At 46.6% G+C, this 288,358-nt stretch overlaps 3 protein-coding genes and 1 pseudogene across 4 annotated transcripts; 2 read left to right on the top strand and 2 right to left on the bottom strand.

Moving 5' to 3' along the window:
* Positions 1-57,210: 57,210 nt before the first annotated feature.
* On the top strand, positions 57,211-71,778 carry LPIN3 (lipin 3). The gene is made up of 21 exons (XM_036244691.1): positions 57,211-57,281; positions 60,587-60,737; positions 60,826-61,025; positions 62,404-62,499; positions 63,641-63,900; positions 64,098-64,181; positions 64,702-64,822; positions 64,982-65,255; positions 65,610-65,709; positions 65,827-65,987; positions 66,360-66,453; positions 66,545-66,614; positions 68,093-68,185; positions 68,263-68,306; positions 68,919-69,057; positions 69,963-70,111; positions 70,248-70,334; positions 70,800-70,952; positions 71,091-71,205; positions 71,281-71,384; positions 71,550-71,778. Exons 3-21 carry the CDS (start codon positions 60,834-60,836, stop codon positions 71,692-71,694), a joined length of 2,481 nt encoding a protein of 826 aa, XP_036100584.1. The 5' UTR covers positions 57,211-57,281; positions 60,587-60,737; positions 60,826-60,833; the 3' UTR covers positions 71,695-71,778.
* Positions 71,779-73,049: 1,271 nt separating this feature from the next.
* Positions 73,050-78,484, bottom strand: EMILIN3 (elastin microfibril interfacer 3). Its single transcript, XM_036245212.1, has 4 exons — positions 78,318-78,484; positions 76,882-77,004; positions 75,476-75,699; positions 73,050-75,228 (listed from the first exon to the last, which is right to left on the bottom strand). Exons 1-4 carry the CDS (start codon positions 78,482-78,484, stop codon positions 73,442-73,444), a joined length of 2,301 nt encoding a protein of 766 aa, XP_036101105.1. The 3' UTR covers positions 73,050-73,441.
* Positions 78,485-110,627: 32,143 nt separating this feature from the next.
* CHD6 (chromodomain helicase DNA binding protein 6) lies at positions 110,628-256,835 on the bottom strand. Of its 2 annotated transcripts, XM_036246022.1 has the most exons (37): positions 256,780-256,832; positions 246,568-247,088; positions 228,839-228,986; positions 226,920-227,069; positions 212,043-212,105; positions 210,943-211,001; positions 210,204-210,321; positions 205,395-205,481; positions 205,061-205,195; positions 203,653-203,774; positions 201,693-201,936; positions 200,323-200,499; positions 199,314-199,457; positions 195,223-195,478; positions 194,294-194,504; positions 183,642-183,837; positions 173,697-173,861; positions 171,984-172,163; positions 170,644-170,754; positions 168,825-169,027; positions 167,951-168,150; positions 166,890-167,049; positions 162,210-162,299; positions 160,064-160,167; positions 152,592-152,721; positions 150,892-150,952; positions 137,018-137,078; positions 136,139-136,355; positions 133,025-133,233; positions 130,074-131,642; positions 125,497-125,648; positions 124,913-125,119; positions 123,557-124,009; positions 121,741-121,932; positions 120,713-120,832; positions 112,336-113,259; positions 110,629-111,749 (listed from the first exon to the last, which is right to left on the bottom strand). In XM_036246022.1, the coding sequence occupies exons 1-36, from the start codon at positions 256,810-256,812 to the stop codon at positions 112,366-112,368; spliced, it is 8,142 nt and encodes a 2,713-aa protein (XP_036101915.1). In that variant the 5' UTR covers positions 256,813-256,832; the 3' UTR covers positions 110,629-111,749; positions 112,336-112,365. The 2 variants fall into 2 exon arrangements, with proteins under 2 accessions (XP_036101916.1, XP_036101915.1); XM_036246023.1 differs by having other exon boundaries at positions 110,628-113,259; positions 256,780-256,835.
* LOC118619338 lies at positions 213,536-214,162 on the top strand (annotated as a pseudogene).
* Positions 256,836-288,358: the final 31,523 nt, after the last annotated feature.

Genomic DNA, 288,358 nt, shown 5'->3' with positions numbered 1-288,358 from the left:
GTTAAACATTCTCCATCACCAGAGGTGTGGGCATAGGCTGGGGGTATTTTTGTACTGGAAGAGCGACTATCCTAAATTATCTTTAAAGCTCCTTTGAATTTCGGGACTCTGTAATTTTATTTAACTGTGTATATTCTGCAATTTATTTAGCATTAAGGTGTCAGTGACACAAACATTTGCAAACTTTTAAGACATTAACACACTTCTTAGATATGTTAACTAATAGAACCTAACAAATACTACTGAATACATAAGCATTTTCAATCATCACTAGGCCACTAGTGAATAACAACGTAGTTTCAATTGTGTTGTTCAATGCAACTGTGCTTCCTATTTCAAGTTCATGAATGACTCCAAAGTCATAGTCAAATAAAGAAAGAAAATAAAGGAGATCCTTGTTTTATTCCAAATTTTAATTTAAAGGGCTGATTATGGACTTCCAGTCAAGATGGCGTCCTCCCACAACCACGTCAAAGTTACAACTAAACTACAGAACAACCATCATTCAAAACCACCTGAAATCAAGCTGAATGGAAGTCCTACAACTATGGAATTAAAGCAGCAGCCACATCCAGACTGGTAGGAGGGGCGGAGGGGACAGGCTGGTCCCACACCCACGTGTGGCGGATAAAAATCAGGAGGACACCTCAGCTGGGAAGGTCCTTCTTGAGGACTGAGGGGTCCCCATCCCACATCAGACACCCCACTCAGGGTTCCAGTGCCAGGAAGAGAATCCCCATCACTTCTGGCTGGAAAAACCAGCGGGAACTGAGGCTCAGGGAGGCTGAGGCGGCTGGAGCCCCAGGCAGCTCCTTAAAGGGCCGGCGCACAAACTTATCGGACTCTTTCCCTCTAAGCTTGGAGGGGAGGCAGCTCGAGGGGCACCAGAGACATATAGGGAAGAACTGAGCTGTTTGGCACTGGAGCGAGGGCTGGAGAGGGGCTTTCTCCGGGACAAACGTGCTGTCAGAGGCCTTTGTTCCTTTGGTGAGCCCTTCCCGGGGGCTGCAGACAGCCGCCATATCTGGGCCTCTAGCAACCTGGCTCACACTGGTAGCCCCGCCCTGGTGACTCCCTGAGGCCCCGCCCTGCCCCACCCAACTTTCAGGCCCACCCAAGCTGTTGCCAGTTGCTTAACCATAGGATTGGCCTGTCTTGGATCCTGCTTCAGGTTTTTCCTAAATTCTTTCAAACAAGCAGCATCTGGTCTCAGCTAGCCCCATACCGCTCGTTAAGTAATACACAGAAACAAACACAGGGAGGCAGCCAAAATGAGGAGACAAAGAAACAGGCCCCAAATGAAAGAACATAACAAAACCCCAAGAAAAGAACTAAGCAAAATGGAGATAAGCAACCTAACAGATGCTGAGTTCAAAATCCTGCTTATAAGGATACTCAATGAACTCAGTGAGAACCTCAGTGAACTTAGTGAGGGCCTCAAGAGCATAAAAAAGGACCAGTCAGAATTGAAGGAGGCATTAACTGAAATAAAGAATAATTTACACAGCTTCGATACTAGAGTACGTAAATCCAAGGAGCAAACCATCAATTTGGAATATAAGAAAGCAAAAAACATCCAATCAGAACAGCAAAAAGAAAAAAAGAATCCAAAAAAATGAGGATAGTGTAAGGAGCCTCTGGGACAACTTCAAGCGTGCCAACATTCGCATCTTGGGGGTGCCAGAAGGAGAAGAGCGAGAACAAGAAATCGAAAACCTGTTTGAAACAATAATGGCAGAAAACTTCCCTAACGTGGTGAAGGAAACAGACATACAAGTCCAGGAAACACAGAGGGTCCCAAACAAGATGAACCCCAAGAGGCCCACACCAAGACACATCATCATCAAAATGCAAAAGGTTCAAGACAAAGAGAGAATCTTAAAAGCAGCAAGAGAAAGGCAGCTAGTTACCTACAAGGGAGTTCCCATTAGGCTGTCAGCTGATTTCTCAAAAGAAACTTTGCAGGCCAGAAGGGAGTGGCAAGAAATATTCAGAGTGATGCAAAGCAAGAACCTACAACCAAGATTACTCTATCCCGCAAAGCTGTCATTTAGAATTGATGGCCATATAAAGAGTTTCCCAGACAAGAAAAAGTTAAAGGAGTTCATCACCACCAAACTGTTATTATATGAAATGATGAAGGGTCTTTTTGAAGAAAAAGATAAAATATATGAACAAACAAAATGGCAATGAATACATATCTATCAACAATGGAATCTACAAATAAAATGAACAGGTAGATCAGAAACATTCTCATAGATACAGAGAACATTTTGTTGGTTGCCAGATGGGAGGGGGGTTGGGGGAATGGGTGAAAAAGGTGAAGGGATTAAGAAGTACAAATTCTTTGCTAGACTGACAAACCTCAAAGGGAAAGGGGTTGGGTGGGTGGGAAGAAGTAAACCAAAGAACTTATATGCATAACCAATGGACACAGACAATAGTGTGGGAAAAGGCGGGAGGGGAGCGGGAGTGGGGAGGAGGGGGTCAATGGGGGAAAAATGTGGAACATCTGTAATACATTCTACATTCAACAATAAAGATTTTTTTAAAAAGGGGGGGCTGATTATATCATTGAACTGGACACAAATTGATGTCTCCCTCAGTACATCATATTTTATTCATAAAGAAGGCATCTGTACAAATGCGTTGGGTAACACATCAAGGATGTGATCTCGTACCAGTAAAAGTACTGGATGCATCTACAAAATATTCCAAAATTTACACTTTTCCTTTCAGCAGTTTTAACAATGTTATTTAGTACTGTCACATTTTGACACAATTCAAGGTGCTAATAAAAGCTTTTTGCCCCCTAGATTACAAATGCCACAAAGAAATGACCTTTACTTGTTCATTGCCATATTCCTAGTGCCATATTCCTAGTGCTTAACAGTATGTTTGACAAATAGTAGGTGGTCAATAAAAGTGTGTTGAATAAACAACTAGATTTAATGATGTATGTATTCACCTCTACCCTAGTTGTAATTTGATAAAAAACACACTGGCCAGAGGAGGGGGGAGTTGCGAGCTGGGTGGACCTGGGAAAAATACAGGACATCTGTAATACTGTCAACAATTAAAAAAACAAAAACAAAAAAAAACCCTACAAACTAAAAACTAGTAAAACAAAGTCCAAACACACCTTGAGCAAAGGGAACAATGGAATAAGTAAGGGCATTTCAAGAGGACCAGTTTGAAAGGAGAGCACTCATGTTTGACAAAGTTCTGTTATGGTTGTTAGGCAATCTGCTAAGTCTGTCATCACAACTCTATTAAGCTACTAAAACTCCACAGCCTTCCTTTAAAAAGACCAACTCTAGCCCAGCCGGAGTGGTTCAGCGGATTCAGTGTCATCCCATGGACTGAGAAGTCCAGGTTCAATTCCCAGTAAGGGCACAAGCACGGGTTGCAGGCTCGGTCCCTAGTGAGGAGCATGCAGGAGGCAGCCAATCAAGGTTTCGCTCTCACACGGATGTTTCTATCTCTCCCTCCCTTCCTCTCTCTCTAAAAACTAAATAAAAATATTTAAAAAAAAAAAAAAGAGTAAGTCTAAAAAGAGGCAATGGAGCCCTGGCCAGTTTGGCTCAGCAGTTAGAGCATGCCCACAGACCAGAGACCCGGGTTTGGTTCCTGCTAGGGGCGCATACCTCGGTTGCAGTATGTCCCTGGCCCCGGTTGGGGTTGTATGGGTAGCAACAGTTGGTGTGTCCCTCTCACATCAATGTTTCTCTCTTTTTCTCCCTCCCTATCTCCCTCCCGCTCTGTCTGAAAATAAATGCAAAAATGTCCTCGGGTGAGGATAAAATAAAAAAATTAAAATAAATAAAATATAAATAAAAAGAGGCAATGGATACATTAGTTTGCTTTATTGCATAGTAATTATGTACCAGGTACTGTGTTTGGCACCTGACATTTATTTTAGGTAATCCTCATGAACACACTATGAAGCAAATGCTCGTTTAGCTCCACGTTATACAGAGGCACAGGAACCTGCCTTAGGTCACACATCGGCAAGGCAAGATTTCAACCCAGACTGTTGCTCTTAACCACTTGGTTACACTAGCAGACCAAAAGTTTCTCTGATCATAATATTGTCAGGGCAGCTGTGAGGTCCAAATGAGCATGTGAAAAAGTAGTTACAGATGCTCAGTAAACATTAGTTATTTCCCTTCCTGTATCTCCTCTCCCACTTTCTTCATGTAGGGGCCTCCAGTCCTGGCTCCTTAGGCAATGCTCCCTAAACTGTAATTTGGGAACATAAGCAGTGAGCCAATAATTTGCTTCCTCCCTGCCTACAAGTTTGGGGAGCTGTAGGATATTTTGAACAATTTGTGGTATTGTTTGATGCAGGCCACTGAAAAGCAATTAAACATATTACTCATAATTGGGGAAGTTAAGTATAGTGCCTCAGGTTATGCAGTTAAGTAAGTGGTGGAGCTGAGACCCAAACCCAGGCCCTTCTCCCACATGCAGTGCTACTATCACTGCTGAAATGGGAATCACATAACCTCAAGGTGGGCTACCCACGTGAACAAGGGAAGATCGGAGATAAGAAATCATATAAAACTTTAAGAATATGTAGAAGCAGGTGAGAGACGCTGCCAGAAGAAGGCAAAGCCAGAATAATACAAATGACTTTGCAAAAAGAAGGCTATCATAGCCCTGGCTGGTTTGGTTCAGCGGTTACAGCGTCGGCCCACGGTCCAGAGAGACCTGGGTTCAGTTCCCGCTAAGGGCATGTACCTCGGTTGCAGTTTGTCCCCAGCCCCAGTTGGGGTTGTGCAGGAGGCAGCCACTCGATGTGTCCCTTTCACGTTGATGTTTCTCTCTCTCCTTCTCTGCCTCTCTCTCCCTCCCATTCTATCTGAACAAAAATGGAAAAATGTCCTCAGGTGAGGATTAAAAAAAAAAAAGAAGAAGGCTATCGCAGTCTGTCAGTAGGTTTTGTACTAAACCAAGTTAGTACATGTTTGGAAAGGTTGAGTGGGTCAATTTAAAAAATATTTTCTTGCCCTGGCTGGTTTGGCTCAGCGGTTAGAGCATCGGCCTGCGGTCCGGAGAGACCGGGGTTCAGTTCCCGCTAAGGGCATGTACCTCGGTTGCAGTTTGTCCCCGGCCCTGGTTGGTCGTGCGGGTGGCAGCCACTCGATGTGTCCCTTTCACGTCAATGTTTCTCTCTCTCTCTCTTCCTCTCTCTCCCTCCCACTCTATCTGTGCAAAAAAATAAATAAATAAAAAATATTTTCTTGCCCTGGCCAGTTTGGCTCAGCGGTTGGAGACCAGAGAGTCTCTGGTCGGCCTGCAGACCAGAGAGTCCCAGGTTCGGTTCCTGCTAGGGGCACATACCAAAAAAAAAAAAAAAAAAAGAAAAGAAAAAAAAAATCTTCTCTTCTAACCAAAAATGCAATAATCATGATAGGAATTAATACATTTTCTGTGTTAATAACTTAGCAAGCACCAGCCATAAGTATTACATGAAAGCTTTAGTTAGGTAAAAACAATAAGACATTGGTTAAAAAAAATCTTCTAACTGGCCGATGTGGCTCACTGGTTGAGCAGCAACCCATGCACCAGGAGGTCGCAAAATCTGTTCCCAGTTAGGGCACATGCCCAGGTTGTGGGCCCAGTCCCCAGTGGGGGGCATGCAGGAGGCTGCCGATCTATGTTCTCTCTCATCAATGTTTCTCTCTCTCTCTCCTTCTCACTTCCTCTCTCTCTAAAATCAATAAAGAAAGAATATTTAAAAAGAAATATTCTAAACCTATGATTTCTATAAGGACCATCAATTAAAACGCATGAGTTTTTAAGATATTTTAAGCAATCAGAAAAATGTTAATATATTGAGTATTAGATGATATTTAAAATTTCATTGCTGTTTTTATCCATTTTTTTGTACAGATAGAGTGTAGAGTGGGAGGGAGAGAGAGGAAGGGAGAGAGAGAGAGAAACATCGACATGAAGGGACACATCGAGTGGCTGCCACCCGCACGACCAACCAGGGCCGGGGACAAACTGCAACCGAAGTACGTGCCCTTAGCGGGAACCGAACCCGGGTCTCTCCGGACCGCAGGCCGACGCTCTAACCGCTGAGCCAAACCGGCCAGGGCTCATTGCTGTTTTTAGATATGTTAATGGTACTATAGTTATGGAGTTTAAGTTCTATTATTTAATCATTGTTAACACATCCAAGTCATTCTTTTCAACCTAGATTAAATATGGGCATGATTATTTTTCACTGAAACTGAAACTGCCTAATTATTTTCAATGTCAAGGCTTAATTTTTGCTGCTGTTGTCTTTCTCCTCTGATTGAGATTTCTTAATTTAATGTCTAGTTACAGGATTCAATTTTGTGACATGTTTGGAAGACATGGTCTTTAGTGTTTAGAAGTCAGAATTATCTAAACATATTAATAAACAATGGTGAGCCCTGGCCAGTTTGGCTCAGCGGTTAGAGCGTTGGCCTGCGGTCCAGAGAGACCCGGGTTCGGTTCCCGCTAAGGGCACGTACTTCGGTTGCAGTTTGTCCCCGGCCTTGGTTGGTCGTGCGGGTGGCAGCCACTCGATGTGTCCCTTCACGTCGATGTTTCTCTCTCTCTCTCCCTTCCTCTCTCTCCCTCCCACTCTATCTGTACAAAAAAATGGAAAAAATATCCTCGAGTGAGGATTAAAAAAAAAAATAATAAAATAAAATAAACAATGGTGAAATAATCAACTCATTGAGACTAATAATTTGTTGTTGTTTTTAACACAGAGTCAAATTGTGTTTTATATATTTGGAATGAAAACATACTTACAGTTGCCTAATTGAATTGCAGACATGCCATAAAAACTTCAATCATGTACCAGAATAGGTTCATAATATTTAGCAATAGTTGCAAATTAACAATGAATTCACTGCCCAGCCGGTGTGGCTCAGTGGTTGAGCGGCAATCCATGCACCAAGAGGTCACTAGTTTGATACCTGGTCAGGGCACATGCCCAGGTTATGGGCCTGAACCCCAGTAGGGGGCATGAGGAGGAGGCCAATTGATGTTCTCTCTTATTGATGTTTTTATCTCTCTCTCTCTCTCTCTTTCCCTTTCTCTCTCTAAAATCAATAAAGAAAAAATATTTTTCAAAAACATTGAATTCACCCATAAAAGTCCATTGTTTAGTGCTGGTAATGATCTGGGTGTTGGTTACATAGGTCCATCCAGTTTGTAAAAATTCACCAGTTTCTATACTTATGTTCATTTTTCTTTTCTTTTTCTTTTAATGGAATTTATTGGGGTGGCATTAGTTAAAACTATATAGGTTTCAGGTGTACAATTCTATAATACATCATCTGCATATTATACTATGTGTTCACTACCCCAAGTCAAGTCTTCCATCACCATTTATCCCTCCTGTACCCTTTTCTACCTCCTCCCACCCCACTTTCCCTCTGGTAATCACCATGCTAGTGTCGGTGTCTATGAGTTTTGTTTTGTTAATTTGATTTTGCTTAATCCTTTAACATTTTCATTTTTCTTTATGTATACTATAATTAAATAAAAAATTAAAAATATTTGTTAAGCTACATACTGAAATATTACAGAGGAAATGAAAGGATATGTGGAATTTACTTTAAAAGACCAGAGGATGAGGGATTGGAAGGGGAGATCAGGTGCTCATGACCTCCCCATCCTGTGTTCTACAGAACTATTACAGAAAGGCAGCCAGATGCAAGAGTATCTTTCAGTTTAGGAATGTAATTTCAACAATGCATCCATTTTCTCCAAATTCCAATGGAGTAAAAAAATTGGAACCTCCATAACACTTCTTATAAAAGGATTTTATCAGTAACACTGTACTTTCTAACCAAAGTTTAAAAAACTAAGTGTCACCCTGGCCGGTTTGGCTCAGCAGTTAGAGCGTCGGCCTGCGGCCCAGAAAGACCCGGGTTCGGTTCCCGCTAAGGGCACGTACCTCAGTTGCGGTTTTTCCCTGGCCCTGGTTGGTCGTGCGGGTGGCGGCCACTCGATGTGTCCCTTTCATGTTGATGTTTCTCTCTCTCTCCCCCTCCCACTCTATCTGAACAAAAAATGGGAGAATGTCCTCGGGTGAGGAATAAAAAAAAAAACTAAGTGTCTATTTAATTTCTCTGGATAACTTTCTGGTATACAAAAGTATACCAAATTTATAATTTAAAAAGTGCTCAATATAAATGAGCATTTCATCAAATGCCCGGATAACAAGAAATTTGAAACGACAACAGTGATGCCGTATAACACTTTGTTGGGCTGAAATAAAGGGTTAGTCAGACATGCACAGAGAGGTCCACAACCACTTCAAAGCTGGTGAAACCATACCACTCGTTTTCTCCATTTCCTAGTGAGGTAGGAGAGGAAGATCTGAGTACCTGCATCAGACAGTATTTGCTGAGGGCTCTAATGGGACAGTACAGCTATCGGAACACTGAAGGATATGAAGGATATGCACTCATGAACAACTCTACCCCAAAACCGTGACCTTACCACTCAAAGTGTGGCCTGACAGCCCCCCCAGTGTCAGCATCACTTGGGAACGTATTGGAAAGACAGAATCTCAGGCTGCACCCAGACCTATTAAATCAGAACCTGCATGTTAACCAAATTCCCAGGTAATCACTGTTTGAAAAGCATGGGATTAGGGGATTACTGTCAATTTGGAGGGAGATTTCCACAGGGCTCTTCCAGGGGCCTCCCCTGTTCCTCGTTTTTACTGACGACTTACATGAGGATATTGAAGAGCCCTCATCAAATCCCAAATGACACTAGTCTAGAAGGAAACAATTACACAAGCATCTCCTGGAAGAGATCAGCTTGAAAAGAGATCACGTAAAAAGATATAAGAAACAGGGGATTTGCTAAAGAAAAAAAGTAACGCAGACTTGAACGTATTACTGCAAATCAGATCATTTCTAGAGAGCTGGATGCAAATCTGACCACATATTCTAACAAAATGACTGACAGCAAACTGTGGCCACAGACAGTGGTGAGAAAGTGACTGGGAGGGAAAGGGATATGGAGATTAGATCACGACGAACAGCTAAACTGGAGGCCGTTAAACCTAAAGAAGAGGTAACTAAGTGGGAACACTGTGGTTGTATTCACACATTTGAAGGACTGTCTCAAGACATTTCATCTGCAAATGAGTTTTTGAGCATCTGCTATGTGCCAGGCATTATGCCAAAAGCTAAGGACACAGAGAGTGAAAACCAGAACTGATCTCTGATTTTCTGAAAATTCCTGACTAGTGGAAGAAGCTTGTCTGTTGCTCCAGAAAGCAGAACTATGGCCAATGGAAGGCAAGTGGAAGGGGAAGGGCAGCCTCCAGCTTTGTAAAGGAGTGAAAAGACAGAAGGGGCCAGGGTCCCCAGGGCTGAGCAGAATGGTTTCAGGAGGGGATGACCACCTCCCAGGGAGTAGCCCAGGGGACTACCAGGCCAATGCTAATATTACAGGGTTGCAGGATAATCAGGGCTAATATCATAAATCAAATACAAGATCTGTTCACAATTACACTACATTCAATTTAGCCAAGAACACATTTTTCAAAACTTAATCACAATTTAGGGTTTCAGTAAAATTTTGTGTGTAAATATACCTAATGTCCAATTTCTCTTTTAACAATAACTTTTAAAACTTAGGATTTAAATAAAAAATCAAGATTAACATTTTAACTAATAACTCTGCTTGGTGACTCAATTTTTTTTCTTTTTTGGTATATGCCCTTGCTGGGAACCGAACCCAGGACTCTCTAGTCTGCAGGCCGACGCTCTAACCACTGAGCCAAACCGGCCAGGGCAACTCATTTTAATTATAATCTTGCTTCTCTCAACAATCCCTAAAACTACTATTTTAATGTTCTTTGATATACCTTCCGAGATACTCATCCTATTCCTGAGAAAGTATCCTTAAAAGTAACAAGTCCTTTCCCTTTGCCAGAAAGAACAAAAGGGGAGGGGGGGATACATGAAGATGCAAATGAACAATGTCTATAAAGAAAAATAATAAATAAACCCTTTAAATGTTCAACAAAATCACCAGTCTTTTTCGTGGCATAAAACAGAATAACAATATCCAACAAGTCAGTGAATGTTTAAGGTAAACTGACAAAATATTCTAAATAATTATGAAGGTTTATAGCAACATGGAAAAATACTCATAATGATAAGAATATTAACTTGTACAATTCTAGCCATATAAAGCATGCATACAACAAAACTAGAACAGAGAAATTTTAACATTTATTTTCTAGAGTGTTACAATTCCTCTGTTTTTTCTTATTTAAAATTTCTACTTCACTGTTGATAGTTCAATAAACACTTTTACAATGGATGTATCAAGAACCAAAATAATTTAAACTCATAAGTGTAATAATTTGGACATTAGGAAGAAGTGAAATAAAGAAAACATGTAGTTTGATCTTAATGTTCAATTGGTTCTTTGTCTTTTATGAAGCTATTTAAGTTCATAAACAACCAAAATTAAAAGGTAATGAGATTCATGTTATGAAAAGTGCTTAACATTTGTGGAAAGTAAAAAGGACTTTGTACAGCAACCGCCCATGAACTTTGTAAAAGCAAAACTAAATTTCTGGATTCTATTTTGCTTTTCACCTTATTTGATCTCACTTAACATCATTCATGCCAAGCTGAGTTTTTTTCCTTCTCTTTCCCCATCTCTGCAAGTTCGTAGATGTGAAGAAAAAAAATACACAGCAGCTCTGAACAGTCCTCCCGTTCTCCCACCAGTGCCATGAACTGTGGCTTTCTGGAATGTGCTCCAAAGAGTCAGATGTGAGGGATATCTGGCTATCATCTGTCACCACAAGGATCACCAGGACTGAGCTGACTTAAGGCCAAGAGATCCGGGTTTAAGTTTTCCACATCTATAACATGGAAATACTACTACTTACCCCAAAACATGATTGAGAAAGTTTCTAGGTGATGCTCAAGAAATGTTTATCTCATCCTTTTTTCCTTCTTTCCACCACACACACACACACACAGATTGAGAGAGAGAGAGAGAGAGTGAGTGAGTGAGTGGGTTCTGCCCATTATGAAACTGCAATGGTCTTTATATCTAATATATTCCTACTGTTCCTCCAGATTCACTCTCCATCCTTCTCTACCTTGCTCTCTGCCCCAGCAGGCTGATCTTTATGGATCACATCAACAGGCCCTGTGCCTTTGCCTTCTGAGTTTGTCCAATGCTGAGTCCCAGAAAAAGATTAAAGAAAGCAAAAGAAGTGGGAGGAGGGGCTGAGGTTGAAAATCCATTCCACTTAGGCTGGGTATATCCCTCAACCAAGTCACTGTTCCTCTCAAGGTGGCCTCTTCTCTAAATGACAATCCCTTCTGGTTTCTGATAACCACTTCATCCACTTGTCTCATTGGAGCTAGGAGTGGTATTAGTTCTATTACCATTAAGTGAGTTCCTGCTCTGACCCTCCCTTCCTCCCAGTCTGTTTGAAGATAAATGCAAAAATATCCTCGGGTAAGGATTTAAAAAAAGACTGACTTGTGGGGTCTGGAGTGGCCCTAGCCATCCTGAGACTAAAGAACTCACAAGGGTTTAATATATTTTTACTGGGTCTGGAGACAGGGAATCAAGGACCTCAGTACTGTTAGCACCCACCAAGTGAAGAGTGCTCTTCTAGGTACCATGGTGAGTTGCAAAAATCATCCAATTCTTTTTTAAAATTTACATTTTAATTTAAAATGCCTGATGCCTGGCTGGTGTGGCTCAGTGGCTGAGTGTCGACCCATGCACGAAGAGGTCACCAGTTCAATTCCGGGTCAGGGCACATGCCCAGGTTGTGGGCCCAATCCCCAGTGGGGGGGCATGCAGGAGGCAGCCAGTTGATGTTCTCTCTCATCGATGTTTCTATCTCTCTTGCCCTCTCCATTACTTTCTCTCTAAAATCAATAAAGAAAAAAAATTTGCCCAAGACCTCCCCTGGCTGGTTTGGCTCAGCAGTTAGAGCATCAGCCCACAGACCAAAGGGTCATGGGTTGGATTCCAGTCAAGGGCACATACCTCGGTTGCAGTTTGGTCCCCGGCCCTGGTCAGGGTCATGCAGGAGGCAACCAGTTGATGTGTCCCTCTCACGTCAATGTTTCTCTCTCCCTCCCTTTCTCCCTCCCTCCCTCCCACTCCATCTGAAGATAGAAAGAAAAATATCCTCAGGTGAGGATTAAAAAAAAAGCCTGAGAGCTAAATATGAGGCACAAGAGAAGGGAGTTATACACACAGAGCTTTACCTAGGTCTTAGAGAAGCAGTAGAGTGGTGTATAAAGAGCCCAAGGTCTGGGTCACACTGCCACATGTGAAATATGGGGCGAGTCCCAATCTTCCTAAGCCTCAGTTTCTTCATCATTAAGACAAGGTCAATAACAGTGTCTACTATTAATGATAGTATTATTAACCAGGGCTGTGAGTATTGAACTAAACAGTATCTGTAACAGTCCTTGGCACAGAGCTGGCATGCTGTGAGGGCTCACTCAGTGCTAGCTAGCTCTGAATACCAGACCCAGCTGAAGTTGCTTAAGTCTCCTCTGGCTAGAAATCAAATTGTACAGTCTTACTGGCATTTTACCTGCACCCTGGACTTAAAAGCCTTTGTTTTCTTTTAGAGAGAAGTATATTACAATGTTATCGAATGTAACAAAATGCTTTACTGTTAAGTAAGACCACTGAGATAAAAATATTCCATTAAATAAGACATTTTTGAACCTCCACTCAGAGGTGGGTTCCAAGAGGAAAGATGTCAGCTGAGAGTAAGTTCAACAACAGACTGAGCCACCAAAAAGAGCTAAGAAAACCTTGGGATCATCTATTAGGATCACAAGATATAGAATAAGGAAGGAGGTTACATCTAAATAAACCAGAGATCCAGAGTCTGGAAGAGCTTAGGGGATGAAATGAAAGATGTCAGCTGTCCTCAAGTACTTGAAAGGATGTATATGTTGTATATGATGGGAAAGACTCAGTAAATCCAATGGGTCAAAGGTCACAAGGCACAGATTGCAGCTGCCTGTAAGAAAAAATGTTCTCAGGCTAACAAAGAGGTCCCCCACATGAGAAGAGTTGGCATCACACCAGTGGGCATACTGGAAAACCCTATGTCATTTCCTATCTGACAGTCTGAAATTCTAATGTTTTGACTGAACACCAGAAATAAACGTATGTGGAATCAATAGGGTACGGCTCACGTGTGTACGCATTTTCTCACTCTGATAACAATAAACCCTTGAAAGAGTAATGGGGGTTAAATGTAGTCCCTCACTATTACACATACGTAGGCAGTCTTATTTAATTTGAGAGATGTCTATAGTTAATAAATAACCCTGTAGTGTTTTTTTCTTTAAAAATAATCAGCCCAACATTACGTCAAAAAGGCACAAATACAACAAAACAAATAAAAAAGGCACTAGTACAATCTGGAGCATTTAATTAATGAAGCTAAGAGTCTTGTTTAGTCAAATGCATCTCTGCTTTTCACTCTGCTAGACTCAGAAAACTAAATACTGGGGGAAAAAAAAATCAAGAAAAATTCTAAAAATCAAGCCACCGAGAAGAAAGTGAGTAAACATTTTATTTTCTTTGTTCTACCTGCCAAAAAAGATAAAGTGGGTTTGGAACTGAGAGAAAGACAAAAATAAAGAATTCAAAAAAGTAGAAAAAGACATCTGAAAGAGAAGCATGACAGTTTACTGACATTAACCACCCAGAACCTTACTGAAATTCCAGATGTGTGACTTTTATACCTAAGTGTATGTATACTGCACTGTCTCCATCAATTTCTTCTCTTTCATTCACGCAACGAACTGGTTAGCAGGAGGGAAGATTAGAAAGGCAGAAGCTTGTCTTTCATTCAGCCTATCTGCTACCTTCCACGGCTATCACAATTCAGCCCAGGAGAACATTAGTGCTCATCGCCATGGAAGCAATTATAATGTCAAATCCAGAACTGTGGAATCACAAAACGAGGGCCCTGAGGTAGTATGTTTTGGAAGAGCAAGGGAGTTGAGAACCAAATTACCAGACAATACAGGTCTTTGGAAGCGTTTCTAAAGCAATTAATATTCCTAAATTCTCAGATTTTTTTTTCCTTTCAGAAGATGGAAACAATTACTAATTCTTTTGAGTTAAATTAATTCCTTTGTTCACAGAAGATATTATACCAGAATTCACAGCCCTCAGACTCAACGAGAAATGAATGGTCTACTAAAGGACACAATCAGGTGCAGATACCTTCATTATAAAGTGAGGCTTTCATCTGAACTGGAGAAAGCAATCTTTGTCCTAGATCACTGGGTATTTCGTTGTAATCCTACCCTTCAAGTACCATTAGACCAGAGAGACAAATAAGTAAGCAGGGTGATCATATCCACTTTATGCTCTAGGAGAAATGGAAAAGGGGGAGAAGCGGCGCCTAACCCAGTCTGAGGGGTCAGGGAAAGCTTCCTGGAGGGGGCACCTGAAATGAAGCTGGAAAGGCTGGTGGCATTGGCCTGATGAAGGAGGGGAGGACTCTTTCTATTCAGAGAGGCACAGAGGAAATCCCAGAGGACCAAGGGCAGAAGCCTGGGGGATACTATCATTTCAAGGCTGGCCAAAGCACTTGTGGACCACAAATGGGCCATGGGATGAGGAACAGAGGGCTAAGGAGGAGAGCATTTCAAGGCAGAAACAGCTCACATGACTGGATGCCAGTGAAGCCAGGCGAGGGCCAAAGGCTTGGCTAGCCAAAAAGGGCCTTGAGTGCCCTTTGCCCGAGACATTTCAGAGAAGTGGCAGTGACAGAGGCCAAAGCACAGAGGGTTGGGTTGAGGAGGTGAGGAAGTAGAGACTGTGGATAAGACTACTCACAGGAAGCTTGGCTAAGAAGAGGGAGTGAGCTAACAGGAAATACAGGACCAAATTTTCTTCGCCAACCTAAACCTCTCTGCTCTGAGCTCCAGATTAATTTCTCCTATTTTCCCTTCACCACTGCATTCAATATACAATGTGGCCTTCCCTCCACTACCCATTCTCTGTACAACAGCCAGAGTGGTCTTTTAAAATTGTAAATCAGACCATCTTAGGCCCTACTCAAAATGTACAGTGGTTTCCTGCTGCCCTTAGAAGAGTTAACTCTTTGCCTTGGCCTGTATGTTATTTCGTGATCTGGGCCCTGCATCTTCTCATGCACCTCCCCCTCCTGCTGGTCATGGACCAATCTGGTCTTCTTTCAGCCCAGAAACCCTTTAAGCGTGTTTCTGCCTTAGGATCTTTGCTCAGGCTGCTCCCTCTGCCTGGAATGCTCCTCTCTTGCCCTCCCTCCTCCAACCAAAGCTGCCAAAGGGTGAGTCACTTATAAAGGAACAACTGCCACAGAGTTCCTCCTCCACCCTGTGCTCAGAGGTTCACCTTAAACCAGCTTCAGAGTCCAGGTTTTCAGCTCTCCAGGTGGGATATATCTAGGCTCTCACCACCAAGAGCATTGACAGCAAACGACTCAAGACCTCTGCTGCCTAATAGTTGTATGGCTTTTGTCAAGGGACCACCTCATCAGTTTTCCCATCTTAATAAAGACAAACAGTGTCTGCACCTCACCTCACCCCCTCCCCTCCAGCTGTTAGGAAGCTCATCTCAGAAAGTGTGTAAACACCCCAGTTCTCACCTACCTATCTCCCTGACCCAAGGGCCTCCCTCCCACATTTATAGCACTTGCCTTCACCAGGAACCAGTCCTCGGCCCCTCAAGCCTTTCCAATCTCTGTCCATCGAAGCAAGAGGGGTGGCCTCTCTGTTCTGTCCTAGGGCTGTACAGGTCCTGCCTCAGCTCCCCATCCACCATTCTGTGCCCACTAAAATCCACACACCCCAATGCACCTCCTCTCAACCATCTCTCCTTCGGCCTTACCAGCTCCCATCCTAGGTTTGGTGCACAAAAGCCTCTCAGACAATCCACTCTTTCTCTTCCCCCACTTGCTGGCTGGATATCGACACCCAGGGCAGCCTTGGAAACCATGGTTTGAAGATGGCAAAGCATCCATCAGCTGGACCCCTCCACTCCCACTGCTGACTGAATTTGAAATAAGCATGGAAATGCCTACTGTTTTAAGCCACTGAGATTTCAGCAGGATTTATCTGTCACAGAAGCTAGCATTTCTCTGTGTAATACAGGCTGAATTTAGATCTTTGGAGAAAAGGGAGAGGACTTGAGTGGTAAAGCAGAAAGTTCACACAAAAGCCTGGAGCTAGGATTACTCATGGCCCAATGACACCAGCTCCATTTATATACTACTTATCATCTTCTAAGTACTTTAAAATACATCTCATCTGACACAACCATCACCATCAGTGCTTTCTTCTGTTTTCATAATAATTAACAGTTTACAAATGAAAACACAGACTTTGAGAAGTTGAGGTATGTCCAAAATCCCATAGCTAGTAAATGGAGGAGCCAAGAACAGACCACAGCACTCCTGACTCATGGTCCAATGGCATTTGCGCTACAGCATCCAGCCTCTCAAAGGCACATTCTAGTGCTACAGCAGAGATACTCTTGGCTAAGCACAAGGGTGCCGGAATGAAACAAAAAAGATAGGCAGTCTGGTAGAATTGGTTAAAAGCTGATTGCAGAGGACTTTATAAACATCAGACTGTGGAGTATAACTTACATTCCACAGACAATGGAAACAATAATCAGTCTCTACTTCCAAGCCCCACAGCAGTAATTTTATACCTTCACCTCTGTCTCCAAAGACCTTGCTGCACCATCTCTTCTTGGCTATCAGTTGTTGCCAAAGGTTCAGTTCCCAAAGAAAATAGAAGCTTTTATGAGGGCAAAATTTCCAGCCCCCTACTTTCTATAAACATTGCTGTATTCCCAAATAGCCTTCTTCTTTCTATGCCAAGTGAAGGAGGCATCCCTCCTCTGACAATGCTACTGACCATCCCCTATGCAAGTCCCTCCATCCATGAAGGAGACCTAGATCAACCACTGTCCTTTCTCTCCTTTGAATCTCTGCCTTCTTCCTTTCTTCTAGCTCTGTCTCTTCAGCCTCTGAACATGCTATAGGCCCTTTTATCCTAGTCATCCCTTCCTCAGGAAGCCCACAGTCCCTCTTATGCTACTTCATAACAGATCCTTTAAGAAACTGCAGCAGCAAGCACACATTTCCACTTCCCCATGGATTCTCTATTCCACCCTCTGTAATATACCATGACAATGAAACAGTCACCTCTAACAATACCACCTAGGAGCTTCAGTTCAATGGACAGATACCAACACTTGTCTCAACCTTCTCATGACTGTACTTCCTTCCCACCTTGACTTGTACAACCTACTCTCTCCTGATCTTCCTCATCTTCTCCTTTTTGGTTTCCTATTGGCCTCTCTTCCTCCACCTCTCCTCTAAATGTTGGTGTTTCCTGGGGTTCCACCTTAATACCTCCTCTTACCTTACATATTCTATTCTCTGTTTGAAGTCACCCACAAACATAGTTTCAATTGACAGGTACACACTGGTGACTTGAAAACTTATATATCTGTCCAGACCAGTCATGTGAGCTCTCCACACCCTGGCTACATGTGCCTGCCAGTATCACCATGTGGATTCCACAGGCATCTCAAACTCAGCATGGCCAAAACCACACTAAGCATCTTGCTTACCATATTTGTTCCTCCTCTTTCTGTACTGATAATGAAAATATTTGTTGAGTACTGTATCAGTCTAGGTTCTCCAGAGAAACAGAACCAAAGGAATATATGTGTGTATGTGTATATGTATGTATGCATGTATACATTCAAAGATTAAGAGACTTATTTTAAGAAATTGGCTCACATGACTACAGGGACTGGCAAGTCTGAAATCTACAGCAAAGGCTAGCAGGCTGAAAATTCAGGTGAGAATTAATACTGGAGTCTTGAGCTCATCCCCCACTCAAAAAGGCACTCTGGAGTCAGGGTCTGGCTCTCTCACCTCTGTCTCCCTAGCATCCTACACAATGCCTGACACACAGCAGAAGCTCAAATACTGGCTAATGGCCAACCAGGCAGAGGGTGAAATGCTATTAGATGAGAATGGGACAAAAGGATGTGGAAGGCACTGAATCATGATGAAGAAGAATCGGGAAACTCGAACAAGGCCTGTGCTATAAATGAACACACAGCCCTGCTGTGGCATTCATTTGCCAGAATTACTTGACGACTATAACTGTGACTGACTGAGGACCATCACACAGATAGAAGCACATCCATTCTGATACTCTATTTGAATGTCTCAACTCTGTGAAGCTGGCATGGCAAAGAAAAGGCCACATTTCATGAGCAAATGAAGGTTCAAAAAGACAGTCTTGTCTAGGTTGCTAGAGAAAACATCTACAATGAAAGGTCTTAGTTCCTCAGTGATATGCAGGTAAGAGGGACCATAAAAATAGCAGAAGGTCAGAACCACAAGGTGTGGGAGTGGAAAGGAGGGGGTTAATGGGGAAAAAAGGAAGACATCTGTTATACTTTCAACAACAACAACAACAAAAGAACCACAAGGGAACCATGAAATTCAAAGCTCTTTATGCACCTAAATCTGCAAAAACTAAAGATATTTTCTAATATTTACAAAGGATACTTTTTATTTAAATTATGGTACAGAAAAATTTTTTGTCTTACTGTACTCTAATTCCATGGTATGTATTAGATTATTAGCATTATTATATATCCACTGTTGTAGTAATAAATTTCTGGTTATAAAATAAACATCTAGAAGCACTATTTTCTGAAATAATGCCAACACGTATTAAATCTACAGTTCTTTAGGGAAGACTAAGTAGCCTCTATTAACCGAGGCACCTTAAAATAGCTGGTTTTTGCCCTGGCCGGTTTGGCTCAGCGGTTAGAGCGTCCGCCTGCGGTCCGGAGAGACCCGGGTTCAGTTCCCGCTAAGGGCATGTACCTCGGTTGCAGTTTGTCCCCGGCCCTGGTTGGTCGTGCGGGTGGCAGCCACTCGATGTGTCCCTTTCACATCGATGTTTCCCTCTCTCTCTCTTCCTCTCTCTCCCTCCCACTCTGTCTGTACAAAAAAATAATAATAAAATAAAATAGCTGGTTTTATTTATTAGTAATCATTAGAATTAGTGCAATATTAAAAGATTTACTCCAAGTATTGTATTTGGTGATTCTCTGACGCTACATGGCATTCTCTAAAGCCACGAAGTACTGGAAACTCTCCATTAGCTATTCTAATTAAACAAGGCAGGGCTGATTATCTCCACTTATATTGCACCTACGGTTAACTTGACTTTTTCAAAGCTCTTTCTATGTAGTATCATTTAAGTGTTATAAAACTCTTTAAAACCTATTTAAAAGGTGTTTTAACCCTGGCCAGTTTGCTCAGTGCTTAGAGCGTCGGCCTGCGGACCAGAGAGTCCGGGGTTCAGTTCCCACTAAGGGCATGTACCTCGGTTGCAGTTTGCTCCTGGTCCTGGTTGGGGTTGTGTGGGTGGCAGCCAGTCGATGTGTCTCTCTCATGTCGATGTTTCTCTCTCTCTCTTCCTCCCTCACCTCCTCCCACTCTATTTGAAGATAAACGCAAAAATGCCCTCTGGTGATGATAATGAATGAATGAATGAATGAATAAATAAATAAAATAAAATAAAACAAAATAAAATGTGTTTTATCCCTGGCCAGTTTTGCTCAGCGGTTAGAGCATCAGCCCGCAGACCAGAGAGACTCAGGTTTGGTTTCCACTAAGGGCACGTACCTCAGTTGCAGTTTGTCCCCAGCCCAGGGTTGGGATTGTGTGGATGGCAACCACTCGATGTGTCTCTCTCACATCAATGTTTCTCTCTCTCTTCCCTCCTCTCTCCCTCCAGCTCTGTCTGAAGATAAATGCAAAAATAAATAAATAAACAAATAAAGTCCTTGGGTGAGGATAAACAAATAAAAGGTGTTTTAGTCCAATTGACAGAAAATAGAGGCAAACGCCTAAGGTCATGTAATTGATAAAAGGCAAAAGCACACGCAGCCAGTGTGGCTCAGTGGTTGAGCGTCAACCCATGCACCAAGAGGTTGCCGGTTTGATTCCTGGTCAGGGCACATGCCCAGGTTGTGGGCCAAATTCCCAGTGGGGCACATGCAGGAGGCGGCCAATTGATGTTCTCTCTCATATGTCTTTATCTCTCTCCCTCTCCTTTGCTCTCTCTCTGAAGTCAATAAAGAAAAATTATTTAAAAAATAAATAAATAAAGGAGAGATGATTCATTGAGAGGGCCACACGTTAACAAGATAGAGTCTACTCTGTGGTAGGGAGATATAGCTTTGAGGCAAGAACAAGGCACACAGAGGGTTAGGGTGGGAAGAGAAATTATGGGCACAGCTTCACAGCCTTCCTGTAACCCCTCTTGCTCAACTAGAGTAAGGGGAACAGGAGGAGATGGCCCCCTTCAGTTTATTATGGCCCCAGCCCACAGAAAGGTGCTCGGAAATGAGATGGTGTTGAAGAAGTCTCCTATCCTGGAAGACTATTCCTTTCCTATGTAGGCCTCACCAATATCACTTAGAACTCCATCTTCCCCCAATTCCTAAACCATATATCCAAAAATTACCTTTCATTATCATTCTGATTTTCTATTCACCACCATTTGAGACATTCGCTATGATCCCAAAATTATTGTTATTTTTTTTAAGAATAGTTGATTTTTAGAGAGAGAGGGAGAAGAAACATCAATGTGATCTATCAGCTGCCTCCTGCACCCCCCCCCCTACCAGGGATCCAGTCCACAACCCAGGCATGTGCCCTGACTGGGAATTGAACCAGCAACCTTTCAGTGCATGAGACGAAGCCCAACTAAGCCACACTGGCCAGGGCCCAAAATTATCATGATTATTATTTTTTTTTAAATCCTCACCCAAGGATATTTTTTCCATTTATTTTTAGGCAGAATGGGAAGGGGAAGAGAAACACTGATGTGAGAGAGACACATGGATTGACTGCTCACTGCATGACCCTGACCAGGGCCGGGGATGAACTGTAACCAAAGGTACATGCCCTTGACCGGAATCAAACCTGAGACTCTCTGGTCCACGGGCCGACGCTCTAACCGCTAAACCAAACCAGCCAGGGCCCCCCCCAAATTTTTCTTATTCCTCACCTGAGGATATTTTTCCATTTTTCATCAGGCAGAATGAGAGGGAGGGAGGGAGGGAGAGAGAGAGAAACATGCGATAGAGCCACATTAACTGGTTGTCTCCCAACCTGGGGATGAACCAGGGGACTAACCACGGGCCGACATTCTAACTGCTGAGTCAAACCGGCCAGGGCCCAAAATTATTATTATTACTTTTTTAAAGAACTATCCCGCTTTGTTTTTTGTTTTTTTTTCTTCTCACCCGATGACATTTTTCCATTTTTTGTTCAGATAGAGTGGGAGAGAGAAGGTGGTGGGGGGAGAGAGAGAGAGAGAGAGAGAGAGAGAGAGAGAGAGAAACCATCGACGTGAAAGGGACACATCGAGTGGCTGCCACCTACAGGACCCAACCAGGGCCGGGGACAAACTGTAACCGAGGTACGTGCCCTTAGCGGGAACAGAACCCGGGTCTCTCTGGACCGCAGGGCGACGCTCTAACCGCTGAGCAAAACCGGCCAGGGCGCCAAAATTATTTTTAAGGGCTTCCATAAAAGTCCTTCTCTACCATGCTTTCCTTCATACTTCATATACAAAGTAACTGAGGAATGAGGCATTCTGGATGAGTGAGTTATTAAGCACCAAAACATTTCTGTAATCTTGCTAAAATAAAGGATGCCTTAGTAAACAGAGCATATAAAATACAATCGTTCAAAATTCTACCCAGCCTTCAAGATGCAGTCTGATTAAAACCACTCCGTGAAAACATCCTCTGATTCCCCTCTCACCACTTCTACCTAACACCAGAAATAACCTCTCTTTTGTCTGTGAGCCTATATTTTGATTACACCTTTTTATAGCACACAGAATGGTCTGCTTGAGGTTAGAGATGTAAATGCACCTTGTCTGACTTTCAAAAACTAAGTTCCTTGAGACCAGGGACTTCTTTTTTAACCAAGGGGCCTAGTTCACATCAGGCAGACAAACACTTCACAAATAGAATACTCTAAAGTGACTCAAACATTATAAAGAAAACTGGCATACAGCAAAGCCTTCAAGGGTTCCTGAGCTCTACAGAGCAGTAAAGTGTCATATTAGAGAATATGTTACTACCATTAAAATACTCATTGGCCTCTGGTTCAGTATTTCTCAGTTTTAGAAGAAAATGTTTTTCTAACAGGGAAAATATACTCTGAACTATTTTTTTCTAAAACAGAATTACTTTTTAAAACTCTCAACTTGCAAACTGAAATTTCTGGTTGAGTTGGCACTGCTAAACCTCCATTGCCACATTTTCTAGGTCTCAATACGAGCATTCAAGTGGCTCCCTGCGCTTCATGAGGGAGATGAGACATCAAGTGGAAGGATGTGATAAGTGACAGGAATATAACTGAGATGCTATGTTTGGCACCCCGTCCACCAGTTTGAAAGCCAGACATCTCAGGACCAGCAGCGCTAAAAGGAAATAAGAAATAGAACATGATAGAGCAAATCAAGTTTTAGGCTCAAGGTCCATAGCAACCACTTCTAGCAGGGCTGACAACATTCTTTCCCCAAAGCTTTAGTGTTTGGATATGACACACAGGGTGGTAAGTATAGTTTAAGGATTCTAAACACTGCAACTCAAATTCAAAACCTCCTTACTAGCAACAGGGATTCCTAAGTGTAAGCCAAGAAAGGTTAACTCCCAAGTTCCCTCCCCAGCAGCTATTCTTTTGCAGGGTTCCTCCTTCCTTGCCATGAAAAGGAACAGAATTTTCTTAGCGAAAATAGGGAGAATGAGGTGGTAGGGCCACTGGTATCATGCACAGCCCCTTGGGGATAATAACTGCTCTTGTCTTTGGCTTGTCATTGAGTAAATTAATTTTTTTTAATAAAGAAAATCTTACTGTTTATTTGAAAATCCATAATTATAATGGGACATTTTAACATATTTTCTTAGGAAATAAAAAACAATATTTGTTGGCATACAACAGCTTAGAAATAGTTAATAAAATAATTTTTATGAAACACCTACAGAAGTGTTCATTTGGTCAAAGAAAAACAAACAAAAAAAATAGTTTTTATCACAATCAAACATAACTGAAAACATAGAGGGCTCACATTCAGCTACAAGTAACAGGAAGTGCCACTGGTCAAGGCAGCCACTGTACATGCAGCAGAGAAACAAACTTCCACGTCCTGCTTTTGAAGGCACCATTATAGATGTCATGGTCAGGACAGCATACTCACTAGCACTGTTAATGCATAAGATGTTTCCTATACAAATCAGACCTTACATGGACACAATCTAGAGAAGAGGAGAATAAGTCTGAACTAGTTTCCTGAGGACATGAGAGGGCTTACAGAAAAATCCAAATTCTGATGGCTCTTTGATGTGGATCTTGTGAAGGAACCAGTGGAAAGCTACACCTCTCAGAAAATATCAGATAGTTGGTGGTAGTTTTGAGGACAGTCCTGATTGGAATCCAGATTATGGGTTGAAAGATGGTGTTCCCGTAGCTACTATGTATCTGTCTATCTGTCTAGTGGCTCCAAAATATGATTAACGCCTTCGCCTTCTTCGTTTTTGCCTTCTAATCTCATACAAATGTGGCTATTTATGAATTCTAACATGGAAGCAAAAAGAATGTGCATTTTGGAAAATCAAGTTCCTAACATTACCCATAGGGGAAAATCTCCAGCTCTAGATTTTGTTGCCCCATTACAGATCCCTCGTCTTAAATCAAAATTTATTCACCAAATACCAGTCAGAAGGAAGGACAAAAAGCAAAGGGCCAAATATGAAAATAATAATTTCCATAAAACTACATTCTTTCATAAACTCGCCATACATAAAATTTATTCCAATTACTTAGTATGGGAAACAGAAAAAGATTCCTATTTCCATTACCCCCAAAAAGGAGTTTTCTCAGAGGGAAAGGTAGAGTATATATAATGGACTAGAGATATAAAAGACTGCCACAAGGTCACTAGGAAAACCCACATATCAAACTGTCCTTTTTCACTGGCTCCTTAACACAGAACAAATAAAACATAAATAGATATTTAACCTAACTGCATATAAAAATATACTTCAATTCACCCATAAATCTAACAGGCTTCAAAATGGGGATAAAATATTATTAAATGTTTTAAGGGAAAAGCACTACCTATTAATTTTATGAACTACTGTTGAAAGATAACTCTCAGAATTATCTCACATCAATATTTACTTCTGGCCCTGGCCAGTGGTTAGGGCATCAGCCCAAGCAATGAACAGTCTTGAGTTCAATTCTCGGTCAAAGGCATGTACCTGGGTTGCAGGCTTGATCCCCAACCCCCGTTGGGGCATGTGCAGGAGGCAACCAATTGATGCCTCTCTCTCATTACGATGGATGCTTCTGTCTCTCCATTCCTCCCTCCCACCCACTCTAAAAATCAATGGAAAAATATCCTCAGGTGAGAATTAACCAAAAAAAAAAAAGAATATTTATTTCTGAAATTAAGAGAAATTCACAGTCCAATAATGTACTATAAACAGAGGTTCGATAAATAAACTATATTTACAACATTAATAAGAACTCTTTCATGTTGAAAGTTTTCTGGCACATCATACATGGATTAATTTGTACCAAACTTTCTCCTGTTACTTACATTTCTCTTTCTTTTCCATGGGAGTCTTCACATGTAATGGTGTGGGCCAATTCAAGTCTTTCTCACACTGTTTACATTCATGAGTTTTTAATCCAGTGACTCTTTTCAGTGTTGGAAAGGAACTGGGATGACTGAAGCCCTTCCCAAATTCTGCAATTCTATATGGTTTTTCTCCAGTGGATATTGTCATGTTTTCAAAAATGTGTGTGATAAATGAAGGCTTTTCCACATTCCTTACATTCATAGGGTTTCTCTCCAACATGCATTCTTTCATGTTTGTAAAACCTGGGATGATCTCAGTAGATTTTACCACAATGTTTACATTCAAACAGTTTTTCTCCAGTGAGATTTCTTTCATGATTTTTAAAATCTCTGAGATACCTAAATGCTTCACTACACTTTTTGCAGTGTGAATTCTTTTATGTTTCTTAAGATAACTGAGACAACTAAATGCTTCACTACACTGTTTACATACAAAAGGTCTCTCTCCAGTATGAATTGTTTTGTGTTGAAGGAACTGTAGGTTTCGCCACATTCTTCACATTCAAAGGTTTTCTGTTCATTGGGATTTCTTTCATGTGTTTGAAAACTTTGATAACATCTGAAGGCTTTCCCACATTCCTTATTCATGGGGCTTCTTTCCAGTGAATTTTCTTTCATGTCTTCAAAAATTTTTGACAACATGTGAAGGCTTTTCCACATTCCTTACGTGCATAGGGCTTCTCTCCAGTGTGAGTTCTTTCATGTGTTTGGAAACCTATATAAGAACTGAAAGTCTGACCACACTACTTATATCCGTGGGGTTTCTCACCTGTGTGAGTTCTCTGGCCTGTTTGTAAGCACTCTGATACGTGTAGGCTTCACCACACTGTTGACATTCATAGGGTTTCTCTGCAGTGTGAGTACTTGTATGTATTCGAAGAAAACTGAGACATCTTTACTACATTTTTTTTACTTTTTCTTTTCAGGGTTTCTCTCCTAGGCATGTGTTTGAAAAGTTCAGTATCTACAGACTTTTCCATACTGTTTACTTTGATAGAGTTTCTCTCCAGTGTGAGTTCTTTCATATAATTGAAGTTGAAGATCTTAAGGTTTATCCGTATTTCCCTACCTTTACAAGTTTTCTCTATGTTGTGATTTCTTTCATGTTTTTCAAAACACTGGACATAACGGAAAGCTCTTTCACACACATTACATGGCTTCTCTCCATAATTCTGATACTCATATGGCTTGTGTCCAGTTTGACATCTGAAGTGCATATTATGAGATGAATAATGAATACTTTGCCATGGTTTTACTACAGGAAGAGTGTTCTTGTTCAGAGAGATTGAGAATAAGGCTGATTATTTTCTTCATATTGACTACCCTCTTTTCCACAATACATTCTACCATGTGACTTAATTTCTAGATTTCTTGGGTCTCCCCAAGTCCTTCCTACACAGATCATGAGAGAGAAGCTGTGACACAGTCACCAAGGCCACGAAGGGCGGACAACACATGATTCTTAGCTCAGTTGGAGAGAGAAGGGAGTAAACAGGTTTTCATTCCAGTATCTTCAGAGATAGAATTGTGTCACATTAAGTTAATTTCATGGATAACTGAAGCAATAAAACATGCAAGTTTATGATGGAAAGCTTTCTAAATTGCATTAGTTCCTTCTCAGCCTTTCTGAACTACTAACCAAACCATAATTTGACCTATTCTTGTTAAACAGGATAAAAATTGTAATTATTTACTGTATTCAGAGACCACTGAGGTTAACAAGACTGTTTCCTCTACAATGAATGTTCCCAAACTATTGTACTTCGAATTATTTTGTATAGCATTTCTGCCTCTGTCATCACCAGCTAGCTCTCTTCTTGCTTTTGATAGTGTGTTTGCCTCTATGGGAGGGTCCCTTACTTCTTAGCTTCTGATATCAGGTAGACCTGGAAAGGCAGTCTATTAAGGGTCATAAGCTAAGGCTCATTCTCATGTCTTAAGCTTCAAATCCAGGCAGTCCACTTCCAGACCCCCATGTTCTTATCCGCTACAGCTACACTTCCCAAATGTGCTTAATTATAAAGAGTTACCGGGGGTGTGCGTGGGGTGGTGGTGGGGTGGGGGGAGATACACAATCTCAGTCCCCTCTCCAAGAAATCTGATTCAGTGGGCCTGGAAAGGAGCCCTGGAATCTGTGTTTTAACACACACCCTCAAATGATTTTCATGACCAAGTTTAGTAATACTACACACCATCAGTGCTGTCCACTGGGATCAGGATTCCTTCAGAAGCAAAATGAAGCTGCACCAAAGCCAATTCCTTCTCGAGAGACCTTATCATCAATAATGCTTCTAGGTCACTGCTCCCCAATGTCCTCTGGTGAAACCCCCTGATCTGCTGAGGCTCCTGCCAGCTGCCATCACACTCCTCTTCATTGCTGGCACTTCGTTCACTGAAGACCTAGCACATCTTTCTCCTCTCCACCCCAAATGTCCTGCCATCCTTCTGATGGCTTCTCTGAACACAAGGATGACCCAAACAACTCTCTAGCCTCTCAGTTCTTACCCTCGACTTCGCTCATCTTCACTGAGTTCATTCACTTCAGCCGTTTATGCTAGAGGCAAAACCCAGGAGCCTGTCCTGTCCAGTAATTAACTGCTCCAACTCTGAAATCTTCCACTCACATGTCCCTCCCTAACCACATCCTTCTATTACTCCAGCACTCCAATTCACTCAGTCCTTGACTTCATCAACACCTCTGGTCCTTTTCTCCTTCCCATTCAGTCTAGACACAGTTACCTATCATGTTAACCATTTCCTGGCCAATACTCTCAGTTGCTCAGCTCTATGATCCTTCTGCTGCTCACCCCCTGCAAACCCCAACCCTGGCTCAATCCAACTATATGCCTCTTTGCTCCTAAAATTGGGCAGCTGCATGCTACTGGTGTCCCAATCAATCCATGGTCTCCTACCTCAACAGAGCCCTACATACTGCCTGGAGATCATGGGTGTTGCCCCAAGGTCACTCATCCTCTTCCTGACCTCAGTTGTATGCCAAATCCCTTGTTATCCCTCAGACCTCTTCCCACTTTTAGCAGAAAACCCACCGTTTCACAGAGATGATGGAAGCCACCAGACTGGCACTTGCTTATAAACCCAGAAAATGTAACTGTGCCCAGATATTTCATCATAAGGTCTGCCAAGCCCACCTGTATTAGGTCTACTGCTTGCCTGGGTATTTAAAGTAAGCTCCCTGGTGATAATCATTACTGAAGTAAGTAGTAATGGTGTGAGTACCTTTCTGGTGAAAAGTATCAAAATAGGCAGCCTTTCTAAAGATCTCTGTACCCTGAGAATCTTTGTTAAGATAGGGAGGAGTTTAAAAAGAAAGCTGTGTTAACTACAAGCATTTAACAAGTTTAAATCCAAACATAAGCCCTGGCCAGTTTGGCTCAGCGGTTAGAGCGTCGGCCTGCGGTCCTGAGAGACCCGGGTTCGGTTCCCGCTAAGGGCGCGTACCTCGGTTGCAGTTTATCCCCGGCCCTGGTCGGTTGTGCGGGTGGCAGCCACTCGATGTGTTCCTTTCACATCGATGTTTCTCTCTCTCTCTCTGTTCCTCTCTCTCCCTCCCACTCTACCTGAACAAAAAATGGAAAAATGTCCTCGGGTGAGGATAAAAAAAATAAAATAAAATAAATAAATCCAAACATAAAGTTGTCATACACCAATAGAATAACGATAAATCCCAAGCCAAATAGTTAATTCCCTGAAAAAAAAAAACAAATTTTTTTTAAATCCTCAAACGAGGACATTTTTTCATTCTTTGTTCAGGTAGAGTGGAGAGAGAAAGAGAGAGGAAGAGAGAGAGAAACATCGACACAAAAGGGACACATCGAGTAGCTGCACCCGCACAACCAACCAGGGCCGGGGACAAACTGCAAACGAGGTACGTGCCCTTAGCGGGAACCGAACCCAGGTCTTTCTGGACTGCAGGCTGACGCTCTAACCTCTGAGCCAAACCGGCTAGGGCTAATTCCCTGAAATTTTTATAACTTCCAAACCAGTCAGTGAAACAATACTGTTATGACCTTTTTTTCACTCTTACCCAAACTCTAATTTGTTGATGGGTCTACACAGTATTTTCCTGGGGGTTTTTTCCCCTCCTTATTATAGTAAGAGATAACATTGATTGGTTTTTGTGTATAAGTATGCTCCTCACAATGACTTTGTAAGATAAGAACTATTACTTTTCTCCATTTACAGCTGAAAAAACAGACTTAGACACGTTAAGTAATTTGCCCAAGGGCTTACAGCTGGAAAGTGGCAAAGGTAAAATTAAAACAGAGCCTGAACATAAAGTAATCTATGTGCTTTGGTATAGTGATTATTATCAGAAACTTCCCAGGAAATGCAAAATCCCAACCCAGGCATTCTTTATACTCCAATATATGCTTAGAAACAAAAACATGAAGAGTCATCAAATATTAATATTATTGCATATTTCATATTCATTCATTCCTACATGCTATCAGGAAGTAATGAGTAAGAGGGACATTTCTACAGTCAGATCATGTAGGCTCAAATCTTAGCTCCACCACTTTGTTAGCCGTGTAACTTTAAAAATTACTTAACTTCTCTAAGCTCAATTTTCTCAACTAAAAATAGAAATGATAAAACCATCACCAGCTTAGTTAAGGGTTCTCCCAGATATTTAGAGATATGTATGAACACACTTAGCAATGGACCTGGCACAAAGTAAGTCTCAAAAAAAGTTAGCTGTCATAAAAATATTATTACTCAAAACATATCAAAACCCTGCATCTACTGATTCTTAGCAGAGCACTGGGTGCCAGGACTATACCATCAACAGGACAAGGCTTCCCCTGCCTTCATAGATCTTGTGGTCTATTGGGGGAATAGACAATAAAGAAGAAAACAAACATATAAATGAAATACTTGGAGTTTGGCTAAGCAGGAAATGCACATGTACTGAAAGAGGGGACAGAGGGGAGCTACTGTAGGAGGGGTGATCAGGACAGACCCCTCCAAGGAGGGACACTGTAGCTGAGACTAGATGTTTGAGAAGGTCCTTTCTATGAGAAGAGTGGCGGGCAGGAGGAGGGCGAGGCAGAGGGAAGGGTCTGTACAGAAGAACTTGGCTTGTTTGAGAATTGCGGGTGCTCTAACCTGTCAGAAGCATGGTAAGCCCAGAGCGGAGGTTGGAGATGGGGACAAAGGCTGACACCTCAGAGTAAGAAGTGTGGATGTGGATGTGGGCTAAGTGCAGTGGAAAGCCACTAAGCAGGGGGCTGATGTGATGTGGGGTACATTTTTGGTAGTATCACTCTGGCTATAGTGAAGTGAATGGGTTAGAAGAAAGAGTGGAAGCTAGGAGACCAGATAACCAGTAGGGGCGGTCACCCAGCTGAGAAGATGGTGGGTGGATTAGGAGGGTAGAGGGACTGGAGGATCTGTGGTATTCTGGAAGCTTGGCCAAGAGGCCACACTGATGGATTGAATGTGGGGTGAGGAATCAGAATCAAGATGACTTTCAGGTGTCTGGCTGGAACAATGAGTGAAGAGTAATGACGATGAGAGGGAAGGCTGGAGGAGAGGGGAGGAAGGAGACAGGGAAGGCTGGAGGAATAACTAATTTGGAAGTTTTAGAGGAAGACTGAGAGATCAATTTTCGATACATGTGAACTTGGAGATTACTGGGAGGCAAGCAAGTAGTGGTAACAGGAAGGCGGTAGTTGAAAATGCAAGTCTGGAACCAGAGAAAGGTCCAGGTGGGAGGTGTAACTGGGGGAGTTATCTGCATCCAGAGGGTATTAAAGTCCTGGGAATAGATGGGATCATTTAGGGAGAGAATCTGAGAGAAGGGAGGTAATCAAATGAGAAAAGAGAAGAAATAATAAATGCGGTTGGTAATCTAACACTGAACGTGGTAAGGTAGCCCATACAAAAACACATAGAACTGCCCCAAATATGTTCTCAATAAATGCCTGTAGGAAAACTAAAATAAAATTTAGCACATTCCCTTTAGGCCTTTAAAAGAAGAAAATTTTCACTTAGGATTTTCTCTGCAAGTTCTTGCATATTCGGGGCATAAGAAAAAATTTTTGAAGTTCTCTCTTTGGATTGTATTCAGACAGAGCCTTTTCCTTAAGGGCAAAAGCGAAGATTTTTTTCAAAAACTCACTACTTGAAATTCAAGGCTTTAAAAAGCTTACTCTCACACTATGTCCTCTCTGTAAACATTTTACCTTAAGATACAATTTTTTGCATCCTTATACTGAAAATGCAAATACATGTTTTACTACCAATGTCATTTTATCCTGAAAGATAGAGCTGATCCTTTCAAATAGTTCGAGTCACATGAGAGATATAAAATGCTCAAGAGATCAAGGATTTATTTTTAAACATTAAAAAACAAAAAACTTAAGTATACCTGTTAGGCCATGCAAAAACTGATAAGCAAGGAGCTGAAAAGGATAGAATTGCCAGGAAAAATATGTAAATATAACAGCTACTCCTCAAATGAAAACACAGTAAAGCTGTAACTATATCTCTGGGTATCTGTTGAGCCAAAAAAACTCACTATGCTCTTGAGGCTTATACTATCACTAAGAACTACCAAATTGAAATCAAAGCTATAAACATAACTGGTATACTTTATATGTTTCAAAGATTTCCAATGTGACACAAGGAATGATGTGTAAGAAGGAAAGTCAGTAACATTTGCCAAAAAATGTTCCTTCCCTCAATTGTGAAATTAAATCAAGACTGTAATTCTTTTTACAATCAGACTCACTCGGTAAAATTCTTCTATTCAGATATGTAAAGGAGAGGATTATCCTGACTTCTAAGAGATTGTTATCCCATTTCGTGATATATCTATGTAAAAGCCTAGGAGGCTACCAGGAAGGTCACATGAATAGATGGATAATAAGCATTCATTCATTCATTCATTCATTCAACAATATTGATTAAGCACCCATAAAGTGTCAAGTGCTGTTCTGGGCCCTGAGGTTATGTCAGTTAAAAAGTCTCACATTTAGGGGTTAATGGGGGTGAAAGACAATAAAACAACAAATAAATGAGTACGTATTTGTCTAGTGGTGCAAGTGCTGTGAAGACAAGTAAGGTGGGTAAAGAAGGACTGGGGAATGGAATCTATTTTATACACAATAGTCAAGGAAACACTGATGGTTATATCTGCACAGAGACCTGAGGTCAGAACAGTGATATCCAGGGAACAGACTTCTAGATAGAGGGAACAAGTGCAAAGGCACTGAGGCTAGCATTTTCTTTAAGTTTTTAAGGCATAGCAAAGAGATCCATCCAGTATGGCTGAAAGTGAGGACAGGGAGGTAGCCTAGCAGACAAGAACTTCAGATTTTACTTTAAAATGAGCAGCTACTGGAGTGCTCTAAGCAGAGGTTCTAACTTTTAAAAAAGATCACAAAGGGAACGCAAGTTCTTACTCATAAAAACAAAACAAATAGCTCTCTCTCATAATCTACTTATAAGTTTTAAAAAAAACATACAATAAAACAATCTTATAGTATGGTAGCATTTTTGTAAGAAAAAACATTTACACATGGGAACAAAAAACTAAAAGATAAATACCAAACCGTGATTTTACTATGGTTTGTGGGATTGTGATTTTTTTTCTTAAGCTTGTTTTTCTAGTTTTCTGCCTTAAACATGAATTACTTTTGTAAATTTTAAATGTTTTCTTAAGGAAAAAAAAAACATTCCCACCATGAGATTGCCTTAGTCTGAAGCCTAATTATGAAAAAACAAAAAACAAAAGATGGGAGAAACATTTTCTCCAAAAATTACCCAACTGTCCACGCAATGTTTGCTTATTATGAAGCACTGCACAAATCAAGCTGCTGCTCAATTTATCAAGGTCACGAAACCAACTTGGTTAATATGTTTATCATTACATAGTAGCTCTGTCCTCTAAAGCAACTTTGATTACCATCTTTCCTCGGCAGCAATAGAAGGCCCTCTTGATTAATTTCCAAAGACTCTTTGATACTGTTCTGCTGCTTCTGGATTTTTCCACTGTATGTCTCTTAGAAACAAATTAAGCCAGACTACATTGTTCCAGCTAATGAAGTGCGCTTTTGGTTCTTTCCCTGTGGTTGAGAATTATCCAGCAAAATACCACATTGTTTTAGGACCCATTTTCTCTTAGTTTTGAAATACTGCAATACCAAGTTACTACAAATAAACACCACCAAGAAAACAGTATGCAAGAACGTGTACAGTAATCTTTCTTTAAAGTGAGGATGTGTGGCGGTCTCATGAACAAATTACTGTACGTTCACATAACCCATAAAAACGGAAAGGAGTATGCCCTCCCTCCTCCTCCACCTAACCGCCTTCCCGGCCCCACCAGCCCAGCCTTCACTTAAGTTTCTCCCAGGGCACAAGCCCAGGGCAATCACTGCTCCGAAATGCAAACCACTCAACTCAAAATGACTCAAGCTCTCAAACACTTCGCACCTGAGCGCCACATCCCACCCACTCCTCCACCACTTCCAACCGGCTTCTCAGAATGAAAATCCCAAACCGGGAAGGTTTAACAAGCCCCGAACTCCGCTCACACGCCACTCGCGGCATCCGGGAACCTGGCGCCCGGGTTTTCTGTTTTCGCGTGGCCAAACAAGGGTTCCAGGATTCGGGATCCTACTGTACCCCAATGGGTCGAGTTCGGGCCCGGCTGCCTCCCTGGTGGAGCTGACGCTCTTTGGACCAGAGGCAGGGGCTGGCCCATCCCCGCAGGACAACCGGGCGGGAGTTGGCGCGAGTGGCTCTGGCCTCCCAGCATCTCCGCCTCACGTCGGTCAGGCCGTCCCCCGCGCTCCCCTCCCTGTTCCCGGGCGCACACGCAGTGCCCACCCGGCGCACCCTCGGACACGCACCCTCGCACGGCCAGGCGGGCATCTGCGGACCCCCACTTCCCCTCCACAACCCCCTCGGGCTCCGTTCGCAGTTGTCTGGACGAGAGCTGCGCCGACCCCTAGGAGCGGTGGCACCCCACGCCCCCGGGACGCCCGAGACTTGAGCTGGGGGAGGGGGTGATGACAGATGGGCGGAGGGCGGGGCTTCGGGGGGAAGGGGCGGAGCCTCCCCGCATGGGGGAGCTGGCGGCTGACAGAAAGACCCGGGGCAGCGGGCGGGAGGGGTTGGCGGACACTGCGGGCAGGCCTGGGGGTCAGGCGTGGCGGGAAGGAGCTCGCGCAGGCACAGGGGGCTGACAGGCAGAGACACACACACACACGGGGACTGACAGTGTCGGGGGGCACCCGGGGCCAGCGGGCCGCGGCAAGCGCTCACCTGGCAGCTGCGGCGGCGGCGGCGCCCGCGGCCGGGCCGCTCTCGCCGCGCTCCGGGCCTCCCTCCTGGCGGCCGGCCGGCCAGCCGGCTCAGGCCCCGCTGAGGCGGCGGCGACAGCGGCGGCGACGCCGGGGCCGCGGACTGCTGAGCGGCGGGGACGCAGCTGCACCAACCGACTCCGGGCCGCTCGGCTCGGCCGAGCTCGGAGGCGCTCGGCTTCGCTCGGCCCCGCTCGGCCCCGCTCGGCCCTGCTCAGCTCGGCTTGGGGCGTGGCCCGAGGCTCCCCGCCCTAGTCGCCTCTGGCGCCTGGTGGGCGGGGCTTCCATGCGGGCGCAAGCCCCCTGACGTCGCCGAGAGCGGACCTTGGCCCAGGCGCATGCGCGGGCTTGGGTCTTGCTTTCCCCCGGCGTGGAACCTGAAGGGGGTGGTGAAGGGGGACTGGGGCGGATGCTGCGGCCCCAGAGGTTCCCGGCTTTTGTGCTCCATATCCTGGTCTTTCTGGAGGACCAGCTAAGGAAGGCCACACCAGGCTACTCTCGGAAAAGGATGTGGGCAGAGACCAGAGACCGTTCGCTCCGCGCTACCCCAGTCCAGTGTTTCCCAACATGCGTCCAACTGGGAGCCAGTCTTTCTGTTACCCCACCACAAACACGCCACTGCAGTTTTGAAACTCTTCTGTTTCCTAAAGAGTACAACAACTTCTGATAACTGCTTTCCTAACATGAAATCTTCAGGTACTCGAGAACTTGAAAGCATCAATTAGCCCCCTCGGGTACCATGATGCTGTCCTCTCGTCACAGCTTCTGTTATGTAACCGGTAACGCCCAGGATGGGAGTGGGCCCTTTTCTCAGTTTTTGTCACATGTTCCAGGCACCGTTTTTGTTATGGGGCCAAGTCTACAGCAAATATGCCCAGAAAGTTGTCCCCACCTCAAGAATGTAGTGATTAAGTCCAGCAGGTGTGGCTCAGTGGTGGAGCATGGACCCATGCACCAAGAGGTCGCTAGTTTGATTCCCAGTGTACATGTCCAGGTTGTGGGCCCCATCCCCAGTGGGGGGCATGCAGGAGGCAGCCAATTGATGTTCTCTCACATCAATGTTTCTCTCTCTCTCTCTCCCTCTCCTCCCTCTCTCTTTCTCTCTCAAATCAATAAAGAAAAAGAAGATGAATGTAGTGATTAATAAACAGCAAGAGCTCTTCAGTCTGACGTAAGTGGGTTGGAATCCCAAATCTGCATTTTATTAGCAGATTAATAGTTGGTTGAGTGACTTTAGACATGCTACTCAATCTCTCATCCAAAAAGAGCTGTGAAAATATTAGTAACTAAGCCAATAGGAACAAATGAAAGGATGAAATGAGAGCACACGTGTTGAGGTTTCCTGCACCGTGCTAGTACTGAGTAAATAACTTTAGGTTATTTATAACCTTCAGAGCCTGAAAACCAGTGAACATATATAGGGGTGGGCAAAAGTAGGTTTATAATTGTGAGTATGTGAAACAGTTTCTTTTTTTAAAGACTAGTTTATTGATTTTTAGAGAGAGAGGAAGGGAGGGGGGGAGAGAGAGAGAAACAACAATGTGAGAGCAAAACATGATTAGACTGCTTCCTGCACACCCCCGACTGGGGATCAAACCCACAACCTGGGCACGTGCCCTGACTGGGAATCAAATCAGCAACTTTTTGGTGCACAGTACACAATGCTCAACCAACTGAGCCACACCAGCCAGGGCCAGTTTATTCTTGTATTACATATTTTTCTATATCATTGGTTCTCAACCCTCCTAACGCCATGACCCTTTAATACAGTTCCTCATGTTGTGGTGACCCCCCCAACCATAAAAGTATTTTCGTTGCTACTTCATAACTGTAATTTTGCTACTGTATGTCTTAGGCGACCCCTGTGAAAAGGTCGTTCAACCCCCAAAGGGGGTTGAGAACTGCTGTTCTATACAAACAGCTGTAAACCTACTTTTGCCCACCCCTGTGTATACACACACTCTCACACGTGTTGAGCAATATGTCAAACTTGACATGTACAAAGCCAAAATGAAAATTGCTCCTCAACTTGCTCCTTTCACAGTCTTCCCCATCTCAGTTAATGTCAATTCCATCCTTCTGGTGGCTCAGGACAAACCATTGGAGTCATCCTTGACTCCTCTCTTGGCTCATATCCCACACACAATTTGGCAGCAAAGTCTGTCAGCTCTACCTTTAGAGTACTCTCATTTGAACCCTCATCTTCTCTTTCCAGGAATATTGCAACAACCTGCTACCTGCTGTCCCTGAATTCACTCTGCTCTCATAGAGTTTGTTCTCGAGCAGCTAGAGGGATAATGTTAAAACCTAAGTCAAGCCCGGCCAAGTGTGGCTCAGTGGTTGATCATCAACCCACACACCAAGAGGTAACCGGTTCAATTCCCAGTCAGGGCACATGCACAGGTTGTGGGCCCGATCCCCAGTGAGGGGCACGCAGGAGACAGCGGATCAATGTTCTCTCTCATCGATGTCTCTCTCCCTTGCTCTCTCTCTAAAATCAATTTAAAACACACACACACAACTAAGTCAAGCCCTGGCTGGTTTGGCTCAACAGTTAGAGTGTCGGTCCGCAGACCAAAGAGTAACGGGTTCGATTCTGGTCAAGGGCACATACCTCAGTTTCAGTTCCTCCCTGGCTCTGGTTGGGGTCATGCAGGAGGCAACTAATCGATGTGTCCCTCTCACATCAATGTTTCTCTCTCTCCCCCCGCCCCTACTCTGTCTGAAGATATTTGAAAGAATGTCTTCAGGTGAGGATTAAAAAACAAAACAAAACTAAGTTAATGGCTTCCAACCTCACTCAGAGCAAAAACCAAAGTCATTTTTTCAAGGGCCCTCAAGATTCTATGTGCCTGCACCTTTCTGCTCCCCCACCACTCCACCCCCTCCCCCATTCCAGCCACACTAGCCTCCTTCCTGATCCTGGAACATGCAGGCCACTTTGACCTCAGGGCCTTTGCACTTGCTGTTTCTTTCCAAGATATCAAAAAGGCATGTGTCCTTACTCCAAATGTCCACTCAAAAGTCACTTCCCCAGAAAGACCTCCTCAGACCACTCTACTAAAGTATCAAGTCCCAATTCCCATCACTCTCTCTCCTCTCATCCTGCTTTATTTTTCCTCATAGCTCTTATGACCTGAATATCATCTGTAATGTCCCAAGGGCAGGAACTTGGTGTTCTAGCATCTGAAACATGGCCTGACATGACCTGAATTTCATCTGTAATGTCCCAAGGGCATGAACTTTATATTCTAGCATCTGGAACAGGGCCTGCCATGCTCAGGTACTCAATAAATATTTGTTGAATTAAAGTATATATGGAATGTGTTGTTCCAATGGACTCCATTTACTCAACAAACTTTTCTGAGCATGTATTCTCATTCAATACATCAAGCCCTGTGGGATACAGTGAAAGAAGGCACTCTCCACTCTGGCTGTTTGACTCAGCAGTTAGAGTGTCAGCCTGTGCACCAAAGGGTCTTGGGTTCGATTCCTGGTTAAGGGCACGTACCTGGGTTGTGGGTTTGATCCCTGGCCCTAGTTGGGGTCATGCAAGAGGCAACTAATCGATGTCTCTCTCTCACATTGATGTTTCTCCCCCTCCCCCTCTTTCTCTCTCTCTCTTCCTCCCTCCCTTCCATTCTATAAGTACGTCTGGAAGAAAGTATGTAACACTAGATGGATATGTCAACTGCGTTGGGAAGTAGAGAGGAGGACATAATACTAGATAAGAGAGCGTGGAAAGGCTTCCCAGCAGAGGTGACATTGGGCTGGGTCTAAAGAGATTAGGTGGAGGAGACCCCAGGTGGAGGAAAGAGCATGCACTTAAAACCAGTGTTGGGAGGTATGTCACAAATCTCGTTTACCCAAGGAGATACATTATTTTTCCTTAAAAGTAGTTTAAAAGATTCCAGGTGATCCCTATGTCACCTGCATTCACTCACATTCTGCTGAGCTTTCTCAAGTGGGAAAAGAACTGCCAGAAGTATAGTCGATGCAACAGAGTTACAACCTGAGCTTGGTTTTATCAGAATGAACTCCCCTCGTGATTTTTTATGTCAGGGTCCAGAGGCAAAGAGCATGTATCAGTGAGGAGTTTGCTGGCTGCTAGTTCCATCTACCCATCAGGCCTGTTTAAGGAAAAGTAAAAGAAGAACTTGATGCTTTGGGTGGGGAGAGGGGAGGATTATCAAGGGCCAAGGGCAAGACCCCAGCTGGACTTCTGAATGAACTGGGAGCAGAGCAAGCGTTGCCAGTAGGCCCTCTATCTCTGCAAACTCGTTTTCTCTGCTTCCAGATAATAAAATGGAACATAGGTCTGCCAACCACTCCCAAGTACATGGCAATTCCAACTATCCAGACAGAGACTACAAATCCCTAATCATTCCAATTTCCAAATCCCAGAGAAGAGGATCTCACTGACCAACTTGAACAACCCTCCCCCAGAACAATCATGGCCAGCTTACAGGTGCTGTAGCTCACTAGGGACCACTACGTGGATCAAGACCACAAAAATAGGGAGTTGCTTTGAGTTGAGGAGCTATCTTCATAGATGTCCCTCATAGAAACATTGACTTCACTTAATGGGAAAACATCTAGGAGACATTTGATTGTGACACAGGAGATGATTATTGAATTTCTGATTTCTGCTTCCTACAGAGGCCTATTTTCAGGCAGCAATCAAAACAGGAAGTTCTTTTCCCAACAAAGAGTGAACAAATACTGAGGTGGTTACATTATTAAGCCCTCTGTAGTGGGTATTCCAATGGCCTCTGGTGGTGGTTGACCTTAATGCTGGCCACCAAAGACTTTGGGTTTGCTTCTCAGACGTGTGATACAATTGTATTTCTTTACATCTTGGAGTCAGAAGTGGCCGTGTCACTGCTTTATTTGTGGTCAGTAAAGTATGAGGAAAAGTATGTCACTCCCGGATCCAAATTTTTTTTTTCTTTATCCTCACCTGAGGACATTTTTTGTTCAGATAGAGTGGCAGGGAGAGAGAGGAAGAGAGAGAGAGAAAGAGAAACATCAACGTGAAAGGGACACATCGAGTGGCTGCTACCCACATGACCCAACCAGGGCCAGAGACAAACTGCAACTGAGGTACGTGCCCTTAGCGGGAACCGAACCCGGGTCTCTCTGGACTGCAGGCCAACACTCTAACCGCAGAGCCAAACTGGCCAGGGCCCGGATCCAAATTTTAAGAGCTAGTAGGCTATTTTTTATTTTTTATGTCCCTCAGTAACAGCAACAGACAATGCTTGAGATAGTTATAGCTCCATCAGTTTGGGTCCTGGAGTGAGAAAAATGGACTAATGCCCCTAGACGACCCACGGTAGACATGTAGTACAAGCAAGAAATAAACTTTTGCTGTTATAAAAACAAGATTGGTACTTGTTTGTTACTAAAGCAAAACCCAGCCTATCCTGACAGATGCATCTTCCTAACATCCACTCTATCTCATTCCCCATTTGAGACAATTTGAGTGGGATAGACCCCCATCTCCTACAAGTGGGTGTGAACTCTGACTGTTCTAAGTCAGTTGAAGTAATCCCATGCACTTTATATTGATTGCTTCAGGGATAGCCCTATTACCCTGGCCTACATTTATCAGTACCCAATATTCATCTCTCACCCAATATTTGTCATAATAATTGCATAAAACCCTCACTGTCTTTCTGGATGTCAGTAAGGAACCATTTGCTGCTGGCAGCTATTTTGTGAGCATGAGGAGAGCCAGCCTAAAGATGAAGAAAATTCATGGAATAGGAAAAGGCAGAAAGAACTGAAGAGAAACAGAGCTGGAGTGCTGGTCAAGGCCTACCTAAATCCATCTACCCAATAAAGTTACATAAGTCAATAAAGTCCCTTTATTGTTGATTCTATTTTGACTTGGATTTTCTGTTAAACTTGAAACCAAAAGCATTCCAACTATGACTGCTCCCTGCATAGTTCTGAGTAGTCGCCAGTGCTCTAGACTCACAGGTGGGAAAGAGTCTGAGCTTTGAGTCATTGCAGGAAGAAAAGCTGGAAGTTCCACTTGATTTATATGCCAGTTCCTTTTCAAGAAAAAGTATCACAATGTAGACACAGCACAGAGAAGGATCAGGATGAGGCCTGATGTCAGAGCCTGTCTTATGCCAGCCCTCACAGCTAGGGTTCTACTGCCTCTGTGGACAGCCCAGCCCAGCCCAGGACCTGAGCCAGGCATAAGCAGAAGTCCTGACCTGGCCAGTCTGGCTGAACAGTTAGAGCGTCGGCCTGCGGACCAGGGAGTCCTGGGGTTGATTCCGGCCAAGGGCACATACCTCGGTTGCGGTTCATCCCTGGCTCTGGTTGGGGTCATGCAGATGGCAACCAACTGATGTGTCTCTCTCACATCGATGTTTCTCTCCTACCCCCTACTCTGTCTGAAGATAAATGTAAAAAAAAAGAAGTCCCAGCCTCATCACAGGGTGGGACTGGAGTCACATCTTATTTTCTAAATATGCAGTTTCTGCTGGACCAGAGATGAGTTTGAATGTCATGAACTCTCCAAGCTCAAGGCTTTGTCTGTCCCTACCCAACACCCTCCAATAAACATGTACTATGCACCTACCATGTACCTGGACCTCTGTGAGGTTCTGGATATGCAACAGTAAATAAAACCAGAGACCACCACAGAGCTTATAGTTTAATAAGTAAGGCAGACATTGGTCAAGTAATCAACAACGTAAATCGTACATGAGATCCAGAAATAGGAGACTTTGGCTTGAATATGTTGAGGGAGACAGTGGGCATGAGATCTACAGGGGGAAAATCAGGGCTAAATTGGATGTATTAGTCTACTTGGGCTGCCATAACAAAATACCATAGACCTGGTGGCTTAAACAACACAATGGAAATTCAGTTTCCCATAATTTTTAAGGCTGCATGTCCAAGATCAAGGTTCTAGCCAATTTGGTTTCTGTTGAGGCCACCTTCTTGCTATGTCCTCATATGGCCTTTCCTGGGTGTATGTGGGGGGTTTGGGGGGGAGGAGTGAACTCTCTGGTATCTCTTCTTATAAGGACATTCATCCTACTGGATTAGGTCCCCCTCCTTATCACTTCATTTAACCTTGATTACTTGCTCCAAATACAGCCACACCATAGGTTGGGAGCTTCAATAAATGACTTTTTTGGAGATGCATACATCTAGCCCATAACACTAGGCGGATATGGAAAAGAAGAGTGTTCCCTGTAGAAGGAACAGCACATGCATAGGCCCTGTGGCCTATTCACAGATTTAAGAGGCTCAGCTAATAAATAATACATTGATAAATTCAAAGAAAACCGCATCTTCGATACAACATAATCAAACCACTAAACACCAAAGATTCTTTAAAAAGCAGGCAGAAGAAAAAATATAAGATATTTCAGAGAAACAACAATTACAATAACAGCCTGCCTCCCACGAGAAAGAAGACAGAAGACTTAAATGGTATCTTTAAAGTCTATAGGAAGAAGAAAACTGCCAACTAAGAAATTTTGTACTCAGTGAAAACAGCCTTTAAAAATTGAGGTGAAATAAAGACATTTTCAGGCCAGTGTGGGGGAGGCGGGGGGACAACTTGGAGAATTCAGTGCCAGCAAGCCTGCACTACAAGTTTTTCAAGTAAAAGAAAAATAATTCTCAGCTGGCTGGTGTGGCTTGGTGTTGAGCGTTGACCCATGCATCAAGAGGTTGCTGGTTCGATTCCCTGTCAGGGCACATGCCCAGGTTGTGTGCCCAGTCCCCAGTGGGGGGCATGCAGGAGGCGGTCAGTCGACATTCTCTCTCATCGATGTTTCGTTCTCCCTCTCCCTCTCCATTCCCCTCTCTCTGAAATCAATAAAGAAAAAAATATTTTTAATAAAAGAAAGAAAAACAATTCTAGCCCTGGCCAGTGTGGCTCAGCTGGTTGGAGCACCTTCCCATGCACTGAAAGGTTAAGGGTTTGATTATCGGTCAGGGCACATACTCAGGTTGTGGGTTCCATCCCTGGTTAGGGTGCATAGAGAAGGCAACCAATTGATGTTTCTCTTTCATATCAATGTTTCTTTTTTTTTTCCTTCTCCCTTTCTCTCTCTTTCAAATCAATGAAGGAAGGAAGGAAGGAAGGAAGGAAGGAAGGAAGGAAGGAAGGAAGGAAAGAAAGAAAGAAAGAAAGAAAGAAAGAAAGAAAGAAAGAAAGAAAGAAAGAAAGAAAGAAAGAAAGAGACAATACTAGGTGGAAACACAGAACTATAGGACAAAACGAAGATCACAGGAAAGAGTATATATGTGGGTAAATATAGAAACTACTTTAAATTGAAAATAAATTACTATTTAAAGCAATAACAACAATATATTTTGAGATTTGTAACATGTAAAAGTAAAATATATGACATAAATATAGACAGTAGGAGCAGTAAAGAGAATCACACTATTACATTGTTGGGAAAATTATAAAGTGCTCATTCAAGTTATGCTGCAATAAGTTAAGGATGTATATCATCATCTCTAATGTAAGCACTGAGACTTATTTAAATGGTTTATCTAAAATTCCAATGGAAAAGAAATTGAAGGCAGGGTTTCAAAAAGATATTTATGCACTCATGTTCATATCAGCATTATTCACAATAGCCAAAATGTGGAAGCAGCCCAAATGACCATCAATAGATGAATGGCAAAGCAACACATAACATATTCATACAGTGGAATATTATTCAGCCTTTAAAGGAAGAAAATTCTAACACAGGCTATATCATAGATGAACCTTGAAGACATAATGCTAAGTGAAATAAGCCAGTCACAAAATACAAATACTCTATGGCTCCATGTAGATGAAGTACAAGCTACCTCAGAGATACTATGGGTTCAGTTCCAGACCACCTCAATAAAGTAAATATGGTAATGAATATTTTGGTTTCCCAGTACATGTAAAAGTTATGTTTATGCTACACTGTAGTCTATTAAGTGTACAACAGCTTTATGTCTTTAAAAAATGTATATATCTTAATTAAAAAATACTTTATTGCTGCCTGTCTGGTGTGGCTCAGTAATTGAATATTGACCCATGCACCAAGAGATTGCCAGTTTGATTCCCAGTCAGGGCACATGCCCAGGTTGTGGGCCCGATCCCCAGTAGGGGGCATACCAGAGACAGCAATCAATGTTCTCTCTTGATGTTTCTATCTCTCTCTCCCTCTCCCTTCCTCTGTCTCTAAAAATCAACAAAGAAAAAAAAACACACCTTTATTGCTATAAAATTCTAACCATTATCTGAGACTTCAATGAATTATACTCTTTTTGCTGGTGGAGGGTCTTACCTTTAATTTGAAAAAATGCAGTATCTGCATAGCACAATAAAGCATAGTGAAATAAAGCAAGGTACACCTATATCTAAATTAGTCAAATCCATAGAGACAGAAAGTAAAATGGTGGTTTTCAGGGGTTGGGGGAGAGAGAAATGGGGAGTTTTTGCTTAAAGGAGATAGAGTTTCAGTTTTGCAAGATGAAAGTATTCTGGAGATTGACTGCACTGAAGTGGGAATTACTTAAAGCTAGTGAACTGTACACTTAAAAATGGCTACAATGGTACATTTTTATGTGTATTTTATTTTATTTTTTATATTTTTTCATCTTTTTAAATTTTTTATATGCTTTTATTGATTTAGAGAGAAAGGGAGAGAGAGAGAAACATCCATGAGAGAGAGAAGCATTGATCGGCTTGCCTCCTGCATGCCCCCAACTAGGGATGGAGCCCACAACCCCAGCATGTGCCCTGCCTGGGAACAGAACTGGCAAACTCTCCATGCATGGGACAATGCTCAACCAACCGAGTCACATCAGCCAGGGCTTGTTATGTGTATTTTACAATTATTTTTTTAAAAAAATCAAATGGAAAAGATAAAATTATAAAATATCCAAAAGAAGTGAGAGAAAGAGAAAAAGAGGAACAAAAACCAGATAGGACAAATAGAAGACAAATAAGATTATAGAAGTAAATTATTTGGAACCATACCTGTAATTACATTAAATGTAAGTGGATTAAATATTTTAATAAAAAGAAAAAGTTTGACAGGCTATATTAAACAAACAAAAAGACTCAACTCTACAATGCTTATAAGAGATACAATTTAATTTAAGGACATATAGGTTAAAAAATAAAAGAATGGAAATATAGCTAACATTTAAATAAGAAATAATACCTACCTTATACAAATTCTATAAGAAAAAAGGCAGAACACTTCCCAACTTATTTTATAAGGTCATCATTATCCTACTACCAAAATCTGGCAAGAACATGACAAGAGAAAATATCACAGACCAATATCACTAACTGAAATAAAGAATAATTTACAGGGAATCAATAGTAGAGTAGGTGAAGCCAAGAAGCAAACCATCAATATGGAATATAAGGAAGCAAAAAACACCCAATCAGAACAGCAAAAAGAAAAAAGAATCCCCCCAAAAATAAGGATATTGTAAGGAGCCTCTGGGACAACTTGAAGCATATCAACATTCTTATCGTGGGGGTGCCAGAAGGAGAGCGAGTGAGCAAGAAATTGAAAACCTATTTGAAAAAATAATGACAAAAAACTTCCCTAACTTGGTGAAGGAAACAGACATACAAGTCCAGGATGCACAGAATGTCCCAAACAAGAGGAACCCAAAGAGGCCCACACCAAGACACATCATCATCAAAATGCAAAAGGTTAAAGACAAAGAGAGAATCTTAAAAGCAGCAAGAGAAAAGCAGTTAGTTACCTACAAGGGAGTTCCTATAAGACTGTCAGCTGATTTATCAGAAGAAACTTTGCAGGCCAGAAGGGAGTGGCAAGAAATATTTAAAGTGATGAAAAGAAAGGACCTACAACCAAGACTACCCTACTTTGCAAAGCTATCATTTAGAATCTGTGGACATATAAAGAGTCTCCTAGACAAGAAAAAGCTAAAGGAGTTCATCACCACCAAACCAATATTATATGAAATGTTGAAGGGTCTTCTTGAAGAAAAATATAAAACATATGAACAATAAAATGGCAATAAATACATATCTATCAACAATTGAATCTACAAACCATATGAACAAGCAGAACAGAAACAGACTCATAGATACTTTTTGATAGTTGTCAGATGAGAGGAGTTTGGGGGGATGGGCAAAAAAGGTGAAGGGATTAAGAAGTACAAATTGGTTGTTAGACTGAGGAACCACAAAGAGAAGCGGGCTGGGGAGGATGGGAAGAGATAACCCAAAGAACTTATATACATATATGCATAACCAGTGGACACAGACAATTGTATGAGGAAGGCAGGAAGGGGGCGGGCGGAAGCAGGCAGGGGTCAATAGGCAAAAAAGGGGGGGACATCTATAATACATTCAACAATAAAGATAAGTTTAAAATAAACAAATAAAATCAACCACATTCACAGAATAAGATATAAAAAAAATACTTTGAGCCCGGCCAGTGTAGCTCAGTGGTTGAGTGTCAACCCATGTATCAAGCTTGTTCGATTCCCAGTCAGGACATATGTCCAAGTTGTGGGCCTGATCCCCAGTGGGGAGCATGCAGGAGGCGGCCAATCGTTGTTCTCTCTTATTGATGTTTCTATCTCTCTCTTCCTCTCCCTTCTGTCTCTCTAAAATAAATAAAGATAAATAAAGAAAAAAAAAACTTTGAAAAAAATAATTTCATCATCTAAATAGATGATGCAAAAGCATTTGCTAAAATTCAATACCTATTCACAATAAAAACTCATAGGAACCCAGGAATAGAACTACCTCAATCTGATACAGGGAATTTAGGAAGAAAAAACAAAAACAAAAACAAAAACCTGGAGCTAACATCATCCTTAATGGTAAAATATTGAGCATTTTCTTCCCTAAGGTCAGGGACACAGCAAGGATATCAGCTGTCACCACCTCTAATCAACAACTGACTACATGTCCTAGCCAGGACTGTAAGACAAGGAAAAAAGAGTCGTAAAGATAAGAAAGAAAAAAAAGTAAAACTATCTTTATTCACAGATAACATAATTGTGGAGATAGGAAATTCTACAGAATCTTAAACTTTTAGCACCAATAAACGACTATCTTAGTCTGGCTGCTATTATGTAATACCACCAACTGGGTCTTATCAATGATACAAATGTATTTCTCACAGTTCTGGAGGCTGGAAGTCTGAGATCAGGGTGGCACCATGGTCAGATTTTGATGAAGGCCTTCTTCTGGGTTGCAAAATCAATACTCTACCAAAGTCAACCTTATTTCTATATTCCAGCAAATGTCAGAAAATAGTGTATAAAAAGAATAGTCAAAATAGTTTTGAAATAACAACAACAACAACAAAATACCAAGTACCTATAAGTGAATCTAACAAAAGACATGTAAGATCTCTGTAGAGGAAACCATGAACATTTTATTTTATTATTATTTTTTTAACCATGAACATTTTAATAAGTATCAAAGAATAAATGAATGATGGAGACATCAAGTTAATAGAGATTGAAGACTCAGTACTATAAAGTGAGCATTCTCTCCAATTGGTCTATAGATTAAAAGCAATCCCAACTGACTGTTATATGGAACTTGACAAGACTATTCTGATATAAAATTTATATGAAATACAGAAGGCCAGGAACAGCCAAGGTACTCTTGAAGAAGTACAAAGTGGAAGAATTTACTCTATCAGCTGACAAGACTTAAAATAAAGTTCTAAACATTAAGATAGTGTGGTATTGGTACAAGAGTAGACAAAATCCAACAGGCAGAAAAAAGGGCCCCCAAACAGATTAATGATAAAGAAAGCATGGCAGAACACTGTGAGGAAAAGGGCTTTTGAATAAATGGTGTTGAGTCAATTGACTGTCCCTATGGGGAAAATAACACTGGAACTCTCTCTCTCATCACACTCAAAAGCCAATTTCTGATGGATTGTGAACCCAAATATGAAAAGTAAACAATAAATGTAGGCTGACATACAGAAGATAATAAATATTTCTTGAATGAATGGGTGTGTATATGGGATATGTTGTTCCAATTTAACTTCATTTATTTAACAAACAACAAAACTGATTTCTGTTAGATTATGCACTTAAATATGAAAGGCAAAACAATAAAGTTTTAGGAGATAACATATAATATCTTCATGACCTCAACGTAGAAAAAGTTTTCTTAAACAAGACAGAAAACGCACTAACCACAAAGGAAAGATTGAACTTTTTTTTTTTTACAGTTAAGAACTTTTTTTTCATATATGTTTTTATGGCTTTTTAGAGAGAGGGAAAGGGAGAGGGGAAGAGAGAGAAACATCAACATGACAGAGAAATATTGATTGACCCTGCAACTTGGGCATGTGCCCTGATCGGGAATCAAACCAGCAACCTTTCATGCATGGGACGATGCTCAACTGAGCCACACCAGCCAGTGATAGAGCTAAGAATTTCTGTTCATTAAGAAACTTCATTAACAGAGTGAAGAGACAAGCCACATATGAGAAAGATATGCAATACACATAACTGAGAAAGAGTTATATCTAGAATATACCAAATAAAAAAAAAAAAGGAAAGACAAACTAATAGAAAAATAAGAACAGTCTTTTCACTTCCCACAAAGAAAAATCCAAATGGCCAATAAACATATGAAAGATGCTTAGTCTTATTAGTAATCAAGGAAATGAACCAGAGTGAACAACTACTACAGACCCACTAGATGGCTGAAAATACCGACTCTGACAGTGCCACCTGCTGGTAAGAAATGTTGGTGAATGTACAAGGGAAGCTCTTATACATTGCTGGGGACATAATCATGATTATACTTGTACAATCATTTTGGAAAAGAGTTGGCATTATTTTTTTTCTTTATTCATTTTTAGAGAGAGGAAGGGAGATGGAGAGAGAGATAGAAACATTGATGAGAGAGAACATCAACTGGCCACCGCCTGCATGCCCCCCCCCAAGGGATCGGGCCCAAAACCTGGGCATGTGCCCTGACTGGGAATTGAACTGGCAACCTCTTGGTGCATAGGTCAACGCTCAACCACTGAACCATACCGGGCATGCTATCTGTCCATTTTAATACACATATATATATACTTCACATTTGGGGGGTGATGCATATATTCATTACCTTGATTGTGGTGACGGTTTCATTGGTATCTGCACCAGTCAAAACTTAATTGTGTGCTTTAAACATGTGTGGTTTACTGTAAGTCAGTCATACTTCAATAAAACTGGAAAAGTATTGTGCTTTCCACCTTCTGCTATTTTCTCTACTTTACACTCTAAATTCCATCCAGGCTGCTGTATGTGTGTTTGATCCGTAGCTGCTCACTGTGGAGTAGAAATAAGCGGATAGTTCTCAGTGAAATGAGGTCTGCACAGGGCATACCATTCAGTCATCTCAGCCTTGCCTCCCGTTCATATACACCACAGATTCTGCTGTCATAAATAACCTCCTCCTTGTCATCTTAGGTATCTAAGCAAACTTTCCTCAAAATTTATTTTAAGGTGTGAGGTTGCTGAATGACAGGCCCTGGGCAGAGTTTACTTTACTTTACTTAGAACTGCCTGCTTGTTCTGCAGAAGGGCCGAACAAGTTTCCATGGTGGCCAGCCGGCCACGAGAGTTCCCAGTCTCTTCACTTGAGTTTCTGACCCTTCACCCTGCAACAAGACAGAGGGCAAGGACTTAGGTCCCTGGTGTCCCCCTTCAATCTGGTCTCAACTTCACAGTTGCTGACAAAGAATTCTTCAGGCTGTGGCACAAGGCTGCAGCCATTCTGTAAGTGCCCAACAGATGGACTTTCTCTATTTGTCACTTGTTTTTGAACCCTGTGTTTGGGGACGGGTGCAGGCTGGAGACGGGAGCTCTAGAGCCTGTCTCTCCCGGGCACTCCCTCGCCGCCTTCAAAAGTCCCACGTACATGAGGGAAATGGGCCTTGGTGCTCAGCGGGTGTTTTTCAGCAGCAAGAAAGGCGGGTGAGTCAGCCGGTCACTCAGGAACATCTCGGTGAACAAGGCCACGGGAAGGAAGTCATTTCACAGACAGCTGCACACACCAAACTCCACAAAGCAGTGTGGCTGGGTGTCCCATGACTCAACGGACGCTTCTGCCAGGTGGCACCCAACCCTCTCACCCACTGTTGGCTGCTCCTCTGAGTGGCTTGGAAAGCTGACTGGGTGGAGGCCCTGGGGAACTCCCTGTCTCCTCTCTTTACCCTCTCTGCTCTGCCCATCGCTTCCCTCAGCATCTCCCTGCTTTCTCCTCGCTCCTTCCTCTTTAACCATCTTGCCCTTAAAAAAAAAAAAGAGGCTGGAATTTAGTATTTCACACCTGCTGGGGACTTGGCGGGGACACCATGAGATCAAAGCACTGGCAACCTACTGAATCAGACAGAGACCGACAATAAGGCACATCACCTGGGCAGGCCCGGCACCCTGGAGAGAGTGGCTAGAGGAAGGCAGATGGCAGCAAGGGTTGGAGACGTCCAGGTAGGACACCACCATCGGAGATGCAGGTACTCACTCACTCACCTTGACTGGAGACCTGCTCTGTGCCAGACGCCATTCTAGGGTTAGATCAGTGAAGACAGAGCCAATGTCTTGTCCTCCTGGGAACTACATTCTCACGGGAGAGACCCCCCAAACACCAAATGCCATCAATAAGTAAATTAGATAGCATATGAAAAGGTGACTAGGGCTCTTGGAAGAGATTAGAACAGGGAAGGGTGGTTGGGAGGGGTCAGGGTAGAAAGGTGGCATCTGAGTCATCTGGAGGTGGGTAGGGGAGTGAGCCGTGTAGGTGTGTGGAGAGAGGGCATCTGGCAGCGGAAACCACCAAGGCAGAGGGGGCAGCGGTGCTCGAGGGCAGGCAAGGAGGTGAACATGGCTGCTGCAGTGAGTACAGGGGAGCTGAGGGGGAGGGGAGGGCTGGGAGGAGGGAGATGGGAGACTGGGAGCCGCTGGAGGGTTTTGAGCAGAGACCTAACCGGAACGAACCATGGTTTTAAGAGCATCCTGCTGTCAGATGGCTTTGACCTCTGAGAGAACAACGCAAAAGGAGTACAAAATGAAACTACTGATTGTGGTGACGGTTTCACAGGCATCTACACCTGTCACAGCTCAGATGTGCTTACTGTAAGCGTCATACCTCAATAAAATGAAAAGTATGGTGCTTCAAATCTTTTACTGCTTTTGCCCAGCCGGTGTGGCTCAGTGGACTGAGCATTGTCCCATGGACTGAGAGGTCCCGGTTCGATTCCTGGTCAGGGCACATGCCCAGGTTGTGGACTCGATCTCCAGTAGGGGGCGTGCAGGAGGGAGCCGATCGATGTATCTCTCTCACATTGATGTTTCCATCTCTCTTGCCCTTTCTCTCTCTCTAAAACATCAATTTAAAAAAAGATTGCTTTAAATCTTTTACTGTTTTCTTCACTTGACAGTCTAAATTCCATCTAGGCTGTGTGTGTATGTGTAATGTGTAGTTGCTCACTGCGGTGTAGAAAGAAGTCCTGACAAAGATGTAGAACTTTATGAAGTTGATGAGAGCGATGCTGGGAACAGGTGGAATCGCACAAAGTACTGGCTCAAGAGGGTCTGGCGGCTTTAGAAAAGGCCAGTCACACTCTGGCCGGCTTGGCTCAGCGGTTAGAGCATCAGCCCGCAGACCAGAGAGCCCCGGGTTCAGTTCCCGCTAAGGGCATGTACCTCGGTTGGGGTTTGTCCCCGGCCCTCGTTGGGTCGTGCGGGTGGCAGCCACTTGATGTGTCCCTTTCACATCGATGTTTCTCTCTCTCTTCCTCCCTCTCTCCCTCCTGCTCTATCTGAAGATAAATGCAAAAACGTCCTCAGGTGAGAATAAAAAATTAATTAAAAAAGAAAAAAATCTGCCCTGGCCAGTTTTGCTCAGTGGTTAGAGCATTGGCCTGCGGCTCAGAGAGACCTGGGTTCGGTTCCCACTAAGGGCATGTACCTCGGTTGCGGTTTGTCCCCGGCCCTGGTTGGTCGTGTGGGTGGCAGCCACTCGATGTGTCTCTTTCACATCGATGTTTCTCTCTCTCTTCCTCTCTTTCCCTCCCACTCTATCTGAACAAAAAATGGAAAAATGTCTTCGGGTGTGGATAAAAAATAATAATAATAAAGAAAAATATCTGTCTGTCCCTGAAGGCTTCCCTGAAGAAGGGAGCTGGGATCAAGCACGATGACTAGCAATATTGTGTCACTCTCCGACTCAACAACCACTAACTGTTCCTCAGCGCCCATGGTTTTGTCCCGTGGTCCAGGCCAGACAGACTCTCTTTGCACTCGCCTTTTCTCCAGTAGCCATGCCTGCAGGCCACTTCCGCCCGCTTGGGCTGCCCCTGCCTCTCTTGTATATCCTCCATCTACATATAATTCTAGGTTGAGTATACACCGATCTTCCCTAAACAATATTTCTGAGCATCTGTTTAAGTGAGGAGCTCCATGCTAGCTAGACCCCCCTTGACCTGCAAAGCATGAGACATCGTCCTGAATGCCAGACGCAGGGTGGGGAGCAGAAGCGATACTCAAATAAGAAGAGGAAGACTAGAAGGTTCCTTTGCTGAAAGGTCAAGTTCATGGGGGCAGTTGGTAAGTCCTGCGCGGATTTCAGATGCACAGAAAACCCCAGTTCATACAATGCTTCATGACCTTTCAGCACTCATCCCTACGCTGGAAATCACAAGCGGGTTCCAAAAGGGTTCGGTCAAACTGACGTTTTTCCGGGGAAGGACAGTTGGAGCCTGGAACTGCCCGGCGCAGCCCACACTGCCAGGCAACCGGGCCAGGCTGGCTCAGTCCTTGGCCGGCACCAGAGGCTTCTTTGGAAGGAGTGGGGACAAGCAACAGAAGTCTCCCGCCCTCCAGCTGAGGAGTCCCTGGCCACTCCCAGGGCTCGTCCCTGAAAGTCTGGGAGAAGAGACCCCAGTAGCTGCGCAGCTTTAGCCACATCAGCGGGTAAAAGGACTTGCCAGGGAAAAGCAACCGAGGCCTGTGGTCCTGGGTCTGACTTCTTCTGGCCTGTGGCGGGCGGCGGGGCCAGTAGGGTGGGGCCGGTGGGGCCTGCTTCCTCAGCCCTACCTCTCCCTCCCAGAATATATTATTAGCCTTGGCCTTGTGACTCCCGCTCGGAATCACCCACCTGTCCTCTGCTGCGGTAGCGGGCTGGCTCTCTGCAGAACCTTGGGGGGCAGAAGCAGCCTGGGTCTACGGGTGGGAGAAATCCTGACTCCGGGGGTCTCCCCCAGCCCCACTTCCTTAGTGCTCGCTCCACCCAGAAGCCAGAGGGCTTTTTCTCAATACTCATTAAAGCTTCATTTGCTCTGAGGACCTCGATACAGTCAGATTCCTTCCCCACCCACACTGCCACTCACCTCACCTCCCTTTCCACCCTCAACAGTGCACTACTCTCAGGACCTTGTACAAACTAGTCCCTACACCTGGAATATTGTTCCCACCTGGGCTCCAGGGCGTGGCCCACCTCAGCCCTCACCATCTTACATTATAGCCGCTTGGCTGCCTGTCCGCTCTTGCTGTTCTTTCCCCTCTTCCTCCCCTTGCTCTCCCCCCAAGACTGTGCCGGGGCTGCAGCATCGCGGGTGTTTGGCCCACGCATGGTTTTGGTAAGATCATAAACATCTTGCCTGGTGGTCCTCTATACCTCTGCCCGGATGGGAGACTCCTGCAGTGGCTTCACGTCTGTGACCAGCAGGTCTCAAATTACAGCTTGCGTCAGAATCAGCTGGAGGGGGAACTTTTAAATACAGATGTCTGGGCCGCACCCCCAGAGTTTCTGATTCTGTAGGTCTGGAGCGGAGCCTGAGTTTGTATTTCTATTAAGTCCCCAGGTGCGGTGGCTGCTGCTAGCCCGGGACCAACTTTAAAAATTGCCCTGGCCAGTTTGGCTCAGCGGTTAGAGTGTCGGCCTGCGATCCCAAGAGACCCGGGCTCAGTTCCCGCTAAGGGCATGTACCTCGGTTGCAGTTTGTCCCTGGCCCTGGTTGGGTCATGCAGGTGGCAGCCACTCAATGTGTCCCTTTCACGTCTATGTTTCTCTCTCTCTCTCTCTCTCCCTCCCACTGTATCTGAACAAAAAAATGGAAAAATGTTCTTGAGTGAGGATCAAAACAAAACAAAACAAAACAGAACACTTACAGCGTCCGTTTCTTCATTGCCAAAGCAGGATAACTGCTGTTCCTACCATACTAGGTGTTGTGAGAATCCAGTGAGACAATATAAATGAACTCAGCCTTGTGCCTGCACCCAGTAGGTGCCCAATAAGTGTTTGCAATTGCTAACAGGAGACGGCAGGAGATGTGCCAGGCAGGGAAAACATGAGCAGGAGCAGAGGTGGGACAGGGCCCAAATGAGGCAGCTGAGCTGGCAGAAGCGCCAAGGCCAAGCGCAGCAGCCAGGGAGTCCAAGTTGCACAAGGGAAGCAGCTGGGAGCCACGTAGAGTTCTGGAGCAGGCAGTGACAGGTGGAAGCTGGAGGTGGCAACCCTGGGCAGGAGGCTGTTGCAGGCAGCAGATTCCACATGCTGGGTTCTCCTTGGCTGTTTGGCCAGGCACTGGGTTGCCAGATTTAGTGAACAGAAATAAAGGCTATCTAGTTAAATTTGAATTTCAGATAAACAACAAATAATTTTACTATACTATCCCAAATGCTGCATGGGACATTAACTTTAAAAGCAAAACAAAACAAAACAAAACAAAAAACCCTTTTGTTATTTATCAGAAATTCAAATTTAACTGGGCATCTTTTATTTATTTATTTATTTATTTAGTTAGTTATTTATTTTTTATTTTTTATTTTTATCCTCACCCGAGGACATTTTTCCATTTTTTATTCAGATAGAGCGGGAAGGAGAGAGAGGAAGAGAGAGAGAGAAACATCGATGTGAAAGGGACACATCGAGTGGCTGCCCCCCGCACAACCCAACCAGGGCCGGAGACAAACTGCAGCCAAGGTACATGCCCTTAGCGGGAACCGAACCCGGTTCTCTGTGGACCGCAGGCTGACGCTCTAACCGCTGAGTCAACCCGGCCAGGGCTATTTTTATTTGCTAAATCTGACTATCCTAGCCAGACACCAACTGCCTCGCCCCAACCCCAAGCCTGCATGCTGGAGGGAGAAATTCCCAGGTTCTTCTGCCTCCCTTCCTACCTTCGATGAGGCCATCAGGAGTGGTCAAAGCTGCAGACCCGAGTGAGCGGGTCCTTTCACCTCATGCCAGGTTCACCCAGCAGGAAACTAGTGAGACCCAGTACAGGATCATTGGGTCTGTGACTTAACGAAGTACAGAAGACTATCCAGTCCCATAAAAAAGAAAGTGCCACCTGTACTTAAGGGTTAATCAAGAAACCAACAGTTGTCAGTAGTATAAGCCCATCCGGTGAGTGTGCCCCGGGGAGGAGAAAATAGCTTCTATCCTTAACCCCAGAAAGGGGCAAACACAAACACCCATGCTGCTTGCAAGCTAAAAGGATGCACTGGCCCAGCCAGTGTGGCTCAGTGGATTGAGCATTGTCCCATACATCAAGAGGTTGCTTATTTGATTCTGGTCAGGGCCACATGCCTGGGTTGCAGGCTCGATTCCCAGTGCAGGGCATGAAGGATGTTTCTCTCTCATTGATGTTTCTATCTCTCTCCCCCTTCCTCTGTCTCTAAGGAGTCAATAAAAAAAAATTAACAAAAAAACAAAACAAAAAACAACAACACAAAGATAAATAAATAAGTAAATAAATAAATAAATAAAAGGATGCACTGGGGATGGTGATGTAAACCACAAGCTAGAACAGGGTGGGCCCTATCTCTGTCAGCTCAGTTGGACATTAGGACATTATACTACCAGAGGCTGCTTCTGTCTCCCCCAGCCTCATAATCACCAACTCTCTGAAGATTTCTAGTTCCAGAAATAAGCCTGTCAGAAATGCAATTTCTGCAACAAACTTTATATCAACTCTTCCCCCCTAATAATGAAAACAATGTGCTCCATCTTTTTTTCAAAATGTGCGATAAACATTATTGAATGCTTAGTGTGTGCTCTGTACTGTGTTCAGCATTTTATTTAGCTTAGTAGTTCTCAGCCTTGGACACACATTACAATTACCTGGAGAGGTTTTTTGTTTTGTTTTGTTTTTAATTCCAGTACCCCGGGCACCAGCATTTGCCCTGGACACAGTGGTTCCAATGTGCAGGCACAGTTAAGAACCACTGATTTAGTGCATTCTGTTTAATTCTTTTTTTTTTTTATCCTCACCCGAGGACATTTTTCCATTTTTTGTTCAGGTAGAGTGGGAGGGAGAGAGAGGAACAGAGAGAGAGAGAGAGAGAGAGAAACATCGATGTGAAAAGAACACATCGAGTGGCTGCCACCCTCACAACCAACCAGGGCCGGGGACAAACTGCAACCGAGGTACATGCCCTTAGCGGGAACCGAACCCGGGTCTCTCTGGACCACAGACGGACGCTCTAACCGCTGAGCCAAACCGGCCAGGGCTCATTCTGTTTAATTCTTACAGTACAATCCCGAAAGGGAAGTTTTATCTCCATTGTTCAGATGAGGAAATTGAGGCTCAAAGAGGAGTGACTGTACATCTGTAGCCACAACCTCTGACCTCTCCTTCCTTCCTTCCTTCCTTCCTTCCTTCCTTCCTTCCTTCCTTCCCTCCCTCATTGGAGAAACTGCCAATGTTATATATAATAGTTACACATAATGCTTCCGCAGAAATGTTTGTGGCATGGCACTGCCCTCTGGCCACCTCGAGATAGCTCTCCTTCCAGACACTGCCAGATACCAGCCAGACACTGCCTGGGTTCAGGACTGACACTTAATGACTTTCACTAAAGCAAAGATTACTGAGGTTCCAGCCATGTCCTGTCGTCGTGGGTCACAGAACAATGGCAGCCACCCCTCACTCTCCACTGCCCAGTACTTTCTAAGTCTGGCTCTGACATTGCGCCCCACCCCTCCAGGTCTTTCCGCAGTGCCCGACCTCTTTACAGCAAATTCCCTCACCTCCTGAGCCTTCTCAGCTCATCTTTGGAGGGGCCACATCCTGACAGGCTGTCAGAGAGGTCTTTGATTCAGGACAGGCCGCGAATCACAGATCCAAAAGAAAAAAAAGCGTTCCCTCGCCCGAGCCTCGCCCGTGGCTCGCCGGCCGGCCCACCTTTTCAGACGTGCACGCACCTGGGCTCACCTGTCCCTGTCCCGCGGCGCTCGCGGCCTGGAGGGTGCTCAGCGGGTCGAGAAGGCTGGTCGGCGCCTGCCCTCTGCTGGCCAGTGGCAGTACTGAGTCTGCTGCCGCTCCACCAGGGCGTCGAATTGGTGGAATGAAGGGAAACGGGCTTTATTGAGCTCCTGCTGTATGCCAGGCACTGAACTGGGCGCCGGGGCGTCAGAAGAAACGCGACCTGCTCTCTTGGAGTTAAAATGCAAATGAAGAGGCAGACAGTAATCATACAGTCATTAAACAAATATAAAATTACAACCGTGGGCTATGTGAGCATATGACAGATATGAGGGTCCTGTTCAGTCTGGGGGGGGGGGGTGGTAGAGGGGTCAGGGAAACGCCCCCAGGAGCTGTCGTTTCAACACCAGGTGCCTCCCAAAGTCATTTCATTTGATGTCGAGAGTTCTGCAAGGTGGCTGTCCCCTCGGACAGCAGAAAACGGGCTCCGATTGGGGAGAGCTCATCTGAAGTCTCACAGCGAGCTGGCCGCAAAGCAGCAGGATCTGGGTCCGCGGGATCGAGGGGCCCCTTCCCGCGGCGCTGGCCGCGAGCCCGGCGGCGGGCCCCCCGCACGACGCCTCTGGCCGTTCGGGCGCGCGGCGGGCAGGGGCGGCGCCTGCGTGGGGCTGAGCCCCAGTCTGACCCCGCCCCGACTCCGGAGGCGAAAGGGCGGCCTTGGGCGTGGGGACGGGGCGGGGGTGGGGTCTTTTCGGGGGGCGGACCCGTTCCGGGCTCGTGGAGGGGCGGAGCCGGGCTCTCACCCGGTGCTGGACGAGCCGGAAGTGCCGCGCGCGGCGGCGGGCCGAGGACACTTGCCGGCTGACCCCGAGCTCCCCGGTAGAGGCGGCGGCGGGTCCCGGAGGTCCAGTGGGCAGCGCCAAAGGTAGGGCCCGATCCGGGCCTGCGAAGAGGTACCTCTGTCCCGACCCGCCTTGCCCCGCCCACCCATCCTGCCAGGTCACCCCTTCCTGTTCCCGGGCCAGAGTCCATCGAGCCATCAGGAGGAAACTCTCTCCAGGGTTGAGGAACTTACGTCTTCCTTGTCCCGGGGGGGGGGGGGGGCTCCAGAATGTGGGGTCAGGAGGATAATGAAGTGCCAACACTTTTCAGGGAAGACTGGCCTGGCAGCATCCCAGGCTGTCTGACCTTGGGGAGGACACCCACCCTCTCTGGTACTAAGTACTCTCAGTGGCAAAGCCGGGTCTGACCCTTGCCCTTCCTGCCTGAACCCGGCCACGCGAGACTGGTGAGGCGGGATGGGGCAGCTGCGAAAGCTGATGGGAAGCTGGGGATGGTTCTATAGCTAAAATAGAAATTATTAGCCTCCTACTCCCTCCGTCCTAGGTAGAGAAACTTGCCCCCCCTCTCCCCAAATCTGGGAGCCCAGAAAAGCTGGAAGCACCCACCCAGGGCAGTTTGTCCTGGCTCCCCTGTGGTGGAGCTGAGTGCTGGCTTGGGAGGCCTGCGGATGTTCCCTGAGTGGTCGCTGAGGCTGGGGCCCCCTGTGAGGCCTACCTAGAGCCCACCTGCTCCCCTTGTGTACCCTGGGGCCACCATCATGCAGGGCCTTGTATGCCGAGTTAAGAAGTCTACACTGTCCACTGCGGGTAGGGACAGTGCATTGGAGTCTGACCTGTAGTGTCTGCAGGACCAGCCTGGGTGAAGGGGGCTGTCACAATGCCAAAAAAGATGCTGCAGCTGATAGGTGACATGTCTGGGCACTTTCGTGCGCTAGTGTTTACACGAATTATGTCATTATGCATCCCTTATATCATCCCCTTTTTAGAGGATGAAACTGAGGCTCAGAGAGCTGAAAAGACTTGCCCAAGGTCACCGCTAGTAAGTGTTGGGGAGGAGAATAGAACCCGACACTCTGATGCCTCACCCACGGTTTCCTGTTGCCATCCAGGATCTAGGCATCAGGAAATAAGCCTGGACCTGGGACATATGAGCAGAAAATTGGGGAATAGGGTTGAGAGGGGTGGGGTGGGTACCCATGGGTACTGAGAGAAATTCAGCTGACTGGGGAAGGTGAAGTGTTTGATTTCAGACATGTTAGTTTGGGGTGAAGGTGGCACAGGGGAGCCAAGCAGCAATCCCCATCATCTGGAGAGGACCAAGAAGGCAGAGCTGGGTTGTGGGGAGAGGAGATGCCTTCAGGGGTGGGTGCAGGTAGAGAAGGGCAGCCAGATGGGGGGGGATCTACTTGTGGGTGGGGGAACAGGTTGAAGAGTGGATTCTAGGCTGAGAAGGGTTTGAAAATTTGAGGCTTGTTTCATAGAAGAGGAAACTGAGGCCAGCAAAGTACTTGTCTGAGATCACTCCATGGGTGGATCAACGTAGGACCCAGGGCACCCCTGGGTGACATCTCTGCCCTTCTGCCCTTCTACTTACTACCTCAGTGGCTCTCAGCCAAGGCCGATTTTAACAATGTTTGAAGACAATTTGATTGTCACAACTGGAGGGCAGTTACTATTGGTATCTAGTGGGTAGAGACCAGGGGTGCTGCTGAACATCCTACAATCCCCCCACAACAAAGAATTATCCAGCCCCAAATGTCAGTGATTCCAAAGTTGAGAAACCCTGTATTTGGTCGAGCTCAGCATTTCACACACACACACACCCAAGTTCTTTGGCCCTCGGCAGGGCACATAGCTCAGGCTTGGGCCTCCAGCTGGGCAGACCTTTGCCCCACCCCAGGTCTGCCTCTCCCATGATTGCTCCTTTATTCCTGGAAGCTTCTCGTGTTCTCTCTGCTTTTCCTGGGCACAGTGGTCTAGAGTCCTGCTCTTGTCTGTTTGTCTCCCCACACCTGTATTCACAGAGTTTGGTGTCAGGTAGGAAGAAACCAAAGTAGAGATTTTCACATAGCACAGGTCCCTTGCAGATGAGATATTTATCACATTTGAGTGACATGTTCAGGGTCCAAAGATCATTTTATCTCAGTTTTCACTTTAGCAATTGAAATTGTACCTTGTTTGTGAAGCTCCACACTTCTAACAAGCTCCCAGGTGCCGCTGGTGCTGCTGGGGATGGACCACACTTTGAGTGGCAAGGTACTACAGGGCTGTGCAGAAGGGGGCTATGGGCCGGGCTGTCCTCTCTGCAGACAACTGTGGTGTGGTTTGGGGAACCGTGGAGTGGAAGGAACCATGGTATGGAGTCAGGAAACCAGGATCTGAGTCATCACGTCCTTGCCCCATCTATGGCCCTGTGGAAGTGAATGGCCTGTGTCCTGGCAGCCAGAGGGGCAGCGGGCCACTGGCCTGGCCGGCAGGGAGGGCAAAGCTGAAGCTTGCAGGTGGGCACCATGCCAGCGTGGAGGCGGCTCCTAATGGCTCTGGCTTTTGTTGTGTGTGTGTCTGCCACAGCCTCCTGCTTCTGGCTCACCCAGCTGTGCCTGGTGTGGGAAAGCTGGAGGGACTGGTCTGGCTGGGGGAAGGAGGAGAGCTTTGGGTACCACGGGCCAGCCCAAGGCCTGAATGTGGGGCTGAGGGCTGGGGGTGGGGGTTGAGAACTATGGCCTAGAGACCCTGGGGTCAGCTGTGGGCCATGGATGGGCTTCCCACCCTCCCAAGGAAACTGGAAAGGACTTTGTAGTTTGGAGCCTTAAACTGGGAGCTCCCCCACCCACAGCTATAAGGAGATGCTCTGCCCCAAGCATCTGACCCCAGGAATAGAGCTGGGAAGAGCCTCAGGTCCCTGGGGTGCTCTCACCTTGGTTCCTCACAAATCAGCCACACTGGACCAGGAAGGCCCCTTCCAATTCCTGGGACCAGGAAGCAGCAAGTCAGCTGAACCCATTTTTCAGGTGGAAAAACTGAGACTCCTGTCTTCCCATTTGCTGGGAAGATATCAGGCTTTAGGGCTGTTGCCTGTTACCCAGCAGGGGTCAGGGCCTGATACATCATGAGGCTGCCTCCCCATTGACCCCGGGGAGGGGTGCCTACAGTTTGGCCACCTAGGGTTCTGCGGCCAGGGCTCGAACCTCGGCTCTTCCCCTTCCTAGTTGTGAGATCCCGGGCAAGTCACTCCACCTCTCTGTGCCTCGGCTGGCTTTTCTGTAAACAGGAATAATGACACCTACTCGGCCAACCTCATAGGCTGTTGTGAAGAGGAATGAGCCTGTCACTGAGCACTGTGGTCATTATATTACTCATGGCATTTAGAGGCTTAAAGAACCCAGATCGCCTTGTCCTGTGCCCTCATTTGACAGATGTGGGGATCAGCACCTGGAGAAGAGAGGCAGCTGCCCAGGAGTCTCATGGTTGGTCAGTGGGTGAGCCAGCGCTAGAACCCAGGTCTACAGGCGCAGCTCCCTTCCCGTGACCGCTGCCCATCTTCGAAGGCGCTCCAGGGGCGACCCCGTAAGCCCAGGGCTTGGGGGTCAGGTGCAAAGTCTCCCCGTGGGGGAAGGGAGCCAGGCCTTGGTCCCAGCACTGCCCCCTTTGCCAGCCCCAGCCATGAACTACGTGGGTCAGCTGGCGGGAACCGTGTTTGGGACGGTGAAGGAGCTGTACCAGGGCCTGAACCCGGCCACGCTGAGCGGCTGCATCGACGTGCTGGTGGTGAAGCAGGTGGACGGCTCCTTCCGATGCTCGCCCTTCCACGTGCGTTTCGGCAAGCTGGGTGTCCTGCGATCTCGGGAGAAGGTGGTGAGTGCTGACAGCCGGCCGAGGGGGCCACTGCAGTCCCAGGAGAGAACCCAGGCCTCCCTTGGGGGGGCGGGGTCTGTCTTCCGGACAGGCTTCCTTCCTTTTGTATTTTCTTTGATGGTTTGGGGTTGGTGTGGGGTTTGGGTCCAAGAGGGTTCCTGTTTCCCCCTACAAGCAGTGTAGGGGAACCATGAGACCTGGCTTCAGCCTACTAAGACCTCACCTGTGTGTCCTTGGTGAGTTGCTTCACCTGTGCAAAGGGACAGGCTCTCATCTGCCTGGTGACTAAACGGGAGCTGATACCAGCATCCCCGGGCCAGAGGTGAGCCCCTCTCTCCCCGAGGACGCCTGCGTGGTTGTCACTGGGGCAGATTTCTGTTAGCACAGAGGTCTAGTATGCGAAAGGAGGTGTGGGGGCCCAGACCCCCTGCATGTGGGGGTGACCGTGAACTTTCCAGAATCTAAATAGGACAGTGTACCCTTGTGGGAGACAGTGGAGCTGTTGGTTAAGAGCTTGGGTTGTGGACTCAGACTCCGAGTTCATAGCCTCGTTTGGTTACTTCCTGGGGAATTACTTCACCCCTCTGAGCCTCAGTCTCCTCATCTATAAACTGGGGATAATGATAGGAGCTGCTGCAAGGAGTGGTTGTGAAGACTAAACCACATAGTCCAGATCAAACACTGCACGAGCCGTGGCCGTTTTTCTCAGTGGTTAGAGCATCGGCCGGCGGACTGGAGAATCCTGGGTTCGGTTCCCGCTAAGGGCACATACCTCGGTTGCAGTTTGTCCCTGGCCCCGGATGGGGTCATGGGGGTGGCAACCACTCGATGTGTCTCTCTCACATCAGTGTTTCTCTCTCTCTCTTCCTCTCTCCCTCCTGCTCTATCTGAAGATAAATGCAAAAATGTCCTCGGGTGAGGATAGAAAAAAAGAAAAAACACAGCACGAGGTGCCTAGGAAATGCGATTCTTACCATTGTCGGAGTACCCAACAAAAGTTGGAGCGCTGGCCTGGGGCTGGGGACGCAACAGTGACAAGATGGTTCCTGTCCTTTGTCTTAGGGGCTGTGGGAGAGAGAGAAACAGAGAAACCAAGGCATAAACAAGAATACTGAGACCGTGATACTTGCAACAAAGACTAGAGAATGGGGAAATGTGTTTGGAGGGGGCACAGAGAGCTCGGCCAGGCCTCCGAGAGAGCAGAGATCCTCAGCTTGGGCGCAGCCAGGCCACCAAGGGCTGGGGAACACAGTCCCAGCAAATGCAAGGCTCGGGGGCCGCAGGGAGCCAGTGTCTCCTGGGCAGCTGGGAGGCCAGCGCCCCCGTGGACTGGAGTGTGGGGTGAGGGCCGACGGTGGGGATCATGTGCCCGTTGCAGGTAGACATCGAGGTCAATGGGGAGCCCGTGGACTTGCACATGAAGCTGGGGGACAGCGGGGAGGCCTTCTTCGTCCAGGAGCTGGAGAGTGATGAGGTAAGTACCTCTGTCCTTTTTTTTCCCTTTAATGATTTTTTTGAGAGTGAGAGGGGGAGAGAGAGAAAAATAGATTGAGAGAGAACATCGATTGGCCGCCTCCTGCATGACCCCCACTGGGGATCGGGCCCACAACCTGGGCACGTGCCCTGACCGGAAATTGAACTGGCAACCTCTTGGTGCACGGGTCAGTGCTCAGCCACTGAACCACACCAGCCAGACAGTACCTCTGTCCTTGATAGCACCTGCCCCTGCCCCTTCACTAGTGCCCCCTTGGGTGGGGCCTTGGGGTTTGTCCCTGTCCCCACCCAGGGAGCACCCCTTCATCGAGGGCCTGGTGCAGGGGGATGAGTTAGTGCTGGTGATATGCTATCAGAGCCTGCATAGAGTTTGGGGGAGGGGGACGAGGGCTGACTTACTTCCCAGGGAAAGTTGGGGAAGGCTTCTCAGAAGAGGACCCTTGAGCTGGTCCCCTGAAGGGTGTGAAGGAGGCCTACCTCAGGCAGCCTGGAGAGGAGGGGGTGCTGAGGAGTAGCTGGGGCTGGAGAGCTGGAGATGACGCGTTCTCAGTCTGGGGCCGGCTCAGTGCCGCTGCAGCGTGGAGGTGGGTGGGTGCTGGGGGATGAGGAGAAGGGTGTTTGCAGAAGGGAGGCAGGCCCAGCACAGGCCAGCAGAGGTGTTTAAATCGTCTGAGCCTGACAAACTTAAACTGAGCCCCTGTGCAGACACTATGCTGTGCACTTAGATGACGGGCGACCCCTGCTTTCAGAGAAGGTTCCCAGACAAGCCTAGGAGACAGACACACAAACAACGGGTGATGAAACTCTTCGGTCATTACAGTGAAGGGGGCTGGAACTGAGGCTGAGGATAGTCAGGGCAAACTTCCTGGAGGAGGCGACACCTGGCTATGTCTTAAAAGGGAAGTAGGCGTCTTCTGTGGTAGGTGTGGGCAGAGAAGATGAGAGCTGACGCCCAGGTTTCTGAACAGAAGGTGTGGTTATCTCCAAGGGAGCCCGGAGGCCAGCAACAGTCGCTGCTGCCACCTCTGTCCTGCCTCCACTCCTGTTTTTCCTGGCAGGATGACCAAGAGCAGCCCCCCTAAGCTGCAGCCCCTCAGTCCTGCCCCTGGTCTTCCCTACAGGAACACGTGCCTCCCCGCCTGTGCACATCTCCCATCCCCTGGGGAGGCCTGTCTGGGTTCCCCTCCGACTCCCAGCTGGGTACAGCCAGCGAGTCCGAGCCCGTCCTGGGCGTGTCCACGGGAAGGAAGAAGAAGCTTCGCAGAAGGAAACCGCGGTGGAAGGAGGACATGATGGCAGACGATTCCAGTTCTGAGGAGCAGGAGGCAGGCGCCGAGAGCGAGCTGTCCCTGCTGGAAAAGCCGAGGCTGGAGTCCCCAGGGTGTGTGGGGGCCAGGTGGGGGCCAAGGGTGTGAGGGTGCCAACCGGGGTTCAAGCACTGTTTCTTCTGCTGGTGCTGTGTGACCCTGGGCAAGGGCCTTGACCTCTCTGGGCATTAGTTGCTTCACCTCCCCAAGGCCCTGATGTTCAGGCTCCCGTGTGCTGTCAGTGACCATTTATTTCCCTGTGGCCCGTCAGCAGCATCCAGCTGGAAGGGGAGTCCTCGTCACAGCCCACGGACATCTACCCCTACTCCGACGGCGAGTGGCCCTCCCAGGCCAGGTGAGCGTCCAGGTGGGCTGCAGGCAAGGACTTAAGACCAAGGTCTCAGGGTGGTTTCCATTTACATTTTTCTAGTAAATAGTGACTTAGAACACATTTAATGTGTTTTACCAGCCATTTGTACATCACCTTTGTCAAGTGTTTAAGTCCTTTGCCCATTTACAAAAATTGCAGTAAAATGCACGTAACATAAAATGTACAATTTTATGACAGTAAAGTGCACAATTCAGTGGCATTTCCTAAACTCGCAGTGTTGTGCCACCACCTAGGACAGCCCTGTCTACTTCGAATTTTTTCATCTGTCCAAAAGGAAAACCTTTACCCATTAAGCAGTCACAAACTTGCCCCCCTCCCTTTAGTTTACCAGACTGCCTTCTTATTGTTGATTTGTAGGAGTTCTTTATATATTCTGAATCCAACACAAGCATAAATATGTTCTACAAATACTTTTTCCCCAGCTGGGTGGGTGGCAGGCCGGTGTGGGGCCGCTGAGGGGCTGCTGAGTTCTTGTTTCCTGCAGCCTGTCGTCGGATGGGCTAACATCCCCCAAGAGTGACTCAGAGCTGGAGGTGCGGACCCCCGAGCCCAGCCCCCTGAGAGCGGAGTCCCACATGCAGTGGGCCTGGGGGAGGCTGCCTAAGGTGAGCTTCTCTGTGCCAACCCCTCCATCCCTGCCTCTCAGGGGCCCCATGGCCCCTGCAGATAAGGCCTGGGGCGACAGACTGGGCCACCTCCCCAAGGCCTTGTGGGACACTGTGAGTCGGCCTGGCCCACATCCTTCCCCATTTGTTTGACTGAAGGTGGCCAAAGCTGAGCGGCTCCTGTCCTCCATGGTCCCTGATGGCAGCACCAAGGCAGCCTCACCTCAGGGCGAGCCCAGCACCCCTGCCCTTCAGCCTGACACGGAGGTGCCCGCTCTGGTGGGTCCCCCTCTCCCTGCCCCTCAGAGAGAGAAAACCAAGACTCAGAGGTCCAGGGACGCAGGTCTCTCTCCGGCCTCCAAATCGTGGAGCTGGGCTGCTCTGGAGGGTCCAGCTCCCACCAGGCAGCCAGAGGGGGGCCCCAGGAGGAAAGGTGAGTGGTAGCCGGACAACCCCAGTGCTTCCCTGGCCTCACGTCACCTGGGTGGACTGGGGGACATCGGGCATGTCCTGAGCACCTGTGTGCCAGGCGCTATGTCTGGCCCCAGCCCGCTGGGGCTCACAGTCCAGTGGGGCAGACAGATGACACATGCAAAAGCCAGGAAGAGTGTTACCTGGGTGACAGGGGACAGATCCCTGGGTGGGACGGGGGCCACCGAGATAACGTGGTCAGGGGAGGCCTCTGTGAGCGGGTGATGTCTGAGCTAGGGTGCTCGGAGGCAGGGGAGTCTCACCGTGCACACTGCTGAGCACGTTGGGTCTACAGGTGTCACCGCCTCTCCCCCAGGCTCCACGAAGAGAAGCCAGCACCTGGGCCCCAGTGACATCTACCTGGACGATTTGCCCTCTCTGGACTCTGAGGATGTAGCCCTTTACTTCCCCCAGAGGTGCCTGGGTGTCCTGGGATCGGGCCGTGGAGCCAGAGGTTGGCTACTGGGGGCTGTGAGCGGCGAGGCCCCTCCTCCCAGCTTGTATTCACGTCCCCGTTGCCATTTTTCCCTCAGTGACCGTGGGCTGGGGCCCAGGAGGTGGAGTGAACCCGGTAGCCAGAAGCCACTGGGGGACCCCAACCCCGAACAGGAGCCAGAACCCGCTCCGGACACAGTGGACACGGTAGTGCTGTCCCTCTGTGGTGGACTGGCTGACAGCCGGGACGTTTCCCTGGGTATGTCCGACCCTGAGCCCTTCTAAGGACTGCCACTGCGCCTGGCTGGTGAGCGCAGGGCGGACCGCAGAGGGCGGGCGGCAGGGGGTGAGGCCGAGCCAGGCTCCCCGCGCTCCCTGCCCGTGGAGCCCGCACTCCGCCAGTGCGGGTGGGGCACTCCCAAGGCCCTGTGACAGCCTGGATGCTCCGCTGGGACTTCACCTGTGCAGCCGGGTGGCCGGTGCCTGGGCTGGGAACAGCAGGGGCAAAACCACAGGAAGGGAGGAGCCCCGAGGCCTGAGTGGCCGAGTGCGGAGGGGCCAGGAGGGACCGGGGCAGTGGGTCACGCGGGACGTGTGGGCCTCCCCCCTCACTCTCTGCCTCTGTGCCCAGAGAAGTTCAACAAGCATGTAGTCTCCTACCAGGACCTCGCCCAAAACCCTGGGCTCCTGGACGACCCGAACCTGGTTGTGAGGATCAATGAGAAGTAAGTGCCAGGGCTGGGCTGCTGGCTGCCACAGAGGGTCACCCGCCCCTTCATGGCCCTGCAGCCCCAACACCCCGTGCTGTCCCTCCAGGCATTACAACTGGGCTGTAGCTGCCCCCATGGTCCTCTCTCTGCAAGCCTTCCAGAGGAGCCTGCCCAAGGTAAGGGCTGGAGCACCACGGGGCCTGCTGGGGGAGGGGCCATAGCCTCAGGGGAGGGGCCCTTGGCCAGGAGTGGAGTGTGGGCGGGGAGAGGCCTGGGCTGACTGATTCAAGACCCGCTCTGGGAGGAGACCAAGGTCCCGCAGCCTGCCACGCCGTGTGGACAGAGCCACAGCCTTCCCTGGCTTCCTGGAGTAGCCCAATCCCACTGGACTTGGACTTTCCTTCCGAGGCATGCGGGACACACCAGAGGGGACACACACTTGACAGGGACATGCCTTCAAGAGGAGGTTTCCAGATCTGAGAGATGAGGCTTGGGAGCTGGAGGTCCCACTCCTCCCCTCACCCTGAGAACCCCTCCAGGCTGGGCTGCAGGTGCTTGCTCACTTTATTAGCATACACGTGTGCACCTACTGTGTGCTGGGACAGTGAATCCACAACTCAGCCAGGTGAATGCAGAATTCAGCTGAGTATTGGGGAGGAGAGTTCTGGGTGCTCCAAGAGCCTGCAACAAGGAGGTTTGCTGAGCAAGTGTCCCCTGGGCAGAGATCAGAAGGCTGAGTAAGGTGTAGGCTGATGAGGGGCAGGAACAGCATGTACAGATGCTCAGAGGCGGGAAGGAACCCAGCCTCTCAGTCCCTCCCAGAACCTCTGTCCTGTGCTGACCGGCACCTGCCCCTTTTGCCCTTCTGGAAGTGGTCCAGGGCCCTGCCCTGGCCTGTTGTTCTTCACTTGATTAGCGTTGCCCAAAGAATATCACTAACCAGGTGTAGACAGCTGGTGCCTCCCTGTGGTGATGCTCAGCACCATCCTCTGGCTGGCTCTGGGTCTGAGCCAGGACCACAGCCTGTGAGAAGGAAGAGGGTCACTCTCCTGCTTGGCTGTCCTCGCCTGGACAGACCCACCATGGAGGCCCCTGGGAGACTTCCTCCGCCTGTTCCCAGCTCAAGTGGGCACCCTGGGCGACCCCCCCCAAGCCCATGTCCTGCTGACGTGGGTGCACCATTCTGTGTGTGTAGGAAGCACAGATCTAATCAGTGGTTTTCACGGTCATGTCGCTCCCAGCGGACAGGAAGGTAGCAGGGAGCTAGGTGTTCCTGGCTCCTAGAGGCTGCGGGGAGTCCAGCTGTGGCCAGTGTCCTTCCCGCTGGCACTTGGTGGCATCTCGCAGGGAGTACCAGACCTCGCGAAACCCCCAAAGCGCTGCCCGTAGCTACTCTAGGGAAACTGACCCACAGGATTTGGGGGCCAGGCCGAGGTTGGGCTAGAGGTGGGGGTCAGGGCTCGGACGGACAGGAGTGGTCCCGGGTCTGCTGTGCTTAGTTACATGAATCCAGGGTGGAGGCGGGTGTGACTCCTCAGCCTCCAGAGGTTGGCAGCACCTTGCCTGATGGTCAGTCCCAAATTCCGGACCCCTGGTGGCCCAAGGGCAACGAGGCGATGCAGGAGAAAACGCCATGGCCTTTATCTGCCCGCAGAGCACCGTGGACAAGCTGGAGAAGGAGAAAATGCCCAGGAAGGGTGGGCGGTGGTGGTTTTCCTGGCGACGCAGGGACTTCCCAGCCGAGGAGGTGGGTGGTCACGGTTACAGGGTGGGGTCAGCCCCGGCAGAAGCCCATTGTTCACTAGACGGACGTTCTTCCCATAGCGAAGTGCCCAGAGGGAGAAGACCCCAGCCCGGGAGCCAAGTGGGTGAGCTGATCTCTGGGCTGGGCGCCTGGGGAGGGCAGGGATGGAGCCAGCACCCTGCCCCGCCACGGGTCTTTGTCCCTCCGCACCCACTTCCACACCCTTTCTCTGTCCTGAGAAATAGCGGAGCTGGGACGGGTGCCCAGACTCCTGGCCCAGACAAAGGTTACGGCATTAAGGAGGGCAGGGTGTCCCCTCTCCACCAGGGGCCTTGCTCCCTGAACGGAGTCAGAACACTCGAGGTTGGGGTGGGTGGGGGTGGACTCACCAAGGATGAGTCACCTGAGCCAAAGCAGGTGAGGTTGGGAATAAACCCCGAAACACCTCACTGTAGGTTTTTAGGTAAATATCTCCGCGCAGGCACTGGCATCCTGGCCGCAGGGAGGCCCCAAGGTCTGAGAGCCCGGGCCCTCAGCTGCAGCTCTGCCGTCGCCTTTCTGGGGGTAGACTGCTGGCCACATCCTTGGTCTACCACCCCCAAATGGGTGGCACCTAGAGGGAGGTGTTTCTGATCCCCTGGGTAGTCTTGCAGGGTCAGGGACAGGATCAGGCTCCCTGTGGCCTGGGCCGAGGGGTGTCTACGGGGGAGGAGCCTGAGAGCTGGGCCGCCTGCAGGGAGAAGACGGATGTCCTGAGCAGTGAGGACGACGCCCCAGACAGCCCCGTGATCCTGGAGGCCCCCTCCCTGCCACCCTTGCCTCCAGCCTACACTCCTACCTACAAGAAGTCCCTCCGCCTCTCCTCGGATCAGATCGTGAGTGTGTTCTGCGGGACGGTGGGGTGGTGATAACTGTCCCCGAGCCCCGTAGGGCCCGCTAAGGAACGGCTCCACAGAGCCACACGTCCATCAAAGCCCAGAATCTGTCCCCTGGGCAGCCGAACAGCCTCTGCTGGGGTACCTCCAGGGGCCCGGGACTCACTTTACACGCCAGTCCATTCTCTGTCAAGTGCGCTCGAGCCCTCTCTATGCCGAAAAGCTCGCCCTCTGGCTCGGCTGGCCTGGTCTGCTCTCGGAAGCTACACTGGAGGAATCAGGTGTTCATGACCGCCCTTCACATGGGCCCCGCCATGTCTGAGCTCAGTCCTAGGTGCTCCTGTAGTAGGAACGTTTTCTCCCTGAGGATGACTCCACGTGCAGGGAGGTGCCCAGGGGGCCCGGCTGGTCCGGGACAGAGCAGCTGCCACCCGTGTGGTGCCCTGGGGCCCACACAGCTATGGCTGAGCTGCCCTCATCCTTCTCTGCGGACCAAGGAAAAGGCTTGGGTCTGTCTGGAGGATGTCTGTGGAGGTGCCCTGGCCCACGGGGCCCTCCTGTGCAGTGAGGTGTTCCTCTGCCGAGGGCAGGGCCAGCCTTGGAGCTGACCCGAGGAACTTGAGTGGGAGCCACGGGCCAGCCTTCGTCCTTGAGCTTCATGCCAAAGGAGCACGGAGGGAGGTCAGGGCTGGTGTGCCTGGCACCGCTCGGGTTCCAGCAGCACCCCACTCCCTCCTTGAGGCCACTCTGCCCACGTGCCCGTGTGGCCGTCTGGTGATTCAGGCAGGCTCTCTGCGTCGGGAGGGGGTGGGAGGCCTGGGGGTGGAAGGCCACTGTTTGGCGTGGCAGGGGTGCCAGGGCCTGGCTGTGGCAGGTCACAGCTCCCCGCCTCTGCCCGCCTCCAGCGGCAGCTGAACCTGCAAGAAGGTGCCAACGACGTGGTCTTCAGCGTGACAACCCAGTACCAGGGCACCTGCCGCTGCAGGGCCAACATCTACCTGTGGAAGTGGGACGACAAGGTGGTCATCTCAGACATCGATGGCACCATCACCAAGTGAGGCCTGGGAACTTGCGTCCCCCTGCTGGGGGACGGGGGACAGGGAGGGGGCCCTCCCAGTGCCCCATCCTGGGGCTGGGAACATGAGGGCCACATGAGGCTGCCTTGGCGTGACCCCTCCTCTGGGATCTAGGTCGGACGCGCTGGGCCACATCCTGCCCCAGCTGGGGAAAGACTGGACACACCAGGGCATCACGAGTCTCTACCACAAAATCCACCTGTGAGTGCCCGGGCTGGGCAGGGCCCCGGGAGGGAGGGACAGGACACCTTAGACCACCACGGCCTCGGCCCTGGGAAGCCAGGCTCGGGGCCAGCAGGACCCGTGGGGGAAGACACCAGGCCATGACCCTGGAGTGCTGAGGCCCACACACCAGTCCTCCGCCTGTGGAAGACTCGTCTCCTGTGGTCTGGGATCTGGGTTTAGCTGTTGAACTTCATGCTATAGAGGAAGTCTCTGGACTTGGTCAAACCCTCGTCCGTCTTGGTCCACCTGGGCCTCGGGATTCTGCCCACGCTCCTTCTGAGGCCCCCTCTCGAGCTGCGCCCCGCTGTTCTCCCTAAGTCCCCGCCTCTGGGTTTGGAGGCCAGAGCCCCAGGGTTGGACAGAGCTGGCTGAAGCCGAGAGGGCAGGATGGACCCTGCCCTCTGGACCCTGATGGCTCTGTGCCACCTGTCCCCACCCCAGGAATGGGTACAAGTTCCTGTACTGCTCGGCGCGGGCCATTGGCATGGCTGACCTCACCAAGGGGTACCTGCAGTGGGTGAGCGAGCGGGGCTGTGCCCTCCCCAAGGGCCCCATCCTGCTGTCTCCCAGCAGCCTCTTCTCCGCCCTGCACAGGTAATCCCCCCCCCCCATATGAGCCCACGGCCCGGGGGGAGTGCAGGCCCACTGCCCGCCCAGGCCAGCCCCCAGCCTGTGTCACTGACCCTGCCGCCCTCCTCGGCCGCCTTCCCTGCCCGTGGCCCTGCTCCCCAGGGAGGTGATTGAGAAGAAGCCAGAGGTGTTCAAGATCGCCTGCCTGAGTGACGTCCAGCAGCTGTTCCTGCCCCACGGAAAGCCCTTCTATGCCGCCTTCGGGAACAGGCCCAACGTGAGTGTCTCCTCCCCGAGGGCCGAGGCACCTCGCCCTCCTCCCAGCCCACCAGCCCCTCCTGGTCTCCCACAGGATGTCACTGCCTACCGGCAGGTGGGCCTACCTGAATCCCGAATCTTCACCGTCAACCCCCGGGGAGAGCTCATCCAGGAGCCCATGAAGAACCACAAATCCACGTGAGGCCACGCCCTGCCCCGGGCCCACGCCCCGGGCCCCAGGTCCACCTCCCCGCTGGACTCAGCTCCTTGCCCAGGGCCCCGGGCGGGTGGAGCCGCCGATGTCCCGGGCCGTGGCCCTGTGGCAGCGCAGGCCCTCAGTGCCGCCCTCCGCGCTGCTCGCAGGTACGAGCGGCTCAGCGAGGTGGTGGAGCTCCTCTTCCCGCCCGTGGCGCGCGGCCCCAGCACCGACCTGGCCAACCCTGACTACAGCAGCTTCTGCTACTGGCGGGAGCCACTGGCTGCAGTGGACCTCGACGCCCTGGCCTGAACCTGCCCTGGCTGCCCGCCCCTCCCTGGCCCGGCCCAGGCCGATGGGGAGTCCCAGGGCATGGGGTTGGAAGCTGGGTGGAGGGGGCTGAGGGATGGTTGGCAACCTCTCTCCTCCCTGTCCCGCCTCTTGCCTCTGCTGGTGGAGCTGCAGGGGGCGGGGCAGCTGCTCCAGGCCTCAGCATGGCCCTGGCCTGCAGCAGTTCAGTGATTGTCACCTGGGCCCTTGACATCTCTGTCCCTATCACTGTGGGCTCCGCCTCCGCCCCTGACAGGAGATGGAGGGAGGCCCCACTGTGGCGGCAGAGCCGGGGCACAGGGAAGGCTGGTGGCAGCAGCGGGGTGCAGTGGATTAGCGTCTGGGAAGAACACAGTGCCCCCGCTTCATCCAGACCCTCTGAGGCCAAACCCTGACACAGCACTGCCCCTCCCTCCAGCCTGTCCTCTGAGGATGCGGCCCCAGACCCTGCCAGGGAGGTGGGGGTGGCCTCCCGCCCTCCCCTAGCCTTTGCTGGTCAGCCCGGTGCCCAGCGCTGCCGAGCAAGCTGCTGCCTGGGGACCTGTGGAAAGCAAGGTGACCCCGCTGCAGCCTCCCCTCCCACCGAGTCTGGGGAAGAAAGTACTTTTAGAGGCTAAAAGCTTTAATCCGGCCCGCTCTCCCCCAGTAGCACCACAGGGGCGGGTAGGGTACCAAATGTCGAGAAACCAGAAGGCAGGGCTACGGGACCTGCAGCAGGGGCCCGAGCTGCCATGGGCTGGCGCCTCCGCAGAGATGGGCGTCGGGCCGCTGGTGACTGCGGGCCAGGTGAACGTGCCTTTTCAGACTGATCCTTGGGAGTGTCCTACCTGCATTTCTCAGGACTGCGTGAACGTCCAGGCGGGGCGGGGTTGCAGGGAGGTTGGAACTGGGCCTGGAGCCCTCTCCCTCCAGCCACGGCCCCCGTCTAGGGCCTGGCCTCACCTAGGCCATGACGCACATGGGAGGGCCCTAAAGATACCCCCCTAGATGGAAAGGAGAGGACCACGTGGGGACCTGAGTACCCTGGAAACATCTTTGGGGAAGAGAAGGAAGAGCACCAACTGCCGAGGGTTTCCAAACAGATCCCCTGACCCAATCCTGTTCTCTGGGCATCTCCAGCTGCCTAAGCCCTCACCTTGGGGAGGATCCAAAGGAATAAAGAGAACTCGTGGCTGAGTCTGTGTTTCTGTTCCGTCCTGAAGGACCTGTGGGGTGGTGGAAACCTCTTATCCTGGTTCAGAAATAGCATCTGGGAAGCTGCCAGGTGAGGCCGGTGCCAGTGGGAAGCCCCTTCCTACAGACACCGAGCCCAGACGACTGGGAGAGAAGCTAAGGGACAAAGGGACCAGAAGCCCCCGGGCTGGGGCTGGCTCCCTGGGCAAAGGGAGCTGCGGACAGGCCCCCGTCTGAGAATGGACCTGCAGTCTTTGCACAGGGGCCGACTCGTGTCCACAGAAAAGCAACTGGCAGACTGGATTATGGTCTCTTAGGTCCACCCTGGCCTCCAGGCATGTCGTACTCTCCTTGACCACTCTGAACTGTCCAGCTGGTGTAGCACTGAGCATGGGTGTTGGTGTCTGAGACAGTCTCGTGGAGCTGGGCCAAGACTTCCTTCAGTGCCTGTAAAGTGGCATCTGCACTGGCCTGGGAGGCTGGGGGCATGGTCTGAGCTCTGGGGCGATGTCCCCAGGGTTGGTGGGATCTGGGGGGTGGATCCTGTCCAGCCCACCTAGTTGGCCTGCCCTGGCCGCGCCTGCTCGGCCAGCTGGGCCCGGCAGTCCAGCAGGTCATCCCGGAGGCGGGCAATGTCCTGTGCGTGCTGGGCCAGCGTGCGATTCAGCTGGTCCACGTGGCCCCATAGGCCCTCGCTGGGCCTGAGGGACTCGATGGGCAAGCCGTTCAGGTTTGCCGCCATCAGGCCCAGCTTCCCACACGCTCCCTCCACCTGCGCCACCCTCTGGTCAAAGTGGCCCACTGCGTGCTGGAGTTCCTGGGCTGTGTCCTGGCAGCGGCTCAGCCCGCCGGCCACATGGGCCACACCGGCCTTGAGTTGCTCCAGCTCCCCCCGCAGGCTCAGGACCTGCCTGTGGCCAGCCCGAAGCCGGGAGCCCTGGCTGCTGACCTGCTCCTGGATGGCATGGACCTCAGCCTCCACCTTGCGTTCACGCTCATCCAGGGAGGTGTTGGTGGCCAAGAAGGCATCCGAGTACTGGCTGACGGAGTCGCTGAGGCCTGTGAGTGACTTGCTCACAGAGTTCAGATTGACCTTGAGCAGGGTGATCTCGCCCTGGAGCGAGCTGCCCGTTGCTTCTGCCAGCTGCCCCTGGACCTCGGCCACCGTGCCATTGAGCTGCTGGAGCAAGGTCGCATGGCTGGCTACCTGGCGGAGAAGGGCCTCAAGCTGGCTCTGCCAGGCCTTCACTTCCGCCATGAGGTTGTTCAAGATGGAGGAGGTGGTGCTGGGGGTACAGGAGGTCTCCAGCGAAACGAGCCGTTGTTCCAGCACAGCCAGCTCTGTCTGCACCAGGGGCCGCGCAGACCTGCCCGGTGGGGTGCTCTCACCGCTCAGCTCCCCAGCCAGCGTCCGCAGGCGCTCCTCTAGGCTCCGCACGCGCTCTTCCAGCACGGTCCGGAAACCGCCCGCGCTCCATCCCCCTTCCTTCAGCCCCAGACAGCAGCCCCTCGCTCCACTCTCTGTCCCGTTGAGGGTCTCCAGGCCCTCGAGAAGTCCATCCACAGCCCCGTCCAGCATGGCGGCGGAGAGCCGCGTGAGCTCGTCCGTGGTGGAGGGGCCGTGGCCCCTTTGGGCCTCAGTGACTGCCTGCAGGTTCCTCTCGATGCTGTCCATGCGGGCACTGATCAAGGCCAACTGGCTGCAGCAGCTGGCCCCACCAGCCACACTCAGGCCCTGCAGCCGGGTACCCAGCTGTGAGAGCTCCCGGCGCAGGGCCAGCTCCCGGCCATCCAGGCTCTGGTGCAGCCTCCGGCTGGCCGCCTGACCCTCCTCGCACCGCTGCTGCACCTCCTGCACCCGCAGGTCGCATGCACTCTGGACGCCTTGCAGCTTCTGCTCAAAGCCATCCAGCAGGCTCCCCCAGAGTTGATGCAGCCGTCGGTCCACATATTCGTCTAGCAGGGCCAGGGAGGTAAGCGGAGATGGGGGGGCCTCCCGAAGCCGCTGCAGGTGGGCCTCGTGGCCAAGGGCCAGCCCGTGTACCTCGTCCAGCAGCTGCACCTTGGTCCGTAGCGTGTTGCTTACCTCTGTCACCTTGCTCAAGATCTCGTCCAGGGGAGGTGTGAGCGGCCCTCCAGCTCTGTCTCCGGGGTTCACAAACCCCTCGGGGATGACCCCAAAGCCCACGGGGGTAGCAGGAGCTCTGGGGCCACCATTCATCCTGTTGGGGTCCTCGTGGCTGGCCACCAGGCCGCTGAGGGTACCATAGGCTTGTGCCAGGCGCTGGACATCACCCTCCAGCCGTTCCAGCCGTTCACCAAACAACCCCGGGCCTTTCCTTCCTGGGAAAGAGGAGAGAACCCCAAGGGTGTCACTGGCCTGGCTCTCTCAGCTTGTCCTGTGGCCAAGCCACCTGAGAGTTTCTCTTCTAAGCCAGCCTTGCAGGGGGGCCTGGGGACTCTCACCCTTTTGCCCAGCACGAGATGCACCCTCCCTAACCCTACCTGAGCTCAGCCGGCCGGTCAGTCCGCTTCCCATCTCCCCCAAGAAACCCAACCGCCTTGACAGGGTCTCCGTGGGCAGACTCACCGTAGGGGCTGGGGGCTGCTCTGCTGGAAGGAGGGGGCCTAGGGCCTAGGCCCAGCTGCCCGGAGGGAATCTGGGGCTCAGGGTCTGGCTGGGGTGGTACGGCCCCGTGGTCCGTGAGGTGCTCAGGGCAGCCTTCTCCAGCGAGCCCAGGGCAGCAGCGCCAGGAGAGCTCCGTCACCGTCTTGTAGCCGACCTTGTATTTGGGTCTGAGCACCGTGCGGTACCTGGGCCAGGGATGGAGAGAGGGCAGGGCTCTGTATCCGTGGGCTGAGGCCCTGCCTCCTGCCAGGTGACCTTGCCACCTGGCTGATATTCAGGGCCACCCGCAGGCACTTGGATATGGTCTAGATGTCTTCCTGCCTCCACAACACCCCCAAGGGGTTCCTTTTCTGTGCTTAAGGTGCCAGGGCTGCAGGGTGGAAGCAGGCCTTGCCAAGGCTCAGAGATGGGTTAGAGGAGGGCGCAGGGGAAGCCCCACCTCACCCTGTTCGCGGGGGAGGAAGCAAGCAGGAATTTAGCCCAAGGTTCCCAAGACCACCTGGACTTCCTCGAGCTCATACTGCAATCATAAATGTCACTTCTGACAAAGTGCCAGCTCCTCCCCTGTGGGTGGGTGAGGGCTACTGTCCTGGAGCTGGGACAGGCAGCCCCTCTCACTGCCCGGAGCCACTCCGGGCTCCCCTTAGTCCCCCATCCTTTCCGCTCCTCCTGAGCCTACTCTGGGAACTCAGCTCTGGTCACAGAGACTGGTCACAGGGCACCTTTGGTTCTCAGCACAGAGGTGAAGGGCCCAGGGTGGAAGGCAGAGCAGGGGCCACTCCCTCACCTAGTTAGCAGTGTACCTGGTCACCCACTGCAGGCTCGCCTGGGGCACGTGCCCAGGGATCCGGAGTAAACAGGTTTGTTGTTTTGTTTTCAGACCTGTGTTTGAACCTCTTCAAGTGCAGACCTGTGTATCCCACCTGTGTGCAATACCACATGCCCTCACAGGACCCCATCTGTGCCCCACAGTCTGGCTCCCCTCCCCTCACCCCTGGCCTGCCTTCTCCACAGTCACTACAGCCTCCTTGAGTCTGCCCAGGGTCCCTTTGACATCAACCATTGCCAGTGTGACCCTCTGCTCTCCCCTGTACCCCACCCCCACCTCTTGCCACTGCTTCTTCTTCCTTGCCTGGTGCTGCCTCTCCCCTGGAAACCCTCCCCTGGTCCCCCTGTGGGCTCTGACCCACCGGAGGCTGTCTCTGACTCCTCCCTGGCCCCCTCCATCTGGCTGGTGTGGGGGCTGGGTAGGCTTTCTTAGAATCCAAGGAGTTCCAGCCCTTGTAGAGCTAGTTGCTGTTCCGAGCTTAAGGCAGGCCTGGGTATGTGCCCAGGGATTCGGAGTGGGTGGGATGGGGTGCACTCACGTGACTGTCCCGGGGCACTTGGGCCCCCATGCACACTGCCGGTACTCAGCCTTTACGTAGCTCTCTGCTCCCTCCTGTAGGACACAGGTCACATTCCTGTGCACCACGTAGGCGCAGAGGGCCCTGCAGGGGAGAATGGCATCCTTGGAATATCTGGTGTGGGCCAGGTCCACGGAAGCTCCTACCCCTCCTCCGTCTGTAGGCCTCCGCAGGAGATGTGACCCGATCTTTTCTCTCCTGCTTTTCCTGGTGCCTGGCAGCCAGAACCCTGAGCCTGGAGTCCAGCCCTGCAACTGGTCCCTCTGATCCCAGCCACCCCAGTGGGTTGGTCACGGGCTCAGCTCTGAACCAGGAGCCTGGTGCAGCTGCCCTTCCTCAGTCTGCCCTCTGCCCTCCCTGGCTTCCCCGCCAGGGGCCTTGCCACATTCTCCACCCTTTCCCTGCTCCGTCGCTGGCTCTCAGCGCTTCCTCTCAGCATCTGAGGTTTCTGAGGTCTCAATTTCGTGCCTGAGTGCCTCCGAGACCACACTTCTCTCTTCCCCCACTGGCTGACTCCTGGGGAAATCACCCCACGCTGTAGGTCTCTGGCCCCTGCCTCTGTTCTTGGTTCCTCGTTCTCAGATCACTTCTTCCACCCCTCCTCCAGGAAGCCTGCTCTGATGCGCCCAGGCCCTCGGAAAGACAGCTATTGGTGGGGCTGTTCTCCGACGGCACCTCTCAAATGCAGCCAGCACCCCAGGCAGAGCCCTAATCACCTGATGGAGACCAGTTAGCAAGCCACTGACTGCTAACGACCAGAAGCGGAGGCAGGAGAGGGGCAGCAACCCCACTTAAGAGCACAAGGGCGGGGGTGGGGGCTGCCTGGTACAAACCAGCCGCTCGTGGACTGCTGTTGGGCTCCGGAGCCACGACATAAACCCAGGACCCAGGAGCCCCCTAGCTCTGTGGCCCAGCCACGCTGGGGCTGCCGAGGGGTGGCTGGGGTCAGGCTGATGGAGGGCGCGGGCAGGCCGCTGGGCACTGGGCTCCATCTCCCACCTGGTGGGCAGAGAGAGCTGGGAGGCCCGGGCGCCGTGTGTGGGAGAGCCCCGCGTGCGGACCGCCCTCCCTCCGCTCCCTCCACCTGGTCCGCTGCGTCCGGGTTTGCACACAGCGCAGCTGGAAAATGTTACTTCGCTGGAAAGGTTTCCGCGGGCACTGCCAGGATCCCCGCCGCCGCCGCGCCAGGCCCCCTCGGCTTATTTTCTTTGCCAGTCCCGCAGCCTCCCGAGGCAGGGGATGCCCGCCGGGCAGAAGCCTGGTCCCAGGAGCCGCCCCCTCCGCGCTGGGCCCCGGTGCCCGCGCCCTCCCGCCTCCGAGCGCGGTCCGGGCAGGTGGGAGCGGCGCTGCCAGGCCCGTCCCTCCCGCTTCCCGCCCACCGCGCGGCCCGCGCTTACTTGTGCGGCCCCGGGCGCAGCCGCGGGCGCCATCCCGTCGTGTACAGGCTGTAGCGGGACGCACCAGGCGGCGCGGGCCGCGCGAGGAGCGGGGTGCCCTTGGCCTGCGCCCCCGAGAGCAGCGCCGCAACGGCGCACAGCCAGACCGGCAGGCGACGGCGGCCCATCGCCGCCCCGGGTCCCCACCTGGCCCCACGCGGGGCCCCCCGCCAGTGTCCGCCCGCCGCGCCGCTCGCCGCCTGGGTCCCGCCGCCGCTCGCGGCCCCTGGAGCTCGCTGGCTCCGCCGCCTGGCGCTTCGCAGCGGCTGCGTCCCGCGGAGTGGCCCGCGCAGCTCGCGGCGAGGGCCGCCGAGGGGCGGGGGGAGGCGGGCTCTGCGCGCATTAGCATAAACTCGGGGCTGCGTCGCTCTCCTCTGCCGGCCCCCTCTCTGCCGCCAGCCCCCCGCCCCGGCTCCGAGCTGACGCGCGAGCAGCCACCCGCAAACAAGAGGTTAAGAAGGGAGCAGCGCCGGGGTGGGGGGGCGCAGGCCAGCGTGCCCTGGGAGGTCCCCCAAACACACCCATCCGCGGCCTTGCCCGCGTGCACCGGCGAGAAGCAGAGCCAAACTTCTGGGGCAGCCTGGGCGCGGGCTCTCCCGGAGGTGCCCACCACCCGCACTGGTCTTAAAAGCCACCTGGGGACCAGGGTCCAGGGCTTAAGAGCTGAGATGCCCGTATTCTAAGGCGCACCCGCAGCACCTCCGCAGGCACCTCCTTGGAACAGGCCCCAGACCTCCCATGTTGGCTAGCTCTGCCGCCATGCCCCCGGCATTGTCGGGGGTGCCCAGGGCATCTGATAACTGCTGTCCCCTCCCTGGGCATCTGACTCCTCGCTAAGACTCTGTAACCCAGTATGGTGGCCAGGCTGTTCCTCTGGTTTCCTGGTGGGGTCCCTGTCATCTCTGTCTCCCTTAGGTATGGGCTGCGCTGAGCCCCAAACGCCCATCACCTTGCCAGCCCAGCCAAGGACGCTCTGCTTCTTCTTGTGCAGCTGAAGCTCCGAGCAGCACTGGCTCTTTATTAGCGTCTGGTCAAAGAAAACGTTTAGGTGTTTCGCACAAAGAGCTGCTGTTAAGCCAGGCTTCCTCCATATTTCCCGTGTGAAACTGCCTCTTGGAACCCAAGCGTCGGTGGCCTTTGCAGTCAGCCTCAATCAACATCGTCTTGTTAACATTCTAACGTACAGTACGAAGAACATTCTGAATCCTGATTCTGTCATTTAACAGAGTGGTGCTTCCTCGCGGCTTTGTCTCATCCACACAGGTGACCACAGCCTGTGTCTTTACCCAAGTAGCTGGCAGGTGTGCAGAAGGCAAGGGACTCGGAAGCACACCTGGCCAGACCTCCTCCAACCGGACTGGACATGCAAATCCACACCCTTCGGGTGAAGCGATGATATCAAGAACCAGAATGGGGCAGCTGAAACTCACATCTACCTGCTGCCCTCTCCCAGCCCGTGAGCCCTTCTCCTGGGCTTGGGAATTGGAATCCAGAGGCCGAGGGCACCCAGCTTCAAGGTGAAGACTGTCTTAATTTCCGAGGGCTGCAACAAATCACCACACTCTCTGTGGCTTAAAACAATAGAACTCTATTCTCCCCAAACCTGGGGACTAAAATCTGAAATCAAGGAGTCAGCAGGACCATACTGTCTCCAGAAACTCTAGGAAGGATCCTGACATTCCTCTTCCAGCTCCTGGGGGACCCTGGCGACCCTTGGCAGTCTTTGGCTTGTAGCCCCATCACTCCAGTGTCTGCTCCCACGTGGCCTTCTCCTCGTGTCTCCACATGGCCCTCTTCACATGGCCTTTTCTCTGTGTGTGCCTCTGTGTCCTCTCTTCTCAAAAGGACACCAGTCATTGAAGTTAGGGCCCAGGCTAATCCAGTATGACCTCATCTCTAAAGTAATCACACTGCAAAGATGCTATTTCCACATAAGGTCACGTTGGGGGGGGGGGGCAGACACTATTCAACCCACCACAGGGTCCCTGAGGAGGGACATGCTGTAGCCGTGATGCTGAGGGAGGCAGGGGAGGCTGAGGAAGAGAATTCACCGGGAGAGTGGGGCAGTTGAGGGCCATGGCACTCAGAGAAGCGCAGCGAGTGGCCATCTGGTGACTGTCTTCCCGTCTGCTTCCAATAACCCACTTCACTTGAGCTACATTGGATGGGCTTCTGATCCCAGCAACCAAAGGATGCCCAGCTAAGACAGCCTTTCATCCTCCCCCACAAATCCTCCAAATGTGCTATTTTAATCTCTAGCCTTAACAGAGATGTCATGAGCTATTTTGCTGAGGGCCAGATATACAGGATCCGTAGCATGCTCTTGATCTCGTAACCACTGAGTTTCCGCCTTTTGCAAAGTGAGAGACATCTGAGTGGGAGACAGGGCCTCTCCCGAGGCTGGGTTCTGCCTGCCTGGCAGCGCTCTGCCCAGCCAGCTCTGGAAGAAACCCTCCTCCCCAGCCCAGAAACTGTGATCCTTTTCCAAGGGGTCCCGCCCCTTCCTCTCACTCCTTTCCCCAGCCCAGATGTGGGGCCCACCACTCACAGGGAGGAGGCTAGATCCTGTCTGAATGTGGAAAAGTCCACATAACAAGGGGCTGAAAGGACAGTCGGACCCGCTTCCCCTTTCCCAGGTGGCTGACATCAAACACCATGTTCCCACTTTAATTGGAATAGTCTCAGGAGCCAGCACTGGGGCCCCTCCTGGTGGGGGCGAAGGACATCAGTGGGGGAGATGCTCAGGGTCTTGGCTGCATCCAGCCAGAGGCTGGGGTCTCCCCCGCAGGCAGACGATGAGGCCACTTTGCATGTGCCAGACAGGAAACCGAGGCAGGCCAGAGGCAGGGAGGGAGCAGACTTGTCCTCTCCCCTGACTCAGACCGGAGTTTCCACACCTGAATGCAGGCAACTGAGGGCCACATGCAGGGTCACCCTTTCTGTTCATGGGGACATGCACGGCCATATCCAGACACATTCTGTCCACCCCCACCCCACCCCAGTTCCCTCTCTACACACGCAGAAGCATACTTTCCAACCTCCACTCGCCCCTGGTAACAGGTGTGCCACCTCTGTCTTCAGGAAGAAGAGGATGCCATCAGGATGACAAGATAACCCTGGGCAGGGAGCATCAGTCTTGCATTTAGGGTCCATCAGTAAGTGGCACAGTGAGGAGCATGAGTAGGAACTTCTGCCAGACCCTGGAGCATCCTTCCTCCATGGGCTCCTGGGACAAAAGGCAAGAGCTGGCCTGGGGGCAGAGGCAGGCTGCTTGGTGGCGACCCACTCACCTGGAATAGCCCTTCCAGGCCTCCATGGACTTCCCAGGATGCCAGGTTCCTCTGCCCTCTCCAGGCTCCTTCCAACCCACAGGCTGTTCTCTGCTTTGGACGGAGGCTCCCCACCTAAGATCACTGAGGGCCTCACAGAGTTCTGTGGAATGCAGTCCCCCAAAAGACAGAAGAGAAGGTGCTGACCCTGCTAGCTTTCGGGCACAAGCCTTTCCCACCGCGGATGAGCCCCCTGCCACTGGGAGACACTCACCCACCCTGGAGCCAACTGGTGGTGGCACCCGCCTTGGATACAGGCTCCTGGCTCCACCAGCCCTTTGTCCCTGCCCACCACCACCACCCTGTCTCCTTTCTTCTGAGCCTGCGCAGCCCACCCCCCTGCACACGGGCCACTCTGGGAAGTTTTGTGCAACGAGGCTCTTTGCCCAGCGCACTCTCTCCTCAACATAAACATCAGCACGCTCAGAGCCGGTCGGCATTTTGATTCCGCCCCCACCGCTTCAAAGAATGTTACTGTCAAACCCACATGCATTTCTGGGGCAGGGGTTTGGAGTGCCCCCTTCCAGCTGGGCAGAAGCCTGGCTCCCCAGGACCCTGAGGCGTGTAGAGGTGCAGCCCCACTTTGCAAAGCCGGGATGGACTGCCATTGAGTGAGAGCTGCTTAGAAGGAACTTACAAATCCTGCAGCGCTGATGGGCCCTCAATGTGGACACATGCAAACCAGATGCCTTCATTATGCAAATGACATGCAAAGTATATGCATAGGCCTCCCAACTTTTGCAAATGCCAGATGTGGCCCTTGGGGACTCTGAGTTTAGCTAAGCCCTATTGTGGGGCACGGCGAAGACCTTAGACTTGCCGGCCTCTTATGGCGGGCAGACAGGGCTTAGCTCTGAGGCACTTCACACACGGAAAGTGGGGGGAAGGAACCAGACACGGAGCCAATTGGACCTGGGTTTGAATCCCAGTTCCTCCACTCGCAAGCTGCACGAGCTTTATGGAGTCATGAAACAGCTCTGAGACTCTGTCTTCCCATCTGTAAAATGGTTACTATGAGGACCTAAATGAGAACATTGGCTTACGCTCCCATCCGCACAATCGGGCACATGAGAGACACTCAGGGAGGAGGCAGGCTCAGAGCGCTTCTCTGAGAGGTGCACGTCTGGGCTTCTTTCCACTCACTGACGCGGAGACTGCTTGGGGCAGGACCTTCTCCGGGGGCAGCCGCACAGCTGTGGGCTCGGGGAAGGTCAGTGCCGATGGACCACATGCTCCTCATTCATTCAGATGTTTGCCAAGGTCCCGCGCGACAGAGGTGTGGTGGATGCGGTTGATGCCCTGCCAGACCCCGTTTTACCCGCAGTGCACCCGCCACCCCCACTGCGGGAATGATGATGGCCGAGGCTCACGCTGCCCTTCCTGTGAACTGTCCTCAGTGATGAGAGCCACCTCCCCTGGGAAGCTGCAAGCCCTCCCACCCACAGCCAATGATTGGCTGATACAAGCGACAACAGGCTGGCCCCTCACTGCCGGGGTTTATGCTCCAGGCCCCTCTGGATCGGGCCACCTGAACCCACTTGACCTGTGAGCAGAGATGGACAATGCATGTGACACTCAGCATGGCTGCGACCTAGGGAGCTGTGGGGTCGCAGAGAAGCAGTGCCTGGCTTGGGTCGGGATGTCTCTGGAGCTCACCGGGGAGACAGCATCCCAGGCGGTGGGCACAGCGTGTGCAGGGCCGTGTGCTCGGGGAAACCCTGCAGCGCTCTGGGGACCAGGCCCAGGAGAGGCCGCCAGGGGCCGGCCGGACGACAGGGGCCTTGGACACCCCAGCGAGGAGCCTGACTGTAGGCAGGGGGATGGCGCGCACAGAACCGTCTTGACAAATGTCCCCTGGCTGCCACTGCACAGAGCCGGCGCTGGGGGAGCTGCCAGGGAGGCAGTGGCTGCTGACAGGGACGGGGGTGTGGTTAGATCCCTGGGGCTTTTAGGACAGAGAGCTGACAGGCCTCAGGGGCGGATTTGGGGGCTAGGAGGGTGGGAAGGATTCTGGAAGATGCCAGGCGGAGGGGAGACAAAACATCAAGACAGGGGCGACCACGTGTGGGCAAGTGTGGGGAGCGAGGAGGCTTTGATGAGCTGTGCCGGGCAGGGGCGGCACTCCGTGCCAGCCGCAGAGCGCCGCAGCCAGCTGAGGAGCTGAGCCTTGACGGGGCCCATGAAGGCGGGTGCTGACATGAGTGGGCAGCACCGCTGGCCCGCCTCCAGGGGGACCGGGAGCTGCTCCCGCGGGAGGGGCGGGGGATAAGGCCCTGGGAAGGGCTCCCGCCTGCTTTCCTCTAACTTCTATTCATGGGCAGCGGAGTAAAAACCACACAGGATTACCACCAGTGACGGAGGCAGGCGTGCAGTGGGTGGGGGCAGAGAGGCCAAGCCCGGGGAGGGGGCTACCCTGCACCCGGCGGAGTGGCGGGGAGGTCATTGCCATGGAAACTCATGCTTGGATAGGCAGGGCCTGACCTCCACCCAGATACTGCCCTGATCTCAGACCTGCTCGGCCTTAATTCCTTAATTCTCCAAGACATTTGCTGGGCTCCGCTCGGTGCTGGAAGCACAGACTAGGGGCAGGCAGAGGTGGCTGAGGGTTGGGAGGAACCCCAGGAGGCTCCCTGGGAGGGGCACACTCCCGGGAGAGTGGAGTGGCTGAGGAGGGGGCAGCTGGACCGGGAGGGAGTGTGCAGACACACCTGGGCTCTGCCCCTGTGAGTCCCCTCCCCCGCCGCTTCCTGCAGGCCAATGTCCTGTCTCTGCGTGGAGCTCCCTCTGACGCACAGTCCTGCTTGATGCGGGCCACCTCCTGCTCGTGTGTCCTGAGCGGAAGAACTGTGGGGTTTAGACTGGCCACTCTAGTCATGAGGATGAGCACCGGGGAGCCTGGTACCAGGATCTAGGCAAGAGGTGCTAGAAATGAAACAGGGCAGGCATTGGGAGGGCGGCTTCCATGAGAGACAGTCAGGGCCACGGTCAGAGTCACGGGTCCACGCCCAGCAGGGTCCCAGGCCTCTGTCTCCCCGCCCATCCATCTCACGCTTAGGGCTCGATGATATATTTGGCATCTACTCCAAGAGCTCCCTGCCAGGGCCAAACCTCTCTGACCCCCAGAGCAGCCCACCCACCATGTGATCAGTGGGGCCTTCCCCAGGTTGAGGCTCTGCAGCCAGTGACTCCCACATTCCTGGCCTTGGCCGGCAGCCCCAGCTCCTTTGGGAAAGGGCAGGCAGGAGGCTCCCACGGTGGGACTAGATCCCTCCCTCCTCTGTCCTCCCCTGCCCCGGGGCTGTGCAGAAATTAGGGCATCCTCCCCCCACCCAGTCTTCTCATCCCTGCCCCACCCCTGACTGCATCTGTAATCTCAGCTCCTCCTTCCCTCACACCTCCTCCTCCGGTGTGTGGAAGGGCCCCACTGTCCCCTCAGCCACCACGGTGGAGTGCCGGGGTGCGCGATGGGAGGGGACAAGGAACCGGCAGTGGAGCGGGTTAGGAGGCTGTGCTGGTGCCCGAGGGTGCAGCCAGCCTACTGCCACGCAAGGTGGTAGGTGCTGATGGAAGGGCGCAGAAAGCCTGCAGAAAGATTAGGAGACCTGGTAAGCCTTGGTGACTCTTAAGGGGCTCCAGGAGGACCCCACGTTTCTATCTGGGGGAGTCCTTTTTGCTGTGACAAGGAAAGAGGGCAGGCGCATGTGGAGGGGAAAACAGGTGGGTGCCCGCGGATGCCCTGGAGGACATGGATGGCCAGGATACGAAGGCAGCGGAGGTGTCCTGTGGGTCCACTGCCCCTTCTCAGCCTGGGGGGCTGCCGTGTGCTCGGCGTGGCCCTCTAGTGTGAGGTCAGTAGGCCCGCCCCACACTCACCACCCCACTGTGTCCAGAGTTCTGTCGGAGCCACAGGGAAGTGGCCAACTTGGGGTCCTGGCAACCGCACTCCTCTGAGATGGCTGGTAGAGGCACCTGTTCAGAGGGCATGAGGGGTCCATCTGGGCAGCTGGGTGAGGTGCCAGGACCCCTGCTGCCCCTAAGATGGTCCTTCCCTGTTCTACTGGCCAAGCAACTGCTCCACCACCATCCACCTTTCAGCTTTGAGTCCCTGGTGGGTCCCCATCCCTTCCTGTATCTCCCCAGCCTCTCCAAGCTTCCTGCCCAGGCACCCTCCTCTCTCTCCCCCCAAACCTCATTCTTCTCCTTTTCACATATAATCAGGAAGAACCTTGATTGCCCATTGTATCCGGAGCCCAAACCGTCAGCAACGGGAGAAGTGATTTCCCCACGAGGGCTCTGAGATTAGGCATCCAAGGGCTGGTCATTGCCAGGACGGGAAGGGAGAGGCCTACGTTCGCCCTGGAGAGGATCACCCTCCCCAGCTGATGACTCCTAATGCAGGGAGAAATAAAGGCAAACAAACAAATAAAAAAGTCGGCATAACAAAAATAAGTTGAAGGTTTAAAACCTGCTCCACCTGGTTGAGAGAAGTTACCTCACTGGCAAAAGTTAAGACCGTGGCAATGAAGAGATCTCCAAAGAGGCCTGGGTGGTGCGAAAGGAGACCTGGGGATGGTCAAGGTGCAACCATGGAAGTAGAGTCAGTCAGAGGAGCAGAGAAGACCAGTGCGGGGGGGGGGGGGGGACACTCAGAGAAGCTGTAGGACTTGGATTTCCCAACCAGAGAGAAGGTGGTGGCACCCTTTGCCTGAGCCGAGCTGGGCTCGAAAGGGTGAAGGATGGAAAAGGGGTGAGGAGTGGTGACGGCGACTGGGGCAGAGAGGCGTGGGGGGATGGCAAGGGCAGATGAACGGATGAGGTCCCGGGAAGGCTGAGGTTCTGAGAGGGAGGAGTTGAACATGTTTCCAAGCAGAGGGGAGGGTGCAGAGAGGGAGAGGTGGGAGACTAGAGATGGAAAAGGACCCCCACAAAAGGAATGGACCAAGGCCCATGGCAGGAGGAAGGGGGAGGGGACAGCCAGGGAGGCCCTGGGAAGCAGAGTTCCTATAGGTGTCATGGAGGGTGGAGGAGGTGGTTGGAAGCAGAAGAGACGACTGACTAAGGACGGGGCTTCTTGTGCTGAATGGCAGTGGGGGAGATTTCTCCAGAGACTTGGGACCAGGTACAGGTCTGAGGAAAGGCTGTAGGGAAGGGGCCTCAGAGAGGCAGGATCACAGGGTATGGGGCATTCCAAGGCCCTGTGTCTTCCCCTTGACCACAGCCCCCTGCAGCCTGAGGGTGGAGATGAAACTTGCCCTGTAGGGCTTTTCCAGGCTGTAGGGGAGCTGCAGAGGGTGGGAGCACCTGGTGTAGTAAGGAAAGGGGGTGCCCACCCAGGTTCCTGCAGGGAAACATTTAGGACCCACAGAACATGACAGCGCCTTCAAGACCTACCGGACACCAGGTATCTGAGCGACTAAACGCCACGCAGCTGTTTGTTTTCCGGCAATAAGACGAATCACACATTCCCAATGAGAAAGGGAAGGAAACACGGAGGAAGATATGACTGCTCGGGAACAGCTCGACGAAGGCTGGCAATTCCTCGTGCCGTTTCTAGCTGGCCGGTGTCACCAGCCTGCCCACCTGCCTGGCTCGGTTATCCCTCTGCTTGCAAACACGTCCTGCGAGAGTTTTCCATGTCTTGGCCAAAGTGGGCTGTGCTGTCTTAGTCATTGTGATTATTTAAGCATATTCTATTGCCACTTTCCACCAAGAATCTAGAAGCTTCCCAGGGGATTCGGTGATGGTACCGCTCTCCAGAATCATTAACATCTGACACCAAAATGGAGTCACGGGTACCATCCAAGTCGGCTGTCACAGCGTGAAGGTGGGCGGGTCCACGTAGCCCATCAAGAAACCCAGTTCTGCCCTGGCCGGTTTGGCTCAGCGGTTGGAGCGTCGGCCTGCGGTCCTGAGAGACCCGGGTTCGGTTCCTGCTAAGGAACGTACCTCGGTTGCAGTTTGTCCCCGGCCCTGGTCGGTTGTGCGGGTGGCAGCCACTCGATGTGTCCCTTTCACATCGATGTTTCTCTCTCTCTCTCTGTTCCTCTCTCTCCCTCCCACTCTACCTGAACAAAAAATGGAAAAGTGTCCTCGGGTGAGGATAAAAAAAAAAAAAAAGAAACCCAGTTCTGCCCTGGCAGGTTTTCTCAGTGGTTAGAGCGTCAGCCCTCGGGCCAAAGAGTTGAGGGTTCGATTCCGGTCAAGGGCACATATCTGGGGTCGTGTGTGTGTGTGTGTGTGTGTGGGGGGGGGGTGACGTCTTCCTCTCTCTCTCCCTCCCTCCCAGTCTATCTGAAAATCAATGGAAAAGTGTCCTCGGGTGAGGATTACAAAAAGAAACCGAGTCCTGTGCCAAATGCAGGGTTTTAAAGGGCCTTGGTAATCAGAAAGAGAGAATTTTGTGACTTTTTCCGGTTGTCTGCCATAAAAAAGTAGACCGCGGAGTTCAAGTGCTCACCAGGCAGCAGGCGTGCCTCGCAAGTCGCTTCATGGAGGCATCGTTTTGGAGTCGCCGAGACAGGAGCAGGACCTGAAGGAGCAAGCCCTTGTGATCCACGAAGAGAGAGCTGATCTCCACCGAAGTGGGCACGTTCGAAACGCGTGCTTGGGCCAATAAAAGCTGCGCTGTCGCAGCGTTTTGCGACAATAAATGTTTCCAGTTTAAAAAAGAAAAATGAGTAATGAACCCTGGCCTTGGTTCCACGGAGATTCCTTGCGCTGGTCCCTCTCTGCTGGTGTGTATTTAGAAGTTTCCATAATAAAAGATTTTTTAAATTAGAAAAAGAGAGGGAAGAGGATGGAACAATTGACAAGAGCTAGCCGGCATCCCCCTTCTCCCGCCTCATTCTGGAAGCTCTGCCCTGTGCCTTCCCCCAGTGTTGACGGCCCCTTTCTGGTTTTCATAATGAAACATCTTTCTTTGACTTGTCAACAAGGTATCCATCAATCCCTCCCACCGAGGGGCTCCCTCCCCTCCTCCTTCTCCCCCACCCCAGAGAGGTCTTTAAAAATGCTCTTGCTGGCTTCTGCCGGGATCATTTAGCACTTTTATTTCTTTATCATATATTTATTTATTTTAAAGTATGGGAGAGGTAAATTTAAAAAAAAAATTTTTTTTCTTTATTGATTTTAGAGAGAGAGGAAGAAAGAGGGAGAGAGAGAGAAACATCGATGAGAGAGAACATCGGTTGGCTGCCTCCTGCACGCCCCCCCACTGGGGATCAGACTCACAACCTGGGCATGTGCCCTGACCGGGAATCGAACCGGCGACCTCTTGGTGCACGGGTCAATGCTCAACCACTGAACCACACGGGCCGGGCTCATTTAGCACTTTTAGTTGTAGGCTAGCAATAGGTCTGATTGCATATCCTCTGTTCGGAAAAAAAAAAGAAAGACTTATTTAGTGCTTACAGTACAAATTCCACCTACGCCATCATGATTCATTGGGAGTTAACTACACATGAATAGGTTGGTTCTGGGCTCACCAGGGATGGCTTCCTCTTTTCTTCATCTCCCTTGTCTCCAGTCTGAGCCACTTCTTGCCCGATTGGATTCCTTTCCTGGGGAGACTCACTGGCCCCCTGGCATTGTTTTCTATCCTGGGTGAGTGAATAGCACCTTGGCTGGCACGGGGCACTTAGTTCTTTTCTCGCAAATGAGATGTGCGGTTCTCGTCTGATTCTCTTTACTTTCCGTGTAACGTGTTCATTTGGGAAGCTTGTAAGACTTTTCCCTTTAATCATGGAATTCAGGAGTCTTCCCAAGCAATGCCTGTATGGCTGCTGTTTTTCCATCCTTCCTGCCTGGAATTCAATGAACCCTTTCAAACCCAAGTCTTTCTTCAAACCATGGAAATTTTTCTTTCCCGTTTTCAAGTTATTGCCTCGCCTCCATTTGTTGCTTTTTTCCTTCTGGGTTTATTATTCACACGTGACGGCTCCTGGGTCTCTCTCTCTCCTTCTAGACGCTGCCTTTTCTCTGTGCGATTTCTGTCTTCTATTTTTGCTTTGGGGTTTGGATGATCTCTTCCCCTTGGTTTCCCAGTTCTCCATCCTCGCCTCCAATTTATTTTAAATTTAAAATCCATTTCCTAGTTCAGGAGCGTATTTTCTTTTGCATCTGATTTTTGTGTAAGAAGCGTGCTTTCTTATTGTTCTGTTTTCTTTTTCCTGTGGTTACACAGGTCGCGGTTTGTCTCCTCCTGCAGTTCTGGGTGACTTTCAGCCTCTCTCTCCTGACTGCTGGGTTCCCTCAGTCGCCTGTTGTTTTTTTAGTCTTTTTTTTTTTTCTTTTCCCAGAACTTCAATATAAATTTTATTAAGTTCCAATTTTTTTCCCAGCTTTACTGAGGTAGAATGGACAGATAAAAATTACATCTGCCCTGGCCAGTTTGGCTCAGCGGTTAGAGCGCTGGCCTGTGGTCCGGAGAGACCCGGGTTTGGTTCCCGCTAAGGGCAGGTACCTCAGTTGTAGTTTGTCCCCGGCCCTGGTTGGTCGTGAGGGTGGCAGCCACTCGATGTGTCCCTTCACGTCGATGTTTCTCTCTCTCTCTCTCCCTTCTTCTCTCTCTCTATCCTGTACAAAAAATGGAAAAATATTCTCGAGTGAGGATAAAAAAAAAAAAAATTACATCTATTTAAGTTGTACAACATGATGTTTTGATATAAGTATATACTGATACACTGTGAAATGATGACCAAAATCAAGTTAATTAACACATCTACCACCTCACAGTTACCTTTATTTTTATTTTCTGACAACTCGAAACACTCTCTTAACAAATTTCAAGTATAGAACACAGTATTATGAGCTGTAGTCACATTGTTGTACATGAGACCTCCAGGACTTTTTTGTCTTGTGCTACAGAAACTCTGAGCTCTCACACCAACATCCCCCCGCACCCCCGCTCCCCTCTCTGCTCCCCCAGCTCTGGGCCATCTTCTCTCTTCTATCAATCGATTATTTCAGATTCCACATACACGTGAGATCATGCAGTATTTGTCTTTGTTTGGCTTATTCCACTTAGCATAACGTCCTCTGGGTCCATCCACGTTGTTGCACATGGCAGGATTTCCTTATTTTTAAAGGCTGAATAATATTCCGTCATATGTACAGGAGTGGGCAAAAGTAGGCTTACCGTTGTGAGTGTGCGAAACAGAATCTATTCTTGTGTGATCATTTGTTAATGATTGTATTATTTTCCATATAGACAACTGTAAACCTAACTTTGCCCACCCCCGCATATACCACATTTTCTTTAATCATTCATCTGAAATCATCCCAAGTATTTTTTCCGACCACAACGGAATGACACTGGAAATCAATAACAGGAAGGAAACTCACAAATATGTGGAACGTAAACAGCATACTCTTGAACCACTATTGGGTCAAATAGGAGGAAGTCAAAAGGAAATTGAAAAAACATCTTGAGACAGACAAAAATGAAAACACAACATACCAGAACTTATGGGATGCAGCGAAAGCAGTTGCTAACAGAGTTTATCCTTTTGCCTTCTTGTGGCTCTAATCACCCCCAAGGGTCAGATCCAGCTGACAGGCTGCCTGGTGCCTTGCAGTGCTCTAGGAGGGAGCACCCTGGGCCCCCCTCTCCCAGGGACACGCATGGGTTCTGAGACTCCTCCCAGCAGCACCCAAGACTGCTGGCCCAGCTCTCTGATGGACCCCTGAACCAAGCTCTCTCCTAAAACTGAGCAGATCCGACTGTCACCCAAGGCTGTCTCTGCAGCCGGCCCCGACCGCCTGGCCGAGAGGGAGCCAGCCCTCAGTGCAGGGCCCTGCCCAGGCCGAGCCTGGAGCTCTCCGCACTAGCAGGCTTGGAGCTGGGAGCAGGGCAGCCCTCATCCAGGGGGTTTCACTAAACAGAGATTCTCAGCTCTCATGGATGTTGAAGAGCTGACTGGGATCAATCATCTTAGGTTCTGCCACAACACGGTGTACCTACTTGAGAGCTTTCCCAGCCTCTGGCAGTGGGGTGCAGGCGACGGTGCAGGAGGTAAGGTGACTTCTGAAAACACCTGCAGCTGTGAGGAAGTGCTTGGACCGAGCCATCAGACCACGGGGAATCGCTGGAAAGGGTTCTTCTCATCCTGCAGGCGATTGGTGGTCCACTTGATAGCCCTGTTTCCAAATTTTAATTTATCTTTTGTTTTAAATTTCTTTACCACATGGTAAGTGTCATGGGAGTTTTTCCTAAAGAGCTTCAAAGGGAAACTATAGACATTTTCTTTGTCTTTAAAAGCCAACAAGGATCGTCATCTGAGAGAAATTATGAACATTGCAAAGCCACTTGGGACAGAGTGGATAAATTATGCCAAAAAACAATTCCTAAGGACTTCAAAGTAGAAAACTATTTCTTTCCAAAGAAAAGAACTTCTGAAATAAAGTAAATGATGGCAATTCGGATTAGGCATTTCTTCTGCTTTGTTAGATGAAAAGTACTAAATGAATAACTGTTCTACAGGATGGGTTCCTAGGCTATCCGATTTAAATGTACACTTTCCTAGGAAAAAATCATGATAAAGTGAAACAAATTTTTGAACTGCCCCATTCAGATGGAATGGCTAAACATGCACAACTTTTTTTTAAATCCTCACCCCAGGATATGTATTTACTGATCTTAGAGGGGAAAGGAGAGGGAGAGAGGGAGAGAGAAACATTGATGTGAGAGAGAAACATCAATCAGTTGCCTCCTGCATGGGCCCTGACCAGGGATCCAACCCACAACCTGGGCATGTGCCCTTACTGGGAATCAAACCTTCAATCTTTTGGTGTACAGGAGAATGTTCTAACCAGCTGAGCCACCTGGCCAGGGCAAACACATGCAACTTTACTTAAAATTTAAATTTAAATGTTTGCTAATCCTCACCCAAGGATATTTTTTTCCATTGATTTTTATTTTTTGAGAGAGAAGATCAATCGGCTGCCTCCCGCGCACCCCCTACCGGGGATCAAGCCAGCAACCCTCACATGTGTCCTGACTGGGAATCGAACCAGTGACCTCTTGGTGCATGGGTCAACGCTCAACCACTGAGCCATACCTACTGGGAAAACATGTGCAACTATATTTTATGTTATTCTTTATTGGTTTTAGATAGAGGAAGGGAGAGGGAGGGAGAGAGATAGAAACATCAATGAGAAAGAACATCGATTGGCCGCCTCCTGCATGCCCCCCACTGGGGATCGGGCCCACAACCTGGGCATGTGCCCTGACTGGGAATCGAACTGGTAACCTCTTGGTGCATGGGTCGACACTCAACCACTGAGCCACACCGGCTGGGCAAGCACATGCAACTTTGGATCCCACAATTCATAGCGTGTTTTATGAGACTCCGAGATCACCACTTCTGCTGTGACTGGGCCCAGAGGATCTTGGCGGCGTGTTGACTTGACACGGTCTTACCACCCAGCTCCTTCCCCTCCACTATTGAAGATGGCAGTGCAGAGGGCTCAGCTTCTGCTCTGCGTGGTCTAGAAGTCCACTTCTGCTGCCCCATCGTGAGGGAGGTGCTGAATCTCATGGCTGCCAAGTAGGACAAATTTGCAGCGGTGAACACTTCCTGAGTCCGTCCTTCTTCCAGCCACAGGGAACACCCTGAACTCATTCGTTTATTCAGTCTTCACATACCCCTAGGGAAGGAATTATTGCCTCATTTCTCAGGTGAGGAAAATGAGGCTCAGAAAGGTTAAGGGACTTGCCCAAGGTCACACAGCAAGTATGCCCCAAAGCCAGAGCCACGGACACCAAAGCCAGCATCATCACTATGTTATTTGTAAGCACACAGATGATGAGCTGGGGCCCTGTGACATCATGGACTCTTCTGCATTAGCTGAGATAAAAACCTGCTACCACTTTAATCTCATCTCTCAGAACCTCCCGTTTCAGGAGGCGCTGTGTGTGTGACATACATTTCTGAAGGATTAGACACTCGTGGAGCGGTGCTGGCACAGCATGTCCTCACTGTGGCTGGGATGACACAGAGGTCATACATTAGAGTGAAATGTTATGAAACAACCCCTCTTCCATTACGAAATAAATTGCCCTGGCTAAACAAACAGTGGGGTATTTGTATCATGGAATAGTAGTCAGCAGTGAAAAGGGGCATGTAGCCACATAGATGAATCCCAACAGCCTTGTGCTGGGTAAAGTAAACCAGACACACAAATAGATGGTATATGGCTTTATCTATATAGAGTTAAAAGAATTTCCCCCCTTTATTGATTTTAGAGAGAGAGGAAATGAGAGAGATAACACCATCGATGAGAGAGAGCATCGATTGGCTGCCTCCTGCATGCCCCTCACTGGGAATTGGGCCCACAATCTGAGCATGTGCCCTGACCGGGAATCGAACTGGCGACCACTTGGTGCATGGGTCAATGCTCAACCACTGAGCCACACCGCCCGGACTCTACATAGATTTAGAAGAGGAAAACCTAGTGTATTAGTTTGCTAGCACCAACTGCTACAAACTGGGAGGCTTAAACAACAGAAATTAATTTTTTCCCAGCTCTAGAGACTAGAAGTTGGAGACAAGCTGTGGGCAGGGTTGGTTTCTCCCGAGGCCTCGCTCCTTGGCTGGTAGATGACCGTCTGCTCCCTGTGTTTTCACATGGTCTGTCCTCTGTGCGTCCACATGTCTGTGTCCTACGGTTACACTAGATTAGGGCCCACCCACATGGCCTCATTTTACCTTAAGCACCTCTTTAAAAGTCCTATCTCAAAATACAGTCACATTCTGAGGACCTGGGGTTAGGACTTCAACATGGGAATTTGGGAAGAATACAGCCCGTAACAACTAGTCTGTGGTGAACGTAACCAGAATAGTGGTTGCCTCTGGGAGAGTGGGGAGCAGAGACTGATGGGAAGGACCATGGTGAACTTCCTGGGGCTGATGGTCAATTTTATCTGGCGATAGGCGTTTGGGTTACACAGGTATCTGTGTTTGTTAGACTTATTAGAACAGTACTCGTAAGACTTGTGCATCTAATTGGAGGTCAATTTCACCTCCAAGAAAACCAGAAACAAATATTGAACCCTAGCTAATGATATGCATGCAGAGTGTTTAGGAATGAAGTGCAGTGATGTCTGAAAATTGCTTTCCAATTGATTGATGCGTGATGAGATGGACAGATACAGCAGCATGTTAACAACTGCAGAATCTAGGAGGTTTTTAAAAATACATATATATATAATATATGTATATATTTAATCCTCACCCGAGGATATTTTTCTGTTTATCATCAGATAGAGTGGGAGAGAAGAAGGAAGGGAGGGAGTGGGGAAGAGAGAGAAAAACATCAATGTGAGAGAGACACATCAACTGGTTGCCTCCTGCACAACCTGACCAGGGCTGGGGACAAACTGCAACTGAGGCACATGCTCTCGACTGGTTGAGTGGAACTGAACCTGCGACTCTTTGGTCCGTGGGCCAATATGCTGACCACTGAGCAAAACTGGCTGGGGCTTTAATATTTTTTTAATTGATTGTTTAGAGAGAGATAAAAACATTGATGTGAGAGAGAAACATTGATCGGCTCCCTTTTGCACGCCCCCTACTGGGGATCAAGCCTGCAACCTGGACATGTGCTCTGACTGGGAATCAAACCAGGACCTCTCAGTCCATGGGACAACCCTCAATCCACTGAGCCACACCGGCCGGGCCAGGAGGTGGGTTTATGTGGGTGGGTATTCATTGTACAACTCTTTCAACATTTTTGTATGTTTGAAATTTTTCAGCATACAATGTTGGGGGGAAAAGGTTTAAAAATATAAAATTTCCACCTAACAAATGTTAGCCAGACATTTCTCATAAAGCGTCTTCATTGCGAGATCAAGGCCCGCTCACGGAGGGAATGACCACGACTCACGCAGAGTCAGCGGAGGGTCAGCGCCCCACAGTGCTTAGCCCAGGACACCTGTGTCCAGGGAGGAAGCACAGGACTGGATTCCGGGCGAGGCCTGAGGGTTGGGGAGTTCCAGGGACTGGCTGAGGGGTGCAGGCTCAGTGTCAGGGGAGGCTGAGGTGCGGAGTTGTTTAGGCTTTGCGGTTTAGAATCCAGGGCAGTCCACGATCTGTTTCCTTAAGCCGTGATGACTCCACTTAGTCTCGGTGGGGTGTTGGGGGGACATGTGGGTGATACGGGGTAGGCAGCGCACAGTAGGCACACACGTGCTGAGTTCAATGAGGCTGGAAGGGCATCTTCCCAGGACGCAGGCGTCAGGAGACCGGGAAGCTGCCTGTCTGGTGGAGCAGCGGAGCCTGTCTGAGCCTCTGCCCGGGCCCAGCTCTGGCTGGAGACACCCTGAGAATCGGGCCCGGGAGGCGGGCTGGTCCCTGGGTTCCTGGACAGCCAGCCTGAGGGCACCTTGCCACATTTGTAGGAGAGAGCACATCCAAAACAATTTCTTTTTCTAAAAACTCGGCGCTAACGGGTTCCAGATGGCCGTTTGTTATATAATGGGGTTTGTTTTAATAGCGTCAACTTCCAGATGTGCAGCCTGGAATCAAGAAGCCCATTGGCCCCCTGGGGACACCGTGAGCCAAGCCGAGAGCTGCCCGGGGGAGAGAGCCGCCGTACGTGCAGGACCAGGCATGGAGAGGAGCTGGTGGTGCCTTCCTGCTGCCCACTGGGCCACTCACCTGCCCAGCAGCTGTCCTCCGACTGGGGGTGGGAAGGGTGCCCCAGCCTCGCGTCGCTCGGTCCTGGCTCTGAGCGGGGGTCCCCAGTGGGCAGGCACAGAAAGACAGCCTGAGGGGCGTGTGCTTGGGAATCCGGGTTGCGCCGGTGCTGCTGGGTGACCTTGGTCAGGTCGCTCGGCCTCGCTGATCCTCACTGTCCTCGGAGGTAGAGTGGGTTGAAGGCATGGGACCTCTGAGGGTCCCTGTGAAGAGTGAAGCGAGGGGAGGGGCGCAGAGGAGGTCATTGGAAGTCTTAGGCCTTCCCCCAGTGGGAGGACTAGCCCCTGTAACCAATCACACCCTACTGCCCCACCCGGCTGGGAGCCCACAGACAGGCGACAGTCTCCCTGGAACACTGGAAGGGCGCCGGCGGGGGACCTCCCCCAGCACTCGGTCCGCTGCCCTTCAGTCCGAGCCAAAGGGCTGCCGCCCCGCTGGCTGGAGTCCTGCTCTCTGCACCCTCGCTGACCGCGTCCACTCCCTCTCCTACCTGCCGGCCCTCAGGTGCGGGGGGCAGTGACCAAGTCTCCTGACCCTCTGGCTGCAGCTGTAGCATCCAATGGGTTACGATGACGGTGCCCTGAGGAGGGATGTCAAAGAGCACAGAACCTAAATGTGATCACAGGAGACACACACGCCCTTACCCACAACAGGAACACTCACTGTGGAAAGGGAGACAGCCATCCCCCAGTGAATGCAAGAAAACAACCAGGTCCAACAAACTGCCAATCAAACTGGGGGGGTGGGGGGCTACAGTATCAAGGTGACATGCAAAATAAGTGTAGACTAGTCAATCATTGTAAGGGACTGAATGTTTGTCCCCCTCTCCCCCCACTCAAATTCCCATGTTAAAATTCTAACCCCTGAGGTGACGGTTAGGAGGTGGGGACTTCAGGAAGTGATTAGAACAGAGGGCAGAGCCCTCATGAAGGGGGTCAGTGCCCTCATGGCAGACCCCAGAGATCTCTCTCGTCCTTTTTCTGTCACATGAAGACACAGGCAATCTGACACCTGGAAGAGAGCCCTCGCCAGAGCCCGACCATGCTACCGCCCTGATCTCAGACTTCCAGCCTCCAGAGCTGTGAGAGATTCATCTCTCCTGTCAGCCACCCAGTCTGCGGTGCTTTGTGATGGCGACCCAAAGGGACGAAGACAGTCGTGATATCTCTGTGAATGAAGAGCAGTCGGGGAGGACCTGCCCTCCTAGCTGTTAAAATATATGGTAAAACTCTAATAATTTAAACAGTGTGGCACTAGCATCAGAATAGCAGAGAAATAAATGGCACCTGAAACTGAAGATCCAGAAATAGACCCACTGCAGATGAGAAGGCAGAACGAGGTAAAGAAAGTCATTTCACACTAAAGCAAATAGCAACGCCAGCCGGTTACCTTTGGGGTGAGGGACTTGGTGTGGGAGGGAGAGAGGTGGTTTATTTTTCTTTTTATATCTTTTGGAATGTTTGACTTTTCCCACCTCATATATGTAACACTCTATTTTTTTTTTATGTCAACATTAAAAAAAAAATCCTCACCTGAGGATATTTTTCCATGTATTTTCAGACAGAGAGGGAGGGAGGGAGGAAGAGAGAGAGACACACATCGACTGGCTACCTCCTGCACAACCCCGACCAGGGCTGGGGACTGAACTGCAAACGAGGTACGTGCCCTTGACTGGAATCGAACACACCACCCTTTTGGTCCTTGGGCCGACACTCTAAGCGCTGAGCCAAACCAGCCAGGGCTTTGTCAACATATTTTTATCTCAATATGTTGCCAGAGATTCCTTTTGGGTTTTCTCCTTCGTACATCTTTGTATTGAAGAGAAACATAATAGGTGCTGTAACATTCCCAGTAAGAGGCCGTGTAACACACTGTCGACGGTCACTATCTCAGGGAGGTGGGCTCAGGGGAGGGTTTCACCTTCTGTGCTGTAAACTTCCATGACGTTCGGACCACTTCTCTTCCTCTCGCTCTCTCTCTTACTTTGTTAAAAACATATTTATTATGTTTAAAATATGTTTTTATTGGTTTATTGATTTTTTAGAGGGAGAGAGGAAGGAAGAGAGAGAGACATCTATATGAGAAACATCTACTGGCCGCCTCCTGCATGCCCCCCACTGGGGCTCGAGGCTGCAACCTGGGCATGTGCCCTGACCGGGAATTAAACCGGGACCTCTCAGTCCATGGGACCAGGCTCAATCACTGAGCCACACCTGCTGGGTTCTCTCTCTGTTTCCAAGTATGACTTCAAAAATGAAAAAGAGGAGAGCCCAGCTGGTGTGGCTCAGCGGTTGAGTGTAAACCCATGCACCAAGAGGTCACCGGTTCGATTCCCAGTCAGGGCACGTGCCCGGGGTTGTGGGCCTGATCCCCAGTGGGGGCATGCAGGAGGCGGCCAGTCGATGTTCTCTCTCATCGATGTTTCTCTCTCTCTCCTTCCCTCTCGCTTCCTCTCTCTCTAAAATCAGTAAAGAAAAAAAAGAGGAGGAATGAATTTTGAACAAAATAAACAAATAAGTACAGAAATGATGGATTACCTACCAAATGGGACTGGACAACCAGCTAAGAATTTGGAAAAAATAAAGTCAGATTCCTTATCCCATAATAACCTCAGATGACATAAAGATTTCAACGAAAGAATCCTGAAACGTGCCCTGGCTGGATGGCTTCAGTTGTTGGAGCATTCTCCCGTAAGCCAAAAAGGTTGTGGGTTCGATTCCCAGTCAGGGCACATACCTCGGTAGTGGGTTTGACCCCTGGATGGAGCATATACAGGAGGCAGCCGATCAATGTTTCTCTCTCACACTGATGTTTCTCTCTCTCTCCACTCCTCTCTAAAATCAATAAATGTGTCCTCGAGTGAGGATAAAAAAAAAAGAATCCTGAAATGTATACAATTTTAGGACAGGCAACAATTCTCTCAGAAGCCCTCAAATGAACAGACTGATAGTTTTGATAACAATAATACACAAGGCTCCTTCTTATCATCAAAACAAAATAAAATAAAGGTCAAACAGAAAAAAAAAAAAAGACAGATAAGAGACCTATCTAACCAAGAATCAAGAATTTCAAAATATAAAGAGCTTTCACAAAAGTTCCTGCCCCTAATTTCTTTTCTAAGCCAAGAATGGAGGGAATTGGACCACAGTGAGCCCTGAGTTTCCTAGCCAGGCTGAGGCTGGGGGAGGGGCCTTCCAGAGGGTTCAGAATGGGAGCCGAGAGCCCAAGAGCTCAGTGGGGCAGCTCCAGGGCCAGGGCTGGGTGCCCTCCATGTGGCAGGGGTTCCCCAGTCTCCTTGGCATCCACAACCTCCTCTGGTGCCAGCGTCTCCAGCCCAGCCTGACGCACGCCCCTCCAGGCACATCTAACATTTTCCCATTCCTTCACACACACCAGTCATTTCCCATTTCCGTGACTTTTGCAAACGCTGGTCTCTCTGTCTGGCTCACTCTCTCTTCTCTTTACCAGAAAAAGATCCAACTGCTCCCTCAAGGCTCAGCTCCTATGTCCCTGTTCTGCCAAACCATCTTTGATGCACTGAGCCCACCAAGGACTCCCCCTCAGGCTGTCGCGGTGCCTGTCCATCATTCCACCACCCAACTGCTTTCTTGGTGCCCCTGCCAATAGGAACCTCTCTAGGCAGGGGCCTCTGTGGGCTCCCCTCCCCCACTCCAGGCCTGGCCCGGGCAGGAGTTCAACCAATTCTGCATGGACAAATGAATCGTGCCGTGGTTGACAGAGCAGGGCACTTAAAATGACACCCCCGCCCCACAACACGCTTGGCTGGCTGAGTTTCAGGGTCAATCAAGTTATTTCTTAGAACCATACAATTTCATTAACTATTGGACACAGGTTACTTGACTAGTGGGTAGTTTTGAGAAATACACTAAAAGAGGTGCTCAGCCTGGCTGGTGTGGCTCAGTGGTTGAGTGTCGACCCGTGCACCAAGAGGTCACCAGTTCAATTCCTGGTCAGGGCACATGCCCAGGTTGTGGGCCCAATACCCAGTGGGGGGCATGCAGGAGGCAACCAATCGATGTTCTTTCTCATCAATGTTTCTATCTTTCTCTCCTTCTCCCTAGAAATCAGTAGAGGAAAAAACAATTTAAAAGAGAGGTGCTCAGTCACAGTCACACTGAGGGGCAGTGGGTGGCAGTGCAGTTGGACTAGGAGAGCGTGGGTGAGCATGATCATCGTGGCCCACACCGGGCTCTGTGCCAACACAGCCCTGCCTCAGTCACCACCCTCTCCAGGGCCTCGACAGTGACATTCCGGGTTTTGTGGTGACACGAAGAAGGAAGTGATGTGCCTGTAGAATGACTGGAGCTCTTGGGGCAGATGAGGGGGAATGTGCAACCCCCCCAACTGCAATCAGGACGTGAGCCCACAGGGCAGGGGTTTTGTCTCTGTTTGTCCTTGAATGTCCAGTGTCTGGTGCACAGTAGGCCTTCAGGGCATGTTTGTCCACTGAATGACGGGACTGAGTCTGGGCACAGCGTCTGGAGAAGGGGCTCCCCGGGTGGAACAGTCCTGAGTTAGAGAACGGGGTGTTCTCACTGGACAGTCGGCCTGCGGAGGACCCAGCTGGAGGGAGCAGAGGCCTTGGGGGAGGGGGGAGGCACAGGTGCCTCCAGAATGTGAGGCGGCGGCTCAGAGGGCACCTGTGGGGCTCAGGCAGGGCCCACAGGTGCAGGAAGAGGGAAAAGGAAGGAGGGAGCCACGGAGCAGCAGCGGACAGCCTGGGTTGTGCCCCGCCCCGGACAGCGGGCTGCTCCAGCGGCGGCCCAGAGGGATGCGCACACGGAAGGCCGCCGTGGGCTCAGTGAGGAGGGTGTGCCTCCCGGCGCTGGGCGCCGTGTAACAGGTCGGATTTAAGGCTCAAGTAGGTCAAGTCTGTCCTCAGCCGCCCAGCTCTGAGGACAGAGCCGGGACTCAGTCTCACATCTGTCCAGTTCCAGAGCCAGGCCTTCTTTCACTCTGCTGACAAGAGGGGGGTCACGGGCACGGGACGGGCGCGGTGCTGGGGCCAGGGCCGGCTCAGTCTGGGTCAGTGCAGCACCAGGGCTGGGGGTCAGTCTGGGGACCAGCCCAGGGCCAGGGATCAGAGTGGCCGGGGCTGGAAAACACTGGCCTTCTGGGCTCCGTGTAGCCAGCCAGGAGACACTGTCCCGGGAGCCCTCACTCCCTCGCCCCTAGCTCTGGCCTCGCCTGACCCTCCTCCCTGGGGTGAGGAACTGGCCTGGCCTTGTCCTGGAGGAGGCTGCAGCTGCTCCCCAGCCCTGGTCCCAGCAGACAAAGGCGCTTTCTTTCCCAGCACAAGGTCTCGATTGCATGTTTCCCTGGATCCAAAAACTCCTATGAAGGAAGTGGTTACCCTCCCAGGGCGTGTGTGCATGTGTGTGTGCACGTGTGTGTGCATGTGCACACGCACTCGCAGGCAGCTGGGTCGGCAGGGCAGTCAAGTCCTCTCCCTGCCTTCTGGGTCTGGCCCTGCATTCCTCAGTCTGCATCCTTTGTATGTCTTTGGGTGTGTGTGCATGTGTCTCAGTGGGCCTGTATGTGTGAGCATGTCTGCAGCTGCATGTGTGACTGCATAGGTATATGCATGTACCTGTGCCTATCTCTGTGTACACCAGCACACGCCTGCACCTTTGCACACCTATGTATCTGTGTAACTACCTCTGTTCCCAGGTGCTCTACGGTGTGTATGTTTCGTGTGTGTGTCTACACGAGACACCGGGTACAGGCCCCACCTCTGCTGTCTCTGGCCCTGCCTCCCCACCCTCCCCACCCCTGGCTGCGGCTCTGCAGTGTGCGAGGCCTCCTACAGTGTCCCTTTCTTCTCGCGCTCCACCCCCGCCTCTGCATTTGTCTGGGAACAACCTGGCCCCTTCAGCTCTGGGAGGAAGACAGGTTTGTACAGCTTGGCTTGGCCCATATACTTTCCAAAAGTTCCCTGGCTCCCGGCCGAACTCTTTGCGAAAAGGCTCGTGGGGAACAGTCTAACAGGAAGGTGGGGACCCTGTCGAGGGGGCTCAGGACCCCCGTTCCAAGCCCCAAGATGAAATGGGGGCCTCAGTCGGTGAAGCCTCATCAGGGAGGGGCTGTGTCCCGAGGCTGAGCTCAGCCTGAGGGCCCTCCATCCCGAGGAGGGGACACAGCATCTCAGGGCGTCGTGCCCCCGGGGCGGAGCTGGGAGCACTGAGCACCAAGGTGAGGCCCAGAGAGGTGCCTCAGGCCATTCAGGGAGCGGAGCCTCTTCGGGGCACCCTGCGGCCCTTGGCCCTGGTGGCCCGCCCGCCTGTGGATGGCTCTGGGGCTGCCGGGCCAGGGGCTACCACCAGTGTCACAGCCTCACAGGGCTCCGAGGCCTGGCCGCGCCGGCTCTGGGCCTGCACGGAGCCCGAAGCCTCCAGACTCCAAGCCAGGAAGTCAGTGTTTGGGCCGCGCCGATGTCACGGGCCGGGTTCGTCCAGCACCTACCTGGCTTGGGCTGTGGGGCCCTCCAGCTGGTTTCTCCCAGCTCCCCAGACCAAAAGCTCAGGGGTGCGGGCTTTCCACACTGCTCTCCCCCCACTGATATCTGGGGCTCCACTCCTGATAGCGCGGGGGTCTTGCAGGTGTCCTGGGTGTAGGAAGGAGGGACATGCGATGGGGTAAGATCTGACCCCAAGTGAAGCTCCGGGCACAGGTGGCAGCCACTCGCGCTGGCCTGTCCACAGGACCTGGGAGCTGCTGCGGACGCAGGAGCCACGGCCACGTGGGAGGGCAGGCCCGTGGGCACAGTGGGTGCTGGCGTGGAACAGCACGTGCCCAGGAGGCGGCTCCTTCCAACCCCTCCTGGCCTCCTCCAATGGCCCCTCTCCTCTTCCCTCCAGACTCCTTTTCCAGCCGGGGAGGGACGGTACCGGGAAGCTTTGCTCTTACCTGTCGCGCGTGTCCAGGCCCGGGGCTACCTTTGAAGCTCAAAAGCCAGGCAGAAAATCTTGCTTTTCCTTTTTCAGTGCCTGCTGTCCGAGAGAAACGAGCCTGGACCGGCTGACGGCCGCACACAGGGCAGCGTGGAACCGCAGGTACCAGAACCAACCGAACCCCGACCCGCCAGGCCAGGCTCTCGGCACACCGCACCCCCACAGTGACTCGCAAGGGGTGCCACCCGGATGTCTGTTCAATCTCTGACCGCCTGCACCTTACAGAGGCTGGTGGCTGGGCTGGCCGTGGACTGTGGCCCCTGCCCCGTAGGCCTGCTGGGGTGCTGGGTGCTATCGGAAGGGACTCCCAACCCTTGCGCCCCACCCACCCCAGTCCAGGGGATGCTATGATCTCTAGGTGATCAGTAGAGGAAGTGGCTGCAGGGGCTGAGCCAGCAGTAGCACACCCGCACCAGGAGCACCTGCACTGGGCTCTGTCCCTTACACACACCTGATCCTGATGGGGAGTCAACAAGGGGCTTGCGTGACAACAGGAGGGTCTTCCCACTGTGGGCTCCAGGGGCTGGGGCTGGGGTTCTCCTCGGGCCCCTATAATCCACCTGACAGGTCTGCATGCCCCCCCCCCCCGAAGGCATTCACCCCAGGCTTGGCAGCCCCTCCGGCTGGCCTGGAAAGTTTGGGATCTGTGAATGGAAAAGCCTGGGTCAGAGCTGGAGTGGGGATGGGGATGGAAGGGGTGTGGGTGGGAGCGGAGTCTTGAGTTTTCCTGGCCTGAGCCAGGAAGAAGGGCTGAATACCTCGGCAGTCCCGAGTCACTGCCCGCCCTGCTCAGCCGGACCTGCTCAGCCGGGCCGGACCGGACCGGACCGGACCGTCAGATCCTGCTCGCCTCGCCCCATTCACACCTGCGGAGGGGAGGGGCCGCAGGTGTGATCCTTCACACTTTGGAAGTCCCCAAGGATTCTCAGGGAGCCCAAATGTGCTGGGGACAGAGGAGAGCGAGGCCCAAGCGTCATCCTGAGGGGGTGGCACAACAGATTAGACTAAGGTTGTTGGCAAGTGCCCAGCTTTGCCCCATGTGGGACTGCAACACATTTCGGGGTACCCTCTCCTGGGGTGCAGTGCTCGCCCTTCTGGGGGCCGCCAGCGGCCAGCACTGCACTGACCTGAACTCCAGAGTCTCCTCGTGCTCTGCTGAACATCCCGGTGGGGGACGGGACAGTCCGCACCCCAGGATGCATCGGGATTCTGTAGTCCCGTGTCACCTGCCGACGGTACCAGGAGCCCGCCGTGGCCCAGGCTCTCCAATTACTCAAGTAGCAAATGTGCGCTCTGTGCACCAGCTCCAACCTGCAGACAGATCTCTGCCGGCTCGGAGGAGTTTTTGAGAATTTGAATTTATTGCATACATTTAAAAATCGGGGGATTTTACATAAATATCTGACTTTCCACCCTCTGTTGGGAAAAAAACCAGGGAGTCAGGCAATACAGGGCCCACATGTGGCATCAGTTGGCTGTAGCTGGTCACAGCTGTCCCTTTTAGTCAGGGCAAGAGGTTTCCGGTTCCCAAAGTGCCACCACTCCTTTGTGCCTTAAATCTGGCCCACGCCCTCAGGCATGCCGCCTGCCTCACCTGGCAGGTGTGTGAGTTAACAAACACTGCTACATATTGAGAAAAGGGCCCCTGAGCCACGGAGGTGTGCCCCATTTCTTAGTTCCCTGTGGGCACAGCCATTCAGGCAGGGACAAAGGCCCACAGCTCTCCACTTTGCCCGTCGCCATAAAAAACACCCAGGGCTGTTCTCTTCACCCAATAGTCGTTGCGAAAGGGGACGGAGGGAAGTCTGGCTTGACTTGTCCTTGGTAAACCCTTGGCACAGTCCTTTAAAAACCATTCCTGCTGCCCTGGCCAGTTTGGCTCAGCCGTCAGAACGTCAGCCTGTGGACTGAAGGGTCGTGGGTTCGCTTCCCGGTCAAGGGCATGTACCTTGGTTGCAGGTTCCCAGCCCCGGTCGGGGTTGTGCGGGAGGCAGCCAATTGATGTGTCCCTCTCACATGGATGTTTCTCTCTCTCTCTCTCCGTCCCTCCCTCCCACTCTATCTAAAAAATTAATGGAAAGTATCCTCAGGTGAGGATTAGCCAAAAAGATAGAAACAAATCATTCCCACACTTTCACCCACAAATTTACTCAGTGTAGTTAGGTGGATGGCCCATCTTCCCTCCTCGAAAACGGCTCTTCCTCCGCCACTGCTCGGAGACGTGGGACGTTCTCCTGCGCCGTCACCGCTCCCCTGGCCCGTGCGGAGCCCACCGGACCTCTTCGCTGCCCCTGCAGCTCCAAGCCTGCCCACTGCTCCCCTCCCTCACCCTGAACCGGATGTGGTGTGAGCAGGGCAGGGCAGAGTAGCTCCACTTTCCCTCCAAAGTGAAAGGATGCCTTGGGGTGTGGGGGGCACGCCCCAAGTCCAGGGCTCCTTTCAAGTCTGTCTTACCCTAAAAGCAGATGTCACTCTTATATACTAGTGTACGATTCTTATGTCTACAAAACCATGTTTGAGTTAATATAAAAGTGTTTCAGCCCGGCTGGTGTGGCTCAGTGGTTGAGTTCGACACACGCACCAAGAGGTCACGGTTCGATTCCTGGTCAGGGCACATGCCCAGGTTGTGGGCCCGATCGCCAGTGGGGGGCATGCAGGAGGCGGCCAATCCATGTTCTCTGTCATCGATGTTTTTTTTTTCTCTCTCTCCCTCTCTCTTCTTCATTCTACCAAATCAATAAAGTAAAAAAAAAAAAAAAATGTTTTGGCCCGGCTGGTGTGACTCAGTGTGCACCGAGAGGTCACCAGTTCGATTCCTGGTCAGGGCACGTGCCCGGGTTGCAGGCTTGATCCCCAGTAGGGGGTGTGCAGGAGGCGGCCCATCGATATTTCTCTCTCTCCCTCTCCCTTCCTCTCTAAAAAAATGTTTTAAATAACTTGTTTTTGCACTGACTCTGTGACTGACATCGATGCTGTAAGACAGGGGTTGGCTAACTTCCTGTGAACACAGACAGTGAACACTCGGCCTTGCAGGCCACGCGGCTCTGGGGACGCGCCGACCTGCTGGGGAGTGGAAGCAGCCACGCCGCACACAGCAACACGCGTGGCTGTGCTCTGGCGCAGCTCTGCTCACGGCCTCGGACATTCGAATCTGGCACGACATTCACGTGTCGTGAAATCTTTTGATTTTTCCATTCTTTAAAAACGTGAAGGCCATCCTTGGCTTGCGGGCCGCCCTGGGATGGGCAGCGGGCGTGCTTTGCCCACGCCACCCTAGGAGGATAGCGCCGGGCCTGAGCTTTGAGGATCAGACCCACCTCGGAATTTTTGTTCTAACTGTGCCACTGAAGTCAGGTGACAACCGACCTGAGCCTCATCCTCACCTGGAGAACGTGCTCTGGGATAAGCTCAAGCCTGCAAGGGCCTGGCAGTGCGCGGCAGAGGCCACCAGGAGGCAGTGCTGGGTCCCCGTTAGAGCCACGCTGGGTGGGGCCGGTCTCGGCCAGGGCCTGGTGCTGCCTCCTCCCCAGCAGCTCCCGCAGCACCCAGTACAGTAGGAGGGCAACCCACGAACACCCTAGGGCCGGAGGTGAGCCATCTCCACGCCAGAAGGCTTGATCGAAGCTCTCCCAGTTGGGATTCTGGCCCCGTTTCTGGGTCACGACTCGAACCTTCTGGTGGAAATTCGGCTCTGGCCTCTGGAGGTGACCCAGTCAGGGAGGCTCGTTCACATCTCTGCAATTTGCTTCTCTTTTCAGCCCCCGAGGCTTTCTCCCCGTCCCCTAAACCTCTGTCCACCTTCTGAGACTGGATGCTGCTTCTCTTGGACGGGGCTGGCGAGTCCGGACACCGGAACATCCCTAGGCTCACTCCGCGGGATGGCACCTTCTCCCCGGGCCGCAGGGCCGGAAGGGCCCCTCTCCCCTGGCTCATCAGCCCATGGCTGCTCTTTGATGAAGGTGCACCTTAGCGGGGCAGCTGGCCCCAGGCCTCAGACTGGATGCCTGTCCCGACTCCTCTATTGGTCAGTTTATGCCTCCGAAATCGGTCTCCCTAGGTACCCAAGTCCCAGCTCCACCACTTACAGCTGGGTGCCTGGGAAAGTGATTTAGCCTCTTTGGGCCTCAGTTCTCTCATCTGTAAAATGGGAATAACCTCACTGAGTAATTGTGGGGACTAGGAGCATGGCCGTAGCGACTCGGGACAAGCCCCACGCGAAGAGTTGCCTAGCAAATGTCATCACATTATAAAGGTTACCAGAGAAAACGTCCGAATGTATAAATTTAAATTCCAGAGACAAAGTTTTTTGTTTGTTTGTTTGAGTAAAATTATGTACCAAATATTGCAGTTTTACTTATACCAAGAAAATTCATTTATGTAAAATTCAAGTTTAACGAGGTGTCTGTCTGCCCCAAACCTGGCAACTGCACACATCCGGGGCCCCCCTGCTCCACCAGCCCCCGCGTCCTGTCGGTCCGGCCAACGGGCTGGTGTGGAAGGCCCTCTGCTGTGTGCAGGGCTGTGGGTCAGAATCAGGCCGGAAGGCGTGTTCCCGTGTCCGGGCCTGGGCTGGGGCTGGGGGCGAGATCTTGCTCACCCTTCACTCTCTTACTAGAACACTGGTTTGATGACCTCATCTTTTCAGGGTTCTACTCAAAAGGAGTCAAGATACACAAATCAAATATATCAAACACAATTTTAAGCACCTGACAGTGATCATTTCAACCAACCCCACAACAACCCTATGGGTCCCGGTAATGATTACCCCGTCCTAGAGAGGGGGAAGCGGAGGCCCGCGGACGGTGGGGATGGTGCCCCACCGGCCCTTCCCTCCTGCCCGCTCCCTTCCTCCGGTGGCCCAGGCCTGGGCTGGGGCTCAGCCGGCGTTCAGGGGACACGGCCGGCTTCCGGCACCGCCATCAGGCCTTCGTTTCGAAACTGATCTGATGAGCACCCTCTTCGTAGGAGCCGAACCTCATGGACCCATCCTGTCTTCCCCCACAGACACTGCCAAGTTCGGGAAACGGGCCCGTCCAAGGACCTGCCCTGGTGCTCCGCCACCTCAGCGCCGGCCTCGAGAGCCGAGGGGCCAGTCACCGGGCTGGGCGGAGCCCTCCACCGCTGACCTGAGTCCTGTGACGTGCAGACCAAACGAACAGCAGTTCTTGCAAGAAACCTCTTTAAGAAATTTGGTGTAAATGAATCAGGCATCAGGTTTTCCAGAGGGTGTGACCCAACTGCTCCGTTTTTCCCAGTGCCAATTTTTTTTTCGTGTAATTTGGTCGGATTTGGCTTGAGATCGAGGGGTCCCAGGCTGCTATCACAAAGGCTAAAGTGTCCCAACCTTGGGCCAGTGGACAGTGGGGTCCAGCCCAGCTCTGCAGCCTTCTGTTGGCTCTCATTAGGCAGAGCGGACGCCAGCGTCCCTCTACCCAGCAACCGAGAAGCCGCGAGGACAAGTGAGGTCGCTATGGCTCACACACACACAAACCACTAAACCGCTGGCCCCACGGGCTGGGTGCCCTGTGCCTCTGCCCTTGGCCAAGGAGGGAGCTACTAGGCAAGCCCTGAGGTCACAAAAGAAAACAAGACTCTGTCCTACTTATTCTGCGTAAATTATTCCTCACCCTGCTGGTGTGGCTGTGGGTTGAGCACCATCCTGTACACCGAAAGGTTTTGGGTTTGATCCCTGGTTGGGGTACGTGTGTGTGGGGGGCAACTGAAATGTTTCTCTCACATCAACGCTTCTCTCTCTCAATTTAACAAACATATCCTTGGGCGAGGATTAAAAGTGATTCCTCTACCCAGGAGAGCTCTCCTCGACTCATGATCTACAAAGCCTACAATACATCCTTACTTTAAAAATGGTAGCAGGGTCCTGACGGGTGTGTCTCAGTGGTTGGAGTGTCAGCCTGTGCACTGAAGGGTTGTGGGTTCAATTTGTGGCCCCAGCTGGGATGTGTACAGGAGGCAACTGATCCATGTGTCTCACATTGATGTTTTTTTTCCTCTCTCTTCCCCTTCCTCCTTTCCACTTTCTAAAAAAAAAAAATCAATGGAAAAAAATATCCTCAGGTGAGGATTAACAAAAAAAGTAAAATAATTAAATAAAAAATGGCAGCAGGACCGTAAGGCCTTACAAAACGATGCCCTCCTGTCTTCCGGGCTATTCACCCACCACTGGGGCTCAGGAGGCCAGCAAGGGGGCGGGGCCGTCTCCTGCCTCGTGGGGCTTCGGCACTCCCCACTGCCTCGTGGACGACCTCCGACCCGGCCTTTCCGGGGCCTGAGAAGCGATGCGCCCCCAAACTAAGGACTGTCAAGTCCCAAACAAGCCTTAGCAACTTCGGCTCCCGAGGCATCCCCGTCGGCTGGACCTGCTCCAGCCCACGGGGCTGCTCCCTGAAGCGGCGTCGCCCACTCAGGCCCGAGCCGCGGAGCTGCGCTGCCCCTTCCCCGGCGTGTTCTAACCAGGTGCTCTGGTGCGTCCAGACAGGTGGCGCAGCCCTCGGGAGGACGGTCACGGGCCCCCAGCAGGGGCACTGAGGAGAGCAGGGACGTGTTAAGTGCCCTCCAGCGAGACACCCAGTGCCGCTGAAGTCCTCACGTACACATTTGACTTTTCAACTTTTTTTTTTTAAATCCAGGATCAAGACCACAGACAATTTATTATGTAAGACACGGGGTGCGGAACGATCCAGGGGACTTATGGCTGTGGGCGACATGGAATTTGATGGAGAGGCTCAAGTTGGCTGAAGAAAGTTTAAATTTGGCTTTTGCTCTTGATAACGTCAAAATAATCATAAGAAGCGCTTATGCCTTACAGAGAAAAGAATCCACAAAGTGTCATTTTCATTTTGCAAACAGGGACAGAACAGCAGTCAAATATAAGCCTGAACACCCAGAGTTAACATACAGGTTCGATAAGCTGTAACAAGGGATCGAGCATGCTGGTGGGTTTAAATCAAATCCACAGTGAACCCTGTGACCTCCTGGAGGTTCTGCGTGGAACCTGGAGAAAGCAGCTTTTCCATACAAAACGACGATGACGACAAAGAAATCCAGGCTCTGCTGGAGTCTATAATACTCATTTGCAGTAAGGCTTTCAAGATACATGAATTTTTATAGCATTTGTATTTTAAGGATTTAGGGCAAATACATTTTTTTTTTCTACTTGATAAAAAGAAAATTAGTACTTAAAAGGTTCAAAAATATATTGATTGAGTGATTTTTTTTTTTTTTACATAAATAAATTATATTGATTTTCAGGATTTAACAGCTGAAAAAACCCTTTCTGCTTCCACTGGAGGCAAAACTGAACGAAATGTTAGTTAAATAGAGAGAGCAGCATTTCTAAGAAATCTGTTGTCAGCATCATAGACCATCTATGCTACAAAGATGTCATTAAATAGGATCTGTTCAATTACTGGATTCTTTCTTCTAATGGGACCAGTTATAGATTTTCTGACTCATAGCTCTGATTCACAAAACTGGGACTCCACTTTTTGAAAATACATATGATTGATTCTTTTTCGGTCGAGATTTAACAGACTTCTTTGAGATGCTCATTTTAACATTTACATAATTTATAATCCCAAATGTATAAAAGACAATGACAAAAGCATCATAAATAAATAATGCAAACTGAAATAGTTATGTCAAACTTTTGGACCTTGTGATAAATTATCAAAACGGTAACAGAAAAAGTAAAAAATACAGTAAATTGTGACAACAAAAAAGTGGAACTGGTACTAGTAACACTTCCAAGATTTCCACCGGTCCTGCGCCGCCCTGTGGCCCGGGACTGAACCGCGAACGCATTTCCAGTCTGGGTGTGGACCGCCCGTCGAGAGCAAGGTCGTGGGGGAGGGACGCGCGTGGGAAGGCCAAAGGAAGGGGCTCAGGTGCTGCTCGGGCAGGAGGAAGGAAAAACCGTGTTAATCTGCAAGTCTTGACTAACTTGATTTGGAATCTGGATCCCACTGTAAAATATGAAACCGAATAGAGAAAAAAATGGAGCAAAATAAAACGTTTCACAGTCGTATTACAAAAGGTGGTACACACACGTTTTGACAACCTCAAATAACTGACACAAGGACCTAGGCGAGTGTAAAGTGTTGAGTGACTCTTTCCTCGCAGGCTCCAGAGAGAGCCTGCTGCGCGGGGAGCGAAAGCACACAGGCCCCCGCCGGCGGCGGAGCTGCTCGGGCGGGGGCGGGTGCCAGCCATGTGCTTGTGAGCAGCGTGCACTCCACACGGGCGTCCCTCGCCCACCTGTCGCCAGCAACAGCTGAAGGTGTGTGAGGCGTCCTCGTACTGAGAATCATCCTGTAACCTGGGAGAGAGCATACGTATATAAAATAATGCCTAGTCAGTCCTTCTTCTTACTGCAGGCATCTGAAAAACCATAAAGGGGAAAGTTAATTTACTACCAGTAAGGTTTTTGTTTTACAAAGAAATGAATATATGCATTTTCGATCATTAGTTATATACGTCTGTCTATACTACTCGCTTAGTAATCATGATAAAATAGGGACGTATTTTTAACTAAAACATGTGCACCAGCACTCCCTGCTCCTGTGCTTTTGGTTCCCCATTACACTCCTCCCATTCCACGCAGCTCCCGGGAAAGAGCTGCTCCGTCTGTTCTCCGGCCCTTCATTGGTAAATCCCTAGACAGTTTTCTGATGCCGTTTTTCCTCCTCAAATAAGCGGGAAACTTGGAAGAGAAGGGGCAGGACGTGTCACCAAGGACTGCATTAACCACGACTGCTGGAATGACGACTGGGCAGGAGCGAGAATCTGTGCCTCCTAGACTAGGTCGACAACACGTATCTAACGAAGTGGCAAACCCTGCGACTACGAACGCCTGTCACCAGTCCTCAGACAGGAAATCAGGTGGGCAAATATTACTATGGAAACACAGGTTCTTATGAAGGTGAAGGGAGGGAAGTAACAAACCTTAATGGGATAAGAAACTTACAAGTCACATAATTTCTCAAATGAAAAAGTTCTAATTGGTGTCACTGTTGGAGTCTTTGAGGCCCCCGCCCCCGGCCTGTGCCGCGTGTTCTCTATCTGAGGGTACAGGTGCCCTGGATTCGGGGCAGTTCTGATGGTCGCCCGGCTCCCTGTCCAACCCGGGAGCAGGCTCGGGGGTGGGGTTCGGGGTGTCCCCTTTCGTTTTCTTCTTCTTCCTCTTCTGGCTCTCCAGCCCCACGTCCGCGTGTCGGGCCGGGTGCATGGCTGGCAGAGCCATGCCCATGCCGGGGGAGAGGAACATGGACGGGTAAATGAGTCCGGGAGACACCCCTGGGATGAGAAACGGGTTAAAAGCCACAGGACTACTTGTAGTTATTGCAGGTTCGGACTGATCGGAATATGGACTCGGACCAGGCTTGTCTTCAGCCAAAGTGTCCGTTGTCACATCATGGCGGCCCGGCTTGTCTTCGGCAGTCTGTTCGGTCACGGATGTGCCGCTTTTCGTTGTGCTTGACAGAGGCGCCGGAGCAGTCGAAGTGCAGGTAGTTGCCATGGGGGCATTGAGGAGCCCCCCAACCCCAAACATCTGGGGCACGGCGGCCATTCCCGGCAGCATCATGGGCAGCATGCTCAGGGTGCTTTTGACCTCTTCGCCTGTGGGCATTGTGGCGAAGCCGGCCGGGAATCCCACCAGCCCCGTGAGGGGGATGCCCGGCATGTTTCTCATGTTCTGAAGTCCCACCAGGTCCATCCCAGCAATCAGTCCGTTCATGAACAGCGGCCCCATTCCGGAGGGAGAGTCCGCCGCGAGGGTGGGAGCTTTCAGCAGCTCGCTCCGGGGTCGCCGCCCCCTCCTGCGGGGGCCTGCATCTCGAAGCACAGGCTCAGTCAGGGTGTGACTGAACTTGTTTTCTGGGATAAGCCCCTAAAACAGGACAGAGAAACACAAGATGCTGAAGGCTGCTGGGTGCACGGGCCATCCTGCCGCCGCCCGGAGTCGGCCAGCTGCCCCGAAGGTGCTCTCCCGAGGCCAAGCACCTGTCTCCGCCAAGCAGCGCCTGCGGCAGGCCCCGTGCAGAAGCTGCCCGAGTGCAGGGAGCTGGCGAACCATATAAAGACGCCCAGGTTTCAGTCAAGACTCTTAAAAACATTTTACTGAGGTATAACTGACATAATATTATATTAGTTTTGGTTGTACAACATAAAAACCATATGGAATGTTTCAGGAATTTACGTGTCATTCTTTTTGGTTTTTTAAAAATTTTAAATATGTTTTTATTGGTTCCAAAGAGAGGAAGGGAGAGGGAGAGAGAGAGATACACCAGTGCAAGAGAGAAACACTGATTGGCTGCCTCCTACATGCCCCCTACTGGGGATCGAGTCTGCAACCCGGACACTGCCCCTCACCCTGCTCCCTGCCCCTAACTGGGAATCAAACTGGTGACATTTTGGTGCGTGGGACACTCAACCGAGCCACACCATCCAGGGCTGAGCCTCCTTCTTGCACAGGGGCCATGCTAATCTCCTCGGAAGTGTTCCGCTTTTAGTATATGTGCTGCCAAAGTGAGCAGTTGAGATTCTTGTGGCTGCGATTCCTTGACCAGCTGCCAACATTCACCTTCCTCGTGACACAGGAAGGTTTTCAGCCACAAAGCAGAGCAGGTAAGATTTTGGAGCAACAGACCTGACTTGCCACCTGACTCGGGCCAAGTCAGTTTAGTTAAGGTCAGAATTCTGGCAATGACACCTATCTTGCAGGGTTACTGAAAGTGAAGTGCTTAATGCATTACCTGACCCAAAGGAAGAAGTCTTGCTAAGGGGACACTATTAGTTGTGTGTGCCCCCCTCCCCTCTGGGTCAAGAGCTCCTGGAAGGCACTGGCTCCAACATGCCCACCTATTTGCTGAGCAAATGAAAACATTAAGCATTGCTGGGGAAATGCATCGAAACAGTGACGTTCTGGTTTCCCTTCAGGGTGACAATCTCCTTTCCTCTGTTCAGAGGTTTATTATCTAGTTTTCTTACTGAGTGGAGAGCACCAGAATTAAGCACCTCTGTTCCACGTGAACTGTGACTGTGCCTGGGACTTACAGCTATGCCTGCACACAAGTCACCTGGCACCACACATCTGGATGACTTAGCTACAGAGTCACAGAGAATCTACTGCCCTAATGTATCAGGGAGCGACAGCAGACGGGCAGAAAGCGCCTGCCTGGGAGTGGGCTTGCTGTAGCAGGAACCTGCTCGAGAACCTGCTCTCCCAGCTCACAGTCGGTGTGCAGAGAGAATTAAACCAACCACTGGCCATTACAATGTAACCAACTCTGAATGTGTTTCACAAATGGCCAGAATAATCCCCTTAGGAAGGGAGAAACGTCTTCCCTACAGAAAGGGAGGCATCTTTCAGGACTCAGGTGTGAACACCTGCAGGCCTGTGGGTGATGCCTACGCACGCCTCACTGCCGTCCTTACGTTCACCAAGGCGATGCATGTCCACGGCACTGACGGCCAATCACACGTCTGTTGTGAAGCAGTCAGTCTCCTTTGTTTAGAGGAGCATAAAGGGACAGCCCTTCCCCTGTGTCCCTGCGGAGTCAGAGACCCTTGCTGAGCTGCACTGACGAGAAGCAGCTCCAACTGCCCCGGGTCTCCTCCTTGGGGCTCCTGTCACAAAGCTGGTGTTCTTTTACAACCTTCTCTTCGGTCACAGCAGCGGTGAGGCTAAAAAATGTTCAGAGTGGCCTCGAGGGATCTGTGACCTGGATGTGCCCTGGAGACACAGGTCACAGTTAGGGCTGGAGTGGGGACAAAGCACAGGTGCGAGAGGCCCCTGCCCAGGGCAGGACGTGGGAGGGCTCAACAGCGAGGCTTCTCGGCTTGGCCTCGGGACGCCGAAGGAGCCATGCTCCTCTGCTGCCTCTCCAGCTTCCTCTGCCTCCCCTTCCCGAGAGCCCACAGCCTCCTCATAGCTGAGGCTCAGAGGCGGGGACCCCGCTGCACTCCTCAGTGGAGCACACTCAGCGCAAGAAAGGAGACACAGGTCTCACCCAGAGACACCAGGTGGACCAGAAGAAAAACGTTTTGCTAGGGCCAGGAGTCTAAGGGAGTGCGGGGAGAGAAGTCAGAGCAGCTAAGGACACTGAAGGGCTGAGACAGGCTACCAGGCCTGAGAGCAGTTAAGAAATCTCTTTACAACCTTCCCAAGGCACCTACTTTGAACTTTAACCTGGTCGCTCTGAATTCCCATCTGGTTCATTGCCATTCTTCTTCCTTAACTGTTAAGTCAAACCCTTAGAAAACCCAACAGATGGTTGCTTAAGGGGCCGACGCACAGACAGGGTGAGTCAGCTCCACTGCTGCAGGTTCTCAGCGAGCTGTGTATGGCAGCGGAGATGCAAGGGACATGGCTGTCGGGGTGCTCGTGCGGGGCGCGGGAAGGGGCGGAGCAGCAGGAGCGCTGGCAGGACATCAGCCAGGCTGTATGCCCGGGCCCCGTGCACTGCCGCCATCCATCCCCGCCCCCAGGAGGCAGGCTGTATGTCCGGGCCCCGTGCACTGCCGCCATCCATCGCCGCCCCCAGGAGCCTGCTCTATGCCCGGGCCCCGTGCACTGCCGCCATCCATCCCCGCCCCCAGGAGCCAGCTCTATGCCCGGGCCCCGTGCACTGCCGCCATCCATCGCCGCCCCCAGGAGCCTGCTCTATGCCCGGGCCCCATGCACTGCCGCCATCCATCCCCGCCCCCAGGAGCCAGCTCTATGCCCGGGTCCGTGCACTGCCGCCATCCATCCCCGCCCCCAGGAGCCTGCTCTATGCCCGGCCCCGTGCACTGCCGCCATCCATCCCCGCCCCCAGGAGCCAGGCTGTATGCCCGGGCCCCGTGCACTGCCGCCATCCATCCCCGCCCCCAGGAGCCAGCTCTATGCCGAGGCCCCGTGCACTGCCGCCATCCATCCCCGCCCCCAGGAGCCTGCTCTATGCCGAGGCCCCGTGCACTGCCGCCATCCATCACCGCCCCCAGGAGCCAGCTCTATGCCGAGGCCCCGTGCACTGCCGCCATCCATCCCCGCCCCCAGGAGCCAGCTCTATGCCGAGGCCCCGTGCACTGCCGCCATCCATCCCCGCCCCCAGGAGCCTGCTCTATGCCCGGCCCCGTGCACTGCCGCCATCCATCCCCGCCCCCAGGAGCCTGCTCTATGCCGAGGCCCCGTGCACTGCCGCCATCCATCCCCGCCCCCAGGAGCCAGCTCTATGCCCGGGCCCCAGCACTGCCGCCATCCATCCCCGCCCCCAGGAGCCTGCTCTATGCCCGGCCCCGTGCACTGCCGCCATCCATCCCCGCCCCCAGGAGCCTGCTCTATGCCCGGCCCCGTGCACTGCCGCCATCCATCCCCGCCCCCAGGAGCCTGCTCTATGCCCGGCCCCGTGCACTGCCGCCATCCATCCCCGCCCCCAGGAGCCAGCTCTATGCCCGGCCCCGTGCACTGCCGCCATCCATCCCCGCCCCCAGGAGCCAGCTCTATGCCCGGCCCCGTGCACTGCCGCCATCCATCGCCGCCCCCAGGAGCCAGCTCTATGCCCGGCCCCGTGCACTGCCGCCATCCATCCCCGCCCCCAGGAGCCTGCTCTATGCCCGGCCCCGTGCACTGCCGCCATCCATCCCCGCCCCCAGGAGCCTGCTCTATGCCGAGGCCCCGTGCACTGCCGCCATCCATCCCCGCCCCCAGGAGCCTGCTCTATGCCCGGGCCCCAGCACTGCCGCCATCCATCCCCGCCCCTAGGAGCCTGTGCTGCTGTCTCGGCCACTTCTCAGGGCGCTTCAGACTCAGACACGTGAAAGATGTGCAGCTGTTTCCAAGTCTCCCCAATAATGACAGTTTTGAAGTTCCACATCTGTTTCCCAAAGAATATTAAAGAAAAACCAGGTCATAAGCCGTGGACAAAAAACATCACGATGTGTAACTTTGCTCTCGAAAGTCTTGGTCTAGAATAGCAGGACAGGAGAGACCCCGACACTGCATGGTTAGTCCCCCTTCCCACTTAGACTGGGGGCCACTGGTCAGCCCCATGGCCCTGGGCCACACCACACCCATCCCTCGTCCCCGCTCATGACCAGACCAGAGCTTTGCACAGCTGCGGGGTCCTGAGCTTGCTGGGGAACTGTCCACTCTGGTTCTGGGGATGACTGATCAGGGAATAATTCCTGCCTGGCTCCTATTTCTCAACAGAGGTAGCAGACTTGACGGAATAGGGACAGGCTACAAGTGTAATTTCTTACCAGTCTACACTGAGCCCATTACGAAAAACTGCCTCATGTGGACTACACCACAGTCTCAGGCCCCTGCTCGGCACACCTCAGCCCATGGCCTGGCTGGGTAATCACAGCTCGACCACAACAAGACTTTCCCAAGCCCTCCTTCCCTGCAGCCCACCCATAGCAAGAGTCAGGCAAAGGTGCAGGCGTGTCGCTTTCCCTTACACCCACAAATGCTCCCTCATAACCCTCCCCATAACTCTCTGGTGGGATGTCTTTCTGTGGGGAAGAAAGCAAACCCAGAGCTTGATGAATAACGCCTCCATTGCATTTTCAAATAAACCAGACGTTCTTTGACATACTTGCTTTTGAGCTCAGCAGGGCACTCGGGACGGGTCGCTGCACTTAAGGCAGCTTGCACCCTGCGGGAACTGTGCCTCTCTGCCCTGCCCAGAGTCCTCGTCCCACTGCTCGGGCATCAGGATGCCAAAGCGTCCCTTCCCTGCCCTTGCTACGAACTGCTGATGCCGAGAGCAGGCCGGGCCCTTTCAGAACGAGGACTGTGCCAAGCAGGCACAGCTGGCCAGCTTCTCCCTCCAGACGGGGGAGCAGCAGCAGAAGGCCCCAGGCGCGACCAGAACAGGCTTCACCTACAGCAAAGCAAGAGGCGTGCTGGCAGAGGAAGTCGGCTCTCACCACTTCCTGTGGGAGGGAGTCACTCCAGCCACCCAGCTGCTGCCCACCCTCGGCAGATGCCCCTCCCAGCAGCTCTGCGACCACACACAGCGGCCAAGTTGGGCTTTGGCAGCGCTCCCTCCTGGTAATTACACCCCGGGAGCAAAACTCCTTCCTCTTGCAGGGAGCCTGGGGAGCGGGCAGGGAGAGCGAGGAAAAGGACCGCGTGGAGCGCAGTGGAGGCAAGGTCACCTCTGCAGACATTACGGGGGCCTCCGACCCAGAAGAACGACCTTCTTCACTGGTGCCTGGTAGCCTGCAGACACCAACTAAGACTTAACTCCTGCGTAGGGGGAAGGTGGTAACCCAAACTTCCCTGTTTCCTGACTTTAAAAATCCTACAAACAAAACAAAATAAAACAAAACAAAAACTAGCTCTAAAAGACATTTTTGGGACAACTGAAAAAATGTGGATACGGACTAGATGTTAATATTCACACGTGCGATAATGGGAACAGGCACATAGGAAAACGTTCTAAGGAGGTACATGCGGAAGTATTTAGGGGTGACGCGTCATGTCAAACGGCTCAGCAAGAAACAAATAGAAAAACTGTACACACGTGTGTACAATGTGAAACCGATGCAGCCCACACATATAAGCTACATGAAGCGTGTAGGTGTGCACACATGCACTGACGGCGTGACCACGTGCACGGGCCTGGTGTGTGATGCTGAGTCTGGCACCCGCCGAGCCACAGCACAGAGCAGCAGGCTAAAGGCAGGGAGAGGGCCCTTGTGAACTGAGCCTGTTTCTAGAAGGGGCAGGGTCTCCCTGGGAGACAGCGAGTGCAGCGTACCCACGGGCTGCTGTCGCAGGAGGAGCCGTGGGAGACACGGTGCTACGGCTGAGAATCGGGCCCTGCTAGAGCCCGGCACGTGTCGCTGTCCGGCTGACCGGCTCTGTCCTGGGGAAGGCTGCAGCCCCAGGACCAGGTGGGCCGTGCTTCCTGCTCTTGCCTCACTGCAGGGAAAGGGCCCCGAGGCAGGGACTGTGTTCACTTAACAAAGGGAAAGTGCGTCTCTGGTAAGAGGCTGACTTGCAAGAACAGCTCAGAAATGGGTCTTCTGGCGAGGGGTCAGTGCCCGCACAGAGCTATGAACACTGATTTCCAGAGAACACGCGGGAAATTGTTAGACATGTAGAGAGACATGGGAGGGCCAAGGAGGAAACCACATGGTTCTTCTGACAAGTCTCTAAACCAAGAGCTCCGAGCTCCGACAAAGCGAGAACTGGAGAGAGAATGTGGAAGGGCAGCAGGAGAGACAGACGGGATGAGAACTGAAGTGGAATCAGCTTGCACAGCACACGCTGCTCTAAGACCAGGGGTGGGAAGAACCTTCTCGGAGGAGAGAGCAGGAGAGTTGGGAAAAGGGCTGCTTTTCCAGTGACAAACTTTCTAAGAAGAGCCGGAGGGACGGGCCAGGCCTCCCTCCCAGAGCGCCGCGGCTGCAGATGAGTGAGAGCAGCTATGCTTGTGGAGCCGCTGGAAAGAGGAGGAATCATCCAGGTGACAAGTCCGTAACAAGCTCCTTGAGAACATTAAGCAACAACTTCTTTCTGCACAAGGAGGAAATGACTAGGGTGGGTGGTCTTCTGGAGCTAAGGAAAAGAAATCACATCCAAGCAATCACTAGGAAGGGAATCTGGACCCCAGAAAAGCCACCGCCAGCAGAGCACGGAGGGGAGGCAGGGGAAGGCCTGCGAGCTTAGGGGACTCCTCGGAAGAGCAGCTCCCCACAAAGATCTTCAGAAGCTCCGCACTTGGGCAGAATAATGCATTTTTAGGAGGTTAAAAACACATCTATGAATAATTTTCCTAAGCTGAATGCATTTGCAGGTTGAAATGATATTGCCGCCCTCTAGAGGTTATGAAACTTCTATTCCAAATTTGTACTCATCTGTAATCTATAATTAACTCATATTTGTTATACTAGAAGTATTCTGCAGATGCCTTTGAAGTCTCTCCCCGGCTCATGACTCTATAATAGGAAAAGGGCCATGCGCGGAGTCAGCTGTTTCTCATTGCCAGTGAGGAGGACTAGGAGGAAATATCTTAAATGGTAGCCAGAAAAGCTTAGATTAAAAAATAAAAATTTCCAATAATGCAGTTTGTTAAACATTTGAAACGAGACTGCTGATGAGTTACGGTACCTCTTCCCTGAATTCTACAAACGGGGGAAAATATCAAGCTTTGGCAATGGTTTAAGTACAAAAGTAAACCAAAAGTTTTGTAGGTAAAGGGTGAAGACAAATGACCGCAGCACCACTGTCACTACCCACAAACTTCCCGTGTGGCCCTTGTCCTCGGGGAGACCCACTTTCCCGAGGAGCTTTCCCTCCAAGTCTGCAAGGCTGGGCTCCACAGGGGCCAGAGAGGCCTCTTCCTTACCCTCAGTCCTGGCTCCTTGGGGCCAGCAGGAACCCTTTCTTCCCCACTCAGAGAGCTGACACCGAATTTTCCAGGTTCCTTACAGCGTGGCCTCCTCTGCTTTGGTTTGTCTGAAAAACTCTAGGAGACAAATGGAAACCAACCTTGTAAAACATTCTGTCCCAGATTCTGATGAGGGTGGTGCATGTCAAGGGCTGTTCTGTTTTCTCATCGTGGCTCTCTGCAAAGGACGCAGCCAGCCATGCTGAAGGTCAGCCCTGGCCCTCACCAGGCTCCCTCCCTTCTTGTAGCAGCAGCAAGCTGGAAAAAAGGCCGAGGGGCCTCCCAGCCCCCAGACTGGACCCCTGGGCTGTCGACAGTTTCCCAGGGCACTGCTTAATCCCAAGCCCTCTGCTCAGCATCACTTTCTCAGGTCCTCTCCACTGCTCCCTACCCAGCAGGCTCTGTCTGTCCTTGGGGGAGGGTGGGGGTGCATCTGTGAATGCATCCTCTTCCTTTTCTTGTGAGCTCTCTCCCTCCGTTATTAGCTACATGAACCCACAACACAGATGGGGGGGGGGGGGGTGAGCAAATAATGAAATAAAAACCAAGAGAAGACATCTGTGTTCAGGAGCCCTCTCCTATAGAGTTCTCATCTGCAGGACTTAGGGCAAGGGCAGTAAGAGGATTTGAGAAAAAGTTCCAAAGCAGTAAGTACATAACTAAGAACAGACACACCTCTCGCAAAGTGACAACGCGGTCACTTGAAAGGACTACACAGGGACATTCTCATGAAGTAGCCGTGTTTATGTGGCCTAAAGACTCTTGTGAGCTAATGACACTGTATGGTAATTCCAGGGAGGAAGGGGCCTATTTCTTGGCACAGTAACTGACATGGGGTTATATAATTTTTTTCTTGACTTTAAAATGATGTTCTCAGTTGACAGAAATTTCTCCCAAACCTCCTGGTCTCTCAGCATGCTCCGTATCAGCACGGCACCAAGTCAGCAGGAAGGAAACCGCAATCTCAGGCAGTGCCAACAACTTACTGCTCCGAAGGCAGGAACGTCTAAGGAGTAGTCAGCCTGCTGCCTCAGCCAGTCAAGCAGACTCTTGCTGGGAACGGCCTTCTCGGCCTGGCTGCCGGCTGCTGGGGCTGGCTCAGGGGCCGCAGGGGCAGGCCCTGGCCCCTCAGGGTGTGAGGTGCTCAGGGAGGCCTGCCCTGGGTCTTCATGGACTTCCTGGACAAAGGGGAAAAAAGTATGTGCAGTTATCACGGCAGAATGAAAACCAGTTTCTAAAAGGAAAACATGTAAGGTGTTCTTTGACTGTTTCCACCTATTTCCACCGGAAGATTACTCTGCTGATGCCCACGTAAGAACCCTCCACCGCCACTGACCCACACAGAGCTCTTGTACGTGTGAGGTGTCCCTCCACCTGAACACGCCTCTCCCTGTCTGGTCTACTTGGTGAACTTTAACTCCATCCATCTGTTCAGTGTAGTGTGACTCCCTTAGTCACTGTCACCAGCAGTCTCAGGCAACACTGGCCACCCCACGTCCGGTCCCCACAGCACTCCTTACATGTAACAGAAAACACCTCAGTTTGCAATTTGCTTACCTATTTCTCTGTCTATTGTCCCAATGCCTGTCTTATTCATCTCTGTATTCCCAATGCCTATACTCGAGTCGGCTAATAAAGTACAATGTCAATGCTAAATAAATGTTTGCTTAATAAATTTAAAAAATACTCTGAGGTCAAGAGAAAATTCTCAGTCATTCCATTGGAATTTTACCATCGTTACAGAGCAACCGTGGCTTTACACCTCTCAAAAATGAGACAACCGTCTTAAAGCCTGAAGGATGAGCAGGTAAAGAACCTACCACTTCAGCTCCCCAAGTTATAAAGAGGAGACACATCCCAAACAATACCTCTTAGTGACTAAGCTCTCGAGCTCTAGAGAACAAAGTCCGTGGTTTGGTTCCCTGCTCTGCCACTTACTAGCTGGATAACCTTAGGCAAATCATCTCATGCTTGTAAGGCTCACTTTTCTCAACTATAAAATGTGAACAACAATAACAATACCTCACAGGGTTGTTGTGAGGATCACGTAGGACAGCCATGTAAAAGCCTGAACACAGTGCCTGGCACATAATAAACAGCCAACAAATACTGGTTATTATCATTTCCTTTAAAGTAAGAAAACATGAAATGTGATCCTTGTTTGGAGCTTGAAAATTGATAAATGGGAAGAGGCAAAGTAGAAAGAGAAGTCAGTGGTCTCTGACACAGTAAAGGAAGTCTGAGGAGATCTCCTGGCTGCTGAACCTTTCCTGTGGCTTACAGTGATCCCGAGTTCCCCGCATCTCAGTGTGACCTCGACGGCTGCGCACAGCGACCCACCGCGGCGGCGCTGCGGGGTGGAGCGAGGTGGCATTCCCTGTGTTGCCAGTAAGTCGAGGAGTAGAGCCAGGACCACGCTGCTGGAAGCCCTGACTCCTGACCCTTCCCCAACCCCAGCTCCTGGGAAGCCCGCTGGCCTGGAGCCACCTGCCGGACTCGGCCCTGCCCTCTTGCTTTGCTCATCTGATCGCCAGTGGCTCTTCTGAAACACTGGAGGTTTGATCTGGGCTGTTTCTGTGTGAAACGGCAAGACCTCCTGCCTCAGTTGTCCAGGCTGCTGGCAGAGTAAGGACCCGAATGGATTAACACCTATGACCAAGGGCACCTTGCAATGCGGACATAATGAGAGTCAGCAGGACAGACGGGGAAGAGCCACACACCTACACTCTTGTCTGAGGGAGCGGGGCTTTCTGCTCACTGTAGAAAGGCCAATGTTTTTACTGAGCGGCCTCGTGTACCCACCAGGATTCCTGCCTGAAGTGTCTGCTCCTTCAAAAAGATGAGGTCCATCCCTCCTTCAGCATGTTTCCGTCTCCCCCTCCGCCTCCTCGTGGCAGCGTCATCTCTTCTGAGGCTTCCATTGACGATCTGCCCAGTCACCGGGTGGATCAGGCCAGCTTGCAGAATCCCAGACAAATCCATGCCTAGGGCTCCTTGAAGCGAACTGATGGCCCCCATCTTAGGGGTGCTGGCACTCACTGGGAAAGGGGATGTGGCTCCTGGGGACCCCTCAGATGTGCAGGAGAGGTCGATTGCTGACTCCCCATGCCAGCCATTGAGGACGATGGGGGGGTGCCCATGGGCGGCCGAGAACTGTTCCAGGCTCCGAGCCTTTGCATCTCTCTCCACCTCAAACTCATAGGGACGCCGGTGCTTTTGTTCATCCTTTGTGAATATCGGGGCCAAGAAGCTGTCCTGTGAACACACACATGAGGCTGAATGCCTGCTGGCTCTCCAGGCCTGATTCCTTGGGCCTAGTATGATTTCTAATCACTGTCTCAGAAGTTATTCTAACTCAAGCCTTCTCCAACTTCAGTGCCAAATCACCTGGACAGCTTGTTAAAATGCAGATTCTGCTTGAGTGGGCCTAGGAGCCTGCATTTCTAGCCCTCCAGGTGCTGCTAAAGCTGCTAGCCCGTGAACTACACTCGGAGCTGCGAGCTCACAGTTCAGGAGTCTCAGCTTCAGTGCACATCAGGATCAACTGGGGAGTTAGCAAAATGCCAGCCCAGCCCACACCTGCACCATTAAACCAGAGCAGCAGCTCCTCAAGGCCCCGTGGATCGCCTGAGTGAGGCCAGCGTGCTCATTAGCGTACCTCTAATTAATCTTGACCTCTAAGTTTAAGGGTACAGAGCTCAAATAAAACTCATTCCTGCTTTGATTTCCCTAATTTCTATCAGCTGCCACCATCCACTCAGTCCTCCAAGTGTTGAACACACGAATCCACTCCTGCTTCCCTTTCCTGACACGCCTGCCAATTTCCTCACCTTTCCTCGTACCCACGCCGTCACTAACCTCGTCTAGAAACTCACCTCTTCCTCAGATCCCCAGTGGCCCCGCTTCCGAGCACTGCTTCCTGACCGCCTCTCCCCGCACCTGCTGCCTCCCAGCTGAGCTGCGGAACCTGCTCTCATCAGCCCCCTGCTCAGCCCACAGCTCCTCGCGGCCGCCAGGACAGCATCCAGGCTCCTTATTAACACTTACGGCCGTACCAAAAACCCATCCAGTCAACAAGCACGTGTCCAGCGAGTGACTCGGCCGAGAACTGCAGTGTCCCCACTCTGTTCCATGGCAGCACCGCTGTCGCGGCCTCACCTTCTGGATCTGGGCCACCAGGGCCGCGCCGCTGCTGAAGCTGTGCTCCGGCGCTTCTGGCTCCGCCAGGCTGCCCCGAGGGCCGGCGCTGCTGGCCAGCACCGGGGTGGGCAGCGCGCCCGAGGGCTCACACTGCTGGCTGGAGGGCCACTTCCCGTTCAACACCACGTGGCAGATGTTATCCAGGCGGTTGATTATCACTCGATCCTGTAAAAAGCAATAAAGACTCACTCTCTGAGGAATAAGGACCAAATTACCCAAATTTCCAAGTCCCTCGAGACCAAGTTTTCTAACCACGAAGAGCTGATTAGAAAGGAGTGCTCACTTTATAGCACTTGAAATAAGGTTTAGTCTGGACAATACAAATCAAAGGCACAGTGCTGTGAGCAGGAAGACAATCTGACATCCGCCTCGCGGTCTCATCAGTCAAGCGCATCTACCTGCAACGTTCAGACGTCACAATACTAACACCTTTGAGAGACTAAACATTTCTCTGAATCTGATACTCAGAAATACTCTGAAAGGTAAAAATAAAGGCTTTAAAGCTGGAAACTCTGGGGAAGTGAAAGGGGGCGCCGGGAGACCTTTGGCCACTCGGAGAAGGAGTAGAGGGCTTTCTCCTGCAGCAGCTGGGCGATGGTGGGGGCCCGAGCTTCCTGCAGCTCGTCCCCGATGTCCCCTGTGATGCCTGACGCTGAGCTCTTGCTCTCTTCTTCCGAGTATTTCCCTGGATAATCTGGGAAGAAAGGTTAAAACATTAATTAGATACTTAGGAGATAGGGGTGATCTGAGAGATCAGGACATCTAATTTTTATTTTAATTAGGCCATTCTGTGCTACTTTATTTTAATTGAGTATTAATTACCATGCCTTCTATCTCCAGAAGGACCGCATTGGCTCAGCCATAAAGGTAGACACTGCTCTAGGGCTGCCCATACAAGCCGTCTCATATGGGTTTGCATCTGCACCCCAACGGAACAAGGAAATAAAAGAGAAAGAATGTTTTTCTGTGTATCCAAGAGTGAAAGCAGACGAACGACCAGAGGCGTTTACGTTTGGGACAGTGGATGAAGGAAATCAAACGTTACGACACGTGGGTGCGTTCGAGGGACGGTCTGTGACATTCGGCACAGTGAGAGGCTGACATCAGTGAAAAGAAGGAAAAGTCATGAAACGTACAACAAAGGTAGAACAGACATGAATCATGTAAAAAATGACGCGAAGAAACCTAGAACATTTGACTTATTTCCCTGATACAAAGAAATGGAAAAGCAACTCCTGCTTTCAAGCTTCAGTGGGTCTTCAAAGATCCACTTCCCAGGAAGGCCAGGGGAACAGAGAAAAGCAAAACGCCCAGGCAGGAAGAGTTGTGAACCTCTGCTCTTGTGAAACGGCAGGAGTGTCTACCTCTGATAGGTACAGATTTAGTTTTGTTTTGTTTTTTAAAAATCATTTTTCAATTATAGTTTACATTCAATATTATTTTGTATTGGTAGGTGTGCAGCACAATGGTTAGACCATCACATACTTTACAAAGTGGTCCCCCAATATTTCGAGTGCTTACACCTGACACCATACAGATCTCACTTTTGATCATACAAGTCTCTTGGGGCCCTGCAGAGACCCCTTACCATGCGCAGGGCCTGGCCAGGCCAGGGGACTCAAGGATACACAAGAGAGATGTAGCCCTGCCCTGCAAGGATCTTACAATTTCATGGGGGAAAGAAAGGAAAACACAAATGCAATAATAAAGGAATACCTAGTTATGAACTGGGTGAGTGCCAGAAAGGGGAGGAAACGGGCACCATTCTGGTGGCGGGCAGGCTGGCAGAGAGCCTCCCCAAGGAGAGAACACCCAGGAGGGGTCACGGGGAAGGGCATTCTGGACAGCACCCAGGAGGGTCACGGGGAAGGGCATTCTGGACAGCACCCAGGAGGGTCACGGGGAAGGGCATTCTGGACAGCACCCAGGAGGGTCACGGGGAAGGGCATCTGGACAGCACCCAGGAGGTCACGGGGAAGGGCATTTGGACAGCACCCAGGAGGGTCACGGGAAGGGCATTCTGGACAGCACCCAGGAGGGTCACGGGGAAGGGCATTCTGGACAGCACCCAGGAGGGTCACGGGGAAGGGCATTCTGGACAGCACCCAGGAGGGTCACGGGGAAGGGATTCTGGACAGCACCCGGAGGGTCACGGGGAAGGGCATTCTGGACAGCACCCAGGAGGGGTCACGGGGAAGGCATTCTGGACAGCACCCAGGGAGGGTCACGGGGAAGGCATCTGGACAGCACCCCGGGGGTCACGGGGAAGGGCATTCTGGACAGCACCCAGGAGGGTCACGGGGAAGGGCATTCTGGACAGCACCCAGGAGGGTCACGGGGAAGGGCATTCTGGACAGCACCCAGGAGGGGTCACGGGGAAGGGCATTCTGGACAGCACCCAGGAGGGTCACGGGGAAGGGCATTCTGGACAGCACCCAGGAGGGTCACGGGGAAGGGCATTCTGGACAGCACCCAGGAGGGTCACGGGGAAGGGCATTCCTGGACAGCACCCAGGAGGGTCACGGGGAAGGGCATTCTGGACAGCACCCAGGAGGGTCACGGGGAAGGGCATTCTGGACAGCACCCAGGAGGGTCACGGGGAAGGGCATTCTGGACAGCACCCAGGAGGGTCACGGGGAAGGGCATTCTGGACAGCACCCAGGAGGGTCACGGGGAAGGGCATTCTGGACAGCACCCAGGAGGGTCACGGGGAAGGGCATTCTGGACAGCACCCAGGAGGGGTCACGGGGAAGGGCATTCTGGACAGCACCCAGGAGGGGTCACGGGGAAGGGCATTCTGGACAGCACCCAGGAGGGGTCACGGGGAAGGGCATTCTGGACAGCACCCAGGAGGGTCACGGGGAAGGGCATTCTGGACAGCACCCAGGAGGGTCACGGGGAAGGGCATTCTGGACAGCCGAGGAACTGACACTCGGGAAGGGTGCAAAGGCGAGGCTGGGGGGCAGAACCCTCTAGATCATGCTGAGTCCGGTAGGCCATAAAAGAAACTGCGACTTTTATTCTAGATCCTACGGGGAGCAATACTGAAAGGTTTTAAGCAGAGGAGATGGATTTAAGTTTTCAGAGAAAGGAAAATGATGTGTGAAAGAAAGCCCTGAAAAGGAGCCAGGAGGTCTGGGGTTGGTCCGTGCCAAGGGCTGCTCTCAGCTGCAGCCCTGCAGTCTCAGGACAGGGCTGCCCCGGCCCACCTACTCCACACTGCCCGTGTCTGCAGGGCCCCTTCGGAGGGCTGCAGAAGCACTTTTTACTTTATTTTTATCCGCGCCCGAGGACATTTTTGCATTTCTCTTCAGATAGAGCAGGAGAGAGAGGAGGAGAAAGAGAGAGAGAGAGTCATCGATGTGAGAGAGACACATCGAGTGGCTGCCACCCACACGACCCCAACTGGGGCCGGGGACAAACTGCAACCGAGGTATGTGCACTTAGTGGGAACCGAACCCGGGTCTCCCTGGACCGCAGGCCGACGCTCTAACCGCTGAGCCAAACTGGCCAGGGCTACAGAAGCTCTTTGAAAAGTACTGGTGCAAAGGACTCCCACCCATGAATGTGTGCCAGCTCACCAAAGCTTATCAAGTTCACTGCCACCTTCTACCTCACCTTAGCGAGGCTGACATGCCACCCAGGACCCCCGGGCGCGGCAGTGCTCCTCTGAACACACCCTTCCATACCCTGTACTTGTTTGACGGTAGGAGTTTCTAAGCACTGATTAGTTGGTGATTTTCTCCACTCCAGGGTTCAAAGAGCACAGCGGGTTTTATTTATTTATTTATTTTTAATAAGTTTTAATTGATTTTTTAGAGGAAGGGAGAGAGAGACAGGAACACTGATGTGAGACAGATACATCAATCGGCTGCCTCCTGCATGCCCCCTACTGGGGATTGAGCCTGAAACCCGGGCATGTGCCTTGACCAGGAATTGCACAAACTGAGACCTCTCAGTCCATGGGGTAATGCTCCATCCACTGAGCCACACCGGCTGGATCATGGTGGGTTTTATGATTCAACACGGCAGCCATCCTTGGTGGCCTGGGGTGAGGATGGGCAGGGTCACAGACGGGCTTCTCCTGTCCTTATCTCAGCTGGTGTGACAACTTTAACTCGGGTTCTGAAGGCTTCCCAAGACAACCACTCATCACAGTGACTAAAATCAAAGGCTGGGAAATCACTGTATTTACATTCCTGCAAGGCATATAAAAATCTCAGGGCATCTAGATTTTTTTTATTTTTTAAATCCTCACCTGAGGATATTTTTCTATTTGTCTTCAGATAGAGTGGGAGGGAGAGAGAGGAAGAAAGAGAGAAACATCCACGTGAGAGGGACACATTGACTGGTTACCTCCTGCAGTACCTCGACCGGGGCCAGGGACGAACCGCAACTAAGGTACGTGCCCTTGACCGGAATTGAACCCACAACTCATTGGTCAGGGGGCTGACGCTCTAACCATTGAGCAATACTGGCCAGAGCTAGGTTTTTAACATTTTAAAATTCCTTCTAACTTTAACCTTCACCTAAGATTCCCGTATTTAAAAAGATCAAATCTACTTGTATTTTTGTTGAGTTCCTTATAATTTTATTTTAATTTCTGTTGAGTTACTAAAAAAACTCTCAACCAAACGCACCAACATTAAGTCACAGGGTTTGACAATGACATGAATAAATGGTGCTATCCATCTTCACCTTAACAAAATCTGTTTGTATTTTTGTGGCGTGCCTGGAAACTTACAGGTTCCTGAGGTGCCCTGGCCGTGCTGCTCTACTCGTGGCTGGAGGTGCCTTGTCTGGTGGAACAGCAACCCCTTCCCCTCCATGCTGCCGCCTCTACCCGCCACCGGATAAGAAGCTCGCCGCCCCTGCCTCAGTCACACGGCTGATGAGCAGAGGTGCCCTGACCGCCGCCGACCCTCCTCACTTTCTGGATGCCCGGTTAAGCCACTACCGCATTTTCAGACCAAGGCGGGGACCTTTGGTTTTAAACACATGGTGAGTATTGGCGGAGCCGCTTCAGAAGCGGTCCAACGTTAGCATTGCCCCTCACGCCCCATCCCTACCGCGTAAGAACTGGCTCATCGGAAAGACCACGAGGTCCCACATACTGCACCTTGACCGTGGCCGCTCCCGTCTCTGTCGTAATCGTCTTTACTCTCGAAGTCCACGTCTTCGGATCTGAGCTCACCCCCTTCCGCAGGGTAGGGAGGGAAGCCTTTCTTCCCCCCCGCACTTTCTTTCCAGGGCTCTTTCGGAAGGTCGTGCTTCGCCTGGAACAGCGGCGGCGGGGCAGCAGCGCGCTCCCCCTCCACCACCAGGTGGTTAGCTTTGCTCCTGTACCGGTCGGAGTTATGAGCCGCGGGCTTCTCCACTTCGAAGTCGTCCTTCTCGAGGCCGTGCGCCCACCTGTCCAGGTGCTGGCAGTGGCACTGACAGGCCGCCTGAGGAAAAGGCCCCTGCAGCCTGGCACCCGGGCTGCCGGCCTCCAGGCTGCCTTTCCTGGCTTCCTCTGCACGGAGACCTCGGCTCTCTTCCCCCGGCACAGGAGCGGCGGGCTCGGTCGGAGGCAGAACCTCTGGCCTTCCCCTCATGCCTGCTGCCATGTCCAAGTTCTCCTCCTCGTTTTCCTCCTCTTCCTCTTCCTCATCACTGTGGTTCTGATTCAAAATCAAATTACTTTCTAAACTTTTGTTTTCTAGTAAATCGATTAACTGCTGCTCTGATGACAGGTTTCTTTTGGGGTCACAGACACTTAGATTACACATATCGACAAACCCACTTTCGTTTCCTTGATCTAAGGAAGGGGAAGCCAGCGGCCGGGGGGCTTCGGGTCTCTGCCCTCCCTGGTTGCAGCAGAGGTCCTGGTCTCCTGCAAGAGACATCAACAAGTGTTTCCCATTCTTAAGGTTCATTTGAGCGACTCCTGCTTCCAAACTATCCATGAGAGAGGGGCCCACAGCGACTTCCGCCTCGTGGCCACCAGGCGGGCAGGTGGCAGCTGCACTGGCTGAGATGGCCACGGCGTCTGTTCTGGACTCTGCCTCGGTACCTGGGCTCTCCGGAAGAGGGCGTGGCTCTCGGCCGAGCACCTTCTTACCGTACATCATGCTCTCCAAGGCCTCGGGCAGCAGGCTCTCCTCGTGGGTGATGGAAATGACATCCTGAACTTTAGAAATAAAGTTTTCACATGTCATGTCAGATAAGCTGCCCCCTGGTGGACCAAGATGATCATCTCTACCTTCTATTTTCCCCAGACTCTCAGGTTCCGTGTCAAGGGACTCTGAAGTCCTGCTCATTTGTGTGTAGGTAAGAGATTCATAGAGTTTGGAGTTGGTCTGGTAAAGGCAACAGAGACTTTCTGGAGCTTGGGTGTCAGGTCTTTTATGCTGGGCGTAGTTTCTGTAGGCGTCCAGGAAGGACAGCTGGGGGTCGGTCATGATGTAGCAGTCAGTGCGGTTCAGCCCGTGCTTGGCGGTGCCGATGAGCAGGTCCCGATCGTGCTTCCCACACTCCCACCACACTGGGAGGTAGAGGCTGGGCCTGCACAGCTGGAGGCGCTCGTGCAGCTGAGGACACGTGAGCACCTGCTCGCGGACCTTCCGTAACAGTTCAATTCGGTACAGAGTTCTTGCGGCCCGTTCCTCAGTGATGGGTTCAACATAGATGGTGGGATCTGGGGGACCTGGAATGGTAAACAAAGAGCCCATCACTTTAGGTAGACCTGGGATACCTGCTGCCCACCTGATTCTTACAGTTCAACTCCCCAGTTCCTTAGCACGGCCGTCTCAGGTGTGTGTGCCCCTGCCAACATGAGAAGCTAAAAGAGCATGGAGGGTTTTCATGAAACAAGGACAGATCCAGCAGGTCAAAGAGCACAGACATGTTAGTTCTGGAAGCAAGGTTAGTTCCCCTGCAGTGAGCGTGTGCTACGTGACCCTCTGCACTGGCACTTTACACATGTACTTCTCCCAGAAATGCGAGGATATGCCCACATCATCCTGTTTTAAAAGATAAGGAAATATGCTCAGATAAGCTAACCTGCTCCAGATGAAAGAACCAGATCTCAAATCAGGTCTTGTTGGAGGAACTCCAAGGTCCAGCTCTTCCCAATCTACCCAGCTCCCTGGCTTGAGTGGAAACACACCAGCCATGCCACATGGGCAGGTGCTGGGCTGTCTGCACCTGCCGCCGACAGCACAGACCTGAGCAGACTTAGTGCACGGGTTAGTTCTCCTAAAACACAGGCACGGCCCAGAGCAAGTTCATCTACAAGTACAAAAGCACAGACCCGAGCTGGGCAGACTTAGTGCACAGGTTAGTTCTCCTAAACACAGGCATGGCCCAGAGCAAGTTCATCTACAAGTACGAGGCTGAGGGGTCTCTGAGGAAGCGGCTGCGAGTGACCCCAAGCAGGGAGAAACTCCTCGGAAGTGGTCTCTATCAGATCAGGGAAGTCTGAGGACAGCCACTCCCTTTCTCTAGATACAAGTGGACACATGAGGACATAAAGATTTAATCTAAGAAAGGTGCAAGGTTCACAGGATAAATCTCTACGAGACTTAAAAAACTAAAACTATACTTTGGAAAAGGTGATTAACAGTAGTCTCAATATTTCTGTGAGGTTTTTTGTTGTTGTTGTTAATCCTCACCCAAGGATGTTTTTCCATTGATTTTTAGATAGAGTGGAAGAGAGGGAGGGAGGGAGACAGAAATATCGATGTGAGAGAGACACATCCATTGGTTAACTCGTGATCCTGACCAAGGCCAGGGATCGAACCTGCAACCCAGGTACGTGCCCTTGACTGGGAATCCAACCCACGACCCTTTGGTCCACGGGCTGAAGCTGTAACCACTGAGCCAAACCGGCCAGGGCTTCTGTGAGAGATGATATTTTATGAGGGTGGACCCAATTGGGAGTTCATACATTTGCGGAAAACCCACGTGTCTTTGCCTGAACTCTTCAGGTAGACTCCATGTCTGTAATTGCACCTAACATACTCTGAACCTGAAAACAAGCATGTTGTTTCCGGGTCTCCTCTGGGATAGCATGACAGAGCTTCTCACCGCCATCCTTCCACGCGGGCAGGCGACAGACGTGCCGGCACATGGCCACGAAGCTGTAGAAGTAGTGCTCCAGGCTCTCGTCCGACTTCTTGTCCAGACGAGAGATGATGCGGAACTGCGTCCAGTCGAAGGCTTTCTTTTCTTGATCGTAAACAACACCAAAGGAAGACACTGTTCTGTAGAAGTCTGCTTGTTCCCTCCTTGTCCACCTGAGATGTAATCAGAAAGGGTGGGTTATTTCTCCTTCTTTTATAAAACCAACAATTATCTTACTAAACACCTACTAGGAGACTATAAAGTCAAGAAAGCAGGTAGGGCTGGGGTGTCTACTGTTATTGCTTGTTTTTATTTACATTAAATTGGGCCGACAGGCCCATAAACAAGAGTCCATCACCAGACGAGCACCCCCACCCTCCTCTCTCCTGGTACTCACCTCTCAATGTCTAAACCCCGAATGTCTGTTTGTGATCACTTGCCTCATCAACTTGAGAAACTACCCAGTTAAGTTCCTCCTGGGAGAAAGATTTTCATAATACTGTGTATGCTTACACATTTTGCCTTACTTTTTGGCCCTGAATGAGATCCTAGAGTCACAGAATCCTGGAGGGACCTCCCAGACCATTAAATCCGCCTCCTCCACTTGACAGATGAGGAAACTGGTCCAGAGAAGGGAAGCAGCTCCCGCAGCCACACACCTCCCTGGACCCCCTATCGTACATCAGCTTTCTTCCTGGTTATGCAGGCAGGTTGCCTGTATCAATTCTTTTCTCTAGAACACAAAGGCTCTTCAGCCTTTATGGCCTATAGGATTAGGATAACGACTTCGGGAGTTGAAAGATTATGCTCCACCATAGCTTTTGAGGGGCTTTGGGCCCCGTACTCTTCACCCCAGGAGAGAAGTAAGGAGCGCAGAAGGGTGTCAGAGGAAGCGTGAGATGCAGGGGAGGAGGGGGGTCTGGCTCTTCTCTTGGGAGCTGTGAAAGATAGAAGAAATATTTCCCCTGAATTACCAAATTTCATAAAGCCAGGAGTGCAAAGTAACCGAATGTGGTGTGTGGTGGTGTTTTAATTCCCTGGATGTTGTTACATCAGAGGGATGGAGAGAGGTAAAGACTGAAGAACTGCAGCTTCACCCTTTTCCTGTGGCACCCTCCTGCCTGTGCTGGCCCTCCGGCCTGTGCTGGCCCTCCTGCCTGTGCTGGCCCTCCTGGCCTGTGCTGGCCCTCCTGGGCTGTGCTGGCCCTCCGGCCTGTGCTGGCCCTCCTGGGCTGTGCTGGCCCTCTGCTGGCCCTCCTGCCTGTGCTGGCCCTCCTGGGCTGTGCTGGCCCTCTGCTGGCCCTCCTGCCTGTGCTGGCCCTCCTGGGCTGTGCCGGCCCTCCGGCCTGTGCTGGCCCTCCTGGGCTGTGCTGGCCCTCTGCTGGCCCTCCTGCCTGTGCTGGCCCTCCTGGCCTGTGCTGGCCCTCCTGGGCTGTGCTGGCCCTCTGCTGGCCCTCCTGCCTGTGCTGGCCCTCCGGCCTGTGCTGGCCCTCCTGGCCTGTGCTGGCCCTCCTGGGCTGTGCTGGCCCTCTGCTGGCCCTCCTGCCTGTGCTGGCCCTCCTGGGCTGTGCTGGCCCTCTGCTGGCCCTCCTGCCTGTGCTGGCCCTCCGGCCTGTGCTGGCCCTCCTGCCTGTGTTGGCCCTCCTGGCCTGTGCTGGCCCTCCTGGGCTGTGCTGGCCCTCTGCTGGCCCTCCTGCCTGTGCTGGCCCTCCGGCCTGTGCTGGCCCTCCTGCCTGTGCTGGCCCTCCTGGCCTGTGCTGGCCCTCCTGGGCTGTGCTGGCCCTCTGCTGGCCCTCTTGCCTGTGCTGGCCCTCCTGGGCTGTGCCGGCCCTTCTGCCTGTGCTGGCCCTCCTGGGCTGTGCTGGCCCTCCTGGGCTGTGCTGGCCCTCCTGCCTGTGCTGGCCCTCCTGGGCTGTGCCGGCCCTCCGGCCTGTGCCGGCCCTCCTGGCCTGTGCCGGCCCTCCTGGCCTGTGCTGGCCCTCCTGCCTGTGCTGGCCCTCCTGGGCTGTGCTGGCCCTCCTGGGCTGTGCCGGCCCTCCGGCCTGTGCTGGCCCTCCTGGGCTGTGCTGGCCCTCTGCTGGCCCTCCTGCCTGTGCTGGCCCTCCTGGGCTGTGCCGGCCCTCCGGCCTGTGCTGGCCCTCCTGGGCTGTGCTGGCCCTCTGCTGGCCCTCCTGCCTGTGCTGGCCCTCCTGGGCTGTGCTGGCCCTCTGCTGGCCCTCCTGGGCTGTGCCGGCCCTCCGGCCTGTGCTGGCCCTCCTGGGCTGTGCTGGCCCTCTGCTGGCCCTCCTGCCTGTGCTGGCCCTCCTGGGCTGTGCCGGCCCTCCGGCCTGTGCCGGCCCTCCGGCCTGTGCTGGCCCTCCGGCCTGTGCTGGCCCTCTCTAGGTTAACTCTCAGACAGGTAAGCAGCTCCTGGCAATTAGTATTCTCCTTCTGGGCTGGCTCTTTTTTTTAATCCTCATATGAGGACGTTTATTGATTTTTTTTTGAGAGAGAAAGGGAAGGGGGAGTGTGAGGGAGAGAGAGAGAAACATGAATGTGAGAGAGAAACACCAACTGGTGGTTTCCTGTGCATGCCACAACCAGGGATTGAACTCGCAACCTAGGTATGTGCGCTGACCGGAAATCAAACCCACAACCTTTCATTGTATAGGACGACGCTCCAACCGAGCCACACCAGCCAGGGCTAGGCTGGCATTTTTTGGTATTTATTGTTCTCAAAGGCTTGACAAAGACTGGTAGCTATAAGACAGCTTCAATGCACACTATTCACTTTGCCAATAAAGAACATGTCCAATATATGCCTTTTGTCAGCTTATCCAGCATGGTGTTTTTACGTCCCATCTCCAGAGACTGGAGTCCCACTTGGGAAAGAGGGCCAAGATGGAGAATAATGGTCTTGGAGTTGCGGACAGAGGTGCCTGGATCTCACCAGACTCCCCAGTCAGCGAACAGGGGCCCCTGGAGGCTGGACCAGTGAACCCTGAGACCCCGGGCCTCAGAGGGAACGCACAGCTTGCAGCACTTCCATTTCCGTCGCCCAGCGGCAGCTCAGCACCCCCTCCCAGCCACTGGGCTCACCTCTTTTGGACATCCTTGTTGATGAGGTCCATCTCGGAGGTTCTCCTGAACATCTCTTCCTGGACCCAATATCCTTGGTTAGCTGGTCCCAGGATTTCAGGCCGGCAGAGTTCCTTGCGGTTGCAGCGCTGGTAAATAGTGACCAGCCGTCGGAGCCGAGCTGTGAGCGCAGATGAAACTGGCCAGGGTGATTTGTCTGGGTCGGAGCCATCCTGGGCTTCAAACATCAGTGAGGACATTAGTATTGACAAACAGAACCCAAACAGAGCTGACTCAAAAGCTCAGTCAGCTCCGGAGCTGGGCACAGCTGGCAGGGCTGAGACTTTGCTTCAGAAGCAGCGTGGCTGTGGCTGGCTGCTCTCTCTCGGATACAAATGGGCCTGTCTGGGGGCAGAACTGATTCAAGGACCCTCCTCTAAGCCCGGAACAAGCAGACCTTCTGTGGCCTCTCCACAGAGAACCAAGGGCTTTGGTGTAGCTGGGTTTTTCAATTGCCAAAGACTATTGAGTGTGAATTCAGAAAAACAAAGCAAAACAACCCAAACCGAACTAAACCCCCCTAACTTTCCTCTACCAAAACCTTAAAAGAAAAACAAACAAATAAAACAAAATCAAGGAAACTACAATTCCTTTGTTTCTCAGACGCCACCCTGACTTGCGACAACATCAGGGATTCACTTGCAAGTTTAATCCAGGTGGGGGAACCCTGCCAGACCACGCTGCAGCTCCGTGCGCGCCTCCAGGCAGGGGTGATGACGGTCAACTTACTTGGCTTTTTACAAGAGCCTCCTTAAAACACAGCATTTTGATTACATATGAACTACACAGCTATGAACTGGGACCTTACTTTTCTTTGCCTTCAGAAGGTCACAGTCTCACCTGCCCGGCTGTCATCCTTCTTTTCGCCAAAAATGCCATCCCCTCCATCGCTGGAACTCTCCTAGGGACAAACGAAGTCATCAACACAACTGCAACGTGGAAGAAAGCACCCTGGGCAGCCTTTATCCAGAAGGAACACACACACACACACACACACGCGCGCGCGCGAGCTCTCCTGCCCACAAACATCTCAAAGGCCAAATGATCCCTGAGAAATAAAGTTCACTTCTGCAGTTTTAAAAGAGCCAGAAAGCAGTTGATTTAAAAATAAGCATGCCCTGCCCCCGCACTGTGAAATAACCCCGTCTGTAGAGAATTACCGTTTAGGGAAAGATGGAGTTGAATGCTCTCCCTGGCAACTGCATTTTACAAGCACTGCTTCAGCTGTGAATTTAAATATTTGCTTTACCATCTTCACTCGCAATTTAATAGTCATTTCACAAAGGCCGTGCCTGCGTTTCCGTGATGGGAGAGCATCATGCTCATGCTCATTAGAGCCGGCTTACTTCACAGCAACAGACGCTATTTCCCTGAAACACGGCCGCTCCAGGCATGAGACCTGATGTGTAAATTCCCGGGAATTTAAAATTAAAATCACACTCTGAGGTTCCAAATGAATCTGGAGTAATGTCACAGGCATAAAGTTTCTCCAAGTGGGAGCATTCTTCAAACTGGCTCTGATGCATTCCTTCATGAACCCCTTCTTGGTCCCAGGAATGGAACTTTAAAAGCTCCTATAGCCTTGGCCACTTTGGCTCGGAGGTTAGAGCGTTGGTCTGCAGACCAAAGACTTGCGGGTTCGATTCCGGTCAAGGGCACGTACCTTAGTTGCAGTTTGGTCCTGGCCCTGGTTGGGGTCGTGCAGGAGGCAACCACTCGATGTGTCCCTCTCATACCAACGTTTCTCTTTCTCTCTCCCTCCCTCCCACTCTATCTGAAGATAAATGGAAAAATACCCTTGGTTAGGATTTAAAAAAAAAAGAAAAGCTCCTTATATATAAGGTGTGTGGAGTTCGGGAAGAAAGAGTGCTCTTTTTCCACTGGACTTCATTTTTAACATGAAAACGTGGTTTTTTGTTTTTTTTTTTTGACTAGCATCTTTTGACCCAAATGATGGGAGAGAATAACCCCAGAGCGAAACTCTGGCCATGTCAGAGCACAGGCTGGGCGGGAAGAAGGACCAGCAAGCTGTTTTGTGTGGCCCTCAAGGTAGAAATGGGTTTTACATTTTTAAAGGGAAGGAAGAAGAAAAAGAAGGGAAAAGGGAGAGGGAGAGGGAGAAGATCCGTGACAGACTGTAGGTGGTCCCCAGGCCTAAGATATTATTCTCTGGTCCTTTGCAGAAAAGGTCTGCTGTCTCTTGGACTAGCACACAGGAGACCAGTAACCCAGGTACAGTGGCAACGGAGAGACACCTACAACAGGCAACAGTCAAATTCAAACCACTCTTGCCCTGGCCTGTGCGGCTCAGTTGGTTGGAGCGTTGTCCCGTACACTAGAAAGTGGTGAGTTTGATCCCTGTTGGGGCATGTACAGGAGGCAATTGATTGATGTTTCTCTCTCTCTTCCTTTTCCTCCCTCCCTCCCTCTGAGATCAATTAAAAAAAAAATCAGCCTAGCCAGCCAGTGTTGGCTCAGTAGTTGAGCCATCGACCCATGCACCAAGAGGTCACTGGTTCGATTCCTGGTCAGGGCACATGCCCAGGTTGTGGGCCCCATCCCCAGTGAGGGGCATGTGGGAGGTGGCCAATCGATGTTCTCTCTCATCGCTGTTTCTCTCTCTCTCCCTCTCCCTCTCCCTTCCTGTCTCTCTACAATCAATGAAGAAAAAAAATCAAACCACTCCCTCGAGCCCCTCATAACATGGAAGGACTGAGAGAAAGCTGAACGGCACAGAGGAGCAGGGGTGCATCTGTGGGTGCGTGTCCTTCTTGCCAGAGTAGTGAAGAGGGCTCACGTTACTGGGAACTGTGTTACTTAAGCACCGTGCAAAATCCTCTAGGTGACATTTCATTTAGTTCTCAGAACTGCCTCACGAGGGAGAAACTACTACCCACATTTTACAGAAAACAAGCCAGACAAAGGTTCTGTAACTTGCCCAAGGTAACAGGGCTGTAAGTGGCAGAACTGGGTTTCAGACACAGTCGGCTGATGAGGGCCCACTTTCAACCTCTAGATACGAAAAAAGAGCAACGAGAGTCCGGCTGAGTTCTGTTGTGGAGAGTGGAACATACTGAGGTTCGGAAAACAGGAGTTTAACTTCTTCCTTGGCCCAAACTGTTTCCTGCCATCTAAGTCACTGAAGAGTGGAAACGTCAGCTGACCCACTGCACCGTTTTGAAGTAGCACTTACATCTGCCACCTCATCCCCTCCCACTGTTTAGGTAGCTAAAAAATGGGCAAAAAATAACCAACTCTGCCTTATATCCTTTCCTGCCATGGAGAACATTTTCCAGTATCCTTAGTATCCACGGAGATCCTCTGAACGCTGAAATTTGTAATTACAGACAGTTTCAGGCCGACAAATGTCCTACGGCCTATAAAATGTGGGGGTCAGGCGCCGGAGCTACAGTGCTCCTTATTGAGACACATAGGAGCCTGCTGCGGCAGCACCGCACCCCAAACCCCCGGGGTGCCTTCCAGCTTGGTGGAAGGCAGACACACACGACATCTGGGTTTCCCTTCCAGTCCACCTAGTAGTTTCTGTTGGTGCGAGGCAGTGAACATCCACTGACTCCTTCCCTCTCGGAGGGCCTTCCCTCTCCGGAAATGACAGGATGGAGAAAGACGTCACAACCTCAGCTAACAACCAGCTAACAGGAGCGTGTGGTGTGCGCAGCAGTGACAGGCGGGGGTTGCAGAAGCGCACCAGGAGCCCAGGGCTGTGGTGTGTAGTTTAACACCTGGTAGCCCAAGTTCTTCCTATGTGAGGCATCATGACAGAAACAGCCAAGCTCGAAGAGGTATAAATCACTCATTTCAGAGTGAAGGGTTCCAGAGAGTGCTGACAACAAGGACATCAAAACAGAGGAACTAGCCCCAGCTGGTCTGCCTCAGTGATTGAGGTGTCGGTCCTTGGACTGCAGGGTTGTGGGTTTGATTCCCGGCCCTGGGAGGCAGATAATTGATGTTTCTCTCTCACATCGATGTGTCTCTCCCTCCCTTCCACCCTCTCCAAAAATCAATGGAAAAATATACTCAGATAAGGATCAACAAACAAACAAACAAAGGAACCTGACTCTCACAAGCAGTGTCTCATCTCGGGCACGCGTGTGTTTGGAGCCCGACAGTCCACTGCTCTCTGGCCTTGGGCAAGATGCTCCATCTCAAGCTCAGTTCTCCATTTGTAAAATGGAAAGAATATGCTTTATAGGGTGACTGTGGGCCACCAATGGGTCAATTATGTAAAGTATTTCATATGCTGGTACAAAGCAAATGTCCAACAAATGGTACCTGGGAAAGAGAAAATACTAATGAGCAGTCCCAACTGCTAGGTAATTACTTAGTATTTCTATCTTTCAACTAAAATGTGTACTCCAAGGAATCCTTCCCAGCATAATAAACAGCAACAAAGTTCTAACGAAACCCAGGTAAGTAGGTTGCCACATGCTGTATATTACGCGTACTTTTTATTTCTGTGCGGACAAGGATTTCAGACAAGAGGAAACCGAGGAGTGGGGAGGTTGACAATCTGGTCCAGTGTTACACAGAGTTTTTAAGCGGTGAATGGAATTCAAAGCCTGAAGTCTGACTCCAGAGGTGAGCTCTAACCACTGAGGCGGCCTCTGGTGGGCACTAAGAGTAACTTCTCCATGGGGGCGTGGGGCTCTGTCCTCCTCTGAAAATAAGGTCTAGTCTCCCTCGCTTGTGGCTGCTCCTCAGGCCTGGCTGCCTCCGGGTGGTCTGGGTGGAGGCAGAGGTAGTGGCAGCGGCAGCAGAGACCCCGGGGGCCTGCAGACCCAGAATTCCCTCTACGCTTATGAGAGCCCACAGCCCACACACGGTTACGAGCGCCCTTCTCACAGGCAGCAAACAAGTGTCTCCTGAGTGCCAGGGGCTGTGCTGGGTTGCGGGGTACGGCGGGGGCCCTTCTAGAGCCCACGGTCTGACGGTTATGAACACACATAAATGCTGGCCACGCATCGTGGTAAGTGCTCCTCTACACAGAGGGAAAACAAGGAGCCACCCACTCTGCCAGGTCCCAATTGGGTGGGGAAGCCACCGAAGAGATGACTTCGAGCTTCATGCTGAAGGGCTCAGGAGCTCGCAGGAGAAGAGAAGAGCTCTCTGTGCAGGGGCGACGGGAGGGACAAAGGTGGAGTGAAAAAGATCCTGGGTTTTCATTTGCAGGAAAACCAAGCACCCTCCAACTCTTGTACTAACTTCATGCGGAAAGTAAATACAGCAAATGTCAATAACATAAAATGGAAAGATCATGCAATTCAGAGAAAGATGTGACCATGGGAGACACTGCTCTTGTGTCTTTTAGCTAGTATGTTTATTTATTTTTATTTTTTTGTAGCTGATGGATGATTTGAACTTCCTCTTTTCTTTTTCACTTTTTTTTACCCTCTCTCGAGGACATTTTTCCATTTTTTTGTTCGGATAGAGTGGGAGGGAGAGAGAGAAAGAGAGAGAGAGAGAAACATCGATGTGAAAGGGACACATCGAGTGGTTGCTACCCGCACGACCAACCAGGGCCGGGGACAAACTGCAACCGAGGTACATGCCCTTAGCGGGAACCGAACCCGGGTCTCTCTGGACCGCAGGCCAAGGCTCTAATCGCTAAGCCAAACCGGCCAGGGCTGAACTTCCTCTTTTCTAGAATGGAGATAAGAATAATGCCCAACTGACGGGAAATGCGCTTTGTCAGCTTGGAAGTACTCTACATTCCAATATCACTGTGTGAGTTCAGAGAACCCTCAAACTCTTAACTCGTAAGAAAAGGGTGATTTTTCAGTTCCTAACTGAATTTTTCCTACAGCGGGGTCAGACACTTCAGGCATCACTCTCCTGTAAGATCCCCCAGCTCGCTGTGGACAGGACCCCACCCCCGGCACACGGCCTGGTTTCAGAGGCAGCGCGAGCAGGGACTAGGCACTCAGTGACGACGCCTGCGTGAGAGCGGTGCCCCTGCCGCCTCCCATCACACACCAGGTTCGGTAGAAAGCGCTCGTTTATCATTCCGGGCTCCAGGCCTTTCCAAACACAACCAGACTTTTAGACTAACTGCTTTAGAAGGTCTCTGTAGGTTCATGGATGCTCGCTGCTTCTGAAATCTGTCCACCAAAGTTCCTCTGGTGTTAAAACAGAGAGAGGCTGGGGAAAGGGAGTAGACTAGATCATCTCAAATGTCCCTTCTAACTTAACATTCTAGGAGTCTCTGCCTGCCGGGATTTAAGAGGACACCTTCTCGCAGTGTGCTCTGGAAGGCACCCGAGTAGTGAGGGGTCTGGAGACGATGTGATATGAAGAAAGGCAGAGGAATTAGGGCTACTTCACCTGCAGAGATTTAAAGAGATTAAGGTTGCTAGCTGAACTCAAGAATGTAAAATCCTATTGGAGAGGAAAGAAGAGTTTTGTTCTTTGCAGCACCAAGAAAACCAGACACAATCTACGGAACCAACTGGGAGCCAGATAGCCGAGTGAGTATAAGGAAGAATCACCCAAACTAAAATGGCTTCCCTGGAAGGCAGCACATTCCTCCTCTTTTCCCAGGGACCCACGGAAATACCTGAACCTACCTGGAGTGATCCCGATAGCAAAGATGCAGAGAACACTCAGGGACCACGCAGACGGGTGTTAGGGCTCCCAGTCTATTAACTGTTACCCTTTCCGTTTAATTCAGAGGAATTACTCCAGTCGGGAGGCTCTGGGCTTCTTCAACCCTGCTTGCGGACCTGCCTGCGGACAGAGCTGGAAGGCGGAAATGCCCAACCAGCACTGTCAGCGCAGGAGGCGTGGGGGCGGGGTGGGGGTGGGCAGCAGATGCTTCAGATGTTGCTGTTCTTCTACAGTGGTTACTTGAGCACACGGACCAGGAGTCAAGCTTCATCTGTTATAGAATCTGTCCACCTCAAAATCTGGGGGAAGCCACTCTCCATTCCATCTGCTTTTGATTATGTTGAATTTATAACCCAGGTTTTAGGGGTTTGAAGAGCAAAATAAATAATACAGGCATTAATTTTATAAATGAATCAAAATGTCATTCCAGAGGCATTTTGCCTTACAAGAAAACTTAAGTTATTTGTTCAGCTCTGCTACAACCCCTTCAGTGCCCAGAGCTCTCCAAGGTCACAGATGGACAGGTTAAACAGCTAAACTTCATGGTGAACAGCTCTCAGCAGGCCTGGCCTGCAGGTGGGCAGGTGGCTGCCTTGTCATAGAGCCGCTGCTGGGAGGAAGGCCCATGTATGTGCAACTGAAATACTACTGTCTACTTTCTTGGTTAAGAAACGAATGCTTGACTGGAAAAGAGAATACCAGAACACCGGGAACATCTAGCTGAACTCGAACACCGAGCAGCTGGAGAAGTTGGCAGCATTCTCCTGGGCCTAAATCTGCTCAGCTCTCAAAAAGGGCATTGACATCTGAGTGTTTATGTCACACAGCTGAGGTGAGTATTGAATGAAACAAATGGAAAAAGTGCTTTGGAAACAGTAAAGTTCCATATAAGAATAAAACATTACTTTCATTTCTTTGGTACTTGAGTTGTTTTCTAAGAAAAATACACCCTAAATTCCAGACAAAAGAAGTAACAGAATAAGCTATGGACCAAAATGGCAGAATTTGGAATTTTAATGGCCAAGACCAGAACCCCATTTCCTTCAGGTCCAGGGTCTACAGCTTCATGCTGATTTGCTTCAATCCAAGACACTGGGGGAGATATGGAAACACAGCTTTGAAAAATAATTATTTCCTACTTTGGGAAAAGTGATGTCATTATTACTATTACAGGAATCAGAGCTGATGGAAGCCAAAGTAAATATCACACATTCTCCAAACTAGAACCAAGAGAAAAGAATTGATAACTTTTAGGTGGTGACCAGGAGAAGAGGAGAGATTATTTTGGCAATGGAGTAAGTAGGGGACAATGCTACAGTAACCTCTGGGATCCAGAACCCATGAAATTCTTACAGATTCATTAGCTCCACTTCTCAAAGCCAGAGAAAATATAGTAAATGGTGCTTGAGTCCTGGGGTAAGATTTCGTCCTCTTATACAAAGTCTCAGAAACTCTTTTGTAAAATGCAGTGCAGACTTATGCCTCTGGGAAGGTGTACATTTCTTCATTCCTTACTCTAAGTAGAACTAAAACACTTGGACATTATACATAAAACAAATGTAAGAAAACTTATGTGAAGAGAAGAAGAAAGACCATCTAAGGACCATGGGACCTAAGGAATGACATAGTGGTGAGTTCTCTGGGTTTTCTTTATTGCTCTATATAGCTTAGATTTGGAGGTAAAGAAGCTGGCTATCTGGAAACGGCAAATGGTGCAGACAAAAAAAAAAAAAAAAAAAGAAGCCTGCTCTAGCAAAGGATCAGGGAAAGGGCAGGTCAGAAATACACAAAATGTTATGGCAAGACCCACTATATTCCAGTCCAATGACAAACGGAAAACAGTGGCTCAGGACACCCATACCAGCAAAGGCTGAGTGGGAATCCAGACTTCCACCTTTGCCAAGCGGTAACAGGGCACCCCTTCCCCTGCTGGGATGGTGTCAGAAAGCCATAGGGAGTGGGACTTTCATCCTTGATAGTAATGAGGTACCACCCCCACTCATGGTGCTAGCAAAGACCACGCAGAGAGCTGGACTTCCATTCCTGCCCTATTGTAATGAGAAACAACCCCCTGGGTCTCACTTGGGGCTGACTGGGAACATGAACTTTTCTACTCCCACCTGGTAGTAACAAGGTGGTGTAGTCCCTGGTCACTGTTCCCCTGCAAGAGAGGTGTCAGAGGCAGTCAGCTAAAACAGAAGTTTTAAATAAGATCCTGAGTCTCACAATAAAATAACCAAAATGTCCAGGTTTCTCTCAAAAATCACTTAGCATACCAAGAACCAGGAAGATCTCAAATTGAATCAAAAAAGATAACTAATAGATGTTAATACTGAAACAACAGAGATCTTATAATTATCTGACATAAGAATTTAAAGCAGTCATCAATGAGTAATTCTGAACACACGTACCACAAATGAAAAAACACAGTCCCAGCAAACAAACAAAATCCAAAGAACCAAAGGGAAATTTTAGATATGAAAAATATAATGACCAAAAAAACAAAAACAAAAAACCCTCAATGGACAAGCTCAACAGCAAAATGGAGAAAGAGAAAAGAATCAGTCAATGAGAAGACAAAAATTAGAAAGTATTCAATGTGAATAACAGATAGAAGTAGACTAAAAAAAAAAATTAAACAGAGCCTCAGGGACCCATGGGACAAGAGATCTAACATTCATATCATCAGAGATCTGGAAGGGAAGAAAATGGCTTGAAGAAATAATGGCTTAAAACTTCCCAAATTTGGTAAAAGACATAAATCTATAGATTCAAGAAGCTAAGGAAACCCAAATAAGATGAACTCAAAGAAATCCACACAAAAAACATCATAGTTAAACTTCTTGAAAACTAAAGACCAAAAAATCTTGAAAGTAGCAAGAGAGAAAAGAAACCTTACCTATAGGGAGAAAAACATGAATGACAGCAGATTGCTCATCACAAACCATGGAAGCCAGAAGGAAGTGGCACAACATTTTTCAAGAGCTGAAAAGAAAGAACTGTCAACTTAGAATCCTATATCCAGTAAAAATATCCTTCAGGAATGAAGGGAATATTAAGACATTCTCAGATGAAGAAAAACCAAGAGAACTGTCACCAGCAGACATACCCTCTAAGAGCGGCTAAAGAAATTTCTCTAAATAGAACAACTGAAACACCAGGAAGAAGAACATACTAAACAAACATATAGATAAATACAGTAGCCTTTCCTTCTCCTCTTGAATTTTCTAAATCATATTTGACAGTTGTAGTCAAAATTATAACATTGTTTGATATGGTTCTAAATGTATGCAGAAGAAATATTTAACACAGTTATATTATAAATTGGGAAGGGTAAAAGGAAAAACCAGAAGTAAGGTTCCACACTTCATCTGAACTGGTAAAATGATACCAGTGGGCTGTGATATATTATGTATATATAATAAAATACCAAGAATAACCACTAAAAAGCTACAAAAATATAGATAAATAATCATAAAGAGTATTTAAGTAATACAGAGGGAGGCAGGAAAAAGAAAACAGAGTCAAAAAGCAGAGAAAACAATACAATGTCAGACTTCAGCCTTTAGGTATCAATAACTACACTGATTGTAAATGGCCTAATATACCAAGTAGAAGACAGAGATTGGGCAGAATGCATTAAAAAATATGACCTAACTATATGCTGTCTGTAGGAAACTCACTTTAAATATAATGATAAAGGCAGGTTAAAAGTAAAAGGATAGGAAAAGATATACAAATACTAACCAAAGGAAACCAGGAGTAGCTATAATAATATCTCAGATAAAGTATACTTCAGAACAAAGAAAACTCAGAGACAGAGAGGGATGTTATATAATGACAGCAGTCAATTCACCAAGAGGACATAATCCTAAATGTGTATATATACCAAACAACAGAGCTGCAAAATATATGAAGCAAGAACTGAGAGGAGAAAAAGACAAGTCCATAATTATAGTTTGAGACTTCAATATTCTGCTCTCAGAAACTGATGAAACAACTAGACAGAAAACCAGCAAGGATATGGAAGAATTCAACAACAGTACCAACCATAAGAATCAAAATGCAATTTATGCAACACTGCACCTAACAACATCATGATACACATTTTTAAAATGCCCATGGAACACATACTGAGATAGACCATATCTTAGGCCATAAGACAAATCTTAACAAATTTAAGACAAATGAAATAAAACAGAGCATGCTCTCTGAACACAATGGAATCCAACTAGAATTCAAACCCAGAAAAATAATGAGTAAGTCTCTACTGGAAACTAAATAATACATGTCTAATAACCCACGGTTCAAAAAGGAAATCTCGTGAGAAATTTTTCAAAGTACATTAAACTGAATGAAAATGAAAATACAGCATAGTATAATTTGTGGGATGCAACTAAAGCAATGCTGAGAGGGAAATTTATAGCACTGAATGCATACACTAAACAAGCGGGAAAGTTTCAAATAAATAATCTAAGTGCTCACTCCAAAAATCTATAAAAAGAAGAGAAAAATAAATTCAAAGGAGCAGAAATCAGTGACATTAAAAACAGAAAAATTAATGCAACAAAGAGCCAAATCTTTAAAAAAATAAAGCAGGCAAATCTCTAGCAAGATGAATAAGGGGAAAAAGAAATAAGACATAAATTATCAACATCAGGAATGAAATAGGAAATTTCACTACAAATTCTACAGATATCAAAAGGATAATAAGAGAATATTATGAACTACTCAACACACATACATTTGATAACTCAGATGAAACAGATCAATTTCTTGAAAAACACAAAGTACCACAACATAGCCATTATAAAATAGACAACTGGATTTGTAATTTAAAAACTCCCCAGAAAGGGCTCTCCAGGTCCAGATGTTCTCACTGAAGAATCCTACTAAACATTTAAAGAATACCAATTTTAGACAATATCTATCAGAAAATAAGAGGGAAGGGAATTTCCAATTCATTTTATGAGGCTAATATTACCCCCATGCCAAAACTAGACAAAGACAGTACCAAAAGACAACCACAGACCAATATCCCTCATGAACAGAGATATAAAAATCCTTAAAGAAATATTAGCAAACAGAATTCAACAATAAAAACCATCCACCATGCCCAGCTGGTGTACTTCAGTTGAGCATTGACCCATGCACCAAGAGGTGGCTGGTTCGATTCCTGGTTAAGGCCCAGTGGGGGAAGGGGTGAGCATGCAGGAGGCAGCCAATTGATGTTCTCTCTCATCAATGTCTCTTATCTCTTCCCCTCTCCCTTTCTTTCTCTAAAATCAATAAAGAAAAATTATTACTTCTTTAAAAATATATCTTTTTTTTAATTGATTTTTTAGAGAGACAGGAAAAGAGAGGGAGAGAGAGAGATAGAAACATCAATGAGAGAGAACACTGACTGGCTACCTTCTGCATGCCCCTTACTGGGGATCGGGCCCACAACCTGGGCTTGTGCCCTGACTGGGAATCAAACTGGCAACCTCTTGGTGCATGGGTCAATGCTCAACTACTGAGCCACATTGGCCGGGCAAGAAAAATTATTTTTAAAAAATTCATTCACCATGACCAACTGAAGTCTTTTATATCTCAGTTTATTCAGGGATGTAAGGCTGGTTCAATATTTGAAAATCAATCAAAGTAATCTATAATATTAATAGGCTAAATAAAAAAATCACATGACCATATTACTTGGTACAAAAAAGTATTTGACAAAATTTAATATCCATTCATGATAAAAATTCTCAGAAAACTAGGAATACAAGAAAATAGCCTTATCTTCAATTAAGAACATCTACAAAAAAACTAGAACTAACATTATACTTTTTTTTTTTTAATCCTCACCTGAGGACATTTTTCCATTTTTTGTTCTGATAGAGCGGGAGGGAGAGAGAGGAACAGAGAGAGAGAGAGAAACATCGATGTGAAAGGAACACATTGAGTGGCTGCCACCCGCACAACCGACCAGGGCCGGGGACAAACTGCAACCGAGGTACGCGCCCTTAGCGGGAACCGAACCCGGGTCTCTCAGGACCGCAGGCTGACGCTCTAACCGCTGAGCCAAACCGGCCAGGGCGACATTATACTTAATGATGAAAAACTGAATGCCTTCCTCCTAATATCAGGAACGGCAAGATGTTTGCTCTCATCCCTCTTATTCAAAACAATGTTGTAAATTTCAGACAGTGCAATAAAGCAAAAAAAAAAAAAAAGAAAAGAAAAGAAATACATGGTGTGTAGATCAGAAAGGAAAATGCATAACTACCCCAATTTGTAGATGACGTGTTTGTTGACGTAGACAATTTCAAGAAACCGACAAAAACCTCCTAGAACTAACTCATACAAATGGAAAGATAAACAGTAAGCCTCAATACAGTAAAAAAAAAAATCAATATAGGAAAGGTGTAAATTCTCCTCAAAGTTACGCAATTTCTTTCAAAATCCCAGCAAGAATTTTTGTAAATATAGATAAGATTATTCTAAAACTTATATGAAAAGGCTAAGGAACAAGAAAAACAGTAATCAATATATATGGCTATTGACGGAGAAATATAGATCAATGGAACAGAACAGAGAACCCAGAAACAAATCCACACAAATATGCTCAAACAATTTTTTGACAAAGGTGCAAATGCAATTTGATTGAAGGAAGATAGCTTTTTAAAACTAATGGTTCCAGAGCAATTGGATGTCAACAGGAAAAGAAAATCAACCTCAATCTAGTTCTTTCTTTTTATATGAAAATTAACTTAAAATGGATCATAGACTTAAATGTAAAACTAAAGAACTTTAAGGAAAAAATAGAAGAAAATTGTTAGGATCTACATCTAGGCAGAGTTCTTAGATTTGACACCAAAAACATGATCCATAAAAGAAAAGTAAGTTGGACTTTATCAAAATCAAAACCTTTCTCTGTGAAAGACAAGGTAAGTAGGATAAAAAGACAAAGTACCAGGTGGGAGAAAATATTTGCACACCATGTATTTGACAAAAGACTAGTATCTGAAATATATGAAGAACTCTTAAATATAAACAGTAAAACAAAGAAACAATCAATGCAATTAGAAAATGGGCAAAGGACAAGAAATATTTTACTGAAGAAGTAAACATATAGTAGTTGAGCATAAAAAATATGTTAAACATCATTTGCCATTTGGGAAATGCAAATGAAACCACGAGATATCACCACACACCTAACAGAATGCCTCAATTAAAAAAGAGTGACAATATAAACGCTAGTGAGGATGAGGCCACATCGCTGGTGGGAATGTAAAATGGTACAGCCACTCTGGAAAACAGTTTGGTAGTTTCTTAAAAAAACACAAAAACTAAACATGTAACTACCATATTACCCAACCATTACACTCCAGGACATTTGTCCCAGAGAAATGGAAATGTATGTTCACATAAATGTTTACAGAGGTATTGGTAATAGCCTAAAACTAGAAACCACCAATGTCCGCCAATGGATGAATGGTGAAACAAACTGTGGTATGTCAATACCATGGAATACTACTCAGTAAATAAAAGGAAATGAATTATTGTTACAGACAACACTATAAGGAGAATTATGCTTAGCCAATTCCCAAAGGTTATACTTTGTATGACTCCATTTATAACATTCTTAAAATTACAAAATTACAGAAATGGAGAATAGGTGAGTGGTTGCCAGGGATTAAAAAGGAGGTGAAGGCAGTAAGCAAATGGATGGAAGTGGCCATAAAAGGGCAACATGATGGATCCTTGTGGTCAAGGAAATGTCAAGACTCTATCATTGTCTTCGTGATACTGTACTATAGTTTTGCAAGGTGTTCCCAGTTGGGGAAATGGACTTGAAAGGTTCAAGGGATCACTCTGTATTGTACCTTACCATCACACCTAAAATCTACAGTTGTCTCAAAATCAAATTTCATTAGAATGAAAGTACAATGTACTCTGCATATATTGACAATTTGGTAACAGAATGTTGGAGAAACGGCAACACAACTACAGCAATGCAATCCAGTTCCCCCAAACCGGTGCTAAAACAGGGGTTTCTCTTTCCACACACAGATCACGGGATTACCAACACAGCACACCTAGCTCACCATTTGTTTCTGGAGGCCATCTAATTTTTCTTCAGTGGTGTCTTCTTTATCCGTGTTGCCTCTAAAAAAAAGTAAAAAAAAGGCATCACACACCACCTAGGAGCTACTTGGCAACCAGGATGCTTGTAAGAAAGACCTCTAAATCACAGAGCAAAGGGAATATTAGTAGATCCCTTTCCCACAGGTCTCAAAATCTTGGTCTTTCCAACATCAGAACTTCTATGGGCAAGAACCTCCCCTCAACTGAGACTTCAGCATCTACTCAGTCAAGTCGAGAGGCCAACTATTGAACAACGACTCTGTCATAAAAAGGTAATTACTGCCAAGGGTTATCCGGATAAGTGACTTCGATGAAAGAAGACTCTAGAGATCGAAGGCTGTGCAAACCACAGTTCTGGCGTGCACCCCCAGATGGTAGGAGGGACCTTCACGCAGAATTGCTTACTCTTGGTGCACCCCAAGATCACAGAAGGAGGACCCTTCATGTAGCAGTCACTTCCTCAAAGGGACCGCTGCCAAAACATCCAGAAAAGAACACTTTGCTCTCTGTACCATCAATCACTTGCCTCTAGGTTAGCTGACTAATGTCTTCTTGCCTGTGAGCTTAACTACAGCTGATGTCTATCTGTTTTTCATGACTCCTTGTAAAACTGCCTTTGAAGTATTCCTGTCTCCAACACTCTTATCTTTGCTGCTCAGATCCAGAAGGCAGGAGAACCTCCTACCTTCACTGCTTAAGCACAGAAAGAACAGTCAGCCCATACAAAAAAAATAAACTTTATGCCACATTCAGGTAACTCACTCAGGCAATGTTCTCCCTGACCCAGTGAATCTAACAATAGCCACACTGGCCACCTGGGCCTTTATTAACACCTCTCTGACTGCATCTATTATCTGCCCAGAGGAAACATCTCTGGGTAGAGAATGTATGGTAGCTAAAGTGCTAATCAGGGGTTAGAACAGATGGAAAATGCATTTCACTTTTCTCAGCCTTAGCAGATGGTGAAGGGCTCCTGGCAATGCCACACCCTCACGTCTAGGCCTGGCCACAGCCCCAGGCAGTGAAAAGCCGTACCTGCCACTGGAGCAGATGATCAGGTCAAAAGCTTAGCAGACACAAGTAAGAGATACATGTTATGCTTTCTAAATACATACACATGTATCCTGGAGAACCAGTTTTGGGCTGTTTATTTAGCTTCCCTGTGAATTTACACATTTGGAGGTTAGGCCAGTAGTAAACGGAATTCCGCCCAGAGGGATACTTCCATATTTTCTGCACAGTCCGGGGATAACTGCCAGGGCTGTCAAGCAGTGCTCCTGAGTCCACCGAGTCACGGACCACGCAATCCGTGAACAATGCTGGAATGCCTCTCCTTAGCTTTCTGCCTGGTATGAGGTCTGACTTCTTCCTTGAGAATCCTCTGACCAAGTAATAGATGAGGACAGTGAGCAGCTTGGGGGACCCACAAAGGACAGGAACTAGAACTTGGTTCAAAGTGCTTAGAAGTCAAAGAAAAGGCCTGGGGTGTAACAGGATGCAACAAAAGCAGCCATTCGGGAAGGCCGTTCCAGCAGGGCAAGGTTTAAGGGAGACACCTGACTGTGAGGAAGAGGCCATGAGTGTGCTAGACACACGTGGAAGGGGCCATGGATGCGTGGCATGATGTTAGTTACATAAGTCGGCTTACGCAGCTTCTCACCTTTCAGGGATGTCTGAGGTCCCATCGGTGACACCCTGTTCTGCAGAAAGGGACTTCTCATCTGGCATCCCCACTTTCTCCAGGAAGCAAAGTGCTGGGTCTGCTCGCATGGCATTGTATCGCTCATACCCTGATCAAGAGTAATGAGAAATGTCAGAGGTCATGTCAGATCAGAACTCACAAATCTGCCGTGGGCCCAAAAGAGTCATTCTGTTTCCTTTATTAAGTAAAAACAAAACCAAAATACTTTATTAACTGTATCCTTCAAGATTTCCTATCAGGGAAGATCCTTGAGCTAAAGTAGACACCTCTGAGTAGAGTTCGACAAAAATGAAAAGCTCCTATTAATCTTATGTGTCCGAAACACAAGCAGACACAATTCTCACTTGCTTACTTCTTTTAGACAAAAAAGGAAATCAGGCCAAGTCGGTTGTACAATTTCTTCCCCTTACCCAACTCTGGACACCTTGTTACTTCCTGCACGGGTCTTATTTTCTTTTTCTTTTTTTTTTTTTTTATCCTCACCCGAGGACATTTTTCCATTTTTTGTTCAGGTAGAGTGGGAGGGAGAGAGAGGAACAGACACAGAGAGAGAAACATCGAAGTGAAAGGAACACACCGAGTGGCTGCCACCCGCACGACCTACCAGGGCCAGGGACAAACTGCAACCGAGGTACGTGCCCTTAGCGGGAACCGAACCCGGGTCTCTCAGGACCGCAGGCTGACGCTCTAACCGCTGAGCCAAACCGGCCAGGGCGGGCCTTATTTTCTTAAAGTCCAATTTTATCCCGTGTTAAAACGGGAAGCTGAACATAGTGATGGATGCAAAAGATGAAATATAAAGAGGACTGGCCAGGGCTTTGGAATTACTCCTCATCTCCAAAGTCAAAAATAGATGGAACATTTTTGACTCAGAAGAGACCTCAAAAGGGAGACAAAACAATGAGAAAATGTCACGCTGACTTTGATAAAGCTCACGCATGAGAATCTGTTATTATTTACCGAGTCTGATGTGATCTTATAACGAGACAGGATTTGGTCACGTACAAGATCCAACTCTCCCCCTGGACAGTTTGACTCAGCAGTTAGAGCATCAGTCCACAGACCAGACTCATGGGTTCGATTCTGGCCAGGGGCACGTACCTCGATTGCAGTTCAACTCCGGCCCTGGCCGGGGTTGTGTGGGAGGCGACCGATTGATGTCTCTCTCTCTCTCCCACTCTATCTGAAGATAAGTGAAAAAATATCCTTGGGTGAGGATTAAAAAGAAAAAAAGATCCAAATCTCTATCAAACTAGCCTGGGTGGAACTCCTTCATGATCATCAAAACCCTGTCATGCTGCTCCTAGCAAAGTCAACGTCTAGCTCAGCAGTGTGCACAGAGACCCCATCATAGGCGATGAGGATGCCGTATCTAAACGAGAACCAGCGTGGGTGTGAAAGCAGACTCGATTCGACTTCGGTGGCTGTGTCACTCCTGTGCTGGGCTCTGTTCCACCTCTGCTCATGGAGCTCTGTCCTTCACCCTGCAGGTGGCCCCTGGTACTTTTCCTCTGAGGAGTCAGGGTATTCGTCTCACTTAATCCAAGAGACTCTCCCATCTCAATGAGACATGTGGCAGGAGAGACTGGGGTGCCTTATGTTCTTCTTTAGCCCTTCATTCCTTAGGGTGATTATCTGATTAAGTCTCTCTTCCGAGACTGTGGACTCCCAAGAGAAGAGCCTGTTTGGACTTATCATCATGTATTCAGTACCTGCCACAGGTCTGACAAACACACCTGACGACGACTAGATAAGCCTGTGCTGCCCAGGTTCTTTCAATAATCACTGTAGAACCATTTTCACCCTGTCCCCGTGTTCTATCTCAGCTCGCATCAAAACTGAGATGTCCTCAATGCTCCTGCTGTCTCGAGGAGATTCCCGCCAGTCTCCACCTGCTCCTCCCCATGAAAGGAGGGGGCTTCACCTGAGATGAGCTGGTGGGAGCTTCCTCCACTGACCCTCCACTAGTGAGGGGGGTGCAGTGTCCACAAAGGGCTTGCCTGCATGCAGTGTGCTGGGCAGGGCACGAGGCAGGCCAGGCCCCGCAGGTGCCTGCCGCCTGGGTGCACTCCCACTCTGCAGTTTCTCTTATCATGTGTGGGTGTGGACAGAGTCCACGGTTCTATTTCTCAGTCTGCTATGGAGCTGGGGGCAAGGGTGACTGGTTCACGATCCTTAGAAAACCCCGACTGTCCTGGAGAGCAGGAGCTGGAACAGCAACGCAGGAGGTAGCGACAGCGCGGGCCTTGGGGGGCTGCAGGCTAAGAAAGCGCCCCTCTCAGAATATGAACAGAAATACTAAACTCTGTGTCTTGATGGGAATTTCATAAATCCAGGCTGCCCCAGAGGGGTGGGGGTTACTTAACATAACTGAGAGCTGTCAAGAGGATCGTTCAGAAGAGGTTTGCGGCAGGGTCGTCCTCCCTGCAGGCCACCAAAACTTCAGCTGATTTTCCGCGGGTGTCGCGTGGAGAGGGAACCATGGCTACATTCTTCTGATCTGAGCACAGGGGGCACTAGTGGACCCATGAAACCTCAGACAAGAACAGCTGTGTGTTCACAGACACCGTTCAGCACTAGAGCGCATGCTTATGCTCCAAGGCATGGAGATGGAGGGCTTCCTCCTGCAAGGTGAGCGGATAGGCTGGCTTCCTGAGAATGTCACATTTGCACCAGCTGCTGGGCAACTGGGAGTTTGACTGTCACTTGGTAACACACGGTGTGGAGTTGGTCACACTGTGGCGAGGGCTAAGCTCCACAGGGGTGCTGAAGTGCTTTACCCAGATGAGGACAGGTCTGAACCTAGATCATGGCATGTCCAGTGGGAAACAGCCAGCCTCTGGAAAACTCCAAGGAGATTGGGCCCATGAAATCAACCACCAGCATCCATCCAATACAGTCCGGGCTGATTCAATGTCACCATCCAACTACATGAGTCTGCTCCTACCCAAGAGTGGGCTAGCATGCATGCGCAGCTCAGGACCAGTCCCCGAGCACTGGGGTTCCCGCCTACAGGGCGTCTGCTACACTGATCATACACCACAATGGGCGGTGCGCACAGCACCGTCCCGGCATCTGCCCTCAGCCCTGACTTTGAATACTGAGGTCACCTCGACCAGCGGTATGGGAGTCTGCACAGAATGGGTGATATATCACCTTAAGGTCTCACAGCTGTGCTTAGAAAACACTAGGAATTAACTTATTCCCCACCCCCCCACTGCTTCATACCGCAGAAGAGTTTTAGATTTGGAAGTGACCTTAGACATCATCTAGTTGACCCTTCCTCATTTTTGATATAAGACTAAGAGTTCAACTCAGCAGTAGAGATTACTCTCACTACCCAACACCCTATAGGGGGTATGAAACTAGTAGGCATGGTGCCAATACTCACTGCCGTTCCTGGAGAGAAAGGGACTTGGGCCTCCAGAGCCCTGGCCTCTGGTAGGCATTCTGAAGCGACACTGTAAGCCACGTCCTCCCTGCCGAACTACCCCCATCGTCACTGTGCAATGACCCTTTTCACCCTAAATTATGCTTTTCTCCTTAAAGGCGTTTTGCATGATAGTGACTTTGCCACAGCAGGGTTTTGTTTGGTTGTCAGTATTTGCCTGGACAGCTGGTTTCACCGCTTTGTTGTCACCCTCCTATCTCAGCCACGTCCTCTCTTCCACGTCTCACTGCTGTGTCTCAGGAGCCTGCTCTTCCAGCTCTGCCTCCCTGGCAGTCAGAGGGCCTTTCCCTGCCCTCCTTTCCTGGAGGGGCTTGCTTCCTGGCTCTGTGGGTATTAAACACCCAGACCCTCTGGTCTGCTGCCCTATGGGCTTTCAGCTCCGGCTTTAAGTGACCTCTTCATTTGGGGATCTCCTCTGTTCGTTTCAGGTGCAGCTAGGTGGTGTAACACTGTCCTAATTCACCTAAGCTTGCTGTGCGTCTGTGGTGAGTGTTGGGCTGGGGAGGGAGAAATGTGTCGATTCTGTCTGCCACACTGCTGGGACCGCAGACTGGGTCCTCCTTGACACCACACTGACGCCATCAGGGACTTGGCAATGTGCCACCACTGAAATGAGGCACAGGGTCAACTTTCCTGCTCACACCAAGCTCATGTGCTCTGGAGTGTGGCTGCCTCCAGCAGCCTACTTCTGGGTTCTTTCCAAAATTAGATCAAACCAAGTTTCAGTTACACTGTGACCCCTTGTGCTCAACAGGGAGGTCCCATGCTTCTCCTTTCCACTCCAGAGCTGAATTTTAGCCCTGTGCTGTCCAACAGAGGGGCTACACGCGGCTATTTTAACCACAACCACATGAGATTAAAAAGACAGCTGCTCAGTTGCATTAGTCACATTTCCAGTGCCCGCAGCCCCAGGGGGCTCCCCCACAGCAGACTTCCAATGCGGAGGACACTGCCATGCGCAGGTGGTCCTGGGGCAGCATGGTCCCAGCCACACGAGGGGTTTGACAAAGCTCGCAGCAGCACTGGACCTCCTGAAGACTGCACTTATAACACCAGAATCCAGGTTTTGAGGGGACTCCTCATTAAAGTATGCATAGCACTGGCTGATTTGGACCAGTGGTTAGAGCCTTAGCCCTCACACCCGAAAGGTCGCAGGTTTGATTCCCGGTCAAGGGCATGTACCTAGGTTGATCCCTGGCCCTGGTAGGGGTCATGCAGGAGGCAACCAATTGATATGTCTCTCTTATATCCATCTTTCTCCCCACCCCCCACTCCCTTCTAATCTATCTGAAAATCAATGAAAAAATATCCTCAGATGAGGATTAAAAAAAAAAGTATGCAGTCACCCCTCAGTATCCAGGGAAAACTGGGTTCTAGGCCGACCCTGAGAACACCAAATCCAGATGCTCCGGTCCCTTCCATAAGAAGCACAGAAAACCTGTATTTGCATAAGGAAACAGCGGGTGTGCCTACACAACACTTCATTCCCCTGTTCAGGGCAGTGCTTGGCACATGGCAGATTCAAAGTTTTACCTTTTGGAACTTTCTGGGACTTTTTTTTTTAAATCTGCGTTTGGTTGAATCCATGAACATGAAACCCACAGATACGGAAGAAATGCAACTGGCTAGCCTTAAGTGTTGACGAATTCTACTCAAAGGGTACGTGTTAGAAAGTCCCCTTCCCAAAGGCAGAGTGAAAGCGACAGCGGAGCAGCGCCAAGCACCAATTATGTCCCGAGCGCCATGCGGGGCAGTCTACCTCTGCTGTCCCATTCACGCTCAGACAACCCTCCAGGCCGGTGGTTTCGACGGTGCTCCCGGAGTACGTGAGGGGTTAGGTCAGGGATGCTTATGACGTGCCCAAGGTCAGACACTGGTATGTGGCAGAGATGGCAGCAAAAGCCAGGTCTAATTAACACTTCCCACTTTAAACTCTGTGCTCCAGCCCAGCAGGTGTGGCTCAGTGGTTGAGCGACGACCCGTGCACCAAGAGATCACCGGTTCGATTCCTGGTCAGGGCGCATGCCCAGGTTGTGGGCCAGATCCCCAGCGGGGGGCATGAGGGAGGCGGCCAATCCATGTTCTCTCTCATTGACATTTCTATCTCTCTCTCCCTCTGTCTTCCTCTCTCTCTAAAATCAATAAAGAAAAAAAATTTTTAATTAAAAATAAAAAAATAAACCCTGCGCTTCAGTTTAAAAGTTCAGTCAACCCACCCAGCAGGGAAGATGTGTATCAGGCACATCACAGTGACTGTCACCCGGCACTTCCATCATTCTTTTTGTTGTTAATCCTCACTCGAGGATATTTTTCCATTGATTTTCAGCGAGAGTGAAAGGGAAGGAGGGAGAGGGGGAGGAGGAGAGAAGGAGGGAGAGAGAGAAAGAATACTGACTTGAGAGAGAGAGACATTGATTGGTTGCCTCCTGTACAACCCCAACCAGGGCCAGAGATTGAACTTGGAACCCCAGTACATGCCTTTGACAGGAATCGAACCTGCAACCCTTTTGCCCATGGGCCAACGCTCTAACCGCTGAGCCAAACTGGCCAGGAATCATCACCTATTTTTTTAAAAAATATGTTTTTATTGCCCTGGCCAGTTTGGCTCAGCAGTTGAAGCATTGGCCTGCGGACCAGAGAGTCCCGGGTTCGGTTCCTGCTAGGGGCACATACCAAAAAAAAAACCAAAAAACAAAAAATATGTTTTTCTTGATTTTTTTAGAGAGCGAGGAAGGGAGAGAAATAGAAACATCGATGTGAGAAACATCTATCGGCTGCCTCCTGCACGCCCCCTACTGGGGATCGAGCCCACAACCCGGGCACGTGCCCTGACCAGGAATTGATCTGGGACCTCTCAGTCCATGGGACGATGCTCAATCCACTGAGCCACACCGGTCAGGCTCGTCATTCATTTTAACTATTGGTTGAACACAAGGGTGGGTGCTCAGAACAGTGCCAGAAGTGAAGGCAGGGGCACTTATTTAAGTTTCAAAGCTACTCAAAAACTCTCAGTCCCCTTTAGTCTCCTCTTATCACCTTAAAAAAAAGGGCCCAGCCAGTGAGGCTCAGTAGTTGAGCGTCCACCCATGCACCAAGAGGTTGCTGGTTCGATTCCAGTCGGGGCACATGCCCAGGTTGTGGGCCCGATCCCCAGTGGGGGCATGCAGGAGGCAGCCAATTGATGTTCTCTCTCATCGATGTTTCTCTCTCCCTTTCCCTTCCTCTCTCTCTGAAATTAGGAAAAAAACAAAAAAAACGATGCCCATGCCATCTTCTATTCTATTTCTATTTTTATTTCGGATAGAGCAGAAGAGAGGGAGGGAGGGAGTCAGGGAGAAAGAGAGAGAGAGAGAGAGAGAGAGAGAGAGAGAGAGAGAGAGAGAAACATCGATGTAAGAGAGACACATCGACTGGTTGTCACCCACACAACCCCAACTGGGGCAGGGGACAAACCGCAACTGAGGTACGTGCCCTTATTGGGAATCGAACCCGGGTCTCTCTGGTCCGCAGGCCAATGCTCTAACCGCTGAGCCAAACTGGCCAGGGCCCATCTTCTATTCTAAAATTTTTATATCCAATACAGCAAACCAGAAATATACAGGTTATTTGGAATGACATTAGAATTCTGTATTCATATGACACGTTCAAACCTTCACATTTTCCTCATTTATTCCTTCACTCAAGAAACATGAGGGGCCTACCATGTGCCCGGCACTGGGCCAGACGCTGGGGTAATCGGAGTGAACGAGCATGAGGCAGCCCCAGGCCTGAGTGTGCACACAGGCTAGTGGGAGGAAGATACAGGTCTTTATGGCCGCAGTCACCCTCCAAGCTCCTCACTGACACCACATTCACCGCAGTTCCGTGACTCCCACCTTCCTCTGGCTGAAATTCTAAGAGGGCAGAGGTGAGGCTCTACTTTCATGCACCAGGACTGTGGAGTTTCCAGGAAAAGGGAAACCTTCATTGAAATACACACCATGTTTGAACACGCCAATCAGAAGGGACTTATCGGCCTCAGCATCCCACCAGTCCACGGGGATCTCGACGTAGTCGATGTCAGGCAGAAGCACTTCCAGCTCCCTGTGGAAGGAAGGGGGTAGACTCAGAGCTCCTTCAACACAGACGGAAAACCACACCAGGGCTCCTGGCCGAACCCTGGCATTAAGCTGCACGCCTAGCTGCATGCTTAGATGTGAAGTAACGAGGATGTTGGAGGATGTGGGCCCAGGTTTCTTAACCAGGGCTTCCTGTCAGGCTCACCTAGTGAGATATCGCTGCCATGTATCTGACTTGCAGCCTCCACCTTGGACCGCCTGTCCCACCTCTTGGAGGACCTGCCAGTCGGTCAGGGTGGGCCCTGGGACCTACAAGCCCAAGGCGGCTCCACTGTGCATCTTCAGTTGGGAGCCGCAGCAAAACCCATCTATGTATCATTCATCTGAAGGCAGAATACCCCTTGAATGGGTGAGTTATACACGATCAGATGCTGAGAAGATGAGTGTCCATATCATCTGAGCGCAACATGTAGGGGTGTGAAGAGAGCCCTGTAGAGGACAGAGGCCACAACAGGTGGCACTTCCTAGCAGTGGTCTGCTAACAGTCTGTAGGATCAAAAGTGACCACAAATTATACTGCTTCTGGCCAAAGCGATGACAATAACTTGCCCTAAGGAGCAGGCATGAGGGGATTAGCAGGCCTGTGCCTTCAGCCCCTCTCTGAGTTTCTGTCTGTTCTGAGAGTTCACATGGGCCCTCAGCTCACTGTCTTCATTGGTCTGAGCAAGGGCGAGAACCTCTACCTGCAGGGCTCCTCTCTCCCCTTCCCAGGTCCTGGGATGGTTCCTCTGCAGCACCTGAAGTTTCTTCTTCCATCAGGCTGGTCTTACTGCCCTTCGCCAGGCCCAGCCCCCTGTGGGATGGCGTCCCCTGGCCCACCTCCCCAGGAAGCCCTCCTGAAGTGGCTCCACTGCAGGGCACTGCTCTGCCTGCACGCTGCCAGGGGCCGAATGACTTCTGGGACACTTTCATGTATTCCTTACGGCAGTTTCTCTGCAATAAGACATTAAACCTGCAGGGACCAGGGACAGCCAGGACTGAGGAAAGCAGAGGAAAGGAGGGAAGAGTGTGAGCAGGGGACTCATGCTCCCCATGTTCTACGTAGCTTCCATCTATCTTCATGTAGCCACACGTCGAAGAAAGCATGTGATGGGGATGAGTAAGTTCAGACAGATTATTTGTGGCAGATAACACCAAATACAAATGATCGGGTTAAATTCTGCTCAATTTATGTGACTCACAAAGTGAACCTTTTGACCAAAACACTCAACTTCCCTATCCCTCCTAAAAATGACTACAGGAACTGCAGAAAGCATATCAAGTAACACAGCCACTGTGATGACTGCTCTGGATTACAAACCGCCGTGAACAGGGCTGTCCATGTCCTCTTTCTCTTTCTGCAGTGCTCCTGCGACTACTAAAGCCATTAGCACTGCCCAATGGAAAGAAAGAAAAAGAGGAAACCATGGCCCCAGGCCGTCTCAAAGCAAAGTTCCAATACCAACACCTCTGGTGTCCCTTGGGAATGACAGGCATTGCACAGGGCTGGAGCCAACAGTACATGTGGGGCAGGTGAAGGAGACTGCCTGGCGATCCCAACTATAGAATGACAGCTTCATCCCGTGGGAGCTTGGCAGTCTTATTCCCCAAACCTTGGGAGGTTCCCGCAGAACCGAGGTGCAAGAAATCAAACAGGTCAGACGGGTGAGAGGACCACTCCAAAGCAGAAGAGTATGAAGGCCACGAATGGGGTCCAAGTAAAACTTCTAGTGTGCACCCATCGGCTCGAGCGTCATCGAAGCAATGAACACTCATTCTACAATGATTAGTTAAGGTAGAAAAATGACTGTTGGGACAAAAAACTAACTTCAAATCTCACCAAAAGCTGGGTCTCTAAGAAAGTGTTCTCTCCTTGAACTGTCCTTACCCCACCTGCCTGCTCTCCCGTCTCGGTAACTAGGGTGGGGTGGGCACACGGGCCTCTGGGGCACAGGCGCGCTGGCCCCTTTCCAGGAACGGCACTTCATGACAACTCTCTACCACAGAGCTAGAGTTGACTCGTTTTACCTGGCGGGAGTTCCTTCAAATGCTTTATCAGCTGCTTCTCCCAGTATCTCCGCTTTCAGGTAGTAGAGCATCCGGACTCGCAGCAGTACCCTACGAAAGTGAACACACCGACGCCAACACGTCAGAACCCAGCGCTGCCTGTGAATGCCGCCCCCACATCACCAGTGATGTGAAGTGACACGAGAAAGCGCTGCAAAAACCAACCACCAGGTACCAATGGCAGACGTCACCGCGATTCTCCCCATTCGACGCAGGAAGACGTATCTCATCAGTCATGTGTTAAGCTATGCGTGAGCCATGTGGGCGGGGGCAGCAGAAACAGCATCCCCCCTGGTCCTGAGCGTTCTCCCCCCTTCTCCAAGGCCGCAGCGCTCCCTTCGGCACCAAGAGGCTGGTACCCGCCTCCAGCTCACTGAACAGTGAGTCCGCGAACGCGGCCCTCACACAGCTCCGCTCGCACAGTCAGGCGGACATCCGGGTCCTCTCCTGGGCAGCGCTGTCTCCGCTCCTGAGAGCACAGGGTGACACGGGCCAAGGGAGGGAAAGGCTCCCCGAAGCAAACCCGGGTGAAAGTCCAGGGCAGGCACAGAGAAGCCGACCAGGTTCTAGGAGACGCTTCCTAGTCACGACTAAGCTGCAAGGAGGTTTAGAAGGTACCTGCGACTTGCTCAATACCAGTCAAGAGTACAGGTTAGCGATTAAAAATAAAAGCCCATTTACATATCCCGACACGGGGACTGATCTCTAGATAAGTGGTTCAAAATTAGAAAAAGAAAAAGAAGACAGCATGAACAGTAGGTAAGGTGTGCATGATGTTGGGGAAGATAAAAGGAGGCTGCAATTCACCTCTAAGCCATGTGCAGAGTGTCTCTGTCCAGAAGAATCAGGTTAACAGTGGCTGCCTTTGGAAAGGGAAATAGGAGATCTGGAGGTCAGAGGAAACCTTACTTTTGAAAAAAATTATTTATCGCATATGTATTAACTACTCAAAATATGTTAATACTGGGTTGAAGCCTCTAAGAAAAGCATAATTTCTTGGATGCAGGTGCAGAGTGTCAGCGTGGGCTCAAGTTGTAGGCTGGCAACATACCAAGTGTGAACTTCTAGGTCGGAAAGAACCCTTGCTTTTCTGGTGCACCATTCCTTACCTCAGCTGTCCATCAACTCAAATAATTCTGAGGTTGTTTTTTTTTTTTTGTTTTGTTTTTAAATAAAGCTCAGAGAGTAAGAACTCTAAGAATTTACAGCCACTGCTGATCCCTCCACCTGGCTGGCAGCAGCTGATGGCCTCCTTGGCAGGAACCAGAACGAGGGAGTCTTAGGTACAGGATTCCTGCCTGCTAAGATCGAGCTCAGGAAGAGCAAGGCTTTCCTGAAGACGTAGATACAGAGAACTGTTTCTGTTTCTCCAAAGAGAAGCCAAGGTGTTAACTGGCAGTATCTGCAGCACAAGAGAAGACAACTGAAAGCCAACAATATTTATTTCTTCTCCACGGGAGAAGCAGATCAATTCAGTGGACAGATGGACACTCGCCTTAGAAAGCCACCCCTCCCAGAGTGAGAAGATAATCCTAGTTGGCATCTGAACTCAAAGGGAAGGAGAGCCGGAGGAGGTTTGTAACACCCTTACAAAGCTCATTAATATTTAAGTGGCAGCATTACCTTTTCTTTCATCTCTCTCTTTTTAAAAAATTTTTATTTATTGATTTGAGAGACAGAAAGAGGGAGAAAGAGGGAGAAAGGATGGAAGGGGGGAGAGAGAGAGAAGGAGAGAGTTGTTGTTCTACTTATACTTAATTATGCATTCATTGGTTGATTCTTGTATGTGCCCTGACCAGGGACTGAACTCACAACCTTGGCATATCAGGACAATGCTCTAAGCCAAATGAACTACCCAGCCAGGGCCACATCCCTTTCTCCCTCTTTCTTTCCTTCCTTTTAAAAACAACAACACATTTTGTTGATATGAAATTACTTCCCAGAAATGCACCTTGCATAAGCTGCAAGCTTGATGGGATTTTGACAAAGTGAACATACATGTGCGTGTAGTACCCAGATCAGGAAGCAGAACATTTCCCCAACAGGCCCCCTGGTATCCCCTTTTCAGTCACCACCCCCACCTCGAACCAGTAATCACTGTACTGACTACTTATAGCTTAGATCTAAAGCAACTGCCTTTTAACTTTTTTAAGTTCTTTAGATGACAATTTCATGCCCCTAATTACTATACCACTAATAACAAACAACTCTTTGAGTACTTACTATGTGCCAGCGTGTATTAGCTCACTTAATCCTGATAATGATGTTAGAGGTAGGAATTGTTATTAATCTCATTTCCTAGGTGCAGAAAAGGCACACAGAGGTTAAAGAATTCCCCTGCTGATCAGCCATGGAGCCAGGATTTAAATCCAGGCAGTCCTGACCCCAGAACCTGTCTTAACCTTTACTGATATTGGAGTGGAGGTAAATTTGCTAATTAAGAGAGCCCATATTCTAGAGCTCATGGTGCTGCTATGCTGAAGAAATTCTGCCTGTTTTCCACTGCATCAGAGGACAGATTCGGGACCCGAGACCAAAAGGTGGGAGTTTCAAGGAAATGGATTTTAGATTTAATATGCAGAAGGGCAATTAATTAGAGTCCTCTGGTAATTAAATGAGCCTTGCTGAGAAAGGCAAATTCCCATCAGTCAGAAGGCTCAGCAGAGGCTGGAAGACGCCCTGTCAGGATGCTGACGAGGAAACTCCCACACCAAGTCCAAGTCTTTGGGTCTTGCTCAGCCAGAACTAAAGAGAACAGTGATCTCCACTGGATTCAAAATAATAAACAACAGTCAGCATCTTCACACTCGGACTGAGGGAAGTGCTTCACTGCATGAGTCTCCGATCTCCAGGGTCAGGCATGCACTCAGGAGAGGTCTTGGGGTGGTGATTAGAAACGGTAAGGAATCCCTCAAGTCTAAGTTGGTTCTGGCCACCATCTGTGATTATCTGCAGGTGTAGCGGGAAGGTCCATGTCACCCTCTCCAGCTCAGCCTGTTTTCAGCACTCCAGACCCATATCTGTAGCTGTGGATGGAACAGCCAGAAGCTGCTGCTGTAACTTAACAAGTCAAAACAAGTCCTTCAGTTTGCTCTTCATCTTTCAGTGACCCAGTGATCCCACTTCTAGGAATATACCCTAAGAAGCCTGAAACAACAATCAGAAAGAATATGTGTACCTCCATGTTCATAGCAGCATTATTTATAATAGCTAAGATCGGGACACAGCCCAAATGTTCATCATTAGATGAATGGATAAAAAAGCAGTGGTACATATACACAATGGAGTACTATGCAGCTGTAAGAAAGAAAGATCTCTTATCCTTTGAGACAACATGGAGAGACCTGGAGAGTATTATCCTAAGCGAAACAAGCCAAGCAGAGAGAGACAAATACCACACATGATCTCACTTATTTGTGGAATATAATGAACATAACAGTCTGAGGAATAGGGTAGAAGCAGAAGTAGAGTACAGACTGACAATCCCCAGAAGAGGGGGTGGTGGGGGAAGGGAAGAGATAAACCACAGAACTTATATGCATGTACGCATAACCAATGGACATGGACAACAAAGCCAGGGACGGGGTGGGGGGGCAGGGAGGAGGGTGTCAATGGGGTAAAAAAGGAGACACATCTGTAATAAAATAAATATATAAAGCTGAAAAAAAAAAAATAAATCTGAGACTGACATCTACTGTCCCCAAAGAGCTTGTACTTTTGGATATAGTAGTTTTTATTACAGTATTGGGCATGAAACCTATCCTCAAATATTTGGAAGATGAGGGAAAGGACTAGACTTCATCTGTTAAAGAAAAGAAACACCAACCCAACAAATACTACAGAACCTAATGAGGTTGATGTTGCAGGGAGGAAGGAAAAATCTAGTAAAACCTCTTAATTCATAAGGTACTAAACCCTTTACAATCAGAAGCCTTCTCACTGCCTACCAGGAATGCCAGGGATACCATGCTTGCATGACCTAGGAAGCTGGATCAGACGGTTTCCAAGAGTCCTTTGAATTCGAATAGACACACTGTACAGTGATGGAAATTTCCATGTGCAACCTGTCACTGTTTTAGTGGCTGAGTGCCTTAACTCCTCGAAACGAATCCTCACAAGAACAGTTTCTTTTTCCTCTGTCCTTCCCTACCCCGCCCCAGCTGTCAGCCTAGGGATATAAGAATACTATCTCAAATGCATGTCTACTAGATACCTGGAGGCCATGAATGGCAACAGCGTCTTAGAAGAGGAAGCAACTTGGCATGGGGGTGCTGAGAGTAGTGGCTACTGAGGCCAGTCTTCTGCTCGTGCTAATGGGACCTCAGGGGCAGGCGGGGGCAAAGGAAAAGGAGAACGGTGAAATCACCAGTGTCCTACAGATTTTGAGTTAGGTAAAACAACAACAAAAAACTCTCAGGGGTACAAACTGCACTGGTAGAGAGGTTTGGTTCTAGGGGAGAAGAGATGTTGTTAAAGGGATGAGAGAGGTTTTAAAGCTAGTGACTCAGACCCAGCTTAGATCCCATATCCTGCTTTTCCGACCTTGCATGGCAGTACAGGAACATCACACGCTCCTGCGGGGGCCCCAGGGACCTGGACAGAGTGGAGCTGCCAGCGGGGGATGGGGAGGGGCACACTCACTTGTTGCAGTGTTGTTTGAGGTGTTTCTTGTAGCCATCATCATGCAAGACCACCTCGGGGTTGCAGGTGGCCAGCCAGTCTGCATTCTTTAACTCTGGGAGCAGCAGCTGGTTCTTCGTCTTCTTCCCCTTCCTCCCTCTCGGGACTGGAGCAGACAACCCTGGAACAGAAAGGCCGGTGGATGGGATAAGCAGCTTAAACATGGGAGTTAGAGCAGAGCTGGGCTGGGCTTGCAAAGCAGTTGTCAGGCTGTGCATGGTGGCCCTGGACAACAGATCCCACTACTCAGTCTACCAAATAGTGGCTGACGGTGGTGAAAACAGGTGCCTGGTCCCCAACTCAGTAAACTCTAAGACCATTCAGTTGGACAGTTAAGAATTTTTTTTTTCCTTTATTGATTTTTAGAGAGAGAGGAAGTGAGAGGGAGAGAGAGAAAGAAACATCGATGAGAGAGAACATTGATTGGCCGCCTCCTGCATGCCCCTCACTGGGGATCAGGTCCACAACCTGGGCATGTGTCCTGACTGGGAATCAAACTGGCAACCTCTTGGTGCATGGGACAACGCTCAACCAGTGAGCCGCACCAGCCGAACAGGCAGTAAAGAATTTACCAAGCACCCAGTGAGGATCAAGAAAGGTGAATCATAACCTGCACCTTTTGGGAACTTACAACCTAGCCAGGGAAAAGGAACAATCGATCTGAAACCTGGAGCTGAGCTATGGCCAAGCACAGTGATACAGCACTATGAAATGCAAAAGACAAACCACGAAGCACATGGTGTGAGCCCCCGGCTCAGAAGAGGAACCCCTGTGATGCTCAAGTTAGTGGGCAGGGCTGGCACATGGGAAACTTTAAGAGGGCCCAACAGTACTTGAACAAACCATCAGAGTAGCACTGGATGACTCTGAGGGAGAACGGAAAGAATCGACATCCTTTCACACAGGTAACATTCTGAAACATATCTCAGAAAGATAAGTACCTCAAAGCACAGCAACATGGACCAACCAAGGAGGAGAAATGGAAATGCAGGAGAGTTCATGCATCTCAGGCCACCTCTCACCTGAGTGGTTCTGGAGGGTCTGTGCCTGCCCATCTTTGGTAGGTGTGATCAGTTCCCAAATGAAACTCTTGATCTTCTCGTCCCCCTTGTAGTGCTTGACACAGTACACCAGCAGGGCACGGCAAATCATCTCCATGTCCTTTTCATTCAGATGCCACTTGAATCGCCCATGAGTCAGGATGTCCTTCCACCGGCCCCAGCTGAGAGCAGAAATACAGAAGGGTGTTGGAGGGAGCAAGGGCCATGCATGTCCTCAATACTGCAGGACAAACAGGAGCCAAGAGAGCTTCTCACCCTCTGTTAGGTTTATTAATTGCCCTGAGGGCTTTGTCCTGGAAGGCCTTGGAGGAATGCATGCTGTAGCATACCAAATGTCATTAAGGTGACCTGGGCACTGGACAGTGAGAGCTTTATGGTCACTGGATTATTAAAAAGAGAGAGAAACATATTTGGAGCAGGAAATAAAACTTTGGAATCAAAACAGAGTCCAGCTGCAGTATTCAAAAGCAACGGTGAACTCCCAGAAGCGCAACCTTCGACTTCCACCACAGCCAGAGCCCTGCACGAATCATGCCGTACGGTAACATCTGTTGCACTGACTCCTTATACATCCTTCAGGGGGACAAAGCAGGAAATCAGTACCAGGCAGCAAATTAGTAGCAGAGATTTGCTGTGACAAGCAAATGAGAAAATCATGGCACGTCTACAATACGCAGCAGAGCGTAAGATGGGGTGGGGGTGGGGCATGGGCAGAAAGCACAGTTCTCTTGCTCTAACAGAGCCTCCATCAGCCCGTCACTCCAGAGGTGATCGGAGAGGCACACTGGACAAATCTCAGGGACCGAAACCAACCAACAGGCAAAGCAATACCCACCCAAAGATGAGCAGATTCTTCTCTACCCGGAAGCATTCGGCTCGGAGGTAGCGCCTGGTTTTGTCGTTGAGGCGCCTGGACCTCGTGGGCCTTTCATCAGAGTCACTGTCCAACTCTGAAAACTCCATGAGCTCATCTTCCTCAAAGGAGTTGTAGTGTTTGGTCTGCTTTCTCACTCGAGGCCGGTCGATCACTAAGCTTTCCTAGAAACAGAGGGACCACTGGGGAGAAAGCCCTGCTTCTCTCTCCCCACCGCAATGCACCAGCACATCCTGCTGACACTCCCCAGCACACCTGCTGTGTCCACCCCGGCAGAGGGGATTCTCCGGGACTTGCTGGGGCTGACGTGCTCCCCAGCCCCCAGCGCAGTCGCCACCATCTGCCGTCTCTGCAGTCACTCTAATGGGTACGGGCAGGCAAGGCCCCCAGTGCCCAGAATGGCAGTCTGCTCTGCCAGGAAAGACTGGCGCGGTGCGCCCCCCGCTGTTCTGCGCAGCACGCAGAGGCAGTCTGCGCTCTGGAGACAGCTCGCGCTGCAGAATTCCATCTGCTCAGCAACTTTCTGGGATAAACACATACTCCTGCTGTTCCATTTCTGCCTTCCACTGGCACTCAATACTAACCTTTGTCTCTCACTGAAAACATAATTCCTGGCTCAGGAACCTCACCCACTCTGGTGGCTGCGCTGCCCACAACCATCGCCTGTTCTCTAGTCTCCATCATTGCACACTTCTCACTCCGACCCGTAACCTCTTCCCAAAGCTAGGCTGAGCTCCTGAATGCTCCTCTGTGTAGCCCACAGACAACTCTAGCGTTGTCCCTGCTTCAATCACCTTAATTCCCACCTTGGAATACTCCTACTACTTCTTACTGTCTACAGGGTGAGACCCTTTTCTTCCCCTTTTGCCAACTGTCCTGCACACAGAGTAGCTTCGTGACTGTGACACAGGTTACTAAAAGACTGGCATCTTCCAATTTGCAGAAAGAGGTTGAAATAAGCGACCTCTGGTGATCCTACAGAAGAAGAGTTGGGCCTGGGTGGTGGCTACTGAACCAGCTAGATGTCAGCAGAATGGTCTCCAGGGTTTGTGGTCCAAGAGTTCAATACTCCCCCGAGAAGACAGGCACACAGTGGTGTATGCCCATACCGAAGCGAGGCGATAGACTCCGAGACGGAAGGAGGGGAGACCAACACTTAGGGGTGCCTCACAATGGGCGGGGCAGTTATGGTCACGAATGTGACCCCCACCTCTGCCAAGTGCGCCTCACCACCTCCTTTCTCACTTGTTTCATGAGGTCAAGTGCTTTGCCCAAAGGCACACATCCAGTCAGGGGCAGAGCCAGTATTCAAATTCTGCTTTTATTCCAAGACCATTCTCTCTCTTACATATAGAAATAGACGATTCAAGATACTGAAAGAAAGGAAGTGAAGGCGACAAGCTTTTCCGTACCATGCTTCCCCCCTTCCCAGTATTCATGTTTCGTTCACAGGAACAAAACAGAGACAACGTAGTCACGTGCCAAGGGGGGGATGTTAGCTTGGATCAGAGGGCTAACCTTGACCTGTTTGGCCAGCTCCAGTTCTAAGCCTGTGTCTGATTTCCCAGGTGCCCAGTATGTCCCATTAGGTCATTTAAAATCCTAACAGCTAACATTTATGAAGCTCTGCCAATGTGCTAGGCATGTTTTAAGTGCATGACATCTAGCATCTCATTTAAGAATTAAGGCTCAAGAGTAAATAATGACGTGTGGTGTGGGAATTTATGGTCCTATAAAACAGTGAAATGTTCAATGAAATAAAATATTCTTAATGCTGTACCTTTTCATTCTTCGCTTCAGTGTCCAGTTCAGCTATTTTAGCCCATTTCTGCCAAAAGTTTGGGTCATCTAAGGAAATGTCTGTCCTGTTTCCGGAAGCTACAAAGCTGGCCTGTGAAGACAACAGAAGTCAGTAAGCTGTGCTTGAACAGCACAAACTAATAGAACACCCATGTTCTTTCAAATGCACCAGAACAGAGCCTTTCAAACAGAGCCTCCAAAAATGAATGTGAAAAATCTCAAAGCTATTCTTTTTTAAAAAAAGACTGGGTGAGGAAATTTCAACCTACAGGATCATTTTTTAGAACATAAACTTGGAAGCAGGAAGACAAGTCCTGAAAGACAATGGCAATGTGTTACTTGACATGTAGTTCCCTGTGAAAAAATTAATTCTTAAAACTTCCCTAGATAAAATTTTTCTTTCGGTTCCAGTTACCACAAGTCTGCTACAGAAAAGGCACTGGGGTGGGCAGTGTGGGGTGGAGAGAGGTAAGTGACGGCTATAAAGCACAAAATGTCCTATTGAGAATGTCCCGCGCAGGTTACCACACAGGATATTTAATCAGACAGGTCCCGAGGCTCACGAAGCCCGTGGTCAGGGAAACCCGAAAGTGATCGGATAGGTGGTCTGATTAGCTGGATTCTAAATCCAGTGACCTACTGTCCAGCCGGTGTGGCTCAGTGGTTGAGCATCGACCCATGCACCAAGAGGTCACTGGTTCAATTCCTGGTCAGGGCACATATCCAGGTTGTAGGCCCAATCCCCAGTGGGGGGCATGCAGGAGGTGGCCAATCAATGTTCTCTCTCATCAATGTTTCTCTTTCTCTTTCTAAAATCAATAAAGGAAAAAAAAATCTATTAATCAAAAAATAATAAATCCAATGACCTGCAGAGCCTAGGAAAGAGGCACCTACACTAGAAGCTGGGATTCTTGAGTAAAATCTCTTTTCTCATGAAACAAACAAAACACTTGCTTGAGTTCGAGGGCTGGGAGTTGACTATGATCAAGGAGTGCTCTGCAAGGGACTCAAGGTGACCACTCAAGGGCTGCAGAGCTGTCCTTGTGAATAAAGACCACTACCAACTGCGGACTAAGGTGTCTGTCCTGCCTTTTGAAGACCCGCTCCCGGAGCTTAGGAGTGGCGTTCTCTTTCTGTAGCTTCTCATTACTGACACATCCTCTAAGAACCTGCTCCTTCGGAGTGTCACAGGATAAATGTGTGGCCAGACAATCTCAAAGGTACATTCAGAGAACCAGAAGCCAGGCTAACAAGGGTCAAAGCATGAACAACTTTTTTCTTGTTCCCCCCAATATGGACTCTGGACAGAAGGTCCTATACCTTGGCGAAAGTGGACCCCTTCCCTTCAGACTGGATGGTGATGGTGTGGGTTCTCCTCTGCAGAATCTGGTCTATGTCTTCTTCACAGAACTTGGAGCCTTCGTCTTCCTCATCCATTAAGGCTCCATAAGCACCTTTCCGGAGCAAGTCCTCTACCTCCACTTTTGAAAGCTGCTGTACCTGGACAGGTCACCAAAGGCTACTCACAAAGTAGAAAATGCATAGGAGAAAAACAGCCTCAAACCTGGCCATTGTGACTCAGTACACAGTTCCTCCACTAACTGCACAACGTCAGAGGAATAAAGACAAGGACAACAAGCGTTAGAAAATGAAAATCCAGATAAAGAAACTCAAGAGAACTATGGGGAGGGCAGGCAGACAGTCATAGGGGACTCTGGAATAAAACCCAGCACATGACCCAGTGGCCCTAACATTCTTCGAGACTTCGGTTATAATCAAATGTCATAGCCATTAAAACTATGCACCACCGAAGAGAACATATTCGATGTTTATTTTCTATTTTACTTTGAGTCTGTATCTTTAAACACCTCCAAATGTACCAATGGAGCTCAGGAATAACAATTTCTTTATTATTAAATAAATACATTAGTATTGGAAATGATGTCATTTCTTAACTAAAGAAAGGATCCTGTGCCAAGTGTGATCTTCTCAATTGCTTGCTGAAAACAGGAAATGGGAGTTCAAAACACCCCCTCCTGGTTCTAATTAAGAATCTGGTTCTCTTTATATCACTCACAGAGGGAATTCCATGACTCGCAGCACTGGTAACTTGAAGTATTATACTTAGCAACACATGCATAGCTAAGAGGATACAGAACATCTGGACTAAAGACAACTCACTTAGAAGGTTTAATTCCCAACCTTTGATGCCCTGAGCCCAGAGATTAAGGAGATACTGTGCTTTGTTTGCCTATAATTTAATACAATTTAAGAACCTTAGCTGCAATTTTTATCCCTCCTAGAAGGGGAACATATTTTATTAGCAGTCATATTTTAAGATGCTGATCTATTCATTCATTTATTCACTATCAAACACCGAACATCTTTAATACGCCAAGGGCTGTCAGGGGCCTTGGGGGATCCAGATAAAATAGGTTCCATTGCATCCTCGGGGAGCTCAAGGTCTGGAACATGAGATAAAGCGTGGTCACAGAGATCATTTAGAGTTGAGAGTGCTGAGATCTAACAGGCATGTGTGAAAACTCTGCTCACCGAATGTTACTGCACGGTGGGCCATCCGACCACACAATCTTTCCTTTACCCATCTATCCATCTATCCAATGCAGAGACCTGACCCTGAACTACCCTCCAGGGTAGGGAATTAACCGACAAAGTTGTGCGGCCTGACTCAGGTTAGTGAAAGGCAATCTTAGAACAGCTGTAAGGCCCGGCCAGTGTGGCTCAATGGACTGAGTGTTGCCCCATGGACCGAGAGGTCCTGGTTCGATTCCTGGTCAGGGCACACGCCCAGGTTTGGGGCTTAATCCCCAATGAGGGGCAGGCAGGAGGCAGTTGATCAATGTTTCTCTCTCACATCAATGTTTCTACCACTCTGTCCCTTCCTCTCTAAAAAAATAAATAAAAATGTATTAAAAAAACAAAACACAAAACAGCCGTAGGAAGGAAAAATCCAGACCGGCTCCAGCTGTGTGACCAATGCTCAAGGCTCCGGAGCGGGGATGGCATACTCACTCCATTGGTGCTGCCCTTTCGGTTGATGTCCTGAAGAACAGCCTTGTCCAGACCCAGCTTGAGGCTGGCCTTGTCAAACATCTCTCGCTCGTAGGAGTTCCGAGTAATGAGGCGATACACCTTCACGGCTTTACTCTGGCCTATCCGGTGACATCGGGCCTGAGCCTGGGAAGGAAGGAGGGTCATACACATCACATCACCAGACAGAATGGCAGAGGCCCAAGAAATAAGAAAATGCTTAGGTTCTATGTGGGGTGAGTGGTCAGGTCTCACAGTTACGAGTCATGGGACTGACTTAAGAACAGAATTCACCCAAAGTCAGCTACCTTTTCAAGGACACGTATTTCGTCACTGCTATTTATCGAGTGACTGCTGTGTGCCAGGTAACGTGGCGAGAAGAGCGTGGCTGACCCCCTCCCCAGGCACGGGGCCCTGCGCTTTGGGGACACCTCAGAGCTGGCAGCACCACTTCCATTTTACTACAAAAAATGTCTCACGCAGACAAAAGTAGAGAAAAGTATAATGACCTCGTATGGCCAATTCTGTTTCATCTCTATCATCCCTCTACCTTCCCAGATTATTAGGAAGCAAAATCCTAGGCACCATATTGTTTCCCCCTTACACATTTCAACATGTATTTCTAAAGACGAGGACCCTTGCAAAACATTACCACTCCACACTTCAAAAGTAGCAGTCACTGCTCCGACTCCCCTGCTTGTCCCACATATACTTGTTACAGCTCCCTTGTTTGGATCAGGATCCAAATAAAGATCATACATTGTAATTGGCTGATATGTCTCAAGTTTCTTTTATTATTATTATTATTTTTAATTTTTTTTGGTATGTGACCCTAGCGGGAACCGAACCTGAGACTCTCTGGTCCGCAGGCCGATGCTCCAACTGCTGAGCCAAACCGGCCAGGGCTCAAGTCTCTTTTAATCTACAGCTAACCCCTGCCTTTCATCTCTTTTTTCAAATCCATTAATTTTTTTTGAGGAGACCAGGTAACTGTCTTATAGTTTAAGACAGTCTACATTTTGCCATCTCTGTTCTGGCTGTGTCACGAAGTTCCTTGTGGCTCCTCTAAACTGGAAGTTAAATCTTGAGACTTAATCAGGCTAGGATTTCATTTTTGGCAAGTGTATTTCATAGGTAGTGTTGAATTTCCATCAAGAGGCACATGATGTCTGGTTGTCTTTATTTTGAATTGATGACCACTGCTTAGATTACTTCATTAGGGGCTACAATTCCTCTCACCACATTTTTGGTTACCCTGATATATAGTTCATATACAAGAGCCAAGCTAAATGTTTAATTCTTTCTCTATTTAATCAGTTTCCAAAATAACATCCTCCAAAAGTGACCGAGGAAGATGTTTCTTATTGCTTTTTTAAAGAACACAATGAAGTTGCATTTAAATATATGTGCTATGTTTTATTGCACTGCTGTTATTACTTCTACTGCTGTTCAAAAATGGCCTGTTGAGAACCTCTTCAAGTTGGCTCCTGGCTTCTTTTGACATGATCCAGTCAAACATGGAAAGGAGGAAGACTAGAATAAACTCTGGTGTTAGAATGGATCTGGAGGTAACAGGATGAGCATGAGCTCTGAGAATGTGTGTATACATACGCATGTACAGATAAAGACATAAGTAAGTCTGTGTTTCTCTTTGCATGTTAGATCAAAGACAAATATTCTCTGATAGCTCCCTTGCTTTTTGGTATGACAACATAGTTCATGCTCCTATTATATATTTCCTGCCCAGAACTGGATTCAGTCTTTTTTTTTTTTTTTTAATGGAGTCCTAGTTTCTTCTACTGGGAAATAGTTAGAGACAACAGTCTAGATGCTCTAGAGCTGCTCACTGCTACTAGGTTGCTCATTGTTTCTAGGCCTATTCAGTGGGCAAAAATAGAAGTGTGTGTGTACAGTATATACAGCTACTGCACATATAAGACAAAATACATCATGAGATCATACCAATATTTTCAACTCATTAACCATGTATCTATCTCTCTTTTTAACCATGTTTAAAAGCTTAGTTCTCAACCACAACAATATCATCACTCATTTGGTTTATCCCACAATATATGTAACAGTCTCAGAAAAACAGTACCATTATTATAATCTCCCAAAACATAATTACCGAAAACCATGTAAGATTTTTGTTTCCCCTCACTTAAGGTTATAGCACACAAAGTATGCACAAATTAGAGTGTTTTAAATACACTGTTGCAGGTAGGTTCTTTTTCACAGTGCTTGGGTTAACAATTCTGAAACTACTTTTTGTGTAATCTAGAACTGATTAGTACATATACTGAGAATTGAAAAAGGAAGTTATAAATATGGAAAGAAGAAAAACTATAATGACTGTAGTGTTAGAATGGATTTGGAAGTATCAGTATTAATTCATGGTTAAGTGTGCACATGTGTGTATACAAACATACATATATACATAGAAATAGACATGGATATATGTGTGCATTCATATGTAAGTTTATGTATACATGTGTCCATATACACATACAGGTATGAAGGCATGTTGTGTATATATGTATATTGTTATTCTGTGTGTGTATGTAGTCTATCTATGTTCACCGAAAGGGTCTAGACTCTAGAGGCAATAGCATTCCAATGGCAAAGAATACATCTGACTCTCAGATCTTGGTTTCCAAATACCATTGTCCATAGGACAGAACAAAGGCGGGTTAGAGAAATGGTTAATTTCGGGGCTGGGGCAGACAAAATGTAAGATGAGCCTGAAATATATTACTGTGTCAGAATGCAAGGAAGTGCTCAAAGAATGATGGAGACACATCAAAATAACACTTGAAACTTGAGGAGGCTGCCACTGGGTAAATCTAGGACTATTTGAACATCAAAAGAAATAAAGATAGCAATGAAATATAACCCACTGAATAAAAAAGAACCCATGAGTATATCCTGACATAAATAAATGGGAGGAAAGGGAAAATGCCTTTTTATAGAATGTAACCATGAGCATGCAGGGTGACAGAAAATCGCTATGTAACTACCACAGTGATGAATGATTCAGGCAACAATAATCAATGGAAACTAAAACCAATGGGTGAAACTTTGATGAGGAGCAGGATATTCACATAGTCTCAAACGATTTCTCCAAAATTGCTTATAAATTTCAAAGGGAAAAATAGCAACTTATAGTGGAGAAGTCTGGCAGACACCACTTAACTAAGAGACTCAAGTCTGTATGTATTATCAGATAAACAGATATCATGTTCCTCTTGTGATATACTGACAAGGACATAACCTCAGTGGTATTACTAAACCTGAATCCAATCCTGAGGAGACACAGAACACAAACTAGGGGGCAGTCTATAAAACAACTGGACTGGACTCTTTAAAAACATCAAGGTCGTAAAAGGAAAGCAAAATCAAGGAACTGACCCACATTAAAGGAGACTGAAGAGAGATGAGAACTTTATGTAACAGGTGATCCTAGACAGGATCTCAGGGGAAATAATAGCTATAAAGAGTGTTAAGAGAAATGATAAAAATTTGAATATGGACTATGAACTGGAGACAGTATTCTCCTTTCCGGATTCTGAGAATTGAATTGTGTTCAGGGGTGGAGAATGTCCAGCCCGTGGGCCACATAAGGCCCGTGAAATCAGTACCAGCTCACATCACACGCCTCACCAAATTAGTCTGACCAAACATGGCAGGCTAATTTTTAAGTTGATAATTTTATATGGCCCACGAATGACGTTATTAATACCCAAATGGCCCTCGGCAGAAAAAAGGTTCCCCACTCCTGAAAGAGAATGTCCTGGCTCTTACAAAATACACACTAAAGTACGTAGGGGGCAACTTACTCTCAAATGGTTCAGACAAAAAATGGTGTATGTATGTGTGCATAAGCAAGCATGTGTGTGTCTGTGTATGCACTCAGAGAGAGAGAGGGTTAAAAACAGCAAAAATAAGAAAATCGATGGGGCAAAATGTAAACAGTTGGTGAATCTGGATAAAGGATATGCATACAGGAGTTGCAAAGTGAAATTATATCAAAATGACAATTCAAAAAATATTAAATACAGACATTTGAAATAATTTATCTCTTGGGATTATGCTGTTTACTTGATATACAGCCAGAGTCAACTGTTTCATTTTGCTTCAGAGTTTTAGGAATTGATTGCTCCCTACATGAACTTAGTCACAGTGAAGGGGTGGGAATGAACAAAAGCAGACCCAGTAATTTTGGAAAATGGTATTCTGATTTTTACTCTAAGACTAATGACCAGAAAAACCCACTACAGTCCAACATTATAGGCTGGTAAATTTACTTTTCACAGAACATGGGTTAACGATTCTGAAACTAGTATACTTATGTGTATACTAAGATTGAACAAATGAGTAAATATGCTTTGTTATGATGAGATCCAGGCTTCTCAGTGCCAGGGAAGGAGTTACAAATAAGGAAGAGGGGAAGGCTAGAAAGAATTTTGTGGAGTTGGACTGGAATCAGAAATCTCACTATGGAAGGACAGAAACGGAATAAATAGGGATGTGTGAAATGAGCATTTGTGTTATATACATACACATCCTTCCTAGCTCTGTCTGTTCAGAGCCTAGAAGCAATACTACTCCAGAAGCAGTGGGCATACCTCGTACCAAATCTTAGTTTCTAAATGACACTCTCAATAAAAGGAACCAGGGATCCTTGGAGAAATGGTCAATCCCATGGCTATGGCAGAAGAAAGGGGACATGAACCTGAACATCTTGTGGTGCTAGAAGGTAAGAAAGTGCTCAGAAACCAACGGCAGCCTGTCACACAACACAGGAGCCAACTTGAAGGACCTCCAAATCTAAACAAAGTAAATAATGAGAAGAATAAATTATAACCCATAAAATAAATATCCTTGAGTCCATACTGATGTAATTCAATAAAGAAATGGTGGGCAAAGTTCAACTGTTCTTTATAGTAGAATTCCAATGAATAAATGTAGAAGGAGTGACTAAAACACAAAATTACCATGAGCCACAATAATCGAAGGCAAGAACCACTGATGGATGCTAAAATTAATAAGCAAACTGTGACGAGAAACAGGTTATTTAGAGTCCCAAAATATCTCCTCCCATGATATAAATTTTAAAGATAAAACTAGTTACTTTATAGTGGAGAAACCTGGTAGATCCCACTCAACCAAGTAATCAAGGTTAATATCACAACTAATAAGTACTGACATCATGTGCCCCCTGATATGACACACAGAAAAGGTCATAATAACATCACTTCCATGATGTTCTTGCCCAAAATGCATAACTTCAAAATCTGATCAGAAGAAAACATCAAGCAAACACAAATTGAGCCATTCTACAAAATAGGCAGTCGGTACCCTTCAAAAGTGTCCAAGGACATGAAAAACAGGGAAAGACAGAAGCTGTTACCGATCAGAACAGGCTACGAAGTCATGGCTTCTAAAGGAAATGTGAGATCCTCGACTGAATCCTGGGCCAGAAAAAGAATATTTTTAGGAAACTGAAGAAATATGAAGAAGGTCTATAGATATTGTATCAATGATAATTTCATGATTTCAATAATCATATTATAGTTATATAAAATATTAATTTAAGGGAAGCTGGGTGAAGGATCTTAGAACTCTGTACTTTGCAACATTTTTAAAGTTTAAAATAATTTCAGAATTAAAAGCTTTTAAAAATTAATTTTTTTTTATAATGCTATGAAATACTTAGGATGGTTCCAAAGTAAAAAATGCAAAAAGGCCTATGTGGGAAAACTAGCTTCTCTCTCTGTCACTTCCATCCTGTTCCCTCACTCCCCCTACAGGTAACCATTTAAAAATAAAGTTCCATTTGTTTTATCCTTTCTTGAGGCAAGGGGAGGAAAAGACAGCTTTTTTTTAGGTAAGTATCAGCATACTATGGATAGTTTTCCCACCTTATTTTTTTTTCACCAAACACTACAGTCTGGAGTCCGCAGAAATATTCTTCATTCTTTTATATTATTTAGTGGATCAGTATTCTATTACTGGACAGCTAAGTTTTTGGCTTTTGGCTATTACAATTAGTTGCCACACCTTCTTTCAGTATCTTTAGTGGTAGTAAATCTTTAGCATCAGGGGAAGACTGATGGATAACTCTGATAAGTAAAGGAAGGGATCAAAGGTAAGTAATACGATTTATCGAATCTATAAAAGCAGCAACAATTTGTGCCATAGTACTGACACTGATTTTCTTTTTCTGGTCCATCTAGAGTTGAGAGAAAATTACAAGAGGAAGTTTAAGAGATGTTCTAAGCAAAGGTCTAGTAAGAGGAGCCCGCAGACACTGCTAATTACCTCTCTGTTATCCACATTCCCTGCCTTCCTCACTACTGGGGCCCTGGTTTACAAAGGGCAGCAACGTGCTCAACTGAAACCACTTCCAGCCTCCTGGGGATGGCGAAGTAACACAGTTCTGGAGAGTGAGATGTAGCAGAAGTCTCCTGGGGATAGCTGGGAAGGTTCTGCTCCCCTGAAAAAAGCACCACACCTTCCTGCCTGAGACACGAAGCATCACCTGGGAACTAAAAGGATGTAAACCACATTCACTGAGGATGGTGGAGCAGAAAGACAGAAGGAACCTGGGGCTCTGACGACTATGAAGCTACCTCACTTGTCCTGACTACATATCTCTGGACTTCTTGTTAACTGGGAAAAGCAAACCTCTGTTTGGGGGCCACGTCACAAGCAGCTAAATGATACCAGGAGATAAACATTCGCTGTGCCAAGATGACTCACCTGAAAGCTAACAGGATGACTCCTGTCACATTTAAGAGACTTGTTATTTTACAGTCAAATTTCAGTTAATCAGATATTCCTAATTTTCCTACTCAAGACTCACATACAAAAAATTGTGGTAGAGAGAGAAAATTTCAGAACTAGGGCAGCAACGAGATGAAGTCCAAATAAGATCCATCGGCAAAGGTGTATTTACAGAACCCTGACACAGAGGCAAGCGGGGGCCGCAGTGCCACCCCCGCACAGGGAAAATCACAGAGCTCTGCTGCGCTCCTGCGTGATTTGCAGGCCCATAGTTTGTCCTTCAGTTCTGAATGCATTTGAGGTGAACAAAGGCCTATGAAAAAAAGTAGTGATGTTCATACCCCACTGACTGCAATGGGAAGAAAGGGGAGGTGGCTTAGTTGCCCAAACAGTGAGAGTTTTTAAATTGATTCAGGCCTTTAATTTACTATTGTCCAGAACTTAGCAAAACCTTACACCATGTCTTCACAATCATGTGAAAATAAAATAGCGGGTACATAGAACCAAGCATAATGTTAATTCCTCTCTTGACTCTTATATTACTTTACCAAATCACTAGCTCTATTACATTTAAAAAGTACATTTTCTTTAATACTTTAAAGTACTATGTGTTCCCTGATTAAAAATCTGCATAATCAGAGAGGTTAAAAAAATTGCTTCAGTGCCACCAGAACTCAACCACATTTAGCATGCTGGTATAATGCCCCGGTCCAGTTTCTAGCAGAAGTGTTTTATTTCGAGCCCAGCAATTTTACAGCTCTCCTGCCAATCTAAAAAGTCTGCCTCCGCAGGTCACCTACTCATGCAGAAGAGGAATCGGCTCTCTGCACTGGGAAGCAGCCCTCCCTTTTGCAGACCTGTGTTTGGAATCTGAAATTTATACCTCCAGATTTATTCCTTGGGGAAAGGTATCATCCCCTCTTAAAATGTAAATGTCTTTGGGAAACAGGACAGATATGTGTCCACTGAAATAGAATCACTATTTCTACTCTGTGATTCAGTTTGGCGATTCAAACCAGTCCCGAGCACCTCTGCTTCCCCAGGGCCTAGCCTGCTGTCTAGGGCTCAATAAACATGTCAATAAGTCAGTTAAGTGCTGGCTGAGAACAGGAAGGAGAGAGCAGTTGACAGCCTGGGAAATGGAAAAGGATGCTTCTGGGCAGCAGAACAAAAGAGCAGGGAGTGAACAGAAAGGACCTGAGAAGAGAGGCAGGAGGGTCCTCAAAAGCAGCGGACTCGCTTTATTCGGGACTGGGCGGCACCTGCGTCAGGGCTGCCCCTATGCTCACTCCCACCCTACGTAGTTACTCTTTTTACTCCCTCTCTCTGGAACAGTCTTCCTTCTGACCTTATAATTTAAGATCCTTCCCCATCATTTAGTTCTCTGTTCAGATGTCATCTTCTTAAAGAAGTCTTTCTGAGACCATTCTCTAAACCAGGGCACCCAAGCCCCATCATTCTTATCCCCTTATCCTGTGTTATGTCTTTGTACTAAGCATTGCTATCTGTAACGCCTACATTTTTTCCTTGTTTACCGAACACAGTGACACACAATTTGTTTACCAATGACTCCCCCCACCCGAGTGTTAGTCAATTGTCATCAATTTAATAATGTAAAGTACTGGTTTTTCAACTAGTAGACTGCTTTCTTCAAATAAAATGTTATCTGAAAGCTCGTTAAATGAACAGGACAAAGCAGAATGACTCTGTGTGAAGTGGTGGCCAGGGAAGAAGCCACAACACGCACCAGCGTGGCTCCCTCTCCTGGCCTCCCTTCCCCCGTGGTGTCCCCTAGGGTACTCTTCAGTTCTGTGGAGCAGCCTCCAAAACGCTTTTATCAATCACTGTCCTGAAACAGGTTGTGAGGCACCTGCTACTCCCCAACCCTACACTCACCCTCCAAGTACCAGCCAATATCCCGAGATATACTTAGGATAAAGTTCACCGTTAATAATAATGGATGCAAAACTATATTCTAAATGATCTTTCTGCCAAGTTATAATCTAGTCACTGTTTTTACTTTCAAATAGGGTTGATGAAGAACTCTAAACCAGAAGTGTTAGCTCTGCCATTTTCTTGTTTGTTATGCTTGCTTTCTAAACACATTAACTTCAATCTTCGCGATGATCTTTTAAAGCCATCATTATTTAATTTGGTTAAAACTATAAAATATAACCTCAAACCCATTTCAAAGGGCATATATAAACTCCACATTAAATGTAGAGCGAATGAACTAGTGGGGATGCCTCTGTCACCCTGCCACACCATGAACCTTCCCTAACTGTATGAGACACATGGCCATCTAACAAGCGAAGTGAAAATGCTAGAATCGAGAACTAGTCAAGCTTAATAACTTTTTTCTTTTATTGATTTTAGAGAGACGGGAAGTGAAAGGGAGAGAGAGATAGAAACATCAAAGAGAGAGAACATCGACTGGCCGCCTCCTGCATGCCCCCCACTGGGGATCGGGCTCACAACCTGGGCATGTGCCCTGACCAGGAATCGAACCGGCGACCTCTTGGGGCATGAGTCGACACTCAACCGCTGAGTCACACCGGCTGGACTTAATAACTTTCTTTATGTCTGATGATAATAATAATAAGTAAGTAGTTTTATTCTATATTTGGAGGCTACTACTGTGAAACACCATTTGATTTAAAGTAAAGAGCCCTGGTTAGTTTGGCTCAACGGTTAGAGCATCAGCCTGCAGACCAAAGAGTCTCGGGTTCGATTCCAGTCAAGGGCATGTACCTCGGTTGCGTTTCAGTCCCTGGCCAGGTCGTGCGGGAGGCAACCAATTGATGTCTCTCTGTCACATCAATGTTCTCTCTCTCTCTCTCTCTCTCTCTCTCTCTCTCTCTCCCTCCTCCCCTCCCTCCCACTCTGCCTGAAAATAAATGGAAAATTATCCTCAAGTGAGGATTTAAAAAAAAAAGTAAAGGAAAGAACAATTCTGACTAGTGGGAAGGGTCAACATTCACTGTTCATTGGCTGCCCCCGACCGAGGCCCTACGCCTGCCGTCTGGCTGACACCACAGTGAGGAGCATGGCAGACTCCATACAGCCAGCCACGCCAGAACCTGCCACGATGCTCTTGGATTCGGGGTGGCTAAGGCAAACAGCAATCATCCTAATGGTTACCTGCAAGTCATTTTGTGGGTTCCAGTCTGAATCAAATATGATGCAGGTATCAGCAGCTGTGAGATTGATCCCCAGGCCTCCCGCTCGGGTGCACAGAAGAAAGACAAAGCGGTCTGAGTCTGGCTTACAGAACCGGTCGATGGCTGCCTGGCGCAGGTTTCCCCGTACTCGCCCATCAATGCGCTCATAGGTGTATCTGAGGGGACCCAAACGAACGAAAGCCCAGGTGTTAATCATGACTTCAATGGAGAACAGCAAACAACACAGGAAGCTGTTGACCGATGGCCTTAAATCCCTCGCTTCTAAATTTGGATCAAATGTCGACAGTCTAGAAGGAATCCCCACCCTCTACATAATGCAGCAGGGCAGACCTAAAGCTGCATTTCAAAATGCCCCCCTCCCCCAAACAAACAAAAACCAAACCAAAACAAAAAACCAGTCATAAACTAAGGAGGACTAGGAGAATTGTAAACATAAAAAATATCAATTCCCACTGCCCAAGCAACTTACTCTCAAGTTTTTTCCCGGTTTTTACTTGCACCGAATGTAAGCATAAGACCAGGAAAAACAAATGAAAGCCTCGGCCATCTGCTCTCGGCCGTGCTCATGACAAGGAACAGAGTCCGAATCAGTCTCGCTGCTCCCTGGTGAGCTGAGAACGAGAAGAAGGCTGGACTGACAGGCAGCCTGTGTGTCTGGGCCGGTCACTTCCAGCCTAACAGTTCCTCAGAACTCTGGAGGTGCACAGCAAAACCTCCAAGTTTATAGCTGAAACTTAGGTCTTCGGGGTATATTGCCACCAAGTGCGGATAAATCACAGAAAATGTTTTGTGCTGTGTTGGGGGTGGGGGAACTAAGGACTTTTTAAAGCAAAATAAAGTGTGGAAGTAAAGCTGAATATCCTTAAGAAGGCATATACCTGTGTGGAAAGTTAAAAAATAAAGGCGGAAAGCATGGTGGAGGACAGGGGAAAGGAAACACGGAATGATCTGCTAGGGGATCATATACTGTCTGTCTATCCAATTAGAAAACACAGAAGGTACCTTTAGGATGAAGATCACGTAATTGACAGAGCATTAAAACATTGTAGCAACCTTGACAGCTGCTGAGAGTCTTACTCTTTTCTTATTTACCCCGACAACACATGAACTCACAAGGGGATGTTACCTGGGTCCAATCTGACCTCCAAGCAAGAACTGGTTGGCCAAGTGGGAGCAACAGAACCTCGTGAGAAAAGGATGGAGTCATCCCAGACCAAGAGCATAAATCCTGATGAAACTCTCATCAGTACCCCAGAACTGGGGAAATCTGGTCTCTAAAAAGTCAGATAAATAACTGGCAAAAGAATAAGGACAGACAGTCTAGGGGTAGATGATTCTAGAAAACTAAATTTGGCAACATAATCCTGACTGCCTTGAGGAAAAGGAAAACCCACGGAAAGGAACCACCCACGGAAGTAACATGTAAAGAAGCCAGAACGACTCAGACGCAGGGACATGTAACACAGTAAAGAACCAAGTCCGAAAGTATGTCTTCCTTTTACAAAGCCACGGTGCATTCATACCTGGAACTACAGGTGCTGATTAGTCCTTTCTTCTTCTTTTTAAATGTAAAAAATTTAAGAATAATATATGAAACTACAGTAGCAAATAAAATGAGTGGTGATGACAGGTGTGTCATAAAGGCAGACTAAGAAGGTCTTGTGTCGTAAGATAAAAGCTAAGGGTCATATTCTGAATTCTACAGAACTACGAAGCAATTAGCTATAATTATCTTTATTATTAATAACTACCACAGCAACAACATCAGCAGACACTGAAGTGTCAAGCTCTGTGCCAGGCAGTGGGATGCGTACTTTATGTGCATCATCACATTTAACTCTCAAAATAACCCTATGAGGTAGTTTTACTACTATTGTCCATTTCACATTTGAGGAAACTTCAAAAACAGTAACAACTACCAAAAACCCAGACAAGCAAAATAACTTGCTCAGTCACCTAGCTGGTAAGTGAGCTGAACTCAGATCCATTTGACTCAAAGTCCATCCCCTTAACCAGTTTGCTGTGTGGCCTTCAGATCGTACCCTACATCTCAATGCAGCAGGACAGAAAAATTGCCCTCAGAACTTAAAAAGAAAGGTAAATGAGAGACACCAGTACACTTAGGAAATGTGTAGCTCTGGTGGAATACGAAAGAAGCAGCTATAGGCATCAAAATGATTTTGACGAATCAGTGCACCGAGGATCTGGTCTGGGTGTGTTCTCACAGCAGTGTGTCCATGTATGTGACGCGGGGGAAGAAGCACAGGATTTGCAGTCAGGAGACAGGGCTGATAGAGTGAAACAATAGCAGTTACCGCCCCCACCATCACACACGCCCACGATCGACACGACACGGAGGACTTGGTGTTCTCCGACAGGACGCCCGCAGCCATCAGAGGACAGAGATGCCTGTGGATCTGAGTGAGGCAGGGAATTAGCATAGCCTTGGGAGGAGAATTCAATGAATAGTGATGATATAGCTCGGCCATCACCCAGGGAAAATTTTTCCATAAAATTAAATAGTGCTCTGCCAGCTATAACATAATGGTTTTAGAAATTGTGTAGGATGATCGGAACATTAATTCTCATTTCCATCACTTGCTCAGTTTTGAGGGAGTGCTCTCGAAGAACACAAAACTAAAATAAAAATCCAAATATTAGAGTTCTTTTCAACTGTTCCTCATCCCCCTCAATGTTTGAGCCAGATCCTTTGGCTATGCCCTCGCCCAGGATGAGAGTATGGCATGAAATTAAATGGGAACAAAACCAAATAGGCAGCTGGAGAGGCAACAAGGCTAAGAACAAAGAAAATCTTAAGGGCCAGTAAGTCTGAATGAGAAATTAGACATCCAAAAATCTCCCACACCAAACATCAGTGCAGCCATCAACCCTCTGCATCAGCTTGCATTTTGAACAAAATCCCTAGGAGCTGATGTGGTTCATCAAACTGTACTTGTGAGTCACTGTCAACTATCAACGAGAAGCAGGTGGCACTCTGGGAAACCTCTGTGTGCTTTGTTTGGGGGGGGGGGAGGTGGAGTGACACATTCTGGCACAACAGAACATGTTCTCACAAGGCCTAAAGGAAAATGAACGACTTTCTTGTCTCCCAGCAACAACCAGCTGAAAAACATAAAGAGTGAAAAAAACTGCCCATTCACAATAGCTGTAAACATATAAAATACTTAAGATTAAACTCAGTAAGAAATATGAAGGACTTGGCAATATGATACTAGGGGTCATGTCGGTTTGTTCACCATCTCTCTAACACCTACAGAGGCTCTAGCACAAGGTAGGCATTTTATTAAGATTTACTGAATTGACAGTGTACATAAAAGACCTATATAAGTGTAGTGAATATCATGTTCTTCAATTATGTGAAGATGCCAATCCTACACTAGTAAATGTGTAAAAGCCAATCAAAACCCCAACAAATGATTATATGTATATATCAATACAGATGTGTAAATGTGTGGATACACATACACACAATGTTTTTATAGTGAGAAACTATTTTTATAGTGAGGGAATGATTAAATCAGATGCCCATTATATACCATTTATGAAAATTACAGAAAGATCAAAGACTGAAATGTAAAAAAACCCAAAGAAATCCAGTTAAAGATTATGAATCAGCATGCACATTTTATTCTTTTATTTTCCCAAAGTTCTAGTAAAATGACAGTAAAAGGATTTTTTAAAATGCATAATACACTCCCCAAATAAACCTGCAAACAGGAGAAGTTATAACAAAATTCTATGAGATGGAAAGTCAGCCAAATGGTATTTAATTTAAAGAAAGCAGAATCCCAGGTGAGAAATAACCTAATTCAATACTGCAGAATACCCAAGTGGATCAAGCATTGGTGGCACCAAGTACCCTGAAAATGGAGATGCAAAGAGTCTAAAAACCAGGGGAACTGGTTGAGTATCAGTCTACAGATCACCCATCCCAGCAATGAGAGGGTAAAGTAGAAGACCTACACCCTTCTCTGCCCTAGGGGGTACCAATCACAATTAATGACAGAAGTACTAGACTGAAAAAAGGGAAAAGAGACAGATATTGAGACCTCCTTACCTCTCTCCACCCTGCTTCCTCACAACCAGCTCCAGGTATAATCAAGTTCCCATCCTTCAGGCTGGAGACAGAAAGGAAACACCCCAAAATACTGACACACTGGAGGTTCTCCAGTGAAATGGTCCATCTAGACGGTAGTGTTTACGTATGGAGGGTGGAGCCAGAGCCAGCAAGTCTAGTTCCCATACCCAGAGCTCCCAATCAGCTTGACAGTGCCCACCACCTGATGGCTAAGACCAGCCGGAGGAAAACCTCTGATCTGAAACACAGAGGCTCTGCTTCTGGTGCGAAGGGCCAGGTCCTGACATACCAACCCTCAGCACATAACAACCACAAAGTCAGACAAAACACAGAATAAAACAAATCAACAGAAAAATTTCTCTGAGGGCCCTGGAGTTACAGGAAGCAGGCAGATTTTGGACAGCAACAGAAACTTGTGGTTCTGATCAGAGGAGAAGCCACAGTTATGGCGGCAGAGGGGCAGGACAGCTACAAATCTGATAAAAAGCTGCAGGTTTTCTAACCAGAAATGCAAGGGGAAGGGGTCTAGGGCAACCAGGACTGCCAGAGGGTGAGAAGAAATCTCCAGAAAGCAAAAAGAGGGTGTACCCTAAACTCTGGCTATAAACCCCACCTAAGTCTCTGGATGACGCTGCTTCACCCATGCTTGGAACAGAGTGAGAGTATTCTGAGCTGGGACCGGAGCTGCTACCAGAGACTCGGACAGAATTCACATTTCGAGTCACACATCATACAATGCCTTCAAATAAAAACCATTAACATCTTGATAGCAATGTAACAGAATCCTGAATCCCCACAGCAAAATATTCACAATGTCCATGGAAAAACCCCAGATTATGTAAGAAACAGGAAACATGTGATGCATTCTCAAGGGAAAAACCAATCAACAGATGTTAAATTCAAAAAGTTATAATTATCAGACAAAAATTTCAATACAGCTATTATAATTATGCTCAATATTAAGTGAAGGAATGTATGCAATAAATGAAAAAGATAGGAAATCACAGCAGAGAAACATAAACTAAGAAACAAATGAAAATCTTAGGGAAAAAAATATTACCTGTATAATAAAGAGAGCACTGGATAAGTTTAATAAACATGAAGGAAATAACAGAGAAAAGCGTCAGAGAACCTGAAGATGGATCAATCAAAACAAGAGCAAGAAAAAGGACTGAAAGCAAAAAAAGAAGACAGAACTAAGGACCTGTGGGACAATAACAAAAGGTCAAACATACAGGGAATCAGACTCTTACAAAGAAATGAGAGGCTAGAGCAAAAGGAAGAAAGAAATAGAAGAAATAGTGAACCAAATCCTTCCAGATTTGATGATATACATTTACACATTCAAGCAGTTCAGTGAACTCTGCACAAGATGAATGCCACCCATCAAACCGCTAAGAATCAAAAATCAAATGAAAATCTTGCTAGTCAGACTAAAACAACACATTACATACAAGGGAACAGCAACTTAAATGACTGCAGAACTTATGGGAAACCATGGGGACCAGCCCTGGCTGGTGGCTCAGTCAGCTGAGTGTCATCCCATATACCAAGAGGTCATAGGTTTGATTCCTGGTCAGGGCATATACCTTAGGTTAAGGGTTCAACTGGGGTGTGTTCGAGAGACAACCAATCGATGTTTCTCTCTCACATTGATATTTCTCTCTCTCCCTCTCTCTATAAAATCAATAAATGTAACCTCAGGTATTAGAAAGGGGGGGGGGGAGACCGACCGACCATGGGGGCCAGAACACAGTGGAATAACACGGGACGGGACGGGACGGGACGGGAAGGGAAGGGAAGGGAAGGGAAGGGAAGGGAAGGGAAGGGAAGGGAAGGGAAGGGCCAACACAGAATTCTAATATAAAAGGCAAGATATAAACAAAAAAAGGAAAATTTGACTTGGAGAAAACTGCAGGAAGAAAAAAAAAACAAATCTATTTTGATTAATTTCAGAAAGACAAAAGACACTGCACCTGTGAAATAACCAGTTGAATGCTATATATAAAAACTGAAAATTTAGTTCTAGAAAATTAAAAATATAATTATATAAAGAAAACTTAGGATTAAACTTGGAAGCGAGAGTTAAGGAATTCAATTAGAAGACAGAGCAAAATATAATGAGATGGGGAGTAAAGAGTAAATCAGGTGATCCATCTAGAAGGTCTGACATCTAAATAACAGAAGTTCCACAGCCCTGGCCAGTTTGGCTCAGCGGTTAGAGCGTCGGCCTGCGGTCCGGAGAGACCTGGGTTCAGTTCCCGCTAAGGGCACGTACTTCGGTTGCAGTTTGTCCCCGGCCCTGGTTGGTCATGCGGGTGGCAGCCACTCGATGTGTCCCTTCACATAGATGTTTCTCTCTCTCTCTCCCTTCCTCTCCCTCCCTCCCACTCTATCTGTACAAAAAATGGAAAAATATCCTCGGGTGAGGATAAAAAAAAAAAGAAGTTCCACAGAAACAAAACAAAACAAAAAGAAACAGTGAAAGATAAAATTCAAGAAAATTCCCCAGAGCTGAAGAATTTAGATTTCAGATAAGGAAAAACTACTTAGCATCCAACTCAATGCATCCCATACAAAAAAACAGAGCATGTAATACTTCACAGCACTGGGACAAAGAGGACAAATCAAAGTTTCTAAACAAAAAAAATCATATACACAGACTGTGACTGGGAATCAGAAGGGCTTTGAACTTCTAAACAGCAACCCCAGAAGCTAGAAGACAATGAACTAACCTTTTAAAATTCTGTGGGAAAATGATTTCTAATGTAGAATCTCAAGCCCAGTCAACTATTACTAAGAACGAGTAGACTACAAACATTTCAAAGTCTCAATATTCACTTACATTCACCTTTCACAGAAGTTCCCAGAGAGGCACATGGGATCCACCAAAAAGGAGATTTGATTCAAGTGGGAAGGAAAGAAGCTTGTCAGTGTGATGAAGGAAGGGAGCTCACAGTGACAATGGACTAGGCGGGAAGAGCAACTGGACAGAGGAGCACGTCAGAAGGCCCCAGGGGAGACGGCTCGGAGAAGATGAGGCTGCTTGTGCTCGAGCGCAACAAGGAGATTTAGACAACCAGGGCAAACTTTGGATCGGAATTACAGTAACTAAAGAAAGAAACAAGGAATTGTATAAAAAGCTCATTTTTAGCTTCAGGGAAAATAAAAATTGTGCAATAAAGAAGTGACAGGATAGTACATGACTAAGTTCTAATTCAGCATTTACGTAAGTCCTAATAAACAGTGACCATTAGTCTAATCCGAAGTATCACACGGCACATTGGTAAGATGGGAGGCCAGGAAGTTGCACATGTGGTGTTTACGAGGGGCAGTGAAAGAAATAGACTCATCTTCCACAGTGAGAACAGATAACGCCTAAAACTGGAAAAATAATAATAATAACTTATAACAACTAACATTTTTAAGATATAGCTATAAATACCAATGGAAATAGCATAAGTAATTAAAGTAATTGTTTCCAGGGGTAGGAAAACGTGGGAGCCAGGGGTGAGTAAATTAGGAAATGCAATTTTTCATGAGTCTAATAGAAAAATTTGGCTCTTTTAGGTTATATGCATGCCTAACTTTAATGAAAATAAAAACCGAATTAAAAAGAGAAAAGTAATGATGATATTAAGCCCAGAAGAACTCTGTTAGATGCTATCAGGTTGAAGAAACCATAAAAGAAAATACTTCAGACTATTTATACAACTTCATGGTTAACCGATGAGTGAAGCCTTTTCAAGCATATTAATTTAAGCATTTAAATTTATTTAAAGCTGTTATAAGATCAAGAGAGTTGACTATTATAAAATTTAAAACTTCTAAAAATAAAATAAACATATAAAACCCATATCCATAAGCAAAACGTCAAAAACAATACTGAGAAAGTATATATACCATATTCTTAAGTAAACAAACAATTCTTATAAACAAAAGCAACAGAAAACAGAGTAAGAACATAAATAAACAATTCATAAAATAGAAATATAAACAGATAATATATATGAATAATATTCTCTCATTAATTATCAGTAATGCAAACTAGGGACCATAATTTAAATATATTTCTACAGGCGCTTTGAAAATATGTACCAAATGCTTGCTTTAAAAAATGTACCTCAGAATTTATCCTAAGGAAATACCTGGAAACATTCACAATGAATGTAAAGGGATATTCAGAGTTCCTTAAATACGGAAAAATTGGAAACAACCTACAGGACAGAATATCATACAGATCACCAAAACTGTGTGGTAGGAAGATAACTAAAGAAAAAACTTCATAATATAGTAACTAAAAATGTGAGTTACAAAGTAGAATGTAGAACCCAGCCAGTATGGCTCAGTGGTTGAGCATCCACCCATGCACCAAGAGGTCACTGGTTCGATTCCCAGTCAGGGTACATGCCCAGGTTGTGGGCCAAATCCCCAGTAGGGGGCATGCAGGAGGCAGCTAATTGATGTTCTCTCTCATCGATGTTTCTCTCTCTCTCTCTCCCTTCCTCTCTAAAAAAATTAATGAAGAAAAAAAAATTTGCCCTGGCCAGTTTGGCTCAGCGGTTAGAGCCTCGGGTTTGGTTACTGCTAAGGGCATGTAACTTGGTTGCAGTTTGTCCCTGACCCTGGTTGGTCGTGCGGGTGGCAGCCACTCGATGTGTCCCTTTCACGTCGATGTTTCTCTCTCTCTCTCTCTCTCTCTCTCTCTCCCTCTCCCACCTACTCTATCTGAACAAAAAATGGAAAAATGTCCTCGAGTGAGGATAAAAAAAAAAAAGAAGAAAAGTAGAATGTAGAATATTTAAACAAATAAACATCAAAACTAAGTATGTATATGCACAAAGAAAAAAAGATTAAGAAGATAAACACCCAAGTCTGAATGGAGACTTTGGGCAGGTGGTGGTATTATATGTGCCCACATTTTCAAAAGAAAGTAAAATACTTAAGTAATATGAAAATAAAATAAACAATAAATGATAAATAAAAATAGCATAAAGGGAGCAAAATAAAGACACTTTCTTAGCAAAAGTGTGTTAATTATACTATTACTCATTTTGGGGGGTTCTTAAAAAAAAACTTGTAGCCCAGGCCAGTTTGCTCAGTGGTTAGAGAGTCAGCCCTAACCACAGGACCAATGAGTTGCGGGTTCAATTCCAGGGAAGGGCAAGTACCTCGGTTGCAGCTCATCCCCGGCCCTGGTCGGGTCGTGTGGGAGGCAACCAGTCAATGTGGCTCTATCACATCGAAGTTTCTCTCTGTCTCCCCCACCCCACACTCTATCTAATGATAAATAGAAAAATATCCTCGGTGAGGAATAAAAAAATTTTAAAAACCCTGCAAACTAGGAATTGTTTTGTATATATTTTGAAGAGTAAGGTACCATATTTATGAGAAGCAAGTGTTTTGGCAATGGGTTTCTCATCTAAGAGAAATTATAAAATATGAAACTACTTTACTAGTTTTGATTTATTCATTACATCTTCCCTAAAGGGAAAAAAAATAATATAAGTCTTAAGAATTCTTTACCTAAAAAACCTAAGGCTCAGAGAAATTCTTTTACTGTCTAATCCAATTTCAAGGAATTATTTATGTAACAGTAAATGTCAGCATATCCCCTAGCTAAATTTGTCATTTAATACTCTTTCCAGATATTACATGTTATAAGAGCAAACAGAATCTTCAAGGACAAGAATATTTAAGACAACTGAGATTTGCTATGATCTTATTTTAAGAAAAAACAAAAATTTCCTTTAAACTTAACAATGCCTAACTAATAGTTTCTGTGATCTTGAAGAGTCTTTTAGCGTTAAGAGTTTTTAAAAACCCATTTGTCATGTTTAGATCACTGATGTATCCCAACGGCTGGAAAAAAAGGTACAATGCATAACGTAACAAATGCAGTACTCACACAGAATGCAAATAACACCACAGACTTTTCACCTTCATAAGTAATGGACTTAGGTTCAAGAAATCATAGGAGCATGAACAAGAAAATAAATTGGGATGCCACAGCTAGTGTATCTATCATAAGACCTTACAGGGTTTGCTGGAAAAGGACATAAATTATCCCCAAATTACTTTCCTGTGAGTTCTCAGATCATGCTCTTTTGGTAACCTGACACAGTAATGCTTTCCAGGATGTATTTTTTCTCATCATTATTAAGCAAAACAAAAAAAGTAAATGCATTATTTTCTTAACCTTCACTAAAGTGCTGTTTGAATTGTTTCTTCCAACGAAGGAGAATACAAACAAACATGTTTATATTTGCATTTTTAAGCAAAGCAAGGGCTCTACATTATATTATGGGCTACGAAATTCACTCTAGATTTAAACTTGAGTATACTTGGTCAAAGATTCACTAAAATTTGAAGTTAAATCTTATAAGAGTTTCCTTTCTCCTTTTTTGAATGCTTTGTTGTTGTAAAAGCACAAGTTTTGAAAGAATCAGCTTTTGAAAGGTATCAGGAAAAGCGCCCGCAGCCTGAGACAAAAGCTTTGACATAAGTCTCACCTTCTCTGGATGAGATAATCTTCCAGGATATCGAGACAGCGCACCATCTGGGAGAAGATGAGTACTTTGTGGCCGCCTGCAATCAGCTTAGGGAGCAGTTTGTCAATCAGCACCAGCTTCCCTGCCGCCTGAATCATGGCCTGCAGCTGAAAGTCAGGGGCATCAGAGCTGTGGGTTTTCCGGAAATCTTCCAGAATTTTCTCCTCTGCCCCTGAAAAAAGATGGCACAAAACTACTGCTTGAACAACTACAAGGGTAAAAGCTGCTCTCTGCGTTACAGATCCCAAGGGAAATAAAGTGAGCCCCTCAGTCCCAGCCAGTCCAGTGAGGCCGCCCTGCTCTGTGCCCGCAGCAGAGGCTTCTGCGGTGGCAGCAGGTACAGGAATTCAGGTGCTTTGCTCTCCGGAAGTCTCATAGGCAAGACAGGACTTGAGATACCAAGCTGACTTATGCAGGTCAAGGAACCTTCAAAGAAAGTTGACCAAAAAACCCCATATTTTTTAAGGTCACAAAACTTAGCTATAAGCAAATCCAAGCCACATATGGATTTGAAATTTTATCAAAAAGCTTTACTGTTAAAAAAAAATGGTTCCAACATGTTCTCTTATTAGTACAGGCAACTGTTCATTTATCTACAGAGTTTTAACCTCACTGCATCATAACCATTTACTCAATGGAGTAACACATGCCCTTGTTTCAACGTGGAAAATGTAGACTAAACCTAAAGTAGGTAACGGACAGCAGACAGGTTCAAAACGTGGCTCTGTGCACCCACTAGTTAGACTGCTTAGGTAGATCCACCAACCCCTTTGAACCTCAGTTTAGTACTCTGTAAAAAGGTGAGAATACACCATCCTAGCATCTAACGGAATTCAACACCTAAGGCTGCTGGTTATCATTAGCCTGTGGCGGAGGCTTCCCCCACTCACCGTTGATTAGGTAGGGATGGTTGCAGCACTTTCTCAGCTCCATCATGGTGTTGATGAGATTGGGCATGTTGTGCTGATTTGCCCCCTTGGTCAGGAAGGAAAAGTTCTTCTCTAGGATGGCACGGTAGTACTTTTTCTGGATATTGGTCAGCTCTACTTCAATGATTGTCTCTTGTTTGGGAGCGAGGTTCTTTTCCACATCATCTTTCAGCCGTCGAAGCATCATCGGTTTTAGGATAGACTGCAGTTTCTTCACCTGTCCAGGTAAATCCTGATTTAATAATTACTGGGGGTATGCCAACCTTCACTACAATCTCTTGAGCACAGTACTGTGGAAGTAGACTAAATGAAAGATCATGACTGATCCCTGAACATGAGGCTGAAAGAAACAAAGGGGTCTAGTTTTCATTCACTAGTATTTACTATGTGGTACCCTTTCAAGATGTAAAGAGGGTAGGAAAGAGTACCTAATTCTCTAGCACGGAGGAAAACTTCTCTTCCTCTAAGATGCACATGTGTGCAACAATGAACTGAGGAATACTTACACTGTACTAAGAGGTACAAGTGACACATAAAAGGAAGTCTTAGCTGCTGCAAGAACAAAGTAAGTAGAGGCAAACTTGGAGGGATGAAATGGATTAAGATGGTCAAAAGTACAAACTTCCAGTTACAAAATAAATGAATCCTGAGAATGTACAGTATGGTGACCACAGTTAATAATACTGTATTGCATATTTGAAAGCTGCTGAGACTAGATCTTAAATGGTCTCATCACTAGGAAAAGTATTTTTCACTATGTGCGGTGATGGTTGTTAACTGACTTATTGTGGTGATCATTTCTTTTTGTTGTTGTTCATCCTCACCTGAGGATATTTTTCCATTGATTTTTTTTAGATAGAGTGGAAGGGAGGAAGAGAGAAAGAAATATCGATGTGAGAGATACACATCAATTGGTTGCCTCCTGCACAACCCTGACCAGGCTGGGGATCGGACCTACAACCCGGGTAGGTGCCCTTGACCTGGAATTGAACCCACGACACTTTGGTCTGAGGCTCTAACTGCTGAGCCAAACTGGCCAGAGCCATTCTTAATTTATACATACATACATTGAATCATGATGATACACATCTGAAATTAGTATGTCAAGTCAGTCTCAAGTAAAAAAATGTAGAGGCGCCCTGGCTGGTTTGGCTCAGCGGTTAGAGCATCGGCCTGTGGTCCAGAGAGACACGGGTTCGGTTTCCGCTAAGGGCACGTACCTCGGTCGTGGTTTGTCCCCGGCCCTGGTTGGTCATGTGGGTGGCAGCCACTTGATGTGTCCCTTTCATGTCGATGTTTCTCTCTCTCTCTCTCCCCCCCAACTCTATCTGAATAAAAAATGGAAAAATGTCCTCGGGTGAGGATAAAAAAAAATGTAGAGGCAATCTGGAAGCAGAGTCTTTATACATCTTGTAAACAGCAGCAGCAAACGTGTCTGAGGGCAGCAGTGCACAGAAAGCTAGTGCTGTGAGGTGACAGCTACCATTCCCCCTGCAGGCTGTCCCGTCGGAGCGTGAGCCCGACAGTCTTCCCTGTTCTGACAGCCCAGGCCTGGACGGCACATCTCCACTCGCCTGGCCGCACTGGCCAGGAGACTGCTCCCTCTCCCAAGAAGGCAACAGACAGAGAAGGGATTAAAGTCAGGGCACCTGAGTTAACTCTGAGCTAAAACATGATTCCAATAAGAGTAATCTTGGTGGAAAAATAAAATAAGGGAAAATGGAAATGCAAAAGATCAAGTCTGAAGACATAAGGGCTGTACAAAAGTTTCTAAAAGGGGTAGATTCTGCATGAGTAAGTTGAGCGCCGTGCCAACGCTTCCTCGAGAAAGAGAGGATTTAGAAGAGTTACTTAGTGGAACAGGTCTTACACAAGGGTGAAATGCTTCACTTTGGAAGCAGATGCTTTCTAGAACTTATACTTACTGTGATTTAAAATACAGACATTTGATGTCCCTTTTTTGTTTTTCTCCTAACTAACCCCAATCTTAAATCTAACCCATTTATGAGACTTTCATTTTACCTACCATAGTACTTAGGAATCTGATCCGCCAAATGGATAAGAAATTACTACATAAGAACTCAGAGAGAAAAGACACAGCTAGGTAATCGTTAAGGACAGGCACAAGTGCCAATCTACCACATGCTGGGTTCAGCTTCTGCCCCTCACTTGATCCGTACCTTAAATCATTTAGAGGAGACTAGGTGACTGTGCTGGTCAATACAACAAACACAACTCTGGAGAAGATATGGGCCTTTCCCCAAAGAGAAAAAATGCATACCACAAAAGAAGTGGTAAGGGACAACAGGATGCATTTCTAATGGTCCCAAAATGGAGAGGGCTGGAGCTGACTTTTGAAGATCATCAGATACTGCACATGTACAGAAGTGGAATTCAGTTTGATTATTCATTGCTCTCAAAGTCTGACTTGCCACAGATGTAGAAACAAACAGACTGAATCACGGCGTGTACCCTTGACATCTGTTAGTGAAATTCCCTAGCTTTCTCAGTCCCCAAAGTCTCTGCCCCAACCCACTCTCACACCATCACTAGATTCATTTAGCAGAACTAATGCTGTCACTCCTGCAGTCAAAGGCTTGCATTGCTTCTCTAATACCCACCGAATTCTTCAACCTGTCTTTCCAGATCTTCCCACGTTAGAACCCTAAACCCCTCTGCCCTCATACTCCATACTCATCCATCCTGTTTCCAGCTCACTCAGATGATTCCCTACTCCTAAATTCCACCAAGTAAAAAATGAATTCCCACTTTTCTCCTATGTAGTCACCACATCTTCTCTCCACCTACTGAAAAGTCACGTACTCTTCCAAGTCCACTTTCAAACTGTAATCTCTCCATGAAGTCTTTCCTGATTCCTGAACAGATGTGACCTTCTCTCCTATAAAGTCCCCGATTCTATTATCTGTCCCTCTTGTGGCATTTAAACTTGTCTGGCTTATTTCTATAATTTCTAGTAGAGATTTCTACCCCAGTAGACAGCTATTTATTAATGCCAGTTGTTCTGAATCAGCTTTGAGTCCAATAAGCCAGACTCAGGACTAGATCTTTGAAAACGGAGGAAATGTAGTTGGTATGGACAAAGCTGGACTTAGCAACTACTCTAGTATGTGATTTTCTTCTTGAGTGTTTTGTTGTACTAAAAAAATAAGGCTGGGAATATGTTGCAGATTGTGTAGGGGGAAGGAGGAAGGAAGAAGGAAGAGGGAAGCAGAAGAAAGCACCGTGATCCTGAAACCAGAGCTATGAGCAAAATCACTGAACTGACAGGTGGAATCAGTGAAGGCTAGAGGCCTGGTATGCTAACATAAGATATTTTAGATGCTGATTCGTTTATTCTTTGAAGTGATAAGAACTGCTAAGAGCCCTGGCCGGTTTGGCTCGGCGTTACGAGTGTTGGCCTGCGGACCAGAGATGCCCAGGTTCGGTTTTCGCTGGGGGCATGTACCTCGGATGCAGTTTGTCCCCGGCCCTGGTTGGGGTCATGTGGGTGGCAACCACTCGATGTGTCTCTCTCGCATTGATGTTTCTCTCACTCTCTTCCTCCTTCTCTCCCTCCCACTCTATATCTCAAGATAAAATGCAAAAAATGTCCTTGGGTGAGGATAAAAAAACCAAAAAACTGCTAATAAGCAGCTTACCCGCCTCAACATAAAAAAAAAAATACAGCCCTGGCCGGTTTGGCTCAGCGGTTGGAGCGTCGGCCTGCGGTACAGAGAGACCCGGGTTCGGTTCCGCTAAGGGCATGTACCTCGGTTGCAGTTTGTCCCCGGCCCTAGTTGGTCGTGTGGGTGGCAGCCACTCGATGTGTCCCTTCACATCGATGTTTCTCTCTCTCTCTCTCTTCCTCTCTCTCCCTCCCGCTTTATCTGAACAAAAAATGGAAAAAATGTCCTCGGGTGAGGATAAAAAAAAATACATTAAATAAAGGATGTCAGAACCTGTTAACTCCTGTCCCCACAGTGGCTTCTTCTTCCCTTGATGGTGAAGGTAATCATCACATGGCCCGCTGAGTCCTTCAGGCCCCGATTTACCTGTTCCTCTGTTTTCAGATCTCCGAACTCCTCCAAGAAAGCAGTCTCCGAAGGAAATTGTGATGGCTCCAGAAAATTGAGCAAACTGAAGAGCTCCTCCACAGAGTTCTGCAAGGGCGTCCCAGTGAGCAGCACTTTGTGTTCCTGCACAAGTGAATACTACATGGTGAACAGTGTCTGAGCTCCCCGAACAATATGCTTTGGCGGGGAAATGAAGCCAGGGCACTCATTCTTTGCTCAATTTGGGGTAATTCTATTTTGCTTTAATGAAAAGATAGGGTGCCAACATTTCATAGGAGTATAGTCAATACACAGATCAACTTTCCTTTCATATTACTAATTCCAGCAGCATTTTCATGTTAATTAAAGCAACCAATCATCCAATCAATCAATATTACTGAGTGCCTTCCCACCACATACTGGGCACTGTGCCAAGACAATAATGTTTTTTGTTTTTGTTTTTTGATATTTTGTTCAGATAGAGTGGGAGAGAGAGAGAGAAAAACATCGACGTGAAAGGGACACATCGAGTGGTTGCCACCCTCACGACCCAACCAGGGCGGGCCGGGGACAAACTGCAACCGAGGTACGTGCCCTTAGTGGGAACCAAACCCGGGTCTCTCTGGACCACAGGCCGATGCTCTAACCACTGAGCCAAACCGGCCAGGGCAAGACAATAATGTTAAAAAGCCATCATCTTTGATATCGGATCATTCAGGGACCCAGAAACAAACCAGAACACCTTACATTTCCAGGTCACAATATTCATGGGATTTAAGACTCCCTTGGGTCCCTTGGGGGAATCAATCTGTGGCAAAGGTCAAACTGTTAACCTAGTTTGTAACTAAAAAATATTTGATTCCTACACTATCATAGCTATAAAGGGCAAAAAGAAAATCTAGAGTAACAGACTATGCACAAGTAAGCTACATGCAGAATGGCTAAAGAATGCTTCCTCCATAGTGAAGAGAAGCCGCCTGTATTTATGTAAAGAGCTTGCAACTCTCACCAGGGCCATGAGCTTTAAACCCTCCAGAAGTTTGCAGTTCCTATTCTTCAACCTGTGGGCTTCATCGATGATCACACAGCTCCAGTGAATCTTCTTCAGCTCTGGACAGTCTGCCAGGATCATCTCAAATGTTGTGATGACAACATGGAACTTGAAGACTCCTGAAAGGGGGTTTCCCTGAGGATGATACAACAGCAGGCAAAGCTTTATGCCATGGCTACAGAATTCAGCTAATGGGCTAGACTAGAGGACACAGCATAAAAAATGCCAGGACCTGGGTTAGAAGCCAATAAGCATTGCTCTTCCTCATTTGAGGAGAGAAATAATAATGAACCAGCTAGTTAGACAAGGGACAGACCTCATTACATGGATGACACAGAAGTGAGAGAGCATGTGCCGTCACAAAGGCGGGACAGATGAGCAGTACAGAAGGCACAGCAAGGAAGCCTTTTATTTATTAATTGCCAGGATAAGGAAAGCAGATGGGTGTTGATTCACACCTTCCCAGTTCCGAGCCTGCCTAAACCATGCATAGCTTGAAATCCCAGAAAAACTTTCTTTGCTACTTTTCCAATACAATTAATTTCAACTTGTAACAAGTCCTAGCACAGATTCAAAGTAAAGATCTTGATTCCCCTGGGCCGAGAGCTAGCAGGCAGGCACACCTCTGTCGGAGTGCTGCTGCCATCACAGTTAAAGACCAGAGCCGCATCACGTTAGAGCACACCGTAAATTTCTTCCAGGTGTCTCCTGCTGTCTATGAAGCTCCTGGCAGGTTTTCCTCTGATTAGATTAATGTAATTTTTACCTTAATCAATCATAAAATCCAGTGCCCGGGACAAGAATACAAGCATACTCGGCAAATTGCTTAAACTTAACAAAATCTTAAAAAAAAAAAAAAAAAAAAAAAATCGACTGGGCTTTTAATGATTTGAATCCTGTTTTCTCTTTATCCTTCCCTGTCGGATCTACAACCCCCTCGCCAAACTCCCTGGCTAGGAACACATTCTCTATACATTAAGTCTTATGCTCACTTTCTTCACTGAGCACATGACACTTCAGATAAAACTTTTGCATGTAAAAGTAACTTCATAAGCCAACTAAGAACCCAAGCTTTCAGAGCCCTAAAAAGAGGCTCTGGTATTGTCTCAGACAGTGGAAAGCATGCTCTATAATCCTGTGTTTTATCATAAATTAAACTATCAGGGAGGAGCAAGAAGTTAGCCTCAAAAAACATGTCTGAGTCTACAAAGTCAGCCAACAGCGACCCCAGGTGCAAGGAAGGCACTGCCGCTCCAGAAGACAGGCAACGGGAATGTTCTCTACCATGACATCAGGTGTCACCGGGCTGCGGGCTGCGTACGGCTCACCTGTGCATCTCTGTACACCATCTCATACTGCTGGATCATCTGCCGGCTGATCTGGCTGCCGTGGTACACAATGGCATTCATCTCCGTCCACGTCCGGAACTCCCGCTCCCAGTTCGTGATGGTGGACAGAGGGGCGATGATGAGGAAAGGGCCATGGACGCCCCTCAGGAATATTTCTGAGAGGAATGTGATGGACTGGATGGTCTTCCCTAGGCCCATCTCATCAGCCAAAATACAGTTTTTTCTGCAGAGAATAAGAAATACAGGTAATTCATCATCAATGTAGGAAAGAAGTTCAGGTTGGTTATAACTAAAAAGATACTTCAGCCCTGGCCAGTTTGGCTCACCAGTTGTTAGAACGTCAGCCCATGGACCAATGAGTTGCAGGTTCCATTCTGGTCAAGGGCCCGTATCTCAGATGCAGTTTGTCACTGGCCCTGGTTGGGTCGTGCAGGATGTGTGAGAAACACTTGATGTGGTGTTCCTCACTCTCTCTCTCTCTCCCCCCCCACCCCCCTCCCTCCCTCCCACTCTGTCTGACGATAAACAGAAAAATATCCTTGGGTGAGGAATATAAATAAACAAATACATACACACATACATACAAGGTACTTCAGAAGCATTCCTTGACCTGTAAGGTCATCATCAGTGAAGGCCTTATTGGCATTTTCCAGAGATGCAACTGAGGCAAGTATTAACTATTATTAGTCATACACTGTCTACTTCCAAAATGGAATTATTGCAACTTGGAAGAAAATACATGAAATGGATCACTTAAATATAAACTAAAAATACTGCCCTGGTCGGTTTGGCTCAGCGTTAGAGCGTCAGCCTACGATCCAGAGAGACCTGGGTTCGGTTCCCGCTAAGGGCACGTACCTCAGTTGCAGTTTGTCCCTGGCCCCAGTTGGGGTCGTGTGGGTGGCAACCAGTCGATGTCTCTTTCTCTTTCTCTCTCTCTCTCTCCCTTCCACTCTATCTGAAGATAAATGCAAAAATGTCCTCGGGTGAGGATAAAAAAATAAAAAAATAAAAATACCAAAAATTAAAAAAATAATGGAGAACAAATATATGCCTCAAATTGAAGCCAGTTTCTGTACCTAACAAACTTCATGGAAGCCAACACAAAAAAGTTACATGATTCTCATTGTCTATCACTTGTGTTATCAAAGGACAAACTTAATCCACATAATAAATTCCTAATCAGAATAAAAATGGTGCAGGGTCACAGACTGCACAGAGCCATGACACTTGAGCAGGTATGGCCCCCATCCGGTCTCACCCGTCACTGTACAGGTGGCAACCTCAGACCTGAAGGCCACGTTCCAAGCTGTGCTGTGAATAATGGCAGAGACTATGCCAGAGCACACCTCTCCAGAGTCCTCTCTTGGTGTGTTTTCCATTACAACATGCTGTCTTTAAAATCAATACCAGGGGACATTCTAGAATGTTAAAGAAAATCTCAACCCATCTTTCTCAAATTTCATCTGCCTCATCAAATTCTGATAGAAACTAAAGCATAAAGAGTCCAAATTGAGTGTTACAGTACACGTCCTGAACATCTGAGACTCACAAACAAGAAAGGGATTTGGGGCTAGAGTCCAGATCTAGTCCCCTTTAAAGCCAATTTTTGCCAAAGACTTAGAGACAGAAAACACATTTAAGGGATCTTCTGAGCACAACATAGGTACAGTCTAACCTTTTGGCTAAAACGGCAAAGAAAAGAGAGTACAGAGTGATGTGTGAAGACCATTCCTTTCGGTTGGAGTATACCTGACATCATAATAAAGCCCTGGTATGATGGATGCGCAAAGCCTGCCAGCCTAAATGATGGCTGCGTGGCACTCCCTCGGCCTCTGCTGCTGCTGGTCTCAGTGGGCAGAGGCAGCACTCCACCTCCAGGTTCAACCATGTGGCAACAAAGTCATCCGTGAAGACAGGAAGAGCGCTGGATCCTCACCTGTTATACCAGTTAAATAGAAGCCAGTTCATTCCCTCCAGCTGGTACTCCCGGAGCTGGTTATTGTTCTTATACTCGCGAGACTTCTCGAGTTTCTGCCAGGATTCCGAAGCAGGTCGCTCCTAGTGGGGAAAAGCAGAAAGCACAACACATAGAGAATAATGTTTTAGAAGCATAACATGAACAGGGAGATGGACTAATAATGGGGAAGGTGGTGCATCAAAACACTACCCTACAGCTGGTTTCAAACTGCAGTGACTATTTTCTGACTAATGTGCAGGCCCTACATTTTCTAGGTTTCATTGGATTAAACTAAGAATACTTCTCTAATATCTGCAAGTAATTAATTAAGAAGAGAAAATGACCCACCTAAAATCTTATAAGTGTTACATTGTTTTACTTAGATTCTTAGATCCCACTTACATTTTGTTTTTTTAATTCCTCACCTGAGGATACTTTTCTATTTATCATTAGATAGAATGGAAGGGAGGGAGAGAGAGACAGAGACAAACATCAGTGTGATAGAGCCACATCGACTGGTTGCCTCCCCATGACCTGACCAGGGCCGGGGATGAACCGCAACCAAGGTACGTGCCCTTGACCAGAATGGAACCTGAGACTCATTGGTCTGCAGTCCGACGTTCTAACCACTGAGCAAAACTGGCCAGGGTACTCCCTTCCATTTACATTTCAATTTCCCTGCAAGCCAACATTAGTCAGGTTTTCTGGTTTCTATAGACAGAATTTCTTTTTTTTTTTTTTTATCCTCACCTAAGGACAATTTTCTTTGCATTTATCTTCAGATAGAGCAGGGAGAGAGGGGGTAAGAGAGAGAAATATCGATGTGAGAGGGACACATCGAATGGTCGCCACCCACACGACCCGGGGACAAACTACAACTGAGGTACATGCCCCTAGCAGGAACCAAACCCGGGACTCTCTGGTCGCAGGCTGATGCTCTAACTGCTCAGCCAAACCATCCAGGGATAGACAGAATTTCTTTTAATTTCTTTGTGCCTGTGGTACCAGCTCAGGAACATATAGTGGGTCAAATATTTTGATTAGTTTCTAGAGTCAGGATATCAGGCAAAAAGCCTTTATAGTAAAAATTGCAAAGTCTTTAAAATTCAGTGGTTCTCCACCTTCCTGATGCTGCAATCCTTTAATACAGTTCCTCATGTTGTGGTGACCCTCAACCATAAAATTATTTCCGTTGCTATTTCATAACTGTAATATTGATTGTGTTATGTCTTAGGCGACCCCCGTGACAGGGTTGTTCAACTCCCCAAGGGGTCGCGACCCACAGGTTGAGAATCGCTGCCTTAAATTCTCCATAAACACAACAGCAGTCGTATGACTTTATCTTTCCATGTGAAACACCGAATGCTACATGTAACTGATAGATTACCATATGCTTAATTTCAGGGAGAACTTGAAGAGACTCGAATTCTTTAACTTTAGCAGGATCCACGTCTTCCTCCAGCTCCCACGTGCTCTCTTCGTAAGGCAGTGAGCACCACTTCACCAGGTAATGGGTCACTTCCTGGTGGGACAGGAGAGGAACTTACGTTCTGTCTACTGGCTTAAAGGAGCCGATCATACTCTGGCCGACCCATGGAAACCCACCCTACAATACCACACATGAATGCCATTAAAACAAAGACCACATGTTAACAAAACAAGCAAAATATGAGGTAAGAAAAGAAAACACTTTAGGAGAGTCAACGTAGTGAAACACGCACCTCTCCCGTTTCTGCATCCTTGGTGTGGGCCACTTCCAAGATGCGGTCAACTTCTACATAGTCGGGGTTGAACAGGTCTTCATCAGGCTAATGCAAACAGGGGAGAGGAGGTTAAAAGTGTCCCCCTACTCTGGGCCCTATCAGGAAACACGTGAGAATAAAATCACCCCACAGGCCCTCTTCACCATCCCTAAATCCTGCTCTCCATGACTAAATTGAAAGAAATCAATCACGCCTCACGGGCTGTACTATGGCCTGGGGAAGACTTCCCTGCTGGTCACCGCAGTACTGTGTAAAATTCAGCACAAAGAGGACACCCTTTTATTACCACTCCCTGTTCCAAAGATCACCCTTGGAAACTCACAATTTTGGTTTCTTTTTCTTCTTAATTCCAACAACAGTAATAGCTAACACTGGAAGGAGGCATGAGGGGAGCTTCTGGGGTAGAGATATGTTCTATTTCCTGATCTAGGTGGTGGTTACACAGGTGTTTATTTTGTAAAAATTCACTGATCTGTACCCTTAGGATCTGTTTATCTTTATGTACATTATGCTTCAAAAAAAAAAGGATACTTACAAAACAATAAACAGCACTTAGAAATATTTAATGTGTATCTAGAGTTATGCTAAATGCTTTCACTTAAGTCTCAAAACTACTTTATGGAGTAGGTGCTATAATTACTTTCCAGATGAGAAAACGGACTCAGAAAGGTTAAGTAACAGGACCAAGGGACACAGAGCCGTGCGAACTGGAATGTTTACCCAGGTCTTTCTTACCCAGAAGCCCTCCTGGACTGCCGGAATGTTCTTATTGCCCCTCAAGCCGAAAAGCACGTTTCGCACTACCTAGTTTCATCTTCTAATCAACGCTGGAATACTTTTTATAGCATTCCTGGCAAACCCACCCTCAGACTCAGTCCCATGTTCAGGAATATACTGCACTCTGAGACCCCACCCACTGCCAAGACAGTTTTACCTCTGTCTGCTCAGCAGCAGCAGCAGCAGCAGCATGATCTTTATCGTTATTACTATTAAATTACAGCCTAGTTTCCAACCTGTAACTGTGGCTCACTGGTGTGAAGTGCTTCCTCTACAGCAGCGGTGACCAGGTTGACTCTACCTCTGTGTTGGCTCTTCAACCACCCGCTCCCTTATCTGGGTTAAATAACCCCAGGTGTCCAACTGTCCCTTCAGGTGCTTTCATGTTTCCAGACCCCTTAACGATGCAGAGCTAACACTTGTGGAAGAGTGACTGTGGGTCAGGGATGGTGCTAAGCACTTCTATAAACACGGTGTCACTTAATCCTCCCAGGGATTCTGTGAGGTTGATAATATGAGGAATTCTAGTTTAACACAGATGAGGCTACTGAGTCTAAAGGAGGTTATGCAAGTGGCCCAAGGCTGTCTGTGTTGTGGGGTGGGGGGTGGTGGTCGGGGAATAGTTTGGCTCCAGAGCCCAGGCTCCCAGCACTTGCTCTCAATCACTCAGGGGTGCCTGGATCCCTTTACCACCATCACAGTCCTTCTGCAGCTGCCCTCAGGTTTTGCAGAGCCCATCACTAAATGCTGTGCACAAAAATAAACATTACACTTAGGAATGAAAACAGCAAGGCGCTGCAGGACTGTTCTATTGGTGCAGGGTAGGACTAATGTTACTTTTTAAGCAGCCACACCCTCCTCTTGGCTCACAGCACACACTAGTAATTAAACTGGCAACATCTTTTATCCCCGGAACTACTATCATGTCATTTTCCCCCTTCAAGTTGTAAAGATCTTTAAATACAAATGTATCACATTACACTTTACTTCCATTAAATTTCATTCATCCTGGCCTGTCCAGGTAAACCTGAACTTTGATTTTGTCCTTTATTCTCCCAGCGCTGGGTCTGGTTTTCAGAAAGAATTAGGGTTTCAGTTCGAAGGCCTCCACCCCTATGGAGAATGGGAACTCAGTCTCCCAAGCCTTCACGAGGCTACCCTCTGCCCTGGCTACCTCCTGAAGCCTCTGGAAAGAACAGATCTGGAGATGTGCTATTCAAAACTACGTTATTATTTATTTTATAAGAATATAATTTATCCAAGTTATTAATAAAAATGTTAAATAGGTCAACACCAAGGACAGTGTTACAGGAACTGCTCCCCACAATTACACCTTCATTTCATGACATCCTCCAACTTTCTCAAAATCCTGTCCTGTCCACAAGAGTATGTATGAATTGCTGTTAAAGGTATTTCTGTAAATCCTAACACAGTTTCCTCTCTCTGTTCCCGACCAAGGAAAACTCACTTGAGAATAAATCAGAAAATAGACACATGGGGCGTTGTAGGCTATATTAAATGGCTTGGACTTTATTAAAGAAAATGGGAAATGCTGAGGTTCTGGAGCAGGGTAATGAACAACGTAGGTTAAATCCTCACTTTCCTGGGAACAGCCAAATAATTACTCCGCACTGACCCTGTGCCTAATACCAGGGATAGAAAAATGAGGAAGGCCCTGGCCAGTTTGGCTCAGCGGTTAGAGTGTCGGCCTGTGGTCCAGAGAGACCCGGGTTCGGTTCCCGCTAAGGGCACGTATTTCGGTTGCAGTTTGTCCCCGGCCCTGGTTGGTTGTGCGGGTGGCAGCCACTCAGTGTGTCCCTTCACGTCGATGTTTCTCTCTCTCTCTCCCTTCCTCTCTCTCCCTCCCACTCTATCTGTACAAAAAAAAAAAAAAAAAGAAAAATGAGGAAGGCACAGACATGTTGTAAACAAGTTACTACACTGCAAATACTTGCTGTATTTGGGGGGGGGGTTGCAAGAATGGAGGGAGAGTATCCAATGGGGCTTCAAGATGGTGTTCTAATTCTAGTCGTCACCTTCCTTTTCCCAATTTTCTATCAGAGGAACCATGCCATGAAAGACAGTCTGCACAGGCATTAGAACAATTATGGGGAGGGCTAGGCCAATGTTAAGGCTAAAGAGGAAGAACCCCACATTGGGACAAGAAGAATGCTTACTGACATTATCCTAAAATAATTTTTTATAACCTCAGAAAAAGGAGTCCAACATGAATAATGAATTGGTACATGCATTAAGTTACTATAATTTGATAGCATCTGAGTGAGCACTTAAGGTCCAGTACTTATGACTACATTTTCAGAATAATTTTTATTGCTTCTCTTCTTCAAAAGTAAACTAAATAAAATTGAAAAATTATATGTTAATAAGAAAATAAAAATTACCACAACCCCAACAACCAAAGAAGAGAGTTTCTATGTCATTAACAATTGTTCTCCAATATCATTTTTACTAGCTGCACAGTATTCCAATCTGTGCATGTATCATAATTTAACAAGTATTGATTATCTAACACTTTTTCAATTTTTCACCAATATAAAACAACTATTTATCATTGCTAAATCTTTACACAAAGATGTAATATTTTCCCTAAAATAAAGGACAGAAGTAGAATTGCTGGGACAGAGGACATGTACGTTTTGAGACATTTGATGTCTACTGTCTATTGCTCTTCTGACAGGTCATACGACATAATGCTCCTACCCAGTGATGTATGAGTATCTCTTCCCTATACCTCAGCAGCAATGGATAACACTTAACTTTAAAACCTTTAAATACTTGATAAGGAAAAACTAGAAAATTCTTATTTTAATTTATATTTCTTGAACTATTAGTGAAATTGTCTACATTTTTATATAATTAATTTATCCATTTTTTCTATCTGTGGTTATACACACACACACACACACACACACACACACACACATCCCCCTCCCCTCCAAATCTTCCTCTGCATGTATCCTTTTTTAAAAAAAAAATTTTTTTTTTTATTGATTTGAGAGAGAGAGAAAGTGCGAGGGAGAGGGAGAGAGAAACAGTGAGAGAGAACATCGACTGGCCGCCTTCTGCATGCCCCCCACTGGGGATGTGGCCCACAACCCGGGATGTGCCCTGACCAGAAATCAAACCAGCGATTTCTTGGTGCTTATGTCGACATTCAACCACTGAGCCACACTGGCTGGACTATATTTTCTTAATTATAAGAGCATTTCTTATTCAACTATTGGTCATTTGCGTATGTGTGTGTATAATGTGTGTGTATATATAAAAATATAAATAGGAAGGTTCTCACACTAGATAAAAATGTATACCATGTATGTATGTATATGTGCATGTATATCGTTAGAAAATATGTATATATATATATATAATGCATACACATATTTTCTAATTATTGTGTATGTATGTATGTGTATATGTACAAAATCAGGAAATATATATATATACATATACATACACACACATACAATTTAAGCTTTGTTTATGGTATTTTCTCATGTCTAGATACTGTAGATTTGTTTAAAATCCAAATCCACCAATCCTTCCTCTTACTATAGGCACCATACATAGAAATTCCCAAGTTTATATAAATTTATTCATTTTTTAACATTTTGGCTTTGTTTTTATTTTTTACATTCAAACTTTGGGTCTTTTGGAATTGTTTTGGGGGTGGGGGTGGGAGATGAAAGGACTGTGTGCACACTCCTCTTGTCCTACCTGTTTCCCAGTATTCTGACCAAGAAGCGTGCTCTTATGGACTGTCCGTTTGTAAGATTTGCTCTTCATACCCTGGTGGGTAATTTGTTTTCTTTGGCTAAAATCTGGACTTGTTTTGCTATAAATCAGTGCACACTTAGCAATTTGACTTGAGCAACAAATCTGCACAGAACTTCAATGTAAAGAAACTTACACCCAGTATTTGATTCTACAAGAAAAAGCATTGGTCAAATTAGTTAGTAAAGACTGCTTCACCTCAGTAAAAATGTGCTTCATCTGGGCTTGTTTATTCCTAAATCGCTTGATCTTCTGTGCGATGCGAGGATCCTTTTCAAGCTCTTCCATCGTGGCCCATTTACAGTGTAAGTAGGAACTATCCAAAGACATAAATTGAGACAAGCATGTAACTAGCAAGTTACTAAGCTTTAAAGTGTTTCAATAAACAGGGTAACCATCTAACACAGAATCAACAGCAGTGGTTTGTTGTGAAACTGCTAGAGATTGGCCTAGAAGGGCTTTGCCCTTAAGGGCAAAAACAGAAGAAACAATGCAGCAGTTCTGAGCAACGGCTTCTACAGAAACTGGCTCAGAGCAGAGGGAGGGTAGATGCAGGCAGGCTATCATTACTGGGCTGCAGCAGAGAAATAAAAAATGCAAGGGGGGTGGAGTACAGGCTATCAGCACAGTGGTCCTCCACCCTGGGTGCAAATGAAAATCACACAGTTTTAAAAAACACACCAATTCTTGGGACCTACTCCCAGGGTCTGAGTCAACAGGTCTTGAGTAGAGCAAGGGCTTCGGCAATTTTAAAACACTTGATATGATTCTACGTGCAGCCAAAGCTGAGCACTACCACCTAAGGTGAACTTAAGACAACTAACTGTGGGTCATGCCTTAGGGGCCATTCTTGGAAAATACAGAAGATGATGTGACAGGGAAAGAAAGTTTTATTCATATAAAACTCAAAAACAAATAACATATTAAACAGACATACAAGTTTCTATACTTAACGTAGAAGAGCTCCAAGTCAAATGGGGGTTCTCCCGGGTGAACCTGTAACCAAGAGCAAGCAGTCGATCAGCCCAGACCCCTCTGCAGATCACCTTTACATGCCAAAAGAAAATACGTAAATCGACACCCCTGCCTGGTTTTAGTACAGACTTCTTGAGGATATTTTTGTTTTTCCAGGTCTTTTTCTGATAGCCCTTTGAGTAGGTTTATCAAGGCTGAGACACAGCCACTCTAAGGTAAAAAAAGAAAAAATGATCTTCTGGTGGGACAGCCCCAGCAGGAGCAGAGCCTGGTGCAGAAGAAGGGGCATGTGTTATCTCTGGAGCCCCCAGGACCGTCACTCCAAACACCAGTGGTGTTCACTCGCAAAGTAAGGAATGTTACTTTCATAAACATTTGAGGTGTTTATGCTCTCACTGGCACCAAAACTCTTTTGCTCAGAGACTTTCTCTAGAGGATCCCTTCAACGGCCCTGGGACACCTAAAGAAAAAATCCCCTGGTGTCTTCACTAGGGCTCTTTACCATCTCTTCTTCTTGGTCCTCTGATGACTTTCAATAGGCTACAGAAACTAAGGGATAAAGATCTTTTGCTAGGCCCTGGCCAGTTTTGCTCAGCGGTTAGAGCATCCGCCTGCAGACTAAAGAGTCCCGGATTCGATTCTGGCCAAGGGCACGTACCTCAGTTGCGGTTCGTCCCTGTCCCTGGTTGGGGTCGTGTGAGTGGCAGCCAATCGATGTGTCTCTTTCACATCAATGTTTCTCTCTCTCTCTTCCCCTTCCACTTTGTCTAAAGATAAATGTAAAAATATCCTTGGGTAAGGATTAAATAAAAAAAAAAAAGATCTTTTGCTAAGGATCACAATGGAGAAAAAATACATTTGGGGCATTGTCAAATATTTAAAATTTTTATGTCCTAAAATCTTCCATAGGGGTAAAAGTAAGTGTTGATTAGCCAGACAATGTTCATGCTTAGCTCACTCTCTAGCCAGAAATGACCATTCCAGGTTCTCTAGGCCAGTGTCTCTTCACAGAGGTTAGAATCTGTGCTAGTGATATAAAAGCCAAGAACATCAGTCACCGACCTCCTGGACAGTCTTAGATGCCAGGATCTTCTCAATGATGTTGGCGTCATCTTCTGGAGGTTCCTGGAGATGGGGGTTAAAAGAAAGAGAATCACTGGCACCACAGAATGCACAAAATCATTCTGTTAAGAAATACTACAACAGGTGCTACTGCATCCAAAGTTCACCTTTGAATCCCGAGGCCTCCCTCCTCTCAGACCAGAGTGAACAGAAGACAGAAAGCCTTCTAACCTCTGGGCACAACCCCATTACCTGCCACCGCAAACACACACACACTGAGAAGTTATTCTGCTTTTCAGACTCTTAATTTCGCATCTGCCTTTAGCATCACTAAAACTGGTCGGAGGACTTCCCTCCTCTGCCAAAACTGCCTCCATATGCCTTTCAGAAAGTTGTAACATTAAAAGAGTGAGGGCTTTAGAATCAGAAGGTCCCAATTCTACTACCTACCAGCTATTGACTTTGGGCAAGTCAATTAATACCTTATGGTTTCCAAATCTATTAATATAGGAGCTAAAAATGCCTCTCACTGGGGCACTGGGAGGATAAAATGGCACTTGAAAACATTTCTGAAGAGTAAGCACTATGAAATAGAAGGTGTAACTACTCCCTCCTAAATTGTACCATCTTTCCCATCTGTGCCTGGAAATGGCGGTTTCACCAATCATCCTTTGACTACAAATCCCAACCGAAACAAATGAATTCCTTCCTTTCCTACCCAAGCTACACATCAACATTTCTAGGCTCCTAATCTCCATGAAATCTCTTACTACAGAGTATGTGAGTTTTAAAAATGACAAACTTAAAAACAGGATGCAGTGAGTCAGAACAATTGCATTTAACATTCTTTCCAGGACTTAAGTAATTTTATTATTTTTTTTATCCTCACCCGAGGACATTTTTCCATTTCTTGTTCAGATAGAGTGGGAGGGGGAGAGAGAGAGAGAGAAATATTGATGTGAAAGGAACACATCGAGTGGCTGCCACCCGCATGACCAACCAGGGCCAGGGACAAACTGCAACCGAGGTACGTGCCCTTAGCAGAAACCGAACCCGGGTCTCTCTGAACCGCAGGCCGACGCTCTAACCGCTAAGCCAAACTGGCCAGGGCTACTTAAGTAATTTTATTTCAGTGGTTTCCTATGCACTATATGACTGTTCCAGATCTAGTATTTATCATAATTTGAGACTCAGAACTGTGTATAAAAAGAATGCTCATCACAAAACCCTAGCTCTCAAAATAATTATTTGGGTGCCTGACCAGGTCTTCCCAAAAGGATGGTTTATTCTGCACATCGCTGTTTTCAGTCTACTCTTTGTAGGGCTCAAGTGTCACAAAGGAATACCACTACAAAAAACTTACATTTTCTCGGACCTTAAATCAAGCTTTTTCCAGAAAATTGTTTAAAAAAAGAAGAAGAAGAAGAAGAAGTGAGTGGCGGGGCTGGCTGAGGATAATTGTGCTGAGAAGCTCTCTGCAGAGCGACCTGAAGATGAATACCAGAGGACCTGGATCTCAGCTAAAGGACAGCATTCCAGATGCTGAGCTATCCGCAAGTGGACCTTTTGAAAATCATGATCTTCTTCGAAAAGGTTTTTCTTTTGTGAAAAATGAACTATTGCCCAGTCACCCTACTGAATTATTAGCTCAACCAAGATAAAATGAATTTGCTCCACTAAAATTGCAAATGGAATTCAAGGCAGTGCAACAGGTTTAGCGTCTTCCATTTCTTCCAAGCTCTAACCTTTCACTGGATATTTTGAGGGGTAGTGATGAGACTTGGATTTGAAGATATTCTTTTTTTTAAATTTTTTTATCCTCACCCAAGGACACCTTTCCTTTTTTTGTTCAGATAGAGTGGGAGGGAGAGAGAGAGAGAAACATTGACGTGAAAGGGACACATCGAGTGGTTGCCACCCGCACGACCCAACCAGGGCCGGGGACAAACTGCAACTGAGGTATGTGCCCTTAGCGGGAACTGAACCCGGGTCTCTCTGGACCGCAGGCCGACGCTCTAACCGCTTAGCCAAACCAGCCAGGGCAGATTTGAAGATATTCTTAATGACCCACCACAAAGTGGCCACATTTGATTGTGGAACATAAACTTGGTTTACTGTAATGCAGTGTGCTGATCACAGAAATGGAGGAGCGACATCTTGTTTATAGTTATCTTTTTACTATCATTTTATGTTTACAACATTAAAAGTACTGACACATGCGCATTGTTGCCTAAATATTATCTATCATCATTTGAAATTATTTGGGTCTTTGGTTATGACGATGTGACAACTGAAAGTGCTAGAGATGATTTTAAAAGTCCTGGTTTATATTAAAACAATAGCCTTTTATGTCTTTAAAAAAATTGTTGCTAATGAATACTGTAAAACTGAAAACAGGTTCCAGTTCAACCCATTTTCTAGGTATTCCATAAACTGAAGTTTGAATAACCATCATCAGTATTTGACTGTAGTCTTCACTGTAGTCTTTCAGAGTAAACATGTGTAATTGAGTTCAGTGGTAACACTTCAGATTAAGCACAAAATCAGATATTTATATTTACCTTGTTTCAATATAGTTCATTAGTACTTATAAGAATACTGTCTGCTTTATGGAAGCTACTTTAGAATTATAGCTATTATTTGATTCTTTCAGGTTGAAAAGTGTAAGTTCATTGGTTATGATTTCAGTCTTGCTTTTAAAGTGAGAAATTAAAGCAACCAGCAGGTGTCAGTTAAAGTACACTGCGTAGATTTATATGTCACAAGATGCTTCAATTAAAAACAGATTAGAACATTCATGTATACACACATACTATGTTACCACGAACAAGTTACATTAAAATTTATTTAAAAATAAATCTTCACTACGGTGAAAAAAAAAAAAGAGGGCAGATGGTAGAAAAAAAGTATGGAAATCAGCAGGCGTTGACAGATGCTCCCAAAGGTTACAAATATTTATTACGGTCCCCTAGACACATGGCATTGTTCTAGGTGCCATGCGGAAGTTAGTCCAAAATGACAAGTCTTTTCCCATAGCTCAACAAGAAGACAAGTGAACTGTGCCTACCATACAACAGGAGGAACCTTTTGTTTTTCTGTTTAAGTATTTGTTCTGCTTGATGCTTAAGCACAAGTTACAAAAGGAGGCGGTAGTTCATTGCTTAATGCTTGTCTCCTCCCATTCAATATAAACCTTTTGAGGGCAGAGATCCGTATGTGTTTTATTCACTGATGTAGCTATCTCACTGGGGCACTGCACCTAGAAGCGCACAGCTAGAACGCCAGGCCTCTAGCTACATCAGTTGGAAGAGAGTCGCAAACAAATATTTGAATTGTTGAAGAGAAAGAGAGAAAGAGAAGGAAATACATAAGAAAATAAAGCATCAAATTCACCAGGGCCACAGACTGGAGATAGTTATTATTCTTAATCTGCATCACTTAATTATAAAGTCTCCCCCTTCTCCATACACTGGGACCTATCCTATATTATCAGGATGCTAACAGCAAAGGGTCAAAGCTAGGTGTACTTTCTTTCTTTTTTTTAATATTTTTTATTGATTTTTTTTTTTTCTAGAGCGAGAGAGAAAAAGGGAAAGATAGAGAAACATCAATCAGCTGCCTCCTGCATGCCCTTACCAGAGATCAAGTCCACAACCTGGGCATGTGCCCTGACCAGGAATCAAACTGGCAACCTTTTGGTACACCAGATGACACTCAACCAACTGAGCCACACTGGCCAGGGCTAGGTATACTTTCCTGAGCAGTAAAGATCACTACCTTGACCTTGCAGCCAACAAACAGCTCTCTATGGAAGTTTGGCACTGAGCAAAGGAATAGGTGCTAGGTTAAGAGAAACTACATCAGTGAACAACTTCCTTCCTAACTTCCTACTTCCTTCCTAATTTTCTTCCATATCACTTACTGAGTCTCTCTTAAGTTTATACACTGGTCTTACAGAAATAAATGAGCTATAGCCTTTATCATCAAGGAAGGACCAGACATGGTAACATAATGCTTTAAAAGTTACTCCGGTATGGCATATAGCATGCAGAAACCTCAAGTGTTCAATTAATGGATTTTTAGATACACACTTGCATCAATACCATCCAGATCAAGTTATATAACATTTCTAACATTCTGGAAGACCCCGTGCCCTCATGGGAAGTAACTACTATTCAGACTCCTACCACTATTAATTAGTTTTGTCTATTATTTAACTTCATGCAAACTGAATTGTATAGTTTGTGGATCATTCTTCTGTACTACTGTGTAGTATTTTGTTGCATAAATACACTGCCACTCATTTACCCATTCTACTGTTGAGGGATATTTGAGTTGCTTCCAATATTCATGTATGTCTTCTGTTGGACAAGTACACTCATTTATCTTGGATACTTATATAGAAGTGGAATCGCTAGACTATGAGTTTAGTTATATGTCTGGTTTTAACAAATACTGTAAAAATTTTTTCCAAAGTGACTGTAACAATTTTTATACCCACTAGCAATGTATGGGCGGTTCAGCTGACTTAATACTGTCAGTCTTCAAAATTTTAGCCATTCCAGTGGATGTATAGTATTGTCTTTTTGATGCACATTTCCCTGACAACTGGGAATGCTGAAAATCTTTTCATATGGTTATCGGCCATGTGGATATCCTCTTTGTGAAGCTCCTATTCAGGTCATCTGCTTATTTTTAAAACTGTCCTTTGTTTTGATTTGCAAGAGTTATTTATCTATTGCTAAATAAGAGTTCTCTGTCAGATATATAGATTATAAACATTTTCTACCAATCTATGGACCTTTTCAATCTATAAATGTATCTTTAAAAAATTTTTTTTCTTTATTGATTTTAGAGAGAGGAAGGGAGAAGGAAAGATAGATAGAAACATTGATGAGAGAGAACATCGACTGGCTACCTCCTGCATGCCCCTACTGAGGATTTGGCCCACAACCTGGGCATGTGCCCTGACCGGGAATCAAACTGATAACCTTTTGGTTCATTGGTCGACACTCAACCACTGAGCCGCATTGGCCGGGCTATAAATGTATCTTTTGATGAACAGAAGTTCCATATAATGCATTTTACCAACCTTTTCTCTTATGTACTTTTGTATCCTATTTAAGGAATATTTGCTGCCACCACCATCATTCATTAAGCCACATATGTAATTTAAAACTTTCTTGTAGCCTCATTTAAAAAGTAAAAATAAACAGATAAAATTGATTTTATTTTAGTTCAGTTTTTTATGTTTTTATTGATGTTTTAGGGAGAGAGAGATAGAAACATTGATGGGCTGCCTCCTGCACGCCCCCAACCAGGGATCGAGCCCATAACCCGGGCATGTGCCCTGACCAGAAATCGAACTGGGGCCTCTCAGTCCACGGGACGACGCTCAATCCACTGAGCCACACCAGCCGGGCTGAAATTGATTTTAATAATATAGTTTATTTAAACCAATATATTCAAAATATTATCACTTCAATATGTAATCAGTATTGCTCTGGTCAGTGTGGCTTAGTGATTAGAGCATTGGCCCAAGTACCTAAGGGTTGCGGGATTGATTCCCGATTGAGGGCACAAAACCGGGTTGCAGGTTCGATCCCCAGCCCCAGTCAGGGTGTGTGGAGAAGGCAACCAATTGATTGTGTCTCTCTCACAGAGATGTGTCTCTCTCTCCCCCCTCCTTCCTTTCCCCTCTCTCTAAAACAAAACAAAACAAGGAAAACTATTTTCAAGTGAGGATTTTTTAAAAAAGTAATCAGCACTGAATTATTAATAAATATTTTTTTGACACTAAGTCTTTAAAATCTAGTGTATACTTACACTTACAGCACATCTCAATTTAACCTGGCCATTTCAAGTGTTTAATAGACTCATGTGGCTGGTAGCAGCTCTAGGGCAGCAGAGATCTATTTTGTTCCACTGGTCTATTTGTTCTATGACAACACAACCCTGACTTCATTATTAAAGCTTGATTACAAAGTGTGGATTACAGTAAGTGTCCCAACTTAGTTCTTTTTCAAGACTGCCTTGGATATTCTAGGTCTTGTGCATTTTCAGTATCAATTTCCACCCAAATACACCCTGATTAGATTTTGAATGAAAATGAATTATATTGTTCTATTTATTTATGTCTTTAATTTCCTTCAGCAATGTTTTTCATATAGAGAGCTTGTATCTACTACATTGATGTTATTATAAATGACATTTTACAATTTTCCTTTCCTGATTTCATGTTGCTAGTTTATAAAAATAGATTTTTTTGGTATATTGTCTTGTATCCAACAATTTAGCTAAATCCACATTTATTAATTCTAATGGTTTGTCAATTCTATTGAATATGCTATACACAGTCATGTCATCTGCAAATGATGATAGTCTTACTTATTGCTTTCCATCTTTAAACTTCTGATTTCTTATTTTTCCTTATTACAATAGCCAGGACCTCCAGTATATGTCTAAATACAAGGGGTGATAGTGGAATCTTTCTTACTACCAAATTCAGGGGAAAGCATTCAATATTACATCAGCTAACATAACATTAGCTGTCAGTTTTTATCTAGAGGCTTTTAAGATGTTCTTTCAGTCTTTGGTTTCCTACAGTTTAAGATATGCCCAGGTAGTTTTCTTTTCCCTACTTGGGAGTAACCTGACGTTGCATCTACTGCTTGACATATCCCATCAGTTTATAGGAGTTCTTGGCCATTAATATTATCCTCACTCTTCTGCTGAAATCTCTCCTCCATGTCGACAAGTCTAATCAGATACAGATTAGACCTTTTACTGCATCCCAATGGCCTCGTCCTTAAAAGTAAAATCCTCCTGTTTTAACTCTCATTTCTGTAGTTACCTGGAGCCTAGATTTTGGTTTTTCTTCCTTTTTCTGTCTATACTCATATTCTTGGTGATCTTCTCTAGTCTCATGGTTATAAATAATGGCTACACTGTGATGCCTGCCAAATTTATACATCTAGCTCGGGACCTCTCCCATATATCTAATTGTTACTCTCATCTCTACTTGAATATCTCAGAAATATTTCACACTTAACATGTTCATGTCTCCTAGCCAACCACCCCTCAACCCTTTCTAGCTACAGCTTTCCCCCAGCTGAGTTAAAGCAAACTCAACCTTCTAGGTGTCCAACCCAAAAATCTTGGTGTAATCACTGACTCTTCTCTCTTATCTCCACATACTATATCTGATTAGCGAAGAAATCTTGTTGGCTCTTCTTTCGAAATATGTCCAGAATCCAACCATTCTCACCACTTCCACAGCTTCTACTCTGCTCTAAACCACCTTTACTTCTCGCCCAGATTATTCCAAAGAGCCTTCTCATTAATCTTGCCCTGCTACTCTGTTCTCAAAACAACACTCAAAATGGTCCTTTTTATTATGACACCTTTTGCTTAAATTGCTTAAAATGTTTCTCAAACTCAGAGTAAGCCCTGGCCAGTGTGGCTCAGTTGGTTGGGCACCATCCTGTGAACCAAAAGGTTACAGGCACGATCCCTGGCAGGGGGCATGCAGGAGGCAGCCAATTTATGTTTCGCTCTCACATAGATTTTTCTCTCCCTCCCTTACCCTTCCTCTTTCTCCAAAAATCTATTTATAAAAGAACCAACAGAATAAAGTCAAAGATCTTCCAAAAGTCTGCAAAACTACAGTATCTGTACCCAGCCTCTCATCTCATCTGTTACCTTTAAGGTCTCCTTGCCTGTTCCTCATATATACTAGACATACTTCTACCTCAGGGACTTTGCACAGGCTATTCCCTCTGCCTGAAATGCTCTTCTTCCCTACTCCCTTGCTCCTTTACTTCCCCAATTCTTTGCTTGAATGTTACCTTTGTGGGGCCATCACTGACCACCCTGTTTAAAATTGTAACCACTCTATTTAAAACTGGAATTACTCATCACTCTCTTATTTTGATTTTTTGTTAATCCTCACCAGAGGATATTTTTTCCATCGATTTTGAGAGTGAAAGGGGGGGGGGCATCTATGTGAGAGAGACACCTTGATTGATTGCCTCCTACCCAGGACTGGGGATCGAACCTGGAACTCAGGTACGTTGCCCTTGACCAGAATCGAACCTGTGACCCTCCAGTGCATGGACCAACGTTCTAACCACTGAGCAACGCTGGTCAGGGCCTTGCCACCATTAACATACTACACAATTTTCTTATTTTTAGATTTACTACCAGCCTCTCCCCAAATACTGCTACCCTTTGGAAGTTTTGAACTTATCCATTTGGCTTTCCATACTACATAGGCTCAAAATCTGGCAAATATCTGGAGGGAGAGACTGGTTGTGTATTGGTGCAGGCCTCTTCTTCATGTGTTATAGGCTCCCTCGAGGAGGGCAAAAATATTTGTCTCTTGTTTCTTTCGTTTTTTTATCCTCACCCAAGGACATTTTTGCATTTATCTTCAGATAGGGAGGGAGAAAGGGAGGAAGAGACAGAGAGAAACATCAATATGAGGGAAACACACTGACAGGTTGCCACCCGCACAACCCCAACCAGGGCTGGGGACGAACTGCAACTGAGGTACGTGCCCTTAGCGGGAATCGAACCCAGGACCCTCTGGTCCTTGGGCCAATGCTCTGACCGCTGAGCCAAACCAGCCAGGGCTGTCTCTTGTTTCTTGATGTTATCTGCAGTACTCAGAACACTACTTAGCATATAGTAGGTGCTCAATAAATATATTTTGAATAAATACTGTGAAGAGATTTTTGCAATACAAAATGGTAATGGTATAAATCAAGTGCTATGGCACCCCAGAAGCCAGAGCATGTGGGAAAATTAGCAGAGGCTTTGGAAATGAAGTGACAGCTGGATTTAGACCTCTGTTAACCAGCACTAAAGTGTCGTAATTGCTGACTACCTTTCCTACCTACTCCCAAGTCTGCATAACCCAGACTAGACTAGCAAGCAAGCATTCCTACATACTGAGAGGAACACCGTCTCTTCCTCACTACCGGATTGCTTCAAATATTCTCTTCTTACCTACCATGAGGATCAAAAAACGATCTTTCTGAGGGTAGAATTTTTATTGTATTCAGAGTTTTTAACAAGGAAACATTAACACATGGATAAAGAAAGCACAGGACTCTATGGAGGGCTTAAAACATTCATTACAGAAAAATTTTAAGTAAAAAAAAATCAAGAAATTTTAAATAAAATTTCAATTTATTTTTTGGTACTGGTTAAAGAATTGATGGTCATCATCAAAATACTGAGAAAAAGTTTTTATCCTAATAAAAGGAGAATAGCATTTCCAAAATACACATAAAAATAGGAAGGAAATGGAAAATCGAGATTTTTTTTCCTAAACAGAGTTGTGCATAAAAGCACGATCGTGTGTGTATAAACACTCAGTGTATACAGATACTCACAGATATAAACTAAATCTGCTGGCCTGACACTTCTACAGCAACCATCTGTTCTCAACCGCTTGGAATTTTCTCAAATTATCCTTCAAAGAAGATCATTTTAATTCATTACGTTCATGTCAGAGACTCATATAATTAAACATTTTTTCTTAGGGAAAATTTCAAAAATTTTCAAACCAATTTGCTCCCAACCTCAACCTATCACCTGATTTACTTCTATTTAGCTAACCATACAGAGAGACTGTAGCAAGAAGCAAATCACTTTTCAAATCGTCAAGTGTTTCCCAAGTGTCAAGGAGAGAACAAAAGTAGCATCAGTCTCAGGGGCTCAGACTCATTCAGGGAAAGCAGAATTAAACAGATTTTTCTTAGAAATGTCCCAGATTGTGATAGTAATCATAAGTCTAACCAGAATGCAGTGATAAGAACTTGGAATTCAGACTAGGTTTTAGTTGGGCCAAAAAAAATGGTGGCTCCTAAGAGGACAGCAAACAGAAGGGAAGACAACATGAGCTCCAAGGATGAAGAAGGAAGTCTGTGGGAAGTAGGATGCATATCTGGAATACTCAGCAACCAGTCTCAGTAGAGCAAAAGCATTATACACAACGAGGAGAGGAAATAAATGAGGGTAAACAGGTGCAGCCACATTTTTTAAAAAATCAGACAGGAGTTTAATCTGTTGCAGGAGTTAAGAAGAAATCACCTCTGATTATTGAGCAGGACACTGAGAAACACCAGAAGTTTCTCTGGTACTGTGAAAAAATGAGTCTGGTAATGTACTGGGAAGGATAGACTACAGCGGAACTATGAAAGCACACACTGCAACAACCCGAACACGGACCTCGGCACAATGGGTGGCAGCAGAAACCAAGAGGAAACAAACACAGGAGACGATCTGAAGAAGGATTCGGGGTGGGAAATGGTGGCTGTAGCCAATGAAGAAATGGGAAGAATCAAGACCGTGCACCCAGGCCAAGTGAACAGAAGCCAAAAAAAAACTGAATCACAGAAGCTGGTACAAAGCTAAAGCAATGCCAAATGCCAAAGACCCCCAAGTCACCTTTGCCGAGCGGTCTGCTTGCAGCTGAGGTGCCTGCCTGGAGTGAGCGCTACATGAACACAATGGGAAAAACACGCCAGTACTAAGCAAGGGGGAAACCAAGGGCCCGAGGGAAAAAGGAAAAATACCTCATTCTTGTCTTTCTAATCTAGGAGTTAAAAAGCATGCCTGCTTACATAATGGGTTTAAACATACATATATTACATAAATATGGAAGTACAGGTTAGTGCAAGGTTTTATGTTAGCTACTACTTAACATAAAGTACTACCTATGTTAGGTGAACATTATGCTGAACTAAAAAGTCACACTTGTTTTGCAAATTTATCATCTGGGAACAATGGGGAGTGAAATTCAGAACAGTGTGACAGAGGCACTGAGAAATCCTGAGTCACAGGCTCCAGACACATGAAACTTGGGTTCCAGCTCACTCCTGACTTTGGAAATAATAAAAGCAAGAGTCATAACATCACAAAAGAGAGGGCAGAAAATGCCACAAGTGAGTTTTGAATAGTCCCTGGAGTTAATATAAGTTTTACTTTATTAAAAGTCTCTCATGCCTCAGAGATAGAGAAGAAAAGAAAAAGATACAGGCCCTATCCTAAAGTAGCTCATAGTTTAGCACAGTGATTTTCAACTGGTGAGCTGCAAGAATTTTAAAAACATGTAATACCTGACTATTTATTCAGGAGCACTGACCTCTTTTCCCTTAGAGTGTCAAACAGAAAAATGACAAGAGCCAACACGACAATAGCCTTCTGGTGTATGTAAATGAATCTAAATGATACTTTTTTTTGGTCAGATCAGCAAAAAATACAGTATATTTTTTGGTGTGCTACAGCATTTTAGTAATTAGTTTATGTGTGCCATGAGATGAAAAAAGTTAAAAATTGCTGGTTTAGAAGGAAACAACAATTGGCAGGTGTTTAAAGGACAATGAAAGAACTAATCCCATTAGAGTGCTGTGGAGCTTCGGGAGGGGCACACATCCTCAGCTCAGGGGGAGTGGGGAGCTTCCCGGGGAGCAATAACTGAGCTCAGCCTTCCCGGCCCAGGAAAAGACCAGACAAAGTAGAGGGCCCTGTCGGCAAAGACACAGCAGCGAGGCTCAGGAGAGCACCTTGAGTTGAAACGTATTCAAATGAAAGTCCTTTTGTTCCAAAAGGCAAACTCCTACGAACCACAAATTGTAGGAGGCAAAGACAGAGACCATCTTGTAAAAATCTATACATCCTAAATGTACAAGTGTGAAAGTTGCCTCTGTTCCAGGTGCCAACATCAGTGTGACAAAGAACAGGAAAGCAAGGAGTTAGCGTTAGCGTGGAAACTTATTTCCAGCCCCTGAATCCCAGCTCCCCGTTAGGGGACTGTCCTCTGGACTCTAAAGCAGGCTGTGTTAACCTGCCAGTCTTGAGCTAGAATGAATCATGTGTAAAGATGTTTTTAGCAACTCACCAACCACTAGGTTGCAATTTGGGGCTGGGACAGGGGCCAGTGGCCACAGAACTGGGCTGAGCATGCTGATAACTGCAAAGAGGTGCCAGCAGGCCTTTTTTATGCCTATTCCACACCCCTCTCTGCCCCAAGCTAAAGCCAGCAAACAAGCAGACACCCATCCAAAGACCCTCAGGAGAAAGATGAAAGCAAGCCTCCTCTTCTTCAACTGATTTTCTGTGCCACTGGATGCTTTGATGACGGCCTGGAATCCAAGATGAGATCCAAAGCTTTCAAGCTTTGCATTAGCCGGGGAAATCTTTGTTCACACCTCACCAGGAAGCCCAACAGATGAAAGCGAAGCTGTTTTGGTTCTGCATCAGCTAGGGCTCCACGGAGCACTGATTCTGAAACCCACTCAATCTCCTCGCAAGCTTCTGGTCTGCCCTGCGTGCTGGGTCAGGCCTGTGGCCTGGTTACTTTTCTGAACATCAGCACTGAAACCTCCTATCAGGCCTCCTTCTTGCTTAAATTTAATAACAATTTTTGAAGCATAATTAATGCAAATTCAGATTCTATCTTGTATTTCACCATATATATCCCTCTCTTTGCGATATCCTTAAGAAGATAAAGAGCCTCAGCGGTTAGAGCATTGGCCTGCGGTCCAGAGAGACCCGGGTTCGGTTCCTGCTAAGGACATGTACTGCGGTTGCAGTTTGTCCTTGGCCCTGGTTGGGTTGTGCGCGAGGCAGCCACTCGATGTGTTCCCTTTCACATTGATGTTTCTCTCTCTCTCTCTATCCCTCCCACTCTGAACAAAAAATGGAAAAATGTCCTCTGGTGAGGATATATAAAAAAAAAAGAAGAAGATAAAGAGCCTTAAGACATGTAAAATTTCCTGAATTGTTTCTATCAGGTCAGTGAATTCTGCCCTTCAGGTCCCAGGGGAGAAATCATTAACAACAACTGAAGTATGGTTAGTGACTGAGGCTAAATGGCTAGTAGGGGAAAATAAAATCTCTTATACTTTTTAAAATACCAAACCAACCATAAAACTTCCAAGGGAGGAAACCCCATCACAAAGCAACATAATCCTATCAACTGAGGGCAGTCTGTGAGGGCTACTCTTAACTATTTGCTTGAAAAGTGCTGCGATGACAATACATCAATTATTATTCCCATTAAGTCTTATATGCATCAGTTGGATAACTCTTAGCACAGACATGAAATCAGCTCTTAGTGCTAGTCACTGATCAACGGCTACTACATAACTCCATGACCTGGATCGTTCCGTGCCTCTTTCTTGATTGTTAAAAAAGGGACAATAACCCCTGCTCTTAGACACCTCCCATGCCAGCAGAGTGAAAGGACATGCGAAATCATGTGAAAATGCTCAAGGTGGAGGCCAGTGGTGTGAGGCGCTCTGGAGCCCAGGAGAAAGGACAGGTATTGGTGCTGCTGTGCATGCAGAGCGTGGATTCTGCCAGGTCAGCGCCGTGACGCCAGTGATTCTGTAAGGGACAGACAGCCTGTCCCAGAATGCGCTGCTGGCTCTGCTGCCCTTCCCCCGTGCTCAGCCTGAGGCTCCTTTTGCTTCTGATTCCTTCTCTGTAAGCTCCCTGGCACAGACCTCCTCCTTTTCAACATTGACCACTCTTCCTTTCTAACATCTGGGCGTCAAGTCCTAATGCTATCCTCCTCCTCCTTGATACTGCTGCCGGTGGAAAGATGAAAAATGCAAATGTGGCCACCCTGCTCTCTGCTTGAACCCATCAGTGCCTCCCACCCGTCTCGCATCTCTAAATACTTGAGCTGACACCCAAGAATCTGCACTATGCAACTTTTCCTACCATTCAGGTCTCATATCTCCACCACTCTGCAAACGAGACCCCACCATTCAGCCGAGCTCATCTGCCTGTCACACCACAACCTGTAGTAAGTACCATTCAGGCTCTGGGGCTGTAGTTCATGTTGGAAATTACCCCTCCTAAAACCCTGACCGCCCTCCCATTCCTGTCCGTGCTTCCTCCTGTGCAGTTACAGTATCTGGCACCTACTTCTATAACTGCACTTACCACAGTAGTAGGACAGCCACACACTCCTTCTAGATAAAGCTCCTGGGAGGCAGGCACCATCCCTGGCGCTCACCCTTGTACCCCAGGACCTGGCCCTGAGTGGACTCTCAGTACACATTTGTAGAATACAGGTTCCAACTGCAATGACTAGTTCACGTGATTTTATTCACTGAACAACTATTTACCATTTATCAGATTTTCCATTCTAATGAGAACGATAACAAAATGAAACCATAAATCCAAATTACAAGTTGCGGTAAGTACTATGAAGGAAAAACACAGGAGTGAAATAGAAAATCACTAGGTCGAGGGGCAGGGACCTAATTTAAGAACCACCCTGGCCAGTTTTGCTTAGTGGTTAGAGCATCAGCCTGTGGACCAAAGAGTCCCGGGTTCAATTCTGGTCAAGGGCACGTACTTCAGTTGCAGTTCGGTGCCCAGCTCTGGTCGAAGTTGTGAGGGAGGCAACCGATTGACATGTCTCTCAAATCAATGTTTCTCTCCCCACCCCCCACTCTATCTGAAGATAAATGAAAAAATATCCTCAGGTGAGGATTTACATAAACAAACAAACACATAAAAGCTGGTGAACCAGTCACGTAGAATGTAAGCATGTGCTGAAGAGCATTCCAGGAGGAAGGGCCAGCACACAAAGACCAGTAGGTGGGAAAGAACGGCCAGTTCAGGCATGAAAAGACAGCAAGTCTTTTGGCTGAAGAGTCATGAGAGGGATGAGAAAGTTATTTATCTGAAAACTGCATTTGGTGGGACAGTATAATTAATGGTAGAAGATCCTGCTGGCACAGGAAGGGCCTGAATCTCATAAGCAGGAGTTAAAATGATCTAACTTACATTCAGCAAAGAGCCACAGAACAACTCCATCAAGCAGGCCAACACCCCCTGCAAAGGCCGTACCTCTGCCTGCCAAGCCAGCGTAGAGGCTGAGAGGGCGGACGTTCGGCCAGCTCCGAGGACAGCGATGGTTTCCCCGTCATCATCCACCACTTTGAAGTCCAGGTCCTCGTTGTACTTTCTGCGCTTCACTTGCCGTCCGGAGCGTCGTTTCTACAGGGCACACACGCGTCAGAGAGAAGCATCGTGAGTCAGAGGCCAAAGCCTGCACGAGAACACCCTCAACTACACTCACTCACGCGCAAAAGAGGCCTTTCTTACTTTACAAAAGGAATCTTCCTTAAACACAACTCTTTTAAGAACGAAACTCACTCAAAGTGAGGCCTAGCAGAGGGAGGACATCCAAACTGCCGAGAACTGAGAAGGTGTAGCCTGAGAATCCAGTGAGCTGTGTTTTATTCAATAGCAGCGACTTCACCTCCCTCTGGAACTGCTGTCTATTCCAGTAAAACAGAGATAGGAGGTAAACTCCATCATCACTGAGGTCCCTTCTAGCACAGCCGGAAGCTCTGACTTTATGACAATGACATGATAGTTGATTTTGGTTTTGCTTAAATTCACCATACTTGATCATATAACTCCTAAAAAACTAAATAATACCAATTTTATTAGATTCTCATAACACCCCTTGGAATGCAGGGAGACTTCGTAAGTGACAAAACAAGACTTGTGAGTCACCATCTGAGGACTCATCTATAATTAAGTGGCTTGTGACCTTTTAGGGACAACATTCTGCACCAAAGCAGCCCAGTGGCTTTTCTCGAACAGAAAAGCACACGGCTCATCTCTATGTACATACATCCACGCTGGGAACCGTTCGCCAGCTAGCTCATTCTCACATACTTAAACCTTAAAAAAAAACATAAGCAAAATCCCACTTCCCTTATTTTCTAAAGGATATCTCCTGGGCCTCTCTCAGTATCCCCATCATTTCTTCATTATGTCTCCTCTACGACGGTTAACTTTATGTGAGGGAGTGTACATAAAAATCTGCCCCCATTCACACGTACAGATCACCATCCTAGAAATACTTAACCTCCTGCCAACTCCCATCAACCCTATGTGATTTCGCCTCTGCCAATCAGGATATCTAACAGCTACAAGTCCAAATTTATAGGCAGCGAGGGAGGTGGGTCTTGGCTCTGACACCCCAGACACTACTACTTATTACCACCACGACATCAGGAGCTGACATCTTCCTACAATGAAGACTGCCTAGAAATCTGTGAGGGTCCAGATGATGCTCAAAGGTGCAGTGAGAGGGTCTTTTTCTAAACAGTCCCCTGGCAGCAGCACAGTGCAGATAAACTGCTGGGCTATCAGAGGAAAGAGCACTCAAACATTAGAACTCATCTCCAAGAGAGGTTGCTTCATCTCAAGGAGAACAGTCCTACCAATGGGATGGGCACGCTTTGGCATATTTTTAAAAATCTCACTTAGGTGGGCAACTCTTTGTTTTCATGTTTGGCCAAACTTTTCTTCCTATATTGGCATAATACACACATCCCCGACTTTTCCAGCAGCTGGGATTATAACAATGTCCTTGTACAGATTGGCTCAGCCTTGAGTCCTAAATGCATTACATACGTGGCTAAACAGGGCCCTGAGCCTTACCTAGCCTGGCTCACAACTCCATTCTCCACATTCACTCTCTCTGCAGCCGAGTATGCTACTTTCCAAGAAGGAAGCAAGCAGCACTAAAAGACTGGGAGATTATTTTATACTAATCGCCGTATACTAGCGATCAGGATGCCAGGGAAAAGACCTGTGGTCTCTTGGTGCTCACCCACCAAAACAGCAAAAGCCCAGCCCAGGTCTGTGCGCGGGGATGGAGGCTTCGGAGAGGGAGAGAGGAGACAGGATCGGCGCGGCAGGATCCCACCTGGCAGCCGGAACCCCCGGGCTCGCGGTCACCGCTGTACCTGGCTGTCTGCAGACTCGGTGGATTCCTCCGGACTCCGCAGACGTGGGTTCGGCAGGCCCTGATCCAGCTCCAAACTCTCCACTGTGGTTTCACTTTTCCTTTTTCCTTTCTTCTTTTTCTCCACTGGGGTTGGTCCTTGCTCCTTGCTACAAGGAGAAATTCAGAATTAAAACTGTTGGGCAGTTTTTAAAACTAAGATTTCTCATGTGATCAAAGTTATGATATCACATCCTGGAATTCTTGGACCAGGGTAGGCTTTAATAGAGAATCTACAAGTTTCTTCCCAGAAATATACAAAAATATGGGAAGAAATAGCTACATAAATTGATGCAGAATTTATTTTTTTATACCCTTATTAACACTAATATGGCTATAATTAATGTAGTAAGAAATTAAATAAATATCACCAAAAACCTCATGTTTTAGTTTATATAAATGTCTTCTCTAGGAAACATAATTGTTTACAGATATTGAAAATCATTAAATTTCAATCTCCCTTTAAGTTACATGGGAGGAGACAGCTCCCTAATCTGTCATGATCCTCTGTTGAGAACAATCTATGTACAAGACTCAAAGTGAGTACTAAAAATTCAAAGCTGAAGACAACACTGTCCCTGCCCTTGAAGAGATCACAATTGCGAGAAATCCAGAGACCACGAGAGCCACAGCCCAAAGAAGTAGAGACGATGCATCCTGAGAGAGGTGGCGATGGGCAGAGTCCATCCACCTGCAACCCTGCCAAGATGGTAACATCTCTAAAAAAGCCTTTTTTCTGACCTAGCCGATAGAATCTCTTTCCTACACTCTCAAAGCACTTCAAGTGTTCTTTGCTTCAGGTAGTCAAACTCTGATATATCATCAGTTAGTCACTAACTATAACATGAGCTCAGAACCATACAGTGCCTGGATCCTCTGCACTTGCTCGATAAACATTTGCTGGATGGATGACTCTTTTATACTTTTTCTAGAGGACAATATGCATTAGCTTAAGTTTTATATCCCTCACAGTGAGTCTTATGCCTTATACACAGTAAATATTCAATAAATATTGATTATAGACAGATAGACGGATGTATCAATGGTGGATTAGATTACTTATCGTTTGAGGATATTTGATAAAATGCATTTGAGCGGGGACACACACAGAATTTGACAGACAGAAGATAGGAATCATCGTCGTCGTCGTCGTCATCATCATCATCATCATCCATCATCATCATCATAGCTAATCTTCTATCACGGTACATGCAAACATAGTTCTCTAAGTCATCATCATCATCATAGCTAATCTTCTATCACGGTACATGCAAACACAGTTCTCTAAGTCATCATCATCATCATAGCTAATACTTCTATCACGGTACATGCAAACACAGTTCTCTAAGTCATCATCATCATCATAGCTAATACTTCTATCACGGTACACGCAAACACAGTTCTCTAAGTCGCCATCATCATCATAGCTAATACTTCTATCACGGTACACGCAAACACAGTTCTCTAAGTCATCATCATCATCATAGCTAATACTTCTATCACGGTACATGCAACCACAGTTCTCTAAGTCATCATCATCATCATAGCTAATACTTCTATCACGGTACATGCAACCACAGTTCTCTAAGTCATCATCATCATCATAGCTAATACTTCTATCACGGTACATGCAACCACAGTTCTCTAAGTCCTTTACACAGATTACCTCCTTTACTTTACTCCTCACAACCTTATAAGGCAGATACTCTTATTAGTCTCGTTTTAGCAATAGGCACAGTGAGGTTCAGTTAGATTTCCAGGGTAACACGGCTCGTGAATGGCAGAGAAAGGATTTGAACTCAGGCATGCGTTTAACCACCACGATATTCTTGGGGAATGGAAGAGTGTAAGAGCACATTTAGTGAACGATGGTCTGTGTGGCGGGTAACATGGAAGCGGACTGAAGTATGAAGTGATAGAGCTAGAAAGAAGTCAGGGGTACACCAGCCTAGAGTGTTTAGGCTTCATGTCTGCGTGAAAGGGCCATAATGCTATGCCCACACAAAAGAGAATGAAGACCTAGGCCAGATATAATCAATGAACACTCAAAGGTGAAAATGATTTTAAAGATTCAGCTGAAGTAGAACGAGTAAGTCTTGGCGAATGATAGAATATGGAAAATTAGGGGTATTTTCTATCAGGTGAGTTACTGGAAGGTATGGGGGAGCGGACTGAGGGCCTTGTTTAGAGAAGGGGGGCCCAGCATGATGAACTGGGGCAGGAATGCCAGCCAGGAGTGACTGCGGGCAGCCCGCCTCTCCTGAACGCCCTTCAGCCCTCACTGATCCCCAGCCAGGTCCGCACAAATGTAGCCCACCCTCAATTCCCCAGGTTGAAGACTGGCTGGCCTACCTGTCAGGAAAGTTCTTTATGCAAATTATTTTGGTCTAACCTGCGGCAATGAAACTCAAGGGGTCCTGCCATTTTAGAGGCTTATACCTTCTTAACAAGAGGCTTGCACTCTCGGGCGGGGGGCAAGATTTCTTCCACTTATCAGGTCACAGCAGGAGGCTCAGGTGAAATAGTTTTAAAAAATGCTAAACTGTCTGTCACAGGAATATTTATCTCCTGTATGTGGCTTCTCACTAAGAAAACCGTATAGCAATTTATATTCTACAAGGCACTGGCGCGTCCCGAGTCTCACTGGGCTGTTAAAACCGTGATTCCGTGCGGGAGCCAGGGCAGATGAGCCCCCTGTTCCAGATGAGAAATGGGTTTGAAAGCAGCGAAACCCCCAAGTCAGCAGCAGAGCCGAGGCCCATACTCCACTCCTGACTCACAGCCTGTTGCTTTTTACACCATATCATGTTTCCTGGTTCTTCTTTTTAAACCTCCGTCTTCCTTTTCATAAATGTAAAAACTTCAAATCCCCTTTAATATTATTTGAATCTCAAAATAATGACCAAAAAAAGAATCAGCAACAGAACATTCCAGTGACCCCGAATCCACAAATCCGTAGTTGTTGATGGGTTTTATGGACCTCTTAACAAAAGCAGGTTTGCACTTGAATTTTGGACACAAACTTAGATAGCTGATTAATAGACCAAAAGTCACCATAATAATCACATGCTCAGAGCCCCATTTAATCTTCCATGAAATCTTACATCCTTCCTCCCAACATTTGAAATCAATTTCAGCTATCCAATAAATATAACTTCATCCTATTAGAAAACATTGTCTACATCTGTCTAACCTTCATGTGCTAGACATATGCGCTTCATTGTGAAACAGCACACCCAAAACTAAACCGGGTCAAGCCACAATGAAAGAATAGAAAACCTCCTCAAAATATGCAACTTGACTGCCAGATTCGTATGTATTTGCCTTCTTGTTTTCATAAACCCATTACATAGTGACAGTAAGGAGAAGCCATAGTGAGGCACTTCCAAAGTCAAGTCTGGGGCATGGCTAGATTTTTCTGGCCAAAGGCATGGAGTGGAGAGAGCACCTTTTCAAGTATGCCAGTAAAATAGGAAAATGACTGGTGAAACTGCTGACTTATTTGGGGGTAAATAAGAAGATACTCTACCTGGAAAATCTTCAAAGTGATTTTCTGGAGGCTACCTTTGGCAACAGAATCAATTTTGAGTTCCAAAAATTCTTCCTGGAGCTCTTCTGATAAAGTCAAATGTTAGGAAGAAAAGATGCCTTGTAAGCTTATAAATGGGATTTTCAAATAGGACATCAAGAAAATATCACCTGAACTCATCCTCCAGGAAGACTAGATAAAACATGTCCCCCCCCCCCCTTTGAAATAAGTTTTGAAAACCTTATACTTTAGAGTTTTATGAAATGAAGATATTTTAACCTCCAAATTGCTACACCAATAGGTGGATTTAGGTCACGAATGCTCGTTTGATTCTTAAAGCTCCAGGTTCTTCAAAAATAATGGCTGCCCTGGACAGGTGATTCAGTTGGTTGGAGTATTGCCCCATGCACCAAAAGGTTTTGGGTTCAATATCGGTCAGGGCACATACCTAGGTTGTGGGTTCAATCCCCAGTCAAGGTGCATGCAGAAGGCAACCAATCAATGTTTCTCTCACATTGATGTTTCTCTCTCTCTCCCCTTTCCTCTTGCTCTCAAAATCAATATAAACATCCTTGGGTGAGGATTAAAAAAACAGTGGCCAAATAATATGTAACAAAACTATGTAGGCATATACCCTTTGACCCAGCAATTCCATTTATAGGAATATACTCTAAAGAAACATCCCAAAATATGAATCTATATATGCCTAAACTTATTCACTGCAGCATTTGGTAATTACAAAAGAATGCAACAGCCCTGGCTGGTTTGGCTCAGCGGTTAGAGCATTGGCCCGAGGACCAGAGTCCCAAGTTCGATTCCTGCTAAGGGCATGTACCTTGGCTGCAGTTTGTCCCTGGCCCTGGTTGGGGTCGTGGGGGCGGGGGTAACCAGTCAATGTGTCTCTCTCACATTGATGTTTCTCTCTCTCTCTTCCCTTCTCTCTCCCTCCTGCTCTATCTGAAGATAAATGCAAAAAATGTCCTCAGATGAGGATAAAAAAAAAAAAAAGAATAAATTAGGATACATATACATATGGAGTACTATGCAGCTGTAAAAATGATTACAAAAGAATTCTATGAACTGCTATGGAATGATTTCTAAGACAGCATTAAGTGAAGAAAAGTAAAGTCTAAAAGAGTACACAACATTATGTGAAAGAATAATGAGAAAATAAGAAAACATGCATATGTCTACTTATATGACAAAAGGGAACTCAGGAAAGATACACCAAAAAAACAATGATTATCCACGAGGGACAGGTGGAGAGAATGGAGTAGAAGGGATAAAGAAGGGGAGTGGCACCTCTCTGCATATATCTTTTTATATGGATTTGACTTTTGGGAACATGTTAAATTCTCCACATTAAAAAATTTAAAAATAAGATGAAAACAACCTGAGATAAATGAATCTGCATGTGTTTCAAACAAACAACGTAACCACACTGAATGGAAGGGAAAAAATACCTCATTAATTTATGAACACAGTATCTGACTAAATACTCTCAGCTTTGGAGAGAACAGCAAACAAATCTGAAAATTTTTTGGTAGACATACAGATAGAGCAATTCCGAAATCACTTTAGATGTGGTACAGGGTTAAGCAAATGTAAATGTGTTGACATTGGGAGCTGGGGCTCTCACTTAGAAGAGGGAAGATGTAAATATGAAATGTTGTAAGGCCAGGACAATATTGTGGAATGAATCTAAGTTGGAGACATCAACGTGAACTCATGTTTTCTAAAATGAATGTATGTATCACCTAGCCAGTGTGGCTCAGTTGGTTGAGCACTGTCTGATGCACCAAGAGGTTGCCAGTTTGATTCCAGGTCAGGGCACAGGATTCCCAGTTGCAGGCTTGATCCCCAGTAGGGGGTGTGCAAGAGGCAGCCAATTGAAGTTTCCCGCTCATGGATGTTTCTATCTCTCTTCTTCTCCCTTCCCGTCTCTAGAAAAAAGTGCATGCACGAACACATGTATATGAATGTGCACACATATTATGAATATATTGTGTGTGTGCATATACATATGCATATATGTATATGTGCACAAAAGCAAAGATGCCTCATTAGCAATGTGTAACCCAGCACTCAGGTCTTGGTTTCTAATACCAAAGTTCCTCAGAGAAATGGCTGATTCCAAGGCTAAGGTAGGGAAGATATAAAGATGGGCCTGAAACACTTTGGTATACCTGAAAGTCAAGAAGTGCTCCAAAAACTAAAGGCAGCATGACAAAAAGATATAGAAATCTGCTTGAAGAGCTCTCCTTGGTCAAAATTGAGACCATTTAAACACCACAGTAACTGAGGACAGCAGTGAACTACAAGTCATTGAAAACAATAGGAACCCATACCTGGAGAGAGAACGAATAAATGAGGAAAGGGAGAGCTCTTGCTTACTGCAGAATCCAAATGGTAAATGTAGAGGAAGTGGTGAAGTTGGGAAATCATTTTATAACTACTGTAGAAAACACGAGTCAAGTCCAGAATCACCAAGGAAATGCTAAATCTAGGGAGAACAATTTGAAGAGAAACAGGGTATTCGCATAATCTTAAATTATCTCCCCACAGATTGCTTATTAGTTGCCAGTGAACAAAAGCAGTAACTACACAATGATTATGTAAGAAAATGACCTTACTCTTAAGAAAGGCACACTGGAGCCCTGGCCGGTTTGGCTCAGCGGTTAGAGCGTCCGCCTTCGGTCCGGAGAGACCTGGGTTCGGTTCCCGCTAAGGGCACGTACCTCGGTTGCAGTTTGTCCCCGGCCCTGGTTGGTCGTGCGGGTGGCAGCCACTCGATGTGTCCCTTTCACATCGATGTTTCCCTCTCTCTCTCTTCCTCTCTCTCCGTCCCACTCTGTCTGTACAAAAAATGGAAAAATGTCCTCGGATGAGGATTAAAAAAAAAAAAAGTAAAAAATAATGCTAAAGTTTAAAAAAAAAAGAAAGAAAGGCACACTGGAGTATTAAGGGATAAAAGGCTTAATATATATAACTTATTATCAAATGGTTCAGGTAAAAACATAAATATATCTATAAATATAATTAATTTTGCTATACACCTATTCCACAGCTGAAATGGACACTTTGTTCAGCTCCTTTTTGCTGATAACCAGTACTAATCCCCAAGACTACAAGAAGGTCAGGCTGGGCTATGGTATCCTATTCCGTTTACCTCAGTGACTGGTCCAGGGATAGACAAATGGCCGAGACAGGCCAACTTGGGAGCCCTTCTTTTTTTATAAAAAACAAGTTAAGTTTTGGCAGGAGTGAGCAGGAAACTAAATTTCATTTCTCCTGGGTCATAAGTCTGTTAAGCTGTGAGCCCAAGGCTGTGGGCAGCCACAGTTCAACCTTGAGAATAAAAGCAGTTGCAAAGGATAGAGCCGCCACCCAGACAGGTGCACAGAGGGGTTGCAGATAAAGAACTCTGGTGGGATCCTCAACCATTACTCCTAGTTCTGATTGCTTAAGCCAGTAAACCTCCTTTTATTTTATTTTTTAACTTAATTCAAGTTGGGTTTACATCACTTGTAACCATGAGAGTTCTAATACTACAAAGGCCTAATACCCTCACCATTTAATGGGACTTGAGTCTGGATCAAAACAATCATACTTTTATAATTATCTTTTCTAGCTTTCAGAGTTAGAACCAACTAACCTGCAGGACCAAAAACAGTGGCAAGACAAGATTTTTTAGGCTCAAATTATTTATTTATTGATTTTTAATCCTCATCCAAGGGTATATTTTCCATTGATTTTTAGGGGGGGGGGGGGCATCAATGTGAAAGAGACAAATCAATTGGTTGCCTCCTGCATGTGCCCTGACCTGCAACCCAGGTACATGTCCTTGACTGGGAATCAAACCTGTGACCCCCTTGGGTGCAAGGGCTAACACTCTAACCAGTGAGAGACACTGCCCAGGATTCAAAGTGTTTATTTTAGTAACAAAATCAAACTTGATTTTATAATAAAACATATACCCACGTTAAAGAAAGCATCTACCACGTGTTTGTGACATGACTCTAAGCAGGACAACTATCAGGTATGACCACCAACAGTTTATTAGTCAGCCTCACCTCCAAAGCTCTCTTCTCCTGTCTTCTACAGTTTCATTAACCAAGAAGATTTTATGCATCTTTACTCTCTGCTGTTTGTATTAGGGAATAAGTACTTTTGTTTTTACTTCCAAATGGGAAATTATATAATGGTATTAAAGATCTAGACAGACAGACTTTCTCAAACTTTTCTCCCAGCCCTATCTCCAGTTCCCAACCTCCAGATTTCTTTGCTAAAATTGCTACTTAGAAACTAGGTGCTGGATCTGAGTATGAGAAGAAAGGTCTGGGTGTGTGTCACAACACTGTATTACAATGAATTTTATTTTATTTTATTACTTTGCCCCATGGATTCCAGGTACTGAAATATTTTATCTACCAGATTGTATTGTTTCAAAAAGTCTTATCTTCTCATTTTAAAATTAAATCTTATTACATGTCCATCAAACACCTGGCAGAAAAGAATCAGTTACTGCCATAGTGAGTTGCCATAATTCCCAAATTCAGAATGACTGAAAATAGCTCATGATGCCAATCACTGCCTTCACAGACATGCGCATGTCTGGGGAGTCCAGCCCCAGGGCCACTGCTCCACACTAGGAACAACTCTTCTGAGAAGCTTCTAAGAAGTCCAACCCTCGCCAGAGGGTCTGGTCTTCTTCCCAGGAGTATAATACTAAAACACAGATACTGCCCCCAAAGAGCTCACTTGCAAATTTAATTCAACTTTTATTTAATGCCCATAATAGTTCAGCCTATATCCAGATTTTTAAAACGTTTAAAAAAAAAAAAGCAAAACAAACCCCACCTGATTGTTTTGGTGCATATATAGTCAGCTGTAGACACAATGAGAACCAAATCACCTTGTCCTCAGTCCCTTTAAAACCATCCAAACAAGGATTATAAAGTTTAACATATAATCCTAGAAAAAAAATTAAACAAAAACATTCCACGCTTGCCCTGGCCGGTTTTGCTCAGTGGTTAGAGTGTCAGCCTGTGGACGAACGAGTTGCAGGTTCGATTCCAACCAAGGGCACATACCTCTGTTGCAGTTCGTCCCCGGCCCTGGTCAGGGTCATGAGGAAGGCAACCTGTTGATATGTCCCTCTCACATCGATCTCTTTCTCTCCCTCTCCCTCACACTCTATCTGAAGATAAAGAGAAAAATATCCTCTTTAAAAAAAAAAAATTCCACACTCATAAGATGAAAGAGCAGAGTTTTAACAAATGTTATTAAAAGTGATGAAAGCAAATTTTAAAAATATAGAAAGGTTCCAAATGAAACATGCAGGTTATCCTTACTTGCACCAAATCCCACTTTCCATACAGAATCACAATCCATTAATACCTCCCTAACTCCAAATATGTTCATGCTTCTAGCCCCTTAGTATTCACGTTAAGCCTAGCTACTGGCATCCTGATATGAAAATCAATGATCTTACATAACGCCCCACTCCTTTCTCTGCTCAATATTTTTGTTGAATTCTTTTACTCAAGGCAACCATGCTTTAAATTTTCATTAATTTTTCTTGTTTCCTGACTGTTCCTTTTACATAGCCCATTCTTGTTTTGCAGACAAAGCGTCATCTTGAATCTGAGAATTCTAACTTAAAATCTGTACAAGTTCTCTTCCTTGACTTGTTTCTCCTGAACACAGCTGTTCTGCTCATTGCTCTTTTTCCTCTTCTTTGGGCTTGTTTTCCTCCATGGGCTCGTGATCTTTGGTGGACTGTTCCTATTTAAAATGAATGAGGTTGACCATGCAGGTGGCTAGTGAGGCTATCTGCTGCCCAATAAGTTCTCCCACATGCCTCACCTCTGGGTGGGAGGCCTGGCCGGACTCTGCACACACAGGTGCTGCCCCGGCTGCCCCCGCCCCCTTTAAGGTATGGGCAGGGAAAAGCAGATAAGCTAGTGCCCCTAGGCTCCCTCCTCCTGGATGTCAGTCTCCAGCTGGAGCCCTAGACCCTCCCCCAGAGCAGACCGCTCAGTATCTCTAGAGCAGCTGCCTGACTTGAGCCTGGAGCAGACAACCACACAGCCCCTCTGCGGACGGTCCCTTAATCAGCCACCTCCACTTCGGGCCTGCCTCCCAGCCCTTCCCAGGGCTGCCAGGTCCACTGTGAGGAGGAAGCACTTCTACGGCTGCTGCCGACATCGCTCCTGCACGTGCTGTGGGCTGGGATGCCTTCCACAGCACTTCTCCATCAGTATGACACCATGGCCTTCCTCATCCAAAACTATGAACACTGCTCATCTTTGAAGAATGTATCCCCCTCTGTTCTTCCAGTCATTTCATTAAGATTTGGTGAAGGGAAAATAAAAGTATGCTCAGTCTACCACCTCAAAACTGAAAATGCCCCCCAAAGAACATTTATTTAAATGCACTTTGGTCTTTTGCTTTTTGTCTTTTCTCATGTATTAATTCCTTTAAAACCCGGCTCATTACTCACCTCTTCCAAGGGACTCCCTGGACCAGAGCCGAAACACTCTTAATCCTCTAAATCCTTTCAGCTATCCTGTAGACAGTTATACTAGGTTCTTGCGTTTGCATGTCTTCTCGCTTGTTTTTTATTTGAATATTTGCAAGGCTGTTTCTCTGACTTCTGAAAGCTCCTCAAACAGGGCCCACAGATGACACTTCTGTGACACCTTCCTTCAACTATCCCATCCCCAGCAAAAGTACTCGTAAACAAAGCAAGGCACATAGGACAAACTAAAAATACAATGGGTAAATAAATCAAGCATTATTACTTAGTAACTGTCTCCTTACAGATTAGGTAAAAGTCCACTATACATGAGACCCTAGTTTAGAAAGCCCTGGGGAATACAGTGAGCACTCCAGGTACCTGCTCTTAGAAAACTAGGAATGGAGCCTAGCCAGTGGGGCTCAGTGGCTGAGTGTCAACCCATGCACCAAGAGGTCATGGGTTTGATTCCCAGTCAGGGCACATGCCCAGGCTGTGGGCCCGATCCCCAGTGTGGGGCATGCAGAGACGGCCAATCAATGTTCTCTCTCATCGATGTTTTTGTCTCTCTCTCCCTCTCCCTTCTTCTATCTCTCTAATATCAATGAAGAAAAAACATTTTTTTTTTAAAAAAGAAAGAAAACTAGAAATGGAAACTTAGTCCAAAGCTTCAGAGGTGGGTCTCTGCTGTCCATTTGGATACCTTCCCTACTTATCATAAAGCCCAATGGGTTCAAAGCACAGGGCCTCTATTCATTGTCTTCTTTCTTCTAATAAATGATTAGAATGTAAAAACAAGTCCCCCAACAGAAAGAATCGGGTCAGTAGATGCTCTGGAGCCTAAGACCTCCTCAATAACGATCTGAACTGTACAAAGACAAGTGACTGACCTTCAAACGGAGGGAGAGCTGAGCTGATTGGATTGTACTCCTCCTCCTGCATCACACTTATAAGCTGACTCACAGCTCAAATGGTTATATAATCAGAAGGTCTGGGGCTTAACTTTCTAGAAGCAACCACTAAAGAGGAAAATCAGAAAAGGTAAAACCTGTCTTCCAGATGTAAATAAACTTACGGAATTTGGGAGAAAAATCTGCTCTGAGTTGACAAATCAAAACAAATGGGGGCAAGAAGCTGAGGCACAGAAAGAAACTGGTGCCTGTATTGGAAAAACTCAGTACCCAGTTCTCACTATGTTTGTCTCCTGTGTCTCCTTTACTACTCACACAGAACACTTCACTTCTGACACTTCTGGTCACCAGACGTATGGAGGTTTCTGCCCCCACACCAACAAGCAATTCTTGGACACGAGCATTTCACTCAGTTCTGACACTCTCTCCCCAGAGACAGCATCAGAGCCCACAGGTCAGGGAACCCGTTCCACAAGACAGCTTGCCCCAGCCCACCAGGGATGCCAGTCACGAGCCCAGGTTGTCAACTGTGCTTCTAACCAACCAGCTGTAAGTTAGAGGTTCCAATGACTCCCTCCTTGGGAGAGTGAGAGTGGCTCCCAGAACTCAGGGAAACATGTTTATCAGTTTGTTAAGATATGATAAAGGATACAGATGAATGGTCAGATGGAGAGATACGCAGGAGGTCTGGGAGGGTCCTGAGCTCATGTCCTTGCAGTGTTGGGGTGCATCACCCTCTCAGCATGTGGATGTGTTCACCAACCTGGAAGCTCTCCAAACCCCTGACTATTCCTACTATTGAAATGTTATTAAGGCTTCCTCACACAGACATGATCAATTATTAACTCTGTTTCCCGCCTTCTCCCCTCTCTGAAGGATGAGGCAGGACTGAAAATTCCAAGCTTCTCATCATGCCATCCAGGAGCCATCCAGCAACCCACCCAGAGTCCTCATCAGAACAAAAGATGCTTCTAGTGCTCTTACCACTTAGGAAATGACAAGGGTTTTAGGAGCCCTGTGTAAGGGGCAAGGTCAAAGACAAATATCGGAAACAAGAGATGCTCCCAGTGTTATGATTTAGGAATTTAAAAGGGTTTCTAGACCTTTGTGCCAGGAACCAGGCGGAGAGACCAATACATATATTTCTTATTGTTGCATAGGACTAATCGCATAGGACTAATTCATTTCTTTTTCTGTTTTTGGTTTTCCATTCCTAGCAGATGTTAACTATGGAAACATAAACGTACTCCATCTTCCCAGTGATCCTTCATCTGTTTCTCAAAGGGTGTCTGAGAACCAGCTACACTCTGCAGACGTCGGGCAGACTTCTGAACTGCAGGCTCCTGGGCTCCACCTCAGACCTCATGGGCATGTGGTCAGGGCATCTACTTTTGTAACAAGCTGCCCAGGTTATTCCTGGGCACAGCAAAGTCCAAGAACCAGAGATCCAGGTAGATAGGCCTCCGTTTGGGCCAGCACAGTGGTTCATTTCTTGACTTTTGAGAGGGAGAATATATATCATTCTGACATGTGGTAAAATTCCAAAGCGTATGCTCTGCCCTCAACCAACACCAATACTCAAGACCGTAGCTTACAAAAGTGACCTCCAGCTCAGTCCGATGGCCGTCAACCTACTCCTCAAGCACTCCCTAGAAACAGTCAAGAGCACTAGATGGCCTCCCACACAGGAACGGGTCGTCTTTCCTGTTCACGGAGCCTCGCTTTAATGCAGTGAAGCTGACTTTCACTAAAGGCTATTTCAAGGAAAAGAAATATGCAATTTACAGGCACATAGAAACATCTGATCCAAAAACTGTTGTTGAGGACAAATATCCATTACACCACATAACATTCCCCACTAAGAGAAACTTTTTTCTCAACTAGTAAAAAGTTGGCTTCTCTGAGGAATTGGCACGGTGCTTTTCTAATACCAAAGCATTTCCCCAAAGCCCTTATCAACATTACATGAGCGCACTCGGTCCGACATCTACCCACCTTTCCGAACCCCCTATTGCTATAGCAATACAGTCACATGTGCCTACAAATGTGTATATGTTTGTACAAATACATGCATGTACGCCTGTAGTCTTCTTATGCTAGTGGCCCCATCCTCTTCGGGAATAGGTAAAATACCGTGAAAGCACACAAGCTCTGCTAAGTGAACTTCGAATTTCAGAGTCAGGGAAAGGACAGAGCCCACCCTGGCTTCCTGGAGGAGGCTTTCTTACTTGAGTTTAATACAATAAAAGAGTGAACTAAGTTCATACTCCAGGATAATTTGAAAGAAAAGGAAGAGAAGGTAGTTTCTCAGAAAGCCTTCTCCTAGCCCTGGACGGGTGGCTCAGCTGGTTAGAGCGTCGTTCCGGAACCCCAAGGTGCGGGCTCGATCCCCAGTCTGAGCACTTATAAGAAAGCAACAAATGAATGAGTAAATAAGTGGAACAACAAACTGATGTTTCTTTCTCTCCCTAAAATCAATTATTACAAATCAAAAAGGCTTCTCCCACTTAGACATTTTGGACTTTTATCCTCTAAGCAATAAATGAATATTTATCACTATTAATATCACCCTTGAAAATAAAATGTGCTAGACTCTACCTGTCAGCTGTTGAAAAAAGGAGACAGGTTCAATGATCTAGTTGTTGGCTCAAATGCAAAAGAAACTGCACAGGAAGAAGCTGGAGCCACCTCAGATCTTAAGAGATTACTGCGGAGTATGCAAATGGAAACTGTAAAGAAGAGGGACCATTCCCTACAAATTAAAAACAATTTCTCAAGCACTGGAACCTCCCCACCACTGTCCACTCCCGACCTTCCCTAGTGAGGCATAAAGAGGCACACGCCGTGGTGGGGGGAATGAGTTTTACAAGTCGGGCGAGCCAGGAGTCCAATCCTGACAGTGCTTTGTGCCTTGGACAAGTTACTTTCAAGAGTTTCATTTCTTTAACTATAAAATGGACACACCACTTACTGTTATTTAACAATGGAAGTTATTATATGATATCTTATATGGGTCGTATTTTCAGGAAGGAGAGCTCTATCCATTTGTTCTAAGAAAACAAATTATATTCTGTATATATATAAAATGTATGTTAATATATAAAACTATATATGATATATAAATATATATTTTACACCTGACAAACTGCTCTGGTGACCGACCCCCAGAAACATAAAAAACAAAAAGCAAGGTGGTCCTGACCTCAGGCACTTAACTTTTGTTGAGGAGAGAAGTCACGCATACGAGAAAACAACAGTGTATGACTGAGAGGTAGCCTACTGCACAGGGAAGTGTTCAAGACTGGGGATCAGGAGGTCTGAGTTCATGACACTTGTAAACGAGTCACTGCTCCGTGAGTCTCCATTTCCCTGGCTGCAGCAGAACAGGGTTGGACTGAATCTCCTTTCATCTTCCCGGGTATCAAAGTCTCTAACTGAAAATGCAAAGTGGGCCCCAAGTCCGCTGAAGTTCAGAAGGGATGCGCTAGCACACTTGCCTGGGGAAGCTCTGTGGAGGAACGGGCACCTGCACCGAGACCTGAAGAGTGGAGAGGACTTGGGATACTGGGAGAACAAAGAGCACGATGTTGGGACAAAGAACAAGAGCAACCCGAAGGCGAAGAGAGTCAAGTGCCTTGAAGGGCTGGTGAGGTCAACCTAGCTGGTGAGGTCTGTTGTCGGAGGAAGGAAGGCAGGGAGAGGTCAGACCCCAAAGGGTTTAAATAACAGAGAAAGGAGTCTGGATTTTGTCCTGGGGGCAGTAGGAACAATCAGAAGTTTATAAGCAGGTATAAACTATTAGAGAAAATCCCATTTCCCTGTCCCCATGTTTTCATGAGGAAAATTATGTTTTACTCCCAAAGAGGGGATAATGTTGGAAATATATTTTCAGCCTTTCTTCAAACTCTTCTCACTTCTCTGATTGGGGACCTACTGAACTGTTGAGACTGGAAAAAGGAACAGAGCACACGTGGCCCAGCATCCTCTCTGCTCAGGGACCTGCCTGCAGTTCTGGTGGATAAACTCAACTGAGGGAGTAACTCACAAGAAGCCTGATTCTGGCCACAAGCCAATGAAAGTTCTTCAACCCAGTTTATCAATAATAAAGCTGATAATTTCGTCTCCATCTCTGAAGACTATTTCTCAACTGGTGTGAATCAAGAGAGGGGAAGAGAGGGTCTGATTTACACCACCAGCTATAAACGTAAATAAGGAAACAGCAGTGCTTCAGGGAGAGTAGCCAGGAGGCAGCAAGCAAGACGCACTGAAGGAGGAAGACTGGGAGCCCTTAAATCATGTGGGGAGCAAGTGCAATAATCTAAGTCTTCGGTGAAGCATTTGTAACTGCCAAGCGTTATCCGAGAGCCAATCAATAACTGCTTACATCAAAACATGTACTTGAGCCAATCTGCAAGAGAATAAATAAAAAAGCTAAAAAAACTGAGACTTAATTACCAACATATATTTTTTTATCAATTAATGTCACCCTGTCATAACTAAAATTGCTTCTCCTGACCAGTAGGGTCATTAATTAAAGAAACTAAAGCAAAAAAATAAAGAAAGAAAGAAACCAAAGCAATTTTATAAATATATAAAGGACAAGGAATGAAAGGCTTGCCATCCAGAATGCTATTTGGGCTACAGAGAAGAATTCTATTATGCTACAAGTCACTCTTACATAGCCCCAAAATCAAGAGAGAGAAAACTTCATGTAACTTGCCAACATTTAAAAAGTGATTTTAGAGAGAGAGGAAGGGGGAGGAAGAGATAGAAACAACGAGAGAGAAACATCGATGAGCTGCCCCCTGCATGACCCCGACTGGGGGATCAAGCCTGCAACCCGGGCACATGCCCTGACCAGGAATCAAACCGGCAGCTGGTGCATGGGACAACGTTCAAGCAACTGAGCCACGGCGGCCGGGCACTTGCCCGCATTTCTAAAGAAATTACTGGCCCTATCTATCCCTCAGCATCCTCTCAAAGGTGTCTTCTGAACTTCTAGACCTCAAGAGATCCTGTTTTCTAAGTTAGCAGCCCTCGAAACACTACCAAGCACTTCTCCAACTCATATTTTATACAGACTAATCAGATCAAAATCAAGTTCCCTCAATTTGACACCCAATCTTGTTTTGGGAAATGCCTCCTTTTTGCCCCAAAATGGACTTTCCAGCAATGTTTGTATATTCATCACCTTATTTCACATTTCACACAACGTAAATGTGAATTCCTTTTAGAAAGACAAGTAGACTATAATCACCAGACACCAGTGGCTAAAGTGAGCTCAGATACCTATGACTTTCTAATGCCTTCTTACACACAAACCAAACGCCTTATTACAACCGTGAAACTCTCCTCCAGTTACCCTAATTCTGCAACATTATCCTCAAGGATCCTCTGTTTTCTGTAATAACCAAAATAAGTCATTCCACTAGCTCACGTCTGACCTTTTTCACACATGCTCTTACCCTAAGAACCACTTCAGCTCCCCAAAGTAATTTGAAGAGGAAAGTTATTGGCAGAGGACAGCACCCGCCACACACGTCAGAGATCAGAGTACACTCACTAAGTTCACTGAGAAATAGCCCCCAAGTTTCTCACTAGTCGGAATCTTGATTTTTACCGATCTCGCTCGACCTTCAGTAAGGCATTTGTGGCCCTACATTCCTAGGATCCCACCCGAGCCTCTATGACAGACAAGTGACGAAGTCTCCCGCCAGACAGGAGTGAACTTGATAAGACAGTTTTAACTTGGATTACAAGATTATCCTGCTGGTCCTAACCAACTGGTCCGAACCACATAGTAACTGAGTCGTAGCAGACACCTGCGATGCTTCACCCTTCAAGCCTCACCTCCGCCACGCCTCACCCCGTGCAGGTCCGAGGGCCACCACTTCATGTTCCGGTAGCACTAACATCTCTGCTTTCAGGGGAGCCCCTGGTCTAGATTCTGCCTCTGCGCTTTGGTTTTAGAAAGTTAAATTCCTCTTAAACATATACAAAAAGTTATGTATGTTTTGTTTTGTATGTCCTCGAAATATGTTCTGCACAAAGAATCGAGAGAGAAACAAAATGTAAAACTTTACATTTGTAAATAGACGACAAATGTTGAATTCCGCGAGCAGATGCATCTGGGTCCGGACAGGTCTCCAGCCAGGGCCCTGTTATCACCCACTCGGCACTGACCTGGGCCCAGGTCTCTCATCTCCCTCTTCAACCACTGTGGTCTCTGGTCTCTTTTACTCACCATTTCCTGAGCGCCTCCTGGCATGTCAGGCACTGTGTTAATTACCGAGGGTGAGAGAAGACCAGGAACGAACAGTCCTGTACCCGACAGCTCGCAGCCTAGGGAAGCTCGCGGCCCTTTCTGTTGGGAATCTGCTGCGCACACCACGGGCTCTCCCGGGCCACCTGTACCACTGAGTCCTAGGGCTGTGCCCCTCCTCTGCCGCTGTACACTGCTGCTGTTACAAAACCCGCTGCCCTCCCTGAATCACACCTGTGACACCTTTCCCTCACACCGTGCCTGCTAACCTACTTCAATTCTTAATTTAAAAGGAACGGCAAGAAACGGCAGGGCCAGTACTAGGTTATCTTCCTCTCATTAGGAGGTGAGAAAGTGGTTCATTTTGGCCGAAAGTGGTAAAGCTGAGTCCAGGGGCTGGAGCCAGCCCAAGGCAAACCACTGTGTGGAGACAGAGCCAAGAGCGCGGAGCGGGGTGAGAGGGACGCACCTGGCTTTCTTGGACTTCGTCCTGGTTGTAGAGTCAGCACTGCTCCGCTTCTCTTTGGCCTCCTTGGCGCCCGAGGCCTCCCGGGGCTTCCGTGCTTTCTTTGCTCCCTCCTTCTGCTTGGGCTCCCTGGGCTCCTTGGCCCTCCTGGGCTCCTTGGCCTTCCTGGGCTCCTTTGGCTCTCTAGGTTCTCGCTTCCTCTTTGGCTTGGGCTCCCTGTCCTTGCTTCCCTTTGCTGCTCCCTCTTGCTCTCCAGGATCCTTTTTCTTCCGTTTCTTCTTCACTCCAGTGCCTCCTCCTCCACTGTCCTCCATCCCATTATGAGATGTCAGTTTCCTAGGAAAAAGGGCCTCAGCTTCCTCTTCAGCAGCATACAAGTCCTTCTGGGGCAGACAGTGACTGGCAACATCTTCAATTTTCTCTTCCTGATCAGTGCTGCGGTCAAACGGGGAGGGGGACTTATAGTCAAAATTGACGGAGGCATCAGACATTGGGGAGTGATTCAGAACTTTTAAATGTGACAACTGTAAAAAAAGAGAGAAACAAGAGTATTACTCATCCACAGGCTTCATGCAAAGAGCATTATTAAGTTAGAAGGCAGGGATCTGCTCAACATTTACTGAGCTCCTACTGCATGCTAGTTCCTCCTGGGCTAGGCCGTGGGGATATGGTGGCAAACAGGACACACATTATCTGTGTTTGCCTTTGCCCTGGTGGAGCGCTACCAAGTTGTTGTTGGTATATTATGTAAGAGATGCATATATAAGAACCTCACAGATTTCCCACATGATGTGCAAAAACCTGAATCATCTTTTAAGCTCCGTGTCTAGTACAGGTAACAACAACAGTCTCCCACAGACAACCTGTAGATGCCGCTAGCAGACACAAAACCCTAGGCACACTGCTCTCACTCAGAATTGCATGTATCATGCTAATACACAAAAATCTGTTCAAAAACAGACTCAGAGACACGGACGTAGGGTTCAGACTGACAAACTTCAGAGGAGGGGGTGGGTGGAGGGAAGAGATAAACCAAAGAACTTATGCGCATAAACATAACCAATGGTCATAAACAAAGAACTTATGTGCATAAACATAACCAATGGTCATAAACAACAATGCTGGGGGGAGAGGGGTGGGAACAGGAGGAGGTGTCAATCAGGGAAAAAGAAGAAACATCTGTAAAAAAGAAAAAATTAAAATAAATAAATAAAAAAAATTGAGAACAATAACAAAAAAAGTTCTGTTCAAGGTGTTCATGAATATAGGCACTATTATTGGGATGATAAGGAAGCAGGGTCAAACTCAGTATATTGCTTTATGTCCCCCAAAACTTTGCTCTTTACTCTCATATATCATCATACAGCATCAACATTCAGCTGGTTTGATTTTTAACAAGAAAATCTAGATCATTCAAAACTACGCTTTTTATTTTTAACTAAAAATGGTGTCCGGCTGTATGATAACCTAACTTACTCACCAGACTCAGCATCAAACAACCATTTGACCACTTGAAAAAAACCAACTACCAATACAGGAGGACGCTTTATTGTGACAGATGCCATTAGAAAGAATGTGTCACAGGTGCAGACAACAACCTTAAAAGGAAGTTTCAAAGCTTTTTTTTTTTTTTTTATCCTCACCTGAGGACATTTTTCCACTTTTTGTTCAGATAGAGTGGGAGGGAGAGAAAGGAAGAGAGAGAAACATCGACGTGAAAGGGACACATTGAGTGGCTGCCACCCGCACGACCAACCAGGGCCGGGGACAAACTGTAACCGAGATACGTGCCCTTAGCGGGAACTGAACCCGGGTCTCTCTGGACCGCAGGCCGACGCTCCAACCACTGAGCCAGACCGGCCAGGGCTCAACGCTGTTTTTGAGCACCATCAAATAAAGGTGCCGTCTCCGAAAGTTACCACTTTTAAGGAAACATCCCTTCGGAAGCATAAGTTACAGCTCATACTTTCAGGTCTGGTGTGCAAAGTACATTTGTCACTTCATAACCAAGCTAAGGTTGGCAATTATCTGGTAATAACATGGATGCTAGTTTCACGGAAAAGCACTCTCTCCTGTAATAACCAAAATATGTTACTTATTTTGGATCATGAACAAAAAAATTAACTTAAGGAGAGGCTGGGAGGGACAAGCAGGCTTTCCAGGAAGACAGTGACAACAGTCTCTGATGGCGCAGGAACAGTACCGTGTGTGAACAGCCTGCTCTCCTAACGAGGCTGGTTTGGGCGAAAGGGCACTGACACCTGCCAAGTGGTGAGGTCTGCCTCTAGAGCTCTGGTTACCCAGTCTGAGCTCAGACTCCCCGCCCGCCCTGGGAGTGATGGAGAGCACGAAATTCAGCTGCATGTTCCCCTTCGGTTGTTTCCAGTTCCCTCCCCTCAGCTGACACTCCCAAACACAACACTGAGAATCCCAGGAGGAAAAAAGATGAAAGAAAAGGATTTTTGGGGGCAAGGATCTTTATCATAACTACAGTCTAGCCTTATAAACAAGCCTAAGTCCTTAGGAAACTGGTCCTTTTGGCAGGACTCACTACTTTACAAAAAGAGAAAAACAGTTCAGTTTAACTACCTCATTGCTGATTTCAGCACTACTTGAGATGGCTTAGGAAAAGGAGGAGCTAAGTAAACTTAAAAGGAATTTAAAATCAAAAACAAGAAAATGCTTCAGAGATGGTAAACTGGGGGAGGTGGCATCTGTAATACTGTCAACAACAAATAAATGAAATAAAGAAATCAGAAGGTGGAACTGGATTGGGGATTTGCAAATTTTGGCCCACAGGCTAATAAATCTGGTTTAAAAAAAGGGTACATTTTGTTACTTTTTTTTACCACAAGAAGAAAAGAAAATACAAGGTAACAAAAAAACTAGCAGCACTGTGACAGGTTCCCGGTTAAAGCTCAGATCCTGTGAGTGCATAACCCTCCCTGGTATATTATTAAATTCTGTGCCAGGGACACTTTGGGAGGAAGTTTTTGCTTAGCATGCAAGGGTGAACATGAAAAAAGCAAGAGATATAGACTTGTTTATAAAAGTGGCTTTTAAAAACAACACATTCTAAACACTTAATTCCAGCAAGGCAGCTCTCTGTAGATGAAAGTGGGGTCCTCTCTTCAACTCAGAACTCATGTCAAGGTTTCTCTTCTGGAAGACGGGGCTCTCCAATGAGGCTGAGGCAGGTGGAGGCAACTGGATATTGAATTCATGGGAACTGGCAATAACAATAGCAGCAGCTAACATTTATTGGATACATACAATATGGATTATTATTCAAAGCATATTTCATGGTGTCTCTAATCTTTTTTTTATAAATTTTTTTTAATCCTCATCCAAGGATATTTTTTTTTCCATTTATCTTCAGATAGAGAGGGAGGGAAGAAGGGAGAGAGAGAGAAAGAGAGAGAGAGAGAAACATTGATATGACAGAGGCACATTGACCGGCTGCCTCCTGCAGAGCCTTGACCAGGGCCAGGGACCCAACTGCAACTGAGGCACATGCCCTTGACTGGAATCGAACCTAGGACTCTTTGGTCTGCGGACTGACGCTCCAACTGCTGAGCCAATCCCCAGGGCAGTGTCTCTAATCTTCACAACAATCCTATAAGGTTGGTGTAAAGATGCCATTTTGTATAGAGAGAAAAGGAAGATTATTGATGTTAAGTGATGTGCCCAAGGTCATACAGCTAATGAGTGGGGAACCTGGACCTGAATCCTCTGGCCAAAAGCTAATGCTCATTTCATTGAACATTTTATGTCATCCCAGGGAATCATAGAGACTGCTGGGACACCAGACCAGCATGATCAGACAGGTTAGAAATATATGTGTGATGGTGTATACAACCACTTTGGGAAAAGGTCAGACAGTTCTCTGTATAGCTAAACATATACCTAACTGATGTCCCAGCAAATCTACTCCCAGGAACCATAAATAGTTGTCTAGTCTTCCCCTCATTTTAAAGATCCGATCATGAGTTCAGACAGACGAAGCAATTTGTTCCGGTGACATTCCTAGGGAGTGGCAGGGCTGGGACATCCTAGAGCAGTGGTCCTCCTCCGGACCGCAGGCCAACGCTCTAACCACTGCCGAACCAGCCAGGGCAGAGCAGTGGTTCTCAACCTGTGGGCCACGACCCCTTTGGGGGTCAAACGACCTTTCACAGGAGTCGCCTAAGACATAACAGTAGCAAAATTACAGTTATGAAGTGGCAACGAAAATAATTTTATGGCTGGGGGTCACCACAACATGAGGAACTGTATGAAAGGGTCGCAGCACTGGGAAGGTTGAGAACCACTGTTAGAGGGAGAAGGGAAACCCAAGAAACGCAGCACAATTAGTCAGTGAGGAAGAGGGGGATTTTTCCCCAAAAGGCAGGTATTAGTAAAAATTATAAAATTATAATCTGTCAATAACCCACCAGAAATATTTTTTTATTTTTAAGGCTCCTTGTTGGGAGCTTGGAAGAGATAACCTGCTGAGAATTTAAAAAATGTAAGACCAAAAATATTTCTTCCATGTGTCTCAAAGTAAGTAGGTGAAAAGGCAAAGAGCCTAAACAAAGTTTCTGTCTCAGTTTCTCCCAAGAAGGACATTAAATCACCACCCTGAGTTACAACCAGGAGGAGAGTTCGGTTTCAGGTGTCTAAGGGTAAGTCAGGTTGGGGTGCCAGTTGGTTCCTGGCTATACTTTCCAAGAGAAAATTCTACAGGGATGAATTAAACTGCCCAGGAAGAATGGATAAAGAGCAAAGAGGAAACAGGAGCAAAACCTGAGGAACATTAATATGTAAGGTCCCCAAGAGAAAGGAAAACGTGCAGGGACACCAAGAAGAGGCAGTCAGGTCCGTGACACGGGGGTAAATGTAAGAGAGTGTGGCATGGTATCACAGAAGCCCGAAGACAGTGTTGAAGACAGAATGATCACGGGTGTTAAATGCTGCTGAGAAGCAGGCAAATTAAGGACTTAAGAATAAGCAACAGATCTGCAAATGTGATTTTGCAGCACCCCTCCATCCCAAGCTTCTCGATCTGTCATGTCTGGTCTCCACTGCTATTCTCATAGTTTTTGTCGCACTGAAAACAGGGAAGTAAAGTGGTGGTATAGTTTTTTCTCTTATGATGTTTCATGACTCTTAAAATTTTCACTTTTTTAAATTCATAGGCAAAGTCAACCTAAGCTGTTAATTCCAGGAGTTAATAAAAACTGGAAGAAGGTATATTATTAAATTTAGACGTGGGCATGGAAGTTAGGAAGACAGAGGAGAAATAATATTTAATAAGTGCCTGTTTTATTTTTAGAAATGACAAGTGTTACTTTCAAACAACTACGGCTTTGGGCAAACCAAAACCTCAAAGTGATTCAATTTCTTACTATGCCAAAGTGGAATGTCTATTCCACCAACCAAGACCAGGAGAGACCTCTTCTGGAATTTTTTTTGTATCTTCTAGTCCAAATAGATGCTCAACACATACAGCACTGATAGTGTGAATAAGATTATTTCCTACCTCTTCATTCCTGGCCCACCTGTAATTTTACTGTAGTCTTGGGCTTCCTAAGCCCCTGAGCCCAGAACCTGGACCAACCCTGGCCCACACCACTGCCACATACAAAGGCCCAGCAAGACCTTGGCCTGGAGTTAAAAATACTATATATGTGGATGGGGAATGTATCTCAACCTTTTAGTAACAACTACTCTAAGTACTCAAAATTATTTTGATACTTTAGATGCCAGTGGTGATAATAGCTAATTATATTAAGGTTTGAGAGTATTAGGCAGTATTCTAAGTTTTTAAAATTATTATGTCACCAAAACATCTCCAAGAGAAGGTAGGTATATTATGATTCCAATTATGACTCCATTTTATAGAGCAGGAGCTCAGAGAGGTTAAATAACTCACCCAAAGTCACACAGTTAGTAGGTGGTAGAGATAAGACTGGTTTCAAGAGCCACTGCTCTTAACCAATCACAATACTGGCTCATGTTCTGCACATATCAAACTTAGAAATAAGAATTGGCAAGAATCTCTAAGCACCTCTGTTTCCATCATCCATTCCCCAGTGCCACACTCTCCCTAAGCTTTCCCCAAACAACTCTCAACTCGTTCACTTTTCGTCTTCTATCCGTTCCTTCATAAATACACTGTGTTCCCCAGATCAGAATGAGAGAACACACAATGAATAAACAATTTAGCAGAACATATAAGATTAAATAAGTACTTTCTAAGACTTTTCAACTCCACCCAGAAGGGTCCCAAGATGAGGGCTAATGAACATGGCACGTGGACTTGGCAGCCACCAGAAGACCTACAACTACCATCTTAAGGACCCATTTGGTTAGCTGTGGACACTGTCTTTTCTTTATCCTCACAAAATAAGAACTTCTGATTCTTGGTCACTAAATATCGTGTAGTCTAAAAAACCTGCAAAATGTATCCCAAACCTTACTAGTAGTAAGGGGATGGGCTGAGGGACTGGACAGTGAGTTAAGGAGAAAACCATAAATCGTTATCAAAAGGGAAAGAAGTTCCTGTTATACTTCTGCTTTACTCTACTGCTCACAGTGCTAGCTCAGGGCTGGTTTTCCCAGGGCTGAATCAAAGCTAGGTAAAGGAAGACAATTCTCCAGTCACCTCAACACTTGTATGTGAACTGAAGATAGCACAGACCCTAAAGCTTTCATTGCCAATTTGATGCTGCTCCAAAGGCCTGGTCACTAGAGCTTCCCAGACTCCTCTGGTCAGGACAACAATGCTACTCACAATTTTTCTCTCCTAATTACTGCAAGTCCAGGTTAACCTCCTGGTCATGGCTCCAAGTTTTAATTCTACTTATATTAGCTATTTCTATTGCATTCATGCTTATTAAATAACTCTCCTCTACATTGTATACATGCGCCTAAAACAACCCTCTTACCCTCAAGATTACAAGTGCCTGTAGACCATAACACTTATCATATATCACATAAAAATTCATGCATTTTGTACTTCTCTCAGTACCAAGTAAGGAGCTCGGATAAATAAAAACCAGTATTTCTGTATCACAAGTTTGTTCCATCACTAGTTATTGTCGGCTATACTATATACATCTACAGTACTACAGGGTTTTCAATGATTACAGTTCACATTTTATTTCTCTAGCTAATTTTTTTCTGCCCAATACTTAGTCATCTTAGAAATTAAAATACGTATATTGCTGCCCAGCCAGTGTGGCTCAGTGGATCCAGTGTTGACCCATGGACCAAGAGGTTCAAGTTCAATTCCTGGCCAAGGCACATGCCTGGGTTACAGGCTCAATCCCCAGTAGGGGGCGTGCAGCTGATCGATGCTTCTCTCTCTTCGATATTTCTCTCTCTCCCCCTTCCTCTCTCTCTAAAAAAATCAATAAAAACAGATTTTTAAAAAATAATAAAATACATATATTCCTTAGAAGCAGTTTATTTTTTAATATAGATACAAGACTATAGCCAGTGATTAGTTTTTAAATGTTTTATTAAAGTCTATTTTTTTCTTGCAACATTTCTTTAGACAATACAAAGCCAATCTCTAAACTCTGTTCTTGGCACACTACTCCTGCTATGCTCTTTCTGGTAAATAAGCCTCATTATTTATTACTGAGTTTTCATTAACTAGTAAAAGTTGTCATCTTAGTTTAATTTACCTTGATAAAATTTTGGACAAGGAAATGATGAGTTTTCAAAATCAGAATGTATTTACATGTCATTTTCTCCAAAGAGGGAAAATGAATGAATAGCAATGAGGGTTTTTAAAGTGTGGACATTTTGTTTGCTGCTACTTCTAACACCTTAGAATTGTGGTTAAGAGAGAAGACAAAGTCTGATGGTTAATTTTATTGATTTTTAGAGAGAGAGGAAGGGAGGAGATAGAAACATCTATGGGAAAGACACATCAATCAGCTGCCTCCTCACGCCCCCTACTGGGGATTTAGCTGGTAACCTGGACACCTGGAATTGAACAAGCGACCTCTCGGTGCATGAAGAACACTCAACCAACTGAGCCATACTGTCTGGGCAGTTTTATTGTTATACTAAAAAGTTTCCTTGCCACTGGCATACTGAATGCCAAGTACTTGATGAATTACCTTATTTAATCTTTATCAATACCTTAGTAGGCATGTATGACTGCTCCCATTTAAGTGATAAAAAAATGAAGCCAAAATTGTCCAAAGTTAGGAAGCTAAGTGGCAGAGTCAGAGTTTCAATCCTGTTCTACTGGAATCAAAGCCCAAGTTCATTCCAGAACATGGGTCTCCTCCCTGCCAGGCAATGAACTCTCTACACACATCTCGGTCCTGAAGTCTAAGGATTGCTGCAACATGACTGTAATTTTCTGTTTTCATGCTCTGCAACTTCTCGTGGCTCAGTCATCACTATGGCCTATCACCAGCGCTATCAGAGGAGCAGGATCAATTCCTCCTGAAAATATCTCCTCATTTAATGTGCTTCTCTATCACAGCTAATGTTAACTTTTAAATAAAAACCCTGCCCTGTTCATCAACATTACTGTGAGGTCTAAAATGAAAACCCCTCTCACCGAGACTACTTAATAGCTGGCTGACCTACCAAAGGTCTTAATATGAATCAGTAAAATCTCAAACAAAAGAAATTTGAATTCATTTTGGAGTAATTTTGGTACAGAATGTTTTTATTAAAATAAAAGCTTACCTTAAAGAATGTCTTAAAATTAAATATAAAGATTCTTTTGAGGGTTTGGGGTTCTCTTTAGTAATGTGTTTTTTAACAAAAGCATTATAATATTCCTCTATGAAGATATGCTATGATTAAATAATTCCTTTTGATGGACATGTGATTCTTTTCCAGTTTTGCTATTTTAAACAAAGCAGCAACAAAAGCCCTAGTATATAGAGTTTTGCACACCTAAGTATATCCCCAGGATAAACACCAGACAGGTGGAATCGCGTTCTCTATGTTTGTCTACCAGTTGACGCCTCTACGGGGCCAGAACAGGGAGAAATCAGTGTACAGATGCATTTAATCACTGCTCTTCCTGTTAAGAATTGGCAGCAGCCTTTGGTTTAGCGGTTAAAACGTCACCCCACGGACCAAAGGGTCTTAGGTCTGATTCCCAGTCAAGGACAGGAACCTGGGTTGCAGGTTCAATCCCTGGCCCTGATCAGGGTGATACATGAGGCAACCAATCGATGTATCTCTCTCACATGGATGTTTCTCTCTCTCTCCCTCCCTCCCTTCCACTCTATCTAAAAATCAATGAAAAAATATCCTCGGGTGAGGAAAATAATAAAAATAAAAGAATTGGCAGCAGATGAGTCAATTAATTTCCCAAAACAGGTTGTTTGTTTTGGTTTCCCAAGGACCTATCCACTGGGGACAGACCAGTCCTGTAACCAAATCCCTATGTCGCCCTTATCTAACCGGTCACTGCTCCCTGGGAGCAGGGTGGAGAGGAAAGTTGGCTGGTCCCACCCAACATATTTGCACAGGGGGCCAGTGAAGGGCAGGGATTCAGATCTCTCCAGTTATCAGGTTGTCATTCGATTCTATAAAAGGAAAGCCAGCCCATCAGAGATAGCCTGTTCCCAAGAGACAGAGGCAGGTTCCCCATCTCACCTCCCTGAGCCACACTGGTTGGAGTCTGGATAGTAACCACCTGGAGCACAGAAGTACCAACGAAGGAAAAAGATCCTGGCAGGATGGGTCACACAGGCCAATGTTTTTATCAACTCCCCTCTCTTTTGCAGAAACCAAGTTACCAAATAGTTAATGTTTATGTCCTTTCAATCAGTTCACTATTTCCTCTAGGGGAAACTTCCACAGATCATCATAAATAAGAATTCATAAATGAAAATCCTTTTATTTTAACTAAACATCCAAAATGATAAATACATAAACTATAAAGAATTGATCACATTGTTCTTTATAAAAACTTAGAAAGCTGTTCTGGAGAGAGGGGTGATTTTCCTTTCCACATAGCTAATTTTGAGTAACATTCTGATGTCCAGTTTTCATTACATTTATTCCTACATACAGCCGACTGGAACATAAGTAAAAACCCATCTATGAAGCCATCCAGAACAGAGAATGGGAAACAGAGGCAGCAGGGTAACCAGAGGCCAAGGAGCCAGCACTGCCGGCTCCCTCTAGTTAACAGAGTACCGGTGAATGCTGGACGCATGCGCTTAAAAGACATGTGAGATCACTTACCTGCTTCTCTTTCTTCTGTATTTTCATTATCATCTATTGAAGGAAGGTATTTATTTCTGTAAAACATAAAAAAGACAAAGATTCTGGTAAAATTTAAAATAAAACATTTTAGATTATCTCAGGATTAACTGTGACACAAGAGGAAAGTACAGAATAAAGAAAGTATTACTTCTACTACAGAACATTTGTAATCAGTAGTCTTGGAGCTCAGTATAGCCCTGGTCCTAACTAACCCTATCCCACACCATAATTTATTGCTCCAGACGGGGTAAAGTAAAAAAGATGCTGGCATATTAAATTACAAAGGAAATCAGAAAGGAACCAAAAATAATGGCAGGACTGTATTGAAAGAAGTGAAGGAAAGGGAATAGAAATAAACTAAGCCCTCATTTCCTTTGGAAGAAAATCAATAAATAGTATTGGCAACTGATAAATCCGAAAATACGAATATACACAATAAAAACCAGAGGTAAAAGTTAAAATTAGTTCTTTAGGAAAAGTTAGAGAAGAACTGGTGTGAGATAGGACAGGTACCACTCTTGCATTTCATCGTATGCAATCTTATATTATTTGATGTTTAAAACCATGTGCATATATTACTTGGCAAAATAAATTCCATTCCAATATTTCATATGACTTTTTTTGTGTTATGTTTTTATTGATTTTTTAGAGAAAGAAGGGAGCCCTAGTCGGTTTGGCTCAGCAGTTGGAGCGTCGGCACACAGACCAGAGAGACCCGGGTTCAGTTCCGGCTAAGGGCCCGTACCTCAGTTGCAGTTTGACCCCGACCCTGGTTGGGGTTGTGTGGGTGGCAGCCACTCGATGTGTCTCTCTCACATCGATGTCTCTCTCTCTCTCTTCCTCCCTCTCTTCCTCCTGCTCTATCTGAAGAGAAATGCAAAAAAAAAAAAAATGTCCTCAAGTGAGGATAAGAAAAAAAGAGAAAGAAGGGAGAGGGAGAAAGATAGAAACATAGATATAAGAGAGAAATATCAACTGGCTGCCTCCTGCACACCTCCTACTGGAGATCGAACCCACAACATGGGCGTGTGCCCTGACCAGGAATCGAACCACTGACCTCTTGGTGCGTAGGATGAGGCTCAATCCATTAAGCCACACCCGCTGGACTCATATGACTTTTTAAATGACTGATCTTATGCTACTCAGGACTTAAGTCCCGATTTCCAACCACAATGCCCTTGATGATAGTGACCTTCTTCTCATAAATGAGTTTGGAGCACCATAGCAATAACAGACCAGCAATTGGCTTTAGGGGTCTCAGAGGTGCACTGGGCATCCAGGAAAACAAGAACTCTAGGCCAGGAAACCTGGAATTTAATCGCACTGCCTCAGGTCTGAAGCTCTCCCCTTCCTCACAGGCAAACAACAGAGGGCCGTAGTCTCGGCTGCCCATCCTAGCCCAAAGGCACCGCTTCATACTTGTTACGCACTTTGCCTTCCTGGCCATCCCCCAGAGCACAGACCACCAGGCCTTTGGTAGCCCATCACTGAGGCACACCATGGTCCTCATGTTCGTGACAACTCCTCACATCCAAACGCTTGTGCCATGTCGGAAAGTAAGTAGATCTTCCCGAGTCAAGTGAGATGGTCCCACTTTCTGCGTTCACGGAATGTCTGACGCAAACCGAGAAAAACGAAGGATTTGTGATTCCAATCATCCTTGGGGCCATGATGACAGTTTACCAGTCTACTTAGGGGTTTTTCCTCCACGAGTCAGAGGCATTTCCTATGAAAAGAGCCCTGAACGCTGCCAGGATATCAGTGCTCACAGAGCGGAGCAGCCAGAGGTAACAACAGCTTCAAGTGGGCCGGCAGAGCCTGGACCGGGGAAGGGAGGGAGGCAGAGAAGAATTTGGAAAAGGAAAGTCAGCTTAGTGGGAATGCTTCTAAGAATTACTGTGAGGATTAGCAATTGATGGAGCAATTACTCACATCAAGAAAACTATAAATACCAGAGAAATTTAAGTGCTCTGAATAAGGGCAGTTAAATGAATTTTACCCCCAAATCTTCACTACAGTGCAGTGAGTTCTAGGTAAATTATGTTAGTACAAGTTTATCTCCTTTATTTCTCAACTTTAAATTATCAGACCCCAGAAAACCAACATTGTCAACAAACTGTCACAAATTCTGAAATAAAGTTTGAAAAATAAATCCAGATAGTAAAAAGGGATATATATCACTAATCAGACATAGGTACTCAAAATTCTGACCAATGAAGTAAAACCAATCATTTATTTTTTCATCTTCACCTTAGGATATTTTTCCATTGATTTTCAGATGGGGGGGCAAGACAGACAATGATGTGAGAGAGACACCTCGATTAGCTGCCTCCCACACAACCCCAACCAGGGCTGGGGATCAAACTGCAATTGAGGTACATATGTGCCCTTGACCAGAATCAAACCTGCGACTCTTCAGTCCACAGGGCTGCCACTCTAGCTGCTGAGCCAAACTAGCCAGGGCTAAAATCAATAATTTTAAAAATAAAGAAAAACATCACCAATGCTAATACAAATTACTTTTTAAAAGTTTTTTTGGTTAGCCCTGGCCGGTTTGGCTCAGCGGTTGGAGCATCGGCCTGCGGTACAGAGAGACCCGGGTTCGGTTCCCGCTAAGGGCACGTACCTCGGTTGCAGTTTGTCCCCGGCCCTGGTTGGTTGTGCGGGTGGCAGCCACTCTATGTGTCCCTTCACATCGATGTTTCTCTCTCTCTCTCTCTCCCTCTCTCTCCCTCCCACTCTGAACAAAAAATGGAAAAAAAAAAAAAAAGTTTTTTTGGTTAATCCTCACCCAAGGATATTTTCCCACTGATTTTTAGAGAAAGTGGAAGGAAGGGAGTAGGAAGGAGGGAGGGAGGGAGAGAGAGACATTGAAGTGACAGCAACACTGTTCGGTTGCCTCCCATACACGCCCTAACTGGGGCTCAAACCCACAACCAGACATGTGCTCTGACCTGAATCAAACCCTCCACCTTTTGCTGCATAGGGTGATGCGCCAACCAACTGAGCCATACTGGCCAGGGCAAAAATTACTTTTTAATATATAAAGGAACAAATATAATGCAGTAGACACATCAAAAACACAATTTCTGAGCACACTTTCTCTTTCCACCGAAGAATAAAGACTGCGTCTTCCTGGCCCAGCTGAAACGCTGAAGGTCTAGCCAGAGCACACAGAAGCTGGCCCTGGCAGAAGGAGCTGCCCGGTGCAGGGCCAGGCAGACTGGCCCGGAGCAGACTGGCCCGGGCAGAGCAGACACCTGGAGCGTCAGGAGCAGAGCAGGGCTATCTAACCTGAGAGGCCCCAGCTGTTCTACATGCTGTTTCCACAGCCATGATGAATCACCACTGAGCTGTTTTGCACTCAGTCAAGTTTCCTTCACCACAAAAAATAAAACAAACAATAAAAGCAATTTCCCATGAAGTACCACAAACAAACTAGCATGCAAATAAGCGAGGCCACAACACTGCCAAGAATGTGGGGAAACCTGGTCCAACTTATCATTGCTAATGGCAATTTTAATTCTTTCAACCTTTCTGAAGAGCACTCCGGCAATGTGCCATGAGATATGTAAACTGCTGCAGCCCTTTCCTCTGTCAACTCCACAAGTCAGAAGGAAATAAACCCGGGCCTTAGAGGGAGCTCAGGGATGAGGCAGGGAGTGGCAAGTGCCTTACAGCAGAGCTTGGCCACGGAGATCACAGAGGCACAGAGACCACACAGGCCCGCCACCACTCCCTGGGCCTGGTCATCACAGGACCTGAGAAGATCAGAGAAGACAGATGAACACAGGTTGGAAAGAGGTGGGGCTGACTCAAGGACGGCTTGAATTAGATTCCGCAGCAAAGAGAGGAGGCTTCGAGGAAAGGAGAGGGTAAAACCAAGTATTTCCCCCCAGTTTGTTCACATGTAAGATGCACCTTGCTTGATATCCATGCTGCATGAAAACCCCAACCCCTACTCTGAAGTGTGTGTGCGTGTGTGTGTGCGTGTGTGTGAATTGCAAATGGGTGGGAGTGATGCCGCTGTAAGGGTTACTGCTCTAGTTCACTGAAAGCAATCTTGGGCAAACCTCACGTTACTGCTGTGAAATCATTTCTAGCACCCGGACGGACTGTCACAACCAGCATGCTGCCACTCCACAGTATAACAGATGCCATCAACATCAGAAGGTGCTGAATAAGCATTTACTGACTTATTTCTCCAAATAGTACCTAACAATTTATTAAGTGGTCTCTTAAATTACCTCTCTCTTTTTTTTTTTTACCTCTTTTATAGTACACATTAAAAAAATACGAAACTACGTAATCTTTTTTTAAGGCTAAATTTTATGTCACAGGAGTGGGTGAACAGATACACACTAAAGCATATGCTTCTGCACAACACTGGAAATGGCTTACGGCCTCTGTTGCTGCATTGCCATCACTCAAAATTTGTGATTAAATTTTCTGGCTCAATAAAGAACAAATTAAAAACAGTAATTTCAGCATCCCACAACTTAATTAGAAACATAATACAGACATATTCTGAAACTCTTAACTATGTGGGCAAACCAAGAAATTTGTCAGCAGGTGGAAAGAAGGTGTATAACTTCTGATTAGATGAAAACGGGTAGCTCTCCTCCTCACTGCACTTCAGTGCTTATAAATGAATGTTGCATTTGACTATCTTCACAAGAAGCTAAGCTAATAACGTAAAAAGAGAACAATATAAAATTCCCATTCCTTTTACTCTCACCCACCTAATAATGCTTCCATTAAGAAAAATGGATGCCAGGTTTCAAACAGAACATTTTGAAAGTTACTTTTATTACTACCTCTCTCTTCATTTCAAAAATTCTGCAACAGTGCCTGTACTATTTCAAATTCCTCGTGCTGTTATGGACACTTAAAAATAATAAAACATCAGGTACACACTCTTCCACCATTCATTCACAGAAATTTACATTTACTATACCTTGAGAATTCTGCCATCCTAACAACGCTTGCTCAGTCCCCTTGGTCTGTTTCACTATAAGAGTGTGTGTTTACGCACACACAGAGAAGTGCACACACACAGCAGACCGTTACCATGGCCCTTTATATTCAGAGGCAGCAGAGGACACAACTGATGGCAGGAAGGACGAGGATCTTTGTGTTAATGGGCCCCTGTCCTTTCCACACTGTCAGGCCCCTTGGGACAAAGTATGTGGGAATCGACTGTAAAAATCAGATACACCTCGCCCTGGCCAGTTTTGCTCAGTGGTTAGAGTGTTGGCCTGTGGACCAGAGAGTCCTGGGTTCGGTTCCCAGTAGGGGCACAAACCTCGGTTGTAGTTTGCCCCCGGCCCCAGTTGGGGTCGATGCGTCTCTCTCACACCGATGTTTCTCTCTCTCTCTCTCTTCCTCTATCTCTCCCTCCCGCTCTATATGCAAAAATGTCCACGGGTGAGGAAAAAAAAAAGATACACCTCAAATTTTCCACAAAAAAAACAATGTAGTTTTATGATCTATTTATGCCCACCCTCAACCTCAAGGTTGGTTCCTAAGAACTATTCTAATATCAGAGGGCACAAATAAGACAATCCACACTGTTACCGGGGGGGGGGGGGGGGTGTTAGAAGAGAATAGGAAGGGATGTGGGAAATAATAATTCATTTGGGAAGAATTACTCAAGAAGGCAGTGAGGCTCGGCCCTTGTGCTCAGTGGCTGAGCGTCAAGGTTGCTGGTTTGATTCCTGGTCAGGGCACATGCCCAGGTTGTGGGCTCGATCCCCGGTGCAAGAGGCAATCAATTGATGTTTCCCTTACATCATCGATATTTCTCTCTCTCAAAAAAAAAAAAAAAAAAGGCAGTGAGGTCTTGGGGAATGAATGCCACCTTCCTTAAACCCCTCCCCAACCACCACTCACCAAGACTCTTGACAGACATTCTTACCACAAAGATAGCCCTTAACTTTTCACTTCCCCATCACCTTTCACAACATGGATATGTCTTTTGCTAGGCTTCTGGAGCATTCTGCAGGAGGATAGCAGCAAAAGTTTGAAGTGTCAAAAAGCAGAATGTAAATCCAGGTTCTAATGATGCTTTGCCATGTAAAATCTTTTCCAGACTTTTTTTCCTCACCTGTAAAATGGGGACAACGACTACCTGATAGGGTTTCAGAACAGAAAGGTATGAGAATCTACAGTGCGTGTCACATGGTGAACATCAGTGTTGCCTGTCCTTACGGACTTCCTCCAATGTCCGAGGAAGGTGGTGCTCTCCTAAGGACAACTAACCCTTCGTCAGTTACTGGAATCCATCTCTCCCAGTTCTTAGCCACTGCAGACTCTGGAATGCTTTGCAGTCAGTCTTTCCTCGCTTTATTCAGGCCTCTCCTTAAACGCCACCTTATCAGTGATGCCTTTCTAACCACCCTGCAGAAAACACACCTTCTCTCCCCACCGCGTCCCCAACACCACTCTCTATCTTCTAACCTAATTTAGTTTTCTTCCTGGTACTTGTCACTAGCTGACACTAAGTCTAGCTTATTATAAATTTATGACCTGTGAGACACGTGACTGTTTGTTTTGTTCATACTATGCTCTGAGTCTGGAATAGCACTGTCCTAATAACAGGTGCTCAATAAACATTTGTTGAATAGAAGAATCATTTCCTCTCCTTATGTTATTACTAACCCCTCTTTTTCCAGGTTCAACTCTATCCTAAAATAGTAACTATACTAAACAAATCCCCCACGCACCTGAATTTTTACTTTCTCCCATATTACTTCCTGAAGTTGCTCTTAGCAATGACTCCCTAGTTACCAAATCCAATGGACATTTTCAGGTTTTATAACTGACTTCCTTGAAGCATTTTATCTTATTTTATTTTTTAAATCTTTATTGTTGGATGTAGAATGTATTACAGATGTTCCACATTTTCCCCCCATTAACCCCCTTCTCCCCACTCCCGGCCCCTCCCACCTTTTCCCACACTATTGTCTGTGTCCATTGGTTATGCATATAAGTTCTTTGGTTTATTTCTTCCCACCCCCCCCAACCCCTTTACCTTTGAGGTTTGTCAGTCTAGCAATGAATTTGTACTTCTTAATCCCTTCACCCTTTTCACCCATTCCCCCAACCTCCCTCCCAACTGGCAACCAACAAAATATTCTCTGTATCTATGAGAATGTTTCTGTTCTACCTGTTCATTTTGTTTGTAGATTCCATTTTTAATATATATGTATTCATTGCCATTTTGTTTGTTCATATATTTTATCTTTTTCTTCAAAAAGACCCTTCATCATTTCATATAATAACGGTTTGGTGGTGATGAACTCCTCTAACATTTTCTTATCTGGGAAAGTTTTTATATGTCCATCGATTCTAAATGACAGTTTTGCGGGATAGAGTAATCTTGGTTGTAGGTTCTTGCTTTTCATCACTCTGAATATTTCTTGCCACTCCCTTCTGGCCTGCAAAGTTTCTTTTGAGAAATCAGCTGACAGCCTAATGGGAACTCCCTTGTAGGTGACTAGCTGCCTTTCTCTTGCTGCTTTTAAGATTCCTCTTTGTCTTGAACCTTTTGCATTTTGATGATGATGTGTCTTGGTGTGGGCCTCTTGGGGTTCATCTTGTTTGGGACTCTCTGTGCTTCCTGGACTTGTATGTCTGCTTCCTTCACCAAGTTAGGAAAGTTTTCTGCCATTATTGTTTCAAACAGGTTTTCGATTTCCTGTTCTCGCTCTTCTCCTTCCGGCACCCCCAAGATGCGAATGTTGGCACGCTTGAAGTTGTCCCAGAGGCTCCTTACACTATCCTCATTTTTTTGGATTCTTTTTTCTTTTTGCTGTTCTGATTGGGCATTTTTGCTTCCTTATATTCCAAATCGATGGTTTGCTCCTTGGATTTACGTACTCTATTATTGAAGCTGTGTAAATTATTCTTTATTTCAGTTAATGCCTCCTTCAATTCTAACTGTGTATCCATGATTTCTGATTGGTCCTTTTTTATGCTCTTGAGGCCCTCCCTAAGTTCACTGAGGTTCTCACTAAGTTCATTGAGCATCCTTATAAGCAGTATTTTGAACTCAGCATCTGTTAGGTTGCTTATCTCCATTTTGCTTAGTTCTTTTCCTGGGGTTTTGTTCTGTTCTTTCATTTGGGACCTGTTTCTTTGTCTCCTCATTTTGGCTGCCTCCCTGTGTTTGTTTCTGTGTATTACTTAATGAGAGGTATGGGGCTATCTGAGACCAGATGCTGCTCGTTTGAAAGAATTTAGGAAAAACCTGAAGCAGGATCCAAGACAGGCCAATCCTATGGTTAAGCAACTGGCAACAGCTTGGGTGGGCTTGAAAGTTAAGTGGGATGGGGTAGGGCCTCAGGGAATCACCAGGGCGGGGCTACAAGTGTGAGCCAGGTTGCTGGAGTCCCAGATATGGTCGCTGTCTGCCGCCCCCGGGAAGGGCTCACCAAAGGAACAAAGGCCTCTGATAGCACGTTTGTCCCGGAGAAGGCCCCTCTCCAGCCCTCGCTCCAGTGCCAAACAGCTCAGTTCTTCCCTGTGTGTCTCTGGTGCCCCTCGAGCTGCCTCCCCTCCAAGCTTAGAGGGAGAGAGTCTGATAAGTCCGTGCGCGGGCCCTTTAAGGAGCTGCCTGGGGCTCCAGCCGCCTCAGCCTCCCTGAGCCTCAGTTCCCGTTGGTTTTTCCAGCCAGAAGTGATGGGGATTCTCTTCCTGGCACTGGAACCCTGAGTGGGGTACCTGGTGTGGGACGGGGACCCCTCAGTCCTCAAGCAGGACCTTCCCAGCCGAGGTGTCCTCCTGATTTTTATCCGCCACACGTGGGTGTGGGACCAGCCCGTCCCCTCCGCCCCTCCTACCAGTCTCGATGTGGCTGCTGCGTTAATTCCATAGTTGTAGGACTTCCATTCAGCTGGATTTCAGGCGGTTTTGAATGATGGCTGTTCTGTAGTTTAGTTGTAACTTTGATGTGGTTGTGGGAGGACGCGAGACCGTGTTTACCTACTCGCCATCTTGACCGGAAGTCTCCCCTTGCAGCATTTTAAACCACGAATCATTTCCTTCTCTTCAAGTTCTCATCTCACTGGTTTCTTGGAGGCCACTCTCTCTTGATTTTCCTGATTGCAGGCTTCAAAAGCTCAGCTTCCTCTTCCTAATATAAACCCTAAACCTCCAATGTCAGTGTTTCCTAGATTCAGCACTTAAAACTACATGGGCCCCTTGAGTTCTCTACTCAATTTCCAAACTTCATCTCTCTACACCATGACTACTACACACTTCCAAATCCAAATCCTCCTCCTGACCTCCAAGTGAGCACCTCCAACGAGGTATACCAGATTCAACAAAAAACCCACAACTCTTCCAACAGCAAACTTGGTACTACCTTCATACACATATACACCTGCTCCTGTGTCCCCCAGCCCAAAATGGTCATCTTAACTCCTTCCTTTTCCCTTAACTCCTATATAATTCCTGAATCCCTTTCCCCCCAGTCCACTTCTTGAGTTTATTCCCCCACTTTTGTCTTTTTTTAAAAACCTGAAATGACCTCTACTCTTCATGCCTTCATCTTCATCTCACTGCACCAAGAGTACATTTTCATAAAGTTTAAGCAAAATCTAATTGTATCTCTAAAGTGTCTTCAGAAAAAAATACAAATTGCTCATGGCACAGAGCCCTGCATAAGCAATCTGGCCTCTGGTCCTTGTCCACAGCTGACATTACCTTCCACCATTCACCGAACTACAGTGAATACTTGCAGGCTCTGAAACCAGCCCTGTTCACACACTCAGGTCTCTGTTAAGGCTATGCCTCCACCTGGGAAAGTCTTCCACTACCCTTCCTCTCCAGTCTCTCATCCTTCAAAGCTGAGGTCTGGTGTCACACTCCCCAGGATGCCTTATCTGCCCTCCCTAAACCAGGAAAGCATCTCGTGACATCCCTTTGCCCTGTGCGTGCCATCGGCTGTTAAGTGCTCCTGTGAAGGAGCCTGCTCTGCGGTATGGAGTCAGTGCCTGACGGCTGGACTCTTACAGGACTACCTGTGGAATGATATATGAATAAATGAGAAAGTGGGTCATTAGAATAGATGACAAAGCCTGTTTACAGAAAAGGCTTTGAGCTCCTGCTTTCTTCATCATAGCTGGTGGCCTGTATCTTTTCTTCTTTTTCTTTTCTTATTTATTCTGTTCTCCTAGTCCAATCAAATTTCTCAGCATTCTTCATGCAGACTTTTCCAGTATACAGACTTAAGAATTCAATAATATAAGTCTTAAAACAAAAGATAATAATCCCGACTCCACTCCTCTCCATTCCTGAGTCACCCTTCCCAAAGGTAATCATTTGTTCTTGAGCTGTTCCTTCTACTACTTTCCATAGTATTTTTTAAAAACATGCTAATACTGCTATTAGACACCACTCTCCTTTTAAACATTATTCTATTGGCTTCTTCCTATTAAACAGGAGCTGGCAATATTTTTTATGAAAGGCCAGGTAATAAATATTTTAGGCTTTGTGGGCCATATGATCTCTGTTGCAACTAATCAATTCTGCCTGAAAACAACCATGCGAACAAATGGGTTGTGTCCCAATAAATCTTTATTTATAAAAACAGGTAGCCAGCTCCTGCAGTGGAAGATGAAATGTTCCCAATAGTTATTATCACCATTATTTATTAAATCAATATTCAATTCACAGCTAAGCCATGAACTATACTATGATAAAAAAAAAAAATTTTGTGATTTTTCCCCTAAAAATAGTATCTCATTTTTAATCCTTACCCGAGGACATTTTTCCATTTTTTGTTCAGATAGAGTGAGAGGGAGAGAGAGGAAGAGAGAAAGAGAGAGAGAGACAGACAGACATTGACGTGAAAGGGACACATTGAGTGGCTGCCACCGCATGACCAACCAAGGCCGGGGACAAACTGCAACCGAGGTACACGCCCCTAGAGGGAACCGAACCCGGGTCTCTCCAGACCGCAGGCCGATGCTATAACCACTGAGCAAAACTGGCCAGGGCAGTATCTCATTTTTAAAAATGCTCCCCCAAGCCTTAAAACTCCTCTCAGTCTAAGTTTAATTTTTTTTCCTTGGGTCACTGCATCTGGAGTCTTATTCTGTCTAACCCATTTCAAAGCAACCTTCCTGGGATTTTTCATTCCCATTCTCCTGAGGATTCATTCCCTTTGAGCCTCTCAAGAGTAGGATCCAATGTTTCATCTCTCCAGGTTTATTCTCATTTTGGTGAATCATAATGTCCAGTAACTGTCTTGGAAATATATATATGAGAGGTAAGTTTTTGAGACCATCATGTCTGAATATGTTTCCATTCTACCTTGATTAGCAAATCATAGGTTGGAGATGGATTACTCCTTAGAATTTTGAGAGCATTGTATCCTTGTCTCATTCCTTCCACCTCCTCTGTTAAGGATCTGAACCATTCTGATCCCTAATCACTTCTATGCAACTTTTTTTTTTTTTTTTTTTTCATTTTTTTTTGTTCAGATAGAGTGGGAGGGAGAGAGAGGAACAGAGAGAGAGAGAGAAACATCGATGTGAAAGGAACACATCGAGTGGCTGCCACCCGCACAACCGACCAGGGCCGGGGACAAACTGCAACCGAGGTACGCGCCCTTAGCGGGAACCGAACCCGGGTCTCTCAGGACTGCAGGCCGACTCTCTGACCGCTGAGCCAAACCGGCCAGGGCCACTTCTATGCAACTTTTCAGGATCATCTGGTCACAATGACATGCCTTGGGATTATTTTCACCCATGAGACTAGGAATCTGGTGGATTCTTTACCAATCCGGAAATTCTTGTTTCAGTTCTCAGAAATCCTCTTATATTATTTCTTCATAATTCCCTCTATTGTTTTCTTTTAATGGAACTTCTATTACTCTATTTAAATGATAGAACCTCTGAGCTATACCTCTCATTAAAACAAACAAACAAACAAAAAACCTGTTTTTATCTCTGTGTTCTGTATTCTGAAAGATTTCCCAAACTTTATCTTCTAGCCCTTCTTTATTTTTATGATTAACATTTCTAATATTCAATGGGGGGGGGGGGGGGGGCTTACTCCGACGTTGTATTTTTTTAAGTCTCCTAAACTCATGCCAACAATGGACGAGCATTCAAATGACACAAGGTCACTCTTTCCTTTCAAGGAAGACCCTATAACCTAGTGGAATCATTTCTATATAACTAGAATATTCAAACAGGTGTGAGAAAATGTTTCTGTGGTGATTTGAAGGATTTCCTATTTTCAAGGCTCTAGATGTGAAGTTTCCTATTAAAGGTGACAAAGCACCAAAATACATGAAGAATGGAGATTTTGTATATATATGAATTCTTTTTAGTACCTGAAAGTTTTCTTTGGAACATAAAGAATTTATAAATTAGATCAACTTCTGCGAAAAGTTACCTTTTGTATAGTTTAGGCTAGAGCAAAATCTGCATGGGCTGATCTCTGATGAGCTCCACTACAGGCTAGAGAAAACATACCACCTTGATCTCATGACTACACGTCAGAAGCACTCCCATCTGTACGACCAAGAGGGCCATGAGGACAGGGCCCTACCTATCTATTTTTTTCATTCTGTTTTGTTTTATTCTTTTTCATTTATATTTATTTGTTTGTTTTTGTTATCGCTTATTCTACTTTTTATTTTTATTTGTTTTTTATTTGGGGGGTGGACATATCTATTTTGACTACTACTATATAGCTAATTCCTAGTATAGTATTTGATGAATACATTCAATATATTAATATTACACATAAATTTATCAACTGAGGGATGATCAAAAGAGTAGGACAGACATATGCCAGGCTTGGACTAAAAACCATTCTCTCCAAAAATGTAAATGCCTAAATTGAAATATCTGCCAACTAGTGAGAAGGCACAGAACTGTCAACTTCCAAACTGCGGCAGCTCTGCTTTGCTGGCTGGAAAGTACACTACCACCACCAACAGTAATTTAAATACTTTGCTCCTGAAAAGAAGTGTTTTAAACATTTAACGTATTACAGTAAAAGCTCTGTCATCCTGCAAGTGGGTAATGCAAGCCAAAAGACAAATCAAGAGTGGTGATTTTAATCTCAGTCAGTGAGGAGATATAATCAGCAGTAAGAGCAACAATAACCGATCAAGATTTTAGAAAAGTCCATTTTGAAAGGCTTCTTTTATTGGTCAACTGTGTAATAACAAGGCTTTTACTAACTGAATGAATTTCCTCTGGTTATTTAAAGTAATTACTATTGACTTCCATGTCTTATGTTCCTATAATTCCTTATGATAATCTGTTGTGCCTGTGATTGTGTAAAGGTGTAAACTAAGGAACTCTCTATTGACCAGAAACATTTCAACAAAGCTGCATTCACAGAATCAGAACTGAATGGGGACCTTTGGGCTCCTGCAGCCTAACACTTTGATTTTAATGATGAAAGAGATACATTTGCATAATACAGGAGAAAAAATATCAACTCTAAATCCCAGCTCATCTTCTCAATCACAGGAAATCATTTTAACTCCTAATTTGGTGATAAAAATCAACTTGCTTGATAAGAATCACTATTAAGGATAGTAGAAGCAAGTAGCCAGGCACTACCAGAGCTATCAAATATCACCTTGTAAAGTAAAACCTGACTATACTTTTTTAAAATTGTCATTAGATCCTACACACCATATTGTCAACTGATCCAGTTCTAAACACAGGACTGAAGAAACCAATCTGACTGTCCAGCCCACTCAAGGATCAGAAAATTCAAGTTATAACCATATGTGGGAAGACAAAAGGTTTTACAAATGACACTCCATATTTAATCCCAACTGGTCTCACCAGTAACATTGTGGGGAAGATTAATACCAGTAGACTCAGGAGTAAAGATATCCAGGTTCTGAACATCTGGTAGAGGTTAGAAAGCTATTCTGTAGCCTGGCTGGTGTGGCTCAGTGGATTGAGCGGCACCCCATGGACTGAGAGGTCCCAGTTCTATTCCCGGTCAGGACACATGCCTGGGTTGTGGGCTAGATCCCTAGTAGGGGGCTTGCAGGAGGCAGCAGATCAACGTATTTCTCTCACATCGATGTTTCTATCTCTCTCTCTCTAAAAAAAAAAAATCAATAAAAACATATTTAAAAAAATAAAGAAAGCTATTCTGTAGATAAATTATAACAGTCTGAAAAAAGAAAGCCCACATGGGAAAAAAAAAAATAGCAGGCTGCATTTATTTGATCCATCCTGGGGTGAATAGGAAGCAATTAAAACAGCTTGATAAAACTATCATTCACATGGACCTTTTAAGCACATTTTAGCCAAGTTGGATGAACTCTTAAGATAACATTACAAAAGAAATTGTAGGCAACAAAATTTCAGACATCATACGCAGCAGAATTTTCACTGATACATCCCCTAAGGCAATAGAAACAAAGGAGAAAATGAACACATGGGACTACATCAAACGCAAAAGCTTCTGCACAGCAAAAGATACAATCATCAAAATGGAAAGGCTACCCACTGTATGGGAGAGCATAACTGCCAATGATATATCAGATAAGGGGTTAATTTTCAATATATATATATAGAGTGCTCATACAGCTCAACAAAAGGAAGACAAAGAACCCAATTAAAAAATGGGCAGAGGAACTAAATAGACACCTCTCCAAACAGGACATACAAATGGCTAAGAAACATATGAAGAAATGCTCAACATCACTAATCATCAGAGAGATGCAAATTAAAACAATAATGAGGTATCACCTCATACCTGTCAGAATGACCGCCATCAACAAATCATCAAACAACAAGTGTTGGCGAGGGTGTGGAGAAAAGGGGACTCTAGTACACTGCTGGTGGGAATGCAGACTGGTGCAGCCACTATGGAAAACAATATGGTGTTACCTCAAAAAATTAAAAATTGAACTTCCATTTGACCCAGTGATCCCACTTCTAGGAATATACCCTAAGAAGCCTGAAACACCAATCAGAAAGAATATATGTACCCCCATGTTCATAGCAGCACTATTTACAATAGCTAAGATCTGGAAACAGCCCAAGTGTCCATCAGTAGACGAATGGATAAAAAAGCAGTGGTACATATACACAATGGAGTACTATGCAGCTGTAAGAAAGAAAGATCTCTTATCTTTTGAGATGACATGAGGGACCTGGAAAGTATTATCCTAAGTGAAACAAGCCAAACAGAGAAAGACAAGTATCATATGATCTCTCACTTATTTGTGGAATATAATGAACATAACAGTCTGAGGAATGGGGTAGTCCCAGAGACGTAGAAGTGGGGTACAGACTGACAATCCCCAGAAGAGAGGGTGGTTGGGGAGAGATAAACCACAGAACTTATATGCATGTATGCATGAACAATGGACATGGACAACAAAGCTGGGGACAGGGCAGGGAGGGAGGGGGAGGGGGGAATCAGTGGGGGAAAAAGGAGAAACATCTGTAACAAAAATTAATTTTTAAAAAGATAACATTACAAGCAAGAGAATAAAATATACAAATTATTCATATGATAAACACAGATAAAACCTTTAGGGATATAACTGCAAGTAATTTTGTTTAAATTCTTTATCTACTTTCAGTAAGTTTTCCATTTGAATTCCGAATTGTAAAAACAAAGTTGTTTTGGGGGCAATTTACAGTTAGGAACAAAGTCTATCTGCTAACAGGAAACAACGTAAACAAATCAACAGAATCATAATACTCAGCATAGTTTTTACTTTGGATAAATGAAAGAAAAACTGCATATTTATTGTTATCCAGTCTCCACACTCTTCAACTGGAAACCGGAGAGCCAGCCAAAGTGCAAACCACTGTGCAATCTGAAAACATTTTATCAACTAAATTTGTGGGATTCCTAATGAGGCAGGATGGTAAGAAGCTAGGAAAATTCCTTGGCAGGTGGAATGGGGAAACTGAAGACAGCTGAACAAATTGGCTGAGCAATTTATAGCCAGGTACAGTTCACCAGGGTTGGGAAGCCCTCAGTGCCTAGTGACGGACAAAACTGTTGGCCTTTCCTCCCCTGGCACATTGCTGGCCGTGTGGTTTAGACCCCTCTGACCTTTCCTCCATAGAGATAACATCTAGGCCTCACTTGTTTGTCAGGTCCAGGCCCAGAAAAGCATCAAAACCAATGGCTAAAGACCCTCTGACCTTGGCGAAGACCAATCAGTGAAGACCACGACCCTGAAAGAGAACCCCTGGAAATGCTGATGCATATTCTATTGAGATCCTCCCCTGGGATCTCCCCTAAAAATCCTGGCCTTTGAAAAACAGATAAAGCCCCTGAAGACAAGCCCAGGCTCCCTCTGGAACACAACCACATCTTAACTCGGGCATGAACTGTTTACTTTCTTTCTCCTAAACTCTAAGGGTCCCCATGAGACTGGCAACCAGGGGGAAAATGGACATGGCAGTTCATCCCAGGCTAAGCCCTGAACCTGTCTCCAAGGCTCCCTTTTCTCTGACTTTCCAGTGAGCTGACAGCAACCCCACCTATAAGTTTCTAGGGGCCAAAGCTCTCACCTGTTGCTGCTTCTATCCTAAGCCCTTCCTGTTTACTGCCCCTAGCTTTAATAACTGTACTCTCAAAATCACCTGGACTTGTGTTGTGAAATCTTTCCTGCACGAAGTCAAGAACCCACACACTACAGGCCGACCTGAGGCAAGCCTGCTCAGGCCCTTTCTGGTAACACTAGCACTAAAAAGATGGGATTTCCCCCTATTTCCACACTGTTTTGTTAACGTAAAATAAAAACCCAGGATTTTTCCAAAGTGTTTTTTCCTATTGTCTAAAGATAAGACCAATAACGGATTCTGAATCTAACACAAATTTCCTTCCATCCAAGTTTTAAGGTGAAATCCTGAAATCTAACTTCCACATCTTATATTGCCTGCTGCAAACCCAGGAGGATGCTGCACCCTAATGGATTCCATGGTCATTTCAGTCTCCTAAAAGCTGTGCAACTCTGGCACCTCCTGCACTCACCTAAGGGTCTAGGGATTTCTGTTTCATAGAAATTGAGAATTCTTTTAAGTCTGGGTTTTTAAAAAATGAAACAGTTCTTAATCCTCTCTCACCCTCAATTCCCCCTTCCCTGAAATCTAAAAGTTAGAGAGTGCTGTGATAAATGCAGAACCAGTCTGTGGGACACATCAGCAAAATGCTTCAGGATGTGACTGGGACACATCAGGTTCTCCCTGCAAAAGCAAGCTGAACAATGAGGCAGGTGGCTGACAACAGGAATCTCCTGCCAATACAATGCCTTGGTTCTCCGACTCTGGTTGTACCACACCAAGAGTAGAAACTATAGGCAATAAGCAGAATACTAATTTAAGAGTCCACCATAGGCAAGCCAATTGACTAAACTCTGGTTAACGACCATCTACACATTACAGGTGATCCATCTACTATGCCTACAAATTGGTATATATGTAGCCACCTATTTAAAATGAACATATTAGCAAATACCATATTATTAAAACTACTGATTTCTAACAGCTAAATAATTACAGTAAACCCCTGATTTTGTGGACCTCAATTTAATGAAAAAAATTTCTGGTCGATAAGTAGAAATTAACATCCTGTTAATTTTAAAATTGCTTTTAACCAAGATTTGCTTATAATTAAATTAACACGTTTTTTGTTAAGTCACTGTTATTTTGAACAAATTTTAGCAAAAAGGCCATAAGTTGGGGATAAAACCAGTAATTTTGCTGATATAAATAAATATTACACATCTACAACTATAGTCTACATATTTTGTTGTTGTTGTTGTTAATCCTCACCTGAGGATATTTTTCTCATTGATTTTTAGAAAGAATGGAAGGGAGGAGAGAAGGGGAAGAGAGAGAGAGGAACATTGATGTGAGAGAGACACATGGATTTGTTGCTTCCTGCATGACCCCAACCAGGGCTAGGAATGGAACCTACAACCCAGGTACATGCCCTTAACCAGAAACTGAACCCTGAGCCCTTCAGATCACAGGCTAACACTCTAACCACTGAACCAAACCGGTCAGGGCATAGTCTACATATTTAAACTCAAGAGTCACTAAACAATGTTCGGGGGATGATTAGCACGTGATCACACAGCATCTCTCGCAGTAACTCTCTGTTATCCCCTGACCTGACTTTTTGCAGCAGTTTTAACACCAGCCGATGTTCGATGTGCACTAATCCATGCCCAAGCCGTCATTTGTTTACTCCTAGTGACTGGTGAACGCAGTAATTTACCAGACCTATTCAGTATAAATTTACAATTACAGTAACACATATAGAAAACTTTTCTGTGAAATTAAACTTTTCATACATACTTAATTTTAATTACACAAACGTGTCTACATAAATAAAAAGAGGTAAACTAATGAATTTGTCAATTTTTTAACATATGTATTTGGAAACCTATTTTACTTTTTATTATTTTTTCAATCCTCACCTGAAGATATTTTTCTATTTATCTTCAGATAGAGTGGGAGGGAGGGAGAGGGGGGGAGAGAGACACACACTCATAGACTGGTTGCCTCCCTCACAAACTGCAACCGAGGTACGTGCCCTTGACCAGAATCAAGCCCACGACTCAGTAGTCTGAGGGCCGACACTCTAAACACTGAACCAAACTGGCCAGGGCAGAAAACCTACTTTATTATATAGTGGACTTCCGACTTTAACGGACAACCCCTTGCCCGAATTAGTTCGTCATATCAAGGTTTTCTTAACACCCACAATCTCTCACTTACATTACATTTATACCTGTTCCAATGCTCCTTTCCACCATCAGTACAAGCACTGAAAACCAGCTACAGTGATGCAATTTAAGACTGTTCTACATACAGACGATTAGTTTGGAAGACAGCAAATTTCCAAACTGCCACTCTAGAGGAGAGGCACAGAATGAGATTCCTACCTTCAATCACAAGCACCCTTCCTCTAAGGTGCTAAATTAGCAAAAGAAGCCCTTGGTTGGTGGCACAGTCTAAGTTTAGGCTAGTAATAACAGGAAGTAAATAAAATCAGGAAACTCTTTCCTCAGCCTGGATATGAAATCCAAGTATTGGTTCTTAAAGGCTCAAAACAATGTCCAGCACTGGGCCTACGGTACAGTAAATACCCATATACTGGTTGGGTGAGTACATGGATTGAATTTATAAATGAAAAGATCTACTTGCTAGTTTTAACACTCACACTATTTTCTTTTCTTTACTCTCAAATGGCTTAAGGGTAAAAAAAATATATGGAAACCATTTTTTTCCTTATTAATTTTAGAGAGGAAGGGAGAGGGAGAGATAGAAACACCAATGAGAGAGAACATCGACTGTCCGCCCTCTACATGCCCCCAACTGGGGATTTGGCCCACAACCTGGGCATGTGCCCTGACTGGGAATCGAACCAACAACCTCTTGATGCGTGGATCGATGCTCAACCACTGGGACGCACCAGCCAAGCTGGAAACAATTTTTGCAAGAGACTCACTGTAGATTCTCAGCCTTCTGTGTTAATATTTGTGGTAATTCTTGCCTTGGCCAAAGCCACCAGCCTTCAAAAGTGCAAAAATCAACCTCCTATCCTGCAGATGTAGAGATATCAAGCTCTGTATACAAAAGTAGGTAATTCCGCTCTGGCAGGTGTGGCTCCGTTGGATGGATGTTATTTCATGCACCAAAGTGTTGCCAATTCAATTCCCGGATTGCAGGCTTGATGCCAGGCAGGGGGAGTGCAGGGGGTGATAAACTGATGTTTTGCTCTCACATCAATGTTTTGCTCCCTCTACCTCTCCCTTCCCCTCTAAAAATCAATAAAAATATATTTTTTAAAAAGGTAGATAATTCCAAGTCTGGTACTGATATTCACTTTAATTTGACTTAACAATGATCGGGCTTACAAAAGCTGGCTCCACTTTCATATTCACCCTTAATTCTATACATAAAGTAATGCCAGAGGTTCTTAGCAACCCTTGCTTTCTAGGAAAGCAAATCACTTAGCCACAAAAAGAGATCTGCTCATTTGTCAGCTGCTAGAAGAACAGTATAACATGAGAGATAAAAGCAAAAACGATGCTTTCATAGGAAAGGAGTGATATTTTAGTTAGACTAATAATAGAGGTATCTGAAAGGCCATTTAAAAAAAAATCTTAGAAGCTGCTATTCAACAACGTGGTAAGAACGGCAACAAAAGTATAAGTTGTTCCACAGAAGACTTGAGTAGTAACAATTTGATCCCAAGTGAAAAGATAGTCTGGCAATTAATATTTTCGATGAATGAATGAGATACCTATTTTTTGGCGTTAAGTTGGACAGCCCTCAAATAGATTTAAAAAAATAAAAGGTTTGCAATACCAGAGGTTATATTGTATTTCCCCTACTCTACACAGAATCTTGCTTTTAAATTTACTTTTGGAATCAGACTGTACCACATATTAACTCTTACTGAGGTATAATATGCATGAACACATCCATGTAACCAGCATCCACATCCAGAAACAGAATGCCATTAGCACAATGAAAGCTCTATCCATGTTCCTTTCTGGTCACTACTACTTTTCTCCAAGGGGAACCATTACCCTGACTTCTAACAGTATAGATTTGTTTTGCTTGTCTGTGTACTTTATAAAAGTGGAATTACATAGCATGTACTCTTGTGCCTGGCTTCTGTGCCAGCTTTCAATTTACTGCCTCTCATCACCAAATTCACCCTTCAGTACCTGCTCTGTGATGGTGCACCAAGCTCTTGAAGCATTTCTCCTTTACAACATATGGTGTTAAGCTTGGTCAGTAGAGGGCACTGGAGGGGCACTGCAGGAAGAAGGGAGCTTGTCTTTTAAGTGTGAGTGTAGTGCTTTTGCTTGTTTTTGCTTCTGCTCCATGGTCACCAGTGAAAGTATGTAGGGACATCTATCTTGTGGTGCTCTGTTCCAGTCACAAGCCCAGAGCATTAGCCTATTTTCTCATTCTCAAAGATGATCTGCAAGCTTTAATGTGCCAGCATCAGGTCCTATCTATGCTTGAAGATAATGAAATCATCCCATAGGTATTTTTCCCCCTTCTCTAGCATAAATATTCCCAGATACTTAACACTGTTATTTAATATTCCATATATTTTCTGCTCTCTCCTGAACTTTCTATGTTCTGTATCCTCCTTAATCTGCAAAGTCAAAACCTGAACTAAGACAGGCTTAGTTCGTAATCTCGTTAAAGTCGTATCAAGCCTTATAAATATCCAACTGAAACCAAGTCAAATCTTATGGTCAGACGCTGAAGGCATTCCTATCAAGAAGTATGGAAAGACAAGGATGCCACCCATCAAGCAGTGCTCTGGACATTCTAGAGAATATGGAGGAAGATTATGAGATGTATAAACTGGAAAGATACAAAATTATTATTTATTCATGTGACTATTCCTCTTCTAAACCCTTAAGAAACAATTTGAGAACTATGAGAATCAAGAAAAAGAGTTTATAAGATGATCAGTAAAAAATACATATTTATGCAAACATGAATAACGTTGTGGAAAGAAACCTCAAGTTTTCTTCATGTATGCAGTTGCTACTGTTCATGTCATGCATACCAAGTGAAACAGATTCTACCACTCTGGTTGGGACGTCCTACTCAGGGACTGGTGCCAAGGCAAGGCCCACGTATCCAGGCCAGGCACGAGAGCTGGTCTCCTGCAGGACAGCTGAAGCCCCAGACTGGAACAAACCCAATCCGCCAAAAGCCCACACGAGGGCAACTCATGTTTGGCTTGTCTTTATTAACACAGTCCTAGGGAGAACTGTGCTAGTATATACCTAAGATAATATTCATCTTAGATTTCTCTTACCAAATTCAACCGTTTCTCAAATTTCTCCATCTCGTTTTATGGTCTGTCATATCTGAGAATCTGGCCACCTCACTCAGCAACCATCAAGAGAGGAAGGATATGCAGAACCAATGAAACTAAAGAACTGACTTTTTCTTCCACTATAAAATGAGGGCATTTGACCTAAGATTTCAGAAATCCTTTCCTAAGGATCCTATGCCCTAAAATCCTTTAATTCTATGGCTGCAGTACATGTAATAACTACATAGTAAGAGGGGGAAAAACACATGGGAAACGAATCCTGCAAAAACGTTAACATGTCCCTGCTGTACTGAGTTCTCCATTCTCTAGGTGAATAAGAAAACTGTTGTTTTTGTATAAATATAGAAGGGTAATAAATTCACTTTTTTCTTCAAAGAAACTAAAACAGAAGGGTTGCACAGAAGTCAGGAAGATGATTCAGGAAATCTGTTTCTGTTGGAAGACATGAACATCTTGACTTTTTAAAAAAAGTGTTAAGTACTTTAAGTAATTCTCTAAAATGCAATAATGATTACCAAAGTTATATACAGCGTCAATATTTAAATCTGTAAATAGAATAAAATACAATTAAGAAATGCGCTGTCTTTAAATCCAACTATACCTGGAGAATCGACCCCTCCAGGACCCTCCTGTTGAATTTTACACTGGCACACAACTGCCGAAAGCCTCACACAGACTAAACACAACTAGCTAAATCCACCTCATTCGGCACCAGACCCGAGGAAGCCTCCTCTTACCCCATCGATGGTATCCGACTGTTCAAACCATTGATTGTTACAACAATGTTCACATTGTTGAGAATCTAGTCATTTTCTATCCACACAGATTAAGCTCTTATCAGACCAGTACAAAACAAGCACAATTCAAATATAAAAACAGAGAGAGGGAGAGATTTTTTATGAAAGAACATGAACACTCAAATTATTCAATGTTCCCTTCTGAATTGACATTTGGTGGAAGTAATAAATTCACCTGCTAAAATAAATACAGAATGACAGGAAAAGAGAGAAAGAGAAGTATTTAATTGTTTTTAAAAAAATATGAGACACATTACCTTGATTTTAAAAAATCACTTAGCAGAGAGACAGCAGAGATGAACAGGATAAGATTATCTACAGCATCTCCTGACTGCAGGTTCTGTAATCGAGACCTATGGCTACTATTTATCATGATTTGGAGAATTTGAACATTTGTTTTATGGTATTAGATATTGACTATATGGCTTTCTGCTCCAAAAATACCCTGAAATTGTGTAGCTAAGATCTGGGTAGCTGTTTAGAGAGCAAGCAGCTTCATCTTCAAGGCAGAAAGGGTCCACAGGCCAGAGTAGTGTCCTGTGCCTAGGTGAGTGAATCTATGACCTCAAGCTGTCTGCTAGGCTTCCCTTGTGACCTTTCCATCGATTCTGTCCTCCTGAGTCCCTCTATACCAGACAATTCTGGGGGCTGTTTCTGCCTCTATCTAAGGTCAAGTTAAGAGATTCAAAAAAAGGCTTTAGAATAAGAAGGACCTCCCTAAAGGGAAAACCCTACATACTTGCTCCTCTATGTGGACATATTATGTTTGTATATGTCTCTCTCTATATATTGACACATACACAAAAAGAATACATCTATATGTAAATTATTTACATACAACTATAGATTATCCTCCAGGGCTAATAGGACAGTACACTTGAGGTATTTTTCTAGTAACAGAGAGACTGCATAATCCACTCTGTCCTTCTGCTAAAGGCATAAATTCTGCAACCAACTTGGGTCCAAATCCTGGCACTCACCATTTATTAGCTGTGTGATCGGGCAAATCACTTAATCTCTCTATCTTGGTTTCCTTGTATGTAAAACAGGAATGATAATCATGTGAGGATTAAATAAATTAGTACATGCAAATTACAAAGTACAGTGTCTGGCATATAGCAGTACTATAGAAGGTGAAATATTACTACTGACATTTATACAGCAGCCACCTAGGTAGGATTACAGAAAAAATACGTGATCACAGCAGTGAGAATAAATGACCTATCTGGATTCAAGTGACCTAACTAAACTCATGATCCATAATCCCCAACCAAAGTAACCTTAGAACTTTAACTTTAAAGCAAGCCCCAATGTAGATCAAAATATTTCACAAATAGGTGATAATACCAAATCTGTTCCCATAAAACCCTTTAAAGAAAACTCATTCAGAAACAAATACTTTTCTACATGACACTTCTTTTACTAGACATAATCAAAGAAAAAATACTTTGCATACATCAATTTCCTAGACACCTCAGAGTCTACATGCAATTTTTTTTAAAGTTCTTAATCAAAAATTTTCATTTTCTACAGTCTTCTTAAAATGAAAGTCTTCTTTTTTTTATTATTAAAAAAGGGAATATTTTATGCAAATGGACATTTAAAAAAGCTGGAGTAGCAATATTTATATCAGACAAAACAGACTTTAAAACCAAGGCTGCATTAAACATGGGGTCCATATATCTATTAGAATTGGTGTTCTTGTTTTCTTCAGATAAATACTCAGAAGTGGGATTGCAGGTTCATATGGTAAATCTTTTTTTTGTTTTCTTTTTTTGAGGAATCTGCATACTGTTTTCCACAGTGGCTGCACGAATTTGCAGTACCATCAACAGTGCACCAGGGTCTCCTTTTCTAGATAACCTTGCCAACACTTGTTATTTGTTGACTTTTTTGTAATAGCCTTTATGACTGGTGTGAGAAACAGTCTTCTTAAAGTGAATCAAAAAAAAGTAAATGATTCCAGCAACTTTTGGGCTTTTTTTGTTGTTGTTGTTACTCCTCACTGAGGACATTGCATTATTATTATTTTTTTTACAGTGGAAGGGAGGGAGGGAGGGAGAGAGAGAGAGAGAGAGTCATGGATATAAGACAGACACAAAGATTGGTTGCCTCCTGCACCACCCTGACTGGGGCTAGAGATCGAACCTGCAACCCAGGAATGCAGGAATTGAAGGACCAACACTAACTGCTGAGCCAAACCAGCCAGGGCTCATAAGTGAATGTTAAATTAAGACTATCAGATGAAAGGTGGACAGACCTGGAAATTCACAGGTTGTCAGGATGTCGCCCCATGGATTTTGTTGGTCAAACAGGGGAAATACAACTTGACAACAAAGGGCTATGTTAAAATGAACCCACCAATCATTCTTAGTATATAAAGTGGGATAATCAAACGTTATAGTCTTCTAATGTGAACAGGAAGTACAATACACCACCAATGAGTAATTAAAAATATGAATCGCCCTGGCCAGTTTGGCTCAATGGTTAGAGCCTTGGCCCACAGACCAAAGGGTCATGGGTTCAATTCCTGGTCAAGGGCACCCACCTGGTTGCAGGTTTGATACCTGGCCTGAGTCGGGGTCATGTGGGAGGTAATCAATCAATGTATCTCACTCACATCAAAGTTTCTTTTTCTCTCCCCTGCCCCCGCCACTCTATCTAAAAGTTAATGGAAAAATATCCTCAGGTGAGGATTAACAAAAAAAAATATGTATATGAATGATTACAAAAATAGTTAAACCTCTATCTGTTTACAAGTAATACAGAAAAAGAGTAACTAACATGTTATACAACCTACCTAAGAATACAACCAGCGAAATCTATGTGGGGAATAGGGCTGACCCAGTTTCTTCAACAAATAGATGGCATAACCAAAAAAGAGTGAATTATTATAGATTAAAAGAGATGAATCAGCCCTGGCTGGTTTGACTCAGCAGTTGGGGTGCTGGTCTGCGGACCAGTGTGTCCTAGGTTCGGTTCCTGCTAAGGGCACGTACCTCAGTTATAGTTTGTCCCCAGCCCAGGTTGGGGTCCTGTGGGTGGCAGCCACTTGATGTGTGTGTCGCTCTCTCTCTCTCTCTCTCTTCCTCCCTCTCCCCCTCCCCCTCCTGCTCTATCTGAAGATAAACAGAAAAAATGTCCTCAGGTGAGGATTAAAAAAAAAAGAGATGAATCAATCAAATGCTAATATTAGGTAGACCTGATTCAAAAAGTTAACTGTGAAAAGCCTCTCTTTTTTTTTTTTTTAAAGAAAATCAAGGAAAGAGATTCAGTATTAGATAATATCAAGAAATGAAGTTATAAGGAATTTATTGGGAATGATAATATGCTCTCCTATAAAGCCTATATCTGACAGATATGCACACTAAAATACCTATAGGTGAAATGACAGGTTGTCTGGAATTTTCTTTAAAATACTCTAGATCAAAAAGAAAGTGAGAGAGGATACACAAAACAAGAATGGCATGAGGATTCGTTATTATTCTCACTATTTTTGTGTATGTTTGAAATTTTCCTTAGTGAAAAAATGTTTTAAAGTTAAGGGAAAGAACAGACAGGAATTCATGGCCACCATCCACGAAGCATGAAAAACTGCAGAAACCTGCATGTAAAAACACACAAAAAGCTGACAACAGTGGCCTTTGAGACTGTAGGTGAGATACTGCGGGCTGTTTTCTCTCTCGTCAGCAGAAATTCTCCCTACAACATTCCTGTGGGGGTGTGCTTTCCACTAGACCACGTTCTGTTACCAAGGCGTAAACCAGAGGGCTTGATACTAATCTAAAGTCTTCTAAGCCTCTATACCCTGAGAGATGTTATTGAAGGAAACTGACTACCAATGTTAAAAAAGCATACTTTTTAACAGGGTATATATATTTCTTTTTTTTTTTGTTATCCTCACCCGAGGATATTTTTCCACTTTTTGTACAGATAGAGTGGGAGGGAGAGAGAGGAAGGGAGAGAGAGAGAGAAACATCGACGTGAAGGGACACATCGAGTGGCTGCCACCCGCACGACCAACCAGGGCCGGGGACAAACTGCAACCAAAGTACGTGCCCTTAGCGGGAACCGAACCTGGGTCTCTCCAGACCGCAGGCCGACGCTCTAACCGCTGAGCCAAACTGGCCAGGGCGAGGGTATATATATTTCTAAGTCTTCAACAATTTGTCTCTACACTTTTCCATTTCCCCAACATTCATATAAATAAATATTTTTGTACAAGTTCAAGAAATAATCTTTAGCACAACAAAAAATGTGGTTTTTTAAAAAAAGTGGTTTTAATAAAAGTTTATTTGCCCCTACCCACCCTCCAGATCCCCTCCACCTTGGGTTTCTCAGTTTCCCTTTTTGTTTGTTGGATTGTTCTGTTGTCCCTCCACCTCACCCCACCACCCTTGGATCCTAATGTAAAATTCTTTTATTGTGTCAAAAAATTATTAAAAATATAGGTACTCTGATCTCTTCCTTTAAAAATTAAAAAATAGCCCTGGCCGGTTTGGCTCAGCGGTTGGAGCACTGGCCTGCGGACCAGAGAGTCCCGGGTTCGGTTCCCACTAGGGGCATAAATAAAAATAAAAAATAAAAAAATTTTAAAAATTAAAAAATAAAAATAATTTTTAATGTTTATTTAAACTTCCCTTCTTCTAATCCTTCTCCATTCCCATGGCTCCTAACATAATTCATGTTACGGTATTACACTTGGTATTAGAGTTCTTTTTTTTTTTTCTTTATTGATTTTAGAGAGAGAGGGAGAGAGAAAGATAGAAACATCGACTAGAGAGAACATCGACTGGCCGCCTCCTGCATGCCTGCCCACTAGGGATTAGGCCCACAACCTGGCATGTACCCTGACCAGGAATCGAACCAGCGGTCTCTTGGTGCATGGGTCATCGCTCAACCACTGAGCCACACCGGCTGGGCGGTATCAGAGTTCTTAACACATTAACTGATTATACCACAGATTTACAGATCAAATATATCACCTGCTTCTTTCTGAAACTTAAAAAAACACATGAATAATTATCCTTGTCCCATATATAACAGCAGTGTACTACATTTCTAGAAGAGACTACTGCTCAATGTCATAACCACCAATCTAACAAAGGGGGGGTTCAGTAATAAAGACCCCCACAGCTATGCAAGGAATAATTCTCTTTGATCTGACACTGTGTCGTGTACCTCTTCAGGTTAGGTAAGAAGAACAGTGAATCCAGAATACTGCACCTTAGAGAAGTCTGAACATTTTCCAAAACGCTATCTGCCAAGTATTTTGAATAATTCTTACCAGACTATCGTCACCTTTCCATGATTCCCTCTGGGCTTCATAGATCATTGAACATGATTTGGTCAATGTGGTGATAAAAAAGGAAGAGACCCTATAAAACCAAACAATTACAAATAATGCCTAAAGGTAAGGATGAACATAGTTTTAACATATAATTGAAAAAAATAAAAAAACACTATAAGATTAAGTAGCTTTGGTCCTGGGGTAATCTGATATGGGAAATCTACTTCTGTATTGCTCTTAGTCCCCTGAGAATAGGGCACACTTTTCCTAGGGTAAGACAAGGTATAACATTACATTATTTCTAGCAAGGGTAAAAATTAATTAGCTCTGCTCCCTTTCTGCATGGGTTTACTTCCTTAATTAATACAGAAGTAGTTATATTTATCCACACTGAGATACATGGTTTTGGAATACTACAAATTTTCTTACTAAAAGAACTTAACTTCTGAAAACTTATCGTTGTATTTGCCTTTCTAACATGCACTGTTAATAATAAACCGGAATGCAACAACTAACATTTATTGCACTATTTTTCTTAATCATAATAATCTCATGTGACATGTACTATTATTATTCCCACTGTATAGATGAAGCAACCAAAGCAGGGGGATGTTAAGTAATTTGCCAAAGAAAACGGAGCTAGTAAGTAATGGAATAATATTACCATCGTCACTACTCAAAGTTTTTTTAGCGATAAACAGAAAAAGTAAAGCTATTAGTAACTTATTCCAAAATCCATTAAGCATCATTAACTCTCATGAAGAAATATTTGCTGGGCATCTACTGTGTGATCAACATTATACTAATAATTACTAGTGGAAACTAGAAAAGCAGAAAACAGCTCTTCCCTCTCAAAATCTTACTGTTAAGGCAGGGAGACAAAATGTACATATAAAACTAGTAGAGAAAATGTTTGTATTCCATGTATGAAAGCTACTTCTTCATAAATTCATCCATGACTGTGGAAAAATACAGACAATCTTCCCACTAACTAGTGGGGTGGGAGTGTGGATTTCTGGCTAAGGAATAAAAATCATTCAATTTTCTCAATTCAATTAAAACCACAAAAAGACATATATCTAAAATGTACTTAAAAGACCACAGAGATCTAAATATGAGTAAGACACTACCTACTTTAAAAAAATCACGTCTAGTCAAAAAAAGACACACCTGCTAACAAATGTCACTTAGTGTAAAAGACAACAGAACTAATGAAGAATTTCAGATACAGCAGGAACAAAAATAAAGAAGAAAGCAACCACAAGGGGAAGTCCTGATAAGGTGACTTCTAGGGATGCTATAAAAAGACAAGATACAGAAATGTGAAGTTTTATAAATGAACAGTGAAATTATACTCCCAGCCCTATATTCTACATGCACAAATGTGATGACTTCCCTCGCCCAAAAAACCTACCCCTAACATAATAGTCAACATCAATATTTAATGCCTACCTCAGTCTGTATCGTTCTACAATAATGTCCAGCAGCTGACCAAAAATTATTTAAAAAAATAAATAAATAAATAAGCGCCCTGGCTGGTTTGGCTCAGCACTTAGAGTGTCGGCCTGCGGACCAGAGAGGCCTGGGTTTGGTTCCCACTAAGGGCACATACCTTAGTTGCGATTTGTCCCCGGCCCCAGTTGGGGTCGTGTGGGTGGCAGCTACTCGAAGTGTCTCTCTCACATCAATGTTTCTCTCTCTCTCTTCCTCATCTCTCCCTCCTGCTCCATCTGAAGACAAATGCAAAAATGTCCTCGGATAAGGATAAAATAGTAATAAAAAACATTAAAAAAAGCAAAGTTGTGGGTGGAGGTAGGGGTGGGGGTGACAAAGCAATCAAGAGAATCTGACTGAGAGATGACCCAGAGGCTGTAACTATTAGGGAATTTTAAATAATGATTAACATGTTAAAGAATTTAGTAAACAATATGTATGAACAGGTGGTAAATTTCAACAGAAAAATGGAATATGTAATAAAGAGTCATACAGAAATGCTATCTTTTTTTCTAAAGTATCAGAGATTTTTTTAAAAATTCCTTTGATGGGCTCACCAGAACACTTAACATAATCAAGGAGAGAATCAATGAACTGGAAGATAGTCACCAGAAATTACCTAAATGAAACATAAACAGAGGGCAAAAAGAGATGGGGGGACAAAGAAAGAACATTGAAGATCTATGGGATTTGATCAAATTATGTCATATACATGTAACTGGAGTCACAGAAAGGGGAGAAGGGGAACAAGGCAGAAAAAATTTTTGGAAAAAAACTGGCCAAGCCCTGGTGGGGGTGGCTCAGTTGGCTGGGCATTGTCCTGTGCACAGAGGGGTTGCCAGTTTGATTCCAGTCAGGGAAATGTCTGGGTTAAGGACTCAATCCCCAGTGTAAGGGGCATGCAGAAGGCAGCCGGTCAAATGTTTCACTCTCACGTCCATGTTTCTCTCTCTCTCTCTCTCCCTTCCTCTATCTCTGAAAAAGCAATAAAAATTATTTTTAATGAAAAAGAAAAAATGGCTAAGAACTTTATAAAACTAAAATCTTCAAACCACAGATCTAAGAAGCTCAGAGAATGCTACAGAATAGAAACAAATATGGAAACAATAAATTAAAAAGAACATATACCTAGATAATGGTTAAACTGCTAAAACTTAAAGAAAGAATCTTTACAACAAGAAATAAAGACATTACCTTCTGAGGAAAAAAAAGAATTTCAGCAGAATTTATTCAATCCAAAAGATAATGGAGTGACATTTTCTAAGTACTGAAAGGGGGAGGAAAGAGACTTCACGGCCCAGAATTCTATAGTCAGCAAAAATACCTTTCAAAAATGAAGGCAAAATAATGGCTTTTCAGACAAACAAAACCTGAGGCAAATTCAATGTCAGCACACCTGTCCTACAAGAAATGGTAAAGGAAGTTCTTAAAGTAGAATGCATATGATACCAAGCGAAAATGAGGATCCACACAAAGAAGTTAATAGCTCCTGAAATGATAATAAGGGAAGTAAATATAAAAGACCTTTCGGTGAATGGACTGCTCCGGCTCCCGAATTCACTGCTGCTCAGCCTGAGGTGCAGACTGGGCTCAAGGCCAGGGGCCCCCTGTGCCTATTCAGCAGTTTCCTACTGAAGACTGGGGGCTCAGCCTGCCACTTAGACAGTCTGCAGCCCCCACTGCCCGGACCATTGAACCGGCAGATAACACTGGGTGGTCTCAGCTGCTCTTCCACAATCTCGTAACAGAATGAAAATAAGGTTGACAGAAAATAAACAGTTTCTTAAGAAAAAAAAAAGACCTTTCTTCTGTATTTTTAATCATTCTAAAAAGATAACTGTCAAAAGCAAAAATAGTAACAGTGTATTGTTCAGCTTATAAAATATATAAAAGTAAAAGATTACAACAGTATCACAAGATGGAAGGGAAAAATTAAAAGTATACTGTCTTGTTAGAAGCTTACATTGTATGTGAAATGTGAAGTACTGTATACTATTACCTGAAGGCTGACTGATGTAATTGTAAGGCTACCACTAAATTTTTTTAAAGAGGTACAATACACCAATAACATAGATAAAAATAATTTTATCTATAAAAATTTTAAAACCCTCAATCTGAAAGGAGGAATAAA

Source organism: Molossus molossus, unplaced genomic scaffold, assembly GCF_014108415.1.
Source record: "Molossus molossus isolate mMolMol1 unplaced genomic scaffold, mMolMol1.p scaffold_m16_p_6, whole genome shotgun sequence".
Taxonomy (NCBI): Eukaryota; Metazoa; Chordata; class Mammalia; order Chiroptera; family Molossidae; genus Molossus; species Molossus molossus.
Note: the sequence above shows the minus strand (reverse complement) of the source record. Positions and strands in the feature narration are given on the sequence as shown.

Coding starts and splice junctions, on each gene's coding strand:
- EMILIN3 (XM_036245212.1), bottom strand. CDS start 78,484: ATGGGCCGCCGTCGCCTGCCGGTCTGGCTGTGCGCCGTTGCGGCGCTG. Junction 77,005..78,317: donor CTGCGCCCGGGGCCGCACAA/GTAAGCGCGGGC, acceptor TCTCCCCTGCAG/GGCCCTCTGCGCCTACGTGG. Junction 75,700..76,881: donor AAGTGCCCCGGGACAGTCAC/GTGAGTGCACCC, acceptor TCCCTGGCCCAG/GTACCGCACGGTGCTCAGAC.
- CHD6 (XM_036246023.1), bottom strand. CDS start 256,812: ATGATAATGAAAATACAGAAGAAAGAGAAGCAG. Junction 201,937..203,652: donor CTATTTAACTGGTATAACAG/GTGAGGATCCAG, acceptor TATTCTCTGCAG/AAAAAACTGTATTTTGGCTG. Junction 137,079..150,891: donor ATGGCCTCCAGAAACAAATG/GTGAGCTAGGTG, acceptor GTTTGTCCCTAG/GAGAGTTCCAGCGATGGAGG.
- LPIN3 (XM_036244691.1), top strand. CDS start 60,834: ATGAACTACGTGGGTCAGCTGGCGGGAACCGTGTTTGGGACGGTGAAG. Junction 61,026..62,403: donor TGCGATCTCGGGAGAAGGTG/GTGAGTGCTGAC, acceptor TGCCCGTTGCAG/GTAGACATCGAGGTCAATGG. Junction 62,500..63,640: donor AGGAGCTGGAGAGTGATGAG/GTAAGTACCTCT, acceptor TCTTCCCTACAG/GAACACGTGCCTCCCCGCCT.